We start from the raw sequence: 288,358 nt of genomic DNA on the forward strand, positions 1-288,358 counted from the left end.
ACAGGCAGAGGACAATGTACCGCCCACACTATTATGACAGGCCAATCCGCCACCTTTTCCGGGGTGGATTCACCGCGGATACAAACACGGCGGAAACAGGAATTTCGAAGGGAAAACACTCACCTCTACACACTCCACGAGGAATGAAGACACCATGGACCCGGAACTCCAAATCCTACCTGCTATAGTCTTCCTGCTCCTGTACCAGGAGCACCAATGCTGGCGGCGAAGACCACAGTGAGTACTGCACCTACGACACAGGGGAGGGGGGAGGCAAAAAACAGGGACACACACACGCAACACCCCCACCCTCACCCACTACAACACACACACTTATACATGTCTATACATTATAGTTACTCCCCCCAAGCCCCCCCGGAAGAATGCAAAGACAAAAGGAAATGAGTGTAACCATTGTAATATATTAAAATGCAGTACGCAAAAATATACATATATTCACTATTAACAAAATATACACCAAGATTAGTAGTCCAGGTATTGCACCATTTATAGTACGTGGACCACTGGGCCCAAAATGCATGGGCGAGGCCCACACACGATACCAGATCAAAACAGAGAGAACACTGCAGGGGCATCAGATAGAAATACACCAGGCACCTCAGGGGGAAGGGAAGGGGGGCACCTCAGCCGGATGAGTGCACGACACCAGATCCATGAGGGGGCTCCACGCCCATTGATGTATCCTGGGGAGTGCAAAGCCACAGTCTCTCAAGTCCATACAGTGGGTGGTTTGCCCACTGTTCAATCCTGGGGAGTGCAAAGCCACAGTCTCTCAAGTCCATACAGTGGGTGGTTTGCCCACTGTTCAATCCTGGGGAGTGCAAAGCCACAGTCTCTCAAGTCTATACAGTGGGTGGTTTGCCCACTGTTCAATCCTGGGGATTGCAAAGCCACAGTCTCTCAAGTCTCTACAGTGGGTGGGTTGCCCACTGCATTATCCTGGGGAGTGTAAAGCCACAGTCTCTCAAGTCTCTACAGTGGGTGGGTTGCCCACTGCATTATCCTAGGGAGTGCAAAGCCACAGTCTCTCAAGTCTCTACAGTGGGTGGGTTGCCCACTGTGCAATCCTGGGGAGTGGAAAGCCACAGTCTCTCAAGTCTCTACAGTGGGTGGGTTGAACACTGTTCAATCCTGGGGGGTGCAAAGCCACAGTCTCTCAAGTGGATAACAGTCTCCACTGGTTCTGGAGGGGGACGGGTGCCCAGAGTGCTTCATCCAGTGAAGGACAGAGGTAGTGGATGCATGTCTCCACTGGTTCTGGAGGGGGACTGGTGCCCAGAGTGTTTCATCCTGTGAAGGACAGAGGTAGTGGATGCATGTCTCCACTGGTTCTGGAGGGGGACTGGTGCCCAGAGTGCTTCATCCTGTGAAAGGCCAGAGGTAGTGGATGCATGTCTCCACTGGTTCTGGAGGGGGACTGGTGCCCAGAGTGCTTCATCCTGTGAAGGACAGAGGTAGTGGATGCATGTCTCCACTGTTTCTAGAGGGGGACTGGTGCCCAGAGTGCATCACGCACCCCGTGACGGTCCCAGTTGCGTCAGTGCCCATGCCGCTCATGGGCTAGCAGTGCTTGATTTGGCAGTGCCTTGTTCAGCGGTGCTTGAGTTGGCGGTGCCCTGTTCAGCGGTGCTTGAGTTGGCGGTGCCCTGTTCAGCAGTGCTTGATTTGGCGGTGCCCTGTTCAGCGGTGCTTGAGTTGGCGGTGCCCTGTTCAGCGGTGCTTGATTTGGCAGTGCCCTGTTCAGTGGTGCTTGATTTGGTGGAGCCCTGTTCAGCGGTGCTTGAGTTGGCGGTCCCTCATTGCCCAGCTAGGCTGCGGCTGGCGGTCCTTCATTGGGCAGCTGGGCTGTGGCTGGCAGGGCCCTCCTGGGCAGCTGGGCTGTGGCTGGCGGGCCTTCCTGGGCAGCTGGGCTGTGCCTGGCGGGGCCCTTCTGGGCAGCTGGACTGTGGCTGGCGGGGCCTTCCTGGGCAGCAAGGATGGGGCTTTCGGTGTCCTCCTGTCCAGCGAGGATGGGGCTGGCGGTGGCTTTCTGTGCAGCGAGGATGGGGCTGGCGGTGGCCTCCTGGGCAGCGAGGATGGGGCAGGCGGTGGCCTCCTGTGCAGCGTGGATGGGGCTGGTGGTGGCCTCCTGGGCAGCAAAGATGGGACTGGCGGTGGCCTCCTGGGCAGCGAGGATGGGGCTGGCGGGGCCCTCCTGGGCAGCGGGGATGATGGCGGTCTTCTCCGCCGTGCTGCTCCTCCCAGACTTGCCGGGTTTCTTGCGGCCCTTCCCCACCTTGGGAGGAGTCACAGCTGAGTCCACACTCCCAACGGGACCCCTGGGAGTGGCTTGGGTGGCTAGAGTCTTCCTCCTCTCCCGTCGGGCACTGGCCAACTTCTGGTGCTTTACAGGGGGGGGACTGGCTGTGCTGTGGCTCTGTGCCACACTGGCGGTCCTGGTGGCCGGTGCACTCCACATACCTGTGACAACAGGCACCACTGGTCCCTGAGATGTTGTGGCTGAGGTGCTACTTTGGGACCTATGAGTTGGACGGGGGGTGGTAAATATGTCAAGGCTGGACAGGAAAAGTTGTTTGGACACACTGGGATGGGTAGCTGGAGGGGGTTTGGGAGTGGAGGAAGAGGTGGTGGTTGTAGGAGGTGTACGTTTGGTGGCTTTGGGTGCAGGTGCATGCGCTGGAGGCTGTTGTGAGGTGGATGGCTGTTGGGTGGGTGTGTGCCTGCGTTTGTGTTTCTTCAGAGGGGGCGTCACAGACACACTGGGAGAGGACACAGAGGACGTGTGTATGGTAGTGTGGGTGGTGACTGCACGTGAGCGGGGTGTGCTGGTGAGGGACGTAGTGGCCGTAGAGGTAGTGCATGAAGGTGTGAGTGTAGACGAGACTGGGAGGGAGGAGGGAGACGAGGAGGAGGGGGACACAGTGGAGGCAGTGGATGTTGGTGTGTCTTCATGTGTGTGATGCTTGCATGAGTGCCTGTGGGATGTGTGGTGCTTATGTTTGCCTGAGCTTCCCTTGTGTGTTGAGGTGTGTGCAGGCTGGTCTGATGGTGTGCTTAGGATAGGCAGAGGTACAGGGGATTGGCTCTGGGTGGAGGAAGTTGGAGGGGGAGGCTAGACACAGGGACAATGGCTGCCATCAGTGCTGAGGCCAGAGTTTGAAAGGTTCGGTGAAGGGCCACCTGACCAGAATGAATGCCCTCCAGGAATGCATTTGTTTGTTGCAACTGCCTTTCTACACCCTGGATGGCATTCAGAATGGTAGACTGCCCAACAATGAGTGACCTGAGGAGGTCAATGGCCCCCTCACTGCGGGCAGCTGGGGTGACTGGGGCAGGGCCTGAGGTGCCTGGGGCGAAGTTGATGCCCACCCTTCAGGGTGAGCGGGCGCGGGGTGAAGGCTGAGAGGCTGCTGGGAGGGCGGTGCTGGTGGGGGGGGTGGCGGCTGTACCTGTAGATTAGATGCGGGGGGCACAGATGTTGCCGCCACCACAAGGGAGCTCCCATCGGAGGACGAGTCTGTGTCGCTGGTTTCAGCTCCTGTCCCCGCTGTGGTGCTCCCCTCGCCCTCCGTCCCACTGGTGTATTCTGAGTCCATAGTGTGGCCCTCCATGGCCATGTGGGATGCAGCTCCCTTGTGCTCTGGTGCCACTGCTCCTCCGCCTGATGATGCTAATGCACACAAGAACAGGGAGACCACAAAAAAGGGGGAGGGAAACAGAAGAAAGACATGTTGAGTGCATGGATTACTGCTACCGTTGGCGGACAAGGCAGACACAGAAGCCCCCTGCACTACGTCGCGCTCTTGGGCTCTACAGTGCAATTCATGGGAAATGGCCTACAAGGCTATGGATGACATCTGCACACATAGATGACACAGGTGCATGAATAGCTGTACTTGGCACTCTACAGAGGTGGGGTGGGGGGTCACAGGGCCATGCCTTACGTAGGGGCCTAGCCTATGGAACTCGCACTGGCCTAGGGAAACCCACAGCCCTCCTCCCCCACCCAGACACCTCCACTGCGCGCAAAGTCAGCTGAATGAGAGTGTACTCACCCCCTTGTGTCTGCTGTGATGCCCTCAAGCACCCATCCAACTCCGAGTAGGCCACCGCCAGGATCCTAAACATCAGGGGGGTCATGGTTCGATGGGCACCCCTCCCACGTTGGGAGGCCATCCCCAGCTGAGCCTCCGCCGTCTTCTTGCTCCAGCGGCGAATGTCCTCCCATCTTATCCGGCAGTGGGTGCTCCGTCTGTGGTGGACCCCCAGGGTCTGGACGTCCTTGGCGATGGCACGCCAAATATCCTTGTTCTGGTGGGCGCTGACCTACATTAAATGTACAGGGGAAGAAGAGAAGTCATTACCAACTGCGCCGTCAAAGTGAGTGGCCCGCATCCCTACCCTTGCCATGTGGCGCATGCACCCACTGTCTTTCATGCATGCAGAACTCTGCCCCCTTCCTTCTTACAACCAGCCTTCTCCACACAGGAATAGCCCATACAACATGCTCCCTGTGTACTTACCTTTTGGTCTGGAGGACCGTAGAGTAGCGTGTACTGGGGGAGGACCCCATTGACGAGCTTCTCCAACTCCTCCGATGTGAAGGCAGGGGCCCTTTCCCCAGATGCACGAGCCATTGTCTCTTCCAGACCGAGGTCACAGCAGCACTTGCAGTGTAGGTCCTCTCCTGTCGAAGATCAGGTATCGAATGATTGAACAGATAGAAAATGGCGGTCACGTCCGCGGCGGTCACGTCCGCGGCGGTGCGTACCATCACCACCGGCTTACATCATCATTGGCTCCTGGGACCCATAGGGTCTAATGTTAACCAATCAGCATTGCGCCGCGGTCTTTGACCGCCTACCACAACGGTGTACAATGACAGCGCAGTTACCTCACATCCCATTGTCCCACTTTAGTTGTCAGGCAGCCTAATTTCCAAATGCGTCACACATACCTAGGCCTAGTCTCAACACACATACAGGCCACATTTTGAGTATGATTGGTGTTCTGTGTAGACTGTGGGTACATACCTCTGAGTTGTTTGACTCTGTGCTCGCTGTGGTCCTTTATAGGCACCGTCCGCTGGGACATGTGAGGAGATGGCGGAATACTCTGGTGTACCGACCGCTGGTGGACCTGTCGACAATGGAGGAAAGAAATTTGATTATCACCTACAGGTTTGACTGAGCCACAATCCTGGAACTGTGTACACAGTTGGAGCCTGACCTGATGTCAGCAATCCGCCATCCCACAGGAAACCCCCCCTCAGTTGCAGGTGCTCCATTTCCTTGCAAGTGGGTCTTTTCAAACAACTGTGGCCATGGCATCAGGGATGTCCCAGCCTATGTTTTCCAACGTATTGTCCAGAGTGTTGTCTGCCCTGCTGAAACACATGCAGAGCTACATTGTTTTCCCTCAGGTGGAGGATTTGCCTACAGTGAAAGGGGATTTCTATGCCCTGGGACATATCCCCAACATCATAGGTGCCATTGATGGGACCCATGTGGCTTTGGTCCCCCCCACAGGAGTGAACAGGTGTACAGAAACCGGAAGAGTTATCATTCCATGAATGTACAGATGGTATGTTTGGCAGACCAGTACATCTCCCATGTGAATGCCATGTTCCCTGGCTCAGTGCATGACTCCTACATCCTGCGGAATAGCAGCATCCCTTATGTGATGGGTCAACTCCAGAGGCACCGTGTGTGGCTATTAGGTGACTCTGGTTACCCCAACCTGTCATGGCTACTGACCCCAGTGAGGAATCCCAGGACAAAAGCAGAGGAACGCTACAATGAGGCCCATGGGCGAACTAGGAGAGTGATCGAGCGGACCTTCGGCCTCCTGAAGGCCAGGTTCAGGTGCCTCCATATGACAGGTGGATCCCTATTCTACTCACCAAAGAAGGTGTGCCAGATCATCGTGGCCTGCTGTATGCTTCACAACTTGGCTTTGCGACGACAGGTGCCTTTTCTGCAGGAGGATGGTTCAGATGGCGGTGTTGTGGCAGCTGTGGAGCCTGTGGATAGTGATGAGGATGAAGCAGAGGAAGAAGTCATGCAGAACAGGGACTCAGTGATCCAGCAATATTTCCAGTGAAACACAGGTGAGAATACATTCCTTCCTACTACATGTACTTTTACACTTCTACCTCTATCCTGTCTGTCGTTTTCACCCAGTGTATGGTCACTGAGTTGTCACTTTCCCTTACGGTTTCACAGGTGTGGGTCTCAACGTGTCTCATCTGCTTAGATTCCTCATGGACTAGAGCTGTGTTACATAGGTATGTTGACATTACTATTTCAAGAACTTTTTGTCACTGTAATTGCAAATACACTATTTCGAAATCACAGACAGACTCCAGATCTTTTGGTGCTTTAGGTGTGTTTATTTAAATACAAAATATTGGAGGGGGAAGTTAAATGGTGAGGGGTGATGGCGGAGGAGTGTCCATGGCAGAGCCCAGTCTATTAGTCTCACAGGTGCATTGCCCATATGGGCATAGGAAGTGGAGCTGGGGCAGTTTCAATATGGACAGGGTGACAAAGTGGGACAACAATCAGGGTGGTCTCATTTATTGGCGTGGGTCTTGGCATCGTGCTCTGTCTTGTTCCTGGATCTCAGGGACCGTTTGCGGGTGGTTCTCCAGGGGGGGGTCTGCAGGGGGTCTGCAGGGGGGTGGGGTGCTGGTGTGGTGGTCCTGTGGTGGTGCCTCCTGTCCACTAGCGCCGGCGGAGGTGGTGGGCAGTTTATCGTCCATGCTAGTGTCAGGGGCCCCTTGTAGTGTCACAGTGTCCCCCTTGGTGTTGAGTACTTCTTTCAGCACCCCTACGATGGTGCCCAGGGTGGAGCTGATGTTTCTGAGTTCCTCTCTGAACCCCAAATACTGTTCCTCCTGCATCCGCTGGGTCTCCTGAAACTTGGCCAGTACTGTTGCCATCGTCTCCTGGGAGTGATGGCAGGCTCCCATGATGGAGGAGAGGGCCTCGTGGAGAGTGGGTTCCCTTGGCCTGTCCGCCCCCTGTCGCACAGCAGCCCTCCCAGTTCCCCTGTGTTCCTGGGCCTCCGTCCCCTGGACCGTGTGCCCACTGCCACTGCCCCCAGGTCCCTGTTGTTGTTGGGGTGGTGGGTTATCCTGTGTTCCCTGTAGTGGTGGACACACAGCTGATTGACATGTCCTGGGGACGGAGGTATGGGCCTGCTGGGTGGGTGCTGTGCTAGTGTTTCCTGAGGGGGGAAGGTCTGTGGTTGCCTGTGCCTGTGTGAGGGGAACCGACTGTTGTTGACATGCACCAGGCAAGCAAAGCAATTGAATGAGAACAACATCCAGGTCTGCACATTGCTGACCTGATAGTGCTGACTAGATAATGCAATCTAATGGTGCTAAGGTCTTCTCTCAACTTCATTTCAATAAAGGTTATCATCAGTTGGAACTTGAAGAAAGTTGCGGGTATATTACAACCTGTTTTACATATGTTGGTTTGTTTAGATATAAGAGACTTAGGCCCAAATTTAAGAAGGGCCTAGCACCAATTATTTCCACATTAGCATCAATTTTTTATAATAATAATGTGGCAACAGTGTAGTAAAAACGCTGCGCCTCATTTACAAAGTGGACACTTTGTAAACTCTAGCGCTACATTATGCCTGCACCAAGCATAATGTATGCACAGGGGGTATTCCCCCATTAAGGGGCCCCAAAAGTGGCACAGTGGAATCTATGAGATTCAACTGTGCCAATTTTAGCATCATTTTTAACACCTGTACAGAGCAGGCGTTAAAAGGACTCATACCATCTTTTTACTGGGCCTTTATGTACTTTGCAGGCTTAGCACCAAAGATTTTGGTGCTAGTCATGCAAAGTACAACAATATGGTCATAAATTACAAAGCTATTGGTCCTAACCTACACCATGGTTCGCCGTATGTTAAATACAGTGCACCATGTTGGTGTTAGGGGAGGGGCAATGGCCTACATTAAAAGTGGCACTTAATGATATGAAGCGCCACTTTTCTTAAATCTGGACCTTAGTGTTGGTATGTCATTGGCTGCAAAACTTTTCCAAGATGTGATTGATGTGTCATACAACCTGTTGTGAATGTATTCAATAGTAGCAATTACATATTAGTCTTTGATGCTGCACAGAAGGAGCACAATAAAGCTCTCACACAAGTATGTCAATTAATCAGCCGGTTTGACTTTGAACGCCAACAAGAGTCAGTTCAATATGACAAAATTTGAATTCTTTGGCCAGATCCTTTCCTATGGGGGCATGACATCCGATCCTGTAAAAGTACAAGCTTTAGCTTTTACAAATGCTGAACTCCCACAAGATGTTTCAATAGTACGTATTTTTCTTGGACTGCCTAGTTACTGTTCAAGACGCATACAAGACTTTGTCACTGTTAATGCTCCATTGCAAGAGTTGATGAAGAAAAATGCTTTGTTTTAATGGTCAAAAGTATGTGAGAAATGTTTCAAGCATGTTGTAGCCTACGCTAGTAGAAGTTTGTCTCAAACAGAACGTGCTTACTCACAACCAGGCTAACCAATGCAACCTTGTGGCAGGACTCTATTATCCAGAACCCATATGGCCACAGGAGGCAGTCCCTGGAATCAAGAATCACCTGAGCATATCACACAGTGCTATATAGTGTGTCTTATCGGAGCCCATCTGTCAGATTTCACCAGGAATTTTTAAACACACAGACAAAATTGGAGACACAGTGTCTGCCTCTCTCTGTTTGGAAAGACTTAGAAAATGTTGGGTATTACACCAAATAATGCATTTCTCTCACATAGTCCACCAACCAATCTGCATTTGTCTGTCTTTCCATTGCCTCTTAAGACCAAATCAAATTGACCAAGCTACGCCCCTGGTCCCAGTAGGAGGATGGTCCTATATAGTGCATCTTATCGTCCCAGAGCACAGGCTAGCCAATGCAACCTTGTGGCAGAACTCAATCATCGTGAATCCCTAGGGTCCCAGGAGGTGGTCCCTGGAATCAAGAATCACCTGTGCATATAACATGGCACTACATAGCGCATCTTGTCATCCCGCAACGCAGGCTATCCAATCCAACCCAACCTTGTGGTAGGACTCTATCACCAAGAATCCCTAGGGCCCCAGGATGTGGTCCCTGGATTCAAGAATCACCTGTGCATATCACACAGTGCTATATAGTGTGTCTCATCGGGTCCTGTCCTGCGCCCTTCAGTGACAGAAAGAGGCAGGGCCACCCCCTTAGTCCTCTTCCTTATTACCATTGTGCCCCATTGCCTTGAACTTAAACTGGCTACTACCTTCAAAGGACTACATTTTGCCTCACAGCTCCCTAGGAACCTCCAACCAACAGCCCTTGTTATTTTGAGCCTTTGGTGTTTTGTTACTGGAAGTGAGGTGATCTACTTTATTGGGCTCCCCAAATGGAGAGGACCTTAGTCCAAGACCTGGCTGATAATTATGTACAGATTGCTGCCTATTTGAAGGCTTTTCTTGACTACCTACTTCAATCGGTGCTTGACTGGGATCTGTGAAACTGACTGCTGGATAATTCCTATACACAGTGCAGCGACTCGTGTATTGTCTAGTCTACCCAATGACGTGGCTCCTGAGCTAGATATTAAAGCCTGCACAGTGTAATTGATTGTTTAATTTTTTAAGGTGTTTGAGTGTCCATCATTGTGTAGCACAAATATCAATGTAACATGCAGTGTTTTGCTGAGCGACCTAGTAGGGTCAGTACCTTTTATATCAGCTTTACCTAGAGTTGGTTAACCCTTTTCATTGTGGCTAATTGAAAGCCTCAGGTTATCTACAGGGGGCTGAGGCTGCGAGTAAAGTCCCCAGGCATTCAGCAGAGAACTGTACTCTGAGTAAAATTGATGGCTTAATTGAAGAAGTGGAGGGCTTACTGGCAACAAAGTAAATAGATGCTCCACCAGAGAAGGGGGAAAGCAGATCACAAAAAGGGGATCAGATCAAATTCTAATAATACACAATAAAGAGGAATTAGTGGTGCTAGTAAAAAGAGGAAATGTAGAAGTACCATCTGCACAGCAAACTCTTGAGAGAGTACCTTACCAATCCCTCTGCAGGCTCCCCATTCTGAGCAAAATCATGAACCGACCACCTCCACAGCCAATATTGAATGCTCAAACCAGTATGGAGTCTTAGAATCCCTAGAAAGCAATATAGTGACTGAAGCAATAGATGCTGAGCATCCTAAGAATACTGTAAGCTAGAGGAGGGAAACAACAGTATAACTAAATCTATTAAAGGGCGAGATTGGCTGCATGCGTGAATGCATGGGGAGGCTGGATAAGGTGTCAAATAAGAAATTAGATAGCCTATCCACCATCGTAGCAAATATCAGCAAAGCCCTGGATGACAACAAGGGCACATTTCTGGTTCCTCACCAATGTCCCCTCAACTCAGAGGAACACACCAATTTATCTGAAACTGAATTACTGCAGGGGAACATGGGGAGTACAACAACTCAAATAATCTTGTTGGGGAGAGAAATTAATAATCCTTCCACATCAGTCCCCCCACAAGCTGAAAGATAGGATTATGGGGACATGTAGTGGAACGCAAAGATTTTCACTAACAATCTATTTGAAATAATGAGGCACAATTTCTCTAAAATCCTGAGTAGAGCAGCGAGGGAGGAGAATGATGATTTTTTTTGACTGCTATAGTGGAACTTGGCTGGAATTAGAACAAAGCTTACTGACCCTAAGTGGGGGGAGTTTATTGACCAATATCATAATATTGACTTCTTGGAAACCTGGGCGTTGTCCCCGGTATATAGAAGTGGCTTTCTTATTTTCTTTGCCAACACAGTTCCCTCTACATCGGGGAGAGCTTCAGGTGGCTTATTGATATGGCTAAGAATGGATCTCTTTCCAGGAGCAAACATAGTCCCATGAAATAGTAGAGACGTGCTGGGAGTAGAAATAAAAATAATCATGCCTCATGAGTCTAGACATATTGCCATCATTGATATGTATGTTAGATCTGTTCCCCAGCACATTAACCTCTTGGGTGCCTTGGACGAGATGATCTCGTCCAAGGCTACAGTTCCCCTGTGCCTTGGACGAGATCATCTCGTCCTAGGCACAGGGGAACTTGGGGGCGCGCTAGCGCGCCCCCGTGCACCCCCCTCCCCCCCCAGGCGGGGATGGAAGGGGAAGACCTTCCCCTTCCACCCCCGCCCCCCCCCACGGCAATCCGATGACGTCAGCGCACGCACAGCGCGCTGACGTCATCTAGTGTTGCCGGGCGCGCTGGAAGCCATTTGCTTCCAGCGCGTCTACCGAGGAGGACGCAAAAAGTAAGTCCTCTTCGTTTTTGGGGGTCGGGGGTGGTGGAAACAGACACGGGGGGAAAGGAAAGGGTTTTTCCTTTCCCCCAGTGCCTGTTTTCATTAGATTCCTGCTCCACGATCGCGGGCAGAGCCCGCGATCGTGGAGCAGGAATCTCCACTAGCCACCAGGGATTTACTGTTTTCAATATTTTGGGGGCGACCACTAGACACCAGGGATAGTTATATTTTGCCATTATTTTGGGGGCGACCCCTTGGGCAAGGGTCGCCACCCCCCGGGGGCAATTTTTATTTGTATTTCGCCCCCCCCTGGGGGCAGATCCGCCGATTTTTCGGCGGATCTGCCCCCAGGGGGGGGCGAAAACCACTAGACACCAGGGAAAATTTATTATATTGATTATTTTGGGGGCGACCCCTTGGGCAAGGGTCGCCCTCCCCCGGGGGCATTTTTTTATTGTATTTCGCCCCCCCCTGGGGGCAGATCTGCCGATTTTTCGGCGGATCTGCCCCCAGGGGGGGGGGGGCGAAAACCACTAGACACCAGGGATATAGTATTTTATGTTTATTTTGGGACGACCCCCTTGGGCAAGGGTCGCCCCACTCCGGGGGCAATTTTTTTTTGTATTTCGCCCCCCCCCCCTGGGGCAGATCCGCCGAATTTTCGGCGGATCTGCCCCCGGGGGGGCGAAAACCACTAGACACCAGGGATTTTATATTTTGTGTATATTTTGGGGGCGACCCCTTGGGCCAGGGTGGCCCCCCCGGGCAATTTTTATTTGTATTTAGCCCCCACCCCCCGGGGGGCAGATCTGCTGATTTTTTGGCGGATCTGCCCCCGAGGGGGGTTGAAAACCACTAGACACCAGGGATTTATTTTTATTGTAAAGTTTTTTTTGGGGGGCGACCCTTTGGGCAAGGGGCGTCCCACTGGGGGACACATTTTTTAGTATTTGCCCCCCCCCTCCCCCTGGGGGCAGATTGCCAATTTTTGGGCTGATCTGCCGCCGGGGGCGGGGGGCGGGGGGGGCAAAATCCACTAGACACCAGGGATTTTGTTTTTGTTGTTTATTTTGGGGGCAACCCCTTGGGCAAGGGTCTCTCCCCTGGGGAGTTTTTTTTTTCTGTTTCGGCCCCCCCGATGGCAGACCAGTCATTTTTTGGACGATCTGGCCCCGGGGGGGTGGAAGCACACTACGCGCCAGGGATTGTGTGGTGTGTGTGTAATTTTGTAGGCCCATCTGCCCCCAAGGAGGGAAGAAACCACCAATACGGCAGGGATTTTTTTGTTTTGTGCTGGGGGTGCCCCCTTTGGGAAGGGTTGCACCCTAAAAGGGGGCACAGAGGTGTTGCCCATTTCGGCTAATTTTGTTACGCCCATCTACCCCCGAGGGGGGGCAGGATCCACTTAGGTACCAGGGACAACTTCTAAGTTCTTGGTGGTGGGGTGTTTGTCAACTGGCAAAGTATTTGTATTTGTGATTATAACAATTTATTTCTTCTTTTTCTTCTAGTTCAACGCTTTTGCTTCCTTTGCTGTGGATCTTAGCGGTTTTGGCAGTAGTTGTCCAGTGGTTTGCATAGCTGCATGTTTTAGGTAAGTGAAAGCAATTTACTCCAAAGGAGTATTGTTGACATGCATGAATGACATGTTTGTAGGTGGTGTACTAAATGAAGTATTGTGTGTTTGACATTGTCCTTAGATTTGAGCACAGTGATGTTTGTGTTGTCATATGTCTAATTTGCTTTTTTCTTTTTTCTTTTTAGTGGGATATCATTGGTGATTGCTGTGTCTGTGCAGAGTAGTTGCTTGGTGAGTAGCTATTTCAGGCAACTGAGTGGTATAGTTTTTTGTAGTACATAACTCTTTGTGATAAAGCTACACTTTGTTTATTACTTATTTTAGTGCTAGTTGTTGTTGGCAATCCATTTGTTGTTAGGATCATGGCTAGCCGCAAAGTGACCGCTCAGCAGGTTGTTCGCATGCTCTTTGAGTCGTCTTCAGACCATGATTACGACACTGACTCTGCATCTGAGGCAGAGGAGGAAGCAGGAGATTCTGGAAGTGAGTTTTCTGTCCAAGAGTATTCTTCTGATGAGGAAGCTACTCTCAGTGCAGATGAAGGGCCTGAGTTAGAGAAGGACATTGATGTGCCAAGAGTGCAGCAGCCTGGGGCTGAAGGGTTTCCCATTAGAAGACCTGACACCTGGATTGCCCCAAACATGGAGCAGCCACAGTTACCTGCATTTACTGGTCTCCCAGGGTGTAGAGTTAATACGGAAAACTTTCTGCCTGTCCCTTTCTTTCACTTGTTTATGGACGATGTATTTTTGGAAGAGATTGTGGAGCAGACAAATGTGTATGCAGAGCAATATTTGCGGGACAACGCTGCCAGACTTAAGCCTCAGTCTAGAGCTACTCATTGGGTTCCCACATATCTGGAAGAGATGAAAAGGTTTTTAGGTTTGTCTTTTTTGATGGGGTTGATCAGGAAGCCGTCACTGGCTTCTTATTGGTCTACTAGTCCCTTGATGGCAACTGCTATATTTCCTGCAACTATGACACGTAATCGGTATTTGCTTCTTCTTCGTATGCTGTATTTTGTAGACAATGCTTTAGCCTTGCCACGAGATCACCCTGATTGTGACCGCCTTTTTAAGATTAGGCCTGTCCTTGATCATTTTGTGGATCGGTTTTCAGAGGTCTATGTTCCAGGCAAAGAGATAAGTGTGGACGAGTCTTTAGTCCTTTTCAAGGGGCGTTTAGTTTTTAAGCAGTACATCCCTAGTAAGAGGGCACGGTATGGGATTAAATTGTATCTGCTGTCAGAAAGCAGTACAGGATATGTTTATAATTTCCGGGTCTACACTGGTAGGGATTCCAGTATTGACCCTCCTGGTTGTCCGGCCACTTTTTGAGTTAGCGAAAAAATTGTGTGGGAACCTGCTAGACGGCTGTTTAACAAAGGTCACCATTTGTACGTAGATAATTTCTACACTGGAGTGCAGTTGTTCAAGGAGTTGTTTAGGGTGGACACTGTTGCTTGTGGCATAATCCGTTCTAACCGCAAAGGCTATCCAAGGGAGCTTGTCTGTAAAAAACTTGAGAGGGGACAGTGCAGTGCCTTGCGGAATAATGAGCTGTTAGCTATGAAATTTTCAGACAGGAGGGATGTGTACATGCTATCGACCATCCATGATGAGAGTACTTCCCCTGTGGCTGTTTGGGGTCAGGTTGCGGAAGTGCGCAAACCTGCGTGCATTTTGGACTACAATAGGCACATGGGTGGTGTTGATAGAGTAGATCAGAGGTTGGAACCTTACACTGCTCTTCGTAAGTCGTATGTGTGGTATAAAAAGTTGGCCCTACATTTATTTCATTTGGCAACTTTTAATGCCTTTATTGTATACAAGGATTGTTCACCTGAGTCAAGGATGACTTTTGTTAAATTTCAGGAGTCGGTGATAGAAAGCCTTATTGTGGTGGAACCGGCAAGAGTTCCTAGAGTAGAAGTGGTGGAGGATGTGGCTAGATTGAAAGATCGGCACTTTCCAGATCACATTCCTCCCACTCCCAAAAAAGACATGCCCACAAAGAAATGTAGAGTATGTGCCCGGAGATCAATCCGGAGGGAGAGCCGGATGTACTGCCCCGAATGCCCTTCAAAGCCTGGGCTGTGTGTGCCCAGCTGTTTTAGAAGTTACCACACAAGGAAAAACTTTTGGGAAATACCGTGAGCGTAAGCTGTCTGTTTTATATTTTCATATGTTTCACGGTTGGCATCTGTCGTGTATTTAGTTTGAGGTTTTGTGTTTGTAGTTTTGTGCCTATTTTATAATTAGTAGTTTATTTGTTGTTTATAAATAAAAAAAAGTGATTGCGGTGTGCGTGGGGTGGCGCTTGGCTGGCGGTGTGCGTGGGGTGGCGCTTGGCTGGCGGTGTGCGTGGGGTGGCGCTTGGCTGGCGGTGCCAGCCAAACGGCAGTCCACACTCCCATCAGCTGGTGTGATTCTTGTATCAGGCATGTGGCGTATGTAAGTGATGGGCCCTTGAGTGGCGCGGTCTGTCGATGTGAGTGTTGTAATGTGCTGGGCCCGTGGCTGGCGGTGTGAATGGTCTTGTGCGTGTCATGTATGAAAGGTGTGTGAATGGACTGTAAAGCGGTTGGTGCCTTGTCGCGGCTTTACAGCTCACGAGCTGTGAGTCATTGGTTCACTTTTTTGCCTTTCAGTTATTAGCAGTGCATTTCATTTTTGTGAAATCTCTTGTTAATAAAATTTGATCCACTGAACCATCACTCACCCTCGTGCCAAATCCAACCAGTATGTGTTGTAAAAAATGACAAAACCTGCTCCGCTGTAATCAGGCGTCGCAGCACACCTGTGACACGCTAGGTGCCTCGGGTGGGACCCCGATGATGAAGCATGCCACCAACTTGGTTGGTGGGTGAGGGGTCTTCTTCACATAACCTAAGTGTGTTTCTTTTCACTATTTTAGTGTTTGGCACATCACGGACATATGTGCACACATCAAAATGATATATTGCAAAAATACCTATCCCTTCTATCTCTTCAGGTTTTGGGCCTTATTCTGTTGCAGGCACCTGGCCCACCCACATAAGTGAGGTATCATTTTTATCGGGAGACTTGGGGGAATGCTGGGTGGAAGGAAATTTGTGGCTCCTCTCAGATTCCAGAACTTTCTGCCACAGAAATGAGAGGAAAAAGTGTTTTTTTGGCCAAATTTTGAGGTTTGCAAAGGATTCTGGGTAACAGAACCTGGTCCGAGCCCCGCAAGTCACCCCTCCTTGGATTCCCCTAGGTCTCTAGTTTTCAGAAATGCACAGGTTTGGTAGGTTTCCCTAGGTGCCGGCTGAGCTACAGGCCAAAATCCACAGGTAGGCACTGTTTTCTTCCAAAATTTTGGTTGTGTCCACGTTGCGCTTTGGGGCGTTTCCTGTCGCGGGCGCTAGGCCTACCCACGCAAGTGAGGTATCATTTTTATCGGGAGACGTGGGGGAACGCTGGGTGGAAGGAAATTTGTGGCTCCTCTCAGATTCCAGAACTTTCTGCCACAGAAATGTGAGGAACATTTGTTTTTTTAGCCAAATTTTGAGGTTTGCAAAGGATTCTGGGTAACAGAACCTGGTCCGAGCCCCGCAAGTCACCCCTCCTTGGATTCCCCTAGGTCTCTAGTTTTCAGAAATGCACAGGTTTGGTAGGTTTCCCTAGGTGGCAGCTGAGCTAGAGGCCAAAATCTACAGGTAGTCACTTTGCTAAAAACAGCTCTGTTTTCTGTGATATGTCCACGTTGTGTTTTGGGGCATATCCTGTCGCGGGCGCTAGGCCTACCCACACAAGTGAGGTATCATTTTTATCGGGAGATGTGGGGGAACGCTGGGTGGAAGGAAATTTGGGCTCCTCTCAGATTCCAGAACTTTCTGCCACAGAAATGTGAGGAACATGTGTTTTTTAAGCCAAATTTTGAGGTTTGCAAAGGATTCTGGGTAACAGAACCTGGTCCGAGCCACACAAGTCACCCCTCCTTGGATTCCCCTAGGTCTCTAGTTTTCAGAAATGCACAGGTTTGGTAGGTTTCCCTAGGTGGCGGCTGAGCTAGAGGCCAAAATCTACAGGTAGTCACTTTGCTAAAAACAGCTCTGTTTTCTGTGATATGTCCACGTTGTGTTTTGGGGCATATCCTGTCGCGGGCGCTAGGCCTACCCACACAAGTGAGGTATCATTTTTATCGGGAGACGTGGGGGAACGCTGGGTGGAAGGAAATTTGTGGCTCCTCTCAGATTCCAGAACTTTCTGCCACATAAATGTGAGGAACATGTCTTTTTTCAGCCAAATTTTGAGATTTGCAAAGGATTCTGGGTAACAGAACCTGGTCCGAGCCACACAAGTCACCCCTCCTTGGATTCCCCTAGGTCTCTAGTTTTCAGAAAGGCACAGGTTTGGTAGGTTTCCCTAGGTGGCGGCTGAGCTAGAGGCCAAAATCTACAGGTAGTCACTTTGCTAAAAACAGCTCTGTTTTCTGTGATATGTCCACGTTGTGTTTTGGGGCATATCCTGTCGCGGGCGCTAGGCCTACCCACACAAGTGAGGTATCATTCTTATCGGGAGACGTGGGGGAACGCTGGGTGGAAGGAAATTTGTGGCTCCTCTCAGATTCCAGAACTTTCTGCCACAGAAATGTGAGGAACATGTGTTTTTTTAGCCAAATTTTGAGGTTTGCAAAGGATTCTGGGTAACAGAACCTGGTCCGAGCCACACAAGTCACCCCTCCTTGGATTCCCCTAGGTCTCTAGTTTTCAGAAATGCACAGGTTTGGTAGGTTTCCCTAGGTGGCGGCTGAGCTAGAGGCCAAAATCTACAGGTAGTCACTTTGCTAAAAACAGCTCTGTTTTCTGTGATGTGTCCACGTTGTGTTTTGGGGCATATCCTGTCGCGGGCGCACGCTGGGTGGAAGGAAATTTGTGGCTCCTCTCAGATTCCAGAACTTTCTGCCACAGAAATGTGAGGAACATGTGTTTTTTTAGCCAAATTTTGAGGTTTGCAAAGGATTCTGGGTAACAGAACCTGGTCCGAGCCACACAAGTCACCCCTCCTTGGATTCCCCTAGGTCTCTAGTTTTCAGAAATGCACAGGTTTGGTAGGTTTCCCTAGGTGGCGGCTGAGCTAGAGGCCAAAATCTACAGGTAGTCACTTTGCTAAAAACAGCTCTGTTTTCTGTGATGTGTCCACGTTGTGTTTTGGGGCATATCCTGTCGCGGGCGCTAGGCCTACCCACACAAGTGAGGTATCATTTTTATCGGGAGACGTGGGGGAACGCTGGGTGGAAGGAAATCCGTGGCTCCTCTCAGATTCCAGAACTTTCTGCCACAGAAATGTGAGGAACATGTGTTTTTTTAGCCAAATTTTGAGGTTTGCAAAGGATTCTGGGTAACAGAACCTGGTCCGAGCCACACAAGTCACCCCTCCTTGGATTCCCCTACGTCTCTAGTTTTCAGAAATGCACAGGTTTGGTAGGTTTCCCTAGGTTGCGGCTGAGCTAGAGGCCAAAATCTACAGGTAGTCACTTTGCTAAAAACAGCTCTGTTTTCTGTGATATGTCCACGTTGTGTTTTGGGGCATATCCTGTCGCGGGCGCTAGGCCTACCCACACAAGTGAGGTATCATTTTTATCGGGAGACGTGGGGGAACGCTGGGTGGAAGGAAATTTGTGGCTCCTCTCAGATTCCAGAACTTTCTGCCACAGAAATGTGAGGAACATGTGTTTTTAAAGCCAAATTTTGAGGTTTGCAAAGGATTCTGGGTAACAGAACCTGGTCCGAGCCACACAAGTCACCCCTCCTTGGATTCCCCTAGGTCTCTAGTTTTCAGAAATGCACAGGTTTGGTAGGTTTCCCTAGGTGGCGGCTGAGCTAGAGGCCAAAATCTACAGGTAGTCACTTTGCTAAAAACAGCTCTGTTTTCTGTGATATGTCCACGTTGTGTTTTGGGGCATATCCTGTCGCGGGCGCTAGGCCTACCCACACAAGTGAGGTATCATTTTTATCGGGAGACGTGGGGAAACGCTGGGTGGAAGGAAATTTGTGTCTCCTCTCAGATTCCAGCACTTTCTGCCACAGAAATGTGAGGAACATGTGTTTTTTTAGCCAAATTTTGAGGTTTGCAAAGGATTCTGGCTAACAGAACCTGGTCCGAGCCACACAGTCACCCCTCCTTGGATTCCCCTAGGTCTCTAGTTTTCAGAAATGCACAGGTTTGGTAGGTTTCCCTAGGTGGCGGCTGAGCTAGAGGCCAAAATCTACAGGTAGTCACTTTGCTAAAAACAGCTCTGTTTTCTGTGATATGTCCACGTTGTGTTTTGGGGCATATCCTGTCGCGGGCGCTAGGCCTACCCACACAAGTGAGGTATCATTTTTATCGGGAGACGTGGGGGAACGCTGGGTGGAAGGAAATTTGTGGCTCCTCTCAGATTCCAGAACTTTCTCCCACAGAAATGTGAGGAACATGTGTTTTTTTAGCCAAATTTTGAGGTTTGCAAAGGATTCTGGGTAACAGAACCTGGTCCGAGCCACACAAGTCACCCCTCCTTGGATTCCCCTAGGTCTCTAGTTTTCAGAAATGCACAGGTTTGGCAGGTTTCCCTAGGTGGCGGCTGAGCTAGAGGCCAAAATCTACAGGTAGTCACTTTGCTAAAAACAGCTCTGTTTTCTGTGATGTGTCCACGTTGTGTTTTGGGGCATATCCTGTCGCGGGCGCACGCTGGGTGGAAGGAAATTTGTGGCTCCTCTCAGATTCCAGAACTTTCTGCCACAGAAATGTGAGGAACATGTGTTTTTTTAGCCAAATTTTGAGGTTTGCAAAGGATTCTGGGTAACAGAACCTGGTCCGAGCCACACAAGTCACCCCTCCTTGGATTCCCCTAGGTCTCTAGTTTTCAGAAAGGCACAGGTTTGGTAGGTTTCCCTAGGTGGCGGCTGAGCTAGAGGCCAAAATCTACAGGTAGTCACTTTGCTAAAAACAGCTCTGTTTTCTGTGATATGTCCACGTTGTGTTTAGGGGCATATCCTGTCGCGGGCGCTAGGCCTACCCACACAAGTGAGGTATCATTTTTATCGGGAGACATGGGGAAACGCTGGGTGGAAGGAAATTTGTGTCTCCTCTCAGATTCCAGCACTTTCTGCCACAGAAATGTGAGGAACATGTGTTTTTTTAGCCAAATTTTGAGGTTTGCAAAGGATTCTGGCTAACAGAACCTGGTCCGAGCCACACAGTCACCCCTCCTTGGATTCCCCTAGGTCTCTAGTTTTCAGAAATGCACAGGTTTGGTAGGTTTCCCTAGGTGGCGGCTGAGCTAGAGGCCAAAATCTACAGGTAGTCACTTTGCTAAAAACAGCTCTGTTTTCTGTGATGTGTCCACGTTGTGTTTTGGGGCATATCCTGTCGCGGGCGCTAGGCCTACCCACACAAGTGAGGTATCATTTTTATCGGGAGACGTGGGGGAACGCTGGGTGGAAGGAAATTTGTGGCTCCTCTCAGATTCCAGAACTTTCTGCCACAGAAATGTGAGGAACATGTGTTTTTTAAGCCAAATTTTGAGGTTTGCAAAGGATTCTGGGTAACAGAACCTGGTCCGAGCCACACAAGTCACCCCTCCTTGGATTCCCCTAGGTCTCTAGTTTTCAGAAATGCACAGGTTTGGTAGGTTTCCCTAGGTGGCGGCTGAGCTAGTGGCCAAAATCTACAGGTAGTCACTTTGCTAAAAACAGCTCTGTTTTCTGTGATATGTCCACGTTGTGTTTTGGGGCATATCCTGTCGCGGGCGCTAGGCCTACCCACACAAGTGAGGTATCATTTTTATCGGGAGACGTGGGGGAACGCTGGGTGGAAGGAAATTTGTGGCTCCTCTCAGATTCCAGAACTTTCTGCCACAGAAATGTGAGGAACATGTGTTTTTTTAGCCAAATTTTGAGGTTTGCAAAGGATTCTGGGTAACAGAACCTGGTCCGAGTCACACAAGTCACCCCTCCTTGGATTCCCCTAGGTCTCTAGTTTTCAGAAATGCACAGGTTTGGTAGGTTTCCCTAGGTGGCGGCTGAGCTAGAGGCCAAAATCTACAGGTAGTCACTTTGCTAAAAACAGCTCTGTTTTCTTTGATGTGTCCACGTTGTGTTTTGGGGCATATCCTGTCGCGGGCGCACGCTGGGTGGAAGGAAATTTGTGGCTCCTCTCAGATTCCAGAACTTTCTGCCACAGAAATGTAAGGAACATGTGTTTTTTTAGCCAAATTTTGAGGTTTGCAAAGGATTCTGGGTAACAGAACCTGGTCCGAGCCACACAAGTCACCCCTCCTTGGATTCCCCTAGGTCTCTAGTTTTCAGAAATGCACAGGTTTGGTAGGTTTCCCTAGGTGGCGGCTGAGCTAGAGGCCAAAATCTACAGGTAGTCACTTTGCTAAAAACAGCTCTGTTTTCTGTGATGTGTCCACGTTGTGTTTTGGGGCATATCCTGTCGCGGGCGCTAGGCCTACCCACACAAGTGAGGTATCATTTTTATCGGGAGACGTGGGGGAACGCTGGGTGGAAGGAAATCCGTGGCTCCTCTCAGATTCCAGAACTTTCTGCCACAGAAATGTGAGGAACATGTGTTTTTTTAGCCAAATTTTGAGGTTTGCAAAGGATTCTGGGTAACAGAACCTGGTCCGAGCCACACAAGTCACCCCTCCTTGGATTCCCCTACGTCTCTAGTTTTCAGAAATGCACAGGTTTGGTAGGTTTCCCTAGGTGGCGGCTGAGCTAGAGGCCAAAATCTACAGGTAGTCACTTTGCTAAAAACAGCTCTGTTTTCTGTGATATGTCCACGTTGTGTTTTGGGGCATATCCTGTCGCGGGCGCTAGGCCTACCCACACAAGTGAGGTATCATTTTTATCGGGAGACGTGGGGGAACGCTGGGTGGAAGGAAATGTGTGGCTCCTCTCAGATTCCAGAACTTTCTGCCACAGAAATGTGAGGAACATGTGTTTTTTAAGCCAAATTTTGAGGTTTGCAAAGGATTCTGGGTAACAGAACCTGGTCCGAGCCACACAAGTCACCCCTCCTTGGATTCCCCTAGGTCTCTAGTTTTCAGAAATGCACAGGTTTGGTAGGTTTCCCTAGGTGGCGGCTGAGCTAGAGGCCAAAATCTACAGGTAGTCACTTTGCTAAAAACAGCTCTGTTTTCTGTGATATGTCCACGTTGTGTTTTGGGGCATATCCTGTCGCGGGCGCTAGGCCTACCCACACAAGTGAGGTATCATTTTTATCGGGAGACGTGGGGAAACGCTGGGTGGAAGGAAATTTGTGTCTCCTCTCAGATTCCAGAACTTTCTGCCACAGAAATGTGAGGAACATGTGTTATTTTAGCCAAATTTTGAGGTTTGCAAAGGATTCTGGGTAACAGAACCTGGTCCGAGCCACACAAGTCACCCCTCCTTGGATTCCCCTAGGTCTCTAGTTTTCAGAAATGCACATGTTTGGTAGGTTTCCCTAGGTGGCGGCTGAGCTAGAGGCCAAAATCTACAGGTAGTCACTTTGCTAAAAACAGCTCTGTTTTCTGTGATATGTCCACGTTGTGTTTTGGGGCATATCCTGTCGCGGGCGCTAGGCCTACCCACACAAGTGAGGTATCATTTTTATCGGATGACGTGGGGGAACGCTGGGTGGAAGGAAATTTGTGGCTCCTCTCAGATTCCAGAACTTTCTGCCACAGAAATGTGAGGAACATGTGTTTTTTTAGCCAAATTTTGAGGTTTGCAAAGGATTCTGGGTAACAGAACCTGGTCCGAGCCACACAAGTCACCCCTCCTTGGATTCCCCTAGGTCTCTAGTTTTCAGAAATGCACAGGTTTGGTAGGTTTCCCTAGGTGGCGGCTGAGCTAGAGGCCAAAATCTACAGGTAGTCACTTTGCTAAAAACAGCTCTGTTTTCTGTGATGTGTCCACGTTGTGTTTTGGGGCATATCCTGTCGCGGGCGCACGCTGGGTGGAAGGAAATTTGTGGCTCCTCTCAGATTCCAGAACTTTCTGCCACAGAAATGTGAGGAACATGTGTTTTTTTAGCCAAATTTTGAGGTTTGCAAAGGATTCTGGGTAACAGAACCTGGTCCGAGCCACACAAGTCACCCCTCCTTGGATTCCCCTAGGTCTCTAGTTTTCAGAAATGCACAGGTTTGGTAGGTTTCCCTAGGTGGCGGCTGAGCTAGAGGCCAAAATCTACAGGTAGTCACTTTGCTAAAAACAGCTCTTTTTTCTGTGATGTGTCCACGTTGTGTTTTGGGGCATATCCTGTCGCGGGCGCTAGGCCTACCCACACAAGTGAGGTATCATTTTTATCAGGAGACGTGGGGGAATGCTGGGTGGAAGGAAATTTGTGGCTCCTCTCAGATTCCAGAACTTTCTGCCACAGAAATGTGAGGAACATGTGTTTTTTTAGCCAAATTTTGAGGTTTGCAAAGGATTCTGGGTAACAGAACCTGGTCCGAGCCACACAAGTCACCCCTCCTTGGATTCCCCTAGGTCTCTAGTTTTCAGAAATGCACAGGTTTGGTAGGTTTCCCTAGGTGGCGGCTGAGCTAGAGGCCAAAATCTACAGGTAGTCACTTTGCTAAAAACAGCTCTGTTTTCTGTGATATGTCCACGTTGTGTTTTGGGGCATATCCTGTCGCGGGCGCTAGGCCTACCCACACAAGTGAGGTATCATTTTTATCGGGAGACGTGGGGGAACGCTGGGTGGAAGGAAGTTTGTGGCTCCTCTCAGATTCCAGAACTTTCTGCCACAGAAATGTGAGGAACATGTGTTCTTTTAGCCAAATTTTGAGGTTTGCAAAGGATTCTGGGTAACAGAACCTGGTCCGAGCCACACAAGTCACCCCTCCTTGGATTCCCCTAGGTCTCTAGTTTTCAGAAAGGCACAGGTTTGGTAGGTTTCCCTAGGTGGCGGCTGAGCTAGAGGCCAAAATCTACAGGTAGTCACTTTGCTAAAAACAGCTCTGTTTTCTATGATATGTCCATGTTGTGTTTAGGGGCATATCCTGTCGCGGGCGCTAGGCCTACCCACACAAGTGAGGTATCATTTTTATCGGGAGACGTGGGGGAACGCTGGGTGGAAGGAAATTTGTGTCTCCTCTCAGATTCCAGAACTTTCTGCCACAGAAATGTGAGGAACATGTGTTTTTTTAGCCAAATTTTGAGGTTTGCAAAGGATTCTGGGCAACAGAACCTGGTCCGAGCCACACAAGTCACCCCTCCTTGGATTCCCCTAGGTCTCTAGTTTTCAGAAATGCACAGGTTTGGTAGGTTTCCCTAGGTGGCGGCTGAGCTAGAGGCCAAAATCTACAGGTAGTCACTTTGCTAAAAACAGCTCTGTTTTCTGTGATGTGTCCACGTTGTGTTTTGGGGCATATCCTGTCGCGGGCGCTAGGCCTACCCACACAAGTGAGGTATCATTTTTATCGGGAGACGTGGGGGAACGCTGGGTGGAAGGAAATTTGTGGCTCCTCTCAGATTCCAGAACTTTCTGCCACAGAAATGTGAGGAACATGTGTTTTTTTAGCCAAATTTTGAGGTTTGCAAAGGATTCTGGGTAACAGAACCTGGTCCGAGCCACACAAGTCACCCCTCCTTGGATTCCCCTAGGTCTCTAGTTTTCAGAAAGGCACAGGTTTGGTAGGTTTCCCTAGGTGGCGGCTGAGCTAGAGGCCAAAATCTACAGGTAGTCACTTTGCTAAAAACAGCTCTGTTTTCTATGATATGTCCATGTTGTGTTTAGGGGCATATCCTGTCGCGGGCGCTAGGCCTACCCACACAAGTGAGGTATCATTTTTATCGGGAGACGTGGGGGAACGCTGGGTGGAAGGAAATTTGTGTCTCCTCTCAGATTCCAGAACTTTCTGCCACAGAAATGTGAGGAACATGTGTTTTTTTAGCCAAATTTTGAGGTTTGCAAAGGATTCTGGGTAACAGAACCTGGTCCGAGCCACACAAGTCACCCCTCCTTGGATTCCCCTAGGTCTCTAGTTTTCAGAAATGCACAGGTTTGGTAGGTTTCCCTAGGTGGCGGCTGAGCTAGAGGCCAAAATCTACAGGTAGTCACTTTGCTAAAAACAGCTCTGTTTTCTGTGATGTGTCCACGTTGTGTTTTGGGGCATATCCTGTCGCGGGCGCTAGGCCTACCCACACAAGTGAGGTATCATTTTTATCGGGAGACGTGGGGGAACGCTGGGTGGAAGGAAATTTGTGGCTCCTCTCAGATTCCAGAACTTTCTGCCACAGAAATGTGAGGAACATGTGTTTTTTTAGCCAAATTTTGAGGTTTGCAAAGGATTCTGGGTAACAGAACCTGGTCCGAGCCACACAAGTCACCCCTCCTTGGATTCCCCTAGGTCTCTAGTTTTCAGAAATGCACAGGTTTGGTAGGTTTCCCTAGGTGGCGGCTGAGCTAGAGGCCAAAATCTACAGGTAGTCACTTTGCTAAAAACAGCTCTGTTTTCTGTGATGTGTCCACGTTGTGTTTTGGGGCATATCCTGTCGCGGGCGCTAGGCCTACCCACACAAGTGAGGTATCATTTTTATCGGGAGACGTGGGGGAACGCTGGGTGGAAGGAAATTTGTGGCTCCTCTCAGATTCCAGAACTTTCTGCCACAGAAATGTGAGGAACATGTGTTTTTTTAGCCAAATTTTGAGGTTTGCAAAGGATTCTGGGTAACAGAACCTGGTCCGAGCCACACAAGTCACCCCTCCTTGGATTCCCCTAGGTCTCTAGTTTTCAGAAATGCACAGGTTTGGTAGGTTTCCCTAGGTGGCGGCTGAGCTAGAGACCAAAATCTACAGGTAGTCACTTTGCTAAAAACAGCTCTGTTTTCTGTGATGTGTCCACGTTGTGTTTTGGGGCATATCCTGTCGCGGGCGCTAGGCCTACCCACACAAGTGAGGTATCATTTTTATCGGGAGACGTGGGGGAACGCTGGGTGGAAGGAAATTTGTGGCTCCTCTCAGATTCCAGAACTTTCTGCCACAGAAATGTGAGGAACATGTGTTTATTTAGCCAAATTTTGAGGTTTGCAAAGGATTCTGGGTAACAGAACCAGGTCCGAGCCACACAAGTCACCCCTCCTTGGATTCCCCTAGGTCTCTAGTGTTCAGAAATGCACAGGTTTGGTAGGTTTCCCTAGGTGGCGGCTGAGCTAGAGGCCAAAATCTACAGGTAGTCACTTTGCTAAAAACAGCTCTGTTTTCTGTGATATGTCCACGTTGTGTTTTGGGGCATATCCTGTCGCGGGCGCTAGGCCTACCCACACAAGTGAGGTATCATTTTTATCGGGAGACGTGGGGGAACGCTGGGTGGAAGGAAATTTGTGGCTCCTCTCAGATTCCAGAACTTTCTGCCACAGAAATGTGAGGAACATGTGTTTTTTTAGCCAAATTTTGAGGTTTGCAAAGGATTCTGGGTAACAGAACCTGGTCCGAGCCACACAAGTCACCCCTCCTTGGATTCCCCTAGGTCTCTAGTTTTCAGAAATGCACAGGTTTGGTAGGTTTCCCTAGGTGGCGGCTGAGCTAGAGACCAAAATCTACAGGTAGTCACTTTGCTAAAAACAGCTCTGTTTTCTGTGATGTGTCCACGTTGTGTTTTGGGGCATATCCTGTCGCGGGCGCTAGGCCTACCCACACAAGTGAGGTATCATTTTTATCGGGAGACGTGGGGGAACGCTGGGTGGAAGGAAATTTGTGGCTCCTCTCAGATTCCAGAACTTTCTGCCACAGAAATGTGAGGAACATGTGTTTATTTAGCCAAATTTTGAGGTTTGCAAAGGATTCTGGGTAACAGAACCAGGTCCGAGCCACACAAGTCACCCCTCCTTGGATTCCCCTAGGTCTCTAGTGTTCAGAAATGCACAGGTTTGGTAGGTTTCCCTAGGTGGCGGCTGAGCTAGAGGCCAAAATCTACAGGTAGTCACTTTGCTAAAAACAGCTCTGTTTTCTGTGATATGTCCACGTTGTGTTTTGGGGCATATCCTGTCGCGGGCGCTAGGCCTACCCACACAAGTGAGGTATCATTTTTATCGGGAGACGTGGGGGAACGCTGGGTGGAAGGAAATTTGTGGCTCCTCTCAGATTCCAGAACTTTCTGCCACAGAAATGTGAGGAACATGTGTTTTTTAAGCCAAATTTTGAGGTTTGCAAAGGATTCTGGGTAACAGAACCTGGTCCGAGCCACACAAGTCACCCCTCCTTGGATTCCCCTAGGTCTCTAGTTTTCAGAAATGCACAGGTTTGGTAGGTTTCCCTAGGTGGCGGCTGAGCTAGAGGCCAAAATCTACAGGTAGTCACTTTGCTAAAAACAGCTCTGTTTTCTGTGATATGTCCACGTTGTGTTTTGGGGCATATCCTGTCGCGGGCGCTAGGCCTACCCACACAAGTGAGGTATCATTTTTATCGGGAGACGTGGGGGAACGCTGGGTGGAAGGATATTTGTGGCTCCTCTCAGATTCCAGAACTTTCTGCCACAGAAATGTGAGGAACATGTGTTTTTTTAGCCAAATTTTGAGGTTTGCAAAGGATTCTGGGTAACAGAACCTGGTCCGAGCCACACAAGTCACCCCTCCTTGGATTCCCCTAGGTCTCTAGTTTTCAGAAAGGCACAGGTTTGGTAGGTTTCCCTAGGTGGCGGCTGAGCTAGAGGCCAAAATCTACAGGTAGTCACTTTGCTAAAAACAGCTCTGTTTTCTGTGATATGTCCACGTTGTGTTTTGGGGCATATCCTGTCGCGGGCGCTAGGCCTACCCACACAAGTGAGGTATCATTTTTATCGGGAGACGTGGGGAAACGCTGGGTGGAAGGAAATTTGTGTCTCCTCTCAGATTCCAGAACTTTCTGCCACAGAAATGTGAGGAACATGTGTTTTTTTAGCCAAATTTTGAGGTTTGCAAAGGATTCTGGGTAACAGAACCTGGTCCGAGCCACACAAGTCACCCCTCCTTGGATTCCCCTAGGTCTCTAGTTTTCAGAAAGGCACAGGTTTGGTAAGTTTCCCTAGGTGGCGGCTGAGCTAGAGGCCAAAATCTACAGGTAGTCACTTTGCTAAAAACAGCTCTGTTTTCTGTGATATGTCCACGTTGTGTTTTGGGGCATATCCTGTCGCGGGCGCTAGGCCTACCCACACAAGTGAGGTATCATTTTTATCGGGAGACGTGGGGAAACGCTGGGTGGAAGGAAATTTGTGTCTCCTCTCAGATTCCAGAACTTTCTGCCACAGAAATGTGAGGAACATGTGTTTTTTTAGCCAAATTTTGAGGTTTGCAAAGGATTCTGGGTAACAGAACCTGGTCCGAGCCACACAAGTCACCCCTCCTTGGATTCCCCTAGGTCTCTAGTTTTCAGAAATGCACATGTTTGGTAGGTTTCTCTAGGTGGCGGCTGAGCTAGAGGCCAAAATCTACAGGTAGTCACTTTGCTAAAAACAGCTCTGTTTTCTGTGATATGTCCACGTTGTGTTTTGGGGCATATCCTGTCGCGGGCGCTAGGCCTACCCACACAAGTGAGGTATCATTTTTATCGGGAGACGTGGGGGAACGCTGGGTGGAAGGAAATTTGTGGCTCCTCTCAGATTCCAGAACTTTCTGCCACAGAAATGTGAGGAACATGTGTTTTTTTAGCCAAATTTTGAGGTTTGCAAAGGATTCTGGGTAACAGAACCTGGTCCGAGCCACACAAGTCACCCCTCCTTGGATTCCCCTAGGTCTCTAGTTTTCAGAAATGCACAGGTTTGGTAGGTTTCCCTAGGTGGCGGCTGAGCTAGAGGCCAAAATCTACAGGTAGTCTCTTTGCTAAAAACAGCTCTGTTTTCTGTGATGTGTCCACGTTGTGTTTTGGGGCATATCCTGTCGCGGGCGCACGCTGGGTGGAAGGAAATTTGTGGCTCCTCTCAGATTCCAGAACTTTCTGCCACAGAAATGTGAGGAACATGTGTTTTTTTAGCCAAATTTTGAGGTTTGCAAAGGATTCTGGGTAACAGAACCTGGTCCGAGCCACACAAGTCACCCCTCCTTGGATTCCCCTAGGTCTCTAGTTTTCAGAAATGCACAGGTTTGGTAGGTTTCCCTAGGTGGCGGCTGAGCTAGAGGCCAAAATCTACAGGTAGTCACTTTGCTAAAAACAGCTCTGTTTTCTGTGATGTGTCCACGTTGTGTTTTGGGGCATATCCTGTCGCGGGCGCTAGGCCTACCCACACAAGTGAGGTATCATTTTTATCGGGAGACGTGGGGGAACGCTGGGTGGAAGGACATTTGTGGCTCCTCTCAGATTCCAGAACTTTCTGCCACAGAAATGTGAGGAACATGTGTTTTTTTAGCCAAATTTTGAGGTTTGCAAAGGATTCTGGGTAACAGAACCTGGTCCGAGCCACACAAGTCACCCCTCCTTGGATTCCCCTAGGTCTCTAGTTTTCAGAAATGCACAGGTTTGGTAGGTTTCCCTAGGTGGCGGCTGAGCTAGAGGCCAAAATCTACAGGTATTCACTTTGCTAAAAACAGCTCTGTTTTCTGTGATATGTCCACGTTGTGTTTTGGGGCATATCCTGTCGCGGGCGCTAGGCCTACCCACACAAGTGAGGTATCATTTTTATCGGGAGACGTGGGGGAACGCTGGGTGGAAGGAAATTTGTGGCTCCTCTCAGATTCCAGAACTTTCTGCCACAGAAATGTGAGGAACATGTGTTTTTTTAGCCAAATTTTGAGGTTTGCAAAGGATTCTGGGTAACAGAACCTGGTCCGAGCCACACAAGTCACCCCTCCTTGGATTCCCCTAGGTCTCTAGTTTTCAGAAAGGCACAGGTTTGGTAGGTTTCCCTAGGTGGCGGCTGAGCTAGAGGCCAAAATCTACAGGTAGTCACTTTGCTAAAAACAGCTCTGTTTTCTGTGATGTGTCCACGTTGTGTTTTGGGGCATATCCTGTCGCGGGCGCTAGGCCTACCCACACAAGTGAGGTATCATTTTTATCGGGAGACGTGGGGGAACGCTGGGTGGAAGGAAATTTGTGGCTCCTCTCAGATTCCAGAACTTTCTGCCACAGAAATGTGAGGAACATGTGTTTTTTTAGCCAAATTTTGAGGTTTGCAAAGGATTCTGGGTAACAGAACCTGGTCCGAGCCACACAAGTCACCCCTCCTTGGATTCCCCTAGGTCTCTAGTTTTCAGAAATGCACAGGTTTGGTAGGTTTCCCTAGGTGGCGGCTGAGCTAGAGGCCAAAATCTACAGGTAGTCACTTTGCTAAAAACAGCTCTGTTTTCTGTGATGTGTCCACGTTGTGTTTTGGGGCATATCCTGTCGCGGGCGCTAGGCCTACCCACACATGTGAGGTATCATTTTTATCGGGAGACGTGGGGGAACGCTGGGTGGAAGGAAATTTGTGGCTCCTCTCAGATTCCAGAACTTTCTGCCACAGAAATGTGAAGAACATGTGTTTTTTTAGCCAAATTTTGAGGTTTGCAAAGGATTCTGGGTAACAGAACCTGGTCCGAGCCACACAAGTCACCCCTCCTTGGATTCCCCTAGGTCTCTAGTTTTCAGAAATGCACAGGTTTGGTAGGTTTCCCTAGGTGGCGGCTGAGCTAGAGGCCAAAATCTACAGATAGTCACTTTGCTAAAAACAGCTCTGTTTTCTGTGATATGTCCACGTTGTGTTTTGGGGCATATCCTGTCGCGGGCGCTAGGCCTACCCACACAAGTGAGGTATCATTTTTATCGGGAGACGTGGGGGAACGCTGGGTGGAAGGAAATTTGTGGCTCCTCTCAGATTCCAGAACTTTCTGCCACAGAAATGTGAGGAACATGTGTTTCTTTAGCCAAATTTTGAGGTTTGCAAAGGATTCTGGGTAACAGAACCTGGTCCGAGCCACACAAGTCACCCCTCCTTGGATTCCCCTAGGTCTCTAGTTTTCAGAAATGCACAGGTTTGGTAGGTTTCCCTAGGTGGCGGCTGAGCTAGAGGCCAAAATCTACAGGTAGTCACTTTGCTAAAAACAGCTCTGTTTTCTGTGATATGTCCACGTTGTGTTTTGGGGCATATCCTGTCGCGGGCGCTAGGCCTACCCACACAAGTGAGGTATCATTTTTATCTGGAGACGTGGGGGAACGCTGGGTGGAAGGAAATTTGTGGCTCCTCTCAGATTCCAGAACTTTCTGCCACAGAAATGTGAGGAACATGTGTTTTTTTAGCCAAATTTTGAGGTTTGCAAAGGATTTTGGGTAACAGAACCTGGTCCGAGCCACACAAGTCACCCCTCCTTGGATTCCCCTAGGTCTCTAGTTTTCAGAAATGCACAGGTTTGCTCGGTTTCCCTAGGTGGCGGCTGAGCTAGAGGCCAAAATCTACAGGTAGTCACTTTGCTAAAAACAGCTCTGTTTTCTGTGATGTGTCCACGTTGTGTTTTGGGGCATATCCTGTCGCGGGCGCTAGGCCTACCCACACAAGTGAGGTATCATTTTTATCGGGAGACGTGGGGGAACGCTGGGTGGAAGGTAATTTGTGGCTCCTCTCAGATTCCAGAACTTTCTGCCACAGAAATTTGAGGAACATGTGTTTTTTTAGCCAAATTTTGAGGTTTGCAAAGGATTCTGGGTAACAGAACCTGGTCCGAGCCACACAAGTCACCCCTCCTTGGATTCCCCTAAGCCTCTAGTTTTCAGAAATGCACAGGTTTGGTAGGTTTCCCTAGGTGGCGGCTGAGCTAGAGGCCAAAATCTACAGGTAGTCACTTTGCTAAAAACAGCTCTGTTTTCTGTGATGTGTCCACGTTGTGTTTTGGGGCATATCCTGTCGCGGGCGCTAGGCCTACCCACACAAGTGAGGTATCATTTTTATCGGGAGACGTGGGTGAACGCTGGGTGGAAGGAAATTTGTGGCTCCTCTCAGATTCCAGAACTTTCTGCCACAGAAATGTGAGGAACATGTGTTTTTTTAGCCAAATTTTGAGGTTTGCAAAGGATTCTGGGTAACAGAACCTGGTCAGAGCCACACAAGTCACCCCTCCTTGGATTCCCCTAGGTCTCTAGTTTTCAGAAATGCACAGGTTTAGTAGGTTTCCCTAGGTGGCGGCTGAGCTAGAGGCCAAAATCTACAGGTAGTCACTTTGCTAAAAACAGCTCTGTTTTCTGTGATATGTTCACGTTGTGTTTTGGGGCATATCCTGTCGCGGGCGCTAGGCCTACCCACACAAGTGAGGTATCATTTTTATCGGGAGACGTGGGGGAACGCTGGGTGGAAGGAAATTAGTGTCTCCTCTCAGATTCCAGAACTTTCTGCCACAGAAATGTGAGGAACATGTGTTTTTTTAGCCAAATTTTGAGGTTTGCAAAGGATTCTGGGTAACAGAACCTGGTCCGAGCCACACAAGTCACCCCTCCTTGGATTCCCCTAGGTCTCTAGTTTTCAGAAATGCACAGGTTTGGTAGGTTTCCCTAGGTGGCGGCTGAGCTAGAGGCCAAAATCTACAGGTAGTCACTTTGCTAAAAACAGCTCTGTTTTCTGTGATATGTCCACGTTGTGTTTTGGGGCATATCCTGTCGCGGGCGCTAGGCCTACCCACACAAGTGAGGTATCATTTTTATCGGGAGACGTGGGGGAACGCTGGGTGGAAGGAAATTTGTGGCTCCTCTCAGATTCCAGAACTTTCTGCCACAGAAATGTGAGGAACATGTGTTTTTTTAGTCAAATTTTGAGGTTTGCAAAGGTTTCTGGGTAACAGAACCTGGTCCGAGCCACACAAGTCACCCCTCCTTGGATTCCCCTAGGTCTCTAGTTTTCAGAAATGCATAGGTTTGGTAGGTTTCCCTAGGTGGCGGCTGAGCTAGAGGCCAAAATCTACAGGTAGTCACTTTGCTAAAAACAGCTCTGTTTTCTGTGATATGTCCACGTTGTGTTTTGGGGCATATCCTGTCGCGGGCGCTAGGCCTACCCACACAAGTGAGGTATCATTTTTATCGGGAGACGTGGGGGAACGCTGGGTGGAAGGAAATTTGTGGCTCCTCTCAGATTCCAGAACTTTCTGCCACAGAAATGTGAGGAACATGTGTTTTTTTAGCCAAATTTTAAGGTTTGCAAAGGATTCTGGGTAACAGAACCTGGTCCGAGCCACACAAGTCACCCCTCCTTGGATTCCCCTAGGTCTCTAGTTTTCAGAAATGCATAGGTTTGGTAGGTTTCCCTAGGTGGCGGCTGAGCTAGAGGCCAAAATCTACAGGTAGTCACTTTGCTAAAAACAGCTCTGTTTTCTGTGATGTGTCCACGTTGTGTTTTGGGGCATATCCTGTCGCGGGCGCTAGGCCTACCCACACAAGTGAGGTATCATTTTTATCGGGAGACGTGGGGGAACGCTGGGTGGAAGGAAATTTGTGGCTCCTCTCAGATTCCAGAACTTTCTGCCACAGAAATGTGAGGAACATGTGTTTTTTTAGCCAAATTTTGAGGTTTGCAAAGGTTTCTGGGTAACAGAACCTGGTCCGAGCCACACAAGTCACCCCTCCTTGGATTCCCCTAGGTCTCTAGTTTTCAGAAATGCATAGGTTTGGTAGGTTTCCCTAGGTGGCGGCTGAGCTAGAGGCCAAAATCTACAGGTAGTCACTTTGCTAAAAACAGCTCTGTTTTCTGTGATATGTCCACGTTGTGTTTTGGGGCATATCCTGTCGCGGGCGCTAGGCCTACCCACACAAGTGAGGTATCATTTTTATCGGGAGACGTGGGGGAACGCTGGGTGGAAGGAAATTTGTGGCTCCTCTGAGATTCCAGAACTTTCTGCCACAGAAATGTGAGGAACATGTGTTTTTTTAGCCAAATTTTGAGGTTTGCAAAGGATTCTGGGTAACAGAACCTGGTCCGAGCCACAAAACTCACCCCTCCTTGGATTCCCCTAGGTCTCTAGTTTTCAGAAATGCACAGGTTTGGTAGGTTTCCCTAGGTGGCGGCTGAGCTAGAGGCCAAAATCTACAGGTAGTCACTTTGCTAAAAACAGCTCTGTTTTCTGTGATGTGTCCACGTTGTGTTTTGGGGCATATCCTGTCGCGGGCGCTAGGCCTACCCACACAAGTGAGGTATCATTTTTATCGGGAGATGTGGGGGAATGCTGGGTGGAAGGAAATTTGTGGCTCCTCTCAGATTCCAGAACTTTCTGCCACAGAAATGTGAGGAACATGTGTTTTTTTTGCCAAATTTTGAGGTTTGCAAAGGATTCTGGGTAACAGAACCTGGTCCGAGCCACACAAGTCACCCCTCCTTGGATTCCCCTAGGTCTCTAGTTTTCAGAAATGCACAGGTTTGGTAGGTTTCCCTAGGTGGCGGCTGAGCTAGAGGCCAAAATCTACAGATAGTCACTTTGCTAAAAACAGCTCTGTTTTCTGTGATGTGTCCACGTTGTGTTTTGGGGCATATCCTGTCGCGGGCGCTAGGCCTACCTACACAAGTGAGGTATCATTTTTATCGGGAGACTTGGGGGAACATAGAATAGCAAAACAAGTGTTATTGCCCCTTGTCTTTCTCTACATTTATTCCTTCCAAATATAGGGGTGTGTGTAAAAAAGACATCTATTTGAGAAATTCCATGTAATTCACGTGCTACTATGGTCACCCCGGAATTCAGAGATGTGCAAATAACCACTGCTCCTCAACACCTTATCTTGTGCCCTTTTTGGAAATGCAAAGGTTTTCTTGATAGCTATTTTTTACTCCTTATATTTCAGCAAATGAATTACTGTATACCCGGTATAGAATGAAAACGCACTGCAGGGTGCAGCTCATTTATTGGCTCTGGGTTCCTCGGGTTCTTGATGAACCTACAAACCCTATATATCCCCGCAACCAGAGGAGTCCAGCAGACGTAACGGTATATTGCTTTCGATAATCTGACATTGCAGGGAAAAGTTACAGAGTAAAAAGTAGAGAAAAATTGATGTTTTTTTTACCTCAATTTCAATATTCTTCTTTTTCAGCTGTTATTTTCTGTAGGAAACCCTTGTAGGATCTACACAAATGACCCCTTGCTGAATTCAGAATTTTGTCTACTTTTCAGAAATGTTTAGGTTTCTGGGATCCAGCATTGGTTTCATGACCATTCCTGTCACTGACTGGAAGGAGGCTGAAAGCACCAAAAATTGCACAAATGGGGTATGCCCCAGTAAAATGCCAAAATTGTGTTGAAAAATTGGGTTTTCTGATTCAAGTCTGCCTGTTCCTGAAAGCTGGGAAGCTGCTGAGTTTAGCACCGCAAACCCTTTGTTGATGCCATTTTCAGGGGAAAAACCACAAGCCTTCTTCTGCAGCCCCTTTTTCCAATTTTTTTGAAAAAAACGAAATTTTCACTGTATTTTGGCCAATTTCTTGGCTTCCTTCAGGGGAACCCACAAAGTCTGGGTACCTTTAGAATCCCTAGGATGTTGGAAAAAAAGGACGCAAATTTGGCTTGGTTAGCTTATGTGGACAAAAAGTTATGAGGGCCTAAGCGCGAACTGCCCCAAATAGGCAAAAAAAGGCCTGGCACAGGAGGGGGAAAAGGCCTGGCAGCGAAGGGGTTAAATCCCCCACTGTGGACTATCTCTCAGATATGTAGAGCCACTTAAGTCCGAGTACCATACAAATTGTTGCGGGTGATGGTAATACAAGATTAATAACTGAAAAGATTAAATCAGATCAAATGTAGCAATTTTTTGACTCACCTACTAGATCAAGGGAACCTAATCAAGTTGTAACTGATTTACCTATGGTGGCTATCCAGCTGGACGGTTTGATTTTTTAACATAGGCTAAGAATAGTCAATGGAAATATTAGATCAGATTTTCCCCCATGTTCAACATTCAAAAGAGGTACTATAACTAGTAATATTGATTATATATTGCTGGTTCAATTATTATGGTCCTCTGTAGTAGATATGGAAATTATAGTAAGATCGGACAGTAACCACTAAGCCCTGAGTGTTAAAGTGTTAACCACCATCCTTAAGAGCTTAAACTTGTCAGTTTTAATTTCCAAAATTCGTGTGGAGACAATAAATAACAGGAGAAATGTTAAATGGGTGGAAATATCAACTAGCTCTACAGTATAGATGCATATATATATAATATATTTTTGGAAAAATTGTCATCAATAGAAACAACAGATTTGACAAAGCTTGATTTTGTTACTGTGCATTGCCACTTAATGGACCAATTAAAGCAGATTTTTGTAAAACCTGGTAAGAGGGGTGTCGTCAAAAAACAAGCCAATCTGGTTCAGTAAAGAATGCTGCCTTACCAAGCATTGTCTAATAGATTCTATAAAGAAGGGCAGACAAATACAAAAAGCTTCAGCAAGGTAAAAACTATAAAACTACCCTGATAAAAGCTAAAAGAAGCTGGGAATGGGAACTGGGGCTAGAACTTTCCAATACCCTCGAGAATAGGAATCCAAATGCTTTTTGGAAATTAGTGGCAGCCGGTATGGGTGTAATTGACAATCATTTAGTGGCAGTAATACAGCCAGATAAGTGGGTTGCCCATTTTGGACCTCATTATAGTGAGTGGGATCAAAGAGAGTCCCAAGATAAGGATAAGAAAAAAGCATTAGTAACAGAGTGTGAAGTGCCATCTATTAGTGCAGGCAGTGAGGATAATGAAGATAGGGAGCACCTATGCTTCTTTTTAGTTGAAATGGCAAATGCCTTTAAACAAATGAAAAGAGAGAAATCTCACGGGCTGTATGATATCCCTGGTGATCTTTAACTGTCACACCCTGAAGTCTGGTTCCCTAATCATAATCATTTGAGTAATGCAATCATGAGGGGTAATAATATTCCTCCAACCTGGCTTGGCACTGCTATTATTCTGATCTACAAAAAGGGGAGTAGAGACTTGTCTTCTAACTACAAACCCATAAGCCACTTAGATAATGGTAAAAAAACTACTGTAGGCAACTCCTGGATTTCTCATATTCTCGAGGATGCACAGGCAGGCTTCAGGAGAAAAGTCAGTACCCTCGGCCGGGTCTTTTGCTTTAAGGTGCTATTTTGGAAGCATGTTATCTTGAAGAGGGACCATCTTTATGTTGCCTTTATAGACCTAAGGTCAGCATTCAACCTGGTACAGAGGGAAAATCTTTGGAGCGTATGGGCTAACTGGAGATCTTCTTTGGCTCCTAAGAGCACTCATACTAATACTTAAGCAAAGGTAAGGTGAAATATGGGATGAGATATAACAGATAAGTTCCTTATCAAACAGGGAGTAAAACAGGGATACATACTTTGCCCTACACTTTTTAGCCTTTATATTAATGGGGCAGTGAAATGGTTATCTGAATCCAAACATGACACACCAAGGAGTGCAGGAGCATGCATCCAATCCTAATGTTTGCGGATTACACTCTATTAACCTTGAGAACCACCATGAGATTACAGACGGCATTAGATGCTTTTGCTGCCTTCTGTAAAATTAGAGACTTAGAAATAAACCTATTGAAAACAAAATATATGGGACGTGACGCATCAAGGATAGCAGGAGCATGTGTCCCAATCCTAATGTTTGCAGACAACATTCTATTAATATTGAGAACCCCTATGGGATTACAGATAGAATTAGATGCTTTTGCTGCCCTCTGTGCAAGTAGAGGCTTAGAAATAAACCCACTGAAAACAAAACATATGAGACTTAACCCACACAAGTCCTTTAGAGGCAGAATGGAGATTGAGGGTTCCCCGATAGAGAAGGTCAAACATTTTGATTACTTGGGAATAAGAGTCACTGACACCTTGACCTGAGGCCACAAATGGGGAAGAGTAAATTAGCCCTCAATCAGAGAGCATTGCTAATTGGAAATAAATCTAAGGCAATCACTGGAGGTGTGGTGTCACCAGCTCTAAAAATCTGAAGAGCTATAGTGGTGGCAGCAGCCACCCATGGAGTGGAGATTTGGGGGTACGTTGAAGCAACCATGCTTACCACAATATCGAACAAATTAATTAGAGTCCTCTTCAGTCTACCTCTGAGCACTCCCTTCATTCCTTTGAGGATGGACTTAGCTCTAAATTGTATTCATATAGTGAAGGCTCTTTACATATTGGGCCCAGATCTGGACAACTCCAGAGTTAACACCTTACCGGGAATCTTTAGTAGATTTAGGTGGTCATCACAACATTGGCGGTAAAAGCCGCTTACCGCCGTGCAGAAGACCGCCAACACACCGCCGCGGCCGCGGAATTCCGCCACGGTCATTATGACCTACAACTCGGAATCCGCCAAAATCCAGACACCCACACAAGTCCGCCACACCAAAGGTCAGTGATAAACTGGTGATAACATAACCTCCACCGTCATGCCAACAGTAATACGGCCACACTATCACGACATACGAATCCACGCGTCGGTCTTTCAACCGCGGTATTCCATTGGCGGTACACACCGCTGCGCTCAAAATACACACACATTTACAAAACACTACCACATTGGACATTTTGAAATACACACACCTGAAACACATACACACACCACTCCCACACACCCAATACAATATAAAACACACACCCACATCACCCACAAACCCTTACGTCAACAATTGCGAATGAGGGCCAGAGAGACACACCACCATCTACAAACTAGCATCCACAGGCACTCCACACCATCACTCACACAACATCCACGCACCTCCCACAACACACCTCTAAATATCACCCCACACATTACAACACACACCACCCCACACATCACCAACACCACCCTATGGCACTGCAAAGACACCCCAGGTTCTCTGGGGAGGAGCTCAGGGTCATAGAGGAGGAAATCATCTGGGTAGAACCACAGCTATTCGGATCACAGGTGCAGCACACCACCATAGCTAGGAAGATGGAGCTGTGGCGAAGAATCGTGGGCAGGGTCAACACAGTGGGACAGCACCCAGGAACTAGGGATGACATCAGGAAGAGGTGGAATGACCTACGGGGGAAGGTGCATTTCGTGGTCTCAAGACACCACATTGTGGTTCAGAGGACTGGTGGCGGACCTCCACCTCCTCCCCCAAAACTAACAACATGGGAGGAGCGGGTCTTGGCTATACTGCATCCTGAGGGCCTCGCAGGAGTAGCTGGAGGACTCTGGTAAGTCAATTCTTAAATATTACATCCCCCACCCACCTGCATGCTATCACATACCCCCACCCTCGCCCTCACCCCCATCACTCCAACTCCTCATGTATGTCCCAATATCACAAACCACACATCCCAAACTCAAGCCCTGCATGTAACACCAAAGCATGGACATTACACATACCCATACACCCCCCTAAATCATTATCACACAAGGTCCTACACAGGAATGCAAGCACTGGGGTACACGGTCACCCACCCATTGCACACCATGGCACACACAGATGCAATAATCATGCCTTTACACCCCTGCAGGACCCCTACCCAATGTCACCAGACAGGAGGGTCCATATATGTCCACTCCACCCACAGAAGAGGCCCACAGTGATGACAGCAGCTCTGTCCAACTGGATCTAGATGACCAGCCCGGCCCTTCTGGGACCTCGGGACAGTCGGTTCCCCTCACACTGGCACATGCCACTCCAGAGCTTGCCCCCACTGGAAACACCAGCACAGCACCCACCCAGCAGGCCCATACCTCTGTCCCCAGGACACATCAATCAGCAGTGTGTCCACCACTACAAGGAACCCAGGCTAACCCACCACCCCAACAACACCAGGGACCTGGGGGCAGTGGTAGTGGGCACACGGTTCAGGGGACAGAGGCCCAGGAACACAGGGGAACTAGGAGGGCTGCTGTGCGACAGGGTGAGGACAGGTCCAGGAAACCCACTCTCCACAAGGCCATCTCCAACATCATAGGAGCCTATCACCATTCCCAGGAGACGATGGCAATGGTACTGGCCAAGTTTCAGGAGACCCAGCGGCTGCAGGAGGAACAGTATTTGGGCTTCAGGGAGGAACTCAAATCCATCAATTCCACCCTGGGCACCATCGTAGGGGTGTTGAAGGAACTTGTCAACACCAGGAGGGGCACTGTGGCACAACAAGGGGCACCTGATGCTAGCCTAGACGATGAACTGCCCACCACCTCTGCCGGCGCTAGGGGACAGGAGGAACCGCCACAGGACCACCACACCAGCACCCCACCCCCTGCAGATGGAGAACCACCCCACAAATGGTCCCTGAGATCCAGGACAAAGACAGAGAACAATGCCAAGACCCCCGCCAAGAAATGAAACCACCCTGATTGTCATCCTTCTGTCCCACTTTGTCACCTTATCCATACTTAATCTGCCCCAGCTCCACTTCCTATGCCCCTTTGGACAATGCACCTGTGAGACTAATAGACTGGACTCTGCCATGGACATTCCTCCACCATCACCCCTGACCATTTTACAACCCCCCCACTATTGAGCACTTAAATAAACACCCTTAAATAAAAAAACGATCTGGATCAGTCTGTGCTTTCGAAAATGTGTATTTGCAATAACAGTGGCACAATGCTATATCAAATGTAATGTCAACATACCTATGTCACACAGCTCTAGTCCATGCGTAAACAAAGCAGATGTCACACAGTTGGACCCTCATCTGTGAAATCGTAAGGGAAAGTGACAACTCAGTGACCATACACTGGGTGAAAATGACAGATGAGAGGTAGTAGAATTAAATCAGATGTAGCAGCCAGTGTTGTCTTCTTACTTGTGTCTCATTGGAAGTATTGCAGGATCACTGTGTTCCTGTTGTCTATGTCCTCTTCTTCTGCTTCCTCGACTTCACTATCCACAGGCTCCACAGCTGCCACAACACCTCCATCTGGACCATCCTCCTGCAGAAAAGGCACCTGTCATCGCAAAGCCAAGTTGTGAAGCATACAGCAGGCCACGATGATCTGGCACACCTTCTTTGGTAAGTAGAATAGGGAACCACCTGTCATATGGAGGCACCGGAACCTGGCCTTCAGGAGGCCGAAGGTCCTCTCTATAACCCTCCTAGTTCACCCTTGGGCCTCATTGTAGTGTTCCTCTGCCCTTGTCCTTGGATTCCTCACTGGGGTCAGTAGCCATGATAGGTTGGGGTAACCAGAGTCACCTGCAAATGGCGAGGGACAACTGTTAGACACACACTAACTCGAAGGGACATCCCCATACCCAGACAACTATTCACACTGTATTGGGTCCATGTCCTCACGTAATAGCCACACACGGTGCCTCTGGAGTTGCCCCATTACATAAGGGATGCTGCTATTTCTCAAAATGTAAGTGTCATGCACTGAGCCAGGGAATTTGGCATTCACATGGGAGATGTACTGGTGTGCCAAACACTCCGTCTGCACATTCATCGAATGGTAACTCTTCCGGTTTCTGTACACCTGTTCACTCCTGCGGGGGGACCAAGGCCACATGTGTCCCATCAATGGCACCTATGATGTTGGGGATATGTCCCAGGGCATAGAAATCACCTTTCACTGTAGGCAAATCCTCCACCTGAGGGAAAACGATGTAGCTCCGCATGTGTTTCAGCAGGGCAGACAACACTCTGGACAACATGTTGGAAAACATAGGCTCGGACACCCCTGACGCTATGGTCACTGTAGTTTGAAATGACCCACTTGCTAGGAAATGGAGTACTGACAGCACCTGCACTTGAGGGGGGATTCCTGAGGGATGGCGGATAGCTGACATCAGGTCTGGCTCCAACTGGGCACACAGTTCCTGGATTGTGGCACGATCAAGTCTGTAGGTGATGATCACATGTCGCTCCTCCATTGTCGACAGGTCCACCAGTGGTCTGTACACTGGAGGATGCCGCCATCTCCTCACATGCCCCAGCGGACGGTGCCTATGGAGGAGAACAGCGAGCAGACAGTCGACCAATTCTGAGGTACGTAAACACAGCTTACTCTGAAATATTGGCAAATCGACATATGCCTGTATGAGTGTTTAGGCAAGGCCTAGATATGTGTGACGCAGTCCAAAATAATGCCATGTGGGCCCATGAAATGGCGGCTGCCTGACCTGTAAAGTGGGACAATGGGTTATGAGGTAACTGCGCTGGCATTGTACACCGTTGTGGTAGGCGGTCGAATACCGCGGCGCAATCCTGCATTGGTTAACATTGGACCCTATGGGTCCCAGGAGCCAATGACGATGTACGGCGGCGGTGACGGTACGCACCGCTGCAGACGTGATCGCCATGTTCTCTCTGTTCAATCACTTGATACCTCATCTTCGACAGGAGAGGACCTACACTGCAAGTGCTGCTGTGACCTTAGTCTGGAAGAGACAATCGCTAATGTGTCTGGGGAAAGGGCCCCTGCCTTCAGCACGGAGGAGTTGGAGAAACCTGTGGATGGGTCATCCCCCAGTACACACTACTCTACGGTCCTCCAGACAAACAGGTAAGTACACTGTGAGCATGCTGTATGGGCAATGCCTGTGTGGAGTGGTGTGGATGAAAGATGGGGGGGTGAGAATGAGGCGTGCATGAAACGAAGGTGAGTGCATGTGCGTCATGGCAAGGGTAGGGATGCGGGCCAATTACTGTGACAGTCGGACGGTAGCAACTTCTTTTTTTCCCCTGTACTATTCCTGTAGGTCAGCGCCCACCAGAAGAAGGACTTTTGGCGTGCCATCGCCAAGGAAGTCCGGACCCTGGGGGTCTACCACAGACGAAGCACCCACTGCAAAGATGGGAGGACATTCGCCACTGGAGCAAGAAGATGGTGGAGGCCCAGCTGGGGATGGCCTCCCAACATGGGAGGGGTGCCCGTCGCACCATGACCCCCCTGATGTTCAGGATCCTAGTGGTGGCGTACCCGGAGTTGGGTGGGCGCTTGAGGGCATCACAGCAGCCACAAGGGGGTGAGTACATTCTGATTCTGCTTATTCAGCGCGCATTGTAGGTGTCTGGGTGGGGGAGGTGGGCTGTGGGTTCCCCTAGGCCAGGGCGAGTTTAGTAAGCTAGGACCCTTCTTAAGGCAGGCCCTGTGGCACTCCACCCCACCTGTGTACAGTGCCAACTACACCTGTGACATCCATGTGTGCAGCAATCGGGCATAGCCTTGTAACCCGTACCTCTGGGATTGAATAGGGAACTCCAAGTGTGCGGCGTAGTGCAGTGGGCTTCTGTGTCTGTAGTGTCCGCCAACGGTAGCTGTATTGCATGCACTCAACATGTCTTTCTTCTGTCTTCCTCCCCCAAACCCCTGTATCTCAGCCTATCCCAAGCACACCATCAGACCAGCATGCACACACCTCAACACATAAGGGAAGCTCTGGCAAACATAAGCACCACACATCCCACAGGCACTCACGCAAGCATCACACACATGCAGACACACCAACATCCACTGCCTCCACTGTGTCCCTCTCCTCCTCATCTCCCTCCTCCCTCCCTTTCTCGTCTCCACTCTCACCTCCATGCACTACATCCTCAGCCGCTACGCCCATCACCAGGCTTGAGGCCTCCACAGGCAGGATGAAGCACTCTGGGCACAAAGCCCCCTCCAGAACCAGTGGAGTATCACATCCACTACCTCTGTCCTTGGCAGGATGAAGCACTCTGGGGACAAAGCCCCCTCCAGAACCAGTGGAGTATCACATCCACTACCCCAGTCCTTGGCAGGATGAAGCACTCTGGGCACAAAGCCCCCTCCAGAACCAGTGGAGTATCACATCCACTACTTCTGTCCTTGGCAGGATGAAGCACTCTCGGCACAAAGCCCCCTCCAGAACCAGTGGAGTATCACATCCACTACCCCAGTCCTCGGCAGGATGAAGCACTCTGGGCACAAAGGCCCCTCCAGAAACCAGTGGAGTATCACATCCACTCACACAGTCCTCGGCAGGATGAAGCACTCTGGGCACAAAGCCCCCTCCAGAACCAGTGGAGTATCACATCCACTAGCCCAGTCCTTGGCAGGATGAAGCACTCTGGGCACAAAGCCCCCTCCAGAACCAGTGGAGTATCACATCCACTACCCTAGTCCTTGGCAGGTTGAAGCACTCTGGACACAAAGGCCCCTCCAGAAACCAGTGAAGAATGTTATTCAATTGAGAGACTGTGGATTTGCACTCTCCAGGATTGAACAGTGGGCAAACCACCCACTGTAAAGAATTGAGAGACTGTGGCTTTGCACTCCCCATGATATAGCAGTGGGCAAACCACCCACTGTAGAGACTTGAGAGACTGTGGCTTTGCACTCCCCAGGATTGAACAGTGGGCAAACCACCCACTGTAGAGACTTGAGAGACTGTGGCTTTGCACTCCACAGGATTGAACAGTGGGCATGGAGCCCCCTCGTGGATCTGGTGTTGTGCACTCATCCGGCTGAGGTGCCCCCCCTTCGCTTCCCCCTGAGGTGCCTGTTTTATTTCTATCTGATGCCCCAGCAGTGTTCTCTCCGTCTTGTTCGGGTATTGAGTGTGGGCCTCGGCCATTCTTTTTGGGCCCAGTGGTCCACGGACTATGATAGTGGAATACCTTGGACTTGGATTCTTGGTGTATATATTTGTTTATAGTGTGAATATCTTAATATATGTATAGATTATTGATTGCTGTCTTCGTATATATTACAATCATTCAACTCATTTCCTTTTGTCCTTGCATTCTTCCAGGGGGGTTGGGGGGTGTAACTGTGATGTATCATGATGCATTAGTGTGTGTGTTGTCGTGGGTGATGGTGGGGGTGGGAGTGTTGCGTGTTGCGTATGTGTGTCACTGTTTTTTCCCTCCCCCCTCCTCTGTGTCGCAGGTGCAGTACTCACCGTGGTCTTCTCCGCCGGCGTTCTTGCTCCTGGTAGAGGAGCAGGAAGATAAAGGCTGGAAGAATCTGAGGTTCTGGTTCCATGGTGTCCTGGTTCCTCGTGGGATGTGTAGAGGTGAGCATTTTCCCTTCCAAGTCCTGTTTCCGCCGTGTTTTTGTTCGCGGTGTATCCGCCCCAGAAAAGGTGGCGGATTGGTGGCTTGTAATAATGTGGGCAGAACATTGTCTTGCCTGTCTGTTGGCGGTTACCGCCGCTGTGTTTGTTTGTATCACCTTGGCGGTCGGAGTGTTAAAGTGACTGTCTATGTTGGCGGTTTCCGCCACGGTCGTAATTCCATTTTTTTTCCGCCGGCTTGTTGGCGGTTTTACCGCCTCTTTAACACCGACCGCCAGGGTTGTAATGACCACCTTAATCTCCTGTGTTAGAAAAGTCCACTTCCCATGGCTGAACCATGTTAAGAATCAGTGTAATGTACTAAAGGCAAAGAAATTGTGGAATTCTCCAGCCGAAATGGCTAAAAGTGCTATTCAGGAATGAAAAAAAAGTGTACTGGGATAATTACTTGGTGCAAATCATATCTGACCATGAAGAGGAGAGACCAGTTGGACAGCTTTTAAGCAACAAATGTTCACCAAAATTTTAACTAGACATGGATAAATGTATCCCTCTACAATAACGCATTTATACATACAGTTTAGAAGTGTTACCTTACCCCTAAAATAGTTTACAACGAAATGGGACAAATTAGGCTGTTCCCTACTGCATTGCCCATATTGCCCACAGAAAATAGAATCAGAAGATAATTTTTTGGTATTCTGCCCCAGATACTTCTTGCCAAGGAAGAAATGGATAGTCCCAGTGTGCATGTTGGAGGTATAAGGCATTTCGGGGAAGTGCAGAGAATCCTAAAAAGTGATCTGAAGGAATCAATCGTGGGGTAGTATGCTTCTTTCAGTGGGCATAGAAAATTAGATCAAAAGTGCTGACTAGAGCGAGAAATTTGCCTTGTTTAGAGGAGGTACAAACAAGTGCAGAAAACAGCTTTCAGAGGTTCTAATGGGTCAGAGGGAAGACTGCAAACTAGCTAGCTTCAATATCAACACATGATTGTAATTGGGTAAAAATGTATATGAAAGTATCTTATACTTGCTTTCTCATTTGGCTTGGGGGGTTTACAGTTTTCGTTAAACTGCAATTAAATATGAATTATAATTCTAATATAATGGTCATTCTGATTTCATATTTTGTTATTTATATTTATACTTTTTTACTTTTTACTAGCTTTGTTTGCTTTTTACCTGGCTAGCTGGTGTGACATCTGCATGGCCACATCTCTTTGAAAAATGTAAGCTGGCCTGGACTCTGCAGTCGGCATGACAGACCTTTTTTTTTGTTTATTTCAAGGACTTTCTAGAGGCTGCTAAAGACTGTATTCACTTAATTAGGAGTTCCCTGTGGAAATGTAGGCTGCTTTATTTGATGTCTATGTTTGTGTCGTTGTACGTATTATTATGTGCAATTTTAATGTGTATTTTATCTGTTTATTGTACTTTTATGGTCATTAGATGGAAATAAAGTATAACTAACTAAGTACTCACAGCCTGAAAATTAAAGTTTGGCTGTGATATGGACTTGTGAATATTCCCATGTGTTCCTGTATAGAAAGCTGTTTACGCTGGTGACTGATCCATGAAGCTTTGCTGACCATCTATGGGATTCCAAAAGCCAAGATGTCTTCTCGAATAGGACAAAAGGGATTAAGATTGCAGGAGTATGATCATAAAATTGTGCAGCATCCAGGAAAAGATCAGAATCCTGCTGACTACTTTTTGAGAGTGCCCATTCAAGATCACAGTGTCTGTTCCAGAATCTGATTTACTCGCTGTGTTTGCCCATTAGCCTATGGGTGATAAGCATGCAAGAGTTGAGTGTTGATGTCCAATGATGTGCAACGACTGCCCAAAACCAGGAAATGAACTGCAGGCCTTTCTCAGAAATAATGACAGAGGGCAGACCACGTAAGCACAGGATATTCTGTATAAACAATATGGAAAGAGTCTTGGCATTGGGTATTTGTTTTAAGACAATGATGTGGTCATCTTAGAAAACAGGCCAAAAACTGCCCAAATAGTGTTGTAACCTTTGGGTTTGGCAATTTGGTAATAAAATCCATACTTATAGAATGCCAAGGATGTTGGAATACAGGCAAGGTTCTCAACAACATCGTAGGGGCGATTTGAGAAGTCTTGTTCTGAGAACAGATGAGACAGGTCTGGACATAATCATGCACATCCTTGGACAGCATTGGTCACCAAAACCATTGCTAGCAATTAGGAAGAGTCTAGTAAATTCCAGGATTACCAGCTACAGTAGTGTAATGGCACCAAGTCAATGCTTCCTGTCTTAATTCCATAGAGGGAATAAATAAAGTGGTTCCGTGGTATGGAAGATTATTATGGACATAGTTAGACCTGACAGCCTTGGGGTGGTCAGCACCCAACTTTTTGCCTGCCTCCCTCTACTTTTCTGACACTGTTTTTTCTGGTTGTAGGACTCCAAGCACGTTACCACTGCCAACCATTGCTGAAGTGCGTATGCTCTCGCCCTTAAACATGGTAACATTGGTTCATACCCAATTGGCATATTGAATTTACTATAAGTGCCCAGGGCCTGTAAATTAAATGCTACTAGTGGGCCTGCAGCACAGATTGTGACCCCCCAAATAGCCCCTTAACCATGTCCCAGGCATGCCATTGCAAGGCCTGTGCATGCAGTTTCACTGCTACTTTGACTTGCCATTTAAAAACTTGTCAAGCCTTAAACTCCTTTTTTTCTACATATGTCACCCTATGGTAGGGTTTAGGCAACTCATAGGGCAAGGTGCTATCTAGGTAAAAGGAAGAACATGTACATATGCATTTTCTATGTCCTGGTAGTGAAAAACTCATAAATTCATCTTTGTTTTACTGTGAGGCCTGCTCATTTCATAGACTATCATTAGGACTGCGCTCCTATAATATTTGAGTGGTAGATTCTGATCAGAAAGGGGCAACCAGGTCATATTAAGTATGGCCAGAATGGTAATAGAAAATCCTGCTTATTGGTGAGGTTGGATTTTATATTACTATTTTAGAAATGCCCCGTTTAGTAAGTGAGCATTTCTCAGCACTTAAAAATCATCTGTGCCTTACAGCCTGTCTCCAATCAATGTCTGGGCTGGGCTGGTTGACAGCTCTGTTGTGCATTTCACCCAGACAACCACAAATACAGGACACTCAGTCACACCTGCACTCATCTGCATATTGGATGGGTCTGCCTGGGCTGGAAGGGTGGATGGGCTGACTCTTAAATTTCAAAGATTAGTGGCCTGCCCTCTCAAAATGGATTGCCAAACCCCTTACTGGGATCCTGGCAGACAAGACTATAGTGAAAGGGGAACATGTGCACTTTAAAACCACTCTTTGAAGTCCCCTCCACTTCAAAGAACATTTTTGGGTATATAAACTGGGTCTTTGACCCCACCGACTCAGACACTTCTGGATCTACACCTGCATCATGTTAAGGGGAATTGCCTGGCTGCCCAAAGGACTCATCTGGACTGCTTTGTTGAGAAGAACTGCTGCACTGCTATTGCCCTGCTGCCCTGTTGGTCTCAGACTTTGCTGAGAAGGACTCTGCCTTCCACAAAAGTGCTCTCCAAGGGCTTGGATAGAGCTTGCCTGCTGAAGTATCAGGACCAAAAAGACTTAGACCCTCATTACAACCCTGGCGGTCGGTGTTAAAGCGGCGGTAATACCGCATAGAGGCTGGCGGTTAAAAAAATGGAATCACGACCATGGTGGAAACCGCCAACATAGACAGCCACTTTAACACTCCGACCGCCACAGCGGTAGAAACAAACACCACGGCCGTAACCTCCAACAGACAGGTGGAACACAATGTACCGCCGACCGTATTTCAAGGCACCAATCCGCCAGCTTTTGCGGGATGGTACCAATGCCATCAAAAGCACGGCAGAAACAGTCTGTGGAATGGAAACCACTCACCTTTCAATACCCAACGAGGAACCAGGACGCCATGGAGCCGGAGTTACAGGTCCTGCCCATGTTGGTTTACCTCCTCTTCTATAAGGAGCAGCATAGATGCCGGCGACGACCACTGTGAATACTGCACCTAGCACAAAGGGGAGGGGAGGAGGAAAAAGAGAGTGACACATACACGCAACACGCAACACCCCCACCCCCACCCCCACCCCCACCCTCACCCACAACACCACGTACACAAATACATGCATCAACATTACATTTACACCCTGTCACCTCCTGGAAGAACGCAAGGACACAATGAAATGATTGTAACAAGTGTAATCATTGAAAAATCAGATAGGCCAAAATTAAAACATCAGTATATACAAATATGTACACCAACTACACAAGTCCAGATAGTAATGAAATCATTGTCCGTGGACCAGTGGTCCCAAAATGCATGGGCGAAGCTCACACATGATACCTGACTCGAAACGGAGAGAACACTGCTGGGGCATCAGATCGAAAATAAACAGGGACTTCAGGGGGTGCACCTCAGCCGGATGAACATATGACGCCACTGCTCCACAAGGGGGCTCCATGCCCACTGCTTTATCTTAGGGAGTGCAAAGCCACAGTCACTCAAGTCTCTCCAGTGGGTGGTTTGCCCACTGCTTTATCCTGGGGAGTGCAAAGCCACAGTCTCTCAAGCCCCTCCTGTGGGTGGTTTGCCCACTGATTTATCCTGGGGAGTGCAAAGCCACAGTCTCTCAAGTGGATACCAGTCTCCACTGGTTCTGGAGGGGGCTTTGTGCCCAGTGTGCTTCATCCTGCCAAGGACTGGGGTAGTGGATGATTTTCTCCACTGGTTCTGGCGGGGGCTTTGTGCCCAGAGTGCTTCACATGCAGTGTGGCAGGTCCCATTCCCTCACCTGGGTGTGTGTGCCACAAAATTGCCTGGGAACAGGTAGCATGATACTCCATAGAGGCAGAAACACACTCCACCCTGCTGCGACTTTGCCTGCCACCTTCAGGTACAAACAGTGCTGGGTGTCATGCCTCATGTACGCTGTGCAGGGTCCAGGACGTCTCCTGCAGCCTCGGATGGCTGGCCACTGGGGATGATAGCCATGTCAGCTGTGGTGGCACTGTCTAAGCATGTCGAGGGGCTGGTGGCGGTGGTTGCAGCGGTGTCTGTGGCGGAGATGCTGGCGGTGGTGAATGTGTCAGCACCTGTGGAGGGACACAGCAGGATGTCTCCTGCAGCCTCAGACGGCTGCCCACTGGGGATGATCCTGGGGACTGTTTCTGAGGCAGCAGACGTGCAGGTGGCGGTGCAGGTGGTGGTGCAGGTGACGGTGCAGGTGTTGGTGTCCACTGCTGTACAGGTTGCTGTTCTGATTGCCAGAAGGGGTGACTCGGGTCCCTCAGCCAGAGGATCCGTGCCCTGACTTGCCCATCACCTTGTGTCCCTTCCCCACCTTTGATGTCACTGCTGGTCCCTTGGCACTGTCCCCTTTTGCCTTAGATGAACCCTTGCTGGGTGGTTGGTGTGGCTTCTCCCTCTGGCATGTGGGCACCTTCTTCACCTTGGCAGGTGGTGGAATGGGCTGATCCTTGGCCTCTCTAGGTGGCACACCGGCAGCCCTGATAGGTGCCGCCTGCGATGTAACAGGACTTGCTGAGACAACTGTGATGGAGGATTTGGTGGCTGAGGTGCTGGGCTGGGACCTGGACATCCTTGCCCTAGGGGAAGGACGGGGGGGAGGTTTATGGAAGAGGTAAATATTAGCCAGGGAGTGTTTCTTAGACACACTGGGACGGGAAGATGGAGGGGGTTTGGGAGTGGAGGAAGAGGTAGTGGTTGTAGGAGGTGTACATCTGCTGAATTTGTGTGAAGGTGCATGGGCCAGAGGCTGGTGTGAGGTGGATGGCTGTTGGGTGGGTGTGTGCCTGCGTTTGTGTACTTTGGGAGGAGGGCTCACAGACACACTGGGAGAGGACACAGGGGATGTGTGAATGGTAGTGGGGATGGTGATTGCACGTGAGCGGTGTGTGGTGATGGGCATGCTGGTGATGGAGGTAGTAGATGAAGATGTACTGCATGCAGGTGTGAGTGGAGATGAGACAGGGAGGGAGGAAGAGGAGGACGTGGAGGAGGGGGACACAGTGGAGGCAGTGGAGGTTGGTGTGTCTGCATGGGGATGGTGCTTTTGTGAGTGCCTGTGGGATGTGTGGTGCTTCTGTTTGCCATGTCCACTCTTGTGTGTTGATGAGGTACAGGGGATTGGGTCTGGGTAGAGGAAGTTGGAGGGGGGACGCTGGACACAGAGACAATGGCTGCCATCAGTGCTGAGGCCAGAGCCTAAAATGATCTCTGTTTGGCCACCACGCCAGGATGAATGCCCTCCAGGTATGCATTTGTTTGCTGCAAATGCCTCTCGACACCCTGGATGGCATTCAAAATGGTTGATTGCCCAACAGTGAGGGATCTCACGAGGTCAATAGCCTCCTCACTGAGGGCAGCAGGGCTGACTGGGGCAGGGCCTGAGGTGCCTGGGGCGAAGGAGATGCCCCCCCTCCTGTGTGAGCGGGCACGGGAAACTCGATGAGGGGCTGCTGGGAGGGCGGTGCTGGTAGGGGGAGTGGTGGCTGTACATGTTGTTGCGGTGGGCACATAGGTGCCCACCACTGCAAGGGAGCTCCCATCAGAGGATGAGTCGCTGGTGTCTGCTCCTGTCTCCGTCGTGGATCTCCCCTTGCCCTCTGTCCCACTGGTGCCTTCTGACTCCGTTAATTCACCCTCCAGGGCCATGTGGGTTGCAGCTCCCTGCTGCTCCGGTGTCATTGCTTCTCCGCCAGATGATGCTAGTGCACACAAGGACAGGGTGACAAAACAAAAAGGGGGGAAAGACAGAGGAGACACATGGTCAATGCCTGCAACACCACTACCGTTGGCGGACACAACACACAGTGAGCAGCTCTATGCACTAAGCCATGCACTAACAATGCAGGGGAAAAGCACATGCCCATGGGGGACTCTGTCTAGACCCATTTCATGCACAGCTGGAACCCGTGGGAGCCTGACTAGGTGTAGAGGGCAAATACCACCTTTGGGGTTGGAGTGGGACTGAGCCTGCAAATCAATGGATCTACCTTTGCGCGTCTGCCCTGGCCTAGGGAAACCCACAGCCCACCTCCCCCACCCATCAAGCGGGCAGAGTCAGCTGAATGAGAATGTACTCACCCCCTTGTGGCTGCTGTAATGCCCTCAAGCGCCCATCCAACTCAGGATATGCCACCGCCAGGATCCGGTACATCTGGGGGGTCATGGTGCGACGGGCAGCCTTTCCACGTTGGGAGGCCATCCCCAGCAGGGCCTCCACCGTCTTCTTGCTCCAGCAGCGCAGGTCCTCCCATCTTTTCCGGCAGCGGGTGCTCCGTCTATGGTAGACCCCCAGGGTCCGCACTCCGTTGGCAATGGCACACCAAATACCCTTCTTCTTGTGGGCGCTGACCTAGAGTATAGTGAAGTAAAAAAGGATGTTTCTCTCCTGTACAGTTCTTCTCACACATTGGCCACAAACCCCCATCCTGTCCCAGAAAAACATACACTCACCATCCTCACATGCTGGCCTGTCCCCCCGTCTCTTCCATCCACGACACTCCATACAATCATGTCCCATCCACCATGCACACGGTTCACTCACCTGTTTGTCTGGAGGACCGTAGAGTAGCGTGTACTGGGGGAGGACCCCATCCACCAGTTTCTCCAACTCCTCAGCAGTGAAGGCAGGGGCCCTTTCCCCAGACACTGTAGCCATTGTTGCTTCCAGACGCAGGTCACAGCAGCACTTGCTGTGTAGGTCCTCTCCTGTTGAAGGTCAGGTATCAAGTAAGGGAACAGATAGAAAATGGCGGTCACGTCCACGGCGGTGAGTACCATCACCGCTGGCGTACATCATCATTGGCTCCTGGAACCCACAGGGCCCAATGATAACCAATGCTGAATTGCGCAGCGGTCCTCGACAGCCTACTTCGATGCTGCACAACGCCAGCACAGTTACCTCATTTCCCCTTGTCCCTCCTTACAAGTCAGGCAGCCGCCATTTCAGGGGGACACATGGCAGGCCAACTAACTGCTATTTCGGCCAGGAATTTGGACAGACAAAGGCACACAGAGATAATTTCACGATTGTGCTAAACAGCCTTGTGAAACCTATGTGGTGTATGACCCTCTGCTCACTCTTCTCCTCCATAGGGCACGTCCGCTGGGGCAGGTGATGAGATGGTGGCATCATCCGGTGCACAGACCCCTGGTGGACCTGTCAACAATGGAAGACAGACACATCATTATCACTTACAGACTTGATTGTGCCACAATCTAGGAACTGTGTGCCCAGTTGGAGCCAGACCTGATGTCAGCTATCCGCCATCCCACAGTAATCCCCCTCTAGTGCAGGTCCTGTCAGTGGGTCCTTTCAAACAGCAATGGCCATGGAATCAGGGATGTCACAGCCAATGTTCTATAACGTGTTGTCCAGAGTGTTATCTGCCCTGCTGAAACACTTGCACAGCTACATCATTTTCCCTCAGGTGGAGGATCTGCCCACAGTGAAAGGTGACGTTTATGCCCTGGGACATATCCTCAACATCATTGGTGCCATTGATGGTACACATGTGGCATTTGTCCCCCCGCAGGAATGAACAGGTGTACAGAAACCGGAAAAGCTACCATTCTATGAATGTGCAGATGGTGTGTTTGGCAGACCAGTACATCTCCCATGTGAATGCCAAGTATCCTGGCTCAGTGCATGATGCTTACATTTTGAGGAATAGCAGCATCCCTTATATGATGGGGCAACTCCAGAGGCACTGTGTGTGGCTAATAGGTGAGCCCAAGGTCCCCACACAGTTTAAATAGGTGTCTGGGTATGGGAGATTCCTTAATGTTTGGAGGATGTCTAACAGTTGTCCCTCGATATCTGCAGGCGACTCTGGTTACCCCAACCTGTCATGGCTACTTACCCCAGTGAGGAATCCCAGGACAAGGGCAGAAGAACGTTACAATGAGGCACATCGGCGAACTAGGAGGATAATAGAGCGCACCTTCGGCCTCCTGAAGGCCAGATTCCGGTGCCTCCATCTGACAGGTGGCTCCCTATACTGCTCACCGAAGAAGGTGTCTCTGATATTCGTGGCATGCTGTATGTTACACAACCTGGCCTTGCGACACCAGGTATCTTTTCTGCAGGAGGATGGGCCTGATGCTGGTCTTGTGGCAGCTGTGGAGCCTGTGGACAGTGAAGAAGAGGAGGCAGAAGAAGAAGATATAGACAACCGAAACAACATCATCATGCAATACTTCCATAGAGACACAGGTAAGAGGATGGCACTGCTTCACACATCTCATACTACTGTAGGACATAGCATAAATCTGCCTTTTTACCTCTGTGTATGGACCCTGACATGTCACTTTGCCTTTCCATTTCACAGATCTGCGTACCACTTTGTGCCCTCTGCTATGTTTACTGCTGCCCAACAACTGTGTAACATTGGTATGTGAACATGAACATTGACATTGATATATTTCTGAGAGGTTGAAATTACACATTTGTGAAAGTACAGACTGATTCCAGATTGATTTGTGATTCAAGGGTGTTTATTTCTGTGCTAATAAGTGGAGGGGGGTGTGCAATGGGCTGGGGTGACGGTGGAGGAATGTCCATGGTTGAGATCAGTGTCTTGGTCTCACAGGTGCATTTACCATGGGGGCATAGGAAGGGGAGCAATGGCAGTTTACAGTGGACAGGGTGACAAAGTGGGACAGGAGGGTGACAATCAGGAGGGTCTTATTTTCTGGCAGGGATTTTGGCAATGTTCTCTGTCTTGTTCATGGATCTCAGGGACTGTTTGCGGGGTGGTTCTCTTTCTGCAGGGGGCGGGGTGCTGGTGGCCTGTTGATCCTGTGGCGGTGCCTCCTGTCCACTAGCACCAGTGGAGGTGGAGGGCTGTTCATCGTCCAGGCTAGTGTCAGGGGCCCGTTTGTGTGCCACTGTGTCCCTCAGGGTGTTGACCAGGGTGGTGTTAATGGACTTCAAGTCCTCCCTGATCCCAAGGTAGTGTTCCTCCTGCAGCCGCTGGGTCTCCTGAAACTTTGCAAGTACCGTGCGCATGGTCTCCTGGGAATGGTGGTATGCTCCCATGATATTGGAGAGTGCCTCGTGGAGAGTGGGTTCCCTGGGCCTGTCCTCCCCCTGTCGCACAGTAGTCATCCCAGCTTCCCTGTTGTCCTGTGCCTCTGTCCCCTGAACCGTGTGCCCACTGCCACTGACCCCAGGTCCCTAATTGTCTTGGGTTGGTGGGTTTGCCTGGGGTCCCTGTAGTGGTGGACACATTGCTGATTGACGTGTCCTGGGACAGTGGCATGGGCCCACTGGGTGGGTGCTGTGGTCGTGTTTCCTGTGGGGGGAGGGTCTCTGGTGGCTTGTGACTGTGGCAGGGGAACCGACTGTCCTGAGGTCCCTGATGGGCCGGGTTGGTCATCTTGATCCAGGCATGCAGAGCTGCTGTCATCACTGTGGGCCTCTTCTGTGGAGGGACTGGATATGTCTGGCACCTCCTGTCCGGTGACGTTGGGTATGGGTCCTGTTGGGGTGTAAATGCAGAGTTTTAGTATCTGTGTGTGCCATCTTGTGCATTGGGTGAGTTACCCTCTACTCCTGTGCTTGCATTATTGTGTTTACCCTTGTGTGATTAGTGTTTTGGGGTCTGTGTGGGTATCTGTACTGGACATGCTTTGGCAATATGTGTCCATGCTTTGTTGTCACATGCAGGGCTTGGTATTGGGATGGGTGGGTTGTGATAGTGGGGCATATGTGAGGTGTTGGAGTGATGGGGTGGGGAGTGGCTAGGGGTATGTGAGGGCATGCAGGTGGGGTGGGGGATATGGTAAATAAGATGACTTATCAGGTGTCCAGTCCTCCTGCTACTCCTGCGAGACCCTCAGGATGCAGTATTGCCAAGACTTGCTCCTCCCGTTTTGTTAGTTGTGGGGGAGGAGGTGGGGGTCCACCGCCAGTCCTCTGTACAGCAATCTGGTGTCTGGATACCACGGAACGCACCTTCCCCCGTAGGTCGTTCCACCTCTTCCTGATGTCATCATGTGTTCTTCGATGCTGTCCCACTGCGTTGACCCTGTCGATGATTCACCGCCATAGCTCCATCTTCCTAGCAATGGAGGTGTGCTGCATCTGTGATCCGAATAGCTGTGGCTCTACCCTGATGATTTCCTGCACCATGACCCTGAGCTCCTCCTCTGAAAACCTGGGGTGTCTTTGAGGTGCCATAACGTGGTGTGGGTGATGTGGGAGGGGATATTTGCTGTGCTGTGTGATGTGTTGTGTTGGGTTGTGTTGTTTGAGGTGCGAGGATGTTTTATGAGTGATGTTGTGGTGTGTCTGTGGATGCTGGTGTTGTGTTTGCTATTCTCTCTCTCTCTGCTTTTTCAAACAAATTTAGTTGTAAGGGGTTGTGGGTATTGTGGGTGTTTGTTTTATAGTGGTGTGAGTGTGTGGGTGTGATGTGTGTATGTGTATCAGGTGTGTGTATTTCGAATTGTCCAATGTAGTTGTGTTTTGTAAGTGTGTGTATTTTGAGCACGGCGGTGTGTACTGCCAATGGATTACCGCAGTCGAGAGACCACAGCGTTGATTTGTGGGTCATGATAGTGTGGGCGTATTCTTGTTGACGTGATGTGGGTCGTAATACCCGTAGCAGATTTCCACCTCCGCCACAGTATGTTGGCAGCCTTCAGCACGGCGGTAAGCAGGATTTACTGCCAGGGTTGTAATGAGGGCATTAATCTCTTGAAGAAACTCCTTGTGCGTTGAGAATCGGTGCACCTCCTGCTGGAATTGATACAAAGCCCGCATTGCAATTAAGGAATCGCCACACAGCTGATTGGAAAGATGCAGCCTGACTTACTGAGTGGAAATTCGATACAGCGCCTCCCTTATGATGGAAAATTTGATGCATCACCTCCTGGATCGATGGAGCACCTATGTCTACTTTTAGAGTGTCAAGGATTTTCCCCCGCATTGCCCCAGGGCATCAAAATACCCCACATCGCAGTAAGGAACCAAGGCTGCGCCAAAAAACTATGCAAACCTTTTGCAGGGTGGAAAGAAACTACACATTCTCTGTGCCTTGCCAGAAAATCTGACTCACACCTTATTTTTCTACGAATATCCTCCTCTGCGGTCTCTGTGTGTCGTTATTTTTTTTGCAAACCGGGTACTGTGTTTAACAAAGAGACAACTGTTTATTTTTTAGGATGAAGACTCTTTTAAAAAATTTAAAATTGATATTTCTTCAGCTCGTACTTTCGTTCTTTGTCGTTGTGACCTTATGTGATTCAGATTAATATTATCTATTTTTCTAATTATGTGTGGTGTATTTTTGTAAGGCTTTCACTGTGTTACTGTATGATTTATTGCACAAATTCTTTACACCTTGCCTTCTAAGTTAAGTCTTACTGCTCAGTGGCAAGCTACCAAAGGATGGGCACTGGATAATTTGGATTGCGTGTGTCTTATACCCACTAGGATTGAGGGTCCTCCTTGGGCAAAGGTGTATCCTTTTGCCAACTAGAGATCCCATTTCTAACAGACATTATTATCTTTATTGGTTACCCAGAAGTCTAAAGGCCTGATTTAGAGTTTGGCGGATGGGGTTACTCTGTTACAAACATGACGGATGTCGCATCCACTGTATTATGATTTCAGTTCATCTTATGAAACTCAGAATTTGGTGGACGAATATCAGTCATGTTTATGATGGAGTAACCCATCTGCCAAACTCTAAATAAGGCCCAAAGTCCTCCTGGCTCATGCTCAAATCCTGTTAAAAAACGTCTCTTGTTTACAAAGACCTACTATTTGTTCAAATGCTATGATGTTCTGTGGTGCCTGTTCCTAAGAAATCTGAGTGGAATAACCCCATCGGGATAGCAGGTTTGCTTCAGTCTGTTATATACCTCGACGACAGGGAATGCTGAAATTGTATTCACTGAAAAACAACAACCACCTTACTTGCCTAGGGGTCAATGCCGTTAATGATTGCAAGATCTGGAGATTCTTATGATCGGTGTAAATTGCAGTAATATGTTGAGCCCCTAACAGGTATTTCTGCCATTCTTGGAAACATAAATTAATTGTCAATAGTTCTCAGACTGCAACTGTTCAGTTCTGTTCAGCTGGCAACAAAGAATGCACCTGGAAGCATGTGTCTGATGGTGTTGTCGTTTTGTAACAGAATACTACCTACTGCATTCTGAGAGGCATCCGCCTCTACAAAATAAGGTAAAGTGGGATCTGGATATCTGAGTACCGGAGCCATAGTGAATTTCTCCTTGAGTAATTTGAATGCATAATTAGGCTCCTGGGACCTGACAAAAGGCACCTTTTTCTTTTATGTATGGTAATTGGACTTACAATGTCACAGAAATGGGTGCTGAAACATCTACAAAAAGTTTGAAAACCCATAAAACTTTTACTTCCTTGAATCTGGTATATGCTGGCCAATCCGGTATCACTTGCACCATTTTTGGATCCATAGTAATTCCTTTGGGGATGGGAAATATCCCAGGAATTCAACTTATTGGGGGTGAAATGTGCATTTGTCCAGTTTAACAAAAAGGTCCTGTTCTCAGAATCTTTGTTGCACCTTCCTGACATGCTTTATGTGTTGTGTCATATCTTGGGAATAAATCAGGCTGTCATAGATGTGTACTACTGTGCAAACATCCCATAGATCTTGTAAAACCTTGTTTGTAAAATACTGGAACACTGCGAGGCAATACCTAACCCAAATAGCATGACTGAATACTCAAATAAACCAAATTTGGTTCAGGAGGCTGTTTTCCACTCATCACCTTTGTTTATGTGGATGAGGCGATAGGTGCTTCCCAGATCTAGCTTAGTGTACACAGTGGACTTCAGAACCTCATCGAGCAAGACTGGAATCAGGGGCAATGGATATCTGTTCTTAACAGTAACCTTGTTCAAGGACCTACAGTCTATGCCATTCTTCTTCAGTATGAAAAAGCGTGATGGAGAGACAGGGGAGGTGGATTCATGGGTGAATCCCAGGGCTAATAGCTCACCAAGGTATTTTTTCAGGTGTCTTGTTTCAGGATCCTAGACATGACTGGAAGGTAGCATGGCGCCTTTAACTAAATCTACATGGCAATCATATTCCCAAAGGAGAGGTAATTGTAAAGCCTTTTGTTCATCACAAACATCTCGAAAATCCTGCTATTTTGTAGGAACTTCTGTTGTGCATTCTTTTTGTAGAGCTGTGCACGTTAATGGAGATAAAACTTCCAGCAGTTTTTGATAGCAATGGTTTTGACAATAGTGGGGATCCAGGGTGACAAGACAACTGGACCAGTCAATGAGTGGATTATGAAGCTGAAGCCAGGGGACCCCTAATATGGTACTAAATGTGGGTATGTGTATGATCAAAGGCCAAGGTCTCCATATACCCATTCTTACATACTAGAATAATAGGAACAGTTTCATATGTAATAATTTCGGGGAGAGCTCAGAGCCATCCACAGCTCTAATTGGCTCCAGTTCACTTTTCTAAACACATATTACCTGCAAAGATCTGGCCAAAGCTAGATCAAAAAAGTTTCCTATAGCCCAAGAATCTAAGAGTATGGGCAATACCTTTCACTGTTGAGTTGAAAGTATTAAAGTAACTAATGTAGTAAAATGTTGTGGAACCTTGAAGCATTTTCCAAAAATTGGCGAGGTCTGCAGAGGACCTTTCCTACTGGTTGACCCCTGTGTCAGCCGGGCTCTCTAGTTTTCCGGTATTGAACTGGAACATTACAGAATCATTCTTTCGAATCCCTTTCAGTTTGACAGTACACTCAGAAGAGACATACTCTGCTTTACCACAATACAAATATGGCTTTAACCTTTCTCTTCGATCTTTTTCTTCAGTAGTCAAAAGACCACGTAAAACTCTTATCTGCATAGGTTCTGCATTATCCTGATTCTTGGTTTCAATCTCGCCAAGCTCTGGACATATGACTAATAGTTTAGGTTCACCCTTACAATCAGTTAACCTTTGGTCCAACTTGATAACTAAATCAATAAACTCAGAACAGTCCAATGGGAGATTCACAGTTTGTGCTAAAGAATCTTTCAAGTCATCTCTCAGACCTCTATAAAAGAGGGAGGCTCTCTTCTCTTCTGGTAATTGGGTGTCAGTAACTAGTCTACAAAAGGTAATTATATAAGACAGAAGATCCTTACTACTGTGACATAAGTTGAAAAATTCACTATCACTCACCTAAACAAAGTTGTGTTTGGCAAAGAGAAGACTCATCGCCTCCTTAAATCTTCCATAATCATATAAGATCAGATCATTATTTTCAATGAGTGAAATATTCCAGTTAGCAGCTGTGCCCCCAAGATGGGATATAATAAAGGCTATCTTAGCTGTGTGAGAAGGAAAGCCTCTGGGTTAACCAAACATTTTACTGGCACTGATTCCAAAATACATAAAATTTATTATTTACCCCTACAAAATCTTTCCGGCGGTGCCAGAGGCATGTGGTGGGACTGGTTACAGTAATGTGCACAGGATTCATATTTCCAGCGGAGGGCATACTGGTTGAATTTTGTGTTTTTCCAAAGTGGATTGTAGAATAGGCCACATGTCTTTAGGTGTTGCCCCAGCCCTCGCATCAGCTAACCATGGTGAATGGTGGAGGTGATATCAAACTAACTCATTCTTCAATGACAGATTTTCCTGTCACAAGGATTGAACTTCACCTTGTACCTCAGATAGTGCCTGAACTAATTTGTCAAGATGGTCGTCCATATCATCTGAAAGGTGGAAAGTGTGAGGCTTGGCCTTCTAACATGTAAGATTCTTGTTCCAACCGCGGAGACAATGCTGGACCTCCAATCCTAACTGAGGTAGCTTAATAAAACAAGTGACAACTATCTAGTTTCATCAACTGCCCCCAGAGGAGAAGGTTGGATAGGATAAAACAAGAAAAGATGAACTTGCGTCACTGAGGGGACTGCTCTGTTATCTTGTGCAGGTATAAAACATTAAAAACAACAAGAGGCATTGTTAGCCATCAGTACTTAACTCAGAATGATTTAGCAATTGTCTACCCAATATGTACACTTACAGAATTCATCATAAATATTACATGAGAGAGCAAGAATCCTTTCAAGAATAAACTGGAATTTGCTAGCACTCTGGAACATACATGCTTCAGATTTAAAGTCAGATACAACTTCAAGCTCTAAAAAAGTTCAGAGTGCTGCAATGTGAGTCCGGAGTGCTGGGCTTTAAGAGGGTTAATACTCAAACAATGTCCAATGTCCAAAGAGGTGATCATGCCTTCCTAGGAATCAGTCTTTGAGTTATCTGCAAAGCTAAGGATTAGTGTACATTAACCTGAGAGAAGAGTACTTAGCCTTATCTAGTACTTTAACTGGAATCAGAAGATGACAGGAGGCTATGGTGCAAGAAGCTCAAGAGGAGGTGGAATCATAGATCATGAAGGAAGACACTAGAAGCAGTGCAGAAGTCAGGATCACGGGATCATCAGGAAAGCTTAGAGGACTAGAACAGTGCAAGTTCTGGGCAGCTCCAAGGTTAGTGTAGGTATGATGCCTGTGCAAGACTAGAACAAGGCCAACTGCTGATACGGATTCATAGGCAGTATTTATGTTGGAAAAAGAGATTGTTCCAGAAGGCCTGTGTCCCACGTGGTAGTGTGGAATATCTCAATTGACCTGGGGAAAATCATGTGTTACATACAATGGATATGAGGCCTTGCATAAGGCAGGTGCAAACAGAAATCCGAAACAATTAACGAGTATAACAGAGTCCCAAGTGCATGGTGGTACAGTTGAATGGGTCACATTGGATAGCATACCTTGTCCTAAAGACATGTGATAATCTGCAGGTGCAAACAGACTAAACTTGTTTAACCAGGTAACAGAAGGTTCAGTGGTACAGGTTTCCTGGGAGGGGGGGCCATGGCGCACTCGAGATACGAAGGCACCATAAGGAAGCCTGACATGGAGTGTTTGGGACTGAGAAACACCACAATGGAAGGCTGACATAAGCATGGGGAGTAACACAGCACATAAGGACTAGATGGAATTGTGACAACGATTCTCTATCTAAGAAGGCTGAGGTCTACATCAATTTCATTGTCAAGTCAAGTACACAAGGGCCTGTATTGTTAGCCCAGATTGCCATTGCCATGAGTCATGCTAGTGACCTGTTAAAGCTCAAATGTTTGCTCCATCAGTCATGGAACAAACATATTTGACCTCTCCGTAAAGATCGTGAATGTAAAAAATACAAAAATCTCAAAGATGAATTGTCCATAATTCAGGGAAGAGTTATATTAGAAGGATCGAAAATCCTGACTCCAGGGAGTCTGTAACAAAAAGTGATTTAGGTGGCTCACAAAGGACATCAGGGTATTGTTGCCACAAAGAGAGCTCTCAGAGACCAAGTTTGGATTCCATACTTAGACAAAAGTGTTGAAAGGGAACTCAAGGCCTGTCACATATGCAATTGTCTGTCAACCAAAGTTACTCAACATACTCAAAACATGCCAGAACTCCCGAAACATGCGTGGGAGAGAACAGCCATTGATATCTTTGGTCCACGTGATAATGGACATGATTTAATAGTGAATGTTAATGAATACTCAATGGTTCCTTTGGTAAGGTTCCACATACACGACTCATGAACAAGTGATCGAAAAACTTGATGGCATCTTTGCAACATGGGGCTTTTCAGCCATTGTAAAATATGACAAGGGTCCTCCCTTCAGCAGTAAAGAAGTTAAATATTTTCTAGAGCATCTGAACATAAAGCATCAAAATATTAGACTTTTATGGGCAGAGGCCAATGAACCTGTTGAGCATTTTGTAGGTGCACTAAAGAAAGCTGTACAGCATGCAACTCTTGTGATGCTCAATTTGAAAAATCGTGTTGAATTCTACTCTACAAGCTTATCATTCGACACCTCACTTGACCACAGATGAAAGTCCTGCAACTTTGATGTTTGAGAGAGCAATGACAACCAAGCTACCCCAATTGACCATCATAAGAAATAAAAAAGAAAACATGATTTGTACAACAGACTTGGTTAATAAACAGAAAATAAAGTTAACACAGACAAGAGGGGATATGCAAAAGACCTCTCATTTAGAAAAGGAGACATGGTGATCACTCAACAGATACGGAAAAGATCATCTGATGCTCCTTATGATGCTGATCCTTTTCAAGTGGTATCTATCAAAGGACACATGGGGGGTCATTACAACATTGGCGGTAAAAGCTGCTTACCACCGTGCAGAAGACCGCCAACACACCGCCGCGGCTGTGGATTTCCGCCACAGCTATTGTGACCAACATTTCGGAATCCGCCAAAATTCAGGCACCCACACAAGTCCGCCCCACCAAAGGTCAGTGATAAACTGGCGAAAACAAAACCTCCACCGTCACGCCAACAGGAATACGCCCACACTAACACAACACACGAATCCACGCGGCGGTCTTTCAACCGCGGTATTCCATTGGCGGTACACATCGCCGCGCTCAAAATACACACACATTTACAAAACACTACCACATTGAACAAATCAAAATACACACACCTGAGACACATACACACACCACTCCCACACACCCATTACAATATAAAACACACATCCACATCACCCACAAACCCCCACGATCAAAAATACCGAAAGAAGGCCAGAGAGAGACAGCACCAGCAAGAACAACAGCATCAACAGGCACACAAGACCATCACCCACAGAACTTCCACGCACCTCACACAACACACCACTACATATCAGCACACTTATCACCACACACTCCACCCCACATATCAACTACACCACCCCATGACATGGCAAAGACACCACAGGTTCTCGGAGGAGGAGCTCAGGGTCATGGTGGAGGAAATCGTCCGGGTAGAGCCACAGCTACTCGGATCACAGGTGTAGCACAACTCCATTGCAAGGAAGATGGAGCTATGGTGAATAATAGTGGACAGGGTCAACGCTGTGGGACAGCACCCAAGAAATCGGGAGGACATCAGGAAGAGGTGGAATGACCTACGGGGGAAGGTGCGTTCCGTGGTCTCAAGATACCACCTGGCGGTTCAGCGGACTGGCAGCGGACCCCCACCTCCTCCCCCACAACTAACAACATGGGAGGAGCAGGTCTTGGCGATTCTGCATCCTGAGGGCCTCGCAGGAGTAGGTGGAGGAATGGACTCTGGTAAGTCAAATCTTAACTATTACATCCCCCATCCTACCTGCATGCCAGCACATACCCCCACCCCCACCCTCACCCTCACCCCATCACTCTAACTCCTCACAAATGTCCCTGCATCACAAACCACACATCCTAACACCAAGCCCTGCATGCAACAACAAAGCATGGACACCCATCACTAAAGCATGCCCACTGCACATACCCATACAACCCCCTAAACCATCATCACACAAGGTCCCACACAGGAATGCAAGCACTGGGGTACACGGTCACCCACCCATTGCACACCATGACACACACAGATGTAATAACCATCCTTTTATACCCCTGCACGACCCCTACCCAACGTCACCGGACAGGAGGGTCCACACATGTCCACACCACCAACAGAGGAGGCCCACGGTGATGACAGCAGCTCTGTCCAACTGGATCTAGATGGCCAGCCCGGCCCATCGGGGACCTCGGGACAGTCGTTTCCCCTCACCCAGTCACAGGCCACCACAGACCTTCCCCCCTCTGGAAACACCAGCACAGCACCCACCCACCCAGCGGGCCCATACCTCTGTCCCCAGGACACGTCAATCAGCAGATTGTCCACCACTACAGGGAACCCAGGATAACCCACAACCCCAACAACAACAGGGACCTGGTGGCAGTGGTAGTGGGCACACGGTCCAGGGGACAGAGGCCCAGGAACACAGGGGAACTGGAAGTGCTGCTGTGCGACAGGGGGCAGACAGGCCAAGAGAACCCACTCTCCACTAGGCCCTCTCCTCCATCATGGGAGCCTACCACCACTCCCAGGAGACGATGGCAACGGTACTGGTCAACTTTCAGGAGACCCAGCGCCTGCAGGAGGAACAGTATATGGGCTTCAGGGAGGAACTCAGAACCATCAGCTCCACCCTGGGCACCATTGTAGGGGTGCTGAAGGAACTACTCAACACCAGGAAGGACACTGTGGCACTACAAGGGGCCCCTGACACTAGCATGGACGATGAACTGCCCACCACCTCCGCCGGCGCTAGTGGACAGGAAGCCCGCCATAGGACCACCACACCAGCACCCCACCCCCTGCAGAGGGAGAACCACCCCGCAAATGGTCCCTGAGATCCAGGACAAAGACAGAGCACGATGCCAAGACCCCCGCCAAGAAATGAGACCACCCTGATTGTCATCCTACTGTCCCTCTTTGTCACCCTGTCCATCCTTAAACTGCCCCAGCTCCACTTCCTATGCCCATATGGGCAATGCACCTGTGAGACTAATAGACTGGACTCTGCCATGGACATTCCTCCGCCATCACCCCTCACCATTTCACTACCCCCTCCAATATTGAGCACTTAAATAAACACACTTAAAGTACAAAACAATCTGGAGTCTGTCTGTGATTTTGAAATAGTGTATTAGCAATTACTGTGACAAAATGCTCTTTCAATTGTAATGTCAACATACCTATGTCACACAGCTCTAGTCCATGAGGAATCTAAGCAGATGTCACACAGTGGGACCCACATCTGTGAAATCGTAAGGGGAAGTGACAACTCAGTGACCATACACTGGGTGAAAACGACAGACAGTAGAGAGGTAGTAGTGTTTAAGTACATGTAGTAGGCAGGTCTGTACTCTTACCTGTGTCTCACTGGAAATATTGCTGGATCACTGAGTCCCTGTTGTTCATGTCTTCTTCCTCTGCTTCCTCGTCTTCACTGTCCACAGGCTCCACAGCTGCAACAACACCGCCATCTGGACCATCCTCCTGCAGAAAAGGCACCTGTCGTCGCAATGCCAAGTTATGAAGCATACAGCAGCCCACGATGATCTGGCACACCTTCTTTGGTGAGTAGAATAGGGATCCACCTGTCATGTGGAGGGACCTGAACCTGGCCTTCAGGACGCCGATGGTCCGCTCGATCACCCTCCTAGTTCGCCCATGGGCCTCATTGTAGCGTTCCTCTGCCCTTGTCCTGGGATTCCTCACTGGGGTCAGTAGCCATGACAGGTTGGGGTAACCATAGTCACCTGTAAATGGTGAGGGACAACTGTTAGACACGCACTAACCTGGAGGGATATCCCCAGACCCAGACAACTATTCCCACTGACTTGCCTCCAGGTGCTCACCTAATAGCCACACACGGTGCCTCTGGAGTTGACCCATCACATAAGGGATGCTGCTATTCCGCAGGATGTAGGCGTCATGCACTGAGCCAGGGAACTTGGCATTCACATGGGAGATGTACTGGTCTGGCAAACATACCATCTGTACATTCATAGAATGATAACTCTTCCGGTTTCTGTACACCTATTCACTCCTGTGTCGGGGGACCAAAGCCACATGGGTCCCATCAATGGCACCTATGATGTTGAGGATATGTCCCAGGGCATAGAAATCCCCTTTCACTGTAGGCTAATCCTCCACCTGAGGTAAAACGATGTAGCTCCGCATGTGTTTCAGAAGGGCAGACAACACTCTGGACAATACGTTGGAAAACATAGGCTGGGACATCCCTGATGCTATGGCCACTATTGTTTGAAAAGACCCACTTGCAAGGAAATGGAGCACTGACAGCACCTGCACTTGAGGGGGATTCCTGTGGGATGGCGGATTGCTGACATCAGGTCTGGCTCCAACTGGGTACACAGTTCCTGGATTGTGGCACAGTCAAGCCTGTATGTGATAATCACATGTCGCTCCTCCATTGTCGACAGGTCCACCAACGGTCGGTACACCGGAGGATGCCGCCATCTTCTTACATGTCCCAGCGGACAGTGCCTATGAAGGACAACAGCGAGCACAGAGTCAAACAACTCAGAGGTACGTACCCACAGTTTACCCAGAACACCAATCATACACAAAAGGTGGCATGTATGTGTGTTGAGTCTAGGCCTAGGTATGAGTGACGCAGTTGGAAATGAAGCCATGTGGGCCTCTGAAATGGCGGATGCCTGACCTCTAAAGTGGGACAATGGCATGTGAGGTAACTGTGCTGGCATTGTACACGTCGCGGTAAACGGTCGAAGACAGCAGCGCAATGCTGCATTGGTTAACATTGGACCCTATGGGTCCCAGGAGCCAATGACGATGTAAGCCGGCGGTGAAGGTACGCACCGCCGCAGACGTGACCGCCATTTTCTATCTGTTTAATCACTCTACACCTGATCTTCGACAGGAGAGGACCTACACTGCAAGTGCTGCTGTGACCTCAGTCTGGAAGAGACAATGGCTCGAGTGTCTGGGGAAAGGGCCCCTGCCTTCACATCGGAGGAGTTGGAGAAGCTTGTGGATGGGGTCCTCCCCCAGTACACGCTACTCTATGGTCCTCCAGACAAACAAGTAAGTACACAGGGAGCATGTTGTATGGGCTATGCCTGTGTGCAGATGTAAGAAGGAAGGGGGGAGAGTGCTGCATTCATGAAAGACGGTGAATGCATGTGCCGCATGGCAAGGGTAGGGATGCGGGCCAATCACTTTGACGGTGCAGTTGGTAATAACTTCTCTTTTTCCACTGTACCTTTCATGTAGGTCAGCGCCCACCAGAAAAAAGACATTTGGCGTGCCATCGCCAAGGACGTCTGGACCCTGGGGGTCTACCACAGATGGAGCACCCACTGCCGTAAAAGATGGGAGGACATTCGCCGCTGGAGCAAGAAGACGTCGAAGGCTCAGCTGGGGATGGCCTCCCAACGTGGGAGGGGTGCCCGTTGCACCATGAGCCCCCTGATGTTCAGGATCCTGGCAGTGGCCTACCCAGAGTTGGATGGGCGCTTGAGGGCATCACAGCAGCCACAAGGGGGTGAGTACACTCTCATTCTGCTGACTTTGCGTGCAGTGGAAGGGTCTGGGTGGGGAGGTGGGCTGTGGGTTTCCCTAGGCCAGGGCGTGTTCCGTAGGCAATGCCCCTCTGTAAGGCAGGCCATGTGGAACCCCACCCCACCTCTGTAGAGTGCCAAGTACACCTAGTCATGCCCCTGTGTCATCTATGTGTGCAGATGTCGTCCATAGCCCTGTAGGCCATTTCCCAGGAATTGAACAGTGGAGCCCAAGAGCGCAGCGTAGTGCAGGGGGATTCTGTGTCTGTTGTTTCCGCCAACTGTAGCGGTAAAGCATGCACTGAACATGTCTTTCTTCTGTCTCCCCCCCCTTTTTGTGGTCTCCCTGTTCTTGTGTGCATTAGCATCATCAGGCGGAGGAGCAGTGGCACCGGAGCATGAGGGAGCTGCATCCCACATGGCCCTGGAGGGCAACACTACGGAGTCTGAATTCACCAGTGGGACGGAGGGTGAGGGGAGCTCCACGGCGGGGACAGGAGCTGACACCAGTGACACGGACTCGTCCTCTGATGGGAGCTACCTTGTGGTGGCGGCAACATCTGTGCCCCCGCATCTACAGGTGCAGCCGCCACCCCTCCTACCAGCACCATCCTCCCAGCAGCCCCTCCGCCTTTGTCCCGTGCCCGCTCACCCAGGAGGTTGGGCATCACCTTCGCCCCAGGCACCTCAGGACCTGCCCCAGTCACCCCTGCTGCTCTCAGTGAGGAGGCCATTGACCTACTCAGGTCCCTCACTGTTGGGCAGTCTACCATTTTGAATGCCATCCAGGGTGTAGAGAGGCAGTTGCAACGAACCAATGCATTCCTGGAGGGCATTCATTCTGGTCAGGCGGCCCTTCAGCGAGCTTTTCAGACTCCGGCCTTAGCACTGATGGCAGCCATTGTCCCCGTCTCTAGCCTCCCCCCTCCAACTTCCTCCACCCCAATCCCCAGTACCTCAGCCTACCCCAAGCACACCTACAGACCAACATGCACACACGTCAACACCCAAGGGAAGCACAGGCAAACATAAGCACCACACATCCCACAGGCATTCACGTAAGCATCACACACGCAGACACACCAACATCCACTGCCTCCACTGTGTCCCCCTCCTCCTCGTCTCCCTCCTCCCTCCCAGTCTCGTCTACACTCACACCTGTATGCACTACCTCTACAACCACTACGTCCCTCTCCAGCACACCCACCACCACACCCCGCTCACGTGCAGTCACCACCCCCACTACCATTCACTCATCCCCTGTGTCCTCTCCCAGTGTGTCTGTGACGCCCCCTCCCAAGATACAAAAACACAGGCACACACCCACCCAACAGCTATCCACCTCACAACAGCCTCCAGCGCATGCACCTTCACCCAAAGTCACCAAGCGTACACCTCCTACAACCACCACCTCTTTCTCCTCTCCCAAACCCCCTCCAGCTACCACTCCCAATGTGTCCCAAAAAACTTTTCCTGTCCAACCTTGACCTCTTTCCCACACCTCCTCCACCCCGTCCATCTCATAGGTCCCGAACTGACACCTCAGCCACAACATCTCTGGGACCAGTGGTGCCTGTAGTCACCGGAATCTGGAGTGCACCGGCCACCATGGCAGCCAGTGTGGCACAGAGCCACAGCACAGACAGTCCCCTACCTGTGAAACATCAGAAGTTGGCTAGTGCCCGGTGGGAGAGGGGGAAGACTCCAGCCACCAAAGCCGCTCCCAGGGGTCCCAGTGGGAGTGTGGAGTCAGCTGTGACACCTTCCAAGGTGGGCAAGGGCCACAAGTAACCTGACAAGTCTGGGAAGAGCAGCACGGCGGAGAAGACCGCCATCATCCCCGATGCCCAGGAGGCCACCGCCAGCACCAGCCCAGCTGCCCAGGAGGCCACCGCCAGCACCATCCCACCTGCCCAGGAGGACACCGCCAGCATCATCCTACCTGCCCAGGAGGCCTCCGCCAGCACTATCCCACCTGCCCAGGAGGCCACCGCCAGCACCAGCCCAGCTGCCCAGGAGGCCACCGCCAGAACCAGCCCACCTGGCCAGGAGGCCACCGCTAGCACTAGCCCCGCTGGCCCATGAAGGACCGCCAGCAAAGGCCCCACTGGGCCATGAATGGACCGCCAGCAGCTGAGACCCTGCAATGGAGACCGCCATCTCAAGCACTGCTGCACAGGGCACCGCCACCTCAAGCACCGCTGAACAGGGCACTGGTATCTTAAGCACCGCTGAACAGGGCACCGCCATCTCAAGCACCGCTGAACAGGGCACCGCCATCTCAAGCACTGCTGGCCCATGAGCGGCAAGGGCACTGACGCAACTGAGTCCATCACGGGGTGAATGATGCACTCTGGGCACCATGCCCCCTTCAGAACCAGTGGAGAGATACATCCACTACCTCAGTCCTTAGCAGTATGAAGCACTCTGGGCACAAAGCCCCCTCCAGAACCAGTGGAGAGATACATCGACTACCTCAGTCCTTGGCAGGATGAAGCACTCTGGGCACAAAGCCCCCTCCAGAACCAGTGGAGAGATACATCCACTACCTCAGTCCTTGGCAGGATGAAGCACTCTGGGCACAAAGCCCCCTCCAGAACCAGTGGAGACTGTTATCCACTTGAGAGACTGTGGCTTTGCACTCCCCATGATTGAACAATGGGCAAACCACCCACTTGTCAGACTTGAGAGACTGTGGCTTTGCACTCCCCAGGATTGAACAGTGGGCAACCCACCCACTGTAGAGACTTGAGAGACTGTGCCTTTGCACTCCCCAGGATTGAACAGTGGGCAACCCACCCACTGTAGAGACTTGAGAGACTGTGGCTTTGCACTCCCCAGGATTGAACAGTGGGCAAACCACCCACTGTAGAGACTTGAGAGACTGTGGCTTTGCAGTCCCCATGATTGAACAGTGGGCAAACCACCCACTGTAGAGACTTGAGAGACTGTGGCTTTGCACTCCCCAGGATGGAACAGTGGGCATGTGGCCCCTTCGTGGATTTGGCATAGTGCACTCAAGCGGCTGAGGTGCCCCCCCTTCCCTCCCCCTGAGGTGCCTGTTTAGTTGCTGTCTGATGCCCCTGCAATGTTCTCTCCGTCATGGTCGGGGATCTTGTGTGGGCCTCGCCCATACCGTGTGGTCCCAGTGTTCCACTGACTTTCTTAGAGCACTACCTGGACTACTATGCTTGGTATATATTATGTACATGGTGTATATATATATTTCTTCCTACTTGCTTTTAATATATTCCAATGGTTACACTAATTTTCTATTGTCTTTGTATTCTTCCGGGGGCTTTGGGGGGTGTAACTGTGATGTATTGATATGCATTAGTGTGTGTGTTGTAGTGGGTGAAGGTGGGGGTGGGGGTGTTGCATGTGTGTGTCACTGTTTTTTGCCTCCACCCTCTCCTGTGTCGTATGTGCAGTACTCCCCGTGGTCTTTGCCGCCTGCGTTCGTGCTCCTGGTAGAGGAGCAGGAAGACTATTGCAGGGAGAATTTGGAGTTCCGGGTCCATGGCGTCCTCGTTCCTCGTGGAGTGTCTAGAGGTGAGCGTTTTTCCTTCGGGATTCCTGTTTCCGCCGTGTTTTTATCCGCGGTAAATCCACCCCGGAAAAGGTGGCGGATTGGCCTGCACATTGTCTCATGCCTATCTGTTGCCGGTGACCGCCAAGCTATTTGTTTGTACCGCCGTGGCGGTCGGAGTGTTAAAGTGGCTGTCTTTGTTGGCAGTTTCCGCCACGGTTGTAATTGCAAATTTTTTACCGCCGGCCTGTTGGCGGTCTTACCGCCGCTTTAACACCGACCGCCAGGGTTGTAATGACCACCATGGTGACTGCTCAGCGCCCTTCTAGGTATATATTATATATGACTGCTCAGCGAAGTCTATTACCAGAGACAATTCTCACTTCAGGCCTGTGTTTTACCAGTCTTCAACTCGAGATGGTGAAAGAAACACTGATTCTGAAATCTCAGTGGCTGTTGCTGATTCCTCACCATCTTTCCTAATCTTTGACCCTGAAGACAACAGCCTACAGCTTCAAGTAACCAGATCAGGTTGGATGATCAAAGCACCGATAAGATTGATTGAAGAGAAATAATTATGTATTTTTTTTCTATATATATATGTCTATGACAAATGATTTTCTAAACAATTTTAATTTTTCATTTAACAGAGGGGGGTGTAGTGTCTTGCATGATTGAAAACAGAAGCTTTCTTGCTCACTGCAAACTTTATCAATGTGATGTAATTGCTAGAATGGAATGGAATGAAAGATTGATTTAGAATATTGGAGTTCATAGGGACACGCAGAGAAATAAAGACGTGTGATTTACAGATCTGTGTGTGGCCTAGTCATTGGTAGGTACACAGGCTGGAGAAGATGCCACAATATGGCTTTGGAAAATAATGTGAAGTCATAGAAAATGCCTCCTGGAGCATCTTCCTTAACCTCATTGAGAAATTCATGAGAGAAATTAGGGGCATATTTACAAGAAAGTGGCGCATAGGTCCTGTTGCGCCAATTTTCTTGCGTCGCACCTGCCCCACCTAATGACACCATGGTTACACAGTATTTCTAATACGGTGCACGATGGTGGTCGTTAGGACAATAGCACGCACATTTTTTACACTATTGTGGTGCTTTGATGCACTAGCATCAAAAAAGTACAGGAAAGCACGGGGAGGCCCATTGATTAAAATGGGTGCATCATTTTAATGCCTGCTCTGAGCTGGCGTTACAAATGAAGGAAAAATTGGCACAGTGAAATGTTATAAACTACACTGTGCAATTTTTTCATGCCTCTCTGCGTTGGAACACCCCTCTTGCATACATTATACCTGGCACAGGCATAATGTGGCACAAGGGTTTACAAAGTGGCACAATGGAAACATTGCACCACTTTGTAAATATGGCATGGGAGAAAGGCCACCTTAACGCCGCTTTGGTGTAAAAAAAAAGATGCTGGGGTGGTGCACGTGGCACTCAGGAGTGGGTCTCCTGGGCATCCTTCCCCACATGCCCCTGGAGTTAAGTGTGTACTCAGCCTGCCACCTTATATCTGTTTTAATTCATTTTCAGGACACAGGAACCATGCCCCTTTTTTTTAATGGCTAAAACACCATACTATTCATGTTGGAGCAAGCCAATCAGGATTTCTCTAGTCCTCTCTAACTTGGCCAATCAAAGTATTTCACGACACCGGCAGTCCAGATATACCTAACGTTTCAACTCCTTTATGCTCAAACTCAGGGGCATATTTACAAGGAGCTTGTGCAACAGCTGCATCATTTCTTTATGCATCAGTGGTGCATACAGTGCTCCATATTTACAAAGTGACACATTAGGCATGAAGCGTCACATTTTTCTGTCCTGTGTCATTTTTTTTACCTGCGCTACAACTGGCTGTGTCAGGTTATGTAAATCATATGCAAGTTAGGTGTTCCATCTCAAAATCCCAAGCAGAACTGGTGCATTCATTTTTACAAGATTTTAGGAAAAGGACACATCACTGGCAAATGATGCGCAGAGTCCAAAATGCGTCAAAATTCAGACACCTCCTTAACTTAGGTGTAAAAATGACTCATTGGCTTTTCAATGGGAATCTGACCAACAGAAGTCACTTTACACAGTGGAGAATGTCTGTATTTCACTTCCCCTCTACTAGTAGTGGGTCTATACATGTGACAGTCATGTCATAGGACCCCTTGACCAAGCTGGAACCATAGCACCTATGATTTCATCATGCACTGCAGCAAGGCAATGTGACATTGTGTACGTTTTTCAATGGACAGGCCAGGATTGTCCCTTCTCCGTGGAGCAAGGAATCCCCAAATTCAGACCTGCATACAGCAAAGGACAACAGGTTAAACATGTATTGCCACTTCATATTCCACCATATACTTGTATTCTCTTACATTACACTGTCACTCATTATGTCACACATACTCAGGTCTCTACATTCACAAAAGTATACTATGCTCAGTGTAATGTGACACATGGACATACAGCATACATGACCTCTTACATCCTGGACCAATGTAAATGTGTAGAAGGTGATTTTACACCTTTTGACAGTCTTTTACATTGTTACAAAAAAATTAGGCTACTTCTAATTTTGACGCATCACTGAAGTTGTGTCAGGTGTGAGGACAACTTTAGCTATGTATCACTTTTGGGGCTGATTCATTACAACAAAGTACCTACAACTTGGGTCATAACAGATTCCTGAAAATTGTAAATAATTTTGGTGCATCGCTGCCGCAATGCAGTGATGCGTCATTTCTTGTAAATATGCCCGAGTCTTTTCTTGACTGCTAATTTCCCAAAAACGGCTGAACAGATTTATACCAAGTAAAAAAAAGGCATTCTTTCTGAGAAAAGTTCTAACTTTCTGCTAACCTTTACACATTTCTGTCCAGCAATTTTCTTTGGAGGGCAAAGCTTTCTAGGTGAGTTAACAAGGAAAATCAGGTTTTTGCCCCACCACCATCTTTTACTTGGCTTCTGTTTGACAGCCCAATGCAAAACTTTCCATGAAAAGGCCACAGTGGGTAACTTCTTTTTGTCAGGTTCTATGCAGATTCGCCAAATGGTGCCAAAGTGATTAGTGAAATGAAAACACTCTTCCTATGGAAACTCTGACCCAACTTTAACTACACATTAAGGCCCATATTTATACTTTTTGACGCTAAACTGCGCTAACGCAGTTTAGCGTCAAAAAATTTAGCGCCGTCTAACGCCATTCTAAAGCGCCATGCGGGCGCCGTATTTATGGAATGGCGTTAGCCGGCGCTAGCAGACCGGCGCTGCCTGGTGTGCGTGGAAAAAAACCACGTAGACCAGGCAGCGCCGGCGTAGGGGGAAAATGGCGTTAGGGCGTCTTAAAATGGGGCAAGTCAGGTTGAGGCAAAAAAATCGCCTCAACCCGATTTGCGCCATTTTTTTCGACGCCCAGACGCCATTTAAATGACTCCTGTCTTAGTAAAGACAGGAGTCATGCCCCCTTGCCCAATGGCCATGCCCAGGGGACTTATGTCCCCTGGGCATGGTCATTGGGCATAGTGGCATGTAGGGGGGCACAAATAAGGCCCCCCTATGCCACCAAAAAAAAATAAAAAAAATAAAAAATTATACTTACCTGAACTTACCTGAATGTCCCTGGGATGGGTCCCTCCATCCTTGGGTGTCCTCCTGGGGTGGGCAAGGGTGGCAGGGGGGGTCCCTGGGGGCAGGGGAGGGCACCTGTGGGCTCATTTTGAGCCCACAGGCCCCTTAACGCCTACCCTGACCCAGGCGTTAAAAAGTGGCGCAAATGCGGGGTTTTTTGCCCCGCCCACTCCCGGGCGTGATTTTTGCCCGGGAGTATAAATACGACGCATTTGCGTCACCGTCATTTTTTTAGACGGGAACGCCTTCCTTGCATCTCATTAACGCAAGGAAGGCGTTCACGCAAAAAAATGACGCTATTTGCCCATACTTTGGCGCTAGACGCGTCTAACGCCAAAGTATAAATATGGCGTTAGTTTTGCGCCGAATTTGCGTCGAAAAAAACGACGCTAATTCGGCGCAAACGGAGTATAAATACGGGCCTAAGTTTTCATCAATATGTTACACAAAACTTGGCAATCTACTATCCCATTCAGGTTTTGGTGTGCTACTTTTCACGAAGATCCAGCTACAGGAAAATAAATATCAGTGGCAAAATGTTTATCATTCCCATTTTAGTCCAGACAGGACATTTGCAGAAAGATATTACAAAAGGAGCTGTACAGAATCAAAGCAAAGTTGGAATGAAAATGTACTCAAAAAGCCTTCCTTATTAACTAGGGTAATTAATTTCAGTCGTTTTTGGACCATGTGAGCTTGAAAGGTTTTGACATTTGTTTGTAGTGTGTTAATTGAAAAGTCATTTGTTAATTTTCTGATAACTTTTGCACTTTTCTTAATACATGCCTGATACTCTGGCAGACACTTGAGCCTTTCCCTTTCACTCAATACAGTACAGTAGGAGAAATTGCTCTGCTATGTTACAAGAAAGCGATGAAGAAGAACTGCTCAATACTTCCAGAGATATAGAGCAGTTCACCTGTGTCCTTGCGCTGGTGCCCTCTAGACAGCCTAGTGCTACCAAAGACACACTTGTGCCATTCAACACGTGTAGGAAAGCATTTCCTCTGAGAGCAGGGTGTTACACCCTCTCCCTCTGGTAAATGGTGTTACAGGCTGGGGAGGGGTAGCCTTCCCCAGCCTCTGGAAATGCTTTGAAGGGCACAGATGGTGCCCTCCTTGCATAAGCTAGTCTACACCGGTTCAGGGACCCCTTGTGCCCTGCACTGGCGTGAAACTGGTGCCCAGAGCTCCTCCAGTGTGTCCCAGAATTCAGCCATCTTGCTTTGCAAGGTGTTGGGGCACTCTGGAGGGCTCTGAGTGGCCAGTGCCAGCAGGTGATGTCGGAGACCTCTCCTGATAGGTCCTTACCTGATAAGATAGCCAATCCCCCTCTCAGGGCTATTTAGGGTCTCTTCTGTGGGTTTTCTTCAGATTCTACTTCCAAGTTTCCAGCAGGAATCCTCTGCAACTACTACTTCATCCTCTGACCTCGGATCAACCGCAGCCTGCTCCAGGAACCACTGTAACAGCAACAAAGTATCCACAAGGGATACTTTTTTCTACAATTTCAGCTTCAGCCAACAACTACACAGTTTCCATGGTGTGCACGCTCTGAGGACTCCATGTCTTCATCTTGCGACAGAAGGACTGAAGAAATCTCCCGTGGGTGACGGAGTCACTCCCCTGCTCATGCAGGCACCTTATAAGTTGATGAACGGTACCCTGGACTTCTCTCACATCAACAAGCTTGCTTCTGTACACAAGGAGGGTAGTCCCCATAGACACAGACTGTCTTGAGGTTCTGCTGGCACAATTTGGAGGAGGTAAGACCTTGCCTTCCCTGAGAGCTACAGTACCCCTGTGCACTGCATCTTCTTCACCTCCTGAGGTCTTTGTGCACTATTTGCAAAATTCCTTCCTGCACAGTCTGACCCAGTTCCCCAGTACTCTATCCTATGATGCTCAAATTGCTGAGTTGACCTCTGGCTGCATGGGACCCTTCTTTGCAGTGCAGCACCAACCGCGTTTTGCACGTCTTTTGTCCCCATGTCCTGGGACTCCTGTGGGTACTGCCTGGCATCCTGAGGGCTCTCTAAAGTGCTGAGAGCTCTTCTTCATTCTCACACAAGTTGAGGTCCCCATGTCCCTCCTGGGTCCAGCTAGCACCATTTTGATACAAAACGCAATTTTGACGTAACCAAGGCTTGTTGGAGACTTCCAACACAAAATCACGTCTACATCCATCTTCACGTCGTGGGACATCCTTTGCATCACACAGGTGTTGTAAATCAGTAGCGATTAGATTAAGCATTAGCAGAAGACATCTTGTATTTAGCAACTATTGTGAACATTTCGCAGAATCCATTTTGTATTCATGGCAGCCATTTTCTCTGCCATGTGCTCGCCATGTGCTCTGTGCTACATTTCAATTACCTACTCTGGAAAATCTGTCTAGGGACAAGTTATATTTAGCATCTCCCACTTTCGCACATGCCCAGTAAGATCTGCAGCTGTTAGTAATCAGTAACAGACAGTAATGTGTCAACTAGTCCTTGAAAACTGTTAGCCCCTCCTACCTGTCGACTGTGCATTTCCATATGACCTTATATGTATGTAAGGCTTCTATAATTGTACCACCTTCTTTTAGCCCCTGCGTGGGTATAAAAGGACCATGCTCTCTTAGTTCAGTGGGCTACTTCAAACATTACCGAAGGGTGCTGTTTGAACTGTTGTACCACCTCATGAGGTTTAATAAACTTTGTATTTTATTTCAGTTTCTGTGCCAACTTCTTCCTATATGGTCTGAGGACTTTGTGCAGAGAAGGGCGAACCCCTTGTACTAGTAGGCCTTGCTGAGGCTTCCTTCGACACAGGAACCTGCTGGCATCTTCCTAGGGTGCATTCTTGCAGTCTTCGTCCAACCGGAGACTCTTCTTTTGCACCCTGTTCTGGGTTTGCAGGGGCTCCTGTCCTTCCTGGGACTTCTTTCCACTTCTGGACTTCTTTTGCAAGTCTTCAGGTCCAGGAATCCAGCAGTTGTTGTTTGCAGACTTGGTTGGTTACTGCAATAATCCATATCACAAGGTGTAGTGTGTCCTAAGGAAACTTGCAGTGCTTTACTCCTTCTTTTCTGGGTTCTGGGGTGGGGTAATTTACTTACCTTTACTGTATTCTTACTCTCCCAGCAATTCTGCACACACTAGACTTGTCTAGGAGAGAATTTGTGATTCACATTCCACTTTCTTAGTATATGGATTGTGTTGGCCCTAGACCTACTTTCTCCTCTTGCATTCTATAGCATTTCCTATTGTTTGCACTATCCTATGTCTAATTACTTACCTTATGTTGGTGTCTAGTGTATATATTGTATATAATACTTACCTCCAGAAGGAGTATTGCATCTAAGATATTTTTGGTACTGTGTCACCCAAATAAACTACCTTTATTTTTAGTAACGCTCAGTATTGTCTTTACTTGTGTATAAGTACTGTGTAACTATAAGAGGTACTGCATGAGCTTTGCATGTCTCCTACTTCAGCCTAAGCTGCTCTGCTATAGCTACCTCTATCAGCCTAAGCTGCCAGAACACTACTAGTTCACTAATAAGGGATAACTGGACATGGTATAAGGTGTAAGTCCCAAGGTACCCACTACAAACCAGGCCAGCCTCCTACATTGGCTGTGCAGCGGTAGGATAAGTACTTGCAATTGCTTTACCACTTTGTTACTAGTGCTTTTTACAAGAAAAGCTTGTTCCAATACTTAGAGCATATATAATATATACCTAGAAGTAATTTTCTAACTTTCTAAAAAGTTCTTTAAACTTTGCAAAAGTTTTTACAAAGTTCTGAAATGTTTTCTTCTTTTCTGTAAAAAGTTAGCTCTGTTATTCTACTAACTTTTTACTCACTTTCCCAAACTTTTTCTCCTTTAATATGTCTTCTGTAGAAGCTACCCCTAGAGGTGTGAAGACAACATATGAAAATCTTAACTTAAGTTAGTCGCCTTCCTCACAGAAACCTGGATGAACGCCTCCTCAGCGCCCGACATCTCCATCGCCATCCCGGACGGATACAAGATCACCCGGAGGGACCGCATCAACGAGACAGGAGGAGGCATCGCCATTGTCCACAAGAACACCATCCGCATCACGACCAACTCCGACGACACCCTCACAGCTGCCGAACATCTCCACTTCCAGATTCACACCGACCCCAAGACCACACTCAGAGGCACCCTCATCTATAGACCCCCAGGACCGCGCACACAATTCAGCGAAGACATCGCAGACTTCATCAGCCCTCACGCCCTCTCCTCCGCTGACTACATCCTCCCAGGGGACCTCAACTTCCACCTGGAGAACAGCAACGACAACAACACCACCACCCTGCTGGACAACCTCGCCAACCTCGGACTCAAGCAACTGGTGAACACCCCCACCCACTACGCCGGACACACGCTTGACCCAGTCTTCTCCTCCAGCAAGTACATCTCCTTCAGCCACTCCACCGGACTCCACTGGACAGACCACAGCTGCGTCCACTTCAGCTTCAGAAAAACCACGACTCACCACCACCCACAACAGGCTCCCCGCAGGAGCTGGAACAAGATTACCACCGACCAGCTCTCCACATCACTGAGCCAGAACCCTCCCGCCAGCTCAGCGGACCCCAACCAAGCAGCCAACAACCTTACACAGTGGATCACCAACTGCGCTGACAACCTCGCACCTCTGAAAACCCATCCCATCAGGCCCAACAGCAAGAAAGCCTCCTGGTTCAACAATGACCTCAAGAACTCCAAGAAGAACTGCCGCACCCTCGAGAAAGCCTGTCGAAAAAACCCGACTACAGACAACATGACCGCCCTCAAGTACGCGTCCCGTAAACACCACCAGCTGATCCACACCACCAAGAAGACAGCATTCAAAGAACGACTAGACAACAACGCACACAACAGCAAGGAACTCTTCAGCATCGTCAAAGAGCTCTCCAACCCCAGCGCCGGAAACAACGACATCACCCCCTCACAAGACCTCTGCGACTCACTCGCCTCGTTCTTTCACCGCAAGATCGCCGACATACACAACAGCTTTGGCGCACAGACCACGCACCCAACCACCAAACCGACGCCCCCCAACACCACCCTCCGCGCCTGGACCCCGGTCAGCCCCGAAGACACCATCCATACAATGAACACCATCCATTCCGGATCACCAACCGACCCATGCCCACACCACGTCTTCAACAAGGCCGACTCCGTCATCGCACCCCATCTCCGGGACATCATCAATTGCTCCTTCAACACCGCCACCTACCCGGAGAGCTGGAAGCATGCCGAACTCAGCGCCCTCCTGAAGAAACCATCAGCAGACCCCACCGACCTCAAGAACTACCGCCCCATCTCGCTCCTCCCGTTTCCTGCCAAAGTCATCGAGAAGACCGTCAACAGACTGCTGGCCGCCTTCCTCGAGACTAATGGATCCCTCGACCACTCACAGTCCGGCTTCCGAGCCAACCACAGCACCGAGACCGCCCTCATCACAGCCACTGATGACATCCGAGCCCTGCTCGACAACGGGGAAACAGCGGCCCTCATCCTCCTGGACCTCTCCGCAGCGTTCGACACGGTCTGCCACCGCACCCTAGTGCAGCGCCTCAGCAACATCGGAATTCAAGAGAAGGCACTAGAGTGGATCATCTCGTTCCTCACCGGAAGAACCCAGAGAGTCCGCCTCCCCCCTTCAGATCCGAGGCCACCGAAGTCATCTGCGGCGTACCACAAGGATCACCACTCAGCCCCACCCTCTTCAACGTCTACATGAGCCCCCTCGCAGCCATCGCACGCCATCACAACCTCAACATCATCTCCTACGCCGACGACACTCAGCTGATCCTCTCCCTCACCAACGACCCAGCCACCGCCAGAACCAACCTGCACGAAGGGATGAAAGACGTAGCCGAGTGGATGATGAACAGCCGCCTGAAACTGAACTCAGACAAGACGGAAGTCCTCATCCTTGGATCATCACCCTCTGCCTGGGACGACTCCTGGTGGCCCCCTGCCCTGGGCAGCGCACCCAAACCAATGGACCACGCACGCAACCTGGGCTTCATCCTGGACTCCTCCCTCTCGATGACCAGACAAGTCAACGCCGTCTCATCATCATGCTTCAACATCCTACGCATGCTCCGAAAGATCTTCCGATGGATCCCCACCGAAACCAGGAAGACGGTCACCCAGGCACTCGTCACCAGCCGACTGGACTACGGTAACACCCTCTACACCGGAACCACGGTCAAACTACAGAAAAGACTCCAACGCATCCAGAACGCCTCCGCACGCCTCATCCTTGACATCCCCTGACACAGACACATCTCCGGACACCTGAGAGACTTGCACTGGCTCCCCGTCAGCAAGAGAATCACGTTTCGCCTCCTCACCCACGCACACAAGGCCCTCCACGACCTGGGCCCCAGGTACCTCAACAACCGCCTGACCTTCTACACTCCCACCCGCCAGCTACGATCGACCAGCCACGCCCTCGCCGCCGTGCCATGCATTAGAAAAGCCACCATGGGAGGAAGATCCTTCTCCTACCTGGCAGGCAAGACTTGGAACTCCCTCCCCATCCACCTCCGTCTGACCCAAGACCACCTCTCCTTCAGGAAGCAACTCAAGACCTGGCTGTTTGAGCAGTAGCGGTCCCCCCTCCCCCCAGCGCCTTGAGACCCTCCGGGTGAGTAGCGCGCTATACAAATTTTTTTGATTGATTGATTGATTGAGTTTGAGGGGTTTCAATACTGAAAGAAGTTTGGGGATTGGGAAGAACCCCAATAAGGAGTTCCTCTTAAATCTTCTCCTCCAAGATGACCAGGGACTCAGCATTGGTCCAGATCAGACAGGGGAAGAAGTAGAGAATGATTCCAATCAGGCAGGCTCAGAGGAGCAAAATGGCAATCCTGGGGAGGGTACTTCCACAAATGTATCTGTTAACAAGCCCCTTAGTACAAATGGTAGTGGGAAGGGTTCACCCACAAGAAGTGTTCCCTTCACCCCTAGAGGCCAGGTCACTAGAGTGGCCCCTGTTAAAGATAGATCTACCTCTGCACATTCCCATGTTACCTCTGTCTCAGAGGCATCCCACACATCTAACCCTGTGGACAGGGAACCCAGAAAGCTGAGGTTAGAGGAGGCCAGACTGAGGCTAATGCAGCAACATCCCTGGCTGTGGAAAAGGAAAGGCAGGGTTTGGGGTTAGGTCCCCATGGTAGCAGCAGCAGTTTCAGAAATTCAAATGTTAGGGAACCTTCATTTGATTCTATGAATCTGCACAAAGTTATCCCTCCTTACAAAGATTGTGATGACATCTACAAGTGGTTTGCTGCACTTGAGAGGGCCTGTAAAGTATAGAGGGTGTGTCATGTAGAGTGCGCTGCTATCCTTTGGTTATCCTTCTCTGGTAAGGGGAGAGACAGACTCCTTATTGTCAGAGAGGATGATGCAGATAACTATCAAATTCTTAAAAGTGCCCTCTTGGATGGTCTGGGCTTAACCACTGAACGGCACAGACTTAAGTTCAGAGAGACCAGAAAGGAGTCATCACAGAACTGGACAAACTTTGTAGACTGTTCTGTGAAGGCCCTAGAAGGTTGGTTAAATGGCAGTAAGGTGACAAGCTATGAAAGCCTATTTAACATGATTTTGAGCCAGCATATTTTGAATAATTGTGTGTCTGACTTGTTACATCTGTATCTTGTGGACTCAAATCCGACCTCTCCCCAAGAATTGGGAAAGAAGGCAGACAAGTGGATCAGAACAAGGGTAAACAGAAAGGTTCATACAGAAGGTGACAAGGAAGGCAAGAAGAAGGATGGTAAGTCACATGACAAGGGTGGGGACAAAGATAAAAAATCATCAGAGTCTTCATCAGGCCCACAAAAGTCCCCTGGGGGTGATCGGTCCAGCTCTTCTTCTCACAAAGATAAGAAAACTTGGTGTTATTTGTTCAGAGCCAAAGGCCATTCAACAACTGATAGTCATTGTCCAAAAAGAAACACCAACCCTCCCACCACAACAACCCCAACTGCAACCACTAGTGCCCCTAGTAATAGCAGGGGTGGTGGGATGAGCACTGCTAATAGCCAATCAAAGGTGTAGCTGTGCTCACCATTGGTAATGTATCTGGGGTTGGTCTAGTTAGGGAGATCACTGAGGCTGTTTTAGTCTCTGATGGTGGCATTGACCTAGCCACTTTAGTTGCTTGTCCCCTTAGTATGGATAAGTACAAACAGCTACCCCTGATTAATGGTGTTCAGGTTGAGGCCTACAGGGACACAGGTGCCAGTGTCACAATGGTGATAGACAAACTGGTTGCCCCTGAGCAGCACCTACTTGTCACCAGTACCAAGTGACAGATGCCCATAGCAACACTGTAAGCCACCCCATGGCTGTTGTGAATCTGAACTGGGGGGGGGGGACACTGGTCCAAAAGAAGTTGTGGTTTACCGGTAGAATATCTGTTAGGCAATGATTTAGAGACTTGGGTGAAGTGGAGTTGGAGGCGCATGCACCAATGCAGAGCATTCCTGGGCATATCTTTGCTCTTACCAGGGCTCAGGCCATGAAGCAAAGAGGAATAGGAAACTTGGATCCTGGAGTAATGGACCAAGTGCTCCCAAAAACGAGGGGTAAGAAGGGCAAACCCTTGTCCACTATCCCTCCCGCCACAGATGATTCCCCTTTCGAGGAAGAGGAATTCTCTCCCTGTGCAGAACGTACACCAGAGGAGCTGGAAGCTGATACAGCTGAACTGTTGGGTGCAGGGGGGCCTGCTAGGGAAGAGGTGAGTATGGCACAGCAAACCTGTCCCACATTGGAGGGCCTCAGACAGCAAGTTGTCAGGCAGGTCTGTGGAAGAGTTTTTCTGAGCTCCTCATGGTCGGCATTTTGCACCTCCTTTGTCCCCATGTCCTGGGACTCCAGTGGGTGCTGCTTGGCATCCTGAGGGCTCTATAAAGTGCTGAGAGACCCCTCTTGCTCCTCACATAGAGTTGAGGCCCCCAGGTCCCTCCTGGGTCCAGCCAGTGCCATTTTGACGAAAAATTATACTTTGTCGAGACCAAGGCTTGTTGGCGACTTCCAACACGAAATCATGTCTGCATCCATCTTCACGTCGGGGGACATCCTTTGCATCACATAGGAACCCGCTGGCATCTTCCTAGGTTGCGTTCCTGCAGTCTTCGTCCATCTGGGGACTCTTCTTTTACCCCCTTTCTGGATTTGGTCCCTTTCTTTTTACAGGTCTTCAGGTCCAGGAATTCAGCAGTTGTTGTTTGCAGACTTGGTTGGTTACTGCATCAATCCATATCACGAGGTGAAGGGTGTCCTAAGGAAACTTGCAGTACATTTCTCCTGCTTTTCTTGGCTCTGGGATGGGTAATGTACTTACCTTTACTGTATTCTTACTCTCCCAACGATTCTGCACACACTACACCTTTCTAGGAGGGAATTTGTGATTCACATTCCACTTTCTTTTTGTATGGTTTGTGTTGCCCCTACACCTACTTTTCCCTTTGCATTCTATAGCATTTCGTATTGTTTCACTATTCTATGTCTAGTGTATAATTGTGTATAATACTTACCTCCAATAGGAGTATTACCTCTAAGATATTTTTGGTACTGTGTCACCCAAATAAACTACCTTTATTTTTGGTAACACTCAGTATTGTCTTTACTTGTGTATAAGTACTGTGTAACTATAAGTGGTACTGCATGAGCTTTGCATGTCTCCTAGTTCAGCCTAAGCTGCTCTGCTATAGATACCTCTATCAGTCTAAGCTGCTAGAACACTACTCCTTCACTAAAAAGGGATAACTGGAACTGGTATAAGGTGTAAGTACTCAAGGTACCCAGTACAAACCAGGCTAGCCTCCTATAACAAGTGCATCTGTGTTAAGGTCAGGATAGTTTATGTGCAGGAAGAGATACCTTTTATGCTTATTCTTCATTGAATGCGTGATGCAAAATGCAGAAGTAATAAAGAGAAATATAACTTTTTCTCCTCGTCATGAAAGCCTGGCGTAGCCGCATCATTTTGGTGGAAACAAATGTGTAGAAGTCTCTATAAATAATGGTTTGAATCAGAATGCATGGACAGATGCACAGAAGCTCACATGTTCCACCATGTAATGCCTGCCTGACACAAGGTAATACAAGGCAGTGGTATGAGCAGTTTTGTGTTACTGGAAAGCCATGCAAATCTGGTTGTGTGTGGCTTTTTAAATCCCAAAATAGATGTTGCTTTGGGCTGCATCAAAAAATTATATTCACAGCTATGGATTCAAACAATTCTGTAGGGTGCCACCACCATTCTATACACTAAACCAGTGACAGTGGCTGTAGTTCACTGCCAGTGCACAAATGACACTTGATACAGAGTGTTTGTGCCTCTTTTGACAAGTTTTGTTAGTACCTTCTTACTCTTCTGTGCCTGTGATTTATGATTTTCATCCATTTCTGTGCCTCTTGTTAGTGCCTTCCTGCCTCTTTTTACACAGTTTGTTAGTGCCTGTTTGCCCTTCTGTGCATTGACATTGACCTTTGCTCACCACTTTTCTCACTCAGCACTCCTTACTTTTTTTCCCGCTTCCCATCTCTGACACAGCTCCACCCAACTCTGCCTCGCCTACACTCCTCCGACTCCAGAGACCTACCCCATGGCAACTGCAGAATGGACCACCCGTTCAGCAAGTTCACCCTGGCCCCTAAGACTTAACTGTATCTGGACCACCATCCAGGTGAGGCCCTTTTGGCTTCAGCTCCAGGACCTGAGGCTCCTGTCTAATTCCTCTCCTTGTCTCTCTCTCACTCTCTCTCTCCACCTCTCTCTTTCTCTCTCTCTCTCTCTCTCTATCTTGCTCCTACATGGATCGTACCAGCCTTGGATCTGTGCCTTGTTTGTTGTGCCTTCTGTTTGTTTGTGTTTCTTTAGGCTCATTTTGTTAGTGTCGTCTTGCTCTTCCGTGTCTACTTTTTGTGCATTTGGCCTGTTTCTGTGCCTCTGGTTACTGCCTTTCTACTTTTGACCCTTTTTGTTAGGCCTTCTTGCTCTTCTGTGTTATATTTCATACCTTTGACCCATTTACGTACCTCTTGTTAGTGCCTTCCTGTGTCTTGTAACTCATTTTCTTAGTCCCTACTTAGTCTGTTGTGCCTTTTTTATGCCTTCTTGAACCATCTTCTTAGTGCCTTCTTGCTGCATTTGACCCATTTTGATAGTTCCTTACTGCACTTTCTCGCGCATTCGTTTTATGTGGTTTTGACCCATTTTCTTTCTATCGTTAGTGCCAGTTTTCCCTTTTGTCTATTTTGTTTTTGTGCCTCTATTCAATGCTCAGTGCTCCTTTTTGCCTTAATGTACCTTTGTGGAACCCTCTTGGCACTGCTCTTCATTTCATACCTTCCTCCCTCAGCGCTACTTACCTTTTTTCTCTCTCTTCTGCTTCCTGAATCATGCACCGCCCCACCACCTCACCTCGTGCTCCTCCCAGGACCTACTTAATGGGATTTGAAGTGCCGACACTCCGAAGGCACATAAAAGGAAGTCCTTCTCACCCCATCCGTGCTTGCACTATGGCCAACACCAGAAACTCTGGTCCTTTCCAGAGCCAATGCTACCACACCACGTTCCTCAACCTTAGCTTCTGCTTGCGATGCTGCTGCCAAAGCACACCGCACCACACAACATTGAGAGAGCATCAACCTGAGCCTTGTACAGATACTTTCAAGCACCCTTCCACAACCCACTCCCGCACCTACAACACGTAAACACTTCATCCAGCCACTTGCACACAAACCACCCACTGGCCCACCCCAAACAAACCAACTACCACACATAAGTCACGCTACACTCATGCTCCTCAACATCTGCTCACTCACCAAACAAGCCACAGAGATACACTATCATCTGCACTACCACACTCTAGGCCTGCTTTTCCTCATGGAAACATGACTGAATCCAACCTCTGATCCGGACTTCATTACCCCCATCTCCAACAGCTATATGAATGTAAGGCAGTACCATCAGAACAAACCCAGAGACAGAGTCATTATCATATTCAAGGATACCATCAGCTACTCCACCTCCATGGACACTGCCAACAGCCACATTAAACATCTCACATTCAAGCTACACCTTACAGTCAATTTCACATGATGTGGAATGCTCATATACAGAGCCCCGCGACGCTATGCCAACTTGAGCAGAGATTTCACAAAATTAATCACACCCATTAGCATTGACACCAGCACATTCATTCTCCCTAGAGGTTGAACTTTTACCTAGAAGACATAACTGACCAGAACTCCAGACTCCTCTCATAGAGGAACTCGAAAACTAGCTCAGCATGTAAGTGGCCCTGCCCATGCCGCAAGACACCTCATGAACCCTATGATTCTTCCTCTTAGCAAGATTGTAGTCAATAAGGTATCATCAATAACCTAGATGGACCACATCCTCATCAGATTTAACATTCCCATCCTGAAACACCACAGAACCACCAGACACGCCTGCTAGAGCTGAAATACAATCACAGTAGCAGAATGGACCTCTACTCTACATGCACACAGCTGATCATGAAAGAAGCCTACTGAATGCCTTCAGGAACTTCAACAGCTGGACCTCTGCCTCTGCCAACTGACTAGTACCTCTCAATTGCAATGCCACCTCAGCGATATCTCAACCAAATGCAGCTGGTACACAGAGGATATCAGGCTGGCAAAAGAGTGCTCCCTGCAACTGGAGCAAGAGCGGAGGACCAACCAAGATACAGCAGACAGGAAAATCCTCAATCTAAGAGAATGCAACAAACAGAGTGCCAAGTGCACAAGTATCACAGACACCATTGACACGTGCACCAACTGCATCAATGAATTTCACCTCACCTTAGGCACCCTCCAGCAATATAGATACATATATTCACTTAAAAAGCCAAAGGTTACAGGGATGTTAAAATTAGGTTCTGAATACTCATACAAAACAGTAGAAATTCACCAGTTATATGTTTAGATATATCAAGTAATGATAACTCATGGCCTAAGGTAATTATAACTTGCAACCTGCCATGCACAGTTTTTTATGAATAATTTTACAACTAATGTTACATTGATATCATCACTAATGTTATAAAAGATGTCATGATTGCTGTAATATCTGGGATAATTAGCAGTGCATGGCGAGGGCATGAGTTATAGTTACTTTAGGGCACAAACTATAGTAACTTGAAATAATGATAACCATAACTGGTGAATTTCTATGCTTTTTTATGAGTAAATTCAGGACCTAACTGTTAGACCTGATGGCATTAGGTTGATCTTCCCCCAACCTTTTGCATGCCTCCCTCCATTGTTCTGATGTCATTTTTGTTGGTTTTAGGACTCTGCACACTTTACCACTGCTGACTAGTGCTAAAGTGCATATGCTCTCTCCCTAAAAAGTGGTAACATTCGCTCATACCCAATTGGCATATTTAATTTACCTGTAAGTCCCTAGGAAAGTGCAATAGATGTGCCCAGGACCTGGTAATTAAATGCTACTAGTGGGTCTGCAGCACTGATTGTACCACCCACTTAAGTAGCCCCTTAACCATGTCCCAGAACTGCCATTGCTAGGCCTGTGTGTGCAGTTTCCATGCCACTTGTCTTTTAAAACTGCTTGCCAAGCATTATATTCTCCTTTTCTTGCGTATGAGTCACCCCTAAGGTAGGTGCTAGGTAACCCATAGGGCAGGGTGCTATGTAATTGAAAGGCAGGACATATCCTTTTCAGTTTTGCAGGTCCTGGTAGTGAAAAACTCACAAAGTTGTGTTTCACTATTGTGAGTTTCCCTTATATGCTTTTAAGTGGTACTTTCTGATCTCAGAGGAATAGATGTGTCATATTTGGTATGGTCGGAATGGTAGTGAGACATCCTACTTACTGGGGAAGTTGAATTCTACATTACCATTTCAGAGACACCACTTTTAGAAAGTAGGCATTTCCCTGCACGTACTGCCATCTGTGCCTTACAGCCTGTCTCCAATCCACATCTGGTCTGTGCTGGTTGACAGCTTCCCTTGTGCATTTCACCCAGACAGTCCCAAACACAGGACACTCAGCTGCACCTACAATCATTTGTATACATATGGGTTTCCCTGGGCAGGAAAGGTGAAAGGGCTCTCTGACCCCTGACTGTACTGGAAGGACTCTGCCTTCCTCCTCAAGTACTCCTCAAGGACTTGGATTGAGCTTGCCTCTTGATCTGAGGTCTTAGGGCTATCAAAGACTTCAGCAAAGAGAAGAAATCCAGCGTGTTGGAAAATTGCCGCAGTTACTGCAGAACTCTACACAACACCTGCCAGATCGATGCACTGCCAGCTCCATGGCTTAAAAATACTGCATCACCTGCCGGATTGACGCAGCACCTGTTGCCTCTGCTCAATGCGTTCTGGATTTTCCATGTATCCTCCCAGGGCATCACAATATCCTAGCATCGCAGTGAGGAACCAAGTCTGCACTCCCAGACGCCGGCGCTTCGCCTTGCAGCATGGAAAGTATCAACACTTTTGTTGCGCTGGAAAAAAGTGATATAAAGCTTTAATTTTGGATGCTTCTCCTCCTCTGTGGCCCCTCTGTGTCGTTATTTTTATGCATCCCAGGTACTGTGTGTTAAAAGGATACAACAACGGACTCTTGAGGATTGAGACTCATTTAAACCTTTAGACAGTAACATCTTGACTTGTGGATATTAGGTTTTTGTCATTTTGGTCTTAATTTATTCAGATAAATATTATCTATTTTCAAAAACTGGTGTGGAGCACTTTTTGTGGCGTTTTCACTGTGCTACTGTATGAGCTATTGCACAAATACTTTACACATTGCCTTTTAAGTTGAGCCTCCCGAAGGGTGAGCACAGAATAAATTAGGTTGTGTTAGGGTTTACCCTGACTAGGATTGTGGTCCCTACCTGGGCAGGGTGCATACCTCTGCCAACTAGAGACTCAATTTCTAACACTAACTATAATGTCCCTATAACCTTTGGTTTTTTGAGTGAATTTCTATGGTTTTCTTAATTATTTTTCCTACGTATAACGTCCCTGTAACCTGTGTTTTGTTCAGTGAATTTCTATGTTTTTTTAACAGAGAGATTTTCATTCCTATACGTAAATCCAACCACCACCGTGAATGGTTCTGCGGCCAACCCGTATAACCACCCAACTCTATGCTGCACATGGCCTTCACCATGCTTAGTGGGGGGTAGCCCCAGGACCTGACCTGTAGACTGGCCCCGCTGAAATCCCTATAACCGCCCAGCCCCAAGATAGAGAAAGAGAGAGAAAGTGAGACACTGAGAGAGAGAGCGAGACAGAGATAGACTTTTTAGGCTTTGATGAATGATATTGGAATTAGATATTTGCAGACAAATAGAAAAGAAAAATGTTTTTGTCAATTAAAATTTGTGAGATCACCTTTCAGTATGTAACTTAAATAATGATAGTTGAAAAGAAACTAAAGTAAGAAATGACCACAGACTCAACAAGACTGGAACTCTCAACCACTCGGCCAGAGCTGACTCCTTACTGTGCAGTGTTCTGACTTAGTTATGACAATCAACCCACTGATTTTGAGGGGAAAAAGAGTAGGAATGTTTAACAGTCAAAACACTAGAAAATAAACACAGGGGGTAATTCTAACTTCAAATGACCGCCGCAGTGATTCTGACTTTCCCTCTGGGCGGGCGGGCGATCGCCAAAAGGCCGCGCGCCCACCCAGCGGGAAAGCACCAGCAACGAGGAAGCCGGCTCCGAATGGAGCCGGCGGAGTTGCTGGTGTGCGACGGGTGCAGTTGCACCCGTCGCGATTTTCAGTGTCTGCCACGCAGACACTGAAAATCAATGTGGGGCCCTGTTAGGGGGCCCCTGCAGTGCCCATGCCAGTGGCATGGGCACTGCAGGGGCCCCACGACACCCGTTCCCGCCAGCCAGGTTCTGGCGGTGAAAACCGCCAGAACCAGGCTGGCAGGAAGGGGGTCGGAATCCCTATGGCGGCGCTGCTTGCAGCGCCGCCGTGGAGGATTCCCTGGGGCAGCGAGAAGCCGGCGGGAAACCGCCGGCTTCCCTTTTCTGACCGCGGCTTTACCGCCGCGGTCAGAATGCCCCCGGAAGCACCACCAGCCTGTTGGCGGTGCTTCCTCCGTCACCTACCCTGGCGGTCTATGACCGCCAGGGTAGGAATGACCCCCACAGTCTTGAGATACTAAGTTTTGAACCTTCAACCTCCTGACATTCCAAGACCTTTAACATTAGGCCAGAAGTGACCATGGTCCACTGTCCATCAATACGTCACTATAATATTTGTGCCAAACATCTTGTTAGTTTGACGCTTTGAAGTCATTGTATGTAGTGACCATTGAAACAACAGTCTCTCTCTCTCTCTCTCTCTCTCTCTCTCTCTCTCTCTCGCTCGCTCTCTCTCTCTCTCTCTCTCTCTCCTATCCCATTATGGAATGGAAGAGAAAGAGAGTGAGTGACAGGATTGCGAAGGAAGTCTCATTTCCACTGCAGTCCTAGCTTGCTCCACGCGTCTTGTGGGAACTGGCATTGTTCCCACAAGCAGTGAACTGCTTTAAATAGCAGCTCACTGCTTGCAGAAGCACTGTTTTCATCTGTTTCCCTGCATGCAGGAGTTGTTTGACCGCTCCCACTTGGAGAAAGTGGAGTGTTTGCTGTGGCTTAGCTGGAGCTGTTAAAGCTCCTGCAAAATGAGAGCGAGCAGGTATGTCCCAGATGTGGGAATCCCAGGACATAGCAGGAGCCAGCCCTGGGTGGTTGTGGTCCTCGGGCCATCTATGGCTCCTTGAGGGTGGCTGTACAGCCCCCTCCAAACATTCAATTGACCTGGGGAGGTGGGCGATCCAAAGGACCAGGGGTCTGAAACGGATAGTTAAATTTAGCCCAGGGGAGGCGGTGATCCCTGGGGCTATGCAGTGGGTGGTAGGCACCTCCCCCGTATTTAATTAGTTATTAGCCCTGGAGATATGGCAGTCCACGGGGAGGGGGAGGGAATATGTGGTCCCTCCTTCATTTAAATAGTTATTATCCTTAGGGAGATGGTGGTCCCTGAGCTGCGGGGGACAAGATTTAAATAGTTGTTAGCTACAGGGAGGTGGCTGTCCCCTGGGCTGCGGGGGCTGTGCAGCCCCAACATTTATTCTAACTAAAGACCCGGACGATGGCAGTCCCCAAGGCTGCGGGGGGCCATGCTGCACCCTCGCATTGATTATAACTAGAGACCTGGGGAGTTGGTAGTCCCTGGGACTGTGGGGGGACCAGGCAGGCCCCCCATATGTAATTAGCTCTTAGTCCCGGGGGGCAATTCTAGGGTTTTGTACAAGAAAATTCAGAACCTAACTGCTAGACCTGACAGCCTTAGGATGTTCTTCCCACAACTTTTGCCTGCTTCATTCTATTTTTCTGATCTCATTTTTCCTGGCTTTAGGACTCTGCACTCTTTACCACTGCTGACCAGTGATAAAGTGCTCATCCTCTCTCCTCTAAACATGGTAACCCTGGGCTGCATGGGGGTGCAAGGCCCCCCACATTCATTATTACTAAAGCCCTGGGGAGGTGGCAGTCCCCAGGGCTGTGGGGTGCCACAGGGCCCCTTGCACTCATTTTAGTTTAAAGCCCCAGGGTAGGTGCGGTACCCAGTACTGCGGGAAGGAACAGGTGGCAGTCCTGCATTTTACTGTATGTTTGGCCCAGAGGTGTGATGGTCCCTGGGGCTTCAACAAGCCCAGGAGGTGGCCCCTCTTTCTTATTTTTGACATGCCCCCTGGACCTAGCCAACCTGGGGGCTTCATTAAAACAAGCACAAGAGTCATCAATTGTTTTTTTCAGTTTTTGCCACAGGTTCGCGGATCCAGTAAAAATTTCGCCCTGAGAGTTCACTCTGGGACACCATCACCAGAGCTAAGGGGTCAGTTTGTCCCTACCATGTCCCCTTTTGTTTTTTTTAATCTTTTGTGGCATATGGTTGAAGGCAAGCCCCAAGATGGCTGCCAACCCTTCCTGGTTGACGTGCTGGCCGCCAATCAGAGCTCTACATTTCTGTGTACGAGCTAGTTAGACCAAATAACTAAAATCACTCTTTCTGGACCAAGAGCTAGCTTTCTGCCAAATGTGTTTCATCCAGCAGTTCGGGCTGTAGTTGTGTCTAAAACCCCTATGGGAATTATAAAGTATAGTGGGAAACACACTTTTTTTACCCCCCCCCCCCTTTTTCTCAGCCACCGCTTGACAGATCAATCTGAAACTTCTCAGGTACAACAAGATTCTCAGGAACACTTTAAAAAAAAAAGTTTTGTGAAGATTTATCAAATGGTGCTAAAGGTATAGGTAAGTTAAAACATGTTTTTTCAATCGGAATATGGTCCTAGAAATAACTACCCACTAGTGAAGGGATGTGTGAGAGACCCCATGGACACGAAAAATGTTTTTTAGGGGTTCCTGAACATCTGCAGATCCTCTGCAGGGCTCAGCATACCCCCCTGTGTGAGTCCATAGCAGATCCACAGATCCAGACTCTAAATACAAAAAAATACACCTACTCACAGACCCACTCACTTTAATTTAAAAACCATTGTCCCAGCACCAATTTGTATCCCTCACATAGCATACATATATCTTTTGTCTCACTGGATAAATTTAACATGGCATTACTGCCCACATCAAAAACATCAACCTGACTTCTTGTCATTACAGTTGCCCCTGATGAAGGGTTCACACCCGAAATGCATGGGGATCCAATTTGAAATTCGATTACCATGATCCTGATCAAGAGTACATTCTGCATCTGTTCGAGTTTAATTGTGATGCAACATTTGTTACAATTTTTATTGTAATTTTCCAACATCATTAAAATGTATCAACATTCTTAAAGAAATTGTGAATTTTGATTATTCAGTTAATTATTTGTTTCTTGTACTGTAAGCCTTTTGGCATGCTAATAGTGCATTCTGCGACTAGTTGCACTGTTTGGGCACACTAGCTTTTTCTGATTGTTTAATACAAACACAGGCAGTAGTCACTCAAGAACTGCACACTGTATGGTCCTCATCCATTTAAAAATTGAAAAATGCTATCTTAAGTTCCAGATTTTGCATGCACAATACATTTATATTTTCAAAAGGTTTACTTTGGCAGGTCGAAATGGCAGCTTAAAACCACACACACACACACACAGTCTGCAATGACAGGTCTGTGCAGGTATGTGCTACATAAGTGAGTAGCACAACCAGTGCTGCAGAGCCGCCAGTAGCCTTTAATGTACAGTTCCTGGGCAAAAATAGTGCCGCTTTATGAAGGACTTACCTGTAAATTAAATATGTAATTAGGTGTCAATGAATCTCATGGATGAAGGAGAGAGAAAAAGCACTTCAGCACTGTTTAGCTGTTGTAAAGTGCACAGAGTCCTCAGACCAACAAAAGCAAATTTAGCAAAAATAGGAGGAGTGAAGGCAAAACGTTTGGGTATGACCCTGACCCTGCAGAAAGGGCCAAGTGCAACAACCCCCAAAATGAGTTCACTGCCTACATGATCAAAGTTGGTAAATAGATGAAAGCTAAGTGCCTCAGGCTCAATATCAACAAGACAGAAGTAGTGATCTGTGGCAATAACACCTCACCATAGGGATCCAACTGGTGGCCGTTCAAACTCAGGCACACACCCGCATCCAGCACCCATGCAAAAGACCTTGGAATAATCGACAACAGAAAACCGGACATGACGGCACAAGTCATCACTGTATCCTGCTTCCACACCATTAAGATGCTTAAGAAGATCTTAGGAAAAACTGTCATTCACATGCTACTCGCCAGCAAGTCGGACTACAGGAACACCCTCTATACCGGGATCACCTAGCAACTCACTGGAAAACTACAAATTATCCAGAACCCATGAACCAGATTAACCATCAACCTTCCACACAGAGATCACATCACACCTCATCTCAGGGAGCTCCACTGGTTGCTGATAAATTAAAGTGCTCATTTCACACTCCTCAGACACACATTCAAGGCACTGCACAGCGTAGGAGCCACCTACCTGCAGAGTTGCATCTCCTACCATCAACCAACAAGGCACCCCTGCTCCTCCATACTCCTACTCGCAGTCATCTCACACATACATATAACAAGGTCAGGAGGACAGGCATTCTCTTACATAGCTCCTAAAGCATGGAATTGCCTCCCACTTCACATCAGACCCTTCCCCTCTCTTTGTGAATTACATAGGTGGTCATTACAACCCTGGCGGACGGTGTTAAAGCGGCGGTAAAACCGCCAACAGGCTGACGGTAAAAAAGTTGGAATTACGACCGTGGCGGAAACCGCCAACAAAGACAGCCACTTTAACACTTCGACCACCACGGCGGTGCAAACAAACAGCACGGCGGTCACCGCCAACAGACAGGCGGGAGACAATGTACCGCCCACACTATTATGACAGGCCAATCCGCCACCTTTTCCGGGGCGGATTCACCGCGGATAAAAACACGGCGGAAACAGGAATTTCAAAGGGAAAACGCTCACCTCTACACACCCCACGAGGAACGAGGACACCATGGACCCAGAACTCCAAATTCTCCCTCCGATAGTCTTCCTGCTCCTCTACCAGGAGCACGAACGCCGGCGGCGAAGACAACGGTGAGTACTGCACCTACGACACAGGGGAAGGGGGAGGCAAAAAACAGGGACACACACATGCAACACCCCACCCTCACCCACTACAACACACACAAATGCATATCAATACATCACAGTTACACCCCCAAACCCCCCAGAAGAATGCAAAGACAATAGAAAATTAGTGTAACCATTGTAATATATTAAAAACAAGTAGGCAGAAATATATATATACACAAGGTAGAAAATAAATACCAAGCATAGTAGTCCAGGTAGTGCACTAAGATAGTCCGTGGAACACTGGGACCACACGGTATGGGCGAGGCCCACACAAGATCACCGACCATGACGGAGAGAACACTGCAGGGGCATCACATACCAAGAAAACAGGCACCACAGGGGTAGGAAAAGGGGGGGCACCTCAGCTGCTTGAGTGCACGACGCCAAATCCACGAGGGGGGCCACATGCCCACTGTTCCATCCTGGGGAGTGCAAAGCCACAGTCTCTCAAGTCTCTACAGCGGGTGGTCTGACAACTGTTCAATCCTTGGGAGTGCAAAGCCACAGTCTCTCAAGTCTCTACAGTGGGTGGTCTGCCCACTGTTCAATCCTGGGGAGTGCAAAGCCACAGTCTCACAAGTGGATGACAGTCTCCACTGGTTCTGGAGGGGGCATGGTGCCCAGAGTGCTTCATCCTGTTAAGGACAGAGGTAGTGGATGACAGTCTCCACTGTTTCTGGAGGGGGCATGGTGCCCAGAGTGCTTCATCCTGTTAAGGACAGAGGTAGTGGATGACAGTCTCCACTGGTTCTGGAGGGGGCATGGTGCCCAGAGTGCATCATTCACCCCGTGACGGACTCAGTTGCGTCAGTGCCCCTGCCGTTCATGGGCTAGCTGTCCTTGAGATGGCGGTGCCCTGTTCAGCGGTGCTTGAGATGGCGGTGCCCTGTTCAGCGATGCTTGAGATGGCGGTGCCCTGTTCAGTGGTGCGTGAGATGGTGGTGCCCTGTTCAGCGGTGCTTGAAATGGCGGTGCCCTGTTCAGCGGTGCTTGAGATGGCGGTGCCCTGTTCAGCGGTGCTTGAGATGGCGGTCTCCATTGCAGGGTCTCAGCTGCTGGCGGTCCTTCATGGCCCAGCGGGGCTGGCGCTGGTGGTCCTTCATGGCCCAATGGGCCTTTTGCTGGCAGTCCTTCATGGCCCAGCTGGGCTTGTGCTGGCGGTGGCCTCCTGGGCAGCTGGGCTTGTGCTGGCGGTGGCCTCCTGCGCAGCTGGGCTGGTGCTGGTGGTGGCCTCATGGGCAGCTGGGCTGGTGCTGGCGGTGGCCTCCTGGGCAGCTGGGCTGGTGCTGGCGGTGGCCTCCTGGGCAGCGGGAATGATGGCAGCTCTTCCCAGACTTGCCAGGTTTCTTGTGGCCCTTCCCCGCCTTGGAAGGTGTCACAGCTGACTCCACACTACCAACGGGAGCGGCTTTGGTGGCTGGAGTCTTCCCCCTCTCCCGCCGGGCACTGTCCAACTTCTGATGCTTCACAAGTGGGGGACTGCCTGTGCTGTGGCTTCGTGCCACACTGGCTGCCCTGGTGGCCAGTGCACTCCACATTCCGGTGACTACAGGCACCACTGGTCCCGGAGATGTTGTGGCTGAGGTGCTAGTTCGGGACCTATGAGACGGACGGGGTGGGGGAGGTGTGGGAAAGAGGTCACGGTTGGACAGCAAAAGTTTTTGGGACACACTGGTACGGGTAGCTGGAGGGGGTTGGGCAGTGGAGGAAGAGGTGGTGGTTGTAGGAGGTGTACGTTTGGTGACTTTGGGTGAGGGTACATGCGCTGGAGGCTGTCGTGAGGTGGATGACTGTTGGGTGGGTGTGTGCCTGCGTTTGTTTATCTTGGGAGAGGATGTCACCGACACACTGGGAGAGGACACAGGGGACGTGTGAATGGTAGTGGTGGTGGTGACTGCACGTGAGCGGGGTGTGGTGGTGGGTGTGCTGGAGATGTACGTAGTGGCTGTAGAGCTAGTGTGTGATGCTTGCGTGAGTGCCTGTGGGATGTGTGGTGCTTATGTTTGCCTGAGCTTCCTTTGGGTGTTGACCTGTGTGCATGTTGGTCTGTAGGTGTGCTTGGGATAGGCTGAGGTACAGGGGATTGGGTCGGGGTTGAGGAAGTTGGAGGGGGGAGGCTAGAGACGGGTACAATGGCTGCCATCATTGCTGAGGCCAGAGTCTGAAAAGCTCGGTGAAGGGCTGCCTGGCCAGAATGAATGCCCTCCAGAAATGCATTGGTTTCTTGCAACTGCCTCTCTACACCCTGGATGGCATTCAAAATGGTAGAATGCCCAACAGTGAGGGACCTGAGGAGGTCGATGGCCTCCTCACTGAGGGCAGCAGGGGTGACTGGGGCAGGGCCTGAGGTGCCTGGGGCGAAGGTGATGCCCACCCTTCTGGGTGAGCGGGCACGGGGCAAAGGCTGAGGGGCTGCTGGGAGGGCGGTGCTGGTAGGGGGGGTGGCGGCTGTACCTGTAGATGCGGGGGGAACAGATGTTGCCGCCACCACAAGGGAGCTTCCATCAGAGGATGAGTCCGACTTGCTGGTGTCAGCTCCTGTCCCCGCCGTGGAGCTCCCCTCGACCTCCGTCCCACTGGTGAATTCAGACTCCGTAGTGTCGCCCTCCAGGGCCATGTGGGATGCAGCTCCCTCGTGCTCCGGTGTCACTGCTCCTCCACCTGATGATGCTAATGCACACAAGAACAGGGAGACGACAAAAAGGGGGGGAGACAGAAGAAAGACATGTTGAGTGCATGCATTACCGCTACCGTTGGCGGACACGACAGACACAGAAGCCCCCTGCACTACGCCTCGCTCTTGGGCTCCACTGTTCAATTTCTGGGAAATGGCCTTCAAGGCTATGGACGACATCTGCACACATAGATGACACAGGGGCATAACTAGCTGTACTTGGCATTCTACAGAGGCGGGCTGGGGTGCCACATGCCCTGACATACGGAGGGGCCTTGCCTACGGAACTCGCCCTGGCCTGGGAAACCCACAGCCCTCCTCCCCCACCCAGACACCTCCACTGCGCGCAAAGTCAGCAGAATGAGAGTGTACTCACCCCCTTGTGGCTGCTGTGATGCCCTCAAGCGCCCATCCATCTCCGGGTAGGCCACCGCCAGGATCCTGAACATCAGGGGGGTCATGGTGCGATGGGCACCCCTCCCACATTGGGAGGCCATCCCCAGCTGAGCCTTCGCCGTCTTCTTGCTCCAGCGGCAAATGTTCTCCCATCTTTTCTGGCAGTGGGTGCTCCGTCTGTGGTAGACCCCCAGGGTCCGGACGTCCTTGGCGATGGCACGCCAAATATCTTTCTTCTGGTGGGCGCTGACCTACATGAAATGTACAGGGGAAAAAGAGAAGTTATTACCAACTGCACGGTCGAAGTGATTGGCCCCCATCCCTACCCTTGCCATGTGGCACATGCATTCACCGTCTTTCATGCAAGCAGCACTCTCCCCCCTTCCTTCTTACATCCAGCCTTCTCCACACAGGCATAGCCCATACAACATGCTCCCTGTGTACTTACCTGTTTGTCTGGAGGACCGTAGAGTAGCGTGTTCTTGGGGAGGACCCCATCCACGAGTTTCTCCAACTCCTCTGAAGTGAAGGCAGGGGCACTTTCCCCAGACACTCAAGCCATTGTCTCTTCCAGACCGAGGTCACAGCAGCACTTGCAGTGTAGGTCCTCTCCTGTCGAAGATCAGGTATCGAGTGATTGAAGTGATAGAAAATGGCGGTCACGTCCGCGGCGGTGCATACCGTCACCGCTGGCGAACATCGCCATTGGCTCCTGGGACCCATAGGGTTCAATGTTAACCAATGCAGCCTTGCGCGGCAGTCTTCGACCGCCTACCGCGACGGTGTACAACACCAGCGCAGTTACCTCACATCCCATTTTCCCACTTTACAGGTCAGGCAGCCGCCATTTCAGGGGCCCACATAGCTTCATTTCCAAATGCGTCACTCATACCTAGGCCTAGAGTCAACACACATACAGGCCACCTTTTGTGTATGGTAGGTGTTCTGTGTAAACTGTGGGTACGTACCTCTGAGTTGTTTGACTCTGTGATCGCTGTTGTCCTTCATAGGCAACGTCCGCTGGGACATGTGAGGAGATGGCAGCATCCTCCGGTGTACCGACCGTTGATGGACCTGTCGACAATGGACGAGCGACATTTGAATATCCCATACAGGCTTGACCGTGCCACAATCCATGAACTGTGTAACCAGTTGGAGCCAGACCTGATGTCAGCAATCCGCCATCCCACAGGAATCCCCCCTCAAGTGCAGGTGCTGTCAGTGCTCCATTTCCTTGCAAGTGGTTCCTTTCAGACAACAGTGGCCATGGCATCAGGGATGTCCCAGCTTATGTTTTCCAACGTATTGCCCAGAGTGTTTTCTGCCCTTCTGAAACACATGCGAAGCTACATCGTTTTCCATAAGGTGGAGGATTTGCCTACAGTGAAAGGGGATTTCTATGCCCTGGGACACATCCTCAACATCATAAGTGCCATTGATGGGACACATGTGGCTTTGGTACCCCCCCCCACAGGAGTGAACAGGTGTACAGAAACCGGAAGAGTTATCATTCGATGAATGTACAGATGGTATGTTTGGCAGACCAGTACATCTCCCATGTGAATGCCAAGTTCCCTGGCTCAGTGCATGACGCCTACATCCTGCGGAATAGCAGCATCCCTTATGTGATGGGTCAACTCCAGAGGCACCGTGTGTGGCTATTAGGTGAGCACCTGGAAGCAAGTCAGTGGGAATTGTTGTCTGGGTCTGGGGATATCCCTCCAGGTTAGTGCGAGTCTAACAGTTGTCCCTTACCATTTGCAGGTGACTCTGGCTACCCCAACCTGTCATGGCTACTGACCCCAGTGAGGAATCCCAGGACAAGGGCAGAAGAACGCTACAATGAGGCCCATGGGCGAACTAGGAGGGTGATCGAGCGGACCTTCGGCCTCCAGAAGGCCAGGTTCAGGTGCCTCCATATGACAAGTGGATCCCTATTCTGCTCACCAAAGAAGGTGTGCCAGATTATCGTGGCCTGCTGTATGCTTCATAACTTGGCTTTGCGACGACAGCTGCCTTTTCTGCAGGAGGATGGTCCAGATGGCGGTGTTGTTGGAGCTGTGGAGCCTGTGGACAGTGAAGACGAGGAAGAAGGGGAAGAAGATATGCACAACAGGGACTCAGTGATTCAGAAATATTTCCAGTGAAACACAGGTAAGAATACAAACCTGCCTACTACATGTACGTTAACACTACTACCTCTCTACTGTGTGTCGTTTTCACCCTGTGTATGGTCACTGAGTTGTCACTTTCCCTTACGATTTCACAGATCTGGGTCCCACTGTGTGACATCTGCTTAGATTCCTCATGGACTAGAGCTATGTGACATAGGTATGTTGACATTAAACTTGAAAGAGCATTTTGTCACTGTAATTGCTAATACACTATTTCGAAATCACAGACAGACTCCAGATTGTTTTGTGCTTTAAGTGTGTTTATTTAAGTGCTCAATATTGGAGGGGGTAGTGAAATGGTGAGGGGTGATGGCGGAGGAATGTCCATGGCAGAGTCCAGTCTATTAGTCTTACAGGTGCATTGCCCATATGAGCATAGGAAGTGGAGCTGGGGCAGTTTCAGTATGAACAGGGTGACAAAGTGGGACAGTACAATGACAGTCAGGGTGGTCTCATTTCTTGGCGGGGGTCTTGGCATCGTGCTCTTTCTTTGTCCTGGATCTCAGGGACCATTTGCGGGGTGGTTCTTCCTCTGCAGGGGGTGGGGTGCTTGTGTGGTGGTCCTGTGGCGGGGCATCCTGTCCACTAGCGCCGGCAGAGGTGGTGGGCAGTTCATCGTCCATGCTAGTGTCAGGGGCCCCTCGTAGTGCCACAGTGTCCCTCCTGGTGTTCACAAGTTCCTTCAGCACCCCTACGATGGTGCCCATGGTGGAGCTGATGGTTCTGAGTTCCTCCCTGAAGCCCATATACTGTTCCTCCTGCAGGCGCTGGGTCTCCTGAAACTTGGCCAGTACCGTTGCCATCGTCTCCTGGGAGTGGTGGTAAGCTCCCATGATGGAGGAGAGGGCCTCGTGGAGAGTGGGTTCCCTTGGCGTGTCCGCCCCCTGTCGCACAGCAGCCCTCCCAGTTCCCCTGTGTTCCTGGGCCTCCGTCCTCTGGACCGTGTGCCCACTACCACTGCCCCCAGGTCCCTGTTGTTGTTGGGGTGGTGGGTTATCCTGGGTTCCCTGTAGTGGTGGACACACTGCTGATTGACGGGTCCTGGGGACGGAGGTATGGGCCCGCTGGGTGGGTGCTGTGCTGGTGTTTCCAGAGAGTGGAAGGTCTGTGGTGGCCTGTGACTGTGTGATGGGGACCGACTGTCCCGAGGTCCCTGATGGGCCGGGCTGGTCATCTAGATCCAGTTGGACAGAGGTGCTGTCATCACTGTGGGCCTCTTCTGTTGGTGGTGTGGACATGTGTGGACCCTCCTGTCCGGTGACATTGTGTAGGGGTCCTGCAGGGGTATAAAAGGATGGTTATTACATCGGTGTGTGTCATGGTGTGCAATGGGTGGGTGACTGTGTACCCCAGTGCTTGCATTCCTGTGTGAGACCTAGTGTGAGGATGGTTTAGGGGGTTGTATGGGTATGTGCAGTGGGCATGCTTTAGTGATGGGTGTCCATGCTTTGTTGCTGCATGCAGGGTTTGGTGTTGGGATGGGTGGTTTGTGATGTTGGGACATATGTGAGGAGTTGGGGTGCTGGGGGTGAGGGTGGGGGTATGTGATTGCATGCAGGTAGGGTGGGGGTTGTAATAGTTAAGAATTGACTTACCAGAGTCCATTCCTCCACCTACTCCTGCGAGTCCCTCAGAATGCATAATCTCCAAGACCTGCTCCTCCCATGTTGTTAGTTGTGGGGGAGGAGGTGGGGGTCCGCCGCCAGTCCGCTGAACCGCCTGGTGGTGTCTTGAGATCACGGAACGCACCTTCCCCTCTAGGTCGTTCCACCACTTCCTGATGTCCTCCCGATTTCTTGGGTGCTGTCCCACTGTGTTGACCCTGTCCACTATTCTTCGCCATAGCTCCATCTTCCTTGCAATGGAGGTGTGCTGCACCTGTGCTCCGAATAGCTGTGGCTGTACCCGGATGATTTCCTCCACCATGACCCTGAGCTCCTCCTCCGAAAACCTGGGGTGTCTTTGCCGTGCCATGGGGTGGTGTAGATGATGTGTGGGGTGGAGTGTGTGGTGATAAGTGTGCTGATATGTAGTGGTGTGTTGTGTGAGGTGCATGGAAGTTCTGTGGGTGATGGTGTTGTGTGCCTGTGGATGTTGTTGTTCTTGCTGGTGCTCTCTCTCTGGCCTTCTTTTGGAATTTTTTGTTGTGGGGGTTTGTGGGTGTTGTGGGTGTGTGTTTTATATTATATTGGGTGTGTGGGAGTGGTGTGTGTATGTGTATCAGGTGTGTGTATTTTGAATTGTCCAATGTGGTAGTGTTTTGTAAATGTGTGCGTATTTTGAGCTCGGCGGTGTGTACCGCCAATGGAATACCGCGGTTGAAAGACCGCCGCATGGATTCGTGTGTCGTGATAGTGTGGGCGTATTTCTGTTGGGGTGACGGTGGAGGTTTTGTTTTCGCCAGTTTATCACTGACCTTTCTTGTGGCGGACTTGTGTGGGTGTCTGAATTTTGCCGGATTCATTATGTGGGTCATAATCGCTGTGGCGGAATTCCGCGTCGGTGTGTTGGTGGTCTTCTGCACGGCGGTAAGTGGCTTTTACCGTCAATGTTGTAATGACCGCCATAGTAAGCTAAAGACGTGGAATTAGCCACCCTACCACAGACAGGGCTAGGCACATATACCTGCTCAGAGCCAGGATACCCTTGCGGGTGACAGTGCACTTTACACATGCACATAACATAACCAGTGAACGCACTTGCACAAACCTTTTCAGCAGACATTCCTATTAGATACGTTGCTGTGTAACAAGCTACATGCTCATGTGAACCTTGCAATTACATCTGGCATGCGGACGCAGGCATAAACACCATTGGGTTCTTGCTATAGTTTATGAATTAGTGGCTGGTATGAAACTCCTGCTTGAGATGGATTGAGCTATTACTGCATAGAAATTCTCCTCTAAATCCATGAAACGTACCAAGGTAATTATAACTTAAATGGCAAAAATACATAAATACATTTGCTGTTTGATCACAAAATAACTATTTTCTTTGCCAGGTGTGTTTTAAAACTAATTCATAAGTACAAACAAACCTGTGAACTGTCACTGAGAAGATGTAACTGGATGAGCCTTAGAATAAAAACCGTGACAGATTTTGGGTCCCTTGAGCTGTATTCAAACATTTTGACTGGAGTGACAGATGCACCTCATTACAGTCATTTTCTGATTGTGTATGGCTTTCACTCTCAAACAAGAATAATTTACAAAATAAAATCACATGAAAACAAATCACGTATTAGAAAGGTGACCATTAAATACAACAACATGACAGCAATGAGTAGATGAACACACAATAAATTAAGCATTCTTTTTCTCCCAGCTTCAAGAGAACATTATCTCATTTTCGATTCCCTGCAGCACAAATCATTCATAATTGTGATGAAATCAGCAAGCAGTGCCGATATTTCATTATAATTGGCCTTGGCTAGAGGTGTCTTTCTGCCAGTACTTCTGTTCAAGCATTTCGCGTGTACTTTGGACACACTCCATATGCATCACTACCACCACAAATCAGTATGATTTGTAAAACTCTTTATCCACTGCAAGGATGGACGCCAGTAATTTACACAGGGCCATGCACCTGTGAGAATTGTTGTGCATTGATATTAAATTGTGCATTATTAACAACGAGAATAATATGAATCTACACTTAAATTTGCATGTGTACACTTATATGGATCTATTGCCTTTGATACTATTTGCTATTACCTGTAAAATGTATGAAAATATAGCTTGTGCTAACTAGGCCTTAATTAGGTCTCAATATATTGTTCAAAATGGGTGTCTCACCCTGCACCATTGTTTATTATTTCTGTTGCACACAAAAAAGCAAAGTTATGTTTGCTTCTTTCTGAATTACGTTCCTCTCAGGTAATCCTTTCTAACAAAGGCTCATTAATGTTACAACACTCAAGGTTTCTTCTGCCTGCATGCTTTATTGTATTCATTCACAAAAGTTCACTGTTGTTTTGTAACTAGTTCTCTGGATGATTTAAGTAGCAATCAGGGATACCTTTCCTCATCATTCAAAAAGTGAGAGTTGTCCCGCCCTAGAAATGACATCACAACTGCTACCGAGACTTCCAATGACCCACGGGAGCCCGTCCCGGAACTGATGTAGGTGTAGGTGAGTCACTTGTGTTGTGACATTGTGTGATGACATGTTAGTCAAGTGGCCGGTTGCTGTCCCTAGTGTCTAGGTGTATGTGTTGTGTAAAATGGAGGCTGTGCAAGAGGACAAGTCTGGACATGTTCATGCCGTCAGGCTAGTTGGGTTGCAGTGTGGCTCCTTAGTTAGAGGGAAGTGCAGTGGAACTATAGAGCCACCACCTATCCTCCCAGAGCTTTTCATAACTTAGAGGGAATGTACGATGGTGACCCTTTTAAAAAAAAAAAAAAAATCGTGAAGCCTACAGGCACAGAAAGGGCCAAGCAGTGTGCAAATTGGCATAGATCATGACCTTTAAAAACACAAGTCATAGGTACCTAAGGAGGGTAGCTGTGTATAAGGGAAACATAAGTGAGGCCTGGCAGGCCATGTGGGGGTTTTCAGGTTGTTACGTAGTTTCTAGAGGAGCTGCCGCCCACCACCCCTATTATCTTATCAGGCCTTCTTGTTACTGCTTACGTATAGCAATGAACTTTCAACCTAAGTTTTTGCAAGTCAGAGTGACCCATACATGTTTAGCAGATTTTTACGTAGAAAGAGGTAGCCCCCAGGTGAGGTGTTATGAAATTCTAACATAACCATAAAACATAAAGGCCCTCATTACAACCCTGGCGGTCAGTGATAAAGCAGTGGTAATACCGCCAAAAGGCTGGCGGTAAACACCGCCAAATTATGACCATGGCGGTAACAGCTCAGACAGACAGCCACTTTAACACACCGACCGCCAGGGCGGAATCGACAGGCACCACAGCGGTAGCCACCTACAGTCAGGAGGAAGTCAATATTCCGCCCACTGAATTATGACACATCAATCTGCCACCTTTTCCGGGGCGGTACCAGCGACATCAAAATTCTGGTGGAAATACTGCACAGAAGGGAAACGACTCACCTCTGGAGACTCTGGGAAGAACCACAACGCCATGGAGCCCAAGCTGTATATCTTCCCAATGATCTTCTACGTCCAGATCCACCATGAACATCAACGCCGGTGAAGATGACCACAGTGAGGACTGCCGCCTAGCACACAGGGGACGGGGGAGGAAAAAGACAGTGACACACACATGCAACACGCAACACCCCAACCCCCAACACCACACACACAAGCAGATGCAGTAACATAACATATTTACCCTGTACCCCTCAGTAATAATGGAAGGACAACAGCAATAGATCAAAGTGAGTGTAATAAGATAAATATAGTAGAAATACGTGCATCCAAATCCAACACTATATACATATTTAATAATGAAGGGACACTGCCCAGTCCTCAGTGACCGTGGGCCACAGGGCCACAATACAAAGTCCAAGTCCCCACTTGTCTCTGGAGAGAGCACTGCAGGGGCATCAGTTAGAAAATAGGCAGGAACCTCAGGGGGATGGGGTAGGGGGGGCACCTCAGCCAGAATATGGAACAAATCCACTGGTCACAGAGGGGGCAAGATGCCCTGTGTTTGGTCCTAGGGAGTGCAAGACCACAGTCTCTCAAGTGGGTGACTTGCCCACATGCTCTGGAGGGGGCAACATGCCCTGTGCTGGGTCCTGGGAAGTGCAAGGCCACAGTCTCTCGAGTGGGTGACTTGCCCACATGCTCTGGATGGGGCAACATGCCCTGTGCTCTTGAACCTGGGGAGGATGGGGTGAGTGGATGGCATCTCCACTGGTTCTGGAGGGAGCATAGTGCCCTGTGCCCTTGATCCTGGGGAGGATGAGGTGAGTGGATGCCATCCCCACTGGTTCAAGAGGGGGCGTCATACCCTGTTATCTTCATCCTGGGGAGGATGGGGAGAGTGGATCGCTTCTCCACTGGTTCTGGACGGGGCATCATGCCCTGTGATCTTCATCCTGGAGAGGATGGGGTGAGTGGAGGCCTCTTCACTGGTTCTGGAGGGGGCATTGTGCCCTGTAATGCTGGTCTTGGGGAGTGCAAGGTCACAGTCTCTCAGCTGGGTGTCATACCCACAAGATTTGCAGAGGCCAGGACGCACAACAGCTAATGGACACAGGACTACACACTGTCTGTCGACAGTGACAGCTGCTCAGTAGGGGCAGTGGTGGTGCTGCTGCTGGTAGTGGTGGGGAGAGGCTCCAGCCCATCCCCTGCAGCCTTGGATGGCTGCCCACTGATGCTGCTGCTGCTGGTGGTGGTGCTGGTGCGGTGCTGCTGGTGGTGCTGGTGGTGGGGGGAAGCTCCAGCCCATCCCCTGCAGCCTTGGACGGCTGCCCACTGGTGCTGCTGCTGCTGTTTAGGGTCTCTTAGGGACATTGGGGTGGGAACAGGGAGAAGGTTTGGGAGTGGAGAAAGAGGGAGTGGTTGTAGAAAGTGTCTGTCTGCTGTTTTGGGGTGCAAGTGCATGGGCTGGATACTGTTGTGAGGTGGATGGCTGTTGGGTGTCGAAGTGCTTGCATTTGTGTACCTTGGGAGGGGGGACACAGACACAGTGGGAGAGGACACAGGGGATGTGTCCATGGCTGTTGGGGTGGTGTCTGCAGGTGAGGAATGTGTTCTGCTAGATATAGTGGTGATGCTGGTAATGGGTGATGGTGTAGTGCATGCAGGTGTGAGTGTAGATGCAACTGGGAGGGAGGTGGAGGAGGAGGAGGGGGACACAGTGGAGGCAGTGGATGTTGTTATGTCTGCATCTGGATGGTGTTTGTGTGAGTGTCTGTGCGATGATGTGTGGTGCTTGTATTTGCCTGTGCCACTCTTGTGTGTTGTCCTGTGTGCATGCACGTCTGTCTGTGTGCTTGGGATAGGTTTGGGTTGGGGGAATGGGACTGGGTAGAGGAAGTTGGAAGGTGGAAACAGGGACAATGGCTGCCATCAGAGAGGAGGCCAGAGCCTGGATTGATCACTTTTGGGCCGTCAAGCCAGTGTGAATGCCCTCCAGAAATGCATTAGTCTGTTGCATTTGGGCTGCCAGCCCCTGGATGGCATTCACAATGGTTGACTGCCCAACAGAGATGGATCACAGGAGGTCAATAGCCTACTCACTCAGGGCTGCAGGGCTCACTGGGGCAGGGCCTGAGGTGCCTGGGGCGAAGGAGATGCACACCCACCTGGGTGAGCAGGCACAGGCAACTTGCTGATGGGCTGCTGGGAGGGTGGTGCTGGTACAGAGGTGGCAGCTGTACCTGTAGCTGGGTTGGGCACAGAGGTGTCTGACACCACCAGGGAGCTTTCATCGGAGGAGGTATCTGTGTCCAAACTGTCCCCTCCTGTCTCCGCAGTGGTGTTTCCCTTGCCCTCCATCCCACTGGCCCTCACCGTCGCTGGACTCTGAGTCCTGGGTCGCATGGGATGCAGCTCCCTCAGTAGCAGGTGCCACTGCTCCTCCACCAGATGAAGCTAATGCACATAAGGACAGGGTGACAAAACAAAAAGAGGGGATAGACAAAGGATACATTTGGTCAGTTGCTGCACCAACACCACCGTTGGCATACACAACACACTCACACACAGGGAACAGCCCTACATACTAGGCAGTAACAATGCTAGTCCCCAGGGCATGAGGAGAGACACATACTGCCAACTGCAGCATACCTGGGACCCACATAACCCTGCCCAGTAGTGGATGCCTACTAGCTAGGTTGAAGGAAATTCACATCAGAACCCTGTCCAACATGGAACCTACACTGCAATATCAGACCTGGCCTAAGGGCACCCACAGGCACACATCCCCCACCCGCATACCACCCCACCAGGCATAAGTAGTGAGGATGGGCACGGTACTCACACCCTTGTGGCTGCTGTGATGCCCCCAAGAGCTCATCCAGCTCCAGATAGGCCACCGCCAGTATGCGGGTCATCAGGGGGGTCAGGGTTTGACAGGCACCCCTTCCTCATTGGGAGGCCATCCCAAGCTGGACCTCTGCCATCTTCCATGCCCAGCGTGTCAGGTCCTCCCACCATTTCCGACAGTGGGTGCTCCACCTGCCGTAGACCCCCAGGGTCCGCACGTCCTTGATGATGGCATGCCATATACCCTTCTTTTGATGGGCGCTGACCTGCAGAGGAAATATGCACAGAGAAAGATATTAGTTAGACCGTCCTTTCTGTTACACTCATGGCCACCATACCCGTTCCTGTTTCCCTTACACACAGACATGGCCCAGCATAAATGCTGCACGCTGCCCAGGGCCCATCCACCAACCCCCACAGCACGAGGCCTTCACACACCCAACTCAATGAATTCATGACACATGCATCGTGCTCACAGTGTGCTCACCTGTTGGACTGGAGGCCCATACAGCAGTCCGTACTGGGGTAGGACCCCATCCACCAGTCTTTCCAATTCCGCTGAGGTGAAGGCAGGGGCCCTTTCCCCAGTTACATGAGCCATTGTAGGTTCCAGACACAGCACCACATGCGGTGTAGGTCCTCTCCTGTTGAAGGTCAGGTAGCAAGTGCTGGAAAATGGGTTATTGGTAAGGGCAGGTAAGTACCTACACTTAGCAATAGGCCACTAACCTCCACTTAGGTCCAGTTAGGTCTCAGTAAATCAAACCCAGCTCAACCCTTGGTACATTGGCAATGAGCGACAAGGCTTAACTTAGGAGACAGAGCATTCAAATATCATAAAACAGTAATTAAATAAAACACAGGAAACAGTTTAAAAATCCAAAACCAATTTATAATAATAGATTATATTTTTATCTTTAAAATAACACAAAAACAAATAAAAACGGATAAGGGGAACCGGAGATATGTATTTTTAAAGAATTATTATTTTTCTAGCGCCTAGAAACAAAAAGCACCAATCTGGTCATCTGGTCGCACCTCGACCGGGGCAAAGTCAAAGTTTAAGGCCTACCGTGATGGAGCTCGGCTCGGCTAGAGCCCGCAGGAGGCCTTCAGTCAAAAGTTTACCTTCTCACTTAGTCGTTTTTCTGAGGATTTTCTTCAGCGGGATGAATCTGCCAGTCCAATCCGACCTCCTGGAACTGTTCTCCGGATACGCGTCGCGGAAGTCCTCGGTGGAGATTTTTACCTTCGGACTTAGTCGTTTTTTCGAGGTGAAAATCCTTTGACCGGGGAAACCTGGATCTTGATCTGACGTTCTTGGAGCCCTCCTCAGATACGCTGGCTGGGAGGTCCCAGTCAACTTTCTACGTTCGGACTTAGTCTCTTTTTTGGGGATTTTCTTCTCCTGGACGAACCTGCAAATCAGGCTGGGTCGCGGTTGAGGCAAGCCGGCTAGAGTTGCCTCGTGGGTCAGTCCCTCTATGGAGCTTTTTTTCAAAAGTTCTCCAAACTCCTCCAAACTTCTGGGTCTTCTCCCAGATGATCCTTTGAAGTTCTTTTGGGGTCCACAGTTCACCCCAAGGTTCCAGAAGCTCTGAGGGGTGTAGACTACAACTCCCAGAATGCACCTGGCGCAAACTCCTTTTTGGCCACTGGACAGTGGTCAGCTGGTTGATTCCTTCAGGAGTTGGTGCAGGAGACTCTGGTTAGCAATTTTTCACCTGTAGCAAACAGGGAGTCCCTCCTTGAACCAGTTGAAGCCAGGCAAAGTCCTTCTTGCGGTGAAGCCCAAGTGTGCAGCTGGTTCAGTCCTTCAGAGTGCAGGGTCCAGGTGCAGGCCAGGGGACCAGCAGGGCAGTCCTTCTTCTTCTGTGGTTCTTCTTTGTTGGAATCTGGTGGGGATCTGAGGTGTGGGTGCAGGTATGCCAGTTTTATCCTTGCTCCTGGATGAAAAACAGGGGGGTTCTGGCTCTCCAATCAGGTGCAGGGTCCTTCCCCTTGTGACGACCACTTCCTGGGAATTGTGGCAAAAATCAATCCCAGGAGGCAACATTCCTCAAATATCCATCATGGCTGAAAGTGATTTTTGGGGGTTACATCTGGCTGAGCCCACCCACTGGTGTGGCTAAAAATCCTAAACACACCCCTCTCCTGCCCCCTCCTAATCTAATCAAGGGGACACCTAGTTGTCTGGGTTTGCAGGATGTGGGGGTGTTGCTGGGTTGCTCCAAATGTCCTTCTTTGCCTTTGAAGAACAGTTTGGCAGCCCTCCCCTTCCTGCCTCACCATCTGCTGAGGGGAGATCTCCTCCCACAGGCACATCTCTTTGTGTGAAGCCAGGCCACTTCACACCTCATCAAGGCAGCCCGGCCAGGCTGCCAGAGGCTGGCCAATCAGAGCACAGCAGCAAAAACAATTCAGGGCTGAAGTTGGCAACTTTTCAGGTAAAGTTTAAAACTCTTTACCTGAACAAGTTATATTAAATCCAACAACTGGAAGTTGTGGGATTTATTATAACAATTAATGTTATACCAAACTCTTTGTATCTGTCACTTAAGGGGACTTTTTAAAATTAAAATAAAGTCTCCATATTCTAGCCTATGAAGGCCATTCACTACAATGAGGGAAAAAAGAATGTGGCTGTTTTTAACACACCAGGGCTTATAAAACTATTTATATAAGGTCCCTGCTTCTAGTTACATGGCACCCAGCCCTCGGGGCACATAGGGCACACCTTAGGCGTGACTTATATGTAAAAATAAGGTAGTTTAAGACTTTGGAACTACTTTTAATTCCAAAGTCGAATTTGCATATACCTTTAATTTAAAAGCAGTCAGCAAGGCAGGCCTGCCTTTAAAATGACACTGGACATCTCAGAAGTGCACCTATAGGTGCACTACCTATGCTGGGGTCCCTAAACCTACATGCCCTACCATTTACTATGGACTTATAGGTGGGTTGACTTAGCCAATTATAATTAGCCTACTTTGCATATCCACTTTACACAGAGCACTGGCCCTGGGACTGGTAAGCAGTACCCAGGGCACAGCCAAGAGTCAGTAACCACCAGTACCTGTCCAAAAATTGTGGGGGTGACCAGGGCAAAAAGGAGGACTTTCCTACAGCAAGTGAGTGTACAGATAGAAAATTACAGTGACGTCTACAGCAGTGCATACCGTCACTGCCAGTGTACATCACCAGTTGCCACTGTACCCCATAGGGCCCAATGATAACCAATGAGGAGTTGCACGGCAGTTCCCGACCGCCTCCACACAACGGTGCACAATGTCTGCGGTATTACCTCACTTCCACCTGTCCCTCCATACAGGACAGGTGGACGCCATTTCAGGGGTGGGGCAGGCCATGGATCCTTAATGCAGCACAGTTCACAATTGTACATTCAGGACATATGCCACTAATTAATTATTAAAATCACATCATGCATTGAACTGTAGTGGTTACAATGTACAGAAAATGACCGGCTCCTCACACTTTTGCCCCATAGATGGCAACCACTGCAGATGAATACGAGATGGAAACATCCCCCCATGCACAGACCCCTGGTGGACTTGTCAACAATGGAGGACAGGCACATAATACTCAACTATAGACTTGACAGGGCCACAATCACAGAGCTGTGTGCTCAATTGGAGCTTGACCTGATATCTGCTATCCGTCATCCCACTGGGATCCCCCACTTTTGTGCAAGTCCTCTCTGTGCTCCATTTCTTGGCAACTGGTTCTTCCAAATGACAGTGGGCTTGGCAGCAGGAATGTCACAGCCAATGTTTTCAATCATGCTGACCAGAGTGTTGTCTGCCCTGATTAAACACATGTGCAGCTTCCTCGTTTTCCCCCAGGTGGAGGATTTGGCCACAGTGAAGTCTGACTTATATGCAATGGGACATATCCCCAACATTATTGGGGCTATTGTTGAAACACATATAGCATTTGTCCCCTCCCGGCAAAATTAACAGGTCTTCAGAAATCGAAAACGTTTTCACTTGATGAATGTGCAGCTGGTGTGTTTGGCAGACCAGCACATCTCCCATGTCAATGCTAAGTATCCTGGGTCGACGCATGATGCTTTCATTCTGAGGAATAGCAGCATCCCAAATGTGATGGGCCAACTTCAGAGGCACAGGGTGTGGCTAAAAGGTGAGTCCTGCTTCCCACCCAGTGGATGTTGGTGTATGGGTATGGTGTGGGCCATAAGGGTACTGTGTGGCTAACAGTTGTCCCTCAATATTTGCAGGTGACTCTGGTTACCCTAACCTCTCATGGCTACTGACCCCTCTGAGGAATGCCAGGACAAGGCCAGAGAAATGTTACAATGAGGCACATGGGTGAACAAGAAGGATAATTGAACGTACATTTGACCTCCTGAAGGTGAGGTTTCGGTGCCTCCATCTAACAGGTGGATTCCTGTGCTACTTACCAAAGAAGGTCTGCCAGATCATCGTGGCATGCTGTATGTTGCACAACCTTGCATGGAGGCGCTTTGTTCCTTTTCTGCAGGAGGAGGCTGGAGATGGCCATGTGGCAGCACTGGACTCCGTGGACAGTGAAGATGAGAAGGCAGAGGATGAGGATGAGGGCAACAGAACTGCAGTGATACATCAATACTTCCAATGACACACAGGTAAGACAGTCTAGCTTCACATTTCATTAACAGTTTAACGTTTGACATTGTCACTGGCAGGCTGTGACTTCCTACTTCTATGGTCACTAACTGTACCCTTTGGAATCTCTATTTGCAGATATTGGTGCCCCACTATTGCTCCTGGTGTGTTCACTGCAGCCAACTACAGGTCTTTCCTATGTATACATTACTGTACAGTTGAACTGCAATGTTTAAACCTTGTTAAATGAGTACATGCTTAAATCATTTGACATCCTCCATACTTGTATTTTTTCTAAGGGTGTTTCTTTAAGTGCACAGAAGTAGAGGGGCAAGTGCAATGGGCTGGGTTGATGATGGAGGAAAGTCCAGGGTAGAGTCCAGTCTATTTGTAGCACAGGTGCATTGTGCAAATGGGAATAGGAAGGGGAGCAATGGCAGTTTAAGGTGGACAGGGTGACAGAGTGGGACACAAGGGTGACATTCAGGAGAGTCTTATTTCCTGGTGGGGGTCTTGGCCATAGTCTCTGGCTTCTGCCTGGATCGCAGGGAACGTTTATGGGGTGATTCTCCTTCTGCAGGGGAGGGGTGCTGGTGGCCTGTTGGTCCTGTGGCGGGGCCTCCTGTCCTCTAGCGGCAATGGAGGTGGAGGGCTGTTCAGTATTCTGGCTAGTGGCAGGGGACCACTGGTGTGACACTGCCTCTCTCATAATGTTGGCCATGTCTGCCAGCACCCATGCAATGGAGACCAGGGTGGTGTTAATGGACTTCAAGTCCTTCCTGATCTCCAGGTACTGTCCCTCCTGCAGCCGCTTGTTCTCCTGCAACTTGTCCATGATCTGGCCCAGCGTATCCTGGGAATGTTGGTATGCTCCCAGGATCGCGGTGAGTGCCTCCTGGAGAGTCTGTTCCCTGGCCTGTCCTCCCCCTGGTGCACGGCAGTCCTCCCAGCTTCCCTGTTGTCCTGTGCCTCTGTCCCCTGAACCGTGTGCCCACTGCCACTGACCCCAGGTCCCTGATTGTCCTGGGTTTGTGGGGAGCCCTGGGGTCCCTGTAGAGGTAGACACACTGCTGATTGACGTGTCCTGGGGGCAGATGTATGGGCCCGCTGGGTGGGTGCTGTGGTTGTGTTTCCTGAGAGGGGAGGCTCTGTAGTGGTGTGTGACTGGGCTTGGGTAACTGACTGTCCGGAGGTCCCTGATGGGACAGGTTGGTCATCCAGATCCAGGCGTGCAGAGCTACGGTCATTACTGTGGGCCTCTTCTGTGGGGGGACTGGATGTTGCTGGCACGTCTTCTCCTGTGACTTTGGCAGGGATACCTGTGGGGATGTAAATGCAGTGTTATTGTTGGGTGGGTTGCCTGCTATGGTTGTTATTGTCCTGCCAGCTTTGCCTTGTGTGAGTTGTTATTTGGTGGGCTAGCTGTTTCCCTCTGGTGTGCACGCTTTAGTGATAGATGTCCATGCAGGTTTGTGAGTGGTGTCCATGCATTGGTGGTGCATGCAGGGCTTGGGATCGGGGTGGGTGAGATGTGATGGTGGGGTATGTGGCTGGTGTTGGAGTGATGGGAGTGAGGTTGGGGGTATGCGATGGCATGCAGGTAGGGGGGTGATAGAAATAGTAGCGAGTTGACTTAACAGAGTCCAGTCCTCCTCTTACTCCTGCCAGACCCTCAGGATGCATGTTTGCCAAGACTTGCTCCTCCCATGTTGTTCATTGTGGGGGAGGAGGTGGGGGTCCACCACCAGTCCTCTGTATAGCTAGTTGGTGTCTTGATGCCACGGAGCGTACCTTTCCCCGTAGGTCATTCCACCTCTTCCTGATGTCATCCCTTATTCTGGGGGACTGTCCCACAGTGTTGACCCTGTCCACGATTCTCCACCATATCTCCATCTTCTTTGCAATGGATATCTGCTGCACCTGTGATCCGAATAGCTGAGGCTCTACCTGGGTGATTTCCTCCACCATGACCCTCAGCTCCTCCTCAGAGAATCTGGTGTGTCGTTGTGGTGCTATGGGTGTTGTGTGAGTGGTGTGGGTGTGTAGGGTGATGTGTTGGTGTTTGTGTTTTGAGGTGAGTGGGTGGTGTATAGGTGATGGTGGTATGTGGCTCTTGATGTGTCGGTGTTCTTGCTTTCTATCTGTTGGCAATGGTTTGTATTGGTAAAGGGTTGCGGGTAGTGTGGGTGTTTGTTTTATAGTGGTGTGGGTGTGTGGGTGTGGTGTGTGTATGAGTGCCAGGTGTGTGTAGTTTGAATTGTCAAATGTGGTGTTGTTTAGTTTGAATGTGTGTATTTTGAGCGCATCGGTATGTATCGCCAATGGTTTACCGTAGTTGAATGTCTGCCGTGGTGATTCGTGGATCATATTGTGATGGGCGTAGTTCTGTTGGAGGAACGGTGTGGGTTTTGCTACTGCCATTTTATCACTGACCTTTGGTGTGGCGGTATTGTGTTTATGGCTGTATAGTGACCGATTGGAATATGTGTGTCATAATATGGTAAGCGGATATCTGCGGCGGCGTGATGTTGGTGGTAGTCAGCATGGCGGTAAGTGGGATTTACCGCCAATGTCATAATGAGGGCCAATATGTTTCAGAGCCCACCCCTTCACAAAGCCTAGGCATAATTAGCCTGGCATAGCAAGTATTAAACGCCCCCATAGGTATCATACACACAGGCATCTCACAAGACTGTTTTTTTGTGAGCGAAGAATTGAAGCTTGCGGAGAGCACTGTTACCAAAGACCATTAAGGAGAAAAATATGAAGGGGAGGGCACAAACTGGTGAGGCAAACCAGCTTCTACTGAAGGTAAATATCTTTGACATGTTTGAATATATTTTGTAATGTGATTCCAACTTGCTGTTGTCTCTAGCCCCATTCCCTAGGACACACAGAGCATATGGCCATGTACTTTGAATACTACTATTTAAAGTCATATTTTCTTTGAAAAATCTTTTTTATTAATAATATTATTATTGTTATATTCTACTAATGTGGAACGCAAAATGTGTATTAATTATGATAAAATCGGCTAGGGGTGCCCATCACGAACCCTTGCACCCTCTGTAGTTGTGACTCTCCATACAGTAGCATAGAGCATTCATACGCCTGTTGTAAAGAACAAAACTATGGCCTTCATTATGACATTGGCGGTAAATGCCGCTTACCACCGCTGTGATGACCGTCAACATACTGTCGCGGTGGTGATCATCCATTTGCCATATTATGAGACACACACACCAAACCAACAGAATACTGCCACAAACACATATCGGCCAGCCCAAAGGTCAGTGTTACAGTGTCAGCACAAACACCCACACCGTTACACCAACAAAACAACACCCACCACAATGTGACCCATGAATCACCACAGCGGACATTTAATGGAGGTAAACCATTGGCGGTACACACCGGCGCGGTCAGAATGGCCACCCAAATACAAAACAACACAACATTGGCCAAAACAAAAATCACACACCACACACATACACCCACAGCACTATAAAACACACACTCTCATTACCCACAACCCTTTACGAACACCAAAAATTGCCATGAAACAGACACGAAAATCACAGCAACAACTACACACACCACAAACCCCCATTCATCCATCACACTCCCTACATCCCCCGCCCCACCACATTACTCAACACCCTCTGCACAGCACACACAACACAACACCCATGTCCCCACTAAACCAACCCGTTTCACTGATGATGAGTTGCAGGTCATGGTGGAGGAAATAGTCAGGGTAGAGCCACAGCTATTTGTAGCACAGGACCAGCAAATTCCAGGAAAATGAAGCTATGGTGGAGGATCATGGACAGGGTGAACGCCGTGGGACAGCATCCAAGATCAAGGGATGACATCAGGAAGAGGTGTTATGACCTATGCAGGAAGGTACGTTCTGTGGTAGCAAGGCAAAAGCTTGCCATCCAGAGGACTGGTGGTGGACTTCCACCTCCTCCCCCACAGCTCACATCCTGAGGGACTCACTGGAGTAGCCAGAGGACTGGACACTGGTGAGTCAATATTTACTACTTATCATCCTCCATACCTGCATGCCATCTCACCCCCTCACCCTGACTTCCATCACTCCACTACATCCCACACAGTGCACCTATACATATGACTAACCCCAATGACAACCCTGCATGCTATACCAATGCATGTACAGCCATCCCAGCCATGCATGTACACCCATCACAAAAGCATGCACAGCATGGAGGAGAACTAACAATCACACAAAAAATCACCATACACAAACAAAGGTGGCAGGGCAACAGCAACGATAGAGGGAAAGCTAGGGATGTACAATATGTCACAGAAGCATAATACATCACTTATATCCCCACAGGTGCCCAAGCCAATCCCAGTGGTGAGGAGGTGCCACCACTATCCAGTCCTCCAACAGAAGATGACCCCAGTGATGACAGTAACTCTGGACTTCAGGATTTGGATGAACTACCTGGCATATCAGGGACCACTGGTCAGTCGGCCATCCCAGCCCACTGACAGTCTACCAAAGAGCCTCCCCATCAGTATCCAACACACAGCACCCACCCAACATCCACATACCTCTGTCCCCAGGACACGTCAATCAGCAGTGTGCCCACCTGTACAATGACCCCAGCCACACCTCACCCCAAAATAATCAGGGACCTGGGGTCAGTGGCAGTGGGCACACCATTCAGGGGACATGGTTCAGGGGAACAGGGACACTTGGAGGACAGCAGTGCGCCAGGGGGAGGACAGGCCCATCGAACTGACTCTCCAGGAGGCACTCACTAATGCCCTTGGGGCTTACCAACAATCCCAGGACAAGATGGGTCAAATCCTTACCAACATGCAGGAGAACAAGTGGCTGCAGGAAGTACACCACAGGAGATCAGGGAAACTTTGCAGACCCTCAACATCATCATGGTCTCCATAGCAGGGGTGCCGGCAGTTACGGCCAACATCATGAGAGAATGGACAGCACACCAGCAGGCCCCTACCACTTAGCCAGTCGACTGACCAGCCCTCCCTCCACTTCTGCTGAAGCTAGTGGACAGGAGGCCCTGCAACAGGACCCACAGGCCACCAGTACTCCACCTCCAGCAGAAGGTGAACCACCCGCAAACGTTCCCTGCAATCCAGACAGAAGCCAGAGACACTTGTGAAGACCAAGACAACTGCCAGGAAATGAGACTCTACTGATTGTCCCCCTTGTGTCCCACTCTGTCACCTTGTCCACTCTGAAGTACTTTTGCTCCCCTTCCTATAGCCCCTTGGACACGGGACCTGTGCTACAAACAGACTGGACCAATACCTTGTGCTTACCTCTACTATCACCCCCATTACATTGCATCTTACCATCTATACTTAGCTCTACAATAAACACCCTTGAACAAAACATGAGTGATAGTGTTTTATGTTATGAAAATGTGCAACTATGGAAACAGTCACATCTAGTGAAAATGATCTGAACACTGTGATAGCATACAAATAAAGACCTGTAACTGTGTGTAGTCATCACATCAGTACAGAGTTGTTAGAACACCAACAGCTGCAAAATTAGAAGGCATAGGTGACAGTCAGTTGAGATGCAAAGGAAGTAAATGCCATCCTGCTACAGCCACACTGAAAACATCAATAGTCAGAGGAGTGGTCAGTTACACTGTCTCACCAGTGTGTCATTGGAAGTATTGACCCATAACTGTTGTTCTGTTGTCCACATCCTCATCCTCTGCCTCCACATCCTCACTGTCATCAGGGTCCACTGCTGCCACAGGGGCATTTCCAATCTCCTCTTCCTGCAGATAAGGCACATGTCGTCTGAGGACCAGGTTGTGCAACATACAGCATGCTACTACTATCTGGCAGCTATCTCAGGTGGGTAGCACAGGGATCCCCGTCAGATGGAGGCATCTTTATATGTGTTCCGTCAATCACCCCAATAATATTAGGTATATGTCCCATTGCATAGAATTCTGCCTTCACAGTGGCCAAATCTTCAACCTGGGGGAAAGCAATGCAGCTGCACATGTGTCTCATCAAGGCGGAAAAAACCCTTGCCAGCACAATTGAGAACATTGGCTGTGACATTCCTGCTGCCAACCCCATTGTCACTTGGAAAGAACCAGTTGCCAGGAAATGGAACACAGATAGAACTTGCACAAGAGGGGGGATCCCAGTGGGATGATGGTTAGCTGATATGGAGTCAGGCTCCAATTGAGCACACAGCCCTGTGATTGTGGCCCTGTCCAGTCTATAGGTCAGTATTATGTGCATGTCCTCCAGTGTAGCCAAGTCCACAAGAGGTCTGTACACGGGGTCTTGTCTCCTCCTCCTATTCATCTGCAGTGGTAGGTATCTAAGGGACACAAGAGTGAGCAAGGAGTCACAATTTGAACAATGGAACCGCCACCTCAGTGTACATTGAGCATTAATGTGTTGGCACTATGTGAATGGCAATGTATGTGCAAATCTTAACAATGACGCAGTTCTCGATTATATGAATGTTGTCTGCCACATAAAATGCCAAACACCTGTCCTGTTTGTAGAGACAGGTGGAAGTGAGGTAACTCCGCCGATGTTGGGCGTCATGGCAGAAGGTGGTCTTGCACCGCCGTGCTATTCCTCATTAGCTAATATGGTGCTCTATGGAGTACAGTGGCCAATGGGGATCACTGGTAGTGGTGACGGTGTACACCGTCATGGACGTGACCGCCATTTTCTATCTATGACCTCACTTGATTCCTGACTTTCCACAGGACAAGGCCTTCACTGCGTGTGCTGCTATGACCTGTATCTAGACCCTGCCATGGCCCGTGTGACAGAGGAAAGGGCCCCTTCCTTCACTTCCGTGGAGTTAATGCACTTGGTGGATGGGGTCTTACCCCAGTATAAACATCTGTATGGGCCTCCAGACCAACAGGTGAGTATACCATGGGCACAATGCATGTGACAAGGTTGCATGGAGATGTGTGTGCAAGCATCGTGTCATTTGGGGGTGGTATGTTTGTTGGTGGTGTACATAGTGGGCAATGGGTGATGTGTGTGCCAATGGAGATGGAAATGGGATTTGTGTTCCATATGTGTGACAGGCTGGATTGTATGTGTAATGGTGTCTTCCTGCCTGTATTACCTCTGCAGGTCAGCGCCCATCAGAAGAAAGGATTGTGGTGTGCCATCACCAAGGACGTGTTGACCCTGGGAGTTTACAGCAGGTGGAGCACCCACTGTAGGAAAAGGTGGGAGGACCTGAGATGCTGGGCCTGGAAGAATGCGGAGGCCCAGCTGGGGATGCCATCCCAATGAGGGCGGTGTGCCTGTCGGAACCTGACCCTCCTGGTGGCCCGCATACTGGGTGGCCTACCCAGAGCTGGGTGGGCGCTTGAGGGCATCACAGCAGCCACAAGGGGGTGTGTACAATGGGCATTACAACTATAAATGGTAGGTCGCATGGGATCCTGGTGGTGAGTGTCAGTTAGTGGGTGTCCCTTAATGCCAGGTCAGACATTGCAGCATGATCCTGCTCAAGGGTAATGGGTGTATTGGAAAATCCGGTAACATAGCTAGTTTGCATTCCATGTCAGACAGTGCTTAAGAGGTCCCAGGAGGGGTGGAGTTGTTGGTGTTTGGCTCTCATCTTGCTGTGGTACCTAGCCAATGGAATGCCAGTGTGATGCATGGTACTCAATCCTGATCTCTGTGTGTGACGGTAATGTGTATGCCATCTGTGCTGTTGGTGCTGTAATTGACCCAGTGCTCCCTTTCTCTCTCTCCCCTTTTTTCTTCTATCATCCTGTCCATGTGTGCATTAGCATCATCTGGCAGAGGAGCAGAGGCACAGGGGATAGAGGGAGATGCACCCCACAGGACCCAGGAGGCAGAGTCTACGGACACCGTGGGACGGAGGGCAAGGGGAGCACCACAGCGGAGACAGGAGGTGATGGAAGGGCCCTGGTGGTGGCAGTCACCTCTGGGACCACCCCAGCTACAGGTACATCCTCCCTCCCATACCAGCACCATTCTCCCAGTAGCCCCTATCCGAGTTGCCCGTGACCACTAACCTAGAATCTGGCCTCCTCTCTGATAGCAGCCATCATCCCTGTTTCTACAGTCCCCCCTCCAACTACCACTTCCAAGTACCAGTCTCCTCAACCCCAACCCATCCCATGCACACATACAAACAAGCATGCACAGGAAACATCACACAAAAGTGGCACAGAAAACACAGGCAGCACACTTTAGGCCACAAGCCCTCACACAAACAACATACAGTTGCACAAACAACAACATCTACTACCTCCACTGTCTCCCCCTCCTCCCCCTTCTCCCTCACAGTCACATCCTTACTCACACCTGCATACACTGCATCAACAGCCACCATCACCATCACCACACCAAGCAGCACACAGACCTCACTTGCAGACACCTCCACAACATCCATCCACACGTCTCCTGTGTCCTCTCCCACCCAGTCTGCCCCCTCCTAAGAGACACAAATGCACATACTCAGACTCCAAACAGCCATCCACCTCACATCAGCACACTGCCCATGCACTTATACCCAAGTCCAGCAGACGTGCACCTCCAACAACCACTCCCTCAACCTCCACTCCCATCCCTCCTCCCTCATCCCTCCCTACCGTCCCTAAGAAGCTTTTCCTTGCCCAAATTGACCTCCTCCCTCCCTCTCCACCCCCTCGTCCTGCCCGTAAGAGCAATGTCCAAATGACCCAGCCCAGCACCTCAACCAAACAGTCCACGGGGATAGTGGAGGCACCTCCTAGTCATGAAGGCGAGAAAGAGAAGGTGGGGACCCAAGAAAGGGAAGGATCCCACTCCACCACCCAAGAAAGGGAAGGATCCCTCTCCACCATCCAGGAAAGGGAAGGTTCCCACTCCACCAACTAAGACAGGCAAGAGGCCCCATCCAACAGCAGTGGCCAAGGAACCCTCATCTCCTTCAAAGGCTGGCAGGGTAACACCTCAAACAGCAGTGGGCAAGGAGTCCTGACTTCCAGCAGAGGCTGGCAGGGTAACACCTCCAATAGCAGTGGACAAGGGGCCCTCACCTTCAGCTAGCACACAGCAGCCCTCACCTGAAGCTGGAAAATAGCAGCTGTCACATACAGAAGGGACACAGCAGTCCTCACCTGCAGATGGGACACAGCAGCCCTCACCTCTATCAGAGGGCATGTAGCCCACCCTCCAGGGACTATTGTACAAGGAGCCCCCTCCGGAAGCAGTGGGCAAGTTCCCCACTTCAAATGAGGTGCCCCCACCCCCCTTCCCCCTGACGTGCCTGCCCTTTGCCAACATAATGCCCCTGCACTGTGTAGTGTGGATCTTGTCAGGGAACAAGTTGGGCTTGGACTGTACCCTAAGGCCATGTGGACCTTTTGTACTTTGGACTGGCCATTGGCCCTTTCTGAACATTTACTTCAATTTATTTTATCACATGGACAATATGGTAGTTGTTGGCATCAAATTACAATATCAGTTTTACCTGTGTGTTGCCCTTGCATTACTATGACGTGGGTCCTGTGACATTGGTTTTCCTCTGCAGCTGGTTGTGTGTATGGTGTGTGTGAATGGTGTGAGTTGTGCATGTGTGTGTCACTCCCCTATTCCTCCCTCCCTTGTGTGCTAGGTGGCTGTACTCACCGTCGTCGTCTCCGTCGACGTTGGTGTTCCAGGTGGAGCATGACGTAGATGAGCATCGGTAAGTCTTTCGTCTTCTGTGCTTGTTTCCACAAGGCTTTTGATGGCATTGGTACCGCCCAGGGAATTGTGGTGGTTTGCTATGTCATAATATGGTGGGCGGTACCTTGTCTTCTGTCTGGCTATTGATGGCTGCCACCGTGGCCAGTGCTGTTAACACCCTGGCGGTTGGTGTGGTACATTAGTTGTCTATGGGAGTTATCACCGCCATGGTCATAATTTGGCAGTAATTACCGCCACTTTAAAAGTCACCGCCATTGTCATAATGACCACCTATGTGTGGATAGCTGTCAGTATAAGTAAAGCCAGCCTCTAACCGCGCTTTTAGAATTATATTAATGTGTGTGAAAGGAGGACTATGGCGAGATGTGGGGGGCTCCAACGTATTTTTTTGTTTTTTGGGTGGGACGGGGGGATGCCAAAAAGGCTGTTGCACGGCTCCACAGGCTATGTGCTCTGGGGCCCCCCTGAGAATACATATGTAAAGTATTGTGATGACTGGTGGTGACATTGCTTAATTTGTGCTTCTTGTTTCCGGTGCCGAGCACCTGCACGTATTTTTTTTTTTAGGGTTGGCACATATTCGTCTGCCTCAAGCATATGGGAAAAGATGGTGGTTGTTAGAAATTGAGTCTTTGTTTGCCAGTCAGGTTACCCCCTGTCCAAGCAAGGACCCTCACTCTATTAAGGGTAAAGAAGAATCACACTCAGTTAACCCCGCTCACCCTTTTGGAAGATTTGCACAAGCAGGTAGGCTTAACTTCAGAGACCAGGTATAAAGTATTTGTACCAACACACACAGTAGTACAGTAAAAACACCACAAAATGACTCACCACAGGTTAGAACAATAGCCAAGATTTATCTAAATAAAACAAGACCAAAACGACAAAAAACTGACATACACAAGTCAAGTTATGAATTTTTAAAGATTAAACTTAAAAATAGCGATTAGAAACACAAAGGGCCTGATTACAACTTTGGAGGAAGGTGTTAATCCGTCCCAAAAGTGACGGATATACCACCAGCCATATTATTAGTCCATTATATCCTATGGAACTCGTAATACGGCTGGTGGTATATCCGTCACTTTTGGGACGGATTACCACCTCCTCCAAAGTTGTAATCAGGCCCAAAATGCTTTGATGAGGTGTTAACACAATGTCGTGGTGGAGTTGTTCCCAACAATCCAACGCCAATGGCGCCGGGCACAAATTGACGCAGACCCCCAGGTACAGTACCTTAGTAAAGAGTGAAAACAAGCCGGTGCTCGAAGTCGAGGATCATGGCATTGTTGGATCCAAGGCAGCATCGGTTCCGGTGCTGTGGGGCGAAGGAGCAGAGACGTCATGAAGAGGTGTTGGGTCCTTGCTGCTGAGCGGGGGAGGTGAGGCGGCTTAGGTGTTAAGCGTTGAATCTGCACACTTCGGGCGGAGTCAATATCCAGCGGTCACGACGTGGTGCGATGACTTCCACAGAGTTGCAGACTTTGGAGGGCCACAGCAGTGTCAGGCCTGCGAGGGTTGTCGCACTCCAGTGAGAGCCATGGTGTCGGGTGCAGGCGGCATCACTGGATTTAGCAGCAGCGTCGGTCCGGAGTCGTCCGAAGTCAGTTTTTTGGGATTTTCATCAGCTTCTCCTTTCAAGGGCCGAGGGACTGGATAGGGCACCACTTATCAGGACAGGAGTCTCAGCAGAGAGTCCAGGTGCTGGTGGGGGAAGTCTTTGATGGCCCTGCGACTTCAGAACAGGGTGCAAGCTCAGTCCAATCCCTTGGAGATTCTTCTCAAGCAGGAATATACCACAAAGTCCACTCTTTGTCTCCTTTCACAGGCAGAGGCAGCAACTGCAGGGTAGCTCCACAAAGCACAGTCGCGGACAGGGCAGCACTTCTCCCCAGCTCTTCAGCTCTACTCCTTGGCAGAGGTTCCTCTTTATTCCAGAAGTGATCTAATTTTCAGGGGTTTTGGGGGCTCATCTAATACCCTTTCTGCCTTTGAAGAAGGACTACTTCAAAGGAAAGTCTCTCTTGTTTGTAAGATCCTGCCTTGCCCATGCCAGGCCCCAGACACACACTAGGAGGTCGGAGACAGCATTGTGTAAGGGCAGACAAAGCTCTTTCAGATGTAAGTGACCACTCCTCCCCTCCCTTCAGCCCAGATGGCCCATCAGGATATGCCGGCTACTCCCCAGCTCAAAGTACAGGCCTGATGGCCCTTGCCTCCCGCACTTGGGCCCTCAGACCCTTACTGTATACCAAACGTTTGGGGCCCTTGGGCCCCCAGCACGAGGCTTGGGTCCCCCGAGGCCCAGATGGCATTGTTTTTTGTTTTTTGTTAAATTTAAAAAAGAAAATAAATAAATGTAAAAAATAAATAAATAAACATAAATTAAAAAAATAATGATTTAAACAAAGTAATTAGTGGTGGCAGAGGAACACAGAGTATACTGTGTGTGTGTCCTCTGCCCTGTTGCCAACAGCACAACTTCTCAATGATGGGGGCTCTGAGCATCTAGAGCTCCACAACCCCCCCCATCCACTCACCTTAGGTTAGGGTCCTGTTGTCCTGGGGAGGTGTTGAGAAAGATGCAAGGGCCCCCCATGCTGCCTCCACAGCCTGCAATTTTCCAAAAAGAATGTTTTTGTGCTGGTGGAGCTAACTCAGCCTGTCTGCTCCACCCTCTAGGTTGGGGCTTAGAGTGAACTCCACCCCCACACATGGTTCAGAGCATTGGAGAGCTAGCGCAAAAACACGGAAATGGATCCTAGGATCTGGCTACCACTCTATTGTATATATATATGTACATACAAGGAACTCTGATGTTTTAAATTGTTTTGTGTTTTATATTTTTTTAAATTACTGTAATTATATTACGTTATAAGGACTAGAGGTGGTATTGTAATATGAGTAAAATAAGGCTGCCAAGCCCCTGGAACTATATAAATAATGCTTTATGGACAGATTCCTAGATATTATGATGCACATCAGTGCTGCCATGTGAACTTTTTTAAATAAACAGTGTATGGTTTTTGAGAAATGTGAACAAGAGGCTTTGTGTATCGTACCTTCAGAACAATGTAAGGGTATGATAGTGTACTTATTAGCTATTATCCTGAGTGAGCTTGCTTAATTGTTTATGTAATTATTCGAGTAAAAGCTTTTACATGTTTATAGAATATTTATGAATGTGTTATGACACAGCATAAAAATGAATGGCGGTCTAAAATCAAGTATGTCTCTTTTTGTACATAGGATCCCCAAAAGCAAGCGGTGCACCACAAGGAAATGGATGCCTTTCAGCAAGGTACAGCTACCTATAGTTTTATAATTATAGAACCGTGTCAATGACCTATTCTTATTACCTATTTTGCTTTATTTCTAACAATGTTTTCTGATACTTTTCTTTCTTTATACAGGATATGATGCCGAAGTACAGATGGCTGTCAAAGCTCTACAGCAGATCCTAGAGGCTCAAGACGTTAAGTCTTCATCGCAACATGATACAGCTCTTACGGGTAAATACAATTATCCGATGCCTCAGAGAACACTTACAGTCACTGGTTTACATTGTGACTTTTTTTCCCTCTTCTGTACAGAGCCCCTAGAGGTGTGCACGAGCAGTGCATCACTGGCGCAAAATGTGGAAGACGTCATTAACAAGGCAGGCAGAAAAAGGAAGTCTACAGCACCTAAACATGGAACACCAATAAAGAAAGGCCACAACCGCGGGAGCACATCAAGTGTGTTTTAAAAATGTAGAGCCTACAGAATCCTAACCTCTCTCTCTTTCTCTCTCTCTCTTTACCTCTCACTCTCTCTCTACCTAGTTTTCTTTCACCCTCTAGGATACAGTGGTTGAAGCATTATCTATATATATTTTTTTTAATCATTCACATCGTAGAAATGTCACAAAAGATCTCAGAAGTTGTCCACCGTAAGACCAAGTGCTCAGCCTTGCCTTTAAAGGACGTCATAGGAGTCTCACGAAACACAAACTCGCCAACAGCCAAGGCGATTTGCGCAGGGTGTCAGAACAAACAACGACCAGGGTCTACAGATAATCGTCATAGACCAGGTACAGCCCTTAACCACTGCACTACTTTACAAATAAACACCACCACCATTACAACAACTTCTTCCACTGAAAGTACTTTTCAGCAAGGGTTGGGTCACACAGACGATGGCGCCGTTACACCTGCAGACACACAACATCAAGTACTGTTTAAAACCACTGAGGGGGATCCCAATCAGTGCAACAAGCCTAAAATAAACCGTCTTTCCTTAAAGAATCATAAGAAGAAGCAACCGGTCCCTGATCTACAAATGGTTCCTCTAGATCTCTCAGTTAAAAACACAGTTACTCCTCTGACAAGACCCCATAGTGCTAAGTGTTTTAAGGCTGAAACGGGTAATGTAGAGGCGATTCCCAGCGGACTGGTCCCATAAACTCCTATAACTATTTTGGACTCTAGGTTTGAAAATGATCACCCTGTAGAGGACTCTTATGCTGCCTGTATAGGGCTCCTCAGAGCACTGGTGGGTGGGGTTGCGGTTTCTGAAATAAGTGCAGCCACTGAACACAACGGACCTTCTAGGTTAAACCCAGAGGCGCAGCAATCTTCAGGTCAGCAAGCACCAAATCCTAGCCCCTGCATATAATCCCACCAGCCTCCCACCCAGTGGATACGTTCCCCAGTCTTCCCCCTCTTCAACATACCCTGATAGTACTACAGGTGGCAGCGGGTTACAAACTCCAAGTTTTGGAACCCCGTCTAGCAAGGAACAGTCCTCCGAAACACCTGGGTGTTCACATTGGGGATAAATAGAAGAGGGACCGGGAGATTACAGGTCCAGTGTACAGCCTCCCAATGTAAACGTTATGAATCTAAGAGTACACTGTTCCTATCTAGATAGTTTATTAGAGTGAACAGAAATCTACAGGAGCAAGAACCCTCATGCATCGCAATGGATGACTGGCTTCATCATTGGGACAGCTCCTCGTTAGGCTGGTACTGCAATGCCTAACGGGCTCCCCCCATGGGGGAGCTCTTAACCGGGGTGCTCAAATAGTCGCACATCCAAAACATTTGTTTAGACTGGGTGCCCACTTCGAAGAACCCAAATGTAAATGGAGTGAATAGAACAAATTAAAATTGGTTCATCATCAACAAATATCACTCATAATTTAATCAGTTTTATGCGATGAAGACCAAGATTAAAAACAAGGCAGAGAGTCAAGGGTGATGAATGATGGTCACCCACTCTCAAAAAAACGAGGATAGACACTATACGGTATCACTCTATAGCAGGTCCTGCTTTTTTGACCTGTCCTTCTCCATTCATTCAGAAAGTGATTATTGCTGTTAACAAATAAACTGCACCTGGTTTGGCTCAGGGAAATATAAACCACACATCTAACACCTCAAGTAATGACCCAGAACATGGCGCTTTGGACCACACTAGAGTCTTGGACACCTATATTAAAGAAATACACCAATCTGTTAGAAAGCTAAAATTCTGACTGAGCCTGAAGACCTTAAAACTTGGGAGGGGGGTCACGATACTGCATCCTCCAGAGCCGGCCTGAGGGTTTTAACCCAAAGGTTGGAGTTGTGTATGAGAGCGGTGGTCCAAGCATGTGAATCAGCCGCTGCACACATAAGTAATATACAGGTGTGACTAGGTGTGAGGTGTCGCCTAAGGAGTCTAAGAACCACATTTATTAATACTAGTGTTCACAGGTCAAAATATAAAAAGAGAACCCTGGACATACTCACTAAAGCTCTACAGTTCTTACGAGCATTCAAAATAAAAAAACAACTGTGTAAAACCCCAATAATCAACACCCGTAACATATAAAACTAACTCCGCTATGCCTCAAAACATAAAGTTAGGAGAAAACATCGCAAACATAGGGGATTTTAAGACCTCAGCGGGTAGAGCCCAGAGCATGGTTACCCCCGAACAACCTGCAAGTCCCCATCCCTTAGTAGGTGAAGTGGCAAGGACACAGCTCGTAAATACATCAAATGTGGTTCAAAAAGGCTGCAGTCGGTTACCTAAAAACAGCTAGGTTTGTAAGAAAAACAAGTGAGCTAGTACAACATTATGAGGAATTCCGTTTTGTTAACCTGGATCATGTAAATGCCTCTGATCACTGCATTAAAGCTATCCATCAATCTGTACAAACAGTCATAGAAAGGCTGTTACATGATGTGGGTCCTAATGATTTCTTTCAACTACGCTTCCAAGGGCAGCCTGCGACATCTTTGACGCTGTAGAATTTAGAGAAAACCTCTCTAGCCTGCTACAGAGTAAGGGTGAAATAGTTGCATATGAGCCCTTCAGAGTCATTGTCCTTGTTGTCAGGGGTTGCGAAGGTGGTGTTTCCAGACCATTAAAGAGCATCTTGTATAGTAAGATCACTGGTAAGAAACAAAGATGGTTGCTCAACTTTAACGCAGGGGCATCCAACACGTGTCTGGCTACTAGCATAGCAGGATTACTGATGGATCACGCTACACCCAATGCTCACATTCTGTCTAGAGCTGCTGAAGCCCATAGGGCACTTGAAATACCGCATGACCGGATGGTCGGTTTTGGGGTTATTTTGCTGTTATGGTGAAAGTTCTTTACCCCAACAGTTCCTGGAAGTACTTCATGACCGGGAAGCGGACGAAAAACAAGACTGTGTATGTTCTTCATCATGAAAATCACTTTTATGGTATTTTGAACATGAGGGGTTTTCTAGGAGCCAAGTACTCGTGCACCCATTGCGACCATATCTACAACACACGGACAGATCACCAATGTGAAATGCACTGTAAAATGTGCCAGAGAGATGGATGTATTGAGATCGTGGGGCAGAAGGTACAGTGCTGAACGTGTAATATGTTTTATCACTCGCAAAACTGCTTGAGCATACATAACAGACTTGTTCGCTGTGTCTCTAAAACAGACTGCAGGAGATGGGGGCTCTATGTCGCCTATGAGCATAAATGCGAAGGTATGAAATGCCCCAGATGTAAGGTATATTGTCACATGGGGGCAGATGATAAGTGTTACATGGTTAAAGGGTTCCCTCAGACCAAAACCAAAGACTACGTATTGTTCGATATAGAGTGTACACAGTAGACTGGTGAATATCAATCTAATTATATTTATGCTCATCATCTAACTTCCAATGACAGCTGGGAGTTTGAAGGGTGTATGTGCATGAACGATTTCCTCACCACTTTCATGCAACCGAAATTCTACAGGTACACAATGCTGGCTCATAACTTGAAAGCGTACGACTCATTTATGTTGTAGACCATGATTGGTGAAAAGATGGCTGTAGAACTCATCACTCAGGGTCTACAAAGACCTGTTTTTGAAGCCCTGTACCAAAGCTCTAGTACCACCTGACCTCTATAACAGAAAACAGAAGTGCTATTCTACCCCCTCCATCCAATGGCTCATGTATGTCTCTGACAAGGAAAACATCTTCATTCAACACGTTTTACAGGGCAGTGAATACCGAGTGGTTCTTTATTATCTAGACGGCTACGCTATAATTAAGGGTATGCATACGGCTTTTGAGTATAATGGTTGTTTTTACCACGGTTGTCCCCGCTGTTACAAGGCCCATGAGTTTAACAGACTGTTGGGCACCAAGATTGAACACTTACACCACCGTACTCTGATGAAGGCTGAATATGTTGAAAGCCGTGGCTTTGTAATGAGAACCCTATGGGAACATGAGTGGTTATACATGCTAGCTTCGGATGCGGAATGTGCATCTTTTATTAAGAGGTAACAGTTACCTGAGCTTTTGGAACCCCGCAACGCTTTATTGTACAGGGCTGCAGGTGACGATGGAAAAATACACTACTATGACTTCACGAGCTTGTACCCGTTTGTGAACAAACAGAAGTTATATCCTATAGGCCACCACACCATCATCTATAGGGACTTTAAGCCCATAGGTGAATATTTTGGGCTCAATAAGTGCCATATCTACCCGCCACACCAGCTTTACTTCCCGGTGCTACCATACAGAGCCAACAGCAAGCTCATGTTGCTATTGTGTCATACCTGCGCTGAAAGTAAAGAGACTAAAGAGTGTAGACACACCGATGAGCAGAGGATGCTCATAGTTACTCGGTGTAGCATTGAGGTACAAAAGGCCCTTGAGAAAGGCAACAGACTTTGTAAAATACTGGAGGTATGGCACTTTGAATGAAGATCAACACATCTCTTTTCTAAGTATATCAACTTGTTTCTAAGAGACAAACAGGAGGCTTCGGGAATTCCTGAATGATGTTTCGATGCGTTCTCTAAGCAAAAGTACAACGATGATTACCACGCTCACGAAGGCATAAGATTGAGACCGGGGTTCATCTAAGTCAACCCCGCCAGGTGCCAGTTAGCCAAGATCTGCCTAAACTTGTTACGGGGAAAATTTGCCAAACGTACAAACCTACCAAACACTACCATAATAACAGATCCTGATGAGTTGTTTAAGTACCTTTTTTCACCTAGATATGATGTGTCCAGCTGCGAGTTTATACATGATGAGACCGCTGTTCTCTGCTGGAAATATGCTAAAGAGTACCCCACAACATGTAACAATATAAATATTTCCATAGCCTGTTTCACAATGGCTTACGCTCGCTTAGAGCTTTACAGGGTCTTAGATAAACTTCAGGACGTTGCCTGTATCACGATACCGACTCTGTTATCTTTGTGAGTAAAGGTGGTGATGAAAACCCACCCCTAGGTGATTTTCTAGGAGATTTGACTTACGAATTAGGTAAAGACGACTACATAGTAGAATTCACTTCATCGTGTGCTTGATAAAAGGGTTCTTACTGAAGATTACAAAACCCTGCTGTACAGCTATTAAAATTACATTTAAATACCGAATCCCCACAACTATGGACACAAGATTGCAACACCCGTTCTCCTGCGTTTTAGCAGGCCCCTGAAATTGCCATCAAAGTTATTTTAAAAAGAAGTTATAAGAAAACGCCCCAGGGTTTTATCCCACACCCAAACAATATTGTATGGCTTTATTAGTGCTGGCAAGATCTTTATACGGAACTATCCCTAAGGTTCCCCCACATTAAATTTATAGAAGGCGTACCCGCCACTCTCAACGAAGATGCCTTGTTACCTAAACACCTTATAAACATGGTGATTGTAGATGATCTTATGCACGAGTGCGGGGCCCATCCCGAAACAGAAAAAACTTTAACCCAATATTCACACCATCGTAATCTAAGCATATGTTACATTGTGCAGAACTTGTTTTAAAAGGGTAAAAGTAGTTGTTCTATAGCTCTAAACGCCTCATACCTCATCCTATTTAAAAACCCCTGTGACAAACAGACAATAGCTATCATCACTAAACAGATGTACCATGGAAACACCGAGGCCCTCGTTGCAACATTGGTGGTAAATCCTGCTTACCGCCACGCAGAAGACCGCCAACACACAGCTGCGGCGGGTTAATTCTGCTACAGCTATTACGGCCCACAGCTCGAAATCGGCCAAAATCTAGACACCCACACAAGTCCGCCACACCAAAGGTCAGTGATAAACTGGCGATAACAAAACCTCCACCTTCATGCCAACAGGAATACGCCCACACTATCACGACCCACAAATCCACGAGGCGGTCTTTCAACCGCGGTATTCTATTGGCGGTACACACCGCCGCGCTCAAAATACACACACATTTACAAAACACAACCATATTGGACAAATCGAAATACACACACCTGATACACATACACAGACCACTCCCACACACCTAATACAATATAAAACACACACCCACATCACCCACAAACCCCTATGACAAAAATTGAAAACAAAGCACAGAGAGAGAAACCACCATCAACAAACTAGCATCCACAGGCACACAACACCATCACTCACACAACATCCACGCACCTCACACAACACACATAAACACATCCCCTCACACATCACAACACACACCACCTCACACATCACCCACACCACACCATGGCACTGCAAAGACACCCCAGGTTCTCTGAGGAGGAGCTCAGGGTCATGGTGGAGGAAATCGTCCGGGTAGAGCCACAGCTATTCAGGTCACAGGTGCAGCACACCTTCATTGCAAGGAAGATGGAGCTATGGTGAAGAATTGTCGATAGGGTCAACGCAGTGGGACAACACCCAAGGACACGGGATGACATCAGGAAGAGGTGGAACGACCTACGGGGGACGGTGCGTTCCGTGGTCTCAAGACACAAGATTGCAGTTCAGAGGACTGGCGGCGGACCCCCACCTCCTCCTCCACAACTAACAACATGGGAGGAGCAGGTCTTGGCTATACTGCATCCTGAGGGCCTCGCAGGAGTAGCCGAAGGAATGGATTCTGGTAAGTCAAATCTTAACTATTACATCCCCCACCCTACCTGCATGGTATCACATACCCCCACCCTCACCCCATCACTCCAACACCTCACATATGTCCCACTATCACAAACCACCCATCCCAACACCAAGCACTGCATGCAACACCAAAGCATGGACACCCATCACCAAAGCATGTCCACTACAGATACCCACACAGATCCCCAAACCAAATATCACACAAGGTCCTAGACAAGAATGTAAGCACTGGGGTACAGGTAGACCCACCCATTGCACACGATAGCACACACAGATGCAATAATCATGCCTTTACACCCCTGCAGGACCCCTACCCAACGTCACCGGACAGGAGGTTCCAGACATGTCCAGCCCCCCACAGAAGAGGCCCACAGTGATGACGCAACTGTACGGTCCTCCAGATAAACAGGTGAGTACACTGTGAACATTGTGGATGGCACATAATTGTATGGAGTGTCGTGGATGGAAGAGGGTGGGGAGGGGGACAGGCCAGCTTGTCAGGATAATTTGTGTGTATGTATGTCTGGCCCAGGGTGGGAGGTGTTTAGGCAATGCATGAGATGAAATGTACGAGATAGTAACATCCATTCTAACTTCACTTTTCCTCTAGGTCAGCGCCCACCAGAAGAAGGGTATTTGGCGTGCCATCGCCAAGGACGTCCGGACCCTGGGGGTCTACCATAGACGGAGCAACCACTGACGGAAAAGATGGGTGGACCTGCACCGCTGGAGCAAGAAGACGGCAGAGGCCCAGCTGGGGATGGCCTCCCAACGTGGAAGGGGTGCCCGTTGCACCATGACTCCCCCGGTGTACCGGATCCTGGAGGTGGATGGGCGCTTGAGGGCATCACAGCAGCCACAAGGGGGTGAGTACACTCTCATTCAGCTGACTCTGCTCGCTTTACGAGGTGTTTGGCTGGAGGAAGTGGGCTGTGGGTACCCCTAGGCCAGGGCGAACTTGGTAGGGTAGGTCCCTTGTTAGGCAGGCTCTCTGGCACCCCAACCCCACTAGTGGTAATAGCCATCTACACCTAGTCAGGCTCCTGTGGTTTCCAGGTGTGCAGCAATTGGGCTTAGGCATCGTCCCCCATGGGCATGTGAATTTCCTAAGAACTGTTAGTGCACGGCTTAGTGCATAGGGCTGCTCCCTGTGTGTTGTGTTCGCCAACAGTAGTGGTGTTGCATGCACTGAACATGTGTTTCTTCTGTCTCCCCCCCTTTTTGTTTTGTCACCCTGTCTTGCATGCCTTAGCATCATCTGGCGGAGGAGCAGTGGCACCGGAGCAGGAGGGAGCTGCATCCCACATGGCCCTGGAGGGTGAAGTAACGGAGTCTGAAGGCACCAGTGGGACGGAGGGCGAGGGGAGCTACACGACGGGGACAGGAGCATACACCAGCGACAGGCGACTCCTCCTCTGATGGGAGTTCCCTTACGGTGGTGGGCACAGCTGTGCCCACTACATCAACAGGTACAGGTGCCACCCCCCCTACCAGCACTGCCCTCCCAGCAGCCCCTCAGCATGTGTCCCGTGCCCGCTCACCCAGGAGGGCATCTCCTTCGTACCAGGCACCTCAGGCCCTGCCCCAGTCAGCCCTCCTGCCCTCAGTGAGGAGGCTATTGACCTCCTGAGATCCCTCATTGTTGGGCAATCCACCATTTTGAATGCCAGCCTGGGTGTTGAGAGGCATTTGCAACAAACAAATGCATACCTGGAGGGCATTCATTCTGGGTAGGCGGCCCAACAGAGAGCATTTCAGGCTCTGGCCTCAGCACTGATGGCAGCCATTGTCCCTTTGTCCAGCCTCCCCCTCCAACTTCCTCCACCCAGCCCCAATCCCCTGTACCTCAGCCTATCCCAAGCACACCATCAGACCAGCATGCACACTCACCAACACACAACAGTGGACATGACAAACATAAGCACCACACATCCCACAGGCACTCACACAAGCACCATCCCCATGCAGACACACCAACATCCACTGCCTCCACTGTGTCCACCTCCTCCATGTCCTCCTCCTCCCTCCCTGTCTCGTCTCCACTCACACCTGCATGCACTACATCCTGAGCCACTACCTCCATCACCAGCCCACCCATCACCACATACCGCTCACATGCAATCACCACCCCCACTACATTTCGCACACCCCCAGTGTCCTCTCCCAGTGTGTCTGTGAACCTTCCTCCCTAAGTACACAAACGCAGGCACACACCCACCCAACAGCCATCCACCTCACAACAGCCTCCGGCCCATGCACTTTCACCCAAATTCAGCAAACGTACACCTCCTACAACCACCACTCCAAAACCCCCTCCATCTACCCGTCCCAGTGTGTCTAAAAAACTTTTCCTCACTAACTTCGAACTCTTCCCTACACCTCCCCCCGTCCTTCCCCTAGGGCCAGGCTTTCCAGGTCCCAGCCCAGCACCTCAGCCACCAAATCCCCAGGCACAGTGGTGACAGCAACTGTGGTCTCATCGAGTGCGCCACCCATCAGGGCTGCCAGTGTGCCTCTTAGCAAGGCCAAGGAGCAGGCCATTCGGCCACCTGCCAAGGTGAAGAAGGTGCCCACATCCTGGAGGGAGAAGCCACACCTACCACCAAGCAAAGGCTCCTCCAAACCAAAAGTGGACAGTGGCAAGACACCAGAGGCAACATCAAAGGTAGGAAAGGGACACAAGCCGAAGAGCAGGTCAAGACAGGGCACGGTGGCTCCGACTGAGGGACTAGAGTAACCCCTTTGGTCAACCACTACACTAACCTGTACGGCGGTGGACACTGCCACCTGCACCGCCACCTGCACCGCCACCAGCACTGCCAACTGCACTGCCACCTGCACCGCCACCAGCACCACCACCTGCATGTCTGCTGCCTCAGCAACAGTCCCCAGCATTATCCCCAATATCCGCCACAGACACCGCCGCAAGCACCGCCACCAGCCCTGCGACGTGCTCAGACAGTGCCACCAGAGCTAAAATGGCTATCATCCCCAGTGGGTAGCCGTCCGACGCTGGAGGAGACGTCCTGGACCCTGCCCAGCTTCCATGAGGCATGACTCTCATCACTGTTTGCACCTGCAGGTGGCAGGCGAAGCCACAGCAGGGTGGGGTATATCTCTGCCTCCATGGCGTATCATGCTACCTGTTCCCAGGCAATCTTGTGGCACACACACCCATGTGAGGGAATGGGACCAGCCACACTGCATGTGAAGCACTCTGGGCACAAAGCCCCCTCCAGAACCAGTGGAGATTGACATCCATTACCTCAGTCCTTGGCAGGATGAAGCACTCTGAGCACCAAGCCCCTTCCAGAACAAGTGGAGATTCACATCCACTCCCTCAGTCCTTGGCAGGATGAAGCACTTTGGGCACAAAGCCCCCTCCAGAACCAGTGGAGAAAAGCATCCACTACCTCAGTCCTTGGCAGGATGAAGCACTCTGGGCACCAAGCCCCCTCCAGAACCAGTGGAGAAAAGCATCCACTACCTCAGTCTTTGGCAGGATGAAGTACTCTGGGCACCAAGCCCCCTCCAGAACCAGTGGAGAAAAGCATCCACTACCTCAGTCCTTGGCAGGATGAGGCACTCTGGGCACAAAGTCCCCTCCAGAACCAGTGGAGAAAAGCATCCACTTCCTCAGTCCTTGGCAGCATGAAACACTCTGGGCGCAAAGTCCCCTCCAGAACCAGTAGAGGAAAGCATCCACTACCTCAGTGCTTGGCAGGATGAAACACTCTGGGCACCAAGCCCCCTCCAGAACCAGTGGAGAAAACATCCACTACCTCAGTCCTTGGCAGGATGAAGCACTCTGGGCACAAAGTCCCCTCCAGAACCAGTGAAGAAAAGCATCCACTACCTCAGTCCATGGCAGGATGAAGCACTCTGGGCACAAAGCCCCCTCCAGAACCAGTAGAGAAAAGCATCCACTACCTCAGTCCTTGGCAGGATGAAGCACTCTGGGCACAAAGCCCCCTCCAGAACCAGTAGAGAAAAGCATACACTACCTCAGTCCTTGGCAGGATGAAGCACTCTGGGCACCAATCCCCCTCCCTAACCAGTGGAGATTCACATCCACTACCTCAGTCCTTGGCAGGATGAAGCACTCAGGGCACCAATCCCCCTCCAGAACCAGTGGAGAAAACATCCACTCCCTCAGTCCTTGGCAGGATGAAGCACTCTGGGCACAAAGTCCCCTCCAGGACCAGTGGAGAAAAGCATCCACTACCTCAGTCCTTGGCAGGATGAAGCACTCTGGGCACCAAGCCCCATCCAGAACCAGTGGAGAAAAGCATCCACTTCCTCAGTCCTTGGCAGGATGAAGCACTCTGGGCACCAAGCCCCCTCCAGAACCAGTGGAGAAAAGCATCCACTACCTCAGTCCTTGGCAGGATGAAGCACTCTGGGCACAAAGCCCCCTCCAGAACCAGTGGAGAAAAGCATCCACTTCCTCAGTCCTTGGCAGGATAAAGCACTCTGGGCACAAAGCCCCCTCCAGAACCAGTGGAGAAAAGCATCCACTACCTCAGTCCTTGGCAGGATGAAGCACTCTGGGCACAAAGCCCCCTCCAGAACCAGTGGAGAAAAGCATCCACTTCCTTAGTCCTTGGCAGGATGAAGCACTCTGGGCACAAAGCCCCCTCCAGAACCAGTGGAGAAAAGCATCCACTTGAGAGACTGTGGCTTTGCACTCCCCAGGATAGAGCAATGGTCAAACCACCCACTGGAAAGACTTGAGAGACTGTGGCTTTGCACTCCCCAGGATACAGCAGTGGGCATGGAGCCCCATTGTGCAGCAGTGGCCTCGTGCGTTCATCCGGCTGAGGTGCCACCCCCTCCCCCTGAAGTGCCTGTTTCATTTCGATCTGATGCCCCTGCAGTGTTCTCTCCGCTTTGAGTCAGGTATCTTGTGTGGGCTTCGCCCATGCATTTTGGGACCTCTGGTCCACGGACAATTATTGGAACACTATCCGGACTTGTGTAGTCGGTGTACATATTTTTATATACTGATTTTTTAAATTGCACTATCTGATTTTTATTGATTACGCTTGTTACAATAATTTACTTTTGTCCTTGCGTTCTTCCAGGGCTTGAGGGGGTGTATATGTAATGTTGCTGCATGTATTTGTGTGTATGGTGTTGTCGGTGAGGGTGGGGGTATTGTGTGTTTGCGTGTGTGTATCACTCTCTTTTCCTTCCCACCCTCCCCTGTGTGGTAGCTGCAGTACTCGCCGTGGTCGTCGACGGCGTCTGTCCTGCTCCTGATACAGAAGAAGGAAGACCAGCATGGGCAGGACGTGTAGTTCGTGCTCCATGGTGTCCTGGTTTCTTGTTGGGTATCAAGAGGGGAGTGGTTTCCCTTCTTTGTACTGCTTCCATCGTGCTTTTGATAGCATTGGTTCCACCCCGGGAAAGGTGGCGGATACGTGTGCTGTAATACACTGGGCGGATCCTTGTGTTCCGCCTGTCTGTTGGCGGTTACCGCCGCGGTGTTTGTTTCTACCGCCGTGCTGGTCGGAGTGTTAAAGTGGCTGTCTATGCTGGTGGTTTCCGCAATGGTCGTGATTACATTTTTTTTCCCGCTGGCCTGTTGGCGGTATTACTGCTGCTTTAACACCGACCGCCAGGGTTGTAATGAGGGCCATAGTCTGATTTTGAGTTTCAATTATTTTATTGTAGACAATTATAGTGGCACGTATATAATCATTACACGGCCTTACACTTTTGACACACATCCTATTCTGTTTTAACATCGATCACCATAGCCCCGCATTTTCTTTTACATACTTCACAACCATGGAGTGGTTATTTACTAAATCGCACAAATATAGATTTAGAAAATTTCTAAACGTCATACCCACAGACATTTTCCTAATAAAATATAAGGGGGTCATTACAACCATGGCGGTCAAAGACCGCCAGTGCTGTTTTGGAGGAAGCACCGCCAACAGGCTGGCGGTGCACTGCGGTCGCACTGCCGTGACCGGCGTTTTTGATCCGCCAGGGCAGCGCTGCTTGCAGCGCTGCCCAGGGGATTACGAGTCCCCTACCGCAAGCCTTTTCATGGCAGTTTGAACCGCCATGAAAAGGCTGGCGGTAAGGGGAGTCGCGGGGCCCCCTGCCGTGGCCCTGTGCAGCTTTTTACTGTCTGCACAGCAGCCAGTGAAAAGCGCGACGGGTGCAACTGCACCCGTCGCACAGCCGCAACACCGCCGGCTCCATTTGGAGCCGGCTCCTGTGTTGCGGCTGAAATCCCCGCTGGGCCGGCGGGGATCTCAAAATGACCGCGGCGGGACTGCGGCCGCATTGGCGGGCCGCTTCAGCCGCCCGCCAAGTTTGTAATGAGGGCCATAGTTATCCCCCCATGTAAGGGATTAAGAACCCTGCACCCGCATCTTGTTATATTCGAGCCTACCAGCAGCCTTATTTATATACTTGAATATGGATTTTGTATAGATGGTTTGCTCGAGGAACGCCGCTGAAATGTCAAACACTCTAACTTTGTCAATATCCAAAAACATTCCCACCCAGTGTGTTCAATCCTTGTAGCGAGAGTGGTCTTCTACACCAACTTCCTGGGGTAGACCGTCACTCGTAAAAACATATAAAAAGTATTTCCTTGCATATTTATGCCTCCTTAAGAACTCATGTATCTGCAGTGTCCATTGTACAATATTTTAAAAATAGTCAACCATGATTTGGCTGGTGTGGTTGACCTGGATGACGCTGTCAAAAACCACAAATACAATCATGTTCACATTGGCAGCCAAGGGTTGACGAAAATGTATTTCAGCTTTTAGATTTCCATTTTTTATCAGATTATAATGATCACCGTCTTCCATGTTGGGTGTCAGATCTAAAGCAAACAGCGTGTAGCGGGCCCCATATCCTTCTCTTGATACGACAACTCCTGAGTCCCTCAGATGTTTTCCTGTTATCGACACCAGTCCAAGATATTCCCTGATAAAATTCAATGTTCCAAAACTGGGTGTGTATGATTTCACCAGAATCACCGCCGACGCTGCATAGTTGATGTTGTAGTATTTGAAATTGAAAGGGTTTGAGGTATACTGACCCCCAAAATCTGTATGGTCCAAAAACCCTATAATAATACGTTTTGGTAGTTGTCCAAGAAACACATTTTGCTGCTTTGTCAATCTGGTACCTGTTGACTACTCTTTCCACTGTGCACTTGGCGTTCGATAGTCGTAAGGCCTCGCGTGAGCCAGTCTGACGCTTGGTGACACTTTCAGTTTCTTTACAAACAAACTGGCGGACAGTATAACTAGTTCATACTGTTCTGCATCCCCACTGATGAGACAGAATGAGTCCTTGTTGCAGGTTAGTTTGATCTTAAGATTGATTCTATTGAAGAGTAGTTTATCTTGGTAGAAAAGGTCAGAGTGTATGCCACCTAGGAGGCCGAACTGCCTACTGTCACCGGGGGAGCTTGCTCTTTTTACAAAACCTTGATTGCGGCCTTCCAGAGCAGTAGCTTCAAAATGACAGTAAGTATATTTGTAGAAGACCCCATCTGAAAGCTGTGTGTCCAGGGCATCGTAATGAAGAATACTCTCAATGTATGCCCTGTACACGTACATGTTATTACTTTGCATGATAAAGCGATCACAGAAGGTAATGTCCACCTGAGTTAACATGGTTGCTACAGGGTAAGCGATCGTTGCCACTCTAGCATCGATCGCTACATTGGAACCATCAGCTTTTACAATTTTACAGATGAGGTGCAACAGCATGTTGTTGAGATCCAAATACGTATCGGTGGACCCTGACACATAAAACTCTATTGGCACAAAAGGTGTTATAGTGGCTAGTGGCGATACCTCCATGAAAAAACTGTTTTCAATGCTAGTCTGCGTCGGTTTTAGAGAAAGCAGGTCTAACTCTGATTTAGCGCATTCACCCGATGGGCAATGTATGAAGGCCATGTCTAAAGATTGATCTGCTTTAAAAAAAAAACAAATCTTCCTTAGCGACCCTTCTCTTCTTCTTCGAAGCTCTGTTCGGACTTAAGGTTGTTCTTTTGTGAGCGCTTTTTGAAGATAACTATCCCCTATTCTCTGTGACTCTACGATATTGCAATACATGCAGAGTGTATCGAAGCCGCCATTAATATCGGGGCATGACTGGTCCAGTTCTACATGACTTCTGATATGCTGCACTGTTCCTAAAACTCATTTTAATTTTCCAGAACAGTTAAACACCGCATCACGATTTGGAATTTAAAGAAACACCTTCTGTCTAACGTTATCTAACACTAAATCTATATTCACATACAACTCAGTGTTGGCAATGGTTCTGTTGATGGCTCTGACCACCGAGGCCACAGATGGGTGATATCCGTGAGGAAACCGGATATGGCTGGTCATAGCTTCCTGAGAAAGCTTTAATTTAAATACAGTGTTGTACATTGAAAATGTTTTCCATGTTCTGGGTTATTGGAATTCTGTTAGGGCTACCTCCAATCCCTTTCAGGTCTACAGGTTTAGCCAATTTCACTGTGTAATTAGAAATTCTATTGTTAGGGAACATGTCCGTGGAGGCATTGGACGTCAGAGTGATATAAAATGGCGCTGTAGCCATCTTCTAGTCTACAATGATCCCCATTGTATTCACACTACCTGCACGGAACTAGCCTGTACCCAACTGTTAACTTTCTCGGGCCACCCCCATCATTTAACAAAAATCTGGCAGTTAGCCCCGCTACCTTTCCTTTTTAGAATCCTTTCATCCCTGTACACCCTGTGCGGATCATTAGGTACCGTCTGTAGCTCCTCCTTGTAAAAGACACTAGTCCTTTAGCCTGTAAATAGATACATCCTCTTTAAGCTCAACACTTTCCACTATGACTATCTCGTCACTAAACGTGTGTTGGTAGCCCTTCGTAAAGAACCCTTTCAGTTTTGAGACCCTAACATGGTCACCTTCTTTTGAAACTGGCCTCTTTACATCTGCAACGATCCGACTCCATACACAGATCACCACACCTTTAACGAATTATCAGCCGTTACGTCTACGGGGGGCATTTTGATGGATCTGTGGTAAGTGGCGTTATAAACGTCTTTAAAAGCCTATTGAACATCTACTTACCGGTAGGTATTATAAGCCATGAAATATCTCCACATCTTAGACTTTAGGGTTCTGTTAAAATGCTCTATAACAGATACTTTTACCTCTGTGTGTGTTACAAAATGTTTAACATTATGCTGCTTTAAAAATTTCTGAAACACTTTGTTTAAAAAAAGTATTTTCCTGAGTCTGTAGTTTTTGAGGGGTTCACCCTTTCCTGAAGATCACTTTAAAGGCTTCAGTTACACCGGACCCACTTTTATCACTTAGCGCTTCTGCCGAGGCGTACTTGGACAATACACCTATAACCGTTAATATTGATGTATTGAACACTGTTATTATGCTTTGCTAAATCTTGAAGACTGATTATGTCCATCTGCCATTGATAATCTACTTGCACATTAACGATGATAGGTCTTCTCTTAAAACATTTCCTGGCAGGTCTTCACCAGGGCTCTGTTTACCGGTTCATTTTTAACTAGAGCCCTTCTAAACAGTGCTTCGGCACCCCCGAAGCTACCAACCCCACTTGTATCATAATAAAGCTTCCCTAATCGATCACTTGACATGTTGTCATCTGTTACAAACCATGAATTGAAAGACAACGGTTTTGTGTAATGGCGTTTTATTAAAAATAAAAAATATTAGCATGGATTAATCAATATACTTTACATTTCTAGAAACAGATCTTATGGCAGGGTATTGTTGGACATTAGGTTGTCTTTTGATTACATGTACATACTACTTCACTGGTTACATACGTTAGTAGTCGCCATGCTGCTAATCAACCTCAGCATCACAAGTTTTGCTATTTTATAGATATACACTCAATAGCTCTAGACACGACTTCCTTCTCACCCCTCCTATAACTTTGTACACACAGGATACTGACAGCATTCATAGGTTCGTACAGTTCAATGCCCGATAATACTAATCCCTTCTTTGTGAAATAATCATCTGTCAGAAGCTCCAAGGCTGTGCGTAATGCCATAGTCGGCAACAGTCTTAACTTATGCATACGCCTTTTGTACACGCTCCAATATTTATCAGCGGTGGGCATCACCATTTGGTTATACATTCAGGACTGTCAAACATCATCGCAGAGGAATGCTCAGAAATGTTCAGCTATTCTTTCTTTAATAAGCACATATGCCATTCGGTCAATGCACATGTATCCGAAGTGTAACTCATAGACAACTTGCACCTCGACATTCTGATACATGTCCTGAAAGTGAGTAGGTATGTACGTAAAATGACAGAGTGTTGACCCTCTACCCAGGACTATATATATATATGCATCTATATAAATATAGATATATGCATGTATATCTATAAATATCTTTTCCCAAAACAAATCAATTGTATACAATTGTAACTCCGTGGCACTCCAGGAGAGTTTTTCCTTTTATTTAAGTTTAGGACAACACCGAAACCACCACCTATGCATTTCAAACAACAGGTCTTGCTCACAGCTTGCGAGTCCATTTGTCCATTATGTCTCATTTATATTCTTTTTCAAACAAAACCATAGCAATGCATGATGGGAAACGTAGTAGAAAAGTATTAAAAACAGTTAAGTCAATTCAGTCTTTTTGTGCATATTATACATGGAGACAGAGGCTGTGTTTCTCATTTAGCAATGGTGCAAAAGGTATTAATAGTATGTTCAAGATAGCCTTATTTTAATAACTGCTCATCATGTTGATTTTCTTCATTAATATCCCCCATACTGCTGCTATATAACTGATCTTACAAATTTCAGAATAATGCTAATTATTCTACAGCTATGCCTCTTCATGTCATATCCATCCCAGTAGTAGTGACACTATCCTTACAATTTGACTCTTATTTTACGGATATGTTCTCTATATAAGGAGTCCCATAATGTCATAGATCATATTTTCTCTGTATTTCTAAATTTCATCATTGTATATTCACTGTCCTATTTTGATCATTTATTTGACTGACATTCTAATGTTTTCTATATATGTTCTTATTTGTGTCGCTATTTTCTCCACATACACTGCATTTATGATTCTTGTTTTCTTTCAATACTATATTTCCAGTAGTCCAATTGTCTTCATTACCTTTATTGTAATGAACAGATTTTCTGAGTTACAAAGATGAAAGAGGAGGAGACCGTAAATTGAAACTAAGACAATTGGAATCACGCTTGAGTATAAAATTACAGACTAAGACCAGGAAGGGTTTAAATGGGGACGAAGAACTTTTTAGCTATTTATAAAAGGAAAATGTGTTCATTACAATAATGAACAGATTTTCCTATGTATTTGTTTTAAACAGTCCTTGCAGGGCTAATGGGCCAATTCTTCTCTTTTTATAATAAACATCAACCAAACAGCTTCCTATAACTCTTTTTATAATCTTTCTATCAAAATACGCACACAACCCCTACATACACTCAAGTTTTGAACATGGTTCATTCTAGTATTTGATCTCTTTGAGCGCTGCTGAAATGATCTTAACCATATTAGGGTGTACATTTTTCTTTTCCTCTGACCTCCCATATAAAACTCTTAACATTTTATACACCTTCTATGGGTCTAGCCTGCTACAAATATGTCAAATTGTTTTTGGTGTGTATGACTCATATAGACACTCGTGAGCCTCCTGTTGCAGTTCATTCATTTTATGCCCATAACAAAGATTATAATAGTCGTGTTTCACACAAGTGTTCACAACAGTCACTGCAAAACCTTTAACAGGCCATACTGCATCTTGTGGGAAGCCCTTATCTTGCTTTTCGAAAATGCTGCCATTATAAGTACAAACATAATTCTTACGGGGCTCTTTGTTCTGGCTTGTGGAATTTTCAGACTGATTTGAACAAAATAAGCAGTAAAAATGTACATCGTTAACCATTCATGATGACCCTTCTCCAGCGGGGCTTTTTGTTGATGTTTTCTACGGTTCAATCACAAACAAAAACATACTATTAGTTAAAGGTCCAAAACACACACATAAATGCGTTAAGCATCTATATCGTACTTTTCACTAACCTCTTAATTTTCTTGACACTCGGCTGTGCCTCTGAAATCTTGAGAATCGCACAGATCGATGCGTAACCGTCGTCAGTGTTTAGACACGGTTGCTGCACAATAACTGTGTCCATTGCCTTTTCCTCCAGAAACCCTGTATCTTCATAGACAGGGGTGTTGGGAGGCCCTATAGATTCTTCTACATCATAAACATCGGTGAAAATGTTTCCAACATTTAACTCTTCACTCGATGCATCACCGTGGCTGCTGTTGCACTTAATAGGGGAGATCAGCTGTGGTAAATCCTTAAGGCTGAGCTTTTTAAGCCTATGGCAAATATTTTCTTGATATCCCGTAACATGGCACCCCTCGTCTTTAGGAGTGCCTTGCTGTGCATTCTCATCCAATACCAACGATTTTAGGGTTCGATAATATTTGTCAATAGTGTTCAAGCCACCCTCTGAGGCCGCCTTTTTGATGAGGGGAGTGTATCTCTTCATAATGACAGAATAATCTCTTCCAGCTAGATGCTCCGGGTTTAGCGCAGGTCGCTTAGACGGCCCCTTATATGCATTCTAAGGGTCAGAAAGGGCGTATTCCTCTACAACATAACACATGCTCTCCAAAGGGACTCTTATTTGTTGGGGAAATGTTGCATAACCCTACCCCACTGTGTTAGGACCTAGCCACATGCCTAACAAGTGTTCAGTCTATGTCACAATCCCCTCCTACACCTAAGTCAGTTCCAGGGTTGTTATGCAAGGCCCTAAGGAGGGTGAGTGGGGGCCTCCGTGGTTCCACCGCACCTCTCTCTGAGGAGCCACACTGCAGCCCAACCAGCCTGATGGCATGAACATGCCAAGACTTGTCCTCTGAGGCGCAGAAACACAGCGCACACCTACACGGTCATCATTTTACACAATGCATACACCTAGACATGAGGGATACCATCAGGGCACGTGACTAACACATCATCACACCATGTCACAACACACGTGACTCACCTACACCTAGTTCCGGGGCAGGCTCCCCGGGGGTCACCAAAATCCTGGTAACAGATGTGATGTAATTTCTGGGTTGGGACAACTGTCACTTTTTGAATGATGAGGAAAGGTATCCCTGATTACTACTGATTTAAGTTTCGTTTAGGTGAATCAATATTCATGAGGAGGATGAGGTGGTAAGACAATATGACATCTATTTATTATGTCCTCTGATTTACCAAAATTGTATTGTTTTGCTCACGCCATGATAAGTCTACACTTTCGGTGTCAGTCTATGAGGACATTTCCTATATAAACCCTAAAATTTGGGGGTGAGACAGACATTTTTCCCATGCTTCTAGGGAAGCTGTCCGATTTCTTACTGATTTTGCTACTTATAAGGACATAGAATATTTTGATTTTCTTGTAATTCTGTACTGCCTTACTGCTGAGTGCCTTCATGACAATGGCATTATGTACCTGCACTTTAAAATTTGTGTATTGCATCTTTTTTTAATTTTGTAATACGTTTTTCATTTTTTCTAAGTCCACCCTAGAAGTCACTTATTGAGTCTGTACTTACTTAATTGACTGTATTTTTTGTATGTTGTATGATGCCTTATCTTGGGACATATTGCTTGATAAACTTAACACCGTCTCAACCTATCCACCCGTGGGCGTACTTTTAAGGTTTCTTCCTGGGATGTAACAATTTAGTACTTCCCCACACCCGAACACCCATTCCATATTTCTTAGCAATTATCACTCGCCAAACCAATTAAACATTGCATGAAGTGCTTATAAATATCTGCCACAAGTTTTGTATCGTACAAAAGAGTTGCTTTGTGATAGAAAACTCTAAAACAGTTTGACAGGCCCCACAGAGCCATTTAAGAACTTGAATAGTAAATTCTTGTGTTGACAACAGAATCAAAGTGAAAGCAGCCATGGAATTCATGATGCTGTATTAGAAACGTAGGTACCTGCAGCATTTCCTATGGAGTGATCTTCAGAAAATTAGTAATATATGGAGTTTCTTTTGACAATATGCATTTAGTGAATTAATAAATTAATTGAGTTGTACTTGTCGAGTGCTCTTCTTTCCAGTGCATGTCCTGGTGCTGTTACATGATGAGGAAACAACTAGGTAAAATGTCAGTTTTACATAGCACAGTGTAGGAGGCAAAAGGTGTGTTTCGAAGAAGTGCCTAGACTAGAGATGCAATAAAGTGGAAGGATTCTTCAAGTGTTTTACACATAAATAAGTGGAGAAAAGGCCACCAAAATGAGTGATTTGCAAGGAGAGGAGCTTTAGATGATTGAAATTTGCAGAACAGAGAGTTAGGGTGTGCCTTTTGGTAATGGAAAATAGACTGTGGGTAGGGAGGGCCAATTTGTCTGAAAGCACTGTGAACAAAGCTGTGGGTCATCAAAATGACCCAACGTAAGACAAAGGAGCTCCAAGATGAAGCAAGCAGCAGCATTTTCAACAATTTGGATTCTCATAAGAAGATATTTTGGAAGACTAATGTGTTCTGAAGTAGCTTGGAACCCAGTTTTACAGCCATCCCACGGCAGCATGGGAGTGATCTGGAGATAGATAAAACTGATGACCATGGTGCAGGTGATTTGAGAAGAAAAGGAGGGTCAACATAAAAAATGAATCCTAAATTCTGAAAAGAACTGGAGGATGTGGGAGTGGGTATCAACAGCAGATGGGCACTGGTCAGGGGACCATATGGCAGAGAAGCTAATAATGAGAATTTTAGTCTTGTCAGAGTTTTGTTTCAAAGAGTTTTATTCCATCCAATTAGCCAGTTGTGGAAGCTGTATTTATCAATTTCTTGATTGTCATCAATTTCAGTATGAGTTGAATTTCATCAGCATACATCATCTAGGAGATAACAAATGAGCCAATGAGGCCATGATATAAAGTTTTAAAACAGTGGGGCTTAACCAATGTTTCTTTTCCCTTCAGATGCTTCACCCTACAATAAAGAAACCATCACTAGCTGTAGATCTGTACAATATTTAGGTCAGCTGCATCGTATACAAGGCTTTCGGAAACAACCCATCTGAAGTGCCAGTGCCTACATGGATTCAAGACATTGTCAGACTGGAATCAAAAAAATACAGGAAATTAAAGATTAGAGAGAAAGCCTTCCAGATCTATGTAGTCAAGGTTTGGAAAAATGTCCAGACCAACAATGAATCCTCTCTTACCATCATGGAATTAGGAAATAAAGTGTAGACACATTTCTTCACAGACTACTATCAACTCACCAGCAGGTACTCCCCTTCACACTGCCTTACAGTAAGAATTCTATAAAAATACAATACTTTGTTCAATCCTTTGTTGCTTCCCAGCTAAGTTTGTACTATATAGGTATGCATATATTCATATATATTCAAGATCCATATTCTTCTCCAAACTCAACCTGATACATGAAAGGATGCAATTCTCATGTTTCCAGCAACATGGTTGCTAGTAATGGTGCATCTAGTAGCAAGACTTAGCCCTCTGACTCTGTACCCAAACAATGTAATATGTTCTGATATTGTAGAGTTACCCCTTATCATATCCTCTGTTATGAAAGCTCCTGTCTATCTCTATCAGAAGTGCTGTGAGGTATTATCTAGAAAAACATGGTGCTCAGTCCACTAGTTAACTTGAGCCTAAGCTATGTTAATGTCCCTTATAACCATTTAGTCATTTAGTCTGCCTACAGACACAAAAAGACTCCAAAGTGCAACTGTACATCTTTTGGCTAAGGAAATGCTTGGACGTCTTTACATCACACATCTTCAAAAACACATCCAGTGCTGCCAACTCCAATGCCTTCTCAGCTACCTTTAAGCAAATCTCCCAAATGACCCCAAATCAAAATAAAAACTAGCAAGGGGACACATTAGTCCATAATGCTAGAACTCCCTGATGCCAGCAACTATTTGCCAGATGTATCAAAAAAACGATTTGCATTTCTTAAATAGCGAATTTTAAGAATCGCTATTTAAGAAATGAAAATGGTATGTATGATTTTTGCGATTCAGAAATAGCGATTTCTTAAAATTTGCAAATGCTATTACCGATTTGCAAATAGAGAATCCGACCCCATTCGCACCAATGGGCCTGTTGCTAATGTTTTTGCAATTCCCAAATTGCAAATTCCAGTTAGAAATTCGCAAATTAGGAAATGCAAATCCCAGGGTGCTGGGGGCCTAAGGCCCCCTCTGCTACACCCCAAAAATAGTTTTCCAGACATGTGAAGAACACACATGCCTTAGGGTCATGTGTGCGCTACATGTCAATTTTAAAAATGCATTAAACAAAATTTGCACATGGTTACCACCAAACTTTAGTTTGTGGTAATTGCATTTCCTAAATGCCAAATTTGCATTTAGGACATGCTTGTTACATGTGCTTTGGAAATCGCAAATAGGAAATTTCTATTTGCGATTTCCAATTTAGAGAATCATAATTTGCGATTCTCTAAATGTGGTCACAATTTAAAGGAATCGCTATTTTAGTGATTCCTTAAAATTGCACTGCAAATGCCTTTCATACATTGTGAAAGGCATTTTTGCATTCGCAATCGGCCGGATTTTGTAATTCGCACCGTTTGCGAATGGTACAGTTTGGAATGTTTTCTGCAGTTACAATAGAAATGAAACGCAATTTCATGGCAATATCTTGTCTATCATGTCAGAATGCAAATATATGGTGAAATAACCTATACTGCATGAAATAGTTAAACTGTTAGAGCTTTAAACAAGCACCTCTGCTGTCTATTCACATGTGACTCTGATGCCTTACTCAACTTAGTTATGCTGTGTACATTACAGAATCAAAATAAACTGTAACCCAAAGATAGGAGAGGATATGGCTCTCCTTTACTGTTTTAAGGTCTTGGTTACAGTCCGCTAACCGGCATATTGTTTAAATACATAATAAACAGTTACAGTGGGCTTGAGTAATCCCCTTGCTTGTGATTGGATAGCCTTTTCGTCTATATAAGGTGCCATCTTCTTTTTGGAAGGCTTTTCTCCCGCTACTTTTGTTTGTCCCACCCAAAAGTATTTCTCGTTCCAATTGCTCTGATGAGTTGAGTCTTTCTACTGCTGAGTTGATGAGCCTATGTGTTTCATTTTGTATTGATGACTCCATTGTAGTGTGTTTATTTCCTTGGTCCTCTCTACCCCCACCACAGGGACTCCTGTGGTATTAAATACTAGATAAGCCAGATCAGGCTTTGTGCCATTCATTTAATTGTCAATATCCCAGCGTGGGATTAACAGAGTGGAGTTTAGATGATTTCTCTCTGAAAATGCACCAATGCCATGTGCATTCTGCCTTTTAAGTCACTTTCCCTATATATGCCACGATATAGTGAAGTTTAAAGATAGCACCTTCATGTATAAGACATGATGTTTTGTGGTCATTCAAGACCATTTTCTATGTATATTATTTTACTTCAGAATGCTTTGATGAGTTCTTCTTTAATGACTTTTTCATTGGAAGAGCAGAACAGCAGAGTCTGATTAGCCTATGCACGAGCGTTGGGCGGGACCAACCAGCACATACAAGCTGAGTTGACCGGTACCATGGAAAAGTGACAGTCTTGATGAAGCATTTTTAAAACATTAAAAATGAATGCAAAAACTAGCAGAAAAAACATTTAGGCCTTAGATGAAAAATAAAGTTTTAAATTCAGGTAAATACAGCAAACTGCCATATTTACCTGTATTAAGCTTGAATAACTGAAGCATCATTTTGTGCAAAACTGACCTAGGTTAAGCATGTGAAATGTTTAATTTCTGACAAGCTGACATGTTGTGAAAGTGATGACAATGTAAAAGAAGTTAGTTTTGACCTTCCCATAGGCATACTTTTCATAGAATACAATAATGTGTTAAACTGTTTTAGTTTAACTCTGCAAAATGTTTCTAATCAAAGACTTTTAGTATAGAGAATGAATAAGTAGCTTTTGTTTTAGTGATGTGATCGAAAATCTTAGACATGAAACTGTAGTTTTCTTAAGGAAAGTCAATGATGAGAATGGGGATTCATACCAAGTAGTTAATAAAAATGATTTGCTTAAACATTGCTACCTGTGGACTGTTTTCTGGAGGGGAGATGACAAAATGTTCCTGTTACAATGAAGACATTGATAGCTGATTCGCTGACTGAAGGAAGAAGAAGAAACATGTTGCAAAATCTTAAATTATGTTCTTTATATGAGTGTGTGTTCCTAGAGTAGGACAAAGGCACTCTGGATCATACTCCTTCACTTTCCTGCTGAATCTATGTTGCTCTGAGACTGTCTGAATTTCATGAACTTCTCTTTATGGGAAGTTCTGCTTTGATTGATAATTGATATTTGACTCTGAAGCTTTCTGCTTTAACCTCTCTTTTTAAGCTCTTCGTGTGTTCTGACTGAAACATTTTTCCTTGTTCTCCCCAAATCGATTCTTAATCCTACATGAGGGATTCCTTACAATATGGAACACGCTTAATGCCTTTATTCTGATATTGATTGCTTATTTTGATCTATTCATTAAATGATTGATAATGATGACATCATTTGCTGATTTGAATAGAGATGAGCAATTAAAGAGACTGATAATGAAAGCATTTTAACTCACACCAGTTCTCATTATTGACTGAAATCATGCAGGTTATTTAATTCATGTGTAGCCCTGGTTAATCTTATCTTTCGTTAAAGGTCCATTGAACTGAGACATGGTGATTTCTCCCTGATGAGGTTGGTAGATCTTCCCTCATAAACTGATATTTCACTGAGATCTTTGCTCCATCAGCATTATCTGACAGGATATGCAAACTCTTCCTATCGTGGCTGTACTAAGGGCCTACATTAAGGAACGGCCTGGTACATATGACAAGAAAGCCACAGACTCCCTGCACAGTGTCCTAATCTATTATTTGTAACTGTAATATTACAGTTTTTACTTAATCATTTCATGGTACCATGATGGGATTAAGTAAACAAGGTAGACCGAAAGTTTAAAAAAAATATTCAGACCTTTATTGCTTCCCCATCCAATTCTTTGGGCTCGGAGGGTGACAACGGGCATGAAATGCTTTGCTGCACTTGCCATTCCTAGCTCAGATTTGTCCAACATAGGTCATTGAACACTGGGCCTATACTAGATGTTCAGTCTATCCACACCAATCCATCTTAAAAGAACCTACTTTCAATGCCTGTTACTTTCCTGAAAAGCTTGAAAGGATCCTGTCATTTGGGGCCTGCACTGTATACATCTGTCCTAGCCAGTACCGACTCGGATACCCCATGATCTCTCACTACCACCAAGCTAGGTTAATTGCATCACAAAAGCTTACACATTTTCTGTCCTGAACCGGTAGGTGAGGAATAGGCCCACTTAAGGGACTTCTTGAAAAATCAATATGTGATGTGCTTGGGATGTGCAAAGCCACCTTGCTGCTTGTGAAGCACCAAGAATGTACCGAGCACTAATGGCACTTGCTGTCTTTCTCTTGCTTTTAAATGTGAGCTTCATAGTGGTCAGTTTACTGTGCTTTGATAGCCATAGTGTGGATATGCTCTGTATGAGTTCGGATACAATAGGGCACAATCAGCATTCCATCCTTCTGAAGATGGCCTTTTTTGCTTTATTTCATTACACAATTCATATTTTTACACTATGTTTTCTATTTGCATTTAACAACATTGCTTTAACAAGAAACTGGCAAATGAAAGTGACACTATTAAAATGTGACATGGCTATGTACATAAAATACAAAATAATACAGTCCTCACTCAAAGAGCAAAACAAGAAGGGTAAATTAAACAATGTCATATTATTGGAATGGTTAAGAGTCTGAATGGGGACATGAAAAAAATATAAGATTGTCACAGAGATAAGATCAGTTGACAGAGGGCAGGTGGTTATGCTGGAGTTTCACTTGTATAGGTTTGGGGTTCAAGGCACTATTCAGTCATGCATTTATGAACCAAGGGAGAGTAGTATCCGTGAAATCTCCAACTCCCTAATGGTAAAAGTGCAAAAAGAGCACAGTTCTTCCCTTTGTACTAATTCTGTATGAATATACCCAACATAGTTCTATTTTATTTTTAGTTTAAATGTTTTGGGGTATTACTCAAAGACATTTTAAGAGTGCTTAAAAGAGTACTATAGCAGTACTCTTCTAGGCACTTTCACATGACTTTGGGAATTGCCCCCAGAATTCCTTTGGAAAATTCTTAGTATCTCATGCTTTAAAAACTATCTATTTAATCATTTTTCAAGCTTGTTCCTAGACAGAATTAGTAGATTTAATTTTTAATATTGGTTCCAAGAGTTTCGCTATAGGCCAGCCAGCTTTCCTACAGGTAAAATAGCTTTTGTGTACTAGTCACTGTACTGCTATGTTCTCTTTAAATTACTGCATGTCCCACTTTCAAATACCATGCACTTTCCTTATATTTTAAGGTGAGCTTGTCCCTGTCACAAATTAAATTTTGACAGGTCTGGCAGCAGTTTTAAAACTTGAGCAGTTGTGCTACAGTGGTAGGCCTAGGGGCGTGTTTATCCTATCACACTAGTAGCTGGCACAGAAGTGCTGTAGTTCATAGGTAACATATACCTTTCCATGCCATGGGTGTATTATTTGATGCCATATAGTATGGACAAATATGAATATTAGACGTAAACCAATGTCAACATGTTTTAGTGGCCAGAATACAATCACTGAGGCCTGGTCAGAAGTATCCCAATGCACAGAGTAAAAAAATCTGTAGCGTCAGTTCTCAAAAAATGTGGATGACCATGCAAAAAGAGGCATATTATCACACTCTCTAACACTAGAAGCACACAAGATGAAATCTACAAGCAGTGCAACAACATGCCTGGGAGAGTCTGTTACCTCACTTGCAGAACACACCAAGAGTCACTGGAAATTGGTGATGGGCCTCCCTGTTCCCTCAGTGTTATGCACCTGGAGAAACCTTTGCTGTCCATACTTCATGCTGATGGTGTGGTCAGAATTCCAAGCATAGTTCAGACTGATAAGTATAAACGCTAGCTTTCCCCCCACTCAGGCCCCTCTCTACCCTACCACGAATCTGTGCATCAATGACAACCTATTTGCACATGTATGCTACCTGGTTTGTTTCTCAACTCACTACATTTCAGGTGTAATCACCCCTTATCATTTCCCCACTCTACCACAATATTATCCTTAGCACAGTTCATAATAGAAACCTATACAAACATCATATTTTTGCAACAACTCACATCCTCCCATGTGTAACAGCATCATCAATAAGGTTCGGTGTCTTACTGTATGGTACAACCACCCTTCACATTCAGATACTACATAATAAGTCTGATGAGTCACTACAATGTCATATCAAAAAGTGAGTATTTAACGGTATACCAGATGAATCCTAGTCACTGGTACTAAATTGATCGAGTACAGGGTATTATTTCACCATATTCATATATTCTGAGTGTTGAATTGCAATTACCTTGGTAAATATACATGAATCTAATGATACTTTAAATGAAAATCAAGGAATGGAAAATTGCTTTCATGGTTACGTTGATCCATCTTGTCAACAAAGTAACACACTATTATGGCACTCATGATCCTCCTTAATTCAAGGTGAGTAGGTTGGGGCTTGAAAAGTGAAAAGGCTACATAGTTTTTTGGAACATCTGCCTACATTAAGCACAACTTATACTTTGAAATGAAAATAGATTGATGCCTACAAGTCCCTCAAGAGCACTGCAAAGTAGTCAGGGCACGCTAATCAGAGTGGCTCAGCTATGTCACTGAGTTGTGGTACTCAATACCATAGTTAACAACACATTGTAAGTGGAAGGGACACCGTTATCTGCTGATGCCTGGAGAGTGTTTGAGAGTCTGTATAAATATACATATAATATGTAAGAACTGAGGGATAGTGCAGAACCTGCATTATGTATCATAAAATGTAATTGACCAACTACCACAAAAGGGGTTGAATCAGAGAGAACCAGTGCTTTAGATATCTTTACCTCACACCTGCATATGGCATATCTGAAATTGTGTCTATTGTGTCTTTGTTTAATTAATATAAAGTAATATTTATACTGAAACTGAAGCACTGGGGTGGTCATTTCTTGTATGCACTTTTGGCTGTGTAATCTTATTAGGCTTCCCAATGGGCTCACACTAGCCTCCCTGAGAAGCTTATAGTTAATCATCATTATTAACACTGACATTCAAGTGCTTGAGGCATTGTACTTGACATTTGCCCTCATTACGACCTCGGCGGTCTTCTTCGAAGACCGCAGAGGAACCACCGTGCTGAAGACCGACAGTGCAGGCGGTTTTCTGCGTGGCATATTATGACTGCTGGCAGCCCTCCATCCTTTTGCGGATGGAGAGCTGCCAGCAGCCATACTGGTGGTCGGCGGGGAAGTGGAGGTTGCTCCACCTCCACCGCCCTGTCATCAGAACACCGCCCAACAAATCACATCCCATGTTTCGATGTGGCAGTGTTCTGGTGATGGGGAGCTGGCGGTGGAGTAGCCCCCATGGAGCCCGTCCCCCCCAGGAGGATCAACGGACAAGGTAAGTTGGTCGTCCATTAGGGGAGGGGGGTGGGGGGTTGTTGTGTGTTGTGTGCGTGCATGGGGGTGTGCGTGTGAGTATGTAGAGGGAGGTGTGAGTGCGTGTATTCATGCGGGGTGTTGTGTGTTTGAAAATGTGTGCGTATCTGTCTGTTTGTATGTCTGTGAGTTTGTGTGCGTGGATGTCTGTATGTATGTGTGCGTGTATGACTGCCATGGTCATAATTCCATTTTCTTTTCTGCCAGCCTGCTGGCGGTTTTACCGCCACTTCTCCCCCATCCGCCAGGGTCATAATGAGGGCCACAGTGTTGCAAGGTCATTGTAGGACAGAGAGCCAAACAATACTAGACTCTACTGCGGTGGGCCAGACCTGTCCTGTGTCCCCAGACAAATGTCATTTCACAATGGGCAATGCAAGTTGCAATATATAAGAATATTTTACAATCAATGCAGAAACATTTAAATTGAAATAGGAGTAAAAATCAACATTTATGTGCAAACAATCCAGAACTTTGCATTAAACACATTTAAGAAGTGCATCAGTTAGTTGCAGTTATTAGGGCGCCTATGACATTGACTTTATAAATTCATATGTAGAAGGTATCTGAGGAGGAGCTGGCATTTCACGCAGCAGCACAACATGAAAACCTAGATCAGCAAATGTAAGGAGCACAATAGGCCACTGCCATAGTGCAACCGAATCTCTCTTCTAGTAAAATAATATGCCACTTATATGCTAAAAAAAAAAACACCATCAAGATACCCATATGATAGATTTTTCAAGCCACTATCAGAAAAAATTCCATTATATCTGAGATGTAAAGTCTGTTTGAGTTACTCGCAAATGGACAATTTAAAGATGTTGGAAATGTAAAAAGATATCGAGGTTATAACTTATATTTTGATCGAAAATGTAACTCAGAACAAATGTTGATTGACATATCTCCAAACACTTTGTCACACTGACTGTATGTTATTGTACAAAGAATACAGGGCTGTTGAAAGGGAGAACATTGAGTCACAAGAGATTAAACTCTATCAGTAGACCACTGTATGTATCCTTTCGTCATAGGGCTTTAGTTGTAGGAATGAGACTGCTAGATTTTGGGGGGCAGTACCACTGAGCATGGGGAACTGATTCTGATTCCATAATGTGTGACAACTGTTGGCCCAACCCTTTTGGCTAGCTAGCAGCATCTCACCAGAACCTAAGAGTAAAGGTGATTTGTGGCAGCCTATCGCTTGACACTCTAAGACTCTTCTGGGAAGTTGTGGTGTAACAGATCCTACCCCTTTCTCTCAGTTATACACATCTCATGTATTGAAAGACAAACAGAAGCAGGACTGGGTTCAATAAATTTATTGAAGCAACTGCTTTCTAGGTAAAAATGCATGAATTGTGATTATTAGGATAATGAAACACAACACCATTAAAGCGATGACTAGAAATGTGAAACAGAGGAAAAGTCCCACCATACTGTCCCAATAGTGATTCCATAATCCCTGCCTGCACTACTAAGGGACTGATTTAAAAATCCCTAGCACCTCCTTGCGCCACATTAGTGTCATTTGTTAATGCATGGCACACACGGCCAAAATCGCTGCACCAAATTTACAAAGTGGTGCAGTATATGCATTGCACCACTTTATAACCGTTTGTGCTAAATTATGCCTGCACCAGGCATTGTTGTGTAGCCATTTTAGTTATAGCTCCATGCACATTAGTTTAATACACTAAGCCGCTGTGCACCCTGACCTAGATATATTTTATTCAGCTTCGCATTGTTATTTTTACAATAACCAGTTTTACGTCTTGTTTTCATTTCTTCTATCTAACTGTTTTGCTTAGCCCAGCACTGTGTTCTCAAGCCACTAATTCTTGGTCACTTTGTGCTTCAGTCAAGGCTACAATTTGGTACATTGCCGGTGAACGTGGTAGAAGTTTAGTCTCCAACATTCGTAGAAAATACACATCCTTACGTAGGGACATTTTCTTAGAACATTAGCTGTGTTATTATAAAAACACTTCCTAGTCCCATTACACGTTTAGAGGGAGATTCCAGCCAGGGAACCACAACTGTATGCTGAATGCTTCACTGCAGATGCTAATGCAGAATACAGGCCTTTGCTTAGGAATGAGGGTTGATGTCCTCCCGGGGCAACCTGAAAGGCAGGATTGGAGCTTAACATGCAATGCTCAAATTATGATTCAGATAGAAAATAGTCCATCGACTTTAGTGGCAATATGATAGCATTATTCTTATGCTTCACTCTCATCGTCACCATTTTAATATTGTTATGTTGTGTCATTCTGGTTATTGCAGCTCACGCTTTGCTATCTAAAAAGCAGTCGTTTTATTAAACCAGTCTTTAAAACTTATACAGCTTTCATTGTCATTTTTGTATGAGACCGAATTGTGAATGAGAGAACTGGATGCGACCTTAGTGACCACGACTTCCCAGAGAAGTATGATATGTCATGCGCTCGGCTGCCCAATCATCTCTACATTTCGGGAGATATGAGGCACTGCTAGTTAGCCGGAGCAAAACCCAGATTTGGAGCGACAGGTGTCACCCACCGTGGGTCAGACTCAGTATCCCACACTGTGGACGATCTTGCTGTTCAAAATACAATAGTCTCATTAGAATAATGAGAGCCTACGCGACAGCATAATGTATGCATAGGAGGTGGTCACCTGTGAGGAGGGCTGAAAAAATGGCACAAAGAAATCTAAAAGATTTCTTTGAATCATTTATTTCAACACGTTTAACGCCTGCTTGGAGCAGGCATTAAAAGGAGGTATGCCATTGTTTTAATGGGCATCAATGGGCTTTGCAGGATTAGCATCAACATTTCTGATGCTAATTCTGCAAAACTCCGAATTAGCATCTAAAGATTTGGTACTAGTTCACCTAACTATCGCCATGGTGCGTCGTATCTTAGATGCACATATGGTGGCGTTAGGGGGGTGGTAAGGGGTGCAAACAGGGCCTAAGATTCTACATGAGAGAAAAAGAAGTGTTAGCCATAATCTAGTCTTCTTCCCTGGAAGAAAACTCAATCTCTATACCTGTGCTATAGGTAGAGAAGAGGTCTGTTAGTCTGCTGGCAGTCCTCTCACATGGATGAAGAGTAGAGTTTCAGCAGGAACTATGACAACAATGTGCCACATGAGATTGCAAGCTAGCTGGAATGTCCCCTCTGAGGTTGGAGGGGCAGTGTTGTGTTTTATTATAAAACATCTGATATTCTATGAACTGCTCAGATGTGACAGACATTTTTCTGTGTAGGGTAGACATCGTACTCTTTGAACCAGCAATACCTGGTAATCTATTGTGTACATCCTTGAGTTGAGCACAGGATGAAAATGTTGTGCAAAGAAATGAATAACAAATTCTGCATGGAAGGGGAACAAATTAAAATAATAAAACATCTGCACTAAATTGAAACTTGGCTAAAATAATAAAAGAAAGAACAATGAAATGTAACTAGGAGAAATGGCACAGGCTGCAAGCCCATTGCTAAAATAATGTGCACTTGTAAATGCTAAAATACTCTTACAACATCATCCCGATTCACGGTTCAAAGTTCAGATGTCTGCAATAAAACCTAATATTAAAATCACCATTCCTACATTAAATACTAAAAGCAATCTAAAATATACAAGAACACATAAAATTGTCCATGTTGACAGCAGGACGAACCAAAGTTGAGCTAAATTGAAGAGGGTCAATTTTTAGAATTTCACAAAAATTTTATACCAATTAAAGTCAAGTGACAGAAGATCAACAATAATTGTGATCCTTTGAAAAAATAACCAATGTCATCAATTGTTATTGAATCCATGAAGGACCCCACTTCGTAGGTGTTTTAAAGTAACCAGTAACCAAGGGCCAGATGTAGGAAACAGTTTGCGACTCGCAAGCGGCAAAAATTGCCGTTTGCGAGTCGCAAACCGGAGTTTCCTATGCAGAAATGCATTTTGCGAGTCGGAACCGACTCGCAAAATGCATTTCAGAGTCGCAAATAGGAAGGGGTGTTCCCTTCCTATTTGCGAGTCGCAGTGGGATCTAATTCCATTTGTGACCGCGTACGCGGTCGCAAATGGAGTCGCAGCTACCATCCACTTGAAGTGGATGGTAACCCACTTGCAAATTGGAAGGGGTCCCCATGGGACCCCTTCCCCTTTGTGAATGGACCCCAAAATATTTTTTCAGGGCAGGTAGTGGTCCCAGGGACCACTACCTGCCCGTTCGGATTTTTTTTTAAGTGCAGCTCGTTTTCCTTTAAGGAAAACTTGCTACACTTGAAAAAAAAAACTGCTTTATTTAAAAGCAGTCACAAACATGGAGGTCTGCTGACTACAGCAGGCCTCCATGTTAGTGAGTGCCCATAGTCGCTATGGGGCCACAATTTGCGACCCACCTCATTAATATTAATGAGGTGGGTCTTTGCGACCCCATAGCGACTCTCAGACGGTGTCTGAGACACCGTTCTGCATAGCAAATTGCGAGTTGCAATTTGCGAGTCGCTCGGACTCGCAAATTGCAACTCGCAAATTGCTTTGTACCTACATCTGGCCCCAAGTCGTTGACAAGGAAAGCAGGGGAGCACTCATGTTCTGGTGCCTTAGCCATTGCTGTGGCTGAGCCGGCAGCATCCTGTGCAGTGCCAGGTGTTGTAGCACCAGGAACCACTTGTTTCACAAGGTGGGGCTCATAGAAATCTTCTCATAGCTATCACAATCTCAATGTGCATATCTTGTAATTAACCTTCATTGAGAACTCCAACAGACCTGCGTCCAATGAAGGTAGTCACTCCATAGCAAGACACACTTCCGGTGTATGTTGAAATGGGCACCACAAGCATTGAAAGAAGGGCTGCATGCAATTCAGAATGGGTCTGAATGAAAAAGCCCAGTTAGACTCCAGTTCATCCAGGAGTGGTACTCTAAAATACTGCATCAGGCGTTCATGACACAGTTGGGCTGGTGGAAGTGCCATCAGTCCTTCTTTTTTAAATGGGTCAGGCATCACAAAGGAAAAGCAGCAACAGCAAAATGTTGACAATTAATGTCAAAGTACCAGGGAATCCCCCCAAAACACTCAAAAAATTGAGTGCATGGCTGAAGGTATTATGCCAAAGATAGAAAGCGCTGACAAAACAGAACTGACAGCCTTAAAGAAATGCACAATTCCGAATGTGTTTGAGGTGTTGAGAATGCAACTTCTAAGTTCACCGGAATGTCCTGGAAAGTTGGTATTTAAAAGTAGGCCTGGGCACGAGTTCACGGAGTCCAACTCCGCAGAATGCCATGAGTTGAAAAAAAACTCAGTGGAATGCCGCAGAGGTGGGGTTCTGTGACCCTCTGAGTCCTGAATGCTACCGATCTCGGTAGCGCTGAGCAGGGTCAGCCCTGGTCAGCCAGGCCCAACCCTGCTTGGCACTTCAGAGATCTGGCACATTCTGGATAGGGCTGTAGTGCATTGCACAAGGGACAAACCGGTGGACAAGAGGCCTGAAACAGCAGTTTTCCTTTGCTGCCTACGACCCTGGCCTGAATTCAGGCCAGGGCTGTAGGCAGCAAAAGCTGCCATGCCTGTTGTGCACTGACCTTCCCACATGTGCAGTGCACATGGGACAGGCAGTGCACAAAAGGCCTGAAACTGCAGCTTTCATTGTCTAAGGCTTTGACCTGAATTCAGGCCAGGGCAGTCACCAGCTAAAGCTACCATTTCAGTCCTTGTTTATGCACCAGTGTGCACAAACAATGACAACAAATGAAAGCAGCGAGGACTTACCTTAGTCTTCCAGAGGGTCCTCCCTCTGGACTCTGCTACAGTGTGCGCTGCAGCCCAGTTATGTGCTGCAGTGTGCACCTGGTGAGCTTTGCTGGTGGGGATAGCAGAATTCTGGATAACTCCAAGCATAGCAAAGAGTTCCAAAAACTCTATTAGCTCCGCCAGAGTAGTGGAGCTCCCTACACACCCTTATTTAAAAGACACTGGGCCATATTTATACTTTTTGACGCAAAACTGCGCTAACGCAGTTTTGAGCCCAACAAATTAGCGCCGGCTAGCGCCATTCTGAAGCACCATGCGGGCGCCGTATTTATTGAATGGCGTTAGCCGGCGTTAGCCGACCGGCGCTGCCTGGTGTGCGTGAAAAAAAACCATGTACACCAGGCAGCGCCGGCGTAGGGAAAAATGGCGTTTGGGCGTCCAAAAATGGGGCAAGTCAGGCTGAGGCAAAAAAATCGTCTTAACCCGATTTGCGCCATTTTTTTTTGGCGCCCAGACGCCATTAACATGACTCCTGTCTTAGCAAAGACAGGAGTCATGCCCCCTTGCCCAATGTCCATGCCCAGGGGACTTCTGTCCCCTGGGCATGGTCATTGGGCATAGTGGCATGTAGGGGGGCACAAATCAGGCCCCCCTATGCCCCAAAAAAAAATTTAAAAAAATACTTACCACAACTTACCTTTTCTCCCCTGGAATGGGTCCCTCCATCCTTGGGTGTCCTCCTGGGGTGAGCAAGGGTGGCAGGGGGTGTCCCTGGGGGCAGGGGAGGGCACCTCAGGGCTCATTCTGAGCCCACAGGTCCCTTAACGCCTGCCCTGACCCAGGCGTTAAAAAGAGGCGCAAATGCGGGGTTTTTTGCCCCGCCCACTCCCGGGCGTCATTTTTGCCCGGGAGTATAAATACCACGCATATGCCTGGGAGTCATTTTTTAAGACGGGAACGCCTACCTTGCATCTCATTAACGCAAGGAAGGTGTTCACGCCAAAAAATGACGCTAACTCCATGAACTTTGGCGCTAGACGCGTCTAACGCCAAAGTATAAATATGGAGTTAGTTTTGCATCGAATTTGCGTCGAAAAAAACGACGCAAATTCTGCGCAAACGGAGTATAAGTATGCCCCACTGTATCTCCAGAGATAACCTCACCACTTGGAGAGTATAGGTCTCACGGGCAGATGTCAGTGCCATGTGTTTTTTAAACAAAAGAGCCCTCAGTCTGCGCAGCTTTTCCAAATTTATATTTGAAGTAACAATATGAGGCAACATTTCTGCTACTTTTATCTCTCAGGGGAAAAAGCACGTTCCAGCAACAAGTCACAATTTGAGAGACCAAGTCACAATTTTCAGAGACCGAAAATGCATAGGTAATTCTGGCTCAAATCCCACAACAGCTTCCTTTATTCATATCAGGTAACTCCCATTTAAGAGCACCTGGGATGCCGGACGAATCAAAGGGAAAGAAACATCCTTAAAATAACAGGCTAAATTTGCAGCTGAAGCATTAGATGCTCTGTGCAAAGACAGCTGTTTGCAAATAATTGAATGGCTCACGGAAGTCTCACATTTACTTCCTCTAAGAAAGATCTCTCTCATGCCATTGAAACATTTATGTTTAAAGGGTAGCTCCCACACCTCATGGCTGTAACTATCTCCTAGCTTCTCAAATGTGCCTACGGGAATGTGCTTCAAGCACAAGGTGAACTGAAGTGTTGAAATGGGCAGATTAATTACCCTGTGTATTATTTCTGCCACAATGAAAGGCAACTTTTCTAACTTTTCAATGTTAAGCATTATATAAATTGCTTCTTTCTTAGTCATTATCTGTTGTTTTTGCATCAAGTTAAGTGCAGCAAATAGGTCCCCGGAGCTGATGTGTTGTAAGGGTATGCAACCGCTTTTCAGAACTTGTATCATGAAACCTAAATGCATATGGACCGAAGTTAACTCTGTCTATGGTGGAAACATTAAATATCCTTTTTTGTAGGATGTTAACTGCACATGAAACAATGCTGTTAAGTGTGTGTATGTTGTGTTCATACCATTATCTACAATGGCCTAACATAAAATCTTTGCATTCAGGAATATAAAGTGTTCTTTAGAGTCTGTCAATGTGGAGGATTTCAACCATTGTTGACATAGTTTGCCCACACTATATGTGCTGATGATGTCAGAGTGTTGTTGCGAGATGTAACGAGTGTCAGTTCGACTCACTCTAAAACTCCCTGTGGAGTTTACAAAATGTGCATAACAACCATTTGTGACTACTGACATCAACACCCACCCGTTGGGACCTGAAAGTGTTGAATAAAGTTTCATTTTGAACCCACACATTGAGCTTATCTTCAGTGACATTTAAAATGTTTAGCCATTTGCCAAATGTTGCTGGTGACAGAATACTGGCCACATTTAGGGCCTAATTACAACCCTGGCGGCTGGCGGTAAGCTGGCGGTAAAACCACCAACAGGCTGGCGGCAAGCACAGCTGCCCTGGGGATTATGAGTCCCCAACCGCCATCCTGTCCATGGCGGTAAACACTGCCATGGAAAGGCTGGTGGCAAGGGGGACTCGGGGTGCCCCTTGGGACCCCTGCACTGCCACTTGCCAAGGGCTGTGCAGGGGCCCCCAAGCACAACCCCATTGTGCATTTCACTGCCCGAATTTCGGGCAGTGAAATGTGTGACGGGTACTACTGCACCAAATGCACATCAACATTGACGCCAGCTCTATTATGAGCCTGCTGCAATGTTGATGCGACTTTTCTGCTGGGCCAGCGGATGGAAACACTTTTACCGTCCGCTGGTCCATCACTAAAGTCATGATAGGGAGTAAGATATACCGCCAGCACTGGCGGTATACTGGCACCTGCAGCTTCGGCGGTCTTTGTGAAAGACTGCCGAAGTTGTAATGAGGGCCTTAATTATTGAATCTTTGCTAAGCCTAAGCAACTTGTTTCCTGTACAATTTGATTTAGAAATGTAATTTGTGACAAAATAAAGCATGCTCTAAACAAAGCTTCCCATCCCTGTATTTGCAAATTATTAGTTCCCCACACATTCCCTAAGTTAATCGACTTCAACCAATATTCATAGCCTTTTATAACCAACTGGGGAACAAAGGAATCAGAATAAATTAATTTAATAAGATTCAGCATTTTTGACATCATGGCCATTAAAATATGCAAACTTTTCAACATATGCTTTGAAACTTCTCCCTTGTGGGGTTAGACAATGCTCCCATTATTTATCATTATAAATGAAAAGTTCTCGGTCTGCTGGTTTTATGTATAAAATGGTATCTGTAATGATGGTAACAGAATTTATTGTTTGATGAACGTCTTCACTTTCAATCATAGTATAATATTCAGCTCAGAAAGCATTAAATCAACTGTTTTTACACCTCAATCATCAGAAACAACCCCTAGTGGTATAATATAATTCATAGAAACTTTGAATACATATGGAATTTGAATAATTTGCCTCAAACTGAATATAGTGAATGACACTTTATCAAAAACAAACCCATCAGGAATCGGAATAACTGAAATGTTAACCAGGCACAAGTCTCTTTGAACCACATGTGAGGATAGGTAAGGCTTCAAAACCTCATCCTCCAGTTCAACAGCAGAGCATTCAGGAAGATAATGATCATGTAGCAGCAAAAAGAAAACAATGACAAAACCAACCCAGAGAAGGAAGAAGGCAAGCAAAGTTAACAGAATCCACAGATAACTCCACGGGCAAATTAGATTAGATACTTAGTTTTAAGACAATTGAATAGCTTATGTGCCCTTGATACAGGTGCTGTAGAAGACACTGAAGAATTTGAAAGGGAGTCATTGATGTCTGCAAAATACCCATAATAACCAGAAGCGGTTCATGCAAGCATTGATGCCGGTGTTGGAGAAGGAGAACTGGCAGATGTATCCCTTGGTGGTATGTAGTGAACGATCTGTTTGTGCAGAATTTGAGTAAGATAGCTCAGAACTTTGGACATTTCTTGTTGCAGATGGAGTAACAGGTACTATGAAAGTTCATTTTCCACCCTCCAAGCTTGTGGAAATGTCATCACTGCTGCTTAAAATTTGTAGAGGTACATCCTTATTGGTAGTGACAGGGGTGCGGGAACTACCCAGGAGTCCTCGTCTTCCATGCAGGACTAGCACCATGGTGTAAATTGACATTGTCAATTGAAACAAAGCGGTTTTCTTTGGAACCAGGCAGCGGTGGTAGGATGACAGTTCTGATACCATGTATTTCCAGCACTGGAATCGGTGCTCAATATGAAGGTCCAAATTCCTTTTTGACAATGATTTTGTCTCGTATTAGATCCTCAACTTTTGGAATCCAGCCTGATGGTGTTGTTGGTGTATCCCTCATTCCCAAGGTGGCAGCACATGAAGATAAGTTTTCATCACAGAACTGTTGTAATTCCTGCAAGACAATGGAAGGGTCATTTACGTCAAAAGGTGTGTCTGCTGCCAACGCCCCAGAGCCATCAAGATCCAGGAAATACAAATGTAGCCCTCTAAAGGACCTTCTGGCAGATTATTAAGTGCTCTCTGCCCTCCATACAGGTGGTTAAGCCAATTATGACTCATACCTAGTACTCTTGCTGTTAAGGATTGCTTTAAGTCTTGGTTTTGACTCTCCACAACTGTGTTTCCCTTGGGATGGCAGAGAGATGAGAAATGGAGTTGGACACCAGCATCACCATGGTGTCCTTGAATGCCCTGGAAGTAAAGGCAGGTCCCTGGTCTGAATAGAATGCCGCTACTGCATATGTCCCGATGAAGCCTTGCAAATGTTTAATCATAGTTTGAGCGTTAGCTGATTGTTATGGCTATACCCATAGAAATCTGGAGCAAGAATCAACAGCGAATAATATGTATTTTTATGCACAATTAAGTGTTAAGGGACCACGACTGTCCAGGTACACACATTGTTACAGTTTTTATGAAATTAGGAGGGGTGTATGGGGTGGCCTCCTGATGGTGGACTCCCTTATTGTTCAGAGATGTCACTGTTTGGTCTGTTTACATAGACCTGGCCACCCGTACCATTTTTGGAGTAAAGAAATAGTAGTTGCCACACCTGCGTGGGCAGAAGCAATCCCATCATGTGCTGCTTTTATGAGATCTAATCTGTGTTCTCGGTTGGGAATCATATGATCACCCACCCCTGGTATGGTTGCGAATGCAACATTTTAGATGCGTAGGTGATAGGAATATTTGGCAGGATATACCTTTGGCAAGGGCTTGCATTCAGCTGGAGATTTCACAGCAGCCAGTATTTCATCATCCAACCTGTTAAGAGAATGAGCAATAACCGCAACAGAAGCCATAGCTTCTGCTGCCACAACGTGTACTCCTACATGCTGATGGCTCAGAGTATGCACTACATGGCATTTGGTAGCATTTCTGTCAGGTCTGCTACCTTCCCCCACAGGAATCTGTGCTTGATGGTGTTCCCTTTTGAATCTCTGAACCTATTTTGGCCCCAGTAATTCAGATGTTCATTAAAGGACTGGACTCAATAGTACGAATCACACACAAGCAGTGTCAGAATTTATGGGTCTGTAGGTTCCAGAGCCAATATTAAAGCCTTAAGCATTGCTAATTGTTCGGAGAAATTGCCTAGGGTCTGGGTGTGTGTGTTCTGAGGGTGGAATTTACCATACCTCATGAAACTATTCACAACTGCGCAAGCGGTGGATTATTGTTGTTTAGTGTCTATTGCTGGTTGCACTGAACCATCAGTGTATATGTTAATTTGGTATTGATCAAGAGGCAAAATATTTGTAGTTATTGAATATTCAAGTTCATATTGAAGGAATACTCGGTTATCAAGTTTTAGATCAAAAGCATGATCAACAGCAGTGGTATTCAGAGAGGTGGTCCATTGGATCCCATGTGAATGTAATACTTTTGCATTCAGAACATTAGCTTTCCTAACAGATGTTAATGCTGGTATTGGGGTCATGACAATAATGCATTTCCCCTGGGCCAGAGCTCTCTCTTTTATGACAGCCCTCTGAACAGCAGTTAGAATTTTTTCAATGGGAACAAAGCGTTGTTCAGTTATGGAATACAAATGTGTTTTGCATGCCATTGGAACAGTGTCACCTTCATTGAATGCTACATAGGTGCATCCGACGGCACCAGCAAATTACTCTGATAACCAAGTTTGTTTCATCATGTGTGTGTAAGTGTTTTGCTTCAAGCATATCCTGCTGTAATGCTCGAAGGATGTGTGTATGTTCAACTGTCCAATATTTACTTTAAAAGTCAGGGCGTATCAAATCATACAGTGGTTTTTACATTTTGCATAATCTGGAATGGATGTTCTGCCAAAATTGAAAAAGCACTACCATGATTGTAGCTTTTTGATAGTATTTGGTGGCTGTACCTGTGTGCACATTTTTTAGAAAGTGGGGTGCCAAGTTCTTACCTTCATCTAATAACTCATGTCCTAGAAATAGGACACTGACAAAGGCAATTTTTGTTTTCTTGAAATTACATTTGTAACCTAATTTGGCAAATCCCACAATAATGCGATCCAACCATCTTGGGTGTGTGACCAGGGCATCGTCTGTTAGGTAGACATCATCTACATAGGACAACACCTCAGGTACACTATAGTGTAATATTGGTTTTACACATGCTGAGAACAGTCTAGGACTGTTCTTATACCATTGTTGGAGTCGCAAAATGTTCTTTGAGTGATGGGCGTACTGAAGACTCATAGATCCCTACTTTTAAGTGCAAGATTTTGACATAAAAAAACATTGGAAATATCCAAGGTTGTCTTGTATTATTTCTACACTAAATTGTCAAATAAATGCTGTGATGTGTGCATTTTGTATAGCAAATGTGTGTGTGTTAGTATTTAAATGTCTTTAACCTAAGACTATTCTATATGAATGGTACGAGGAACTAAATGTTGTTCTATTTCACCCTGGTACTTAAGTTGTGAGAGTATTTCTCTCCCTGGTGCTTTAGCCTCTTGTTTATTGGGGTTTTGTGGTTGAGGCTGTGGTGTGGATCTAGGAGATGGCTTGAGGTTGTGGTGTGGATCATGTAGGATGGGATAGGATAGGTAGGAGGAGTCTTTATTTCATCTTACATGATTGCGATAAAGCGCTGGTCCTTGTACCAATGCCCAATCTATGACGTTCGCCTTTCTTAGTTCTCCAGTTTCAAGGACCGAGAAAGATGGCAAAATGGCATCCTACCCTAGTGGGAGATTATTGACAGATTCTGGTTCCTAATCTTTTTCCAGGAAACTATTGTAACTCAATTATAATCATCCCCAAAATATTGCTTTAATTATGTGCTCCATATCTCATTCTATTTGAATTTTCACTTTGTGAACCTGTCTGGGGTGGGAAAAACGCACCTGTCCGCAGTTTTGACTTCTAAATAGCTGTCAGCTCCTGTCATCTTCAAAACCTCTCGAAGATTCTAGCGAACTACTGTGACCTCTGCCACGCTTTCTAGCAGAGTCACTGCTGAACTCCTGTTCTTCATTAAAGTTCTCACTATGTGTGGCAATCCTAGCCACTGTTTTCTTTTTGAATTGTGCTTTCTGGTAGGGTAGTTTCTCTTCTTTTTTTATGGAAGCATCAAATGAACATTGGGAATCTTTTAGTTGTTTCACATACCTGTTTCATTGTTCTGAATGCCCTCCTCTCTCACTGCATTTATCCGGTGAGTCCTGGAAGGAACAATATTGGTGTGTATCAGTATATTGGTATCTATCAGGATTTTTTAAAGTATCCATATTTCTAAGTTTATAGCATTTCTCAGAGGTCTCCAAATCCTCTTTGTTTTATACTGTCTTTTTTGTTTGATTGTTTATTTCAGTGTTATTTAGAACCCTCTGATGCTTGCTTGGTAGAACCCTTATTTGATTTACCTTGTAGTTATGGTTTACCTGGTGGCTGCCAGACTATCCAGACCTATACTAGACAAGTCTCGACTCACGTTCTTGATCCTGTGCAGGAACATCCTGGGGCACCTGGGGTACTGCCAATGCTACTGATTCCTCTTTAAGAATACTTGACATTATCAAGGATACTGTGGCAAAACTGCCCATTAATTGCATCCCCAAGTCCAAGGCCAGAGCAGCCCCATACACATCCTGAATCTGCTTTAACACTTCCAGAAGATTTACAAGTGTGGGTGTACTATGTGCAGTACCGTAGAGTGCAGCAAACCCTGCACCCCAAGTGGAAGTTCTATTTTTATCATAGGGTCTCGTATGGGGAAGCACTGCCTCTGAAGCACTTATTTTTTACCCTAACCAAAATGAAATTTATTCATGTTTGGTGGGTACTTTACCCATAGTGGAATGTACAGTAGTATGGTTAATGCCGGCTGCAGCCACATGTGGTTGTGATGGGGCAGCCTTTGCTGGGGCCGTGTTTAAAATATGCATTATGAATTGCATTAAACGTCTATATATTTCTACACAATAAATGTTTGGACGGCGTACTTCTTCAACCATCATTGTATCTGCATTAGGGTATAGTGTATAGGTGCCCAGTTCTGGCCATGTAGACCCATAATTACTTATAGAACTGAATGTGTGTGGAATGTGTGGTAGGGTGCCATCAAGGCAATTTTGGTGTTCTTTATGATATAGTGGTATTTCTAAATATGCATATGATCAATATTGTGCAGGTGCATTTGGTGAAGTGATGTGGTGAAATATGCATGTGTTCCCATCTGCTGCTTAAAAGGTGACCCAAAAGTTGAAAATGTCAGTTCTGTATGCTGCGTGAGCCTCAACAACAAATAAAACTTCTCCTCCCTCATCTGTGAGGCCATTGTTTCTCAAACGTGTTGTTAGAGAGAGTCTCTTGTTTGCTGCAATTGCAACCTGTTGTTGGTCCCCCATAGCATTGTTCAGAGATAGAAACACCAATTGGGGAAATCCTTTTAAGAATTAAAGCTTGAACAACCTACAGCATAGGTGCTACCTATACAGCTAAGGAGGATATTCCCAAATACCAAGGACTTCTCTGAATAAGGTAATATGGGTGGCATTTGCATGTAATGAAACAGAGATACTGTAGAGTTAGTGCCTAACCAATGTTGGTGGAACCATGTCGTAGGACTCTTGTTGTAGGAACAAGACTGATGGAATTTGGATGGCAGCACCCCTGGGCGTGCAGCCTGAATCTGATCCCACACCCTGTGACAGCTGTCAGCCTAACTCTTTTGGCTAGCTTGAGCAGCTAACCAGAACCCAAGAGTGAAGGTGATTTGTGGCACCCTATCGCGTGACACTCTAAGACTCCTCAGGGAAGTCGTGGGGGAATAGATCTTAACCCTTACACTCAGTTATAAATGTATCATACATTCAAAGATAAACACAAGTGGGACTTTGATCAATATATTTACTGAAGCATTCTATGTAAAAAGGCATACATTGCGATTATTAGGATAATGAAACACAACACCATTAGAGCGGTGACTAGAAAAGTGAAATAGAGGAAAAGTCCACCATACTGTCACAATAGTGATTCTATAATACCTACCAGACTACTAAGGTTCCACATTAGAGCACAAGCAGTGTTAGCCCCAATTTGCCTATCTAGTCCCTGGAATAAAACCCATTTCCCATACCAATGCTGTAGGTAAAGAAGAAGTCTGTAAGCCTGCTGGGAAACCTTCCATATGAATAAAGAGAAGATGCAGAGTTTCAGCAGGAAAACAATATGCCGCATTAGATGGTAAGCTTGCTGGAATGTCCCCTCTAAAGTGGTGCGGGCAGTGTGGTGTTTTATTATAAAACATCTGATGTTCTAAGAACTGTCCACATGTGACAGCACATATTTTTCTGTGTAGGGTAGCCATCATACTCTTTGTACCGGCAATACCTGGTAAACTACAGTGTACAGCTTTGACTTGAAAACAGGATGAAAATGTTGTGCAAAGAAATGAATAATAACTTCAGCATGGAAGGGCAACAGGCAAAAAGATTAAAACAACTTCACTAAAATGAAATTTGGCTAAAATAATAAGAAGAATAAACAAGAAATGTAACTAGGTGAAAGATCAGAGGACTCAGGCCCAGAGCTCAAATAATGTGCCCTTATAAATGCTAAAATAACATCACAACACCATGGGGGTCATTAAGACCCCTGCGGTCATTGGAAATGTGGCGGTAGTACCGCCAACAGGCTGGCGGTACATACCGCCACATTATGACATTCCGCCAATGTACCACTTCGACTGCCATGGCGGTAGCAGCCACGGGCTGGAGATAACAATCTCCAACCCGGCGGCTGCCACTGTCCAGCCGGTGGCATTAAGACCCTGCCTACCATCATGGTCTTCGTGGCGCTTGTAACACTACAAAAACCATGGAGGTAGGTCCTACCAGTGACAGGGATTTCCTTCCCTGTCACTGGCAGGAGGCCCACCCACTTCCCCGAACACTCCCCAGACAGCCCCCACCCCTCTCCATCCACACTCCCCTCTTCCAAGCGTCCCCCTATACATGCACACTCGCAGGCACACACAACACATTCACACACTCACTCACACAGGCATACATGCATGCATCCATTCATTCATGCACCCATCTGTACACACATCCAAACTTACACGTAGACATGCATTCACATTTCCATTCATTCACGCATTCTCACACATGCACACACACACACAAGCAACACTACACACTCATTTGCATTCTCGCACACACTCACACATTCATGCACACACCCCACACACAAACACCCCCCACCGCCCTCCCCTGTCGGAAACCCGACTTACCTGAATCCAGGGTGTCTTCCGGCAGGGGATGGACGGGGTGCTGCTACTGCAAGCAGTGCCCTCCAGCAGAACACTTCCAGGCCGTATTATTTTCCATAATACGGCTGGCAGCGGTCTACTGGCGTAGCGCTGTTAGTGGTAGCAGTTCCATCTTAACACCATCTGCCAGCATTGCCACAGATGGATTTCTGCCCTTCTTTTGGCAGAAATCCGGCTGTGGTCATAATATGACGGACGGATGTTAGCCGCGGCAACGGTCTTTTGGTGGCCTTCCCCGCGGCGGTGGGTGGCACTTACTGCCAAAGTTATAATGTAGGCCAATGTTTGTTTCTTGAAATTCGAAATAGTATCAACAATGTTGAAGCGATTGCCCCCTACGTTGCACCATGGTGCACCGTATATTAAATACGGTGCACATATAGTGGTGGTAGGGGTGCACTAAGAGGTGCAAGAAAAGTGGTGCTGCACTGGGTGCAATGCACTTTTCTTAAACGTGCCTTAAATATAAAGAGTTAAGAGAGATGTTCAAAAATTAAATATGACTGTTACAATGCAAGCAAGTATGGAATACAACAATCACAAAGATATAAAGGGGCATATTTATACTCTGTTTGCACCGAATTTGCGTCGTTTTTTTCGACGCAAATTCGACGCAAAACTAACTCCATATTTATACTTTGGCGTTAGATGCGTCTAGTGCCAAAGTTCATGGAGTTAGCGTCATTTTTTTGCGTGAACACCTTCCTTGCGTTAATGATATGCAAGGTAGGCGTTCCCGTCTTAAAAAATGACTCCGATGCATATGCGTCGTATTTATACTCCCGGGCAAAAATGACGCCCGGGAGTGGGCGGGTCTAAAAAACCCGCATTAGCGCCGGATTTTAGCGCCTGGGTCAGGGCAGGCGTTAAGGGACCTGTGGGCTCAGAATGAGCCCAGAGGTGCCCTCCCCTGCCCCCAGGGACACCCCCTGCCACCCTTGCCCACCCCAGGAGGACACCCAAGGATGGAGGGAACCACCCCAGGGACATTAAGGTAAGTCCAGGTAAGTATTTTTTTATATTTTTTTTTGTGGCATGGGGGGCCTGATTTGTGCCCCCTACATGCCACTATGCCCAATGACCATGCCCAGGGGACAGAAGTCCCCTGGGCATGGCCATTGGGCAAGGGAGCATGACTCCTGTCTTTGCTAAGACAGGAGTCATTTCAATGGGGGATGGGCGTGGTAAAAAAATGGCGCAAATCGGGTTGTGGCGATTTTTTTGCCTCAGCCTCACTTGCACCATTTGTGGACGCCCATACGCCATTTTCCCCCTACGCCGGCGCTGCCTGGTGTACGTCGTTTTTTTAAACGCACACCAGACAGCGCCGGCGCTAATTTTTTTGGCAAAAAACTGCGTTAGCGCAGTTTGCCGTCAAAAAGTATAAATATGGCCCAAAGTCTATTACATGTCAATGACTAGTGCCCTACTAAATACAGGATGAGCTCAAATATGAATTGCCATCAACATATTTGGGGGTCTACATGTTTTCCACAGACAATATGCTCAGACAAACGTATAACCAACACCAAATATCCACAGACAGGCAACATCTGGTAATATAAAGTCTGAGTTCCACAGGTATCAGATTCCTTCGATAAAATTTGTGTATATTGGCATCACTCCGTAACTGAGAAGTGTGTCATTTACTGTGTCATAACCATGCCCCAATACCCAGCATGCATCTGCACTGCAAATGTCCATAAAAATAATGTCTGTGCAACAGTCCAAAGCATCCACCAATGACTTGCTGGTGCTCCAGCACATGACAGGATGAAATGACTCAGAAAGGATTAAGAAGATAAAATCATGAATTTTAGGTAAAAATGGTCATTAGATTTTCTAGTTATACCAACATTCGTACTAGGGAACCTCAGTCTTTCTAAAATATATTCATCTCTAAAAAACTTTTTTTTTTAAAACCTACTCACTAATTGAAAGTCATTTTTTTGGTTTGCAGATTCCTTTGTCAAAGAGGATACATCCATAGGTCAGACTACCAAAGTACAGAATATCACTTACCATCAGGCAAAATGTTTTTTCACAAAGCTCATGCTTGAGGTCAGTGCCTGCTCATCATTGTCATCTTGCGGCCACATGTCACCACCATGAACTTAGGATTCCCATCTGGTAATCGTCATCAGGAATGAATGGCATACTCCTCTGCAGAGCAATGTTGTGAAGCATACAACAGAGTACCATTGTCTTCCAGACCTTCCAGGTAGAGTAAAGGATGCCCTCCAGTCTATAACTTTGATAAACTAAGTTCTAAAAGAACCCTAATTAAAAACAAAAACATAAGTGAACTAAAGTTTGACTGAGCACATAACATTAGAAGTAATGTAAACATAGTGGCTGAAACCTGCCGACAAGCCAGATCCTTATTGGTGCAATGCCTATCATCTGTTGGATTATGCAGCTGTTGTGTAGCACCAGTGGCTTATGAGTGGACCCTGGAAAGCTTACATAGACAGTGGTGATGTAGAGGCAGGCAATGCAAATCACCTGCACATTGATGAAGTGGAAATGCTTCCTGTTGTGGTACACTTGCTCCTATCTAGATATGGCACCAACGCAATGTGGGTTCCATCTATGGCACCTTCCACAAGTGGCATGCATCTCAATAGATAGAACCAGGACTTAATATTGTTCAGTGTAGCATTATTAATAGGAAACTCGATGTAGTCATACAATCAAGTCTAAGCATAACATGTAGGGCCTGGCTGACGACAGCAGAGAAAGTTGGCTGAGACGTTCCGTTTGAGTTGCCCACCTGTATATTCGAATGACCTACATGCACAGAAATGTAACACTGCCACAAGACATAAAATAGGTATAACAGAAGTCTGAAGTTAGATGTCAGGAAAATATTCTGGTTGGAATTGCTGTTTCAATGCCTCTATGTTGTTATGGCCAAGCTTATATATAATACTGACATATCTGTCCTGCACAGTATATCCCAACATGGTCTGTGCACTCCTTTATTACATTGCAGTATGCTTCTCCAATTACCTGGAGTGGATGATGGACATGCCACAAAATATAAGTTCACAGTTGTGTGCCTTAAATTTGACTGCAAAATATCTTACTACTGGATTCTTGTGGCAAAAATATCAAGAACAAAAATATTTCGATTTTATATAGGCAAGTATAGATTTACTTTACTTAACTTCACATTTATGCACCAATCATCTTCAATATTTTTGCCAGGATATTCTGGTACTATGATACATTTGCTGTTGATAATTCACCATGTAACTAATTGCAATTTATAAATGATTATGTACAACCATTTCCGAATGTACTAATGCAGACCTATATAACATGGCTACAATGTGAGTAATATTGGCGACATTAATTACACACACAAAAATGTAATATGCCACACAATCATTAGATATTAAACAAAAAAAATATAAAAATATTTTTAAAAAATATATATATATTTTTCATGAAACTAAAGCTTCACACTTTAAAATATAATGGGCATATTTATACTTTTTGCTGCAAAACTGCACTAATGCAGTTTTGCATCAAAAAGTTTAGCACCGGCTTGCACCATTCTTGAACGCCAGTCGGGCATCATATTTATGGAATGGTGCAAGCTGGTGCAAAAAGTAGGCTAGTGTAATAAAAAATTACGTTAGCCGTGTGGAGGTGGCGGTATGGGAGAAGAGGGTTTTGCACCAAAAAATGACGTTAGGCAGGTTAGAGTAAAAAAAATGACTCTAACCAGCCTAGTGTCATTTTCTGACGCAAAACTATCCATACTACATGACTCCTGTCTTAGAAAAGATAGGAATCATGCCCGCCACCCCAATGTGCAGTAGAGGGGACCAGGGTCCCCTGGGCATGGCCATTGTACCCAATGTCATGTAGGGGGGCCCATTTCAGGGCCCCCCATGGCACTTTAAAAAATAAAATAAAATACTTACCTGTACTTACCTGGGATGGGTTTCCTCATCCTCCGCTGTCCATCTGGTGTGGGTGGGGGTGTCCCTGGGGCCTGGGAGGGCTCCTGTGGGCTTATTCCATGGTGTTCCACCATGGGCATAGGCCCACAGGTCCCCCAACACCTGCCCTGACCCAGGTGTTGAATAATGGTGCCAAGCAAGCTTTGCACTGTTATTTCACCCCTTCTCCCCGTGCATGATTTCAGCATGAGGGTAAATATGGTGCCAAGGCCATAGAGTGTTCTTTGCACAGGAATGCCTTCCTTGCATTTCATTGATGCCAGGTAGGTTTCCACGTCCAAAAAATGACTTTAACTCCATAACTTTGGCGCTAGGAGGGTCTAGCGCCAAAGTATAAATATGGAGTTTGTTTTGCACCAAATTTGCATAAAAAACAACTAATGCAAATTTGGCACAACACAAGTATAAATATGCCCCTAAGTGTTTAAATGTAGGTATTATATATGAATTTTGTATTTATTTATACATGTAATTTCACCATTTATATGTAAAAAACAATCAAACAACAGAAATTACACACAGAAGATGAAAATCTATTGTTTGCAAATAGGAAGATCCACTTATTACAGAAGCATGGATGACAGACTAGTAAAACAATACTGTACCCACCTTTTCAGCTGGCTGCGATCCCTCATTGGTAAGTGACTGAATCATTTATCTGCTGTGTAAACATCTATTGACAGAACATCTATCATTTTGACCTACATTTTTATGTCCATGAGGTATCTTGCCTCTGAAATAGCATCTGCATCAGACCTTCCCTACTGCAGCTAATCACTAACTTCTGCTGGGCCAGTCCATGGCTGAAGGTGTGGTGACTCCAGCTGGATGTTCTTTCAAAGGGACCTTACCAACCACAGCCAGCTATGTGGTCCAGTAGAGAAGCAGGTATGCAAAATAGTCATATTTTTAATTGTTTATTGATATATTGCACTAAATATTATTGTGAGAGATTTGACACTCTGACCTTAATGATGAAAGTGTCACAACTGTCACACTTGAAGTGTCAGCAACCCTTAGGTCTCTAAATTGTGTTTTTCACACAGGATACTTAAACATAAATGTTGTCCAGTACCCTTTGTGCTAAAGCTTTAACTTTGGCCACTTGATTTCACAACTGGATTTTACTATTGGTAGTACTAGTTGAGGTATCCCCTTGGTAGCTGTGGCATAGATCAGACAGGCTTAACTTAGAGGCATGCATAACTTATTTAAGTAACACTCAAACAGTAATGTAGTTAAAACACAACAAAAAATCCAAATTCAATTTAGAAAAATAGACTGACAGAAAGATCGACAACAGCTTCCAGAGAATCATCCTAGAGCTAACAAAAAGGTGACTCAACTATACCTCTACCTAATAGGAAAGTGTTCAGATCGTTTTAAATAATTCTTCTGAGGTAGGCTTTCTCAGGACTAAGGTAGCTCATCCCAAAACTTCGCTGCTTGATAAGAGAAGTAGTGGCTGCCCCTCTTGGCTTATGAATTCTGGGGATTGACAAAAGGTCCTGGATGGCAGTTTAAAGAGAGGAGGTGATAGCATATTCACTGAACCTAATTCTTAGAAATTCGAACCCATATTATGGACAGATCTGTAGATAAACAATAGGGCCTTGTATTTAAACGTTTTGTCCACAGGCAAACGGTGCAGTTATGTCAACAATAGAGAAATGGACTTCTGTCCAGACAGGTTGAGAACCAGCCTTGCAGCTGTATTTTGGACGATCTGCAGCTTGCGAGTGAGGGAAGGCAGGACTCCTGAATAAAGAGCATTTGCACAGTCTAGTTTAGAATCCACCAAAGTGTGAACTATCGTCTTATTAGCGTGAGCTCAAGGAAATTTTAGGATCTTTAAGGATTTAATAAAGGAAAAACAGGAAGCAGTAGTACCTCAAATCTATAGTTTGAAGAAAAGCTCACAATCAAATTTTATCCCCAGTTTACTCAAAGGGGGTGGGGAGCCTGCTGGGACCGTGGGGGCCTTTAGGCTCCCCGCGGTCCCCAAATATTTTGACAAGACACCCAGATGACATGGATGGGCCCCAGGGAATGAGGTCTCGGGTAGAGATTAGATTGGGGAGGGGGGCCGTGCTGCCCCTTGCCCCCCCAAAAAATGTAATGTTTAGGTTGAGTCCCAGGAGATGGGGTCCAGGGGCCGGGATCAGCTTGGGGAGATAGGCCATGTAGCTCTCCTCCCCCCAAAAATAAAATGTTTAGTCTGAGCCCCAGGGGATGGGGTCCCAGGGTCACAATTGACCAGGGAATGGGGGGCTGTGCACCCATCCCCAAACAAACCATATTTTAGCAGGTAGGGCCCTGCGTTATGGGGGTTCCTGGGCCGAAATTGGCTGGGCAACAGGGGCCACGTGGACCTGACACCAACTCCTGCTGCACATGGTCAAAGATTGGTTAAGAGGGTTGACCACAGTGACAGGCTGCAGGTCAGGCCCTGAGGCCAAAGACACCACCCACAGCTGAAGGTCATGCGAGGTGCAAGGTTGGGTGGTTATGACTACAGGTCAAGCCCTTCGGCCAACCACCGCTGCTGTGTTGGTTGGATTAATGTACAGTAACAAAAAATAAGTAAATAATAACATGGAGGCTCACTGAAAACAACAAAGGTTACTGGGATGTTATAGTTAGGAAACAGAATTTAAGAAAACATAGAAATTCACAACAAAACCAAAGGTTACAAAGACTGTTAGAAATGGGGTCTTTGGTTGACAGTCAGGTTACCCCCTGTTCAAGCAAGGACCCTCACTCTAGTTAGGATAAAAGAGAATCACCCTCAGCTAACCCCTGCTTACCCCCTTGGTAGCTTGGCAGAGCAGTAGGCTTAACCTCAGAGTGCTGGGCGTAAAGTATTTGTACCAACACACACAGTAACTTAATGAAAACACTACAAAATGACACAACACCAGTTTAGAAAAATAGGAAATATTTATCTAGACAAAACAAGACCAAAACGACAAAAATCCAACATACACAAGTCAAGTTATGATTTTTTAAAGGTTTAAAATAAAAAGAGTCTTTAGGTAGTTGTAACAACACACTAGCGCTGCTAGCGTGAAAATGTACCTGGTTTGCGGCAAAAATAACCCCGCACGGGCGGTGTGCGTCGAAAATAACCCTGCACGGCGAGGCGCGTCGAAAAAGCCAGCCACGCGACGGTCCGAAAGTCCCGCGGCGCTGGTTGCGATCTCTCAGCCTTCGTCAGCGATGCTGCGCGTCGTTTCTCCTGCTCCGGGCGTCGATTCTCCGGTCGCGTTTCCTGCGGCGTCGTTTCTCAGCTGCGGAGCCGGCGTCGCGTCGTTTTCTCAGCCGCGATCGGATTCGCGTCGATCTTTTCTCCGCACGGCGCTCGGTGCGTGTATTTTTGTCCTTAGGCTGCCAGCCTCTCCTTTCAGGGTCCCAGGAACTGGAAGGGCACCACAGAGCAGAGTAGGGGTCTCTCCAGAGACTCCAGGTGCTGCAGGAAGAAGTCTTTGCTATCCCTGAGACTTCAACAACAGGAGGCAAGCTCTACATCAAGCCCTTGGAGATTTCTTCTTCAAGATGGAAGGCACACAAAGTCCAGTCTTTGCCCTCTTACTCAGGCAGAAGCAGCACTGCAGGAAAGCTCCACAAAGCACAGTCACAGGCAGGGCAGCACTTGTTCCTCAGCGATCAGCTCTTCTCCAGGCAGAGGTTCCTCTTGATTCCAGAAGTGTTTCTAAAGTTTGTAAGTTTGGATGCCCTTCTTATACCCATTTTAGTCTTTGAAGTCACCTTCCTTCAAAGGGGACTCACACCTTCTTGTGAAATCCTGCCTTGCCCAGGCAAGGCCTCAGACACACACCAGGGGGCTGGAGACAGCATTGTCAGAGGCAGGCACAGTCCTTTCAGATGAGAGTGACCACTCCACCCCTCCCTCCTAGCAGAGATGGCTAATCAGGAATGCAGATCACACCCCAGCTCCCTTTGTGTCACTGTCTGGTGTGAGGTGAAAAACAACCCCACTGTCAACTGACCCAGACAGGGAATCCACAAACAAGGCAGAGTCACAGAATGGTTTAAGCAAGGAAATGCTCACTTTCTAAAAGTGGCATTTCCAAACTCACAATCTCAAAATCAACTTTACTAAAAGATGCATTTTTAAATTGTGAGTTCAGGGATCCCAAACTCCACCTGTCCATCTCTTCTCTAGGGGAATCTACACTTTAATCATATTTAAAGGTAGCCCCCATATTATCCTATGAGAGAGACAGACCTTGCAACAGTGAAAACGAAATTGGCAGTATTTCACTGTCAGGACATATAAACCACATTACTATATGTCCTACCTTATCCATACACTGCACCCTGCCCTTGGGGCTACCTAGGGCATACCTTAGGGGTGCCTTACATGTAAGGAAAGGGAAGGTTTAGGCCTGGCAAGTGGGTACACTTGCCAAGTCGAATTTACAGTGTAAGAATACACACACAGACACTGCAGTGGCAGGTCTGAGACATGATTACAGAGCTACTTATGTGGGTGGCACAACCAGTGCTGCAGGCCCACTAGTAGCATTTGATTTACAGGCCCTGGCACCTGTAGTGCACCTTACTAGGGACTTACTAGTAAATCAAATATGCCAATCATGGATAAACCACTTACATACAATTTAAACAGGAGAGCATATGCACTTTAGCACTGGTTAGCAGTGGTAAAGTGCTCAGAGTTGAAAAGCCAACAGCAACATGTCAGAAAAATATAGGAGGCAGGAGGCAAAAAAGTCTGGGGATGACCCTGCAAAAGCAAAAGTCCAACAAAGACGTTATAGTTAGGCTCACATTTTAAACGTACAAAACTATATAAATTCACCTGTTATAGTTGTAGTTATCTCAAGTAATTATACCTTGTGCCCTAAGGTAACCATAATTCGCGGCCTCTCTATCCATCGTTAATTACTCCACACATTATGGCACTCATGATATCTTTGATAACATCATTGAAAATATCAATGTAATATTTGCAGTAAACATTTGATGAAAAAACTGTGCATGGCAATGCACGAGTTATAGTTACCTTAGGGGACGAGGTGTAGTTACTTGATGTAAGAAATGGGGTCTCTAGTTGGCAGTCAGTTTGTACTCGGTCCAAGCAGGGACCCTCACTCTAGTCAGGACACACGTAAAATAATCCCTGCTCATCCGCTAGGTAGATTGGCAGAAGCAGTCAGGCTTCTCTCAAAGGCAATGTGTAAAGTAGTCATACCAACACACACAATAATACAGTGAAGCCTCTACAAAATGGACATCACACCAGTTTAGATAAATAGGTAATATTTATCTAAATTAAACACGACCAAAACAACAAAAATCCAACATACACAGGTCAAGATATTAATTTTTAAAATAAAAAGAGTCTTGCTTGACAGTAAACAATGTAAACATTGATTTTACATAAAGTCTCTGGTTTGTGTCAAAAATAAAACCTCACGGGCGAGCGTGCTCAGAAAAGTCAGCGATTCCTTACAAGTGAGGAGATCCATCGATTTACGGACAGGCACCTTGGATCCACGCAGGCTTGCATTGATTTTTGATACCCAGCGATGATGCATGAGAAATCCAACCACACGGTGTTAGAAAACTGCGCTATGTGGGATTTGTGTTGTTATCAGCTGCCGCTAGCGTGTGTTGCATCGATTCTCCAGCCGCAATGCATCAATCTCCCAGCCATGATGCAGGTTGATCATCAATTTTAGCCGTGAAGCAGTGGTGTGTCATTTTTCAGCCACGTTGCAAGTTGTGCGTTGAAAATTTCCCTGGACGGTGTTCTGTGCATGGATTTCAGTCTTTGTTCTACCAACTTCATTTCTCAAGGGAGCAGGGACTGGATGGGGCACCACTTTGCAGGGCAGGAGTCCAAGCAGAAAGTCCAGATGCTGGCAGAGGAAGTCTTTGATGGCCCTGAAACTTAAAATCAGGAGGCAAGCTCAGTTCAAGCCCTTGGAGATTCTTCACATGCAGGAATATACCACAAAGTCCAGTCTTTGTCCTCTTTCAGGGAGATGCAGCAACTGCAGGTCAACCCAGCAAAGCACAGTCACAGGCAAAGGGACAGTACTAGTCCAGTTCTTCAGCTCTTCTCCTTGGCAGATGTACCTCTTGACTTCAGAAGAAATAAAAAAATCTGGGGTTTTGGGCCCACTACTTATCCCCCTTTCTGCCTTTGAAGTAGGCAAACTTCAAAGGAAAGTCTCTGTTGTTCACAAGATCCTGCCTTGCCTAGGCCTGGCTCCAGACTCACACCCTGGGGTTGGGGACTACATTGAGAGGGCAGGCACAGCCCATTCAGGTGTAAGTGACCACTCCTCCCTCCACACTAGTTCAGATGGCACATCAGGATATGCAGGCTACACCCCAGATCCCTTTGTGTCACTGTTTAGAGTGGATTCACAAACAACCCACCTGTCAAACTGACCCAGACAGCGAATTCCCAAGCAGGGAGAGTCACAGAATAGTTCAAGCAAAAAAATGCCCACTTTCTAAAAGTGGCATTTTCAAACTGACAATTTGAAAACCAACTTTACCAAAAGATGTATTTTAAAATTGCGAGTTCAGAGACACCAAACTCCATATTTATATCTGTTTTCAAAGGGGAAAATACACTTTAAGCATATTTAAAGGCAGCTCCCATGTTAATCTATGAGAGAGATAGACCTTGCAACAGTGAAAACTGAATTTGGCAGTATTTCACTACTAGGACATATAAAACATAACAGTACATGTCCCATCTTTAACATACTCTGCACCCTGCCCAAGGGGCTACCTGGGGCCTACCTTAGGGGTACCTTGCATGTATAAGAAGGGAAGGTTTAGGCCTGGCAAGTGGGTATGCTTGCTACGTCAAAATGGAAGTTTAAAAAAAGCAGAAACAGACAATGCAGTGGCAGGTCTGAACCATGTTTACAGGGCTACTAAGGTGGGTGGCACAATCAGTGCTGCAGGCCCACTAGTAGCATTTGATGTACAGGCCCTGTGCACCTCTAGTGCACTTTACTAGGGACTTACTAGTAAATCAAATGTGCCAGTCATGGATAAACCAATCACCAATACAATTTACGGAAAGCACATGTACTTAAGCAGTGGTTAGCAGTGATAAAGTGCCCAGAGTCCTAAAGTTAACAAAAACTATTCAGACAAAATAGGAGGAAGGAGGCAAAAAGCTTGGGGATGACTCTGCAAAAGGGCCACATACAACACTCGAGGTAACCCTAACTATAACATGTGAATTTCTATGGTTTTGGAACTTTAAAATGTGAGCCTAGCTATAACATCCCTGTAACCTTTATTTTTTTAATTGAATATATATATACATGCACACGCGCACATAAATACATATATACATATATGTTTAAAATGTTGGGACTAAGGGCAGAGCCCTGCAGAGGCAGAGCACCATATCACAAATTCATGTAGTTAAATTTGTGTGTAGATGCAAGAATACAACCTTCTCTCGGTTGGACAGAAGGAATTTTAAACACTGTCTGGCAAGAACACGTAAATCAACCTCATTCAATGGCTCTAGTAGAGTAGCATAAGACACAATATCAAAAGCAGCATACAAGCCAAAATTACTTCTGAGTCATTGTCTAGTTTAGCTTTTCTAACTTCTGCAACCTCAAGAAAAACAGTTTCTGTACTAAATTCTGGACGAAAGCCAGATTGGTTCCCCTGGAGTAACTGGCATTCTTCAATAAACTGAGACAGATGTTTATTGATCAAGTCTTCCAGAACTTCAGAAAGTGCTGGTAGAAGAGAAATTGGTCAGACATTCTAATGATCGAGGAATCAGCATTCGGATTTGCTTCTGCAAAGAAGAGTTTAGTTCGAGCAACCTGATTCTTTGGCCCAGCTGTAACATATCTTCATCAGATCGGCTTGGCCGTTTGGTACCAGTCCCTCATTTGTTCTCAGAGCAAACATTTTCTAGGTATCAAGTTTCAAGATTTATTTGGAGGAGTACACTTTGGCACTAGTCAAGGGTCTAGGACCTTGGGGACTCCGTTATGGTATCAGGACTCCCTCAAGCAGCAGGGTCCAGGGCAGGTTGATTTGGAACTGGTCAGCTGAGAATGCAGAAAAAGCCCTATGTAAGTTGTTGTATACCTGTAGCATAAAAGGATGTTGGTGTTATAAATGTTGGAGTCCATTTCTTTGTCCTCAGTACAAGAGGCAGAGCAGGCACATTCTTCAGGGTGCTTAACACAGGTCCAGAAAATAGGAGAATACTGCAGACTTTACATTTATTTCCAGCCCATGGATGGGGAAATCTTTAGCCACGTCCTAATCAAAGAGGTAAAGGTTTCATGGGGTGCCCCTATACACTTTTGCAATACTTCCTGTGTATTTACTTGTGAACAATCTCACTGTGTCCCACTCTGCCTTAAATTAACATGGCAGAATATTTATTGCCTTGTGCAGAGCTCCTGTGCCCACCTGAGAGGTGAGGTCAGGGAAATGAGCAACTTCTCCCCTGTGGTCACTGTAAAATCAGCCCTGGCCACAGTCATTCTCCCTCTTGGTCTGATGCCTGAATAGCTGGGTTGAAAATAATAGAGTTAGGCATATTTGTTACCAAATTCTGTTGGTGACAGGGTAGGCTCCATTGAAGTTAATAAAGTTTATAGACACAGCCCAGATGTCCAGCCTGCCAGAGTAACTGAACACTTCCCCATATCCAGGGCCTTTGTCTCAGCTCTTAGGTTAAGTTCACACCACATCAAAGGGTTAATTCAGCTCCTGGAAGACAGCTGTTTATGCAAATTGCCTACTGGAGGCTTTAGACAGGAAACAGGTGATAATCTAAAAGTACCTGTTTTAAAATATATATGACAAATGCAACTTTACAAATTAATTAGGCTTGTAGTCCATATTTTAAAAAGTCAGTGAATGAACTCAGTAGTTGTTTTCTAGGCATAGATAACATTATTTAATGTTTAATATTGTATCCCACTGCTTTCCTATGGAACAGACAATCCTGCTACAGTAAAAGGGCTTTTTGGGCCTTTTTACTGTAAGGACATGTTTACCATTACACTTTTACATGTCTTACTTTTTAAATGCTATGTATCCTGCCTTAGGAGCAATAGGGCCTTCTCAGGTGCCACTGACAAATATTAAAAAGGAAAATTTAGCCTCTCCAAAGGGGTTATTTTGACAGATCAAATTTGCCATTAAAATCTGCACAGCTAAGCTATACATGGTAGGCAATGTAAACGTGTTGCATTGTCACTTATGTGGGAGGCACAGTGAGTACTGCAGCAAAATGGCGACATGTAACATACTGGCACTGGGAACATTGTGGGCACCATACACTAGGGACTTATAGGTAAGTAAAGTATTCCAGTTTCATCATGTTAAAAGGGGAACACAGGCACTTTACCGCTGGTCAGCTCTGGTAAAAGTACATATAGTACTCCAGTCAGTAAAAACAGTTGGGGCAAATGTTAGAAATGGGGTCTCTGGTTGGCAGTCATTTTACACTCCGTCCAAACAGGGACCCTCACTTTAGTCAGGGTAAGGGAGATACACACCTAGGATAAACCCTGCTCATCCCCTTGGGAGCTTCGCACAAGCAGTCAGGCTTATCTGAAAGGCAGCGTGGAAAGTATTTGTACAATCACACACAGTAACACAAAGAAAACATCACAAAAGCACTCAACACCAGTTTAGAAAACTAGCCAGTATTTGTCTGGGTAAAACAATACCAAACTGACAAAAATCCAACATACACAAGCAAAGTTATGATTTTTTAAAGATTAAACTTCAATATAGTACTTAGAAACACAAATGCTTCAGTTTGGTGATATCACGGTGTAGTGGCAGAGTCATTCCCAACAATCCAACACCAATGGCACAGGTCAAGGAGTCACACGGACCCCCAAGTACAGTACCTTGTGAAATGAGGAAACAACCAGTGCATGGAGTTGGGGTAAAGGCGTCGCTGGATCCGGTGCAGCATCAGTTCCAGTGCTGCAGAGGAAAGGAGCAGAGGCATTGGTTCTTGCTGCAGAGCTGTTGAGGTGAGGCCAAATCAGTGTGAAGCGTTGGATCCTTGTACTACCAGCAGGTTTGATATCAGGTGGCCAAAACGTAGTGCGGTGACCTCACAGGGTGGTGGTCACACCATGAGCCTGCAGGTGCAGTGGCGGAATCAGGTGTCATGGACGTCAGTGAAACAGCACTTCAGAACTCATGAAGTCATGGACTTCAGCTAAGCTGCAGCAGCATTGGGCCTGTGGAGTTGGGGTCTTTGCACTCCAGCAGGGACCATGGCTTCAGTTGCAGGTAGTGTCACGGGATCCAGCAGCAATATCAGTCCGGGCGTTGTCTGAAGTCAGTGCACTTGATTTTCTTTGTTTTTCAACAGCTTTCACTTTGAAGGGCCCAGAAACTGGAATAGGTACCACCTGGCGAGTAAGAGTCCACAGCAACTGAACTCAGAGGCTGATAGGTGAAGTCTTTGCTGCCCTGAGACTTCTTAATAGGAGGCAAGCACAATCCAAGCCCTTTGAGAATATTCTCAAGCAGGATGCACAGCAAAGTCCAGTCTTTGCCCTCTCTAATGCAGAAGCAGCAACTGCAGGCAAACCCTGCAAAGCACACGCAGCAAAGGGGCAGTACTCCTCCTCCAGCTCTTCAGCTCTTCTTCAGAGGATACACTTGATCCAGAAGTGTTCTAAAAGTCTGGGTTTTTGGATCCACTACTTATATTTTTTGCTGCCTTTGAAGTAGGTAAACTTCAAAGGAAAGTCTCTGTTGTTGACAAGATCCTGCCTTGCCCAGGCCTGGCCCCAAACACACTCCAGGGGGTTGAAGACTGCATTGTGTGAGGACGGGCACAGCCCTTTCAGGTGTATGTGTCACCTCCTCCCTCCCCACTCTAGCCCAGGAGACTCATCAGGATATGCAGGCTACACCCCAGCTCCCTTTCTGTCACTGTCTAGAGGGAATTCACACCAGCCCAACTATCAGTCTGACCCAGTGGTGGAATACACAAGCAGGCAAAGGCATAGAGTGGTTAAGCAAGCAAATGCCCACTTTCTAAAATGGCATTTTCAAACTGACAATCTAAAAAACAACTTTACCAAAAGATTTTAAATTGTCAGTTCAGAGACCCCAAACTCCACATCTCTATCTGCTCGCAATGGGAAACTGCCCTCAAAAGACATTTAAATGCAGCTATCATGTTAACCTGGGAGAGATAGGCCTTGCAATAGTGAAAAACGAATTTGGAATTATTTCACTATCAGGACATGTAAAACATAGCAGTACATGTCCTAACTTTTAAATACACTGCACCCTGCTCATGGGGCTACCTAGGGCCTCCCTTAGGGTTGCCTTGCATATTAGAAAAGGGAAGGTTTAGTCCTGGCAAGTGGGTATACTTGCTAGGTCAAATTGGCAGTTCAAAACTGCACTCACAGATACTGCAGTTGCAGGTTTGAGACATGTTTGCAGGGCTAACTGTGGGTGGCACAATTAGTGCTGCAGGCCCACTAGTAGCAGTTGACTTACAGGCCCTGGGAACCTCTGGTGCACTTTACTAGGGACTTACTAGTAAATCCAATATGCCAATAATCGATAAACCAATCACCAATATAATTTACACAGAGAGCTTATGCACTGTAGTACCGGTTAGCAGTGGTAAAGTGCCCAGAGACCTACAACCAACAAAAACTGGTCATAAAAAATAGGAGGAAGGAGGCAAAGAGTTTGAAGGTGACCCTAAAAAAATGGGCAGGTCCAACACAGCAAAAATCTAGGGGTACACCCCAGAAATGATGGCCATTTCCAACAGCCATAGAATAGTATTTTTTGTAATACAGATCAGCCTGGGACACTACTCTGGGCCTAATTTAGAATTTAGTGTAATGTAGTCCATCAAGATGGAAGCATGGAACTACCTGAGCTAAGGGAAGCCCTGGAATAATTTTCCTACAGCCATGCCAGCCTGGGCACTGCCACTCAAAAGATCCCAATTCATAGTGGACAAGTCACTCCATGATGTTTGTGATTCAGTACACTCATCCTTATAAAAAGAAACAGCCTAAGTTAGAGTTTGGCATAATGGGTATGCCATCACATTAGGACAGTTATCCCACTGGTCTCATTATGAGTGACACAGGAAAAATAGCACTTGTATTAAGGTGGGCAGGATATGTATCACTGTGTGATGAGGTAACAGGTCTGTCTAATACAAAATTAGACCTTACATTTTGAAGTTAATGCCATTACTCAATATTGAGTTATGTCCTTTGTAAAAATGGAAAAAGGATTGGCGAACAGTACAAAATCAGGCCAATGTGTATTAAGTAAACTTCCCATAATAATCCAATAAGGTTTATGAAAATATTGTGGTTTGTCATTATATGTTATTAATCTTATTATATGTTTGGTTTCTTAACTTCCTCTGTGTAGGCTGGCACCCATAAGATGAATAAGATCTTTTGGGACATTGCAAGGTGAATGTGCAAACAGGGCACTATCCCCTGCCAAAGATTTTAGGGGAACCTTCACAGTGGACACACCATATCAATGTATATCAACTGGGAAGGTCCTCCCAGCAGAAAAAGCAGTTGTGGTGGTCACTTACCGCCATGATGCAGTACATTCTGGCAGTGGCCTACTCAGACTTTGATAGGAAACTGAAGGGTATGGATCAGTGATAACAGGTTAAGTTTTTTCACCTTAGAAAATATTGATGCTGCTTGTAACCCTTGTTTACCGGTCGGTGGATAGAATACTGTGTCATAATCATGACAGATGTACTGTCCTCCATAGAATATAATATGTATGTCAGTGGATGGCATATCTGTCACATTGGTCAAAGAATAACCCAAAGAACTGACAATAAAAAAGGTCCTTTGTGTCTCCACATTGGTTTCTGTGTTAATAATAACAATGCATTTTTTGATGTGCACGATAATAATGTGTCTCTGTATATGAATGATACATTTTCATATTCAAACTAAATTGCATTGTCACTGTTAGATTCCCCCATTGTGAACTCTCCTTTGACCTCAGCATTAAGGTATTGCATCAGACAAGCCCTGCAACCCAGGCCTGAAGGTTAACAACTGACAGGTCATAGGTGGAATAACATTTAGCCGACAGCCAAATATGCACACAGGACATCTTAGATTACGATCCCACAGAGAGGCAGATAAAATGCAACAGTCTCAGGAGATTGGCCCCAAGAACGCACGTATGGCCAGCACGATAGGACATTCAAAAACACCATAAAGTTAGATGCTGCATGTAGTTAGGTACACCCAGCCAATCAGGATGCAACATACACAGCATACAAGGTGACAATGTGCACCTGAGGCCAGATATCTGGACTAGAACTCCGCTGCCGACATTTGTGTCCACACCAAGTCAAGGTCCACTTGCTTTCGCTCTCTAGAATTTATGTTCATGGCTCCTGGGCAGTTCTCAATTTATGATCCATGAGAATGGTGTAAAATGTTTCTGAACCAATGTACTTGGAGAAACAGTCCTCAGACCTGATTTTGTAACTGTTCTCCCAGCCATGTTTGATTAAACAAATGGTTTCTTGCTCTGCCAGACTCCTCTTGTCATTTGATTTTTAATGTAAATCTCATACAAGCAACATTTCGGTGACCCAGCCAGCAGAGATTGGCATCTCAGACTCGACTGCAGCCGAAGGAAGAGGACCCCGCCTAAACGGGTTCACATTCGCGCAACAAGGAAGGTGAGTAGATGGCACAATTGATTGAATTCATGCTGAGTCTGTGGGGTGTAGGTTCATCCTGAAGCTGCCGTCGAAGTTGCAAGAGACCACATCTGATCCTTAGTTTTAGAATTTGGCATTTGGCAAATTATGAAACCATAACCCATGGGGAGTCAGCTTTTCAACATTCAGTGTCACGGAGGGTGATTTTTGTGTTGCATTGTGTTGGTTGCTGACCACTTGGACTGCTGGGCATGATTCAGTGGTATGCATGGGCGCTGGGTGTGAGATAGAGCCGACATCTATATTTCACAAAGTGTCTTTTACACATAGGTTCTGGGTGTAGTATAGAGCCCACATCTCAATCTTAGGGTAAGGTGGTTATCTCAGCGCGGTTTCTCCAGTTTCGTAACACTGTTAGTGTCTGAAAGATGTGTGTTCAGTACCTGCAGGCTCCTGGTGATACAGGGCCCGCATCTCAATCTTATTAGGCTAAAGAGGATATCTCAGCACTGTCAGTTTCTTAGCACTGCTGGTGTCTAAAATAAGGGAGCTGTGTGTTCGCTTGGACCGCTGGGCATTATACAGATGGTACTCAGGACCCCTGGGTAGGACAGAGGGGGGATGTGGACATTAGGAGAACAATTTGAATACTGGAGAGTAGACATAGCTCATATTTTTGCCAAGAAAGGGTATATAATCATAAAAGGTAGTCCCTTCTTTCACCACGCAAATTGTTATAATCCTTTCCTCTGAGTTAGTATTGACTATTATAGGAATCCCTTGATTCCCACACAGCACAGATCTTCCTTTAATCACAAGATATCGTTCATTAGGAGGGGGCAGGGCTAAAGCTTAGCAGACAGGCCATTACCCTGATTCCTTTTTATGGGCCTAGTCCACTAAACACCTCTGCCAGGTAGAATAGTATTGTTTTAATATTGTGATGCTGGTAGGCCATTGTGATCGTGTTTGTGCTAAAGGTTGACTATTGTGGTTTTGTTGATGTTTTGTGTGCATGAAGAAAATTGGTAATCCAACAAAATTTTTGTTTGATGCCAAAACAATGCTTGCTATTTTGTAGACAGATTTCTTATGTTGCAGTGAATTAGCAATTGCATGTTTTCTAGGGATGTGAATCTTCATGCATTGATTGCTAAATGTTTATTTAGATGTATCTGTGAATAACCAAAGTGTATCTATCCTCCTCCACCAGATTAGAGTGCATAAAACCTCTTGTAAATATTTCCCACTACTGGGTTAGATCTAGTAACGCCTGTACATATTCCCCAGCACAGTAGAGAAAAGTGTTTCATTTGGTTCAAACTCCCATGGTGCTGGTTAAAAGTGCTGTGCATCATCATTGCTCAATAAAATATGATGTGTTTGTAATAATTTACTAATAAAACTACACCGTGAAACTATTCTGTGTCAAGTGAATGACCAAACTATTGTCACAAGCCTGACTGGACCTTCAATCACACATAGATTTTGTTTGAAGTTAGATCCATGTAATACATAAAGGGGGTGATTCTCACCCTGGCGGGCGGCGGAGGCCGCCCGCCAGAGTTCCTCCCTCCAGAATACCGCACCGCGGTCATTAGACCGCTGCGGGTATTCTGGGTTTTACACTGGGCTGGCGGGCGACCGCCTAAAGGCCGCCCGCCAGCCCAGTGTATAACAACCTTCCCACGAGGACGCCGGGTCCGAATGGAGCCGGCGGAGTGGGAAGGTGCGACGGGTGCAGTGGCACCCGTCGCGAATTTCACTGTCTGCAATGCAGACAGTGAAATTCTTTGTGGGGCCCTCTTATGGGGGCCCCTGCAGTGCCCATGCCATTGGCATGGGCACTGCAGGGGCCCCCAGGGGCCCCACGACAACCCATACCGCCATCCTGTTCCTGGCGGGCGAACCGCCAGGAACAGGATGGCGGTATGGGCTGTCAGAATCCCCCATGGCGGCGCAGCGAGCTGCGCCGCCATGGGGGATTCAAATGGGCAGCGGAAAACCGGCGGGAGACCGCCGGTTTTCCACTTCTGACCGCGGTCAAACCGCCGCGGTCAGAATGCCCAGCGGGGCACCGCCAGCCTGTTGGTGGTGCCCCCGTCATTTTAGCCCTGGCGGTCTTGGACCGCCAGGGTTAGAATGACCCCCAAAGTGTTATAGCAGATACTTACAATTTTGAATGGCGGACATGGGCTCGTTGTATACACCATGCAGGAGACATTCCTTTCACAAAAAAGTGACAGATATTCCACCTGCCTTATGACAAGTGCATTATATAATATGGCACTCGTAATAAGGCGGACAGGATGTCTGTCATATTATGACGGCATATCCCGTTCTCCTATCGCTAAATAAGGCACTATGTATTAGGGGTTTCATTTTGATTTTGCTAGATGGGATACTGCTTCACAAATGTGGCAGAACGCACATCCATCATAATGCAAGTGTGTTTTAGCATATGGCACTTGTAGTATGATGAACGCGATTCATGTTACATTTGTGATGGAGTATTTCATCCGTCAATCTTTGAAGTCAGTCCACATTGTTTTTGTGCCCCAATAAACTCTACATAAATTGGCAATGTCAGCTTGCCCTTAAATCTATATCTTTCCTTTTTTTGTGATGTTACTTTCGTGGCCTTTTATAATTATGTATAATACTAACATTCATTGAAAAGACTGAGGGTATCACTGCTGTGTGTGCATTTTGTTGATTCACTCTGTTCTTTATAACTGATGCATGCATATACCTGCATTCAGCATCATCTGGAGTAAGTGAGCGAGATACTGGTGACGCTTTGTGGGACCATCAGAAGGGACAATGGGAGTTGGACAGTAGAGCCACTGGCAAGAAGTGCTTAGTGGCACTACTCAAGAAGCAGCAAAGGCCAGATGTATGAAAAGTTTTTGCACTCGCAAACGGTGCGAATCGAAAAAATCGGCCGTTTGCGAGTGCAAAAACGTGGTCTGCGATGCATGAAAGGCATTCGCAGACCAAAAATAAGAAATCGCAAAATTTGCGATTTCTTGCGTTGCGACCTGGTTTTGCGAGTCGCATTTTGCGATTCGGTATTTCCAGGAAATTGCGAGGAGCAAAATGCGAATCGCAAAACCCTAATCGCAAAGAGATGCATCAAAAATGTGCAATTAGCGATTTTTCGCAGAATGGCATTTTGCACATGCAAAATACCACTAAGTGAAAGCAGGTGGTAACCAGGTGCAACCTAAATGAAGCGGCCCAGAATGCCTCAGACCCCCCACCACAATGGCTGCACTCTACGTCATGGCGAGTAGGATGAGGATCCTGGCAGGTTTGAGGAGAGGGAGGAGGAGACAGGAGCGCATTTCTAGAGTGCGCATTACACTATTTGACCTGACAGAGGAGGACATATTTGAGAGGTATAGGGTGAACTCAGCCATGATTCATGATCTCATAGCTGAGCTACAACCCATACTGCAGCGCAGAGAACACTAAGGACACATAGCATACCCACCCATGTGCAGGTATCATGCACCCTCTACCTACTTACCTCAGGGAGCTATCAAGGGGTCATAGTAGCGGCTGGGGGGGTCACACAGAGCACCATCTCCTGATTTGTCAATGCACTTATCAACACCATGCTAAGCAAACTCCAACAGTACATCCGATTCCCCCACACCCCACAGGAAATACAGCAGACAAAAATTTACTTTTATAAAATTGCACACTTCCCCCACGTCCTAGGTGCCATAGCTGGAACACATGTGGCAATATGTCCACCATCAGTCACAGAGCATGTGTACAGAAACAGTAAACACCAACACTCCATGAATAAACAGGAGATATGCAATGCCACCTACATCATAACTGATCTCGTGGCCAGGTAGAATAGTGGCTACTTGTGCAATCTTGCACAATATAGCTACAACCAGGGGCATATCTATAGAAATCAGTGACACCGACTCAGTTGAGGATGACAATCCCATACCACCTCTACAGCCAGCAGACAGGAACAGTGCAGCAGAGGGACGGCAAAGGCCTGCTGACATCACACACAACCATTCCAGACGTGATGATGTACAATCAAACTCTATTGACTACTGTAGCTATAGTGAGAAATAAAATGTATTCCTTAACGACAGGTTCAGAATTGTGATGTGTAAAATAAAAGGGGTATTGTCAAAACGAAAATGAACAAATGAACAGAATCCCACACTATTACTCCATAGTGAGGACACCAGAGTCAATGAGGCAGAAGTCACTTCCTCCTCCCTCGCACACCACTGGGGTGCCCAGTTGCATCACTGGCACCCTGAATGTCAGGTTCTATGGCAGTGCAGCACCTGGCACTGCACCGTCTGTGGTCTGGAGCTGGTAGGTGCACACTGCTGAGGCTTGAGGGATCCTCTGTGTCACCCAAGGCAACCTCACTCGGAGTGGCCGACCTCTGTCCCAATACCTGTTCGATCACAGTGGTGATCTGCACAAGGGCCTGGACCACATCCCTACTGGTGTGTGAAGCCTCATCCTGGGCCTCCACAGCACGACGGGCAATGAGGGCGGTGGAGTTGGCCATGCGATTGGATGACCGGCAGTATGTCGCAAACATGGTGCGGAATCGGTGCTCATGTCTGCGTCTACTCAGGCGTTCTTGTCGCAGCTCCTCGCACAGGTCACGCACAGCAGTTGTCAACTCACTAGTGTCCTGGGAGGCCTGTACCTGTCCCTCATGCAGCTGGTTGATGTTCTCATTGAGGGTGTCCAGTCTCCGATGCAGTCCGACCGTGTTCCGATTGTGGACTCTGAGGCTCCTGTCCAAACTTTGGATCCTTCTATTTTGCTGCTGTTGTTGCTGCAACATTGCAGCCTCCAATCTACCGAACAGGGATGTACCCTCAGCTGCCTCCTGCAATTGCTGTAGTGACACTGGGGCACGTGGACGACGCGCTGCAGGACCTCTGTCCTCCGGTACATGGCTGCGCATCCCGGATGCGGATGGTGTGCCAGAACTCTCCTGCTGCACATCTGAGTCACCACTGAGGTCCGGTAGTGGTAACGGCCTAGGCCTGCGGCGCACAGTAGGAAGATTGCTGGACCCACTGGTGTTGTTGTCTGAGGGCAGCTGCGTGTCCGTGTCCGCTACACCCGTCTCTGCTGTGGCTGCTGTGCCAGGCCCACCTGCAACAACAATCTGCAGCATGTCAGTTCTCTATGTTACATTATCTGTCCAGAAATGGCAATAATACTATACATACTGCTGTACATGGTGTAGTGTGTGTTGTGTTACCTTGGGTGTCCCTATGCTTGCTAACATTATCATGCCACTGTCTGTTCTAGTTTGTGGACCGCGACTCCCATAATGCATGTTTTGGCTCCTAATGAGATGTGGAGTGGACTACTTCACACACTACTTCACATTACATGCTAATTCCTAAGTGTTTTTTATGCATGCACATACAGTGTTCACACAACAGATTTGGCACTTACCTTGGCTGGTACTTGGTTGGGCTGAGGTGTCTATGTCAGTGACGCCTGTCACTGCTTCTGGTAGGAGGGTTGATTCCACCAGGTCCTCCAGTGGTGTGGCAGGTGGCTCCATTGGTGGTCCACCTCCTGTGCTCCTGGCCTCTGCAAGTTGCCTTGCCACCCTCTCCTTTGCCCGGGACCGCAGGTCGTACCAGCGCTTCTTGATTTCATCTATGGAGCGCTGGGCCACTCCAATGGCGCAAATCATTGTTTGGATGTCCAGCCAGAGTCTCCTCTTCTCGCTCTCTGTCACCAGGAGGGAGGATTTGCCAAACAGCCGGTCATGGCTCCTCACCACCTCCTCTGTTAGGATCTCCAGCTCCTGCTCACTAAATTTGAGCTTGCGCTTCCTCTCTCTGCTCCAGGACCTTGGGGCTCCATGGTGGCTCAGATGATGCTGCTCCTTCACAGTGCTCCTCACAGTGGCTGGACTGCTCTCACTCTGGATGCTGGCTTGGGTGTGGCTTTTGTACCTGCCTGGGATGACTCATTTCCTGCTGATGAGTCATCAATCACCTCCAGGTGTGCATTCTCGAACTTTCTAGCATTTTGCGATTTTTTACCGAATCGCAAAAAAATCACAAATTGCGAGACTGCAAATTGCGATTCGGAAAATGGGCCTCGCAAACAACAAAGAGCAATTTTGTTACATGGCCAATTGCGACTCGGAAATTGCGATTTCTTAAAATTCGCATTTTGCGATTCGCAGACCCCTGTTTTCATACATCTGGCCCTAAATCTTTTCAGAAAGACGTTTTTGAGTAAATATTCTATTCCATTTTATTTTACTTCTTTTTCAACAGGAAGGAAGTGCCCCATAGACTCCCACTTCCTCTTCCTGCCCTGTCCTGCCCCTCTCAGTGCTTTGCCCATATCATAGTCACTTTTTACATGGATTTGAAGGTGAAAGATGACTCTCCCTGTCTGCAATTCCTGCTGCATATATACCATTAGAATTTAAGGACTTTTACATTGAAAAACGTTGTGACTGAAATGTCAGAGGCCACAACATCCACTCCTGTGACCGCCACCACCACTAGTACCATGCCAACCTCACTCCTGTCCCCGAGATGCCAAGTTAGTAACCATTCTGAAAACCAACGGGGGTTTTCTTCACCCAGTGCACCTACCGACCTACTACCATCTAGGTCTGGAAAGAAATATACTTTGACTCACAGAGTTGAATGAATTCGGGAACTCCACCAATGCCTGTAACATGAAATTCCCAATAAACTCTGCCATCCAGCGTGTTGGAATTATTTTTCCATTTGTGTGCACAATACTTGTTTTGCATTGTGCAAGACTTGCTTTGCATGTGCTTGCAAGTGCAATAAGATTTGCTGGCTGCTAGCGAGTGGAAGCATGATTTGTTGCCCACTCATGTGGCTTTCGATCCCCACAAAGCCATCCAGGGACATTTTTGTGATGCTGGCAAGCATGAGCCACAACACTGCTTCTTGAGCAGATTTACTACTCGAGAAGCAGCAGAATCTATTCAAATTTTGCCTTTTTTTTTTTTTTTTTTCTCCAACCCCTCCCTGCCTGCTACAGGCTTCTGCCGCATAGCAGCATAAATTTTTTCTCAGAATTTTCATTACTCATTTTCCTTTGGACCCTTGTCTGACATAGATGCACAGCACCATACATTTCTTAAGGATTATTCCATTTTCCACTTGACCCCATGCCTGTCACTGAGAGGATTGTTCCATTTTCCTCTAGAGCTCCTGCCTCCCGTAGGCACGCAGCAGCATTAATTTTTTAAGGATTATTCCATTTTCCCCTGGACCTCCCTGCCTGCCACAAGTATCTCGCTTTGGATGCATCTAAAGCAAACTGTTACATGTGTATGTTGTTATCCTGATTAAAAATGAAACATTGTTCTATGGTGGTGTGGTTTGAATTTGAAATGGATAACCTAACCCCACTAAATCTGCACTATAAATAATTAAAATTGCCACGTTTCACTAAATGCTTTTCTTGCTTGTTTGCTTTTAGGTGCACAAGAGCCATCACCCACAGAGTACTGCCAAACAGAAGGCTGGCACAAAGTGACATGACCACAACATGTGAGTCTTCCAGTCTATCCGGATTATGCGGCTATGTGCCACTGCAAACTGACAGAGCTTGAAGATGGCCCCAAAGAAGTGTGCAGCCAAGAAAGTGACCAGTGAGGAGGAGAAGAATCAGATTTCTACCACTAACGTGGCAACGGAACACCTTTTCAGGAAATGTGTACCAACCGCACTGTCCTCTGGCCAGTAAGCTGGGATCAGCACTCACACACTAATGGCTCCACCCCAACTTTAGCCCAAAGCCATGTCTCTCAGCAAGGCAGTCTCTGCAGTCATGTTGACAAGCAGTGAGTCTGAATTGGAGTTGTCTCAGCTTCAAACTAGTACCCAACCGTCACAGGAAACTTAGTAAAATGGACAACAGGAGCCACAGCCAGCAATAGTAGATCTTCATGAAGTAGGAGCAGAACAAGAGGTTGAACCTCTTGCTGAGCAAGATATACTTCTTCTTGAATCATTGGCTTCACGATCTCCAGCAAGAAAAAGGAAGGGTACTCCAAGCCCTACTTTTGATGATCTAGACATGGATTGGACCCCAGCTGAGTCTGATACCCACGCTGTGACACAAGAGTAAAGGAAGGTTCCTGAAAGCCTTACAATTATGGAAGTGGATGAGGAGGACGAGCCAGTTATTGTCATGGAAGCTGGCTCAGAGGACACTGACATTACCCCTCCTATTCAGCCTTCTCCAAGGAATGTGGCACTGGTGCCACCACCGCTGTAAGCTTCCATATTTGTAAGACTCCTGCTGAAACCCACATCGACCAGTACCTCGGTCTAAGTATGCACTGTAAAGAGGTCATTTTTTTGACACGCCAACCTACCTCCAGTTCTTCGGGCATTATCAGTGGCACTAGTGGCTCACTAAAACCTTCCCCTCATCAGTTTGGGACTTCTTCATGATTAGCAAGCAGGAGGACAACATTGCAATATGCTCCATTTGTCACACAAGTGTTTTTCAGGGTAAGCCTGGTTCATAATATGGTACCGGAGGCAGGCCAAACGACCCACATAAAAATAAACTGTGCAATCCGGTGGCAGGAGCACCTTTAAAAAAAATTGCTACAGGTGGTGGTGGTGATGAAAGGGAGGAATAAGCTTGGATCACTGTGGGAGGTTAAGATGATGAGTAAGAAGAGGGTGACAGCTTTAAGGAATATATCCTCGTTCTCTACAGGGTGCCAGTATCACCTGCCTCAGCAACCTCAAAATGGCACAAGAGTCAGATGGAGATGTCACATCATACAGTGACTGCCAGAAGATGCACATTGAGTATACCACTACCTAGTTCTCTGAAGTCATCTGCATCAGTGTCACCAGACATGAAAAAAAACAGGGTACTATTACAGGAGTTTAGGCAGGAGGGGCCCCACGAACGCATCAACCCAATGGCACAATTGTACAATCAGAATCTGCCTAAAATGTTAGCGCTGGACCGGCTCTCTTTTAATTTTGAGGAAGAAGTGGTATTTTTAGAATTTGTGGTGGCCAGCTGCCCAAAACTGAATGTTCCAAGTAAGACCTATTTTGCCAGAGTTGCTGTTTCATCACTCCATAATGATAAGCTGCAATTCGTTGGACAATCTGTGCAGCAGAGTGCTGTTCACACTATCTACCTGACGGCAGACATGTGGACCAGTTGTCAAGCAACTGATTACATGTGTATCACTGCACACTGGATCTCTTTTATGTGGATTAGGCAACAGCTATCTCATGTCTCAGTGCTGAAGAAACTTTTAAGGGCATTTGACTGCATGGAACCGTAGCTATATTCGCCATGGAGAAATCCCATACAGCTACAATCATCTTGGAAGACTTTAACAGCTAAATGTTTAAATGGCTGCTACCCGGAAGTCTTACAATTAAACTTGTTGCCACAGACAATGGCAGTAATATAGTTAAGGCCATGGCAGATAGAGGCTATTTCAGCGGCCTGTTTTTGGCACATTGTATCATTCTAATGGTGCAGGACTTCATAAAAAACAAGGAAGGCATAGTCAGCAACATACTGACCATCTGCAGAAGAATCTGCACTCATTTAAAATATTCTTTTAAAGTTCGGGAGTAGTTGAGGATCATTAAGTGTGCTAATAGAGTACCAATTAAAGCTCTCATACATGAGGTGCCAACATGTTGGAACTTGACCTAATACATGGTGAAACGTCTGTTTGAGCAGTACAGGCTGATTAATGTGATTATGTGATTCAAAGAAGAAGGGATGCAATTGGGAAAAGCATGACCATGCATGTGTACAAATGGGGTCTAGTCAAATGCCTGACAGATGCTACTTCATTCTCATGTTTTCACATAGGAAATTAGCAAGGAGGTCCGTAATTGAGCCAAGCTATCCAGTTGCTTCATCTGCTACAGGACCAGTTAAAAAACGTATTGTAAAGGTTCTCCAGTTTGAATTGCAACAGAGTAGCATGTAAGTTGATTGAGATCCTTCACTTGGATGGTAATCCAAGGCTTAAAGAGACATTGTGCCCTCAAAAGAGTATATCTGTGACACAGTACTTGACCCACGGTACAAAAAAAAAAACTGGCCACTTTCATTCCTTTTGTAGATGGGGATGCTTCACTATACAAGACTTGAATTGTTGAGCAAATGAGAGACCTGGAGGAGGCATGACTGGAAGTTAAAAGTCCAGGCAAAACTATTGGCATGCAGCCTTCAACCTCCAGAGAAGGCAGTGCTGGCCAGAGAAGGCAGGTGAACACTGGCAACAACAGCAGCAGAAGAGTTGGACCCAACCTCTGTAATGGCTTGCTTTCATGTAGCAGGGCTTAAGTCAAGTACAGAGGCAAAGCCAAAAGAGGTCAAGCAAGTGACAGCATCAATTACCATTCAGGGGATGTTCCATGACTATCTGGATGACCCAAAAGAGGTCTATGTGCAGTAGCGGCTGGTAATTTTAGGAGGGAGGGGGGCGGGAAGCACACTCACACTCATTCATTCACACATGCACGCACATCCATTCACAACACTCATCAACATTTAACCATACACGCACACACCAAACATTCATTCAAAAAACACACACACACATACACACACACACACACTCTTACCTTCAGCTCGGAGGTCCTAGGAGGGTTGGGACTGCGGCCTTCCCTCACTGGCTGACCTTGGGTCAGCCAATGAGGTAAGGCAGCAGTCCCAACTTCGTCACAGAGTGGGATGGGGTCAGTGAGACTTCTGACCCCACCCGTCTCTGTGGCAAGGTGTCACTGATTGACACTTGCCCTGGGTGCTTCAGGGCTTAAACCTGAAGCGCCCCAGTCAAAGTCAATGGGTGATGCTTCCCCTCGTCACCGAGGGGAAGGGCCTCAAGGCACCTTTGCTGGGTCAAGGAGATCACGCCCATAGGAGCTGTGACCTCTTCAGCCCAGCAAAGTTCAGCTCAGGCAGCCAGGAGTCCACGCAAATCACCCATGTCTCGCTCCTGGCTGCCTAAGCTGAACATAAACAGTGTCTGTCAGGCTGACCTTTGCTCAGCCTGACAGGCACTCTTCATGAGGAGCAAAAGGTGGGGGGCGTAGCCCTTCCGCCCTAAAGGACGGGAACAAGCTGTCTATACGGATCAAAAGACATTTATCCAATGATATGGGAAGATGCACCAACGGCTTATGTGGCTTATCTGGTAACCAGTGTGTCTGCTGAGCATTTGCTCAGTGCAGCTAGCGCAGGTGTCACAGAGAGAAGGACCAGTCTCACACCTCAACCATGGAGATAATAGCCATGATAAAAATTAACCAACACTTCATACCACACAATTACACCATTCCTGAAATACCACGGGAGGAGGAGCGTTATTGGTCAGACCCAAGTGTGTTAACTGACCAACGTCTGGGCCAACCACCTGAGTGTGAGGACAAACTCTACTTCTCTAACTGAGTAGGTCACCTCTAAACTTTTTAATTATTTATCCTCCAACTGCTTTGCCAAAAAAACTGATTCAACTAGAGGAACTTGATGTATTTTGTTTATGCCTGACTTATGTAGCCCCACCATTTTAGACACATCTATGGCTGGATTGGAGTTAAACCAGTCTGTAGTGATAAAGCCTCCCCATTCCTTTCATGGAAAATGCCTGCCTTTGTCCCATGCCTATCCTTCTTTATTCATCTCCTAACAGGGCTGCCCAGTAAAGATAGAAAGATTTGATTTACAAGACACAATTGTGTACTACTGTGCTCGGATTAAAACAGGTAACTATTGCACCAGTGGGTGTTGTAATATTGAGTGATTGTGAGTGATGATTGATGATTCAAGTGGTGGAATAAAGAGAGGGAACTAAATTGTAAACTTGATTTTGATTATTTGCAGTGTTTGGGGCCTGATGGGTGTTTTTTCCTGAAGATGATTGGCCCTTTCACATTTAGCGAGATTTACTTGCAAGGTCCATTCCTTGCTGTACTTCTTGTCTGGTACTTCAGAGACCAGACTAGTCAATTTAGTTAAAAAACAGAAATCTACACAAAATACTAAAATTCCTCTTCTCTTCTCGTTCACCAACCACAGTGTACTACAGGTCTATCTCAATCTCATTTAGGTCGGGACCGAGTTGAACTTACTCATTACACAGAGTCCGGAAGGACTCAGGCCCTGATTTATACTTTGTTTGCACCACATTAGCGTAATTTTTTTGCGCAAAAGCAGCACAAACTTACAGAATACAATTGTATAATTTTACAGAATACAATTGTATTTTTTAAGTTTGTGCCGCTTTTGCGTCAAAAAATGACACTAATGCAGCGCAAAAAAAGTACAAATCAGGGCCTCAGTGCTGGACTACCTCAACAAAGGGACACCAACATGATGATGACTCTAAGAGTCCTACTCAGCTCCGTGGACTGGAAATAGGAGCATTCTTTTGGGAATTGCTGTTGAGTTTATGCACTGATTCAAATTTGAAACTCTTCTATTATTTGGTTGAGGTCGGGGAAGCTGAACTGGAGACAGACATGTGATGTCACATCATCACATGATGCATGCGCTTGGCTAAATGTTATGATGACAACTGTGAGATTGATCAGCCCAATACATGTAGCTACTTGTCTTGGATTGCTTTTAAAATTGCTCTCACTTCTCAGTTAATCACACATGAGTCATAATGAATGATTGCAGGAGCCCATGCTCTTGCTCTGCCTCTGAGTCTTGGTAAACTCCTCATGAAGCTTACCATCTGTACTTCTACTTGACTCTACAATATTGTTTCTGTTTTACAATCTGCAGGCCTTCTCTTCTTCTGCACAAAACATGAAAGCTCCATAGCACTCCAGCTTACCTTACCGGACTGGTTCCGCCAGCCACCCTAGAAAATGGAAATTCTGAAAAGAATGCAGATACACCCCCAATTTGCCATTTATACAGTATCATTTTGCTTTTAACAATCATAAATTTCAGAACTATGTGGATTCACACTTCCATAAATTTGTATTTTTCAAACCTAGATGGCAGAACATTTAGTGATATAGCAACCTCTTTTGAACTGAGGGACTGTTTGCAATGCCTTTGATTAAACTGTCAGTCCTTGTTTTCCTTCCACAACGGATTTGGTGATGATGATATGCTGCTCATCGTCCTAGTGAATATTGTTGTTGTGTAGTGTTTGTCTTTGTCACAGCTTTCTATAGCTCTCCTTCCCTATCCATTTATCAAACCCCTAACACTCTTCCCCCGGGCTGTGTGAGTTATTGAGGTGTGACTTATGAATTTATACCCTAAATGGATGACACATTTGGTGGGGCAGATGTGGTGAATGTGACACCAACTCACTGCAGGATCTTCTATTACCTGAGCAATAGCCCACGCCAGCCCCACTTACCCACCCATTTATAAAAGAGATCCATAATTTAGATATGTAACATCATTCATCAACTTCATCATTCAGGCCTTGTATTGTTATAAACACATAACCTTGTCCACTCCTAACTCGGAGTCCACTTCTCCTGCCTCGAGGATTTTGTAACTATAGTTTAAGTTCTAACTCCCAATTGCTCAGAAGAAGCTACTATTGCTAGTTTTTTGTTATAATATCAGGTCTCAGTGTAATGGTGGTAGTCTGGTCTCAATCTTTGAAAGGTTTTGATATAAATATAACCCACTAAAACTGTGTTTTTTTTTCAATCTAGTTGCCTGTGATGGATAATCCTTTGAATAATCCTACAGTAGGAGTTCACGTCGGTGGGACATGGAGTAGGACCTCACTTGTAATGCCTTCCCTGTTAGAGCGCTAGCCCACTACTACTACCACCACCATTAAGAAAGCATCTTGGGAAACCCTGCAGTAAGGTTTTGAAAGTTTGAGAGAGGTAGCAGCCATCACTTCATCTATTCGGGTAAGAGAACTATGGAGTAAAGAGGACTAGTTTATTAGTAACTAACTTCTATTGAAGATTAAGAATATGATGTTGTAGGCAATACAGGCATAGGCAATGGCAGAATACCTCCCCGCCCCCCAGGAGTCAATATAGTTACAAAGGGTATTAGGACAAGGTTACTAACTGATACACACTTTGATAAGGGGATTGAAAAAAACTGTGTAGGAGGCTGCCTGGTTTGTAGTGGGTACCAAAGGTACTTACACCTTATACCAGGTCAAGTAATCCCTTATTAGTGAAATATAGTTAGTGCCTAGAAGTCATGCTCTCTAGGGGTAGTGTGGATGAGCAGCCAAGGCCTGACTAGGAGACATACAAAGCTCATGCAATACCACTGTAGTCACACAGTATTCACACATGAAAGAAAATCCTCAGTGTTAAAAAAATAAAGGTACTTTATTGGGTGACACAAATGCCCAAAATACCTTAGAGGCTATACTTGCTTAGGAGGTAAGTAACATACACAATATATACATTAGAATGCAGTAATAGCTGTACAAAAGTTATAAAACAGTGCAAATTGTGAAAATCACAAAAGTTAGAAATAGGCCTAATGGAAACACAAACCAAGTACTAAAATAGTGGAATACGAAAGTCGGTTTCCCACCTACGCGAGTATAGTGTGTAGAGGGATGCTGGGAGTGTAAGAAAACACCAAAGGTAAGTAATAGAACCCACCCTAGAGCCAGGAAAGCAGGAGTAAATCACAGTAACTTTCCTAGACCACACAGGAACACAAGAAATAAGATTATACAAGAAGAAAAAGAGAATGCAAGGCACCAACAATGGATTCCTGGACCTGAAGACCTGTGGAAGAAGGGGACCAAGTCCAAGAAGAACTGAAGAGTCCAGGGAGAAATGGAGCCCCTGCTAACCCTGAAGAAAGTGCAAAAGAAGAACCACCAGTGAAGAAGAACAGTCAGTACTGCACCCAAGAAGATGGATGCGGGCTCCTGGTTGATGCAGATGTTGTTCCACGCTGGATGGATAATTATAGTTTGATTTGCGTCACTGGATTCTGCCAACAAGCCTTGGCACATGCAAAGCTCGCGTTTAGCAGAAAATGGCGCTGCCCGGGACCAGGAGGGATCTGGTGGCCTCTACCCAGGGGGGTGAGACAGAGGGGGCATTCAGCAACTCAGAGAGCCCTCAGAGGGCCAGGCAGCATGCACAGGAGTCCCACAGCATGGGGACAAAGAAGGTGCAAAAGGAGGCCCATGCAGCACTACACAAAGGGAACCCATGCTGTCGGAGAACCACGCAGGAGGCTGTGCATCGCAGGATAGAGTGCTGGGGGCTGCGGTGCATGGGTGTACTGTCTTGCATGGGGAGGCAAGCTCTTACCTCTACCAAAGTCGGACAGTACGACAGCAGGACAGTCGGAACCACTTCAGTCCACCCGTGATGCTAGATCCACGCACTTCTTCAGGTGAGGGGACCCAATCCACCGGTCATTGCTGCAGAGGGGTGTCTGCTGAAGCAGGGAAGTGACTCCTTCACTTCAAGGGAGATTCCTTCATTCTTCTGGTGCAGGATGAAGACAAGCAGTCCTCGGAGAATGCATGACCTGGAAACACTTGGAGTTGCTGGCAGGAGCTGAAGTTACAATGTTGCAGACGTTGTCTTTGCTTCTTTGTTGCAGTTTGTAGAGTTCCTACAGGGTCCAGATGCAGTTTCATTGGTAGAAGGTGAAGTAAATGATGCAAAGGATTCCTGCTGGAGTCTTGCAATCCAAATCTAATGAAACACCCAGAGGAGAGACCCTAAATAGCCCTGAAAAGGGCATTGGGCATCTACACAGGTAAGCACCTATCAAGGAAGGGCTCTAACATCAGCTGCAGGTACTAGCCACTCAGATGCTTTCAGAGTGCCCCACCACCTTGGAATCCAAGATGGCAAAACCCAGGGACCATCTGTGCCCCTCAAAGCACTTCAATAGGCTCTGGGAGTCTACCCCTAACATACCTATAACAGCTATTTCCAAAGGGAGAGGGTGGAACACCCATCTCCCAAAGGAAATGGTTTGTTCTGCCTTCTTGGGCTTGATCTGCTTAAACAACAGGAGAGCAGACACCTGTCTGTGAAGTGGCAGCAGCAGGGGCTGCCTAGAAAACCTCATAAGGCTGGTATGGCAGTACTGCGGGTCCACTGTGGAGCCCCCAGAGTGCATGGAATTATAACACAAATGGAATTATAACAGGTAAGCACCTATCAAGGGAGGGCTCTAACATCAGCTGCTGGTACTGGCCACTCAGATGCTTCCAGAGTGCCCCACCACCTTGGAATCCAAGATGGCAAAACCCAGGGACACTCTGGAGGAACTCTGGGCAACACCACTGTGGTGGTGATGGACAAGGGAGTGGTCTCTCCCCTTTCCTTTGTCCAGTTTCGCACGAAAGCAGGGAATGGGGGTCCCTGACCGGTGGAGACTGGATTATGCAAGTTGGGTACCATCTGTGCCTTTCAAAGCACTTCAAGAGGCTCTGGGAGTCTACACCTCCCATACCTGTAAGGAACACCCCTCTCCCAAAGGAAATGCTTTTTTATGCCTTCCTGGGCTTGAACTGCTTGAACAACAGGAGAGCAGACACCTGTCTGTGAGGTGGCAGCAGCAGGGGCTGCCTAGAAAACCTCAGAAGGCTGGTATGGCAGTACTTCGGGTCCACTGTGGAGCCCCCCAGAGTGCATGGAATTATAACACAAATGCTAGAATCAGCATTGGGGTATAATTCACAGATGTTAGACACCTTACATGGCCATATTCGGAGTTATTATTGTAAAGCTGGACATAGGTATTGACCAATGTACAGTGGACGCATAAAATACAGTCCCCACACTCAGACAGTCTGGGAAAATGGTCCTGGATGATGTGGAGGCACCTCTGCTAGTGTGGTGGTGCCCTCACGCACCGGATTCTTTGCACCTAGCCTTCAGGGTTGGAAGGCCTGACATATAGGTGACTTATAATTGACCTGGTGCAGTGTAAATGGCAGTGAAATGGTGCATGCACCATTTCACACAGACTGCAATGGCAGCCTTGCAGAAGCCTTTACATGGGCTCCCTATGGGTTGCAAAAATAATGCTGCAGCCCCTAGGGATTCCCTGGAACCCCAATGCCCTGGGTACCTATGTACCATATACTAGGGACTTAGAAGGGGTGACTAGTATGCCAATTTGGGATGAAATACCGGGTTACCAGTATGCAGTAAAAAAAGTTAGAGGAGAGAGAGCATAAGCACTGGGGGTCCTGGTTAACAGGATCCCAATGACACAGTCAAACATACTGACATCAGACAGAAATTGGGATAACATGTCAAAAAGAGGGTACTTTCCTACAAACAGGCTGCGCTAAAATGCAGCAGTGCAAAGAAAAACATAATTTCAGTCATAGAGTAACAGAATAATTTTACCTTAAATTCTTATTCACAATGTAAATAAAACCTACCCTCTCCAACCACAATAGGCCCACCCTCTTCCCAAACAAATCATTCCATCCACAACCAATGCCCAAAATTTGCAAAGGAAAATCAAGTGCAATGTCTGATTCCCTTCCCAATTCCCACCTTATCCACCCACAGCAAGTGTCCCTCCCACCAAAGTAAAAAAATAAAAACAAATGACTCAGGGGACATAATTTATGCAGGTTCTGAAGTCTTCCCAACTCCTGGGAAGTTGGACTTTAGGGGTGACAGCACTTTTGTTGGTAGGTGACTGAGTCACTCCTTAAACAAGTCTCAACTCTCGGCCCAACCCTCCTTGCTCACAAGCAGTGTCTCACCAAAACACCCAAAAAGTAAAAGGTGATTTCTGGCAGCCTTAAGCATGGACTCTAGATTAACCCTCTTATGGAAGTCATGGTGGAACGGAAGTTATACTTTTCTCACATTAGCAACAAATCTCAGTCAAACACAGACCATGATAGAAATGCAGGAGAGTTTTCAATATATTGATTGAAAAGACTGCAATCTATGATAAAAATGCATGAGCTGCAATGGTTAAGATAACAAATAGTAAAAGAAGCATACTTGTGAAGATGGGAGTTGTGAATATGAAACCCTCCACCATCTTGCAATAAACATGAGATGTAAAATTCCTAGCAAAGAGAACCTAATTTCTAACCTGAGAACTAGGTATGATAAACCTAATCTGCCATTACCATGTCCATGAGAAACACACCCCAACCATTGTTTCCTTGGCATGAGATCTCGAGGTCAGACTCCATGGTGACACAAAGGCTGCGTTCTGCAGCAAGGTGATGTGCTTCTGAAAGGAATCCCTCTAATGACCTTGTCTGTGTGAGATGTATTTATACAGATCATGTAGAACCCCTGATGCAGGTATGTTCCCAAACAATTGATAAGGAGGCAGACTTGTGACATCAATTACATAAACAATCCCCAACAAGTGTACATCATGTTTCTGTCACACGTAAGTGAGCAATGGACATGATGTCGATACCTACGTACACCACTGAGTATGACTCTTATATTGCACCTTCATAGAGTGCCACTGATAATGCAAATCAAAACATTTCTATAACTATAAACAACAGCAGCCTTTTTAAAAGAAATAATAAAATAAATGGACTAAAAAATAGCACGCTTAGTAGGTTTCAAGTCTCTAGGTGACAGGAACAAAGGCCTGCAAGCCAAAGGGCTAAGCTAAACACCTGAGCCCCAATAAAATTTAAATTGGACTCACCACACCCTCCCCATTGCTGAAACAAGGATGCTAACTTGCTATTAAGAATGCATGAGTCCAAGCTAAAATGCTCTGTACTAAAACCATCTAAAATCTAATTAAAAACTAGGCTAAAAAAATACAAAGAGATAAAATGTCAACCATGACAAGCACAGCAGGCCAAATGCGAGCTGAATTAATAAGACATTTTGGTGTTTAATATTAAAAATATTAAATAACGCCAATGGTTGCATCATTCAATAATAATCATGGTCTTGAAGAATGTCTCCGAAGTCATTGAATTTGAGTGCCTTCAGGAAGGACTCAACATCATCAGATGTAAGATCGATTGCAGTATTGGCAGATAGATCCAAAGAGCCGAAGTGAGTAGAAGCCTTCAACACAGGATCACCCATGTAGGAAGCACCATCCATAGTGCCTGATGTCGACAGAGCCAAGTAGTTAACCAGCGGTGACTCATAAGTGTCCTTGTGACTCAACCTCAGTCTCATTGGACATGACCGTGAATGAACCCTCATCGGGAACATTTGCAGTTCATTGTTGACAGGAGACACTGGCTGAACAGCAAGACACACCAAAGGTAGACACTCGAAGAGGCACTAGGTGCAAAAAAAGATAGGTTGCATACACCACAGGACTGGTCAGAATGACAATGACCAATCATGCTTCAATTCTTCCAGCAATGGAGCACCAAAGAACTGTACTATGCGGTCATGACAGAGCTGGGCCGAATGTAGTAACTCCATCACTCCGCTTAGCTGAGAAGGCACAACCACTGCGTATTAGGAATAGCAGTAGCAGTATCCCGCCAATCAGTGGCAAAGTCACAGGAAAGCAACCAATCACACTCGAAAACAGTGAATGGATACTCAATAAGATGACTCCAAAGACAGTATGGAAGATTTAAACAAATCCAGACCCAACAGACTAAAAGAAGTGTACAATCCCCGATGTGCTCAAGGGGTTGAATATTCTGAAGACCAGTTCCCAAAAGTGCTTGGGGAAGGTCGTATTTAATAGGGATTGTATCTCGGCTGATCTCGCTATTCGGAGAGCATACATCTCTCTGGCCAATGTCAACGCCTCTTGTTTTTGGAACAGTGGTGCCTTTAGTCTGCTCAACTTGTCATAATTTACATTAGTAGTATCAATGGGAGGTCACTTTTCAGTAACTCTTATCTCTTGTGTGAGGGGGGAATGGAACATGTCCACAACAAGTTACAATTTGAGATACTGAAATTGCAGAGGCAATACCCGGTCTCATTTTGCAGCAGCTCCGAATGCTTAGAACCACATAACTTTCATTTGAAAGTATATGAAATGCTGGATGAATCAAAGGGATGGGAGTACCCTTCAGAAAGCATGCCAAGTTTGTGACGCCCACATTGCAGAAACCGTGACGTGGCACCTGTTTGCAGATTATTGAATAACTAACAGTAGTCTCCCATTTGCTTCCGTTCAGAAAGACTTCTGTTTCGCAGTCCAGACATTTGAACTCAAAAGTCAACTCCCACTCTTCTTTCATATAGCTATCTCCTAGCCACTCTTATCTGCCCATCGCAAAATGTTTCAAACATTTTGTGAAACAAAAGGTGGAAATTGACAGATTGATAGCGCCCTGTATGAGCCATACTGTTGGCTGAGTTTCTGCTACGGTGAAAGGAAGGTTTTCTAACTTTTCTATGTTGAACATGGTGTAACTTGCTTCTTTTTCAGCCATTATCTGTTGCTCCCTGGACAAACTAAAAGCAGCAAACAAATCACTACTGTTAATGTGTTGCCATGGAGGGACCCCTGTTTGCAAATCAGTGAATGATTAACAGTAGTCTCACATTCGCTTCCACTAAGAAAGACCTCTGTTTCGTCGTTCAAACATTTATATTCAAAGGGCAACTCAAACTCTTCTTTAATATAGCTATTGCCTAGCTGCTCGTATCTGCCCACAGCTAGATGTTTCAAGCATTTCTAAAAATGACAAGTGGAAATGGGCAGATTTTTAATGTCATGCACGAGCCATACTGTTAATGGACTTTCTGCAGCTGTGAAAGGCAACTTTTCGAACTTCTCTACATAAAGCACGGTGAAGCTCACTTGCCTTTTAGCCATTGTCTGTTGTTCCCTAGATAAATTAAAAGCCGCAAACAAGTCACTACTGTTAATATACTTCCAAGGGATGGAGCCATTTTTCAGAATCTGTAATGTCCAACCCAACTGTATGATGGAACGCAGCTGACTTTGCCCATGTTGTGAGAGGGACATGTCATTCGGAATGATATCAATCGCAGAAGACATGATAATATTGAGTGGGTATATTCTGTTGGACAGAATATTCATGCAGTTATCGATAACAGCTAAAGACTTTTCCATATTTTCCTTATCTATCTGCCTTAAATGTGCAGCTGCTTCTATTTATAGAGAGCTTCCATATTTCATTGTATATGGCATACAAGAATCGTTTAGAGCAGGACCTTCTTTGACCTAGCAAGAAATCCTGCAAGTCTACTTCCTCTGATAGGAGTTTAAGGTGGTCATTATGAACATGGTGGTCTGGACCACCACACCGGTGGCGGTGGTCATTACCGCCAACGGCATGACTGCCATATTCTGGCAAAGCAGCCAGTTCACTACCACCCACTGCCAGGCCAGATTCAACCGCCATGCCGACTGTAGGCACATTCGACGTGGAGGTGGAGGACAGACAGGCAGTGGGATTATGATCCCATTTCCACCAGGGATTCCCTGGTGAGTTACCCTGACAGGTAATCCCTGGCGGAAAGCATAGGGGTGACAGGAATAATAATTCCTGTCACCTGTATGTGACACCCCAGGCCCCTCCCCCTTTCCACTATCCCTAACCATCGCCCAAACCCCTAGAACAGCTCCCACTCCCTACCCCCTGAACCCCGAAAACCAACTCCCACCCCCAAAACCCCATGTAGGTCCCCCCACCCTGACCCTCAACATACCCCACCTCCCAACCCTACATACAGGTCCCCCGCAAACCCCAACCCCCAACATCCACATGCACCCATTCACTTACATGCACACACTCATACATGCACTCAGACACACATCCACCCCACATACACTCACGCACACCCCATGCACTCACACACTCACACCTACACCCTCTTCCCTCTCGGACAGCACTTACCTCTTCTGTCACGCTGCTCCGGGAGGGAACAGGCTCCCTAGATGCTGCTCTGCCGCCATCGCCGCCTCTCCATACTCTGCCACGCCTTTAACTGCTTCATTATAGGTGTGGTGGTGTATGGAATGACTTGACGGTGAGGGTGGAGCATCATCCACTGCGCCACCGACCGCCAGCATGGCGCCCTTCACTCTATGCGTCATTATTTGGTGAGATGCCGGCCGCCAGCACGGTTTCATTGACCGCCAGCACGATTGCTGGCAAAGCATCCTGCCAAAACCATAATGACCCCCTAAGATGTTTTTTAGCGGCTGCTAAAGTGTTAGGTCCAGATGTATCAAGCGCCTAGTTTGCATTTCTTAAATAGCAAATTTTAAGAAATCGATATTAAAGAAATGCAAAATGGGATGCATGAGAATTGCAAGTCGGTAATGGCGATTTCTTAAAATTCACAATCGCTATTACCGAATCACAATTAGGGAATGGGACTCCACTCATCCCTATGGGACTGTAGGCTCATAGGTGCGAATGGTTTTGCATTACCTAATTTGCGAATTCAAGTTGCCCAAGGGGCATGTGTGCGCTACATGTCATTTTTAAAAATGCATTTATTATGCATTTTTAGAAATTGCACATGCTTACCACCAAATTAGATTTGGTGGTAATTGCATTTCCTAAATGCCCAATTCGCATTTAGGAAATGCTTGATACATGTGCTTTGGAAATCACAAATAGGAATTCCCTATTTGCTATTTCCTATTTAAAGAATCGCAATTTGCGATTCTCTAAATGGAGTTGCAATTTCAGGGAATCACAATTTTAGTGACTCCTTGAAATTGCATTGCAAATTCATTTCATAAATCCTGAAAGGCATTTTTGTATTCGCAAATGGTCGAAGTTTGCGATTCGCACCATTTGCGAATGCAAAATTGTTTGACACATCTGGCCATTAGTGCATAACCAATGGTGGCACAGTTTACCCACACTGTATGTGGTAACTATACCCGAGTGTTGACCTGAGACATAGCCAGGTCTAGTCGGCTAGTCTTGAAACCCCCTAAGGAATTAACAAAACATACCTGACACCCATTTGTGTATATTGGCAACAATAACTACCCACCAGGACTGGAAAATGTGGGATTTTAGGTACCTTCCTGAACCCAAGCATTCAGTTCCTTCTCAGTGACATTTAGGAATGTTTGTCAATTAGTGAATTTGGCTGGTGTGGGGATACTGGGCATATTCATTTCTTTCATTTTGAACCGTGTCATTTATGAATATCATTTGGATAGGAATAAGGCATTCCGCAAACAAAGCTTCCCTACCCTGAATTTGCCAATCTTGTGTTCCCAATACACTTTTCATATCATATCTATAGTGCTCTTCCAGTGTTCAGAACCTTCACCAGCAAGTCTGGAAACAAAGGAATATGAATAGATTATTTGGGTGTTGGTTAGCAACATCTTATGCTTTTTGGATGACGGTAATTGAATTAATGGTAATTGACCGTTTTGAAATAATATGAATCTGCATTTCTAGTGCCATACCCAGAAAAATATGCACATTTGTCTACATATGCTTTGTGGCTCCCCAGAGGTGAAGTTGAACAATGTTCCCACTGTGTGTAATTAAATACTGATCTGTCTAGTTGCTCAGTGCAGAAAATAATGTCCCCAATGGTGATAACAGAACGTTTCCCCATAATTCACTCTGTTCATATATATACATCATCCCTTTCAAATACTGTATAATCCTGCAGCTCAGCAAGCAGATAAGCAACTGTTTTACCATCCCAGTAATTGGAAACAACACCAGATGTAATTACATTAGACATTGAAATTTTGAAAACATAAGGAATTTGGATAACCTCAGTAGGCCCATATTTATCAAATGGAACTTTATCCCAAACAATTCCATCTGGAATTGGTACTGCTGAAATGTTCACAAAGGACAAGTCTCTTCAGACTTGTGAAGAAAGATATGGTATTAAAATTCATTAAATGGCTCAACAGAGGAGCATTCAGGAAGATAATAACTATTTATAAAGAGAAAGAAAACGGTCACAAAAACAATCCATAACAGAAAGGTGAGCAATGTCAGAAATATCCACAAATAATGCCACAGATTAACCAAATAGTTATTTCTACGCCATATGTACAGCTTACATGTCTTTGAAACAGTTTCAGTTGCAGGTGCAGATGAAGTTGAAGAAAAGTCATTAATGTCAATGAAATAACCAGAAGCAGTCTGCAAATGCAGGAGCCGGTGCATTACTGGTAGATGCATCCACTTCCTATGGAGGGTCATAGTAGACAATATTGTCAGTTTACATTGTATTGGAGTAAAAACAGCCACATCTTGGACAGTTCTTGTCCGTGAAGTGGCAACAGAAATCAGCAAATGCTAGTTCTCCACCCTCCCCATGCTTGAGCAGGCATTTGTAGTATCGTTGTACATGCTGGTACATTCAGAAGAATTGTTGTTTCTTCTTTGAAGAGGTATGTCCTGTTGGTTAGTGAGACTACCGGAGACTACCCAAGGGACTTCTGGGTCTACTGTGCAAAATTGGCCAAATGATGCAATTTGATGCTGTCGATGGAGAAATATCTCTTTCCTCTGTAATCTGGCAGCGGTGGTAGAATGACAGATGTGGTGCTTTGTATTCCCAGTACTGGAATGAGTACTCCGTAAGATGGGACAAATTCCTTCTTTACAGTAATCTTCTTATGAACCAGATACCCAACTTTAGGAATCCAGCCTGTAGAAGTTTTTGGCAAATCCCTTATTCCAAAGGTGTCAGCACTGGCGAATGAATCACAAAATTGTAGAAGCTCCTATAAGACAGTGTGACATTCATTTATGTCAAAAGGTGTATCTGCTGCCAACATACCAGGGCCATCTAGATCTGGGACACAAATAGGTATCCCAAAGAGCACCTCATAAGGAGTGCATCCCCTCAAGGACCATCTTGGCAGATTATTAAGTGCTCTCTAGATTTCACATAGGTGAGGAAGCCAACTGCAGCCTGAAATTAATACTCTAGCTGTTAAGGACTGCTTTAGGTCACGATTCCTCCTCTCAACAACAGAACTACCCTCAGGATGATATGGGGAAGATTAATGGAGTTCAACAACCATCGTCCTCATAGTGTCTGTGAATGCCCTAGAAGCAAAAGCAGGGCTTTGGTCTGAGAGAAATGCTGCAACCGCATATGTACTGTTAAACACCAGCAAGTCTTTTATAACAGTACAAATGTCAGCCAACCACTGTGGCCAGACCAACAGGTATCTAGAACAAGAATCAACAGCAACTAAGATGTATTTGTATGCACCATCAGGTTGTAAAGGACTACAATGGTTCAGGTACACACATTGTAGTGGCCTGTTGGACACTAAGAGGGATGTCTGTGGTGAGTATTTGATATTTGAGCCATTATTTTGCTGGCAAATGTCACAGCAAATGACATATTGCTTGGTCTGCTTGTATAAACCCAGCAACCAGAAGCTTTTCTGTAATAGTGATATTGTGCCCATGATAAAAGCATGAACAGATGTGACACCCTCATGCGCTGCTTTGATTAAATCTAATCTGTGATTTTCACTGGGGAGCACTCGATCTCCCACCACATGGAGTGTTGCAAAGGCAACATTCTGCGCACTGACATGGTAGGAATATTTTATAGGGTATGCTTTTGGAAGAGGCTTGCCCTCAGCCAAAGCTTTCATGGCAGCCTGAATTTCATTATCCAACTTCGTGTGAGAATGAGTCAATGCAGCAACAGAAGCTATAGCTACTACAGATTTGGCCACTTCATCAACCAAGGTGGTTCTTAAATGTGCACTCCTACATGTTGGTGGCCCAGTGTATATACCACATGAGAATATGGTTCCTTATACTTAAGATCAGCCAGCCTCCCTCACTGAGTTTTGTGTTTTATGGTGTTCTCTTTTGTGTCCCTGAACCCGTTCAAATGCCAAAGATTGAGATAATCATTGTAGGACTGGACACAGTAGTACAAATCATACACAGTGTGTTCTGGATCTGTATGTTTCGGGAAACGCCGTGAATGAAGACTCTGTAACAACGAAGTTGTGGTTAACGAAAGCGGAACAACGATTTCCTTAACCACGACTTCATTGTTTTGTGCCTTAACCACGCATGTGCTGAACAACGCACATGCGTGGTTAAGGCACAGAACAAGGGAGTCGGCTGAGGAGGACGACACGATGAGTCAGGTAAGTGGGGTGGGGCGTTTGGGGTTTTAGTTTTAGGGGCGGGGGGTCAGGGTATATTTGTTAATCGTTGTTAAGGCATTCGTGGTAAAGGCATTAGTGGTAACAACGCGGTCGTTGTTCCGACCTCGTTGTTCAGGCATGCGTTGTTCCAGCATGCGTTGTTCTGACATACATTTGTATGTTTCAGTGCCAAGATAAGAGTTTTAAGTGCAGCCAGCTGAGCTGAATTTTGTTTTAACACTTCCGGCAAGTTGGCAAGTGCAGAGGTACCATACGTGGTAAGGTAAATTGCAGCACAGACATGTGGTGCAGTCGTCCGCTGAGGGAACCATTCCAAATGGCAAGCACATTGTGAGATTTCCATGTTTATCTTGGTGATCCTCATGGGGAAACACTGCTTCCAGCTGGTTAGTTTTTTGTGCTACCCAGAATGGAATCTTCTCACGTTCTGTGGATGCTTTGCCCATGATAGAATGTACTGTTTGTGGGTTAATCCCAGTAATAGCCAATTGGTGACCAGCTGGTGCAACACGTGCTGGGGCGGTGTTCAAGGTCTGCCTAGCGAATTGTAATTATTGTCTGTAAAGTTGTAGTGCTCATTATAAAGTGGGTGTACATCAGCTATTTGCGTTGCCTGCACACCAACGTGTGGTGTATATGTGGCAAACATGTGCCACGTTGGTCTGTCCTTATGCAAGGGACCTAATCTCATGGGTTGTTTTACATGTGGTAGGGTGCATTGAACCAATTTTCATGTTCTTGATAGCAAAGCAGTATCTCTAAATACAGGTAAGCTTGGTACCGCTGCAGTACATTCGGTATTTAATATATATGAAATGTATGTGTGCTGTCATCTTCCTCTGGAAAGGTGACCCAGGAATAGAATGTTTCTGTTTGGTAAGCTCTGTGGGCTTCCACAATAAATGTGACATCCCCACCCTCATTTGTTAAGCCATGGGCTTCTCAGTGGTGTTTTAATGCATGTCTGACATTTTCTGAAATGTGTATGGCGTTAGCCATGTTGAATAATGGATGCAGAGATGGAACACCAAATGGGCAGAAAGTCCTTTTAAGAGTTCAAGCTTGAACAACCTATAGCCTAGTTAGTTGCTCCCTGTTCAGCTGAGGAGGATTATCCCTAAGACCATGGACGTCTTGGTATAATGGTATTTAAGGTACCTGCTGTTTGTGAGACAGAGATACTGTAAATTAGTGCCAAAACACCATTGTTGGTGGCACCATGTCGTGGTTGGACTTTCACTTCTAGACAAGACTGCTAGTTTAAGGATGACAGCACTTTTATTTGTAGGCTACTGAGTCACTCCTACAACAAGGCCCAAAGATGGGACCAACCATCCCGGCTCACAAGCAGTACCTCACAAAAAATCAAAACTGTAAAAGGTGATTTCTGGTAGCCTTACGCATGTACTCCAGATTAGACTACTCAGGGAATTTGTGGTGCAACACAAGTTATGCTTTTCTCACATTAGCAACAAGCCTCAGTCACACACCGGAAATGAAGGAGATGCAGGAGCGTTTTCAATATATTTATTGAAAATACTGCTATCTACGGTAAAATGTGTGAGCTGCAAGGTTAAGACTAACAAACAGTAAAATAAGCATAATTGACAAGATGAGAGTTGTGAATATAAACTCCCTCACCATTATGCAATAAACATGTAAAATTCCTAGCAAAGAGAACTTAATGAGAGCTAGGGTATGGTAAACCTAATCTGTCAGTACAATGTCCATCAAAAGCGTTTCCCAACCCTTGTTACTTTGGAATGATGTCTCTAGGTCAGATCCATGGTGACACAAAGGCTGAGTTCTGCAGAATGGTGAAATGCAGTGACAATGGAATCTGGAAGTAATACCTCTAATGACCATGTCCGAGTGTGATGTATTTATACGGATCATGAAGAACCACTGACGCAGGTATGTGCCCAAACAATTGATAAGGAGCAGACTTGTGGCAGCATTTATATAAACAATCCCGGACAAGTGTACATTATGTTATTGTCATAAGTAAGTGAGAAAGGGACATGATGTTAATACCTACCTTCATTACTGTTCATGACGCTGATAATGACACCTTCACAGAGTGGCACTGATGATGCAAATCAAAACATTTCTATAACTTTAAAAGAACAGCAGCCATCTTAAAAGGAATAATAAAATAAAGTGACTAAAAGAGAGCAAGCTAAGTAGGTTAAAACTCACTAGATGACAAGGGTACAGGCATGCCGCCAAAGAGCTAAGCTAATCTCCTGAGTCCCAATAAAAACTAAATTGGATTCACCACAATCCCATCTGCTGGCAGTGCTGGCGATGTTGTGGCTGGGATGGAGGTGCTGTCGACTCATTGGAGGAACTGGTGACCAGGACAGTGGCTGATGTCTCTGTCTCCTCTTCCCCAAGAGTCACCAGCCAATGATTTTCTGTCTGGGTGGCCTCCATCCGGTGCCACAACAGCGGGGCTGCTCTCTCCTGCCCAGATGGTAGTGGTGGATTAAAAGGAGTAGCTATATCAAGAAAGACAAAAAAAGAAAAAAGACATACTGATCTGTGCAAGCACTTGTTTAAAGGGTGTCACAGTAGCAGTACATTGCTGGTCCCCTGGGACCATTTGAATTTTTGATGTGATTAGTCACAGGGATAGATACTTTGTGTATAATATATAAGATCAATTATCTCTCATTAATGAGTAATAAATTATGCACTATACAGCACAGGTATACTTGTTGCACTGCATTTATGGAGGCCTACTAGAGCATCAGGTACTTTGCTACTCTCTGTAGTCTGCAGCTGGAGCAGCAGAAATAGACAATTACCTTACTTTAATTCCACTGGCTCTGCTCTTCTTCGACTGCCTTTCAATTCTACCCAGATCCTAAATTGGCACATGTATAATGATAATACTACATCACACAAGTCACATATATACCACAGATATCCTGTCTGCCATAAGTAAACAATGAGAAAAATGATTTTATTGGGCATGTTTGTCACAGATTATCCCATCCACCAAACTTTAAATCAGGCACATAGTCACACTTTACTCTCTGGCCGCATCCTCCTCCACAAATTATTTTCAAAAAATATCTTTGTTTGGTAGTAAGAAAACCTAACTTACTCTTCTGCAAGTTAATTTAGAGGGATTAGGCCAGGTAGGTAGCAGTTTTGCCATAAGAGCCCTAAGCTTTGACTCTGTCAGTCACTGTAGTTGGCGAATGTTGAAAGGGAAATCATGAACAAGCTTAAATTTGTTATGGAAACCATGGGATGTATGTGTACATAACTCACTTGGCTAAAAAGATGTGACAACTGCCAAGAATTAATTTTTCAATTTTTTGGTTAGGCTGGGACAGAATTTAGGAATGAATAAAGGTGTAAACTACTAGGAGGAGCGAGCACTATGAAACACACCTTGTTGTTGGTTTGCAATGCAATGCATTGAAAACTTAATAAATGCCTCATTAACTGAAGCAGACACACATTGTACAGCCAACCCTGCAGTGCCAAATTGAACCATGCTGCAGTTAAGTCACAGGTTGTGAAATGCCAGGGACAGGGAAGTGATGAATGATGATGGGTGGTGTTAGATCTGGTATACTTGCCGTGGACTCCCCTGATTGTTTTTGCCTCAGCTTCCTGTGTTTTGACTGTATGCTGAACTTCGATTTTGCTGGTTTTGGTACTCTGAGGACTTTACTACTGCTGACAATTGCTAAAGTGCAAGTGCTCTCTGTGTAAATTGTATGTGTCATTGGCTTTCCATGATTGGCATATTTGATTTACTAGTAAGTCGCTAGTAAAGTGCAGTAGAGGTGCCCAGGGCCTGTAAGTCAAATGCTACTACTGGGCCTGCAGCACTGATTGTGCCACCTACATGAGTAGCCCTGTAAACATGGCTCAGACCTGGCACTGAAGTGTTTGTGTGTGCAATTGTAAACTGCCAATTGGACCTGGCAAGTGTACCCACTTACCAGGCCCAAACCTTACCTTTTTATACATGTAAGGCACCCCAAAGAAAGGCCCTAGGTAGACCCATTCGCAGGGTGCAGTGTATGTTAAAGGTTGGGTGTGTGCTGTGTGTTTTTACGTGTCCTAACAGGAAATAATGCAAACGTCGTTTTTCACTGTTGCAACGCCTATCTCCCTCAAAGGTGAACATGGGGGCTGCCTTTAAATAACTTTTAAGTGCAGTTTCCCTTTGGGAGCAGATAGAGGTCTGGAGTTTAGGGTCTGAACTCACACTTTAGAAATACATATTTTGGTAATGTTGGTTTTCAAATTGTCAGCTTGAAAATGCTATTTTTAGAAAGTGGGCATTTTCTTGCTTAAACTATCCTGTGACTCTGCCTGCTTCTGTTTTCCCTGTCTGGGTCAGACTGACAGTTTGGCAGTGTTTGAATCTCAATTAGACAGTCACACAAAGTGATCCTATTTCTCAATAAGCTAGCAGTGTGAATTACCACCAAACATCCCTGCCACTGCTGGGGCTCCCCCTCTAGCCACCCCTTTCAGCACATCTGGAGCACTGGTGCTGCCACTGGCCCGGCACTGGTGGTCTGTGCAGTGAAACAACATCACACATTTTAGATGCCAAATACGCCTACTCTTATTATTTCTTTTTTTAACAAAATACAACTGCCATACCATACCACAGTTCAGTTAGCAGTATCTTTTATCAAAACTATCACTTTGGGCATTTTGGCCCTCTTTATGACCCTGGCTTTCTACTTTTACCTAGACCTCGCGAGGTGCATGGGCTGTTCCACCACCAGCCCCGCCCCACCAAAAGGACTCCTCCAGCCGTATTATGAGCAGTAATATGGCCTGGCAGTGTCCTTATGGTGGGGCACTGCCAGCGGTGGAAGCGCCCGTTCCCTGCCAGACAACCTCCTCGCCGGACAAGGTAAGTTGGACGTCCGACAGGGGAGGGGATGGGTGGGTGGGGGGATGTTGTGTGTGCGTGTGTGAGTGGGTGTTGTCTGCGTGTGTGAATGTGTGTATGAGTGTATTGAATGCGTGTGTGTGTATGTGTGGTTGAATGTGTGTTTGGATGTTGAGGTGAGTACATGTATGAACATTGAGGTGAGTGCGTCTATGCATGCTTGTGAGTGTATGCGTGTATAGATGATTGTGAGTGAATGCATGTATGTCAGTGTAGATGGATGAGTGTATGAGAGGTGCATGAGTGAGGGTATGCGGAGTGCATGTGGGAGTCTGTGTGCGTAAAGCGGGGGTGGGGGCAGGGGATGGGGTGCTGCACTAGAAGGGGTGAGGGTGCTGCACTGGAAGGGGGTGCAGGGAAGGGATGCTGTTCTGGTAGGCGCGTGGGGGTTCTGGTATGCAGGGGTGGTGGGGAATTGGGCTTGCTGGAAGGGTGGGGAAGTCATCTTCCAGTGACAGGAAATAGATTTCCTATCACCGGTAGCCTTTCCACCAGGGTTATCATGGCAGTGCTTCCGCCATGGAAACTATTTTGGAAAGCCGGCTCAAAATACCACTGGTGATCTTCATTGGACTGCTGGGTTGGAGATGCTGATCTCCGGACCGGTGGGTCCAACCGCCGTGGCGGTACAGGTAGAGATGTGACGGGATGAAGAACATTTTTTAAAAAATATAGTGGTACAGTTAATTCCCCAAACAATATTTTGACAGGCAACGCAGTAGCATTGTGCTTTTGTAAATCAAATTGCCTATAGTACTGGCATTGAGTTGACCTATTCCTAATTGCGAAAACCTAAGTCCTGTTCCTAATTTTCTGAACTACATTTGAAACTACTAATGCAACAAATGATCTTTGATTCTCAACCCCCATTGATGGGCCAAATGAGTCTCCCTTTTTAATTAATAGATGTATTCTACCCATCACTTGGAAATTGGGACTGTATGAGCTACATAAATAAAGGCACAGAGAATGCGTACTCACTGATATTACTACTGCCATTGTCTTAGTGACAGAACAGAGGAGTCTTCATAACTTCTTAAATAATCAGCCCAATTGAGCGCTGATGAGTATGATAAGGTAGTGCTGAGCACCTGGCTAGCTCAAGCTGATCTCATAATATTCATAGTGTAAACTTAACTTACCTCTGAGTGTGAGCAGCATGCTTTTTGAAAGAAAATGTGCATTGTAGAACACAAAATAAATATTTTTTTACAAAGCCCTGCAACCTCGACCTGCAGCAGGTTGAGCAGGTTATGTTCCCCATCAAGTATGTCTGACCAGTGTTGTGTCAGATGCGTCATTCTGGTCTCGACCCCAGTGCTTTGTTGCATACACTGGTACATTCTCCCTCAAAGGAGCCGATGCTCCAGAAATGTAAACCCCATCCCAGGCCTACCGCCTGCTACCAGCATGGAGGGGAGGTGGTGCTGCCAATAAAAACTAAGTGAGGCCATCTCCACCTGGGAAAAAATGGGGCGGGACGCACCCCTTGTTGGCGCAGGCAGGCTCTGAGATGTGCGGTTCCTGTCTGTCACTGCTCCTCTGACAAGGAACTGGATATGAATAGGAAGTAGGAAAGAAGTAAGAGAACAGAGAAGCAGAAAGGAACAATTAAAAAAGTGAAAAGGGAAAACAAAAAGACGCAGAAAAAGTTAAAAAAGTAAAATGCCCAAGCAAAAAGACACACCGATAAAAATAAGGTAAATGAGGGGTGGAGAAGTGGGGTGGGGAGAATTTAATGGCTATTAAAGGAATACAATGCAAAGAAAAGAAAGCAGGTAAAACGAAATGGTAGTGCGCACGTGGACCACGTGGTGATGGTTTTTTATCCTAGAAGTGCTACAGGCCTGAAATAGTAGTGCAAACGGGTAGATGGGCATGTTTTTGCCAGTTCGCTAAGTTGCGCTCGAACTCACAGAGTTTTTTCGGAAATCCTCTGAATTCTGAGGAGAAAATCTCTGTAAGTTCCACCTGGACCTACTACCATCCTGCAAACAGTGGTTTCAGAGGAGCTACTGGAGGTTCTTAATAGCCTCTCTCTGTGGGCAGACAGCATTGTTGCATGCTATCCGGGGTGTCAGTGAACAACTGGCTCAAGTGATTGGTAACCTGGATGACATGCACTCTGCCAAGACTGCCACACAGAAAGGTCCTATCTCTGGCACTAGCTCCTCTGACACTATTGCTTCCAGCACACCTGCCCATCTTCCTTCTTCTGGCCTCATTTCAACACCTGACCCCATACCCACACTTGACCCCAGGCCTAAGCCCACCACAATTTCTCCTGCTGACCAAAGCCTTCCAGCTCACACCACCACTCCATCTGCCGAATCCCCATCCCACACCTGAATATTACCATGTCCATAAACATCCCTTCTCAGAAATTCCTCATAGTGTCCACACTAAAAAATCCTTAAATCCCCATCCCTACCCAAGAAATAGGTGCAAGGATTCCCATCTGCTCCAGGAGAATGGAGAATGCCCTGAGTAGGACATTACATACTTTGGGGCAAATTTATCAGGATTTTGCGTCAACCTTTCCCATACATGCTAAGGACATGTGATTTTGTATGTGTTGCAGTGTGGGAGATGTAGTTCATACATGTATTAAAGGAAGTAGGGGTAGTGGTGCAAGGAGGTAGAGTGTGGATTGTGTGTGACTACATTTTACATTATTATTAGGATGATAATATTTAGGCATATTTCCAGGTGTCGGGGCTCACAGAATGTACATGCCATGCATTAAGGGGCCTATTTATCAAGCCCTAGTGCCACCTTACGCCACATTAATATCATTATTTTTTACGCTAATGTGGTCCAATGAGGCCGAAATCCCTGCATCGTATTTACAGAGTGGCGCAATGCCTGCATTGTACCACTCTGTAGCCCTTTGCACTACATTATGCCTGCGCCAGGAATAATGTATGCAAAGGGTGCGTTCCCCCGTTAGGGGGTCGGAAAAATGGCGTGAGATTTCCTTGCACCATTTTTTACAACACTTTAAAGCCTCCTCCAGGTGTTAAAAGGGGGCTTCCATTCTTTACAATGGGGCCATATGTACCCCGCAGGAGTAGCGCCAATATTTTGGTGCTACTTCTTCAGAGTACATTAATAGGGTCCAGAGAAATTACGCTGGAGGTGGAAGGGGGATGCTAAGGGGCACAGGGAAAGTGGTGCTGCACTAGGTGCAGCGCCACTTTCCATAAATCTGCCCCTTAGTGTGCACTGCGGTTGCCTATGTAATCAGAATTTATGTCATACTGATGTTTGTCCTGCCATTTTATGAGCAATATTTTAAAATGTAAAATAGCAATGTTTGACCTTTGGTGCTACGTAGTGGGAGTACATGTGATATGATTTTGAGATGTAAGTTAAGTGGGTAAACAGGGATCAAGGGGAGCCTCATAATAGTGTTTTTTTAACAAACTTCATAATAGTTGTGATTTTAAATTTAAAAAGAATAAACTTCTGTTTAGAGTTCTAACTAGCACACATACACTTTATTTATTTAAACATATAAATAGGTTAGTGTTAGAGATGGAGTGTCTGGTCGTCAGTCAGTTTTCACTCTGTCCATGTAGGGATCCTCTCGCTAGTCAGGGTAAAGGAGATACACAGCTCAGATAAGCAGTCAGGCTTATCTTTGAGGCAATGTGTAAAGTATTTGTAACAACACACATAGTTACACAGTGAAAACACCACGAAAGGACTCCACACCAGTTTAGAAAAATAGCCAATATTTATCTAAATCAAACAAGATCAAAACAACAAAAATCCAACATACTCAAGCAAAGATATGACTTTTAAAATTAAAAAGAGTCATAATTCATAGAAATCAACGGAAGCATTGTTTTAGTACAAAGGAACTGGTATGTGTCAAAAATAAATCCGCATGGGCGAGCTTGTGTGGGAAAAGCAAGCGATGCATTGATTCCTTAATCACAAATTAGGCCGGGTGTCAATTCATTCCCTGCAGGGCTAGCGATGCGTCAATTCTTTCCTTGCAGGTAAGAAATGCGTTGATTTCTGGACAAGCAGCCTCGGGTCGGTGCAGGGATGTTGCAGGTTTTGACACCCAGGGACGATGCTTGGAAAATCCAGGCACACAGCAGTGATTAAACCGTGCTGAGCTACCGATGCATCAATTATACTGCAAATGCTTTGATTTTTCAGATGCAGTGCAGACGCTGCATTGATTTTTCTGCTGCTCAGCTCCGGTGCGTAAATGTTTTCCTTGAGTTCACCAGCTTCTGTTTTCAAGGGCCCAGGGACTTGATGTGGGACAACTTGGCAGGGTATGAGTCTCAGCAAGAGAGCCACGTGCTGGCAGATGAGGTCTTTGATGGCCCTGAGGCTTTGGGACAAGAGGCAAGCTCAGTTGAAGCCCATGGAGAATCTTCGCAAGCAGGATACACAGCAAAGTCCAGTGTTTGTCCTCTTTAAGGCAGAAGCAGCAACGTCAGACCAACTCAGCAAAGCCCACATAGCAAAGGGGCAGTACTCCTCCTCCAGCTCTTCAGCTCCCCTCCTTGGCAGAAGTTACTCTTGATCCAGAATTATTCTAAAAGTCTGGGGTTTTTGGTCCACTACTTATACTCATTTCTACCTTTGAAGTAGGCAAACCTCAAATGAAAAAAGCCTCTGTTGTTCACAAGATCCTGCCTTGCCCAGGCCTGGCCCCAGACACAATCCATGGGGTTGGAGACTATATTGGGTGAGGACAGGCACATCCCTTTCAGGTGCTTATTTCAACTCCTCTCTCCCCACTCTAGCCCAGGAGACTGATCAGGATATGCAGGACAAACCTCAGCTCCCTTTGTGTCACTGTCTTCAGGGAATTCACAAACAGCCCAACTGTATATGTGACCCAGAATTGGATTGCACATGCAGGCAGAGGCACAGAATGGTTAAGCAAGAAAATTACCACTTTCTAAAAGTGGGATTTTCAAACAGACAATCTAAAAATCAACTGTACCACAGGATGTATTTTTAAATTGTGAGTTCAGAGACCCCAAATGCCAACTTTCAATCTGCTCCCAATGGCAAACTGCACTTAAAAGACATTTAAAGGAAGCCATCATGTTAACCTATGGGAGAGATAGGCCTTGCAATAGTAAAAAACGAATTTAGCATTATTTCACTATCTGGACATGTAAAACACACCAGTACATGTACTACCTATTAAATACACTGCACTCTGCCCATGGGGCTACCTGGGGCCTACCTTATGGGTGACTTACATCTAGTAAAAGAAAAGGTTTGGGCCGAATTAGCAGTGCAAAACTACACACACAGACACTGCAGTGGCAAGTCTCAGACATGTTTACTGAGCTACTCAAGGGTGGCACAATCAGTGCTGCAGGCCCACTAGTAGCATTAGATTTACAGGCTTAGGGTACCTCTTGTGCACTTTACTAGCGACTTTCTAGTAAATCAAATATGCCAATCAAGGATAAACAGTTATAATCACAATTTAAACAGGGTGCACTTATACTTTAGCACTGGTCAGTAGTGGTGGTAAAGTGCCCAGAGTACCAAAATCCAGCAAATACAAAGTCCAGCACACAGCCAAAAACACAGGAATCAGAGGCAAAAAAAACAGGTGAAACCACACCAAAAATGCCAGGTCTAACAGTGAGTTACAGTTTAGTATCATTAAATGTTTGACTGTTGAAAACTGGTTTTCTGTTTGGCAGAGGTATGCACCCTTCTCAAGCAGAAAGCACAGTCCTAGGCATAGTAAGTCACAAACACACCCTAGGTTAACCTGGGCTCATCCTCTGGTAGCTTAACACAGAGCAGTCAGGTTTAACTTAACTGTTTGCTTGAGTCTTTTGGTTGTTGCTTGACCAGGGCCCACACTCCAGTCAAACAGTAACCTAATTTCTAACACTGGCCGTGTAAGTACTGCAACCACCATTTTGTGGAACCAATGTTTGTGTGTATGTGTGTGTGTTTCATAGATGGCTATTTTATTTTTGTCATCCATTACCTCTTCTTTGCTGCAATGTTATTGTGAGGACTTCTGGAGCCCAAATTGGTTACCCCTGTTTTAGCTTTGTTTTATACTTCATGTTTTATTAATGTATTACTGCTGCTTTTAGCGATGGTTCTTACACATTTTTATCAGCTTGTTTTTATTTTAGGAAAATGAGAAACAAGTTGCTTGGTTCATTAGCCTTTGCACAACATATAATGAATACTTTCTGTTCAAGGCTGAAGAAAACTATATTGCATTCTGGTTGAGTTGCTCATTTAGGAAACAGCTTCTCACACCTAGACACAGCATTGCATTGGAACTGTACGTCCACATAGTATGGTTTAGTATATAACTGGTGCACTGAACCTGAGAAGTCAGAGGGCATTCCTGCCATAACTATCCTGGAATACATGGTGTGCAACATGCAACTTGCCTATCGCTGATCTACCAGCCTCCTGAAGAGATTGCCAGCTACATCACTGACTAACTTTCGACACTGTTTCCAGGTCTGTGGTTGGGACTAATCCCTTGCATCAGGCCAGGCAGAAAGGTACACCCCCTATGCTCTCAGAATAGACATAAGGTTTGGTAGAAACTTCTAGAATATCTAGAACCACATATATCATGTTTGGATTGTTTATATTTTTTACCATGTTTGTAATGCTGATTACTTTGCTTTGTACCATCTGACTAATTATCTCAGCTCACTCTCTATATGACACATTGCAATTGTTTAAATAAATATATTGAAAACGTATCTTGCATCTTTCGTGTCTCGCTTTGGCATGCATAAGAAATATTTCCAAAGGGGTAAAATCTGATTCCATTGTTTCCCTTGGGGAGTTAGAGTGTCATGTTCAGGTTGCCATAATCACATTCTACCCCAGTAGGTTTGGGGTGTGCGTGAGGCAGAGTACGCTACCAAGGTGTATGGAAGACAGTTACTAATGATGTGGATGTACTCAGTCTCCCACACTCTGCAATTCTGGTGTCCCAAACATGCAGTACTACTACCATAGTAGGAACCACATAGCAATGTGTGGTAATCACCATTTTATGAAGTCTGTGTTTATTTCATGTGCAGTCAATTTGTCTTTGTTCTCCATGCCTCTTTCTTTGCTGACTATGTGGAGACCATGACCAACATTTTAGAGATCCTGTGTGCCTGTCATAGATGGCCATCTTCTCTTTGTTCTCCATGCCTACTTCTTTGCTGGCTATGTATAGTGACCACCTTCTTGTGGAGCCTTTTTTATTAATCATATTATTGAAAACCTTTTGCTAGCATGGATTACTATGGCATTTTAGAAGCCCATGTAAATTTTGTTAATTTTTTAATTTTTCTAATACCTTTTTCATTAGAAATAATTTATTTGTGTCTGTGCCCAATTGCAATAGTCTGTAGTTCAAAGTTTAAGTATTTAATTATTTTATTTGATGTGTGCTTGCATTCTGTAGCGTTCCCATGGACCCTGGAGACACACCAGCTATTAGTATTTTAATTTATTTAGGCCCTCATTATGACTTTGACAGACTACAACGTAGACAACAGAAGTCCCGCCAGCCACAAGACCGCCAGTGATAGCAGTCTTCAGACCACCATATTATGACTGCTGGCAGCTCTCCTCCATAAATTGTGTGGAAAGCCACCAGCAGCCATACTGGCAGTTAGCAGTGCAGTGGAGGTTGCTCTGCAAGCACCGCCACGTCAACACTGCCACACCTATTACGACTTAGTAATAGGGTTGGTTGGTGCTGTTGTGGTGGTGGGGCACTGGCGGCGGAGCAATCAACATGGACCCCGTTCCCTCCCGAACAACCACCGCGACCACTAGGTAAGGTGATCAGCCGACAGGGGAGGGGGGGTGTTGAGTGTTGTGTGCGTGAATGGGGGTGTGTGTTGTGTGAATGGAGTGGTGGTGTAATCTTTGTTTGTGTGTGTGTGTATATACAAGTGTATGTGTGCTTGTGTGAATGCATGTGTGCTGGGGGTGTCGTGGCCGTCTGTGCATGTGTGTGTGAATGAATGTGCATATATGTGTGCATGTATGTATGTGTGTGTGATGTCTACCTGTGTGGATGTATGGGGGTGGGAGGGTTCGGAATGGGGACGGGGGGTGGGAATGGGGATTGGGGCAGGGGGGTTTGGAATGGGGATCGTGCACGGAGAGTTTCGGAATGGGGATGGGAGAGCGGAGGGTGTCACTGCTTAGGTGGTCGGGGCTTCTGATGGGTTTGGGGGGTGGGTCCTACATGGAGGGGGGTTGGGGAGTCCTGCATTGGCGACAGGAATGAGTATTCCTGTCACCAGTATCCTTACCACCAGGGATTCCATGGCGGGGCTGCCACCACGGAATTCCTGGCGGTAAGGATGCTCAAAATAACACTGGCGGTGTTAGGTGGACCGCTGGGTCGAAGGTGGTCAACCTTCGGCCAGGCGGTCATACCCACCTGGCGGTACAGGTGGTGAACTGCCTGCAATGTAGCCAGTTCACTACCATTGTAATAATTTGGCGGTCCTGCACCACCACCCTGTCAGTGGTCTGGCTGCCAGTATGGTGGAGCAGGACCGCCAGGGTCATAATGACCCCCTCAGTGTTGCCTGTTACCCATTTATTTCGTATGGGCCCTGGAAAGACACCATGTTAGCTTTTCCTGTGTTCTATCCAACAAAAGGTTAGGTTAGGCATGTGTGCACTATTGTTAAGCATTTGTGATGATCATGATGACTTATATTACATTGACTAGATTACCTAAGTCTTACTGTCTTCCTACTTAATTGTTAATGCTTGCAATTGCACAAGATGTTAGAATACAAAGATGGAGAGAATTCTGTGAATTGGTTGACAGTGACTCCAGAGTCCTCTCTGCTAATTGCTCCTTTAACCATACAAGAAGTAACACTGGCCCCAAAGAATGAGATTCCCGTCTAGAAAGCAGCCTGTGATGAAAGGAAGAAGTCTATTGCCACCACTGACATCAAGCCTTTATCCTTTTTCTGGAAATGTGGCATTCCTGCTGCATCCCTATGTGGGCAAGAAGAGGCTGGGAGCAGAATAATCCCTGGATCAACAGAGCAACCACTACCTTCAAACTTGAAGCTGATGTATTCCTGTGTTGCAGTGACTGCAGTCATGGCTGAAGGAAGTGAGTCTGAAACTGAATTTTCCCAGCAGCCAACCAAATCTTCTTAATAGGAATTAAAGAGCAACCAGATTCTTCTACAGCAGATTTTCAAGAGGTAGTAGCAGAGCAGAAAGTTGAACTTTCAGCTAAGCAAAATGTTTTTGTGACTGTTTTTCCAATTGACATATCATTTACATATCATCATAATGTCCTGCAAGTAAAAGATGGAGCAGGCCCCCATTCTCCACACCCCCTGTCAATGATCTTCTCACGGACTGGACCTAGGAGAGACAAGGAAGAAAGGAAAGTTTCTGAATAACTTGCAAGTGGTAAGGATAACATAGTGACTTTTCATGTGGAGAGTGGCAGTATAGGGAGTCGTGTAGTATCCCCAACACCACCTATTTCCATTTTTCATAAGCCAAAAAACCTACAGAAATTCACACCACCATTACTGCAGTAATAGCCTGCCCTAGAGGAAGGTAAACAGAACTGCCTAGTTCCACCTTCTATAGGCATGTGCTTGATAAGAAAGCTCTCCTTTCCCATTTGGACTTCTTTACTTTTAGGCTGCATGAGGAGCATATCACAGAACGCTTACTTTACTGCAAACTAGTGATTTGTTGTGAGCCATATGCAATTTAGGGCTAATTGACCCATCTGAGAAATCAGCATGCGATTTTGTGGGAAGAGCACTTCAGAAAAATAGCCACTGATAAGAGAGAAGAACTAGTTGAAAGGAAAGAAGGAGGTGGTAGTGAGGATGAAGAAGATGTTATGTGAGGCAGCCGATTACTGTTGGTCACTGTATGCACCCATCAATCTCAACCAGATACATGGGAAAGAGGGATACAGTCACCATAAATAATTAATCAGCTTGCCTCCTATCTATAGGACTCTTGTGAAGGTCTAGGAAGGAAAAAGGCTTATGACAATAGTTAACTGTGCAGCACACATACTCCCATAATGATACATGAATCAAGTCTGCAGTTCCGACAGTCATGGGAAGCTGGACCCACCTTGAGGGTTCATATGTTACTCAATGGTCACAGAGCATCCTTTTCAGGATGCAGATGCCCACACGCACCGAGGTGGCATGCTTCATCATCGGTCCAAGCTCCTCTTTGGGGGGGTGATGCAAAGCCCAACTTGGCTCTCAGGGGGACTCTTTGCCAGAGATTTTTTCTTGTGTTTGAAATGAAGCAGGAAACTTCAAATGACAAGTTCCCTTTAAGATTTTCTCTGTATGCGCACTGATAAATTGGACAGCAAAGGTGGTGATTAGTTAAAATTAACTTAGGGCCTCAAATCTAAAGGATTGATTTAGATCTTGGCGATTTTACCACCAATCTACAATGGCAGCGGGCCTGAAAACACCATCAAGTTGACAGTTTTCTACCGGCAGTATTTAGATGTAGTGCAGCTGAGCCTGCCAACCACCACGAAGGAGTGCTCTTCCTAGCCGTCAGGCTTGCAGGCTCGCACCGACCACATTTAGATGTTACAGTCATGCAGACGATTTACTGGTGGTGAATTGCTGATGAGGGAGTCTGTCGCTGGATTCAATGGACATTGTACAAATGGCAGTTGCAATGGAATAAAGGTAAGTCACATACACACACTATACCTTATCCATATGGGTAAAAAGTGCAAGCACAGCTTCACAATTTATTTATATAGAAACATTTCTTGTATTTCAATTCATGATAGGTTTTCTCAGCCCAGGAAACGTGTATATATTTTATTGCCCCTTGAATCCTCCCCCAAACAACATATTATGAAATCAAAAAGCAAGAACATTCACCACATCATTCATACCTCTCCTATTCTCTTTGAGATACAACCGCTCACATTCTAATCATATCATACTATTCTACAGTAAAATACAGTATAATCATAACTTCCTATCTGTTTTCAACCTAAATGTACATGATTTGTATAAATACAATCCATCAAAACACCGGTTTCAATAGAACTCTCTGGGACATAATCTAGTCCTCTTGGATGGCATGCTATCTATCAGGTTTACTTATCAACAGGTCCACCAACCCGAACCACCAGGTGATCCAGGAGATTGCCTTCTCTGGCAATGAGGTCTGCCCACTGGTGCTTGATCTAGTGAACTGTGCACTCCACCTTGAAGATCCTGCACAGCTGGAACAGGACCTTCCCCAGCGCAGCTTCCTGGCCTCTATAGGGTAGCCCATGATTACACAGCCACCAATTTTCAACATATTGGGAAGGTAGTGGCACACTAATCAAATGAACCCCCACCAGTTCATCTAGACTAATGTTCTGTGCTCTTTCCTTGCCAGACATCCTGCTGTCTCCCTCCACAGCAACCAATGAGCCAAACAATATATATAATAAGCCCACATAAATCCAAATACTCCAACAAACTACACTACCCCAAAACTAACACCTGATAATACAAATACAATGACTGGACAATAACACCACACAAAACTTAAAAATACAACAAATACCACAAAATGGACTGAACAGCAACAGAACACAGCACAAAACTCTCAGCAACCACCACTCCTCAACCAGCACCACACAACCTCTCTCAATCACAGACAGAATTGACTATAAAGTAAAAATCACTTTGCCATATGTGCAGCAAGGAAGTCCTGTTCTATCACTTCCTGGGCGTATGTGTCACGTTTTCTGATATGCGTCATTTTATTTTGATGCATGACGGCCATGCATGGATTTTTTCCATGAAGGCTGACAAGGCCTGTCGACATGCAATTAACGCACAGAGGCATTTTTGGAATTTGCGATGTTTGTAGGACAATAGTATGCATCACAAATTTTGACGCATACCGGGCATGCATGAAGTTTTGAGGGAAGGCTGAGAGAGGAAGACAGTTCAGACATGCATGGTGGTAGGTGTCATTTTAGTGATTTGCGCTGTATGGAGATGTACCATATGTGTATTTATTCATAAGGGCCATGCGTGGATTTTGGTGGATTTTGGTGGAAAGGCTGACAGTGCATCCACTTTCACATTCCTTGTTACAGTGGCTATTCATCTATGTAATTAGTATGGTAAGATTCTGTAAGCCATTTAAATGTGTGTGCATGTATGTCCACACTCTGGTGTGTTGTAAGGAGCAGACTTAATGATGCCAAGCAACACATGTAACATATGATTACCCATGCATGCAAATGTGGCATGTTTTTGTGTGAAACTATATTTATCATTTCTGATAAGTGATGCATGGTAGAGTGTTGTGTTCTAGGGATTGGACCCATACCAAATCTCTAATCCAGCTATTTTGCATATAAGCCATTGTTCCAAAGCTGTGTACTCATATCTGTGTAAAACATGTTTCAGAATGGGGGGACATTTGTACTGGTCAGGATCAGTTGTAAGTTATCATGTGACACGTACACATTTTCAGATATAAATTGTACTCATTTGTCCATCCTCAAATTGACAGCAACCCTGGTCCACCTAGCTGGGACATGTGTGGATAATTTAGATATGTTCTGACAACATACCTTTTCAAAGTTACATTACCCCAACATAGGTGTTATCAGCAGATTGATAAAACTGTATACAATCTATACAGCAGGGGTGCTCTCATGCAGTGATGGTACACTAGTCATCAGTGCTCTTGTTGCAATTTGAATTGCCATACAGGGCCATTGTTGTATGTATCAACACCGGTTGATTGTGGTCACCTCAGCTCAGTTAACTGTGAGCAATCAGCAGACCCTGACTGTGTCAAGGGTGAATGTAGCCTACTCAGGAGTTTGAGGGGCATTGGGTGGTAATCTGCCATCCTCATGATGGATCATCTGCTCTGTGATGGACAGACGCATACAGACAAACACCTGCACATTTGTGATCCAATGACCAGGTATGTGTTGTTACCTTTGAGGTACTTGATGTCAAGCTTGTCCTTTCAGATACTGGAGAATGGCAGCTTGTTTGTGTAGACATGTCTCATCCGTTCCCATTTTTTCACATGATTTGCCAAGAATCAGTGTGGTTAGTCCATGGATGATTGGATAAGTCATCAATATATTAACTTTACTGTGTCTTGTTTGTAGACCCAGGGTACAGATACTGTCCTCCCTGGGCTTCTCTTCGTTGTGGATGACCACTAAGGAAGCCTGCCACTGGTCCAACAGGAGTACTCATCCCTTCTGGCTCTTTTCATACATCTGCTTCAGATGTGAGGCAAGCTAAGTGGCTGTCAACTTATAGGGTTCCATTGTTACCCCATTGGGCCCTGACGCTTTGACGGGCTTCACATCCCTGATGGCTCTTACAATTTCCTCCAGGGAGAATTGGGTAGGGGATGTCACCCAGGAGATAGCCTGCTTTTTTTGTGGTGAAATATATTGCATAATCAATTTTCCCACAGTAGTGGCCAAATATTTGGGCTATGGTTTGCCCACTACTAGCAGGTTATCCTGCCTCCTTCTGGCTCCCAGGAACCGATCTATCCACTGCCTCATACCTGTACAGCCAGATCAATATTTTTCCTGTTATGTCTCCATTATATTGATGTTGTGATGTGTTCCTCTATAGTGCATATTCAGAGCTTCCTGGGCCACATCTCAGTATTAATTTTGCTAGAAATACCTTCCATACACAAAGTGCTATTGTTGGCAATAGCTGACTGGCATACATATGTGCATGAGGTTCATATGCCCAGTGTGGGACAATTATATGGAATATCTTGTGATGTATGCATGATTTCTTCAGACAGCTGTGGGACAGGATAGGGCATGGTGCACTTTTCAGCAGTACTTTGCATCAGGAGCCCAGCCCTGATAAGTTCCATGTATTTTCATTCATCTGCATTTCTGGCCTCTCCCTGTACATTGTCAGTAGTGCATCTGGCACAGTCCATTGTTGGTACCCTTGGATGTGTGTTTTGTTGTGAACCTGTGGACACATATAGTTGTTTGAATCCAGCTTTTGTATTCATAGGGGACATCGCACCACCTGTCCGTCCAGTGATGTGTCAGTCAGGTGGTGCCATGGACTTGAAGATATGCATGCGGTGCAGTGTGGCATGTGGCTTATTTGTTGTGGTCTATACATCTATGTTTCCCTGTCCATGTATGTTTGATGTTGTGTTTATATTGTTTGTATACAAAGTTGGTGTGTTGTGTGTGTCATGATTTGTATGGTATCTTACCTACAAGTAGGCCACTGCCATATTGTCCTTCCTGGAATTGTTGGTTTATAGTGGAGTGCCTGAAGATGTAAGCATCATGGACTGTTTGTGATAATTCCATGGTGGTCTACGATGGCTTGCAGATTGATGGAGTGGATATGTTTACGGTTCCTATAGGGGTGTTTGGTTGCTGTAGGAGGGACAAGTTGGACATGGGTGCAGTCCATTGCACCCAGTGCATGTGGGAAGCCAGCTATCTGTTGGAAACCTTGCTTGGCCTCCTGCTGCGGTTTCTGGGTCTTGGGGGAGTAGATGTGGTGGGGTGTTAGTCTGATGATGGCATCTGGAACCTTTGTAAAGAAGTCAGAGAGGGATGCTTGTGAGATCCCAACCACTTGTGCTGAAGTCATCTGGAATGAACCTGATGCCAATAAGTGGAGGACAGCCAGAAGTTTGGTCATGGGTGGAATTTCTGTTTGACTCAGGACTCTTGCTGTGATGTCTGTCACAATGTGGTGGAGCAGGTGTACAATGGACCCCCGCCTCAGATGGTAGAGTCTGGTCACCTCTTCTTCCCTGAGGGCCAGGATACTTACACGCTGGCGAATTATCCTCTCCCATCTTCTGTGCTGCATTTGTGGCTGCTGTGGTGGTGTTTGCGGTTGCTGCAGTGGTGCTGGTAGCACTTGCCATAGTTGCTGTTGCCTTCTACGGGTGCCAAGCTGTAGGATTAACACTTCCATTGTGTCCAGTTGCTTTCCAAAGCTCCTTCTGTGTGTTTTCCTGATGTAGTACTGTGTGGGTCTCATTTTAATGCCTAGTTTGACCAGGCATTAAAATGTTGACTCTAATCGGACTAAGGGGGTCATTCTAACCCTGGCGGTCGGTGATAAAGCGGCGGCCAACCCGCCAACAGGCAGGCGGTCCAAAAAATGGAATTCTGACCCTGACGGGAACCGCCAACACAGCCCGCCACTTTAACACTCCGACCGCCACGGCGGGACCGACAAACAGCGCGGCGGTCATCGCCAACAGGCAGGCGGCAGACAATGTACCGCCCACCCTATCACAACTCACCAATCCGCCACCTTTTCCGGGGCGGGAGCCCCGCCGATAAAAACACGGCGGAAACAGACTACGAACGGGAAAACGCTCACCTATACACACTCCACGAGGAAGGAGGACAGCATGGAGCCCGAATTACACATCCTACCGGCTATTGTCTACCTGCTCATCTACCAGGAGTTCGAACGCCAGCGCAGACGACAACGGTGAGTACTGCACCTACAACACAGGGGAGGGGGGAGGAGGAAAGGTTACGTGCACACACATACGCGATACACCCACCCCCCCAACCCACCCCCCCAATACCTACACACCAATGCAGGGCAACAAGTCAGAGTGACACCCCCCAAACCCCCCGGAAGAATGCAAAGACATAATTCAAATGAAGTTTAAAATTTATGTATAAAATAGGTTCATTTAAGTCATGGTAAATATGCCATATGAAATATACAAAAGAAATAATGAACATAGTGCAAAGTATAAACATAGTCAATAAGTCCTGCACAGTCCGTTAAATCTCCATAGTCCGTGGGCCAATGTGTACAAACACATGGGCAAAGCCCACACAGGAGACCGGATACCATTGGAGAGAACACCGCAGGGGCATCAGATGATAAAACAACAGGCACCTCAGGGGGAAGGGAAAGGGGGGCACCTCAGCCACATGAGTCCACGACGCCAGATCCACGAGGGGCCTCCATGCCCACTGTACCATCCTGGGGAGTGCAAAGCCACAGTCCATCAGATGGATAACCGACTCCACTGGTATTGGAGGAGGCATGGTGCCCAGAGTGCTTCGTGAACACCTGCTCGACACAGAACCGGCACTGGCAATGGACCAGCGGTGCTTGAGACGGCGGTGCCCAGCGGAGCGGTGCTTGAGACGGCGGTGCCCAGCGGAGCGGTGCTTGAGACGGCGGTGCCCAGCGGAGCGGTGCTTGAGAGGAAGGCCCCAGCGGAGCGGTGCTTGAGATGAAGGGCCCAGCGGAGCGGTGCTTGAGATGAAGGGCCCAGCGGAGCGGTGCTTGAGATGAAGGCCCCAGCGGAGCGGTGCTTGAGATGAAGGGCCCAGCAGAGCGGTGCTTGAGATGAAGGGCCCAGCGGAGCGGTGCTTGAGATGAAGGCCCCAGCGGAGCGGTGCTTGAGATGAAGGGCCCAGCGGAGCGGTGCTTGAGATGAAGGCCCCAGCGGAGCGGTGCTTGAGATGAAGGCCCCAGCGGAGCGGTGCTTGAGATGAAGGGCCCAGCGGAGCGGTGCTTGAGATGAAGGGCCCAGCGGAGCGGTGCTTGAGATGAAGGGCCCAGCGGAGCGGTGCTTGAGAGGAAGGCCCCGGCGGAGCGGTGCTTGAGATGAAGGGCCCAGCGGAGTGGTGCTTGAGACGGCGGTGCCCAGCGGAGCGGTGCTTGAGATGAAGGCGGGGCCCTCTTCAGCGGTGCTCTTCACGGCGGGGCCCTGTTCAGCGGTGCCTGTCTTGGCGGGGCCCTCTTCAGCGGTGCTCTTCACGGCGGGGCCCTGTTCAGCGGTGCCTGTCTTGGCGGGGCCCTCTTCAGCGGTGCCTGTCTTGGCGGGGCCCTCTTCAGCGGTGCTCTTCACGGCGGGCCCTGTTCAGCGGTGCCTGTCTTGGCGGGGCCCTCGTCAGCGGTGCTCTTCACGGCGGGGCCCTGTTCAGCGGTGCCTGTCTTGGCGGGGCCCTCCTCAGCGGTGCTCTTCACGGCGGGGCCCTCATCAGCGGGGCTCGTGCCTGTCTTGGCGGGGCCCTCGTCAGCGGTGCTCTTCATGGCGGGGCCCTGTTCAGCGGTGCCTGTCTTGGCGGGGCCCTCTTCAGCGGAGCTCTTCACGGCGGGGCCCTCTTCAGCGGTGCTCTTCACGGCGGAGCCCTGTTCAGCGGTGCCTGTCTTGGCGGGGCCCTGTTCAGCGGTGCTTGTCCTGTCTTTCAAGGGAGCCAGACCTGGCCAAGACTCCCCGCTTAGTCGCCCTCCGACCTTGCGGTAGCGGGGCACTCCTGTGATGGAGTCTTGTGCCCGTGGGTGTCGTCCGTCACACCAGGTATGGGGCTGGTGGGGCCCTCCTGGTGCGCTCGGCTGCTGCATGTCTTCTCCACCCTGCTGCCCTTGCCCTCCTTCGCTGCAGCTCTCTGGCCCTTGCCTCCCTTAGATGATGTGGCAGGTGACGTGGCAAGGCCACTCTCCTTGGTGGCAGCCGTCTCAGGCTTTTCACGCCGGCCCTTAATTTTTCTTGTCCTCTTCCCAGGGGGTGGGCTGGCTGTCCCCTTGCTGCTGGCCGATGTTCCTTCCCTAGGAGCTGGTGGACTCCAATAGCCCTGCACTATGGTGATACTAGATGCAGGGCTGGTGGTGGCTGAGGTGCTCTTTGGACTCTTACCAGATGGAGGGGGTGGGTCAGGTGATGCAAAGAGGTTAATTTTGGAGAGGAAAAGTTTTTTAGGAGCAATGGGAAGGGTAGGTGCAGTGGGTATGGGAGTGGAGGAAGAGGATGTGGTTGTAGGAGAGTCAAGTGTGCTGTCATTGGGTGCAGGTGCTTGGGCTGGAGGCTGTCGTGAGGTGGATGGCTGTTGGGTGGGTGGCTGCCTGCGTTTGTGTGGTTTGGAAGAGGGGGTGACAGACACAGTGGGAGAGGACACAGGGGACGTGTAAATGGCAGTGGGGGTGGTGACTGCACGTGTGCTGACTGTAATGGAGGGTGTGCCGGTGATGGAAGTACTGGCTGATGGTGGTGTGCATGCAGGTGTGAGTGGAGACGTCACAGGGAGGGAGGAGGGAGACGAGGAGGAGGGGGACACAGAGGTGGTAGTGACTGTTGGCATGTCTGCATCTGGATGTTGTTTGTGTGAATGCTTGTGGGATCTGTGGTGCTTATGTCTGGATGAGCTTCCCTTGGGTGTTGAGGTGTGTGCAGGCTGGTCTGCTGGTGTGGATGGGATAGGCTGAGGAACAGGAGACTGGGACTGGGTGGAGGGAGTTAGAAGAGGGAGGATGGAGACAGGGACAATGGCTGCCATCAGTGCTGAGGCCAGAGCGTTGAACGATCGCTGATGGGCAGCCTGACCCGAATGAATGCCCTCCAGGTATGCATTGCTCCGATGCACCTCCCTTTCTACACCCTGGATGGCATTCAAAAGGGTAGACTGCCCAACAATGATGGTCTGGAGGAGGTCAATGACCTCCTCACTGAGGGCAGCAGGGGTAACTGGGGCAGGGCCTGAGGTGCCTGGGGCGAAGGAGATGCCCACCTTCCTGGGTGAGCGGGCACGGAGCGAAGGCTGAGGGGCTGCTGGGAGGGTGGGGCTGGTGCGCTGGGTGGCGGCTGTACCTGTTGTGGCGGTGGGCACGGATGTTGCCACCACCGCAAGGGAGCTCCCTTCCGAGGACGTGTCGGTGTCGCTGACGTCTCCACGGGTCCCCGTTGTGGAGCTCCCCTCGCCCTCCGTCTCACTGCTGAACTCGGAGTCGGTTGCATGGCCCTCCGAGGCCATGTGAGATGCAGCTCCCTCGTGCGCCGATGCCACTTCTCCTCCGCCTGATGATGCTAATGCACACATGCACAGGAAGAAAAAGAAAATGGGTGGGGGGGAGAAATGAAGACAGGTTGAATGCATGCATTGGCAACACCGTTGGCGGAGAGGACAGACACAGAAGCCCCCTGCACTACGCTGCGCAATCGGGGTACACTACTCAGTTCTTGTGACTAGGCCTACAGGTCTATGGACGACAAATGCACACATGGGTGATGCAGGACCATGGATAGCTGTACTTGGCACCCTACAGAGGTGGGGGGTGGGGGCACAGGGCCATGCCTAACGGAGGGGACTAGCCTACAGAAAGCGCCCTGGCCTTGAGTTACCCACAGCTCTCCTCCCAACCCCGACACCTCCACTGTGCGCAAAGATAGCAGAATGTGCTGATACTCACCCCCTTGTGTCTGCTGTGATGTCCTCACGCGCCCATCCAAATCGGGGTAGGCCACCGCCAGGATCCGGGACATCAGGGGGGTCAATTGGCGGCTGGCACCCCTCCTACGTTGGGAGGCCATCCCCAGCAGAGACTCGGCGGTCTTTCTGGTCCCACGGCGGATGTCCTCCCACCTCTTTCGGCAGTGGGTGCCCCGTCTGTTGTGGACCCCCAGGGCCCGGACGTCCTTGGCGATGGCATGCCAAATGTCGATCTTCCGATGGGCGCTGACCTATTTGACATGTACAGGGTGGGAAAGGAAATATCATCACTTTTCTGCGTGGTAGATGTGAGTGGCCCCCCCTCCCCAACCTTGCCATGTGGCACATGTTCCCATCTGTCGTGCGTTGCACTCCTCATTCGCTCCCCTCCCCACCAGCTTACATACACCCCACTCAACAGAGGCATAGCCCATTCAGCGTGCACCCTGTGTACTAACCTGTTGGTCTGGAGGACCGTAGAGTAGCGCATACTGGGGTAGGACCCCATCAACAAGTTTCTCCAATTCTTCGGAAGTGAAGGCAGGGGCCCTTTCCCCAGTCGCAGCAGCCATTGTATCTCCCAGACCGAGGTCACAGCAGCACTTGCAGTATAGGTCCTCTCCTTTGGATGATCAGGTCTCGAGTGATTAATCAGATAGAAAATGGCGGTCACGCCCGCGGCTGTGCGTACCGCGGCGGTGCGTACCGCGACCGCCGGCGCACATCGTCATTGGCTCCTGAGACCCATAGGGTTCAATGTTAACCAATGCTGCTTTGCGCCGCGGTCTTCGACCGCCTACCGCCACGGTGTGCCATGCCAGCGCAGTGACCTCACATCCCACTGTCACACTTCACAGGTCAGGCAGCCGCCATTTCAAGGGCCCACATGGCATGATTTCTACTGCGTCACACAGGCCTAGGCCTTGCATTGCCACTCATACAAGCCGTTCCATGCATAGCGATTCGTGTACTGTGCAAGCTGTGTGAACGAACCTGTGGGTTGCTTGACTCTGTGCTCCATGTTGTCCTTCCTAGGCACCGTCCGCTGGGCCTTGCGAGGAGAAGGATGAATCCTCCCGTGTACCGACCGCTGGTGGACCTGTCGACAATGGAAGAACGACATATCATACTTACATACCGGCTTGACAGAGCAACTATACATTAACTATGTGCCCAGCTGGAGCCAGACCTGATGTCCCCCATCCGCCAACCCACAGGGATTCCCCCTCTGGTGCAGGTTCTGTCAGTACTCCATTTTTTGGCAAGTGGGTCGTTTCAGACAACAGTGGCCATATCATCTGGGATGTCTCAGCCTATGTTTTCTAAGGTTTTGTCCAGAGTGTTGTCTGCCCTGATGAAATACATGCGGAGCTACATTATTTTCCCTGAGGTGGGCGAATTGGCTACAGTGAAGGGTGATTTCTATGCCCTTGGACATATCCCCAACATCATTGGGGCCATTGATGGGACCCATGTGGCTTTGGTTCCCCCCAAAGACAGTGAGCAGGTGTACCGAAACAGAAAAAGTTATCATTCGATGAATGTCCAGGTGGTCTGTTTGGCTGACCAGTACATCTCCCATGTAAATGCCAAGTTCCCTGGGTCAGTGCATGACGCGTATGTCATGCGAAATAGCAGCATCCCTTATGTGATGGAACAGCTACAGAGACACCGTGTGTGGCTAATTGGTGACTCTGGTTACCCCAACCTGCCGTGGCTACTGACCCCAGTGAGGAATCCCCGGACAAGGGCAGAGGAACGCTACAATGAGGCCCATGGGCGAACTAGGAGGATCATAGAAAGGACCTTCGGGGTCCTGAAGGCCAGGTTTGGGTGCCTGCATATGACAGGGGGATCCCTCATGTACTCACCAAAGAAGGTGTGCCAGATCATCGTGGCCTGCTGTATGCGTTACAATCTTGCATTGCGACGCCAGGTGCCTTTTCTGCAGGAGGATGGTCCAGATGGTGGTGTTGTTGCAGCTGTGGAGCCTGTGGAGAGTGAAGAGGAGGAAGACGACGGGGACGACACGGACAACAGGGATACAGTCATACAACAATACTTTCAGTAGCACACAGGTAAGAAACAGCCACCCCAATTTACATTTACTTAAGGCCTCATGCGTCTCCACTGTCTGTGTTTCCCCCCAGTTCCTGTTAACTGATTTGTGACTTTCCCTTCCCTTTTCAGAGCTGTATGACCCACTGCCTGACTTCAGCTTTGTTTGCCCATGGACTAAAGCTTATTGAAATTGGTATGTTGTCATCACAAAGTAACTGGACATTATTGAACCGTTATGTGTAATACATTTGTTAAGAATACAAGCAGACTCCTGTTTATTTAAGTGGAATAAGTGATTTATTTTAAGTGCTAGATATAGGAAAATGATTGGGAAGCGGGGATGGGTGGGGGTGGAGTAATGTCCATGGCAGAGTCCAGTTCTCAGTCGCACAGGTGCATTGTCCATATGCCTGTGGAAGGATGGAGCAGGGGCAGTTCAAGGTTGGACAGGGTGACAATGTGGGACAGTGGGATGACATCAGGGGGTATCTTAGGCTGGCGGGGGTCTTGCAATCCTACTCTGTCTTCTTGTGAGATCTCAGGTTCCGCTTGCGGGGTGGTTCTTCTTCTGCAGGAGGTGGGGTTCTGGTGGCCTGTCGTTGTGTGGGGGCCTCCTGTCCACTGGCGCCGGCGGAGGTGGTAGGCTGTTCCTGGCCTGGGCTAGTGACAGGGGCCCTTTGGGGTGCCACATGGTCCCGCAATGTGGTTACGATCTGGGTAAGGGCCAGGACGATTGTCCCCATTGCGGAACCAATGTTCCTCAGTTCCTCCCTGAACCCCATGTACCGTTCCTCCTGCAGTTCCTGGATCTCCTGGAACCAGGCCAGTACCGTCGCCATCGTCTCCTGGGAGCGGTGGTATGCTCCCATGATGGAGGAGAGGGCCTCTTGGAGAGTCGGTTCCCCGGGCCTGTCCCCCCCCTGTCGCACAGCAGCCCTCCCAGTTCCCCTGTGTTCCTGGGCATCTGTCCCCTGGCCGGTGTGCCCACTACCACTGCCCCCAGGTCCCTTTTGTTGTTGGGGTGGTGGGTCAACCTGGGTGCCCTGTAGTGGTGGACACACCGCTGATTTACGTGCCCTGGAGACAGAGGCATGGGCCCGCTGGGTGGGAGCTGTGCTGGTGTTCCCAGAGGGGGTTGGGTCTGGTGTAGCCTGTGGCTGTCTGTGGGGAACCGACTGTCCAGAGGTCCCCGATGGGCCGGGCTGGTCGTCTGGCTCCAGGGAGACAGAGCTGCTGTCATCGCTGGGGGCCTCATCTGGGGGAGGGATGGACATTTCTGGACCCTCCGTGGCGGTGTGGTGGCGTTCGGGTCCTGCAGGGGTATAAAGGTATGGTTATTGCTTCTGTGTGTGGGATTTCGTGTGATGGGTGGATGTCCGTGTACCCATGTGCAGGCATTTCCTTGTGGGGGCTTTTGTGAGGGTGGCTTGTGGGGGTGATGTGTGTGTGCAGTGGGCATGCTTTGGTAATGGGTGTCCATGCTTTGGGGTCGCATGCAGGGCTTGATGTTGGGATGGGTGGGTTGTGATGGTGAGGCTTTTGCTAGGGGTTGGTGTGATGGGGGAGGGGGTGAGGGTGGGGGTATGATTTGGCATTCAGGTGGGGTGGGGTGGGGGTGGGAAGCAGTAGTGAAGATTTGCCTTACCAGAGTCCATTCCTCCGCCTACTCCTGCGAGGCCCTCAGGATGCAGGATGTGCAAGACTTCCTCCTCCCACGCGGTAAATTCTGGGGGAGTAGGTGGGGGTCCGCCGCCAGTCTTCTGCACCGCTATGTTGTGCCTTGATACCATGGAACGCACCTTCCCCCGTAGGTCGTTCCATCTCTTCCTGATGTCCTCCCGATTGCGTGGATGCTGTCCCACCGCGTTGACCCTGTCCACTATCCTTTGCCATAGCTCCATCTTCCTGGCAATTGTGGTGTGCTGCACCTGTGCCCCGAAGAGCTGGGGCTCTACACGGACTATTTCCTCCACCATGACCCTGAGTTCGGCGTCACTGAACCTGGGGTGTCTTTGGGGTGCCATGGGGTGGTGTGGTTGAGGTGTGGGGTGGCGTTTGTGGTGATGAGTGTGGTGAGTGTGGTGGTGTGTGGTCTTTGGTGCGTGGATTCTGTATGGGTGATGGTGTTGTGTGCCTCTGTGTTGTGGGATTCTCTATTCTGTGCTCTGTCTCTAGTCTTCGTCAATGATTTCGGGTCGTAGGGGCTTGTGGGTGATGTGGGTGTGTGTTTTATATTGTGTTGGGTGTGTGGGAGTGGTGTTAGTATGTGTATCAGGTGTGTGTATTTCGAACTGACCAATGTGGCTGAGTTTTCTATGGGTGTGTGTATTTTGACCGCAGCGGTGTGTACCGCCAATGGAATACCGCGTTTGAAAGACCGCCGCGTGGATTTGTGGGTCGGAATGGTATGGGCGTATTTCTGTTGGCGTGACGGTGGAGGTTTGGTCATCGCCATTTTTTCGCTGACCTTTGGTGTGACGGATTATTGAGGATGTCGGGTTTTCGGCGGTTTGGCAGTTGCGGGTCAGAATGACCGTGGCGGTTTACCACGGCCGCGGCGGTGTTATGGCGGCCTTCTGGCCGGCGGTAAGTGCCATTTACCGCCGAGGTCAGAATGACCCCCTAAGCGTCATTTTTTTAAGCCGGTCCTTTGCATGCGTTGTTTTTCTGTCAGGTACTAAATTTGGCGCTTGCGGTATACCGTCATATTTTAGGAGAGAACCTCTACCTTGCATATCATTGTCGTTAAATGACGCAAGGTGAGGTGGCACTCCCCAAAATTGATGCTAAGTCGGAAAATTTGACATTAGACTGTTCTAGCATCAACATCTAAATATGCCATTAAGTTAGAGCCCCTTTTGCGTTAAAAAACAAGGTGCACAAATTTTCTTAAAACTGGGCCTATGTGCTCTAGACAGGCAGTCAGGTGCCAACCCCATCAAAACGTTTTGAATGAGCTTCCACCCAGCGTTGTACAGTCCAAGCCCGGTGCTGCATTTGTTCGAAATGCTAAGGACCAACGGTGGCCGAGACACAAAGTTTTACGCCACTGAATAGTTAGGTTTCGTAGAATATATTATTTTTCTAGTCACTTTTACTTTAACTTGTTTTCTAATTAACTACGAGAATATAGGGTTGGAGAGTCGTGTTTCGGAATCATTTGCTTCTACAAAAAGCCATTTACTTCTTTTCATGTACTATTTGTAGCTGCTCGATAAATTTCTTATACCTCCGGATATTTCTTTATGTCTAATTTTTGCCTAGGGTGGAATTCTTCAGTAATAAGGGTGCCGAGTAATTATATTATTAATAAAATGATGAATCCAAAAGGACAGCAAAGTAGTGCAAGAATTCAACTTCCCTTCCTTCCGTAGCAACATCAGCTTTACAGCCCTGCAGCCAATAAGTAATATGAGCATTGATATACACATAAAGCCGCTTGGAAGCCATTCATCAAAAGATCATAATGATAGCATGAGAGCACGACAGACAAATGTTGTTCGGCAGTTTCAAAGTCATGTTTAATAGTAGTCTTTAAAGGAGCAGGACTGCGCATTTTTTTGCTTTAGACACCAATTAGAGCAAAACAAAATCCTTTCAACAGCATCTCATAATGACCATCGCAGTCTCATTAAAACCGTAGTCATATGAATGGGTTGATAATGTCGTCTACTTTCCATTCTCGCTGCTATCAACATCGCCAGAATGGCCAATTCTCTGGCCGCTTCTAATTATTTTGACTGTTTAGTGTTTTCCCAAAGGAGGCATGTTTTGTCCCTTTCATTTGCCCACTCATCCTGGACATGAAAGGAGTAATTTGCAATGTATTAATTCGATGACACCATTAAGTGGCCCTCGACAATAGTGTAGAAATGCATACCGCTGCAGGGAACCAGAGGTCACCCAGCACCTCAGTGGCCTCCAAAGGGAAGTTAAGTGAACATGGAAATATATGAAAAGTTGTCACAAATGTCCTTATAAAAAGATTGAGTATCGAACAAGTAAAGGTAACATGCACCCTAGCAATGCATGCTATGAAGGCCGGCTATGCAGTTTAAAGGTCTCAGCTGATTGATGCACGGTCCTCACTTGATCTTGGCTTGATCAGTAAAATCACTTGTGTAGCTGTCAGAGTGCCAATAGACAATGATGCTCCACTGAGCATGTTGTGCTCAACTAACTAAACGTACAGACCATATGTTACATTTAAGAGTTAAGGACTGTCATTTGAGACTTAGGTACAGCCTTGCCAGGATGTACATTGGCAAGCCTTACCGATGAAGAGCAAGTACAGCAGCAAATCTCAGTGAATGTAGAACAAGCACTGATAAGATGTTTAGAGCTCGTTTTAGGTCGAGCATAGCAGCGCGCAAGCGCTGCTTTTCTGAGGTCTTGCTATCTATGTGTGCCTTTAACCAGCCAACTGCATGCTCACCACTATCACTGGTTAATGGGCTTGCCTTTCAAAAATCATTTGATATCATTGGTAAATCTTTTACCTTTGTCTCTCCTGGGGGCAGTTTTGTTAGGCCTTGGCCATCGATCCTGTTACATGGATAATTGCACTTTTGCCTGTACTTTTGACTAGCGAGCAAACTTCTTTTTCCTTTAATGTCTCTCCTTCCTGCAAACATGCTCATGGCAGCTGTGGCGCTTTGAATCGGCTTGCTTATGTCAACTGTTTTACTTTTCATTTTCAATTTAAGTGGCAAGAAAAGTCCAGGTAGGCATTTACAACGCTAATAGCTCTAACTTGAGCAAATGACAGACCCATTCATTGGAAATGCGTGTTTCATATGATGGCAATTCAGCTATCAGTTTGCCTTAGCTATGGGCTGGGTAAAACGTCACTCTAGGATAGGACGTTTTGTTTGAAACATCGAATAATTTCATATCTACTTAAATGTTACTGTGTGTGCATGCCCTGCAAAAATAGTACAACGATTTAAAAACAATTAATTTACTGGTGATTCTGGCCTAGAAAGGTAGCTTTCTCGGTTTCGGTGTAATGCCCCTACAAAAACATGGGATATTTCTGGATGTTGTCACATTTTCAGCTGTTTGAGAATGTTACTTTTTACATTAGGTTCACCAGCATACCAAAATATATCTTTGCTATCTACCAGGCCCCTTACTGCGACGTTGTTTACTTTCACTGAGGGACTGACATCTGAAAGTAAATTCAATGGGAAGGAAGTTTTATGAATGGCTTTGAAAACCTCTTCTGTTATGCTCTCTTATAGTTTCTCTAGTTTATAATTGACCATTGAACTTGGCTTTCTGAGAGTCCACAGAGGCTTTCAGTTGTATTGGTCATCAGCATATTTCAGTCAGTCCCTATCAGCCAACCAGTTTGTCTTCAAAGTAATTTTTATTTGGTTCATGTCGCTGGACAGCTGTGTGATGCATTTTGCTACATTAAGGCCCTGATTTAGAGTTTGGTGGATGGGTACGCCCATCACAAACATAGTGGCTATCCCGTCCACCTGATTACACCTAGCATATAAAGCACCTGTGAAAAGGAGGATGGGATTCACACCACAATGAAGTCCTTAAACACAAATGCAGTGCATATTGTCCTTATCTCAGGACAATAGGAAACTGGTGGACGTTGTGGTGTAATTACTGTCCATGTTTGCAGGACTTTCCATCTCCACCGCTGTGGTGAGACTGTTTGGTGTTGCCCCCTGATAAAAGTGCATCCAGATACCATTTATGAGGGGCCCTTGTCTACAGTCAAGTATAGGACATGTTTGAAAGCATATAGGGCCTGATTACAACTTTGGAGGAGGTGTTAATCCGTCCCAAAAGTGACGGTAAAGTGACGGATATACCACCAGCCGTATTACGAGTCCATTGTATCCTATGGAACTCGTAATACGGCTGGTGGTATATCCGTCACATTTGGGACGGATTAACACCTCCTCCAAAGTTGTAATCAGGCCCATAGGGGGTCATTACAACATTGGCGGTAAAAGGCGCTTACCGCCGTGCAGAAGACCGCCAACACACCGCCGCGGCCACGGAATCCCGCCACAGCTATTATGACACACATCACAGAATCTGCCGAAATTCAGACACCCACACAACACCGCCACACCAAAGGTCAGCGATAAACATGCGGAAACAATACCTCCACCTCCACGCCAACAGAAACACGCCCATGCCATTACGACCCACGAATCCACGCGGCGGTCTTTCAACCGTGGTATTCTCTAGGCGGTACACACCGCCGCGCTCAAAATACACACACATCTCCAAAACACTGCCACATTGGACAATACAAAATACACACACCTGATACACATACAAACACCACTCCCACACACCCAACACAATATAAAACACACACCCACATCACACACAAACCCCTATGACCACCATTCACGGGCGAAGGCCAGAGAGAGACAGCACAGAACAGAGAACCCCATCACACAGAGGCACACTACACCATCACCCACACAACACCCACGCACAAAACACCACATACCACTACACTCACCACACTCATCAACACATACACCACCCAACACCTCACACACACCACCCCATGTCACGCCAAAGACACCCCCGCTTCTCAGAGGAGGAGCTCAGGGTCATGGTGGAGGAATTCGTCCGGGTAGAGCCACAGCTATTCGGATCACAGGTACAGCACACATCCATAGCCAGGAAGATGGAGATATGGCAAAGAATAGTCGACAGGGTCAACGCTGTGGGACAGCACCCAAGAAATAGGGAGGACATCAGGAAGAGGTGGAACGACCTAAGTGGGAAGGTGCGTTCCACGGTATCCAGGCACCACATCGCAGACTGGCGGCGGACCCCCACCTCCTCCCCCACAACTAACAACATGGGAGGAGCAAGTCTTGTCCATCTTGCATCCTGAGGGCCTCGCAGGAGTCAGTGGAGGAACGGACACTGGTAAGTCAAATATTAACTATCATATCCCCCACCCTACCTGCATGCTATCACACACCCCCACCCTCACACCCTCCCCCATCACCCCAAGTCCTCGCTAATCTACCCATGACACCAACCACCCATCCCAACACCAAGACCTGCATGACATAACTAAGCATGGATACCCATCACTAAAGCATGCCCACTGCACAGACCCACAACACCCCCCAACCATCAGCACACAAGCCCCCACACAGGAATGCCTGCACTGGTGTACACGCACACCCAACCATTGCACACCATGAAACACACACATGCAATAATCATGTACTCATACCCCCGCAGGAACCCGAAGGAATGTCACCACACCAGAGGGTCCAGACAACACCACTCCACCCCCAGAAGAGGCCCACAGTGACGACAGCAGCTCTGCCCTACTGGATCCTGATGACCAGCCCGAACCATCGTGGGCCTCAGGACAGTCGGTTCCCCTTGCCCAGCCACAGCCCAACACCGAAATTCCACCCTCTGGGAACACCAGCACAGCACCCACCCAGCGGGCCCAAACCTCCCTACCCAGGACAGGTCAATCAGCGGTGTGTCCACCACTACATGGCACCCAGGCTAACCCAACACCCCAACAACAACAGGGACCTGGGGGCAGTGGAAGTGGGCACACGGTCCAGGGGACGGAGGCACAGGAACACAGGGGAACTGGGAGGGCTGCTGTGCGACAGAGGGAGGACAAGCCAAGGGAACCTACCCTCCACGAGGCCCTCTCCTCCATTATGGGAGCATACCACCACTCCCAGGAGACAATGGCAACGGTACTGGGCAAGTTGCAGGAGACCCTGCGTCTGCAGGAGGAGCAGTATTTGGGGTTCAGGGAGGAGCTCAGGACCATCGGCTCCGCCCTGGGCACCATTGTAGGGGTGCTGACGGACATTCAAAAGACCTTGAGGGACACCGTGGCACTCCAAGGGGCCCCTGACACTAGCCAGGTCGATGAAATGCCCACCACCTCCGCCGGCGCTAGTGGACAGGACGCCCCGCCACAGGACCAACACACCAGCACCCCACCCCCTGCAGACGGACAACCACCATGAAAGCGGTCCCTGAGATCCAGGAACAGGACAGAGCAAGATGGCAAGACCCCCACCAGGAAATAAGACCACCCTGATTGTCCCCCCACTGTCCCACTTTGTTACCCTGTCCAAATCAGAACTGCCCCAGCTCCACTTCCAATGGCCAGATGTGCACTGTACCTGTGAGACTAATAGACTGGACTCTGCCATGGACATTCTTCCACCATAACCCATCCCCATTTCACAACCCCCCTTCATTGTTATGCACTTAAATAAACACCCTGGAAACACTAATAAAACTGGAGTCAGTCAATGATTTTGAACTTTGTAATGTCAATTACAGTGTCAAAAATGGTTACCCATTGGAAGGCCAACATACCAATGTCACACATCACAAGGCTTTCATGGGTGCAAGCTGTTGACACGTAGGTTACCACATTAGTGAAACTGAAATGGAAGGGGACAACTCAGTTAACAAATAGTGAGTGAAATGTAGGTGCAGGATAGAGGTAGACGTGTGAAAGTTAATATTATGTTAAACATGAACATGTACTCACCTGTGTCTCACTGAAAATATTGCTGTATGACTGACTCTCTGTTGTCGTTTTCTTCTTCATCAGCTTCATCCTCATCACTGTCCACAGGCTCCACAGGCTCCACAGCTGCTACAACACAGTCAACTGGATCATCCTCCTGCAGAAAAGGCACCTGGCGTCGCAATGCCAAATTATGGAGCATCGAGCAGGCGATGATGATGTCGCACACCTTCTTCGGTGAGTAGAATAGGGACCCACCTGTCATGGAGACACCTGAACCTGGCCTTCAGGAGGCCGAAGGTGCGTTCGATCACCCTCCTAGTCCGCCAATGGGCATCATTGTACCGTTCCTCTGCCCTGGTCCTGGGATTCCTCACTGGGGTCAATAGCCAGGAAAGGTTGGGGTAACCAGAGTCCCCTAATAGCCATACACGATGCCTCTGGAGTTCACCCATCATATCAGGGATGCTGCTATTGCGCAGGATGTAGGCGTCATGCACTGAGCCAGGGAACATAGCATTAACCTGCGAGATGTACTGGTCTGCCAAACAGACCATCTGGACATTCATCGAATGATAACTCTTCCTGTTCCTGTACACCTGTTCACTCCTGTAGGGGGGGACCAGAGCTACATGGGTCCCATCAATGGCACCTATGACGTTCGGGATATGTCCAAGGGCATAGAAGTCACCTTTCACTGTAGGCAAATCCTCCAACTCAGGGAAAACAATGTATCTCTTTACGTGTTTCAGCAGGGCAGCCAACACTCTGGATAACACGTTGGAAAACATAGGCTGGGACATCCCTGATGCCATGGCCACTGTTGTCTGAAAAGACCCACTTGCAAGGAAATGGAGCACTGACAGCACCTGCACGTCAGGGGGGATTCCAGTCGGATGGCGAATCGGTGACATCAGGTCTGGCTCCAACTGGGTACATAGTTCCTGGATTGTGGCACGGTCGAAATGGTAGATCACAATCAAATGTCTCTCTTCCATTGTCATCAGGTCCACCAGCGGTCGGTACACTGGCGGATTCCGCCATCTTCCAATATGTCCCAACTGACGGTGCCTAAAAAGGACAACAGCGAAGAAACTGTCAGCATTCCTCCAGGTATGTACCCACAGTCACACACAAGACTACAACAGACAATTAACCCATCCGGGAAATGTTTTGAGTGTAGGCCTCGGTATGTGTGACGCAGTAGTAAATGAAGCCATGTGGGTCCCTGAAATGGCGGCTGCCTGACCTCTAAACTGGGACAATGGAATTGTGGGGTAACAGCGCTGGCGTTGGACACCGTCGCGGTAGGCGGTCATAGAGCGCGGCGCTATGCTGCATTGGTTAACATTGGACCCTATGGGTCCCAGGAGCCAATGAACAGGTGCGCTGGCGGCGATGATGCGCCCTGCCGCGGACGTCACCGCCGCGGACGTCACCACCATTTTCTATCTGTTCAATCACTAGATACTTGACCTTCGACAGGAGAGGACCTACACTGCTAGTGCTGCGGTGACCTCGTTCTGGAAGCGAAGATGGCTGCTGCGTCTGGGGAAAGGGCCCCTGCCTTCACTGCACAGGAGTTGGAGAAACTTGTGGATGGGGTCCTCCCCCAGTACACGCTACTCTACGGTCCTCCAGACAAACAGGTTAGTACTGAGGGAGCACGTTGTATGGGCTAGGCCTGGGTGGAGAGGGCTGGGTGGAAGAGGGAAGGGGGCAGAGTACATAGAACAGTTATGCATGGGGATGAATGGACCACATGGCCTGAGTTGGGAGTGGGCCACTCACATTGACGGTGCAGTAGGTAATGACTGTTCCTCTTTCCTTGTGCATGTCCTGTAGGTCAGCGCCAAACAGAAGAGGGACATTTGGCGTGCCATCGCCAAGGAAGTCCGGAGCCTGGGGGCCCACCAGAGACGGGGCACCCACTGCCGTAAGAGATGGGAGGACATTCGCGCTGCAGCAAGAAGACGGCGGAGGCTCAGCTGGAGATGGCCTCCCAACGTGGGAGGGGTGCCCGTCGCACCATGACCCCTCTGATGTTCCGGATCCTGGCGGTGGCCTACCCGGAGTTGGATGGGCACTTAAGGACATCATAGCAGACACAAGGGGGTGAGTACAACCTCATTCTGTGGACTTTGTGTGCAGTAGAGGTGTCTGGGTGGGAGAGATGGGCTGTGGGTGTCCCTAGGCCAGGGCGAGTTAGGTGGGCAAGGCCCCTCCGTTATGTAGGCCAAGTGAGACTCTACCCCAGCTCAGAACAGAGGCAAGTTGATGTATAGTTGCCCCTTTGCCATCCATGTGCGCAGATTTCTACCATTGTCATGTAGGCCATATCCCAGAAATTGCATGTGCAGAGGGCAGGAGCACGGCGTAATGCATTGGGCTGCTGCGTCTGTCTTGTCTGCCAACGGTAGCGGTATGCCATGCACTAAAACTCTCTTTCTTCTGTGTCCCCCCCCCTTTTCTGCTCTCCCTGTCGTTTTGTACATCAGCATCATCAGGCGGAGGTACAGTGGCACAGGAGCACGAGGAAGCTGCATCCCACATGGCCATGGAGGGCCACACCACAGACTCTGAATGCACCAGTGGGACGGAGGGCTAGGGGAGCTTCACGTCGGCCACAGGATCACCAACCAGCGACACGGACTCGTCCACCGATGTGAGCTCCCCTGTGGTGGCGGCACCATCTGTGCGCCCCACTTCTACAGGTACAGCCGCCACCTCCCCTACCAGCACCGCCCTCCCAGCAGCCCCTCAGCATGTGTCCCGTGTCCGCTCACCTAGGAGGGTGGGCATCACCTTCGCCCCAGGCACCTCAGGCCCTGCCCCTGTCACCCCTGCTGCCCTCAGTGAGGAGGCCATTGACCTCCTCAGGTCACTCACTGTTGGGCAGTCTACCATTGTGAATGCCATCCAGGGTGTAGAACGAGAGTTGAAACACGGTAATGCATTCCTGGAAGGCATTCATTCTGGTCAGGCTGTCCTTCAGCGAACCCTGCAATCTCTGGCCTCAGCACTGATGGCAGCCATTGTCCCTGTGTCCAGCCTCCCCCCTCTGACTTCCTCCACCCAGACCCAATCCCCTGTACCCCAGCCCATCCCAAGCACACCTACAGACCAGCATGCACACACCTCAACACCCAAAAGTAGCTCAAGCAAACATAGGCACCAAACACACCACAGGCACTCACACAAGCATCACACCCATACAGACACAGCAACATCCACTGTCTCCACTGTGTCCCCCTCCTCCTCTTCTCCCTCCTCCCTCCCAGTGTCCTCTACACACACACCTGCATGCACCACATCTACAGGCACTAGGACTCGCACCAGGACACCCAGCACCACAAGCTGCTCACCTGCACTCACCACCTCCACTGCCATTTACATGTCCCCTGTGTCCTCTCCCAGTGTGTCTGTGACGCCCCCTCCCAAAGTACCCAAACGCCTGCAATCACTCACCCAACATCCATCCACCTCACAACAGCCTCCAGTACCTGCACCTGCACCCAAAACAGCTAAAGTGACACCTCCTACAACCACCTCCTCTACCTCCACTCCCAGACCCCCTCCAGCTACCCATCCCAGTGTCCGTCATAAACTGTCCCTCTGTCATATTGACCTGTTTGCCCCCCCCCACCCTCCAGTTCATCAGTCCCGTTGTAGCGCCTCAGCCAAAAAGCCTCCAGTGCCAGTGGTGCGTGTTCCAGGTTTTTGGAGTGCACCGTCCACCAGGGCAGGCAGTAGGACCCGGAGCCAAGGCACTGGCAGCCCACCCCCTGTAAAGGCTCCAAAATTGGAGAGTGGACGACGGGACCGTGTCAAGACTGCTGGTGGGACAACAAGTGAAATGGGATCGAAGGCGATTGTTGAGTCAGCTGTAACTCCAAAGAAGGTGGGGAAGGTCCTGAGGAAGTCTGCCCAGCCTGTTGTGAGTGTCACGGCGGAGAAGTGCGCCATCATTTCCGGCGGTCCAGACACAACCGCCAGCACCGTCGTTACTGGTCAGGAGACCACGCCAGAGTCACAGCCCAGGAGGGCCCAAGTATCGTCACTGGTCCAGAAACCCCCGCCAGAGTCACAGCCCAGGAGGGCACAAGTATCGTTAGTGGTCAGGAGACCACCGCCAGAGTCACAGCCCAGGAGGGCCCAAGTATCGTCACTGGTCCAGAAACCACCGCCAGAGTGACAGCCCAGGAGGGCACAAGTATCGTTACTGGTCAGGAGACCACTGCCAGAGTCACAGCCCAGGAGGGCCCAAGTATTGTTACTGGTCAGGAGACCACCGCCGGAGTCAGTGCCCAGGAGGGCCCAAGTATCGTTACTGGTCAGGAGACCACCGCCGGAGTCAGTGCCCATGAGGGCCCAAATATTGTTACTGGTCAGGAGACCACCGCCGGAGTCAGTGCCCAGGAGGGACCAGGATCCCACAGCCCCGCTGGGCGATGATGGAACGTCAAGCCACACACCAATGTCCAGTGTGGAGTTCATCATGCCACACACCAATGTCCAGTGTGGAGTTCATCATGCCACACACCAATGTCCAGTATGGAGATCGTCATGCCACACACCAATGTCCAGTGTGGAGTTCATCATGCCACACACCAATGTCCAGTGTGGAGTTCGTCATGCCACACACCAATATCAGTATCCGAACCGCCATGTCAAAGCACCGCTGAACAGAGCAAAGACCACCATGTCAAAGCACCGCTGAACAGGGCAAAGACTGCCATGGTGAAGACCGCTGAACAGGGCAAAGACCGCCATGTCAAAGCACCGCTGAACAGGGCAAAGACTGCCATGTCAAAGCAACGCTGAACAGGGCAAAGACCGCCATGTTAAAGAACCGCTGAACAGGGCAAAGACTGCCATGGTGAAGACCGCTGAACAGGGCAAAGACCGCCATGTCAAAGCACCGCTGAACAGGGCAAAGACTGCCATGTCAAAGCACTGCTGAACAGGGCAAAGACCGCCATGTCAAAGCACCACTGAACAGGGCAAAGACTGCCATGGTGAAGACCGCTGAACAGGGCAAAGACCGCCATGTCAAAGCACCGCTGAACAGGGCAAAGACTGCCATGTCAATGCACTGCTGAACAGGGCAAAGACTGCCATGGTGAAGACCGCTGAACAGGGCAAAGACTGCCATGTCAAAGCACCGCTGAACAGGGCAAAGACTGCCATGTCAAAGCACCACTGAACAGGGCAAAGACTGCCATGGTGAAGACCGCTGAACAGGGCAAAGACCGCCATGTCAAAGCACCGCTGATCAGGGCAAAGACTACCATGTCAAAGCACCGCTGAACAGGGCAAAGACTGCCATGTCAAAGCACCGCTGAACAGGGCAAAGACCGCCATGTCAAAGCACCGCTAAACAGGGCAAAGACCGCCATGACAAGGCACCGCTGAACAGGGCAAAGACTGCCATGTCAAAGCACCGCTGAACAGGGCAAAGACCGCCATGTCAAAGCACCGCTGAACAGGGCAAAGACCGCCATGTCAAAGCACCGCTGAACAGGACAAAGACCGCCATGTCAAAGCACCGCTGAACAGGGCAAAGGCTGCCATGTCAAAGCACCTGTTACGGCCATGTCAAAGCACCGCTGAACAGGGCAAAGACCGCCATGTCAAAGCACCGCTGAACAGGGCAAAGACTGCCATGGTGAAGACCGCTGAACAGGGCAAAGACCGCCAAGTCAAAGCACCGCTGAACAAGGCAAAGACCGCCATGTCAAAGCACCGCTGAACAGGGCAAAGACCGCCATGTTGAAGACCGCTGAACAGGGCAAACACTGTGTGGGTATGAATGTACCGCCACATCAGGCATCCTTATCCCATGTGCAGCAGGGACAGTGACAGGACATGAACTTTCACAGGGAGACTCATCCAGTCTAGACACCAGTCCCACCCAGTACCAGTTGAGAACTGCATCTACTTGCGATAATGTGGCTTTGCACTCCCCAGGATGGCACAGTGGGCAACCCACCCACTGTAGAGACTTGAGAGACTGTGGCTTTGCACTCCCCAGGATGGCACAGTGGGAAACCCACCCACTGTAGAGACTTGAGAGACTGTGGCTTTGCACTCCCCAGGATGGCACAGTGGGCAACCCACCCACTGTAGAGACTTGAGAGACTGTGGCTTTGCACTCCCCGGGATGGCACAGTGGGCAAGCCACTAACTGTAGAGACTTGAGAGACTGTGGCTTTGCACTCCCTAGGATAAATCAATGGGCATGGAGCCCCGTCGTGGATCTGGCTTTGCATTCATCCAGCTGTGGTGCCCCCCCATCTCTGCTTTCCCGCCATCACCTCCTGCTCGGCCCCGCCCCCCCTGCTCCCATTCGTCGCCCCCCTCCCGCCCCCAGCTGACCCCTCCTCCCCCCCTCCTCCCTCTTATGGCGGCCGCTGCGTGGCAGAGTCAGCGACCCTTGACCCGAGGGTAGGTCCCTCCCCCTGCCGCTGCAGCTCCACCAGCCCAGGCTCCTGACACCTCCCAGCAAGACCTGCTAAAACAGTAAGTACTCCCCCCGCCCAGCCCCGCGCTACTCACCTCTCTTTTCCTGTACTTCTGTCTTCTGCCTTCCGCTCTCTCCTCCAACCTCTCTCCGCACCTCTGCTGTCCATTTCTCTGCTCTTCATCTGTGTTCTTCGCTCTTCTCTGCACCCCGATCTGCGTGTTCCTTCTTCTTTCTTCATCTGTGTTCTTCTTTCTCCTCTGCACCCCGACCTGCATGTTTTTTCTGCTTTCTTCATCTGTGTTCTTCTCTGCACCCCGTCCTGCGTGTTCTTTCTTCTTCTGTGTTCTTCTCTGCACCCCGTCCTGCATGTTCTTTCTTCTTTCTTCATCTGTGTTCTTCTCTGCACCCCAACCTGCGTGTTCTTCTCCTCTTCTGTACTTTTCTCTCCGTGTTCATTTTCTTCCTCTGTGGCCTCTCCTCATCTTCTGGATGCTTCCCCTCTGCTTCTCAGTTCTCTCCTCTTCTGCCTGACTCTTCTTCTTGACTCTTCTCTCTTCTCTCTTGACTCTTCTCTCTTCTCTCTTGACTCTTCTTCTTTACTCTTCTTCTTGACTCTTCTCTCTTCTCTCTTGACTCTTCTCTCCTCTTCTTCTTTACTCTTCTTCTTGACTCTTCTCTCTTGACTTTTCTCTCTTCTCCTCTTCTTTTCTTCCTGACTCCCCCCTCCTCTGTAATCCCCCCTCCCCTATCTTTTCTCCCCTCCCCTCTACCAAACCCCCCACCCTCCGCTTTCCCGCCGCCACCTCCTGCTCGGCCTGCCCCCGCTCCCATTCGTCGCCCCCCTTACGCCCCCGCCCCCAGCTGACCCCCTCCTCCCCCCACTCCCTCTTATGGCGGCCGCTGCGCGGCAGAGTCAGCGACCCTTGACCCGAGGGTAGGTCGCTCCCCCTGCCGCTGCAGCTCCACCAGCCCAGGCTCCTGACACCTCCCAACAAGACCTGCTAAAACAGTAAGTACTCCCCCCGCCCAGCCCCTCGCCCAGCCCCGCGCTACTCACCTCTCTTTTCCTGTACTTCTGTCTTCTGCCTTCTGCTCTCTCCTCCAACCTCTCTCCGCACCTCTACTGTCCATTTCTCTGCTCTTCATCTGTGTTCTTCTCTCTTCTCTGCACCCCGATCTGCGTGTTCCTTCTTCTTTCTTCATCTGTGTTCTTCTTTCTCCTCTGCACCCGACCTGTGTGTTTTTTCTTCTTTCTTCATCTGTGTTCTTCTCTGCACCCCTGTTGAAGTAAGCCTCAGCAAGGCCTACTAGTGCAAGGGGTTCACCTTTCTCTGCACAAAGTCCTCAGACCATGTAGGAAGAAGTTGGCACAGAAACTGGAATAAAAGACAAAAGTTTATTTACCTCATGAGGTGGTACTACAGTTCAAACAGCACCCTAGGGTAATGTCTGAAGTAGCACGCTGAACTGAGAGAGCATGATCCTTTTATACCCATACAGGGGCTAAAAGGAGATGGTACAATTATGGAAACAAGACTTGTATACATGTAAGGTCATGTGGAAAATGCACAGTCGACAGGTAGGAGGATCTAACAGTTTCCCAGGACTAACAGCTGCAGACCTTACTGAGCATGTGCGAAAGTAAGAGATGCTAAATATAACTTGTCATTAGGCAGATTTCAAGAGCAGTTAACGGAAAGGTAGGACAGAGCACATGGTGAGCACATGGCAGCATGTAGCAGAGAAAATGGCTGCCATGAATACAAAATGGATTCCGCAAAATGTTCACAATAGTTACTAAATACAAGATGTCTTCTGCTAATGCTTAATCTAATCACTGCTAAATTACAACTGACGACCCTTTCAGCATTAGCTGAAGACATTTGTCTTTCTGGGATAATCTAAATATTCATCCTGTATATTTATGCTCATCATTTCAGCTATTTCCTTATCTAACATATGTTGTGCCTTCATTTCTGTAATATTTCTTTTGGTAGGCATACAAGCAGTAATACACATGGAGCAGAACATTGGACCACACTGAATACAGATACAGCATGTAAAAAATATTGCAATTATTACACACAGGATAGTCAGTAGTTTCCAGCCCCAGGCGGAAACAAGAGCCCAAAACCATCCAGAAAAAGTCCAAGTACCAGTCTCTGTATGGATTTCTGCAGCAATTTTATGCAATTTAGATATTGCATCATATACTGAAGGTGAGTGATCTGGGATAAAAACACAACAACTACTACCAATGATTCGACATGCACCACCTCGATCAGCTAATATCACATCTAGTACCATATGATTTTGGAGCGCTACAATCCTCGCAACTTGGAGCTCCTCAGTAATATTCCCAAGTGCCAGAGCTGCCTGATTGGTAACAGCTTCCACAACCCTAGTCAATTGTCTCACTTTCCTACTGTTTAACGCAACACCTACAAAGGGGAACAATCCTAAATTAAAATCAACATATTGTTGCAGGCTAGTATGCGTTTGGTCTACCTCATTTGTACTTATTTCCCTTTTATATCTATTGTTAATGATGTCATTGAACAGTTTTAAATCTCGGTGATATGATGCAGGAGCCAAAAACACAGGGGGTAATAGAAAAGATACATAACACACACCTGACCACCCAACAGGTAGTTGGTAATATCCATAGTTACCACAAACAAAATATGTATTATGTGAAGCTGTAAAACTACTATTATTTACACTCTCAATAGTTAAAATCAAGGTACAATCGCTTATCCCTACTGGAATTCATCCAATGCTTCGTATACATAAATCTGCTTTAGTTTTTGTAACAGAAATCACAAATTGTTCTTTCTTGCCAGAGTCTCGTATATTTGTGAAGACATATGGTATTGAAACATTGTACGGTTGATACTCTTCCGATTCCCATTTAGTTCCTTTAGCTTGGGGATACCCATCTTTGTCTTGGTAGCACACTTTATTAAGGCGAAAAAGAAGTCCACCCTCTGTACGTTTTCCAGATGCAAACAAAAGCATGTACCAAGCTTGACAAGAACCATTGTGTGAAAAAGGAAGAGGAATGAAAGGTGTTCCTCCTTTCTTTTGATGCACAGGTATCATTCCACATACCCAACAGTTAGTAGTATTTGTAGCATTATGAGTATGATGCAACATCTGAATGAAAGTATTATTGAAGTACGATTGACGGTGCTTCTGCTCCTGATAGGGAAGCGTAAAGTAATAGTAATCCTCTGGTACTGGAGTAGTGGCAACAAAAAACTCACGAGCAGGAGACTTCTTTTCAATAAACCAGGTGATTGTTGCTGTAACCACCAAAACAACAACAAACCCCATAATACTAATGATCAATTTGTTATTCATTTTAGCAACAGTGATAATCGACCCTTTCAGAAATGAATTAAAAACAATCGTTGGTGCTCTTATCCCTGGGCAGCCGCTGATTTCTTCACCACGGGCCAAGACGGGTGTCACTACTCTAATGCACATCTGATCCACCCCCCTTGCCACATTGGCTCTCCGTTTCACTGACCTAGGGCGGTAGCTCAACCAGTCTTTTCAAAACAATTTTCAGATTCTTTCCTTGGTCTCAAATTATATTGCGACACTCCAGAAGTCGTATGGTCCGGGAAGACCTCTGCAGATTCGTCAGGTGAGATAGCACGGCCTTTCTCCGTAGTCAAAATCTCTCGATGATCGGTCAGCACAGCAGGTTACACCAAGGTAGGTAGCACTCTCTTGCAGTGAGTACTATGGACCCAATTCTTTCGGTTCGTCACTCTAACTGCTGTCCTTGTCGCAAGGAGCACCTGTTCTGGGCCTTGCCACCTTGGTTCCAAGCTGCTTGATCTTTCAAAAGACTTAATCATCACCTGGTCACCAGGTCGGAGTTCATGGCCTTCACCTGTAGATCTGTCAGGAAGTGCTTCTCGAACCTGTTGATGAATAGAAACCAAATTGTCGGTTAACTGTGCCAAATAATCATTCATCAGGACACAAGGTACATCATATACAGATTTTGGTTTAAGAACTCCCCAAATATTCATTGGTCTCCCAAATACTACTTCATAGGGGCTAAGGCCAAGTCGGGAGTGTGGCACTGACCTAATAGACAATAATGCCAATGGTAATGCATCCGGCTAAGTTAAGGATGTGGAAGCCTGTATCTTCGCTAATTTCAGCTTCAATGTAGCATTATACCTTTCCACCAACCCTGCTGATTGTGGGTGGAAAACCGCATGGAACTTCTGTTTGATCCCTAATCCTTTCAGGACATACTTAATAACTTCCCCAACAAAATGAGGTCCGTTATCACTCCATAAAAGTCTGCAAACACCAAACCTAGGGAAAAATTATTTCAAAAGCACCTTCGCTGAAGGCACAAACCACCACCAAGACATACTTTAAATTGTTGCAGCGTTCAAGCTGAATATAATCCATTTGTAGAACTTCAAAAGGTGCAGTTGGTGTAGCAAACCCTCCTGCAGGAGTACGTGTCCCTTTTCCAGGATTGTATTGTAAGCAGATCAAACAAGACTGTACTACTCTCTTAGCTGTACTGGAAATTTCTGGATGCTCCCAAACTTGCGTAAGCAACTTTGTTATTGTTGAAGCTCCAACATGTGCCAGCCCATGTGCCATCTGAACCATAGGTTGTACAAAAGCTATAGGCAATTTCCATTTATCCATCTGCTTATTCCGCCAACAGCTCTCATCATCCAATTCTCCATCTTTAGACCATTGCTCACGTTCTTTCACAGAAGCAGATTTCTGTATATCTAATACGTCTTGTCTAGCATTATGCCAACGTTCAGCTTGTGACTTCACTACATACATAGAAGTAGTACTTCGCTGCATCGCAGTCTCACGTGCTCCCAAACTTTCGTAAGCAACTTCGTTATTGTTGAAGCTCCAACATGTGCCAGCCCATGTGCCATCTGAACCATAGGTTGTACAAAAGCTATAGGCAATTTCCATTTATCCATCTGCTTATTCCGCCAACAGCCCTCATCATCCAATTCTCCATCTTTAGACCATTGCTCACGTTCTTTCACAGAAGCAGATTTCTGTATATCTAATACGTCTTGTCTAGCATTATGCCAACGTTCAGCTTGTGACTTCACTACATACATAGAAGTAGTACTTCGCTGCATCGCAGTCTCACGTGCTACACGGTCTGCAAGAGCATTACCTTGCCCTATCTTATCGGTCACTTTCTTATGTGCACTACATTTCACAATAGCTAGTTTATTTGGATATGTCAATGCAGTCAAGAGGTTATGCACTAATTCTCCATGCATTATCTGCATCCCGTGGGATGTGAGAAAACCTCTCTCCTTCCAAAGCAAACCAAAATCATGAGCCACTCCTAAAGCATAGCGGCTGTCTTTGTAAATGTTCACACTTAAATCAGTACTAAGCTCACATGCTCATGTAAAAGCTATTAGTTCAGCTGCTTGAGCTGACTTCTGTGGTATACGAGCTGTCTCCACTACCGTGTGTATTGTGGTGATTGCATATGCAGCTGAGGTCGTACCATCTGGCAACTTCAAACAAGACCCATCAACCCACAGTTCCCCATCTACATCTAAAAGGGGCGTATCTTGTAAATCAACACGACCCTTGTCTGTTCTTCGGTAAGGAATATACAATCATGTGTTTCTTGTGACTGAGGCTGAGTCACCGGATATGGCAACAAAGTAGCTGGATTTAGTGTCGCACATCTCTTCAGTGTAATGTGAGGAGCCAACAATGTCAACTCATAACCTGTCATACGGTCGCTAGTTAAATGTTGTGTCTTTGTTTGATTTAAAAGAGCATCAACCGCATGGGGTACTAGCACCAACAGCTTATGTGACAAAACTATCCCTTCACTCTGACGTATTGAGACAGCTGTTGCGGCAACTGAACGAAAACACCCGGGCAACGCTCGAGCGACAGGATCAAGTACTGCTGAAAAATATGCACAGGGACGCTGATTATCGCCATGTGTCTGTACTAAAACTGACAATGCACATCCATCTTTCTCGTGTACGTAAAGTGCAAAAGGCTTCATGTAATCTGGAGTACCTAACACTGGTGCAGAACAAAGGGCTTGTCGCAGCTGCCGGAAAGCAGTCTCACATTCATCTGTCCATGGGAGGGGCATTGGAGTATCTTTAGTCAAAAGTGCTAGCAAAGGTTTGGCAATGTGTGAAAACCCTAATATCCATTGCCTACAAAAAGAAGTAAGACCAAGGAATGCACGAACATCTTTCTGAGTAGAGGGTACTGGTGTGTCTAAAATTGCTTGAATACGATCTGATGTAAGTGCACGGCCCTCCTTAGACAAAAGGTGACCTAAATAGGTTACCTTTGGTCTACAATATTGCAATTTCTTTCGTGACACTTTATGATGGTGTGAAGCAAGAAAAGAAAGTAAGGAGAAAGTGCACTTTTCACATTGCTCAGGGGTATCAGCTGACAACAAAATATCATCAACATATTGTATGAGAGCCACACCTTCAGGCAAAACAAAAGAATCAAGTTGTCGTTTTAACGCCTGACTATAAATACTTGGACTCTCCGTACAGCCTTGAGGAACTCTGCAAAATCTATTAGATCGTTTATTCAAAGTAAAACCAAACAAATATCGGCTGTCAGGATGAATAGGGATCGAAAAGAAAGCATTCTTCAAGTCTATCACAGAGAACGTAGTTGCTGTCGGGGGAACCAAAGTAAGGAGTGTTGTGATGTCAGATACCACAGGATATTGTGGTATCACAATCTTATTGACTTCTCGTAAATCAATAATGAATCGGTAAATCCTAGTATCAGTATCCTTTTTCAGAATAGGAATAATCGGACTGTTACAAACATTATACAGAACTTCCTCGACAGCTCCAACTGCAATAAGATCATACACAATTCGTGTGAGTGCTTCTTCGCCCTCCTGTGAAATTTTGTATTGAGGCAAATGTGGCAATACAGCTCCCTCCTTGACACTAATATGTACCTATGGAATAATCATTTGTCCCACATCAGTATCTGAAGTAGCCCACAAAGTACTAGGGAGTGAAGCTAATGCAACATCCTCTTTAACAAGACAAACTCTTTCCATCACAGGATGATTATCATTTAAAATAACACGCACCCCTTCAGGAGAGCATCGTATTGTAGCCCTGAAATACTTGAGCATATCAAGACCCACAATATTGTCTGGTGTATTTGGAGAAAGCAAAAATGGACATGGAGCAGTAAATTCATCAACATGGAATGCAAGTGGTTGTGACAATGGGCTAGGGGAAGGTGTTCCATTGAAACCTATCGATGTAATGGTTAAGCCAGACAGGGGAGCCCTTGGAATCAATTGTTTAGACAAGGTGCTACGAGTAGCTCCTGTATCAACCAGAAACTGATCAGTAAGACCCAAAACATGTGCTGTAACATAGGGACCCCTCTGATCTACTGGAACTTCAACTGATTCCTTACCCCATCCTAGGCAATCCTATGCATAAGCAGAATCTTGGAAATCAGGCTGCACATGATCAGACATCTGGTATTGGTTCCGTCTATCAAAAGTGTTAAACCCATCCTGCCCTCGTGTATTAGCATCAACCCTAGCATGATCATTTGTGCTTCTTCTAGGTCCTGAATATCCTGAGCGATTTCTCATTTGTCCCCGACCACATGAACACTGCTGAACACGTAGTACTGGACAATCGGCAGCCCAGTGCCCAAATTTCTTACAATCCGCACACTGATCATCAGACAAATTCGAACGAGTGTAAGAAGAACCATAAGATCCACGTCCACCTCTATCACTACCTCTAAAAGGCGGACCATAAGGTTGAGCCAACATAACCTTCGTCTTTAATTCTTTAATCTTTTTCTCCTCGCTACCTTTTGCTTCTAATTCCTGTCGTTCATAATACTGAGCCATAGTCAAAAGAGAAACTGGAGTAGAGGTAGTCCATGAACTTTCACTAGCTTTTAGACGACTAGCTATTCCTGGTAACAGATTTGCAACATATTTATTGACGAACAAATGTCTGCCCGTATCATCTGACAATGACTGACCGCTAAAATCATGAAATGCTTCTTCAAAGCGTGTAAAGAAATCAGAGACCGATTAATCTGCCTTTTGTTTACAAGACGCTAAAACAGTCCAATCTATCTTTTTAGGGGGAATAATCGTTTTCAACTTAACTAATATGGCTGCAGGAAGATCTGGAATCAACTGATATGTCTTTTTCGCAGATTCCCTATCCCCGTCCATCTGTTCTATTTCTTTCCATGATGCCCCAAAAACTGTACGATCATCAATTTTACGAACAGTTCTCCACATATCTGGCGGTAATATCAATCCGAAAAAGAAATCAATGTCAGCCAAAGTCATAGTACAAGAACTAATTGCTCCCTCAACTTCCTCATAAAAGGCGGCTGGATCTTTCCGCGGGTCAGGTAATGCTGTTTTAAGTGCCATTACATCTGCCCTATTCCAAGGAGTATACACCCAATTATAAATAAAATAACCCTTAGCATCAACAGAAGTTTTATCATCATTTGTACCCAATCCTTTAGGAGGAACATACAAAGGCGCGGCCTCCTGCATTGGTTTCGCGTGAACTATCATAGTCTTATCTGTTTCAAAAATGGAAGCTTGCGCCCCTTCGGTCTGAGATGCTCGTGCAACTGCGTCCGCAGCCCTTTTCTCTTCTTGCAAACGGACTGCCACAATACGTAATTTCATTAAACGCCTGATTGCATCAGCCACCTGGGAGAAAACAAAAAGACCATCACGCATTTGCTTATGATCAGCTGCTACATCATCGGGCTCTAACTCATCAGAATATTTCCGATATAGTTCAATAACTTCTGAGCCAAATGACTCAGTAAAATATAGCTGCTCCTTTTCCGTCCACCCTTTCATGTTGTCTAAAAGTTCAGAAGCAGAAACAGCGCTACAAATTGTTTTACGAGCAATAGATCTAAGCTCAGACGCACGGTCAGCAGGCAGCATAGAGCGACTGTCCCGCATCTTCTGTTGCTCCGAACTGGAGACTTTAGGTAACTCATGAGGGGCAGAAGGGGCGACATACGGAGGTGGAGGGCGATCTAGTAAGAATAAATCTTCATGTGGTTTATTAAGGATAGGATAGAGAGGTTGCCTAACAGTGTATTGGCCAGTTACCTGTAGCTTACGTTCTTTCTCTTCTAGCTCCTTTAAGTCATTTATTTCTTTCTTTCTGATTTCCAATGCTTTCACATATACATTCTTCCGCTGCTCTTTCTCAAGCAAGGCTTGCTCACGCTTCACTCGTCCACGCGCTTCTTTCTCCCACATTCGTACACAGTCAAACATATCTTGCCTAGACTTTCGCTTACACATACATTGTTCCACATACTCAATCTTTCGCAAATCAAATGACCCATGCATAGGCCAACGTAACTCAGGATCCGCGCTGGTGTATGGCTGGTGTATTTATTCCATAATGTGCTGTACATTATAGAAGAAAGACCATGTTTAACATACATATCTCTATTTGGCGTCCCCTCTGGGGGTGCCGGTTGCGATTCTTCCAATCTCAAATTGGTACCATTACAAAAGCAACACATCCTACGAAGTGCGCTAAAAACATGCATGCCAAAAATAGTGCAGAATATGCAATATTATAATCAAAGTAGCACTTAAGGTGCCGTTCAAATCAAAATTAAATTGGAGAAAATTCTCCTCATTACCTGCCTATATAAATTGCAATTTATATATCAAATCCAAAGAATACAAATTGACTAGTCACCCAAATCACGAGAGCCACAGTAAGTAGTGCTAAACTACATTACCAAACACAGGCATCAAACCCCACAGCAAGTGCCGTAAAACGGCTCTTACCAATCACAGGGTGTCCAGGTTCCAACTGCCAAGTTCTAAAATTGGACCAAATGGTCACTGCATTACGAATGAACAAAAAGGATCTCAGTCGAGGACCGGCGCCACCTGGGTGGTCAAATCAGAAAGAAGGGAAAAACGCCGTGGTTGCCAAGACTCGGGTCTCCTCAGGCATTGATCGTCCGCAGCGAGATTCCAATCCTTCGTCGCTACCAATCCGTTGGGCATTCGAGTCGCCGATGAGTCCCTGTTCGGGCGCCAATTTGTTGAAGTAAGCCTCAGCAAGGCCTACTAGTGCAAGGGGTTCACCTTTCTCTGCACAAAGTCCTCAGACCATGTAGGAAGAAGTTGGCACAGAAACTGGAATAAAAGACAAAAGTTTATTAACCTCATGAGGTGGTACTACAGTTCAAACAGCACCCTAGGGTAATGTCTGAAGTAGCACACTGAACTGAGAGAGCATGGTCCTTTTATACCCATACAGGGGCTAAAAGGAGATGGTACAATTATGGAAACAAGACTTGTATACATGTAAGGTCATGTGGAAAATGCACAGTCGACAGGTAGGAGGAGCTAACAGTTTCCAAGGACTAACAGCTGCAGACCTTACTGAGCATGTGCGAAAGTAAGAGATGCTAAATATAACTTGTCACTAGGCAGATTTCAAGAGCAGTTAACAGAAAGGTAGGACAGAGCACATGGTGAGCACATGGCAGCATGTAGCAGAGAAAATGGCTGCCATGAATACAAAATGGATTCCGCAAAATGTTCACAATACTTACTAAATACAAGATGTCTTCTGCTAATGCTTAATCTAATCACTGCTAAATTACAACACCCCGTCCTGCGTGTTCTTTCTTGTTCTGTGTTCTTCTCTGCACCCCGTCCTGCGTGTTCTTTCTTCTTTCTTCATCTGTGTTCTTCTCTGCACCCTGTCCTGCGTGTTCTTTCTTCTTTCTTCATCTGTGTTCTTCTCTGCACCCCGTCCTGCGTGTTCTTTCTTCTTTCTTCATCTGTGTTCTTCTCTGCACCTCGACCTGCGTGTTCTTTCTTCTTTCTTCATCTGCGTTCTTCTCTGCACCCCGACCTGCGTGTTCTTTCTTCATTCTTCATCTGTGTTCTTCTCTGCACCCCACCTGCGTGTTCTTCTCCTCTTCTGTACTTTTCTCTGCGTGTTCATTTTCTTCCTCTGTGGCCTCTCCTCATCTTCTGGACGCTTCCCCTCTGCTTCTCAGGTCTCTCCTCTTCTGCCTGACTCTTTTTCTTGACTCTTCTCTCTTCTCTCTTGACTCTTCTCTCTTGACTCTTCTCTCTTGACTCTTCTCTCCTCTTCTTCTTTACTCTTTTTCTTGACTCTTCTCTCTTGACTCTTCTCTCTTGACTCTTCTCTCCTCTTCTTCTTTACTCTTCTTCTTGACTCTTCTCTCTTCTCTCTTGACTTTTCTCTCTTCTCCTCTTCTGTTCTTCCTGACTCCCCCCTCCTCTGTAATCCCCCCTCCCCTATCTTTTCTCCCCTCCCCTCAACCGGAACCCCCCACCCTCCGCTTTCCCGCCACCACCTCCTGCTCGGCCCGCCCCCCCTACTCCCATTCGTCGCCCCCCTTCCGCCCCCGCCCCCAGCTGACCACTCCTCCCCCCTCCTCCCTCTTATGGCAGCCGCTGCGTGGCAGAGTCAGTGACCCTTGACCCGAGGGTAGGTCGCTCCCCCTGCTGCTGCAGCTCCACCAGCCCAGGCTCCTGACACCTCCCAGCAAGACCTGCTAAAACAGTAAGTACTCCCCCCGCCCAGCCCCTCGCCAAGCCCCGCGCTACTCACCTCTCTTTTCTTGTACTTCTGTCTTCTGCCTTCCGCTCTCTCCTCCAACCTCTCTCCGCACCTCTGCTGTCCATTTCTCTGCTCTTCATCTGTGTTCTTCTCTCTTCTCTGCACCCCGATCTGTGTGTTCCTTCTTCTTTCTTCATCTGTGTTCTTCTTTCTCCTCTGCACCCCGACCTGCGTGCTTTTTCTTCTTTCTTCATCTGTGTTCTTCTCTGCACTCCGTCCTGCGTGTTCTTTCTTCTTCTGTGTTCTTCTTCTGTGTTCTTCATTTCTCCTCTTCCTCATCGCGTCCTCTTCCTGCTTTGCTCTTCATCTGTGTTCTTCTTTCTCCTCTGCACCCCGACCTGCGTGTTCTTTCTTCTTTCTTCATCTGTGTTTTCTCTGCACCCCATCCTGCGTGTTCTTTCTTCTTTCTTCATCTGTGTTCTTCTCTGCACCCCGTCCTGCGTGTTCTTTCTTCTTTCTTCATCTGTGTTCTTCTCTGCACCCAGTCTTGCGTGTTCTTTCTTCTTTCTTCATCTGTGTTCTTCTCTACACCCCGACCTGCGTGTTCTTTCTTCTTTCTTCATCTGTGTTCTTCTCTGCACCCTGACCTGCGTGTTCTTCTCCTCTTCTGTACTTTTCTCTGCGTGTTCATTTTCTTCCTCTGTGGCCTCTCCTCATCTTCTGGACGCTTCCCCTCTGCTTCTTAGGTCTCTCCTCTTCTGTCTGACTCTTCTTCTTGACTCTTCTCTCTTCTCTCTTGACTCTTCTCTCTTCTCTCTTGACTCTTCTCTCTTCTTCTTCTTTACTCTTCTTCTTGACTCTTCTCTCCTCTTCTTCTTTACTCTTCTTCTTGACTCTTCTCTCTTCTCTCTTGACTTTTCTCTCTTCTCCTCTTCTTTTCTTCCTGACACCCCCTCCTCTGTAATCCCCCCTCCACTATCTTTTCTCCCCTCCCCTCTGCCGGACCCCCCCACTCTCCGCTTTCCCGTCGCCACCTCCTGCTCGGCCCCACCCCCCCCACTCCCATTCGTCGCCCCCCTTCCGCCCCCGCCCCCAGCTGACCCCTCCCTCTTAATGGCGGCCGCTGCGCGGCAGAGTCAGCGACCCTTAACCCGAGGGTAGGTCGCTCCCCCTGCCGCTGCAGCTCCACCAGCCCAGGCTCCTGACACCTCCCAGCAAGACCTGCTAAAACAGTAAGTACTCCCCCCGCCGAGCTCCTCGCCCAGCCCGCGCTACTCAGCTCTCTTTTCCTGTACTTCTGTCTTCTGCCTTCCGCTCTCTCCTCCAACCTCTCTCCGCACCTCTGTTGTCCATTTCTCTGCTCTTCATCTGTGTTCTTCTCTCTTCTCTGCACCCGGATCTGCGTGTTCCTTCTTCTTTCTTCATCTGTGTTCTTCTTTCTCCTCTGCACCCCGACCTGTGTGTTTTTTCTTCTTTATTCATCTGTGTTTTTCTCTGCACCCCGTCCTGCGTGTTCTTTCTTCTTCTGTGTTCTTCTCTGCACCCCGTCCTGCGTGTTCTTTCTTCTTTCTTCATCTGTGTTCTTCTCTGCACCCCGTCCTGCGTGTTCTTTCTTCTTTCTTCATCTGTGTTCTTCTCTGCACCCGGTCCTGCGTTTTCTTTCTTCTTTCTTCATCTGTGTTCTTCTCTGCACCCCGACCTGCGTGTTCTTTCTTCATCTGTGTTCTTCTCTGCACCCCGACCTGCGTGTTCTTCTCCTCTTCTGTACTTTTCTCTGCATGTTCATTTTCTTCCTGTGTGGCCTCTCCTCATCTTCTAGACGCTTCCCCTCTGCTTCTCAGGTCTCTCCTCTTCTGCCTGACTCTTCTTCTTGACTCTTCTATCTTCTCTCTTGACTCTTCTCTCCTCTTCTTCTTTACTCTTCTTCTTGACTCTTCTCTCTTGACTCTTCTCTCTTGACTCTTCTCTCCTCTTCTTCTTTACTCTTCTTCTAGACTCTTCTCTCTTGACTTTTCTCTCTTCTCCTCTTCTGTTCTTCCTGACTCCCCCCTCCTCTGTAATCCCCCCTCACCTATCTTTTCTCCCCTCCCCTCTACCGGACCCCCCCACCCTCCGCTTTCTCGCCGCCACCTCCTGCTCGGCCCCGCACCCCCTGCTCCCATTCGTCGCCCTCCGCCTGCCCCCTGACCCCAGCTGACCCCTCCTCCCCCCTCCTCCCTCTTATGGCGGCCGCTGCGCGGTAGAGTCAGCGAACCTTGACCCGAGGGTAGGTCGCTCCCCCTGCCGCTGCAGCTCCACCAGCCCAGGCTCCTGACACCTCCCAGCAAGACCTGCTAAAACAGTAAGTACTCCCCCCGCCCAGCCCCTCGCCCAGGCCCGCGCTACTCACCTCTCTTTTCCTGTACTTCTGTTTTCTGCCTTCCGCTCTCTCCTCCAACCTCTCTCCGCACCTCTGCTGTCCATTTCTCTGCTCTTCATCTGTGTTCTTCTCTCTTCTCTGCACCCCGATCTGTGTGTTCCTTCTTCTTTCTTCATCTGTGTTCTTCTTTCTCCTCTGCACCCCGACCTGCGTGCTTTTTCTTCTTTCTTCATCTGTGTTCTTCTCTGCACTCCGTCCTGCGTGTTCTTTCTTCTTCTGTGTTCTTCTTCTGTGTTCTTCATTTCTCCTCTTCCTCATCGCGTCCTCTTCCTGCTTTGCTCTTCATCTGTGTTCTTCTTTCTCCTCTGCACCCCGACCTGCGTGTTCTTTCTTCTTTCTTCATCTGTGTTTTCTCTGCACCCCATCCTGCGTGTTCTTTCTTCTTTCTTCATCTGTGTTCTTCTCTGCACCCCGTCCTGCGTGTTCTTTCTTCTTTCTTCATCTGTGTTCTTCTCTGCACCCAGTCTTGCGTGTTCTTTCTTCTTTCTTCATCTGTGTTCTTCTCTACACCCCGACCTGCGTGTTCTTTCTTCTTTCTTCATCTGTGTTCTTCTCTGCACCCTGACCTGCGTGTTCTTCTCCTCTTCTGTACTTTTCTCTGCGTGTTCATTTTCTTCCTCTGTGGCCTCTCCTCATCTTCTGGACGCTTCCCCTCTGCTTCTTAGGTCTCTCCTCTTCTGTCTGACTCTTCTTCTTGACTCTTCTCTCTTCTCTCTTGACTCTTCTCTCTTCTCTCTTGACTCTTCTCTCTTCTTCTTCTTTACTCTTCTTCTTGACTCTTCTCTCCTCTTCTTCTTTACTCTTCTTCTTGACTCTTCTCTCTTCTCTCTTGACTTTTCTCTCTTCTCCTCTTCTTTTCTTCCTGACACCCCCTCCTCTGTAATCCCCCCTCCACTATCTTTTCTCCCCTCCCCTCTGCCGGACCCCCCCACTCTCCGCTTTCCCGTCGCCACCTCCTGCTCGGCCCCGCCCCCCCACTCCCATTCGTCGCCCCCCTTCCGCCCCCGCCCCCAGCTGACCCCTCCTCCCCCCCTCCCTCTTAATGGCGGCCACTGCGCGGCAGAGTCAGCGACCCTTAACCCGAGGGTAGGTCGCTCCCCCTGCCGCTGCAGCTCCACCAGCCCAGGCTCCTGACACCTCCCAGCAAGACGTGCTAAAACAGTAAGTACTCCCCCCGCCGAGCTCCTCGCCCAGCCCGCGCTACTCAGCTCTCTTTTCCTGTACTTCTGTCTTCTGCCTTCCGCTCTCTCCTCCAACCTCTCTCCGCACCTCTGTTGTCCATTTCTCTGCTCTTCATCTGTGTTCTTCTCTCTTCTCTGCACCCGGATCTGCGTGATCCTTCTTCTTTCTTCATCTGTGTTCTTCTTTCTCCTCTGCACCCCGACCTGTGTGTTTTTTCTTCTTTATTCATCTGTGTTTTTCTCTGCACCCCGTCCTGCGTGTTCTTTCTTCTTCTGTGTTCTTCTCTGCACCCCGTCCTGCGTGTTCTTTCTTCTTTCTTCAACTGTGTTCTTCTCTGCACCCCGTCCTGCGTGTTCTTTCTTCTTTCTTCATCTGTGTTCTTCTCTGCACCCGGTCCTGCGTTTTCTTTCTTCTTTCTTCATCTGTGTTCTTCTCTGCACCCCGACCTGCGTGTTCTTTCTTCATCTGTGTTCTTCTCTGCACCCCGACCTGCGTGTTTTTCTCCTCTTCTGTACTTTTCTCTGCATGTTCATTTTCTTCCTGTGTGGCCTCTCCTCATCTTCTAGACGCTTCCCCTCTGCTTCTCAGGTCTCTCCTCTTCTGCCTGACTCTTCTTCTTGACTCTTCTATCTTCTCTCTTGACTCTTCTCTCCTCTTCTTCTTTACTCTTCTTCTTGACTCTTCTCTCTTGACTCTTCTCTCTTGACTCTTCTCTCCTCTTCTTCTTTACTCTTCTTCTAGACTCTTCTCTCTTGACTTTTCTCTCTTCTCCTCTTCTGTTCTTCCTGACTCCCCCCTCCTCTGTAATCCCCCCTCACCTATCTTTTCTCCCCTCCCCTCTACCGGACCCCCCCACCCTCCGCTTTCTCGCCGCCACCTCCTGCTCGGCCCCGCACCCCCTGCTCCCATTCGTCGCCCTCCGCCTGCCCCCTGACCCCAGCTGACCCCTCCTCCCCCCTCCTCCCTCTTATGGCGGCCGCTGCGCGGTAGAGTCAGCGAACCTTGACCCGAGGGTAGGTCGCTTCCCCTGCCGCTGCAGCTCCACCAGCCCAGGCTCCTGACACCTCCCAGCAAGACCTGCTAAAACAGTAAGTACTCCCCCCGCCCAGCCCCTCGCCCAGGCCCGCGCTACTCACCTCTCTTTTCCTGTACTTCTGTTTTCTGCCTTCCGCTCTCTCCTCCAACCTCTCTCCGCACCTCTGCTGTCCATTTCTCTGCTCTTCATCTGTGTTCTTCTCTCTTCTCTGCACCCCGATCTGCGTGTTCTTTCTTCTTTCTTCATCTGTGTTATTCTTTCTCCTCTGCACCCCGACCTGCGTGTTTTTTCTTCTTTCTTCATCTGTGTTCTTCTCTGCACTCCGTCCTGCGTGTTCTTTCTTCTTCTGTGTTATTCATTTCTCCTCTTCCTCACCGCGTTCTCTTCCTGCTTTGCTCTTCATCTGTGTTCTTCTTTCTCCTCTGCACCCCGACCTGCGTGTTCTTTCTTCCTTCTTCATCTGTGTTCTTCTCTGCACCCCGTCCTGCGTGTTCTTTCTTCTTTCTTCATCTGTGTTCTTCTCTGCACCCCGTCCTGCGTGTTCTTTCTTCTTTCTTCATCTGTGTTCTTCTCTGCACCCGACCTGTGTGTTCTTTCTTCTTTCTTCATCTGTGTTCTTCTCTGCACCCCGACCTGCGTGTTCTTTCTTCATCTGTGTTCTTCTCTGCACCCCGACCTGCGTGTTCTTTCTTCTTTCTTCATCTGTGTTCTTCTCTGCACCCGGACCTGCGTGTTCTTCTCCTCTTCTGTACTTTTCTCTGTGTGTTCATTTTCTTCCTCTGTGGCCTCTCCTCATCTTCTGGATGCTTCCCCTCTGCTTCTCAGGTCTCTCATCTTCTGCCTGACTCTTCTTCTTGACTCTATTCTCTTCTCTCTTGACTCTTCTCTCCTCTTCTTCTTTACTCTTCGTCTTGACTCTTCTCTCTTGTCTCTTGACTCTTCTCTCTTCTCTCTTGACTCTTCTCTCCTCTTCTTCTTTACTCTTCTTCTTGACTCTTCTCTCTTAACTTTTCTCTCTTCTCCTCTTCTTTTCTTCCTGACTCCCCCCTCCTCTGTAATCCCCCCTCCCCTATCTTTTCTCCCCTCCCCTCTACCGGACCCCCCCACCCTCTGCTTTCCCGCCGCCATCTCCTGCTCGGCCCCGCCCCCCCGCTCCCATTCGTTGCCCCCCTCCCGCCTCCACCCCAGCTGACCCCTCCTCCCCCCTCCTCCCTCTTATTGCGGCCGCTGCACGGCAGAGTCAGCGACCCTTGACCCGATGGTAGGTCGCTCCCCCTGCCGATGCAGATCCACCAGCCCAGGCTCCTGACACCTCCCAGCAAGACCTGCTAAAACAGTAAGTACTCCCGCCGCCCAGCCCCTCGCCCAGCCCCGCGCTACTCACCTCTCTTTTCCTGTACTTCTGTCTTCTGCCTTCCGCTCTCTCCTCCAACCTCTCTCCGCACCTCTGCTGTCCATTTCTCTGCTCTTCATCTGTGTTCTTCTCTCTTCTCTGCACCCCGATCTGCGTGTTCCTTCTTCTTTCTTCATCTGTGTTCTTCTTTCTCCTCTGCACCCCGACCTGCGTGTTTTTTCTTCTTTCTTCATCTGTGTTCTTCTCTGCACTCCGTCCTGCGTGTTCTTTCTTCTTCTGTGTTCTTCTCTGCACCCCGGCCTGCGTGTTCTTTCTTCTTTCTTCATCTGTGTTCTTCTCTGCACCCCGTACTGTGTGTTCTTTCTTCTTTCTTCATCTGTGTTCTTCTCTGCACCCCATCCTGTGTGTTCTTTCTTCTTTCTTCATCTGTGTTCTTCTCTGCACCCCGACCTGCGTGTTCTTTCTTCTTTCTTCATCTGTGTTCTTCTCTGCACCCCGACCTTCGTGTTCTTTCTTCTTTCTTCATCTGTGTTCTTCTCTGCACCCAGACCTGCGTGTTCTTCTCCTCTTCTGTACTTTTCTCTGCGTGTTCATTTTCTTCCTCTGTGGCCTCTCCTCATCTTCTGGACGCTTCCCCTCTGCTTCTCAGGTCTCTCCTCTTCTGCCTGACTCTTCTTCTTGACTCTTCTCTCTTCTCTCTTGACTCTTCTCTCCTCTTCTTCTTTACTCTTCTTCTTGACTCTTCTCTCTTGACTCTTCTCTCTTCTCTCTTGACGCTTCTCTCCTCTTCTTCTTTACTCTTCTTCGTGACTCTTCTCTCTTCTCTCTTGACTTTTCTCTCTTCTCCTCTTCTGTTCTTCCTGACTCCCCCCTCCTCTGTAATCCCCTCTCCCCTATCTTTTCTCCCCTCCCCTCTACCAGACCCCCCCACCCTCCGCTTTCCCGCCGCCCCCTCCTGCTCGGCCCGCCCCCCCTGCTCTCATTCGTCGCCCCCCTCCCACCCCCCGCCCCCAGCTGACCCCTCCTCCCTCTTATGGCGGCCGCTGCGCGGCAGAGTCAGCGACCCTTGACCCGAGGGTAGGTCGCTCCCCCTGCCGCTGCAGCTCCACCAGCCCAGGCTCCTAACGCCTCCCAGCAAGACCTGCTAAAACAGTAAGTACTCCCCCCGCCCAGCCCCTCACCCAGCCGCGCGCTACTCCCCTCTCTTTTCCTGTACTTCTGTCTTCTGCCTTCCGCTCTCTCCTCCAACCTCTCTCCGCACCTCTCCTGTCCATTTCTCTGCTCTTCATCTGTGTTCTTCTCTCTTCTCTGCACCCCGATCTGCGTGTTCCTTCTTCTTTCTTCATCTGTGTTATTCTTTCTCCTCTGCACCCCGACCTGCGTGTTTTTTATTCTTTCTTCATCTGTTTTCTTCTCTGCTCTCCGTCCTGTGTGTTCTTTCTTCTTCTGTGTTCTTCTTCTGTGTTCTTCATTTCTCCTCTTCCTCATCGCGTTCTCTTCCTGCTTTGCTCTTCATCTGTGTTCTTCTTTCTCCTCTGCTCCCCGACCTGCGTGTTCTTTCTTCTTTCTTCATCTGTGTTCTTCTCTGCACCCCGTCCTGTGTGTTCTTTCTTCTTTCTTCATCTGTGTTCTTCTCTGCACCCCGTCCTGCGTGTTCTTTCTTCTTTCTTCATCTGTGTTCTTCTCTGCACCCGACCTGCGTGTTCTTTCTTCATCTGTGTTCTTCTCTGCACCCCGACCTGCGTGTTCTTTCTTCTTTCTTCATCTGTGTTCTTCTCTGCACCCCGACCTGCGTGTTCTTCTCCTCTTCTGTACTTTTCTCTGCATGTTAATTTTCTTCCTCTGTGGCCTCTCCTCATCTTCTGGACGCTTCCCCTCTGCTTCTCAGGTCTCTCCTCTTCTGCCTGACTCTTCTTCTTGACTCTTCTCTCTTCTCTCTTGACTCTTCTCTCTTGACTCTTCTCTCCTCTTCTTCTTTACTCTTCTTCTTGACACTTCTCTCTTGACTCTTCTCTCTTCTCTCTTGACGCTTCTCTCCTCTTCTTTACTCTTCTTCTTGACTCTTCTCTCTTGACTTTTCTCTCTTCTCCTCTTCTTTTCTTCCTGACTCCCCCCTCCTCTGTAATCCCCCTCCCCTATCTTTTCTCCCCTCCCCACTACCGGACCCCCCCACCCTCAGCTTTCCCGCCGCCACCTCCTGCTCGGCCCCGCCCCTCCACTCCTATTCGTCGCCCCCCTCCCGCCCTGGCCCCCAGCTGACCCCTCCTCCCCCCCTCCTCCCTCTTATGGCAGCCGCTGCGCGGCAGAATCAGCGACCCTTGACCCGAGGGTAGGTCGCTCCCCCTGCCGCTGCAGCTTCACCAGCCCAGGCTCCTGACACCTCCCAGCAAGACCTGCTAAAACAGTAAGTACTCCCCCCGCCCAGCCCCTCGCCCTGCCCCGCGCTACTCACCTCTCTTTTCCTGTACTTCTGTTTTCTGCCTTCCGCTCTCTCCTCCAACCTCTGCTGTCGATTTCTCTGCTCTTCATCTGTGTTCTTCTCTCTTCTCTGCACCCCGACCTGCGTGTTCTTCTCCTCTTCTGTACTTTTCTCTGCGTGTTCATTTTCTTCCTCTGCGTCTCATCAACTTCTGGACGCTTCTGGACGCTTCCCCTCTGCTTCTCAGTCTCTCCTCTTCTGCCTGACTCTTCTTCTTGACTCTTCTCTCTTCTCTCTTGACTCTTCTCTCTTCTCTCTTGACTCTTCTCTCCTCTTCTTCTTTACTCTTCTTCTTGACTCTTCTCTCTTCTCTCTTGACTTTTCTCTCCTCTCCTCTTCTGTTGTTCCTGACTCCCCACCTCCTCTGTAATCCCCCCTCCCCTATCTTTTCTCCCCTCCCCTCTACCGGACCCCCCCACCCTCCTCTTTCCTGCCGCCACCTCCTGCTCCCATTTGTTGCCCCCCTCCCGCCCCGCCCCCAGTTGACCCCTCCTCCCCCCTTCCTCCCTCTTATGGCGGCCGCTGCGCGGCCACGCAGCGGGTGCGCTGCTGGCACGCCAAAGGCAAGCCCGTCTGCGCCCATCCGTGCCTGGACCGCGCCCAGTGCCACGACCCCTGGCCCCCAGCACTCCCAAACCCCTCAGCACCGCTACGACCGCAACACCCTCCACGCCCTCAACCCGGGGCGCTCCAGAACCTGCTTCCAAGCCAACCCTAAACGCACACATGGACCCTTCGCATGCCTCACCTGCAAATTCATCTTCCAGCGCGAAACCACCCTGCCCCCCAGCCCACGCACCAACAACCACCTCAAATGCATCCTGATCAACGCACGCTCCATCCACAAGCACGCCATTGAACTATGGGACCTCCTGGACTCCACCGCACCAGACGTCCCCTTTATCACTGAGACCTGGATGAAGGCCTCTTCGGCCCCAGACATCGCCATAGCCATCCCCGACGGCTACAAGATCTCCAGGAGAGACCGCACCAACCAAGTCGGTGGAGGAATCGCCATCGTATTCAAGGACTCCATCAATGTCACCACCTCCACCGAAGACACCCCCCTCGCCGCCGAACACCTGCACTTCCAGATTCACACCGACCCCAGGACCACCCTCAGAGGAACTCTCATCTACAGACCCCTGGACCACGCGCCCTCTTCAGCGACTCTATCACTGACTTCATCTCCCCGCACGCCCTTGCCTCGCCAGACTACATCCTCCTCGGTGACCTCAACTTCCACTTGGAACAGAACAACGACCCCAACACCACCGCCCTGCTCGACAACCTCGCCAACCTCGGTCTCAAGCAACTGGTGAACACCCCCACCCACATCGCCGGACACACGCTCAACCCCATCTTCTCCACCAGCAACCACATATCCTTCAGCCACTCCTCCATAATACACTGGACCGACCACAGATGTGTCCACTTCACCTTCCGACGCGAGACTCGCCACCTCCGCACACAACCCATCCCACGCAGACATTGGACCAAAATCCCCATGGAACAGCTTCTCTCCACTCTCAGCTACAACCAACCCACCTTCTCCACAGACCCCAACGACGCAGCCTTCAGCCTCACGCATTGGATCACCAACTGCGCAGACAACCTTGCACCCCTCAGACGCCTCCCAAGACAGACCAACACCAGGAAACCTCTTTGGTTCACAGATACCCTCAAGGAATCTAAAAAAAAATGCTTCACCCTCGAGAAAGCCTGGCGCAAGGACCACACCGCAGAAAACATGTCTGCCCTCAAAAACGCCACCAGCGAACACCACCAACTGATCCTCGCCACCAAAAGAACTTCCTTCACAGACAGACTGGACAAGAACACTCACAACAGCAAAGAACTCTTCAACATTGTCAAAGAGATCTCCAATCCTAACGCTAACGCCATCACGCCCTCACAAGACCTCTGCAACTCCCTCGCCACCTTCTTCCATCGTAAGATCACTGACCTACACGACAGCTTTGGACACCAGACCCAGCCAAACACCACAGAACCTACAACCCCAGCCACCACCCTCAATGCCTGGACTCACATCCGCACGGAAGAGACCAAAGCTACCATGAACTCCATCTACTCCGGTGCCCCCTCGGACTCCTGCCCACACTTCATCTTCAACAAAGCCGACGACATCATCGCCCCGCATCTCCAGTCCATCATCAACAGCTCGTTTGCTTCTGCCACCTTCCCCGAGAGCTGGAAACACGCAGAAGTCAACGCCCTACTGAAGAAACCTACGGCGGACCCCAGCGACCTGAAGAACTTCCACCCCATCTCGCTCATCCCCTTCCCTGCCAAAGTCATAGAGAAGACCGTCAACAAGCAACTTACCAACTTCCTTGAAGACAACAACCTACTCGACCCCTCTCAGTCCGGATTCCGAGCCAATCACAGCACAGAAACCACCCTCATCTCAGTCACAGACGACATCAGAACTCTGATGGACAACAGAGAAACAGTCGCCCTCATCCTCCTCGACCTCTCAGCTGCCTTCGACACCGTCTGCCACCGAACCCTAATATCCCGCCTCCGCTCCACCGGTATCCAAGGACAGGCCCTGGACTGGATCACCTCCTTCCTCTCCAACCGTTCCCAAAGAGTCTACCTCCCACCGTTCCATTCAGACCCCACTGAGATCATCTGCGGCGTCCCACAAGGCTCCTCGCTCAGCCCGACTCTCTTCAATGTCTACATGAGCCCCCTCGCCGACATCGTACGCAAACACAACATCAACATCACCTCCTACACCGACGACACTCAGCTGATACTTTCCCTCACCAAGGACCCCACCAGCGCCAAGACCAACCTGCAAGATGGAATGAAAGACGTCGCAGAATGGATGAGACTCAGCCGTCTTAAACTGAACTCTGACAAAACGGAAGTCCTCATCCTCGGAAACACCCCGTCCGCCTGGGATGACTCCTGGTGTCCCACGGCCCTTGGCACCGCACCAACCCCCTCAGACCACGCACACAACCTCGAGATTCATCCTGGACCACTTCTCACCATGACCAAACAAGTCAACGCCGTATCATCTTCCTGCTTCCTCACTCTCTGCATGCTCCGAAAGATCTTCCGTTGGATCCCCGCCAACACCAGAAAGACTGTGACCCACGCCCTCGTCACGAGCTGCCTGGACTACGGTAACACCCTATACGCAGGAACCACCGCTAAACTCCAGAAACGTCTGCAGCGAATACAAAACGCCTCCGCCCGCCTCGTCCTCTACATACCCCGCAACAGCCACATCTCCGCCCACCTGAGGCACCTGCACTGGCTTCCCATCAACAAAAGGATCACCTTCCGGCTCCTCACCCACGCACACAAAGCCCTCCACAACAAGGGACCCGAATACCTCAACCGTCGCCTCAGTTTCTACACTCCCACACATCAACTTCGCTCTGCCAACCTGCACTCGCCGCCGTCCCTCGCATCCACCGCACCACGGCAGGTAGGAAATCCTTCTTCTACCTGGCGGCCAAGACATGGAATTCCCTCCCCACCAACCTCAGGACCACCTCGAATTCCGGAGGCAACTCAAGACCTGGCTCTTCGAGCAGCAGTAACCCCCTCCCCCTAGCGCCTTGAGACCCTCACGGGTGAGTAGCGCGCTTTATAAATGTTTTTGGTTGATTGATTGATGTGTCTTGGACCCTCCCGCCTCAGCACAAAACTGCTCTTACGTGTTGGCAGAGGAAGTGTTGGCAGAGGAAGTTACATTGCCTTCTTAAGTGAAATTTTCCCCTACTACGGTGAACCCAGCCATGCCCTTCGTTCTGTGTTGCTGCCTTTGTCTTTAAAAAGGCAGTCACGTTTTCATCTCAGTTTAGGAGAGTGCACATTCATATCCTGACAAGTGCTAGCTGGCCTGATCTTGGACTTCTTGCTCCAGACACCTGAATACAACAAGAAATACAGGAAAGAGGTGAGGTACAGAATTCAGTAATAGACTATATTTAAGAGAACTTCTAACATGTATCCAACAAAGTCCAGATACACTATACTTGGCTATCACAGACCAAGCACTCACCATCTAGAAAACACACACATTCACCTCAATGCAACATACAATGAGAATACCAATAGACCTAAAATTTGCATGAGGAATTGCTAAAACCACCAATATTTTTAGACATTACAACCGTACACCAACAACTCAATGAATACACACAGTCAACTACTCAAAGATGGGCCAGATCAAAGTACTTGCAATACATCACAGGACAAGTCCTCTGATGTAAACGTCATCACTTTTTGAAAGGTTGCCAGGACAGCTAACAACACTGTGTGACTGTTACAGTGACAATGTTTACACTGTACACATGCAATACATCGATCTATCTGTTTTGTATGTAATCAGTCTATGAGTCCTGCATTGTTTGTACGGTGTGCACATGTAAGATCAAAGGTCAAACAGATCATCTGACTTTAATCCAACGCAGAACAGTTCCGACTTGTCCTCAGCCTACCTATTACCTAGAAATGCTACATAAATACCCATTAGAACACATAAGACATCTTTTCAATGAATCCAACATGCTTTAAATGAGCTATGTACTTGGATAAATTTGAGTGCTCAAGTAGCATTTAAACAGCATTGCATATTATCTAGCCCTGCATGTCTCTTTAGACCAACAGAACATTTTAGCACCTTCATGAGCAACCACAGAAACGAAGCCATATACTTTGAAAATTGTTGCTTCAATTAAAAACACATCCCCTTTCTCATACCAGCATACAACTAAGAACATTTAAATATTTTTCATCAGTATGAGCGTCAGTCACATTTTGGATCAGCACATAGAACAGCAGATGTGTCAGTCCCAATGTTTCCTCTAACTTTTTTCCTCTGTGTGCAGCACTGCAAGGTCCCTGTGTGCTGCAGCCAAGTCTATCTGCACCAGACATGCAAGCGAAGCACTCAAGTGTATAAATCTCAGAAAATTACTCCTCACAACCTTTATTTACAATTAGGTAAAAAACAAGTGCATTTCACACATATAGCTCCATTTATTAGGGCCTTGAGACAATTTTGCAATGTGGATGCAAGCCATCATGACATGAATTGTTTATTCTAGTGGCACCTACACCCCGGGTTTAGAAAAGGACCGGACTCAGAAGTAGCACATTATAAGAATTTACAGACTATTTCTGGTTGCAGCACTGCTCATTTGGTGGGGCAATTTTGGAAGACTATACAAGAGTATATACATTTAAGCTGGTTGTCAATTACATAACACATTTACATTTTCATGTACCACCTATTGATTATTGTCCCTGCTAAGAGACAGTGTTTGCATCCAGGCCAAACATAGAATGTGGGAAAGGGTGGCTCAAACAAGTTAAGTATCATCACTAGATGTGTGACACATTTGCTTCTCTTGCCAGTCTTTACTATTCTTCCAGTGCTGATAAACTATACCAAGGTCAACTTTGCCATTCAAGAGATTGGCCTTTGTACTTATCGGCATATCCAAGTTATTCTATTCCAATCTATTACTCATAATGGACTTGATAATGTGTATGAGGCTGAATCCTCATTCACAGCCTGCACTTGATGCTTGAAATGTTCCACATACATCTACAAGTTGCCATACCACATTATACTGAGTAGCATTCCATAGAGTAAAGATCACCATGTCTTGAAAAGTTGTAAACAATCTGCCTTTTTACATCTTTTGCCACAACATGCTTGTTGGACTTTTTGCCTTACGCAGGGTCATCCCCAGACTTTTTGGCTCCTTCCTCCTAGTTTTTCCGACCTCTCGCTGTTGGCTCTAGGACTCTGAGCACTTCATCACTGCTGACCAGTGCTAAAGTGCAGGTGCTCTCCCATCTAAAGTTGGTATGATTGGCTTATACCTAATTGGCATATTTAATTTACCTATAAGTCCCTTGTGCAGTGGTATCTCTATACCCAGGGCCTGTAAATTAAATACTACTTGTGGGCCTGCAGCACTGCTTGCGCGACCCACTGAAGTAGACTTTTAAACCTATCTCAGGCCTGCTAGCGCAGGGCCTGTGTGCGCAGTTTTCTGCCACAGGGACCTGGCATCTAAACTTACTTGCCAGGCCCAGAACTCCCCTTTTACTACATGTAAGTCACCCCTAAGGTACGCCGTATCTAGCCCTATGGGCAGGGTGCCATGTATGTAGAAAGGCAGGACATGTGCCAAGTTGCGTGGCCTGTCCTGGTAGTGACAAACAGCCTAACTGGTGTCTCACTGCTGTGAGTGCTGCCTTCTCATAGGATTGCATTAGAAATGCCCTGCCTTATGTGTAAGGGGTATTGTCTGATTTATGAGGGGTAGTGTAGGCGTGTTTGGTATGGTTGTGATGGTGATAATAAATGCTGCTTACTGGTGTGGGTGTATTTTTTATTACTATCACAGAAATGCCACTTCTAGAAAGTGCGCATTTATTTGTGCTTATGACTCTGGTGTTTTGCAGCTTGACTCCAATCCACGTCTGGGCAGAGTGACAGTTGTGGCTTTGTGCATACTATTCAGACAGCCTGTACACAGGGAGAGTGGAGGTGTCACAGAGGTGCATCTGCATACTGAATAGTCTTCCTGGGCTGAGAGAAGGGAGAGGCGGGGCCCACCTGCATTTGTAAAGACTGTGCCCTGGCCTCACACAATAGGGTTGTTAACCCCCCATCTGATGTTTGGAGCCTGTGCTGAAAGGAGAGGGGGGCACTCCCAGAACCAGTTGTAACTGGCTGGAACCTCCTCTCCCTACCATTGTAAAACACTGTAAGAACTGACTGTAAGTACAGGGGAATTTTCCCCACAATTTGGAGACTCTTGGAATCATCTTGGAACTGGACACCAAAGGCTGAAAGGACTCACCAGGAACCGCCATGGACTGCTGCTGCTGTGCTGACCTGTGACCTGCCTGGTCACTGTGAAGGACTTGCCACTTGCTGCCTTTCCCTTGTGCTGGCCTGTAGCTGGGCCCTCCACCTGAGGACCTTGTCTTAAGATTCTGCTCCCCAGGGGCAGGGTGCTGTGGCCCCTGACCCCTGCATCCATTTCTTCAAGAGGGGTGCTTCTCCGTGGTTGCGGCTGCCATTGCGCTGATTGCAGCGCGCTTATGGAGCCTTGGGAGCTCGTAGGCTCCTTGCTGCATTGTGCCCCTTCAAATAAGATCACCGCAGCGGCCCAGGAAGCTGGAAGAACACTCGTGCACTGCATCGGCTGCAGGCGAGTGTCTGCTCGAGCCCCAGGAGGGGTCTGATCTTCTTGTGGCTTCACGGCAGGACCAGGGGAAGGCGGGGGGAGTGCCCCCTTCCCCCTGGCCTCTGCGTTAGAAGAAGGACGCTCCTTTTCTGCTGTTACGTAAAACAGGCATTATTGTGCCCCCCCCCCCTTGGTGGAAGGGCCAGTGGAGGCCCGGGGGGCACCAGAGATCGTGGGTCCCGGGAGTGGCCTGTCATTAAACCGGAGGGGGTGCGTGGTGCCCCCCTCCTGCACTAAGTTGTTTTTGCTGTCTGTGGCCCCCCTCGTGGGGGCTGATTGAGGCCCTGGGGGGCCCCCAGTAATCACGGTCCCCAGAGGGGCCTGTCTATAAAGGAGAGGAGATGCATGTCGCCCTCCTCTGACCCCAGAGTATGAGGGAGGCCCCCGTTTTGCGCATAGGAGCACCGGGTGCCCCATTGTTCGCCTTCTGGGCACTGGAGGTGCCCTCATCCAACCAGGTACTGTTTAAAGGACCAATATAGTTGCAATCCAAAGTTCTTTCTACAGACTTTTGTTTGATTCATATATTACCTACCTGCGTTTGATGTTTTTACATATGTGTATGCAAATGTTCCTTTTATGGACATGCTTGCTAATATGTTTTTCTAACTTGCCATATGTTTTCTAATGTTCCTACTATGGGTATTTTATGATATTCTAAAGACAAGTGCTGTGATGTAACACGTGTTTTCCTGACTACTGCTTATGTTGCAGAATACTGAGTAACCTGTGTGTTATGTGTGACTACTGCTAGTTTGCAGAGTAACTAATGTGTAACGTTCTGACAACTGCTAAGGTAGCAGGATAGTACTGATATGTGATGTTTGGTCTGATAATTGCCTTGTGTACAATACAGTATATTTTCATATATTCTGGTGTTGTGTTTCCTTTGTGGTGGGATATTACGTCACATGTGTTGTGTGTGTTGTGCAAATGCTTTACACATTGCCTCTGGGTTAAGCCTGACTGCTCGTGCCAAGCTACCAAGGGTGTGAGCAGGGGTTATCTTGGACGTGTAACTCCCTTGCCCTGACTAGAGTGGGTAAGTTCTGCCTGGCTGAGGTGCATACCCTAGCCAACCAGAAACCCCATTTCTAACATTGGTCGTCAGCGGTGAGGATAGGACTTGCGCTTGCACAATACCATTGTGACTCATTATTTCACTACAAGGATTGCGTTTAGACCATCACATGTTTGGCTTCTCTTAACTTTCTCTCTTTGGTCATTTTTCCTGTTTTCAGTTCTCACACTTGGTTATTGTGGTTGTCACATTTGAGTTATTTGTACCTTCTCAAGATCGGGCTTACCTTTGATTTAGAGGACCTGCTGTTTTACACGCAGGAGGAATTAGAGGGGTTCTGTAGAGAGAGAGGGCTGCCTGTAGAAGGGGACCTCAGGAGATCTCTGAATTTCTTTGAAAGGTTTGTGACATATACCCAGGGAGGGAGTGTGCTTAGCGGGGTACCCAGAAGATCCTGAGTGTAGTGAGGGTTCCCAATGGGAGGGCTCCCAGACCTCATCCCTAGAGAGTGGTAGAGAGACTGATCAGGAGGGTGAGAATGACCGGTTGGGGACGCAAGTTGACAGGGAAGGCCCCAGTGATAGGGAGTCCCTTGCTGGGTCCAGTGTAAGAAGCAGGGCTACCTCTCATTCCTTGACGCCTGATGAGCTAAGAGATATGCGGGAAGAGAGGGACCTGAAGTTGCAGTTAGTGCGCCTAGCTGTTGAGGAGAGAAGGACTGAGGTAGAGAAGGCCTTAGTACAGGAGAGGATGGCAGAGGCAGAGAGGGCCTTTGCCAGAGAAAGACTCGCTCTAGAGGGCAGTCTGAAGGTTCTAGACTCACCAGTGCTGCAGGTGGAGTCCAGTGGTGGCAGCAATGTACAGTGCTGTAGGAAAGATGTTCCTCACATACCCATAGATCTGGTACCTAGGTTCCAAGAGGGGGGTGACATACGTCAGTGGTTAAAGGAATATGAGAGGGCTCTAGTAGAGCGCAGGATCCCTGAGAAGGATTGGGGAACTGGCCTAGGGAGCTTTATTCCTGAGGAGGGGAGGGATACCCTACTGACTCTAGAAGAGAGTAACAGGGAGGGGTACTCCACCGTAAAAAATGCAGATTGTGAAGTATGGTTTTTCCCCTGAGGAATACAGAAAAAGGTTTAGGGGTGGTAAGAAACTGTCCCACCAGTCTTGGGAGGAGTTTGTGGAGGATTGCTGCATTGCACTAGATGGATGGGTGAAGAGTAGCACAGTAAACAATTTTGAAGGGCTGTTTAATCTGATTGTCAGAGAGCACCTGCTTTGCTGTTGTTTTTCAGAGTTACGCCAACACTTGTCAGTGTGTGAGCTCTCTGACCCCAGGGAGCTTGCAAAGGAGGCAGACTTCTGGTTGCGTACCAGAGGGTCTGGTGTGGCATTAGGGGGTGTTCCTAATGAGAGTGGTCTAGGTGTTTCCCAACCAGGTGTGGTGGGAAAGGCTTGTGTCCCAGGTAGGTCCCAGTGTATTGGGGTGGGTAAGGCACCCCATGTCCAGTCTCAGAGGAGAGGGAATGGGGTTGGGCTGAGGCCCAGAGTTCCCGAGCTCCAGTCCCAGGTCCTGGAGGGTTCCCTGAGTGAACGCCAGGAGGTGAGCCTAGCCTGTGCTGATGGGCCAGCTGTTCAGAAGGATCCCATTTTGTCATTAGGACTTGGGCGGGTGGCTGGTGATAGCGTTCCGCCGGTCCTGGTGTCTGGTAGTCTTGCTCTACAGCGGAGGAGGTGGAAATCCAGGCATAGGGTTGAGAGGGGGCTGCAGGCCCCAGTGGAGAACCTGGAGGGTCAGGGGTCAGCTCTGAGAGCAGAGCCCCCCAGGAATGACCTTGGTGAGACCATTTCTGGGCTGGGGGGAATCCAGACTCTGTCAGATGGGTAGAGGTCAGGAGACCTGCGCCAGCCAGACTCTTGTGTGGCCCTTGAGGAAGGTGTTTCCCTGGTGGGGGGTAGGTGTGCCCCCCAGGAAGTCCTGGTGCGCCAGGCAACGATTCAACCGCA

This window comes from Pleurodeles waltl, chromosome 2_1 (genome assembly GCF_031143425.1).
Source record: "Pleurodeles waltl isolate 20211129_DDA chromosome 2_1, aPleWal1.hap1.20221129, whole genome shotgun sequence".
In the NCBI taxonomy this organism is placed as follows: Eukaryota; Metazoa; Chordata; class Amphibia; order Caudata; family Salamandridae; genus Pleurodeles; species Pleurodeles waltl.